Raw genomic sequence first — 288,358 nt, forward strand, 5'->3', positions numbered from 1 at the left:
GGCTTCGATCTTCAGCAGGCTGTGCATTCCTGCTCTGATCTGCCACTTAATTCCTCCCACCAGGTGGGTCCGGGGCCAGAAGCAACTGCAGCTGTAGCTGCGCCACCTCCACTGCCCCGGGGGTGGTGGCTGAACAGCGAACTCCTTCCACTCCTGCAGCTTTTCTCACTAACCTTCTCCACTGTCTTTGGTGTTTGTGGGTTGAGAAGTCTGGTAACTGCCCCAGCTCAGTGATTTAGGGTGCTAGGGCCCGTTCCGCCCGGCTCCTAGTTTGGTTGGTCCGCGCTGCTCACGCTGGGCTCTGCTCCGCTCCGCTCCCAGCTCCCAGCTCTGTGTGGGATAGACCACACCCAGAGACCATCCAGGCTGTCCTGGGCTGCAGCCCTGCTTCCCTCTGCTGTTTTGTGGGTTCTGCAGTTCTAGAATTGGTTCAGAGCCATTTTTATAGGTTTTTGGAGGGACTCGGCAGGGAGCTCATGCTAGTCCCTGCTTTCCAGCCACCATCTTGGCCCTGCCCCAAGTTTTCTTTTTTTTAAAAAAATGTTTTATTTCATTTTTAGTTTCAAATTTTCTCCCCCTCTAACCTCTCCCCCACAAATTGAGAAGGCAAGAAATACAAAATCCATTACAAATACAAAGTCAGGCAAAATAAATTTCTGCATTAGCCATGTTCTGAAAAAAAGAAAGAAAAAATATGCTTCACTCAATATTATGACTCCATCTGCTCTCTACAGGTAGATAACCTTTTTCATCCTGTTCTTTTTCATTGTGGTGGATCATTGTATTGATCAGAGTTACTTAATCTCTCACAATTGATTATCTTTACAATATTGTTGCTACTGTGTGAGGCTAGTTTGCCTCAGTTCATTGAAGTCTTCTCAGGTTTTTCTGAAACCATTCTCTTTATTTCTTACAGCATAATAGTTTTCCATGACATTCATATACCATCTTTGTTCAGCCATTCCCCAATTGAGGGAGATCCCCTCAGTTTCCAATTCTTTGTTATCATAAGAATAGCTTCTATAAATGTTTTTTTATATATGTGTCCTTTTCTCCTTTCTCTCATTTCTTTGACATAATAACTTAGTAGTGGTATTATGGGATCAAAGGGCATGTACAGTTTAATAGCTTTCTGGGTATGGTTCCATATTATTTTCCAGAACAGGTAGTAATCACAGCTCCAACAGTGCACTAGTGCATTTATTTCTGCTTATCTCCTCCAATATTTGTCATTTTCCTTTTCTATCATCTTAGCCAATCTGATGGTTGTGGAGTGGTACCTCAGAGCAATTTTAATTTATTATTCTGTGATGTAAATGATTTTTTAATATGACTATTGATAGCTTTGATTTCTTTCCCTGAAAACTATTTATATGTTTGGACCATTTGTCATTTAAGAAATCGTTCTTATTCTTATACTTGGCTCAATTTCTCATATATTTTAGAAATGAGACTTTTATCAGTGAAACTTGTGGCAAATATTTTTTGAGTTTCCCATTGTTCTTCTAATTTTAATATCACTGAATAAGTCAATTAATTTAGCTGGAATTGTAGTTTTTATAATATTGGCTCAGCCTACTCATGAGTAATGAATATTTCTCTATGTATTTAGATTTGTCTTTATTTGTGTTGAGTGTTTTGTAATTGTGCTCATAAACTTCCTGTATGTATCAATAATGTCTATTTTTAAAACTCAGGAAAGGTAATGTACTATTTTATTTAGGAGAAGTATAAAAGAGAATGGGGAAGAAGTAATACTATTTTCTCTTGAAACTTAGGTGTGAGAAACACAGGAAATCACCGCAAAACAAAATCATAGGTATTAGAGAACTAAGTCTTAAAGCTTGCTGGAGGAATCAGTAAACAAACAATAATTAATCATACACTGTGTGCCAGGCACTGGATATAGAAGAACAAAAATAAATTAGTCTCTGACCTCTAATGGTTTATAGGCTATCGAGGGAAGACAATGGTACCCTATGGAGTCATTTGGGCCCCATAGTACCAAAATATATCTGCTGCCATCTTTTCCTTTAGAACTACTTTTGAAATGTCCCACTTTTTGATGTCATCTCATTCCAATAACTAAGTACCCAGGGGTTAGACATATGCCATAGGCTGATTCATCTTGTTTCATGTACTGTTTAATTCTCTACTTTGCTCAATTTCCCTTTTGATTGAAAAGAAGGCCTTTGGGGAAATGATTCTGGCACACTACCTATCTGACAGAGCGTATTATGCAACAAGCTATAGAAATGATTAATACTTGCCTCTCAGATTTTAGGTCTGAATACCAGCATGACATTTTTCTTAGAGAAATGTCTCCAAATATTTTGCTGCACCCAGGTTGCCAAAGAACTGGTATCTAGGGAGACATTAAGAGAGGTGGTACACTTACAGAAGACTATTTTCATACACATATTGTCAGAAAGAGCATTGTGTTTCAAGTGTGATGCAAATTGACCATAGCCAGAAAATTCAATGTCCTTAGGCTGACACATTGCCCCTTACTTACATCACCTTTGGAATAAAGTCATGCTGGCATGAGCTGAAGTGATCTTTTATTTTAAAATGTTAGAACTGTTCCTGTCTCCTTGGAAAACATGCTTTTAGTCACATGTTTATTACATTCCTCAGACAAATTGTTTAATTTACTTCTAATAGGATTTTTGGTGCAGAGCTTACTGTCTGAATATCATGCAGTAGTACTGCCTAGTCTTCTCTGTAGACTGTTCAATGAAGTAGGAACTGGTGAATTGGTGTAGCTAAATTCCCTTACCTATCAGGGCTCAGAGATGGCTATTATCACACTTTGAATAGAAACAATACTTCTGAGACATTAGTACAAATCTCTTTAGTCTATTAGTTAAGGGGGGAAAAGTCTTGTTAAATATTCAGCATTCAGATTACAGCCATAAATGATTGCAGCTGGGAAACCCAATGGTATTTAGTACTCAAAGAGAGGTGAAACCACACAGAAAGGAAAGCTAGATTACAGTTCTTAGCAAAATGATAAGATGTGAAAATCAATAAAGTGGAAAAGCAAAACCAGGTACATGATGACTGAAGGGATGTTAAGTAATGAATTGATAATGTGGCCTCAATGGATTTCATTCTGGAAAGTTTAATAGAGTAAGTGCTTGATCTGTAGCCAGAGATATGGCTGCCCTTGATATTTTAAAGAAATTAAAAAAATAATGTAGTTTTCTTTATGTTTCAGTCATTCCAGCATCTCCACCTCTAGATTAAACCCTCCCTCATGGCAAAGAAAAATCATTCTGCAAAAACAGACATCCAATACAGTGAGTAGAAGTGACAAAGTATATAATATTCCTTTGTGTTCCAGTGTATACCTTTTCTGCCCGGAGGGAGGAGTTATGTTTTATTGTTTACTCAACTCTGCTTCTGAGCCATATTACTGTGTCATCTTGGTCAAGTTATTTTATGTCTCTTATCTTCATTTTCTTCTTTTATAAAATTTGGAATGGATTCTAATGTTACTTTCATCTCTAAATCTATGATCCAATGATCCTATGTATCACAGAAACAGTTTTAGAGTGGCAAGAGACCTAGGAGGCATCATTGCTTCATCACCAGTAATGATTTTTCTTTTTATTTTTATGGAACAATAATAATAATTAATAATAATAATAATAAAATAACAACTAAGGGATGCCCAGAGGATTCAAACAACTTGCCTACAAAAGATTTGTATTTTTGAAAAGATTTTGATAGTGAGGAGAGTAAAGAAGATATGGGATAGAGAGAAAGTAAGAGGGCTAGTCAAGTGAGAATAGTAGAAGGAATAGGAAGCAACTTGTTTGTCTGAACAGTAGAGTCTAAGTAATAAAAATGATGGAAAACCAATGTACATAGACTTTTGGGAGGTTGGGAGGGTGTGGAATAGTAGATACACACAGGTGCTTTGGATTAGTTAAGAAGTTTTGATTGGATAGAGTGGGAGTCTCTGTTGGTTTCTGAGCAACTGAATGGAATGACTGAAATAATATTTGATGAAGAAGATACTAGCTTTAATGTGTAAGATGGATTGGAGAGAAAGAGACTAGCTAGAGAGCTGTTAAATTAGTCCACGTGGAAGGGTATAAAGGAGTCTATATATGCAGAGGAAAAAAAATCAGTATTTTGAAGTAAATCAATTTCTTCTCTTCCCACTGTTGCACTCAAATTAAGCAGGTTAGACATGGGTGAAAAATGTGGGGAAGAGAAGAGGGAAAAGGAAAAATACAGCACCTTTTTAACACTAGTTTTAACATTAAACTCACATCTAGAAGAAGTACTAGAATTTTATCATTTTTTATTATTTAAATCAACCTATGTTTTTAATTAACCAGATAGGTAGTAAAACAAGATGGATGGGCTCATGAATTTTTTCAGAGACATTATAGGATGGTAAGCTAATAGGACTGGGAAGAAGGAGATCTGGTATCAGGCCTAGTTTGGTCTGACCTAATAACTACATAGCTAATCAGTGATTAGGTATGTAACCTCAACTTGACACATCTCTGGGACTCAATTTCCTCATCTGTAAAATGAGAGGGTTGAATTAGAGGTCTCTGAACTTCATACATATACAGTTGATAACTATTTTAATGCAATTGTTTCCTTTGTAATCCTGTTTATTTTATGTATTCAAAACATTATTCTTTTTTTATTGGTGGGGGAAGGCAGGGCATTTGGGGTTAAGTGACTTGCCCCAGGTCGCACAGCTAATAAGCGTGTCAAGTATCTGAGGCCGCATTTGAACTGGGGTCCTCCTGACTCTAGGGTCCGCTTCTACTCATTGTGCCACCTAGCTGCCTCTCAAAACATCATTCTGACAAAAGTTCCGTAGGCCTCACCAGAATTCCAAAGGGGCCCATGCTATAAACAAAGAGAATTCTTAGGGATCCTGATGATCCCTAAAGTCTCACCTACCTTAAAGACTACTACCATTCTCCTACTGTGGTGAGAATTGTTAGCAAGAGTATGTTTTCTATTTGCATTTCTGTGTTAAATTCTTGCTCTGATTAATACCACACCATGCATATAATACACATCTATTAAGGGCCTACTATGTGCCAGTCACTGTGCTAAGCACTGAGGATGTAAATAATAATAAAGACAATCCTAGTTTCCAGGGAGCCTACAATATAATGGGGGAAGGCATATATGGGGCATCATAATGGTAGAGTTGTATACAAGCCAGTGGGAATACAAGCTGGCAGGAAATGTAGAGCTGGCTAGGCTTTGGAGCAATCTTTAAATTGAAGCTTTGGGGAAATTTTTTGTTTGTTGTGTCTTCTAGCCATCCAATCAGAGTGGCAGAGGCACCCAAGGGTACTGATGAGGTGTGAGTACCAAAGAAGATGCAATGTTGCTTATGATGAGTTTCCTGGGGATGAATTTTTCCTGAGGGATGTGGCAATGGAGGAGAAAAATAGAGAATGATGGTGGAGTCAAATCTAAGCAGTGTAGCTGGGGAGAAATGAAGAAAATCTGGGGAAATGATTAGAAAATTTAAGATCTAGCAATAAATTGTCCATATATAAGTAAATGTATGTATGTGTATGCATACATAAATATATATGTATACACATATATCTTATGATTGAAATTCAGGCATTTTAAATTAATGGAAATAGAAGGAAGTCAAAATTCCTAAATATTGGACCCGTCAGCCTTCAAATCACTGAAAAGCACAAGACTATGAGATCAGGCCAAGGAATTCAACACTCTTTAATATTTGGGTTTCCTAGCCATTAAAATTAATTTTTCAAAGGAGGAACAGCTTCAGTGGCATTTAATGTGAATGATGACATGGAATAATTAGTGACTTCATCAGCCTGGGAATTTCCTCTTCCATAGAAGATTATTTATAAGGGAAGGCTGAGGCCATTGCTATGGGCAGGCAGGAGATGGAATGGCTTGTCTTGGCTCACACAGTACTAAGTATCAAAGGCAAGATTCGACCCAGGTGTTCTTGTCTGCAAGTCCAGCACTCTTTCTGCTAAAAGTCATTGTTTCTATTGTGGTTTAACACCTGCATACTTTACAGATGATAAAACAGAGGGTTAGAGAAGTCAAGAGCATGTGGTAATTTACCTTGAATTTGAATCCATGGATTTTGAGTTTAGCTCTCATGACCACAAAACCTCTCTTTACTCTGTTATCATTGTGGTATTGAAGATCCAGGGCTGGAGAGAACTTCAGAAGTCCAATGCAATTATTTTACAGATGAGGAAACTGAGGCCCAGAGTGTTAAGAAATTTATAATAAACAATTTGAACTCAGGGTACTTTTCATTGTATCACATTTTCTCTATCCAGAGTAGCACTTTGCCCATAGTAAGACGACTCAAAATATTTGTTGAAGGAACAGTTGATGTAACAGATTTGTAGTAGGAAAAGTTAGAGCATGATGTGATTTAGAACACAGAACTTGGAATATAAGTAGTATAAACTAGGTTATAATCATAACCCTGCTACTTAATTGCTCTTTGGTCCTCAATCCCCTCATCTGCTACACACACACACACACACACACCACACACAAATAGACATACATAAATAAATGTGTGTATGTATGTGTGTATATATGTACACATATTCACATGCATACATATACACATATATATTAATTAATTAAACTAATTAAAGCATATATGCTGCTTTGCAGATCTCCTCACAGTATTGTAGGAAAGATCAGATGGGACAATATTTGTGAAAACATTATAAACCATAAAGTTATCATACAAATGTGAGCTATCACTTTGACAAAATGTACCAATTATCTCATCTCTTTGCCAACATTCTGTCTAGCTATCACCACAGGATTCAGTAGATAAAATTAATTAACTAGAGCTGTAATATGTATGGGCAGCTAGGTGATAAAGTGAATAGAATGCCTAGAGTCAGAAAGATTCATCTGCCTCAGAAACTTACTAGCTAGACAAGTCACTTCACACTGTTTGCCTCCGTTTCTCTTCTGTAAAATGAGCTGGAGAACGAAATAGCAAACCACTCCAGTATCTTTGCTAAGAAAACCCCAAATGGGGTCACAAGGGTCAGACATGACTGAATAACAAAGAGTTGTAATGCTAATGTTTTATGCCAGTGACAGCATCATTCAACTAAACAAAAACTCATTAGCCCTCACAACACCCATTCCCTTACAATTTCTATTCTAGCTATTACCACAAGAGTCAGCAAAGTCCTTATGATGCTTATTTAGTGGCCACACTTTAAATTAGTTCCTATTCACAAACTCCTCAGGGGGAAAAGTAAGTATAATTAGCTCCATTGTACAAGAAAGGAGAAAGAAAGCAGGGAGATTAAGTAAGTGTGCTGCATGACAGACCCTGGATTTATTCTCACTTCTGTGAATCTGTCTTCAGGATGCTGGGCTGAACTTTATTACAAATTCTTAGAATAAAGCAGCTGCCCAGAATTAAATATTGCTTACAAGTGTTATGGCTGACCAACACAGCACAGGGAAGATGATTTGAGGTCTCTTGAGGATTAAAGGGTTGAAACAAATGAAAACCAGTTCATGGAAGGCAAACGATTTAATCTTTCTTCCTGAAAGGACACAGTAAATCCTGAGGATTTTATATGCGAACAGCATTTTTCACCTAAGTTCAAAAAGTTTACAAATATTATCTCAGCAATTCCCAAGTCTATGTGAAATATTCCCACCATGATTGTGATGATTTCAATATTACACTGGAGGGAAAGTAGTGGTTGAGAGAATTTTTGACACAATTTGCCGTAGAATTTGAAACAAAATCAAGTATCTTGATTCTTAATCAAGGGTTTTAACTTCATTTAACATTGGTGGGGAAGGATCACAGAAAAAAGCTCATATTTAGAATTACTCTAAAGCCATTTTATTTTCTTTCTTATTAGCTCAACACATGAACCTCGTGAAGCAGGTAGTTCATAGATGAATATTTCTAGCCTCAGTTTTCTTATCTGTAAAATGAGGATTAACAGTGACTGTCTCAAGGTTATATGGCTAATAGGGTCAAAGGATTAAAACAAAGTATTATTAAAAACTTAACATTGAGGTCCAATACAAATTACCCTTGTTTAAATAAATTTCAATGAATAAAGTACCAAATGTTATTCCATTTTTCTTCTTCTAAGTCTTCATCATAAATTTACAATTCCTTAACTATATTTGTTATCGTTTACATGGGTCCTAGATTCAGAATTAGACAGGATCTAATTAGATTAGATTAGAAAGGATGTAATCTTATTTACCTTTCACATTTCATGAATGAGGAAACTGAGGCATGGAGAGGATAAATAACTAAGGTAATTAGTGGCAGAGCCAAGATGAACCCAACTGCAGAACTCACAAATTCAGGGGTTCTGAGTCCAAGTTCACTTCTCTCAATAACAGAGAACTTTATAGAATGAAAAACAGTGCTGCCTATCTTCCTTTATTCTTTTCTTTACCTTTCCTTTTGAAAATAATTTCAATCATATTGAGAATCCACCATCAGCTCCCAGTTGACTTGGAAACATTGGGCATTGTTAGCCACATGGTCCTTTCAGTTGTCTTGTGAAAGCTTCCTTTTCTTCCACAGTTTTGGATTGGCCAAATTTGGAAGTGGTGTTGATAATATTCAAATCAATCTTCTGTAGGGAGTGATATTTAGTCTGTACAGATGAGACTTTGGTAGGGTGAGGACATACCTAAGAAAGTTTGAAGAAGGAATTTATTTGGTAAAAAAAAGTGTTTTGTATTTTCATGTTATGTTAAGATGCCAAAGAAAGGCAACATCAAGTTGAAATATGCCTCTCCATTACTATGAATCCCTGCTCCTAGTATCATCCCAGCAGGCCAAGAAGAGAAAACATCACCTCTCTTTCCATGACAGCCTTCCTAATATTTAATGCCTGTGTTCATGCTGCCCCTGTCTTCTTTCCTCCAGCTTAATATCCCCAGTTCCTTCAAAAGAGACTCAAATCGCAGAAAATTGAGAAGACTGACATCAGACAAGACCTTCTTCGATCGTCCTCCACTTGTAAAATATTTTTGAATGTTTATTGACCCACCTCTATTTTCCTGAAACCTCAATACAGTGTTTCCCAAAGGTATGTTTTTGTCTCTCCTTTCCTTTCTGTAAAATCTATCTTTGGACCATTCCATCTACCTTCTCATTTCAAGTTTTGCCTTTACATAGATTACTCTCAAGTCCTTATTGGCAGTGCTGACTTCTCTGAGCTCCAGTTCCTAGTAGACCATCTGTACTGGGATGTAATGCTGATATCAACAACTACAAACTGCAGCATGTCTTTTTTCCCTTAGATACTCTCTCCTTCTAACTCCACTATTTCTGTCAGTAGTATCACCATGTTCAAAACTTTGGTATTATCTTTGGCTTCCTTCTCTTTCTACCTCCATATACTGTTACCATGTTCTATTAGTTTAATTCCCATAATATCTCCGATTCTTGGAGACTGAGGAAAGAAAATAGATGAGCTGAGGATACAGAGAAACTTTGTATTGTGGAGGAGAGATGAGGGAACTCTCAAGCATCTTCAATCTTCTCAGTCAAATAGGAGAAAAAGATACCTGATAATAGAAGGATGCAATTGAGTACTCACAAGAGAAGAGATTTGGAGCACTCACTGTGGGAAAAAATATGATTAAGACTGAACAGAAGTGAATAATAGGATTTCTACGCAACAGCAAAAGTCTAGTTGAGGTCAGGTTGTATACATCTGTAGTAGAACCAAACGAGCACAGTTATGGTGCTTTTCTCAGAAGTGCTCCATAATTTGTCTCAGGACTAGAGGCAGAGAATGTAGATGGTGAGAGTTACCTGAGCTTGATGTTTAATACTATTCTTGGGTAGATTCTGTCTTGGCCCCTTCTCTCTTATCCCTCTATGCTACTTCACCTGGATTCCTATGGATTTAATTACCATCTCTTATATAAATTCTCAAATCTATGGATCCTTCCCTAACCTCCTTACTGAGCTTCAACCTCAAATTGACAATTACTTTTCAGACATCTTGAACTAGATGTTCAGTAGATATCTTGAACTCCATGTGTCCAAAATGGAATTAATTGTCTTTACCCCTAAACCCACCCCCTACAACTTCCCTATCACTGTAGAAGGCAATACTATCCTTCTAGTTCCTTAGTTGCACAACCTAGATATAATCCTCAATTCCTCATTATCTTTCACCCCTCTCCCGATATTTAATTGTCAAGTCCCATTGATTTCACTTTTGTGACATCTCTGGAATATATCATCTTTTATCCTCTAATACTGCTACTACTTGGATGATGCAGGCCCTCATCAACTCACACTAGAATTAGTGCAGTATCCTAATGGTTGATCTGCCTGCCTCAAGTGTCTCCTCCCTCCAATCCATCCTCAGCTTCTTGGGATTTTCCTAATGTATATGTATGACCATCTCAAACCCTCCTCAATAAACTTCATTGACTTCCTTTCACTTCCAGGAGAAAATGCAAAATCTTTTGTTTGGCATTCAAAGCTGTTCATAACCTAGCCCCCCCGCCCACATCAACTTCCCAGACTTCACCACATATTATTCAATTTAGTGACACTGGCCTCCTTGGTGTTCCTTGAACAAGAAACTCCATCTTTTGGCTCTGGGCATTTTCTCTAGCTGCCCCTCATGCCCAGAATCCTCTCCTTCCTTATTTAGACCTACCTCTTTAGCTGACTTTCTTCAAATCCCAAATAACATCCCATCCTGCAGAAGCAGGAAGCCTTTTCTAACCCCTCTTAATTCTAGTGTCTTCTCTCTTCTAATTACTTCCAATTTTTCTTGTATTTTTTGACATTTCATACTACTCTTAGGTAGATATATTTTTCGATTTTTAAAAAATTTACAAATTTTTACATTAATGTATAGTCTATCCTTCCCATGGGTGTCACAGAATAGGGAGGAATGAAAAGATTCTCCAGTTTATTCTCTTTTCAACATTTTCCTTTACTTGCTAGAAAGGAGATAGTCAAGATTACTTGGGGCTTGCTAACATGATAAATGGAGACAAAGGCAGTGAAGTAAATGATCCCTGGTACAGCAATTAAAAAGCAGGATTTCTAATCCTGCTTTTTCCACTTGCTACTTATTTGATCTGTAAAAAATTCTAGCTTGTTTCTCAAGGTTGCTTTGAGGATCAAATGAAGTAATGTTGTGAGAGGATTTGAGAAATGCTAATGTTTGGTCCCATTTATTTTGCATTTGCCTTTTTGATTTTTCTGATGGTTGCTTGTTTTCTTCCTCATTAGACTGTGAATTTCTTGAAGACAGGAACTTGGAGACAATCTTTTGTCTCTTTTTGTATTCCCAGTCTTCAGTTCAGGGTCTGGCATAGAAGAAGCTTAATAAATATTTATTGAATGACTGACTAATGTGATAATTACAAATATACATCTAAGTACATGCAGAATACACATAAACATATGTATTTACAATATGAGAGAAATAAAAACAAAGTAGTTAAAATACAAGGTAGTTTTAGAAGAAAAACACTAGCAGTTGGAGGAATCATAAAAAACACTTCATTTAGAATATGGTACTTGAGCTGAATCTTGAAAAAAGAGAGGTATTCTATGAGAGAGAGGTGAAAGAGCCACTGCATTCCAAGATTGAGGGACTGCAAAGGCCTGAAGATGGAAGAGGAAATGTCATGTGTGAGGGGAAAATAGAAAGATGATTTAGTTGGATTACAGAGTGACATAGGGGGGTAAGATCCAATGAGGTTAGAAAGAAGGGTTTGGGTCAGTAGGTTTTAAATGATAGAGAAATTTATATTTTATTTCTACAGTCAATAAGGAGCTACTAAATTTTCCTGAGTAAGGGACTGATATGGTTAGATGTGAGCTTAAGGAAAATAACTTTGGCTGCAGTGTATATAGAATGGAGTGATGAGAGATCTGAAACAGAAAGATTGATTAGGAAGCTATCAAAATAATTTAGGTGAGAGGCTATAAAAGTCCTGACTAAGGTAATAGCCATATGAGTAGAAAAAAAGATGTGAGCAATGTTATAGAGATAGAAATAGCAAGATTTGGCAGTTGACTGGATATATAGGGTCAAGAGCCAAAGATAAAGCTATGGTTACAAACCTAGAAAGATGGTAGCTCCTTTGACAGAAATTGGGAAATGTGGAAGAGGGAAGGGTTTGAGGAGGGAAATGATGAGCTAGGTTTTGGCCATATTCAGTTTGAGATATCTATAGGCAGTACAGTTTGAAATACCCAATAGGCAATTCCTGTTCGGAGAACTGAACCGTAGGGAAGACATTGGGGTAGAGATATATCTTTATCTTATTCATCTCTATGTACTGTCTCTGTTCTCTCTCTCTCTCTCTCTCTCTCTCTCTCTCTCTCTCTCTCTCTCTCTTCTCTCTCTCATCTACCCACCTACCTATCTATATCCATCTGTCTATCATTTATATGTCTATCTATCTATCCATCTGTCTATATAACTATGTCATTTGCAAAGAGATATTAGTTAATACCATGGAGGTTGATGAGGTTACCAAAAGAGAGAGTATAGGAGTAGAAAAAGATACATAGGATAAAACCTTGGAGAAGAGGTAGAGAAAGAATCAGTGGACAAGGGAATCGTTGAATATTCATGAGAAATTGAGTATAATTGAGGCTGCAATCTGTTGGATGAAAAGGGATGGACTCAAATGCCCATTCAGAGGGAGTAGTCTTGGCAAGGAGAAGGGTCACCTCTTTGTCAGTCACTGGGGGGAAAGAGGAGAGAATGAAGGTATTTCATCACTTTTTGTTGAATGTAACAAAATTGAATTAGGAAAATTATGCTAGTAAAATCCAAGCTCTGGTAGGTTCCATTGGTCTGCTTTGAGGCCAAGCTAGTAGTATTCTGAAAGCATGTCATTTGCAGACCTCAAACCTGTTGATGAGTTGGGGCAATATCTACCCTAAGCACATGAAGATGATCCCTTGGTGGAATAGGCAGATGAGAACAATTTGCTCTCCATTAAGGCAGCTGAAGCAGGTGCTATGGAGCACTTAGAGCTTGGTCAGACAGTGAAGATGCCAAAGTCATCCACTGCCTCCCAGGTCATTACCAGTCATTCTGACTTTTGTCTTGCCACTAGACTTGATGACTCTGTAAGATAGTGAGGCTGATGACTTTGTGCAACTCTGCCTCCCTTAAATCCAATTCAGGTGCTAGTCAAGACATTACCCTGTGATGTCATTGGTTGTTTTTGAAAACAAGAACTAACAACAACAGCACAGAATATAACTGAGAGCGTATTAGAAGCCAGGTTTTTCTGACTCCAAGTACTTTATCTATTACACAAAAGTGCCTCTTAAATCTATGAATGTATGTGTACACACACACACACACACACACACTCTTCATATGGCCCCTTAAAATATAAATTTAACCTGAGTTCAAGTCTCAACTTCAACCATTAACCAGTTTTTTGACCTTAGGCAAGACACAATCACTCTAAGCCTTACCTTCTGCATCTCTAAAATGGGAATACCAACATTTTCTTAGTCTACTCATCATGGGATTGTGAAGGTCCAGTAAAATAATGAATTCTCAGTTCATTATAGCTGTAATGCATGACACGAACATCAGCTATTACTATCTCTGCTTCTAATTACTTGAAAACGAGTTATTCTTCTACCATCTAACTACCCCAAGACAGCTGGATCATGTATCTTTCTCTTGGATCGAAACAATTTCAGCTAGTGATGTGTGAAGCAACAATGAATTGGCAGGGGAAGAACATAAGCTTAAAAATGAAAGTTTGAATACCACAGATATTTAAATGAGTACATATAATTTGTTATTCTAATATGTGAAATCACAATGCTTCATTACTTGGCAGAGACCATACCTCTACTTATGACAGCACTGACTGTGTGCTTGTGTTGATCTTGACATCATTTGTTATTTGAACTACTCATTAAAAATGCTTGTGTACTATGAAGAATATTAGAACCAAGTCCTATCTCCTGCCACTTAGAGGGAACTATTTCAACAAGTGAGAGGCAGTGTGATATAGCTGACAGAGTCTTGGAGGCAAAGGACTTGGGTTTGAGGTCTATCTATGCACCAGTTTCCTAATCTGAATATATGTATATATATGTAAGGTTCAGGAATTAATGAAAGAGAGGCATAGCCATACACTGCCTTAAGCTAACAGATGTATTTTATTACATAAATGGTCAACAAACAAATAAAAGTAAAAGACCATTCCTGCTCATGGTTTAATGTAGGAGATGACATGAAAATAATTATGTACAAACAAAATATATGCAGGAAGAATTTGAGATAATCAACAGAGGGAAGGCACTAGCAATAAGGGGATCACGAAAGGTGTCTTGTAGAATGTAGGATTTTAGCTGGGACTAGAAATAAGCCAGGGAAGTCAGGAGGCAGATAAGGAGGGAAAGTATTCCATTAATTATTAATATATAATGTTAAATAATGTAATATATAATATTACTAATAATAATCTTCCATATTAAGTGCCTACTATGTGGCAGGTACTGTGCTGAACACTGGGGATACAGAAGCAAAAGACAGTCCTTGCCCTCAAGGAATTAATAATGTAACAGGGGAGACAACTAGTCAACAAAGGTATACAAATTAGTTATACATAAGATAAATAGGAAATGAAAAAGAAAGGAAAGGCACTGGAGTAAGGAGAGTGGTTGTTGTAAATTGTTGTTTGGTCATGTTTGACTCTGTGACCCCATTTGGGGTTTTCTTGGCCAAAAATACTGGAGTGGCTTGCATTTCCTTTTTCCAGATCAGGGAACTGAGGCAAACAGGATTAAGTGACTCGCCCAGGTTCACACAGTTAGGAAGTATCTGAGGCTGGATTTGAACTTAGGAAGAGAAATCTTCCTAACTCCAAGCCTGTACTCTGTCCTCTATGCCACATAGCTGCTCCTAAGAGAAATGCATTTACTCTTAAAAGGAAGGAGACAAATACAACACTTTTCCTGCCACTGTTCTTTTTTGAGCCTCTGTCATTATGTCACTGGGGAAAAAGAGTCTGGGCATGGGACTGCCTCTAGAAGGATAATCAAACAGTGATCACCAGGCCACTATAACCTTCTCAACAGATGATAGGGCTGGTGGGGTTTTCAACTGAAGTAGAAAAAAGCAATGATTCACTTTGACAAATGTTCCAATCTATTAGAAGCAGATAAGGCTCAACATAGGGGTTGGAAGAATTCCTTTGAAGAAAGGATGATTCAATGATATGCGGCTATCATTCTAGCCTTCTATATCTTCATGGCCCTCATCATTAGATGGAAGCACATCTAGCAGGCTTTCTTTAGGATTTCAACATTGCACTATACATCTCATAAAAATCTTGGGAGGAGTGATGGTTGTAACATTGAAGAACAATATTTGCTACTTTCTCAGTGGAGAATGGTGGGAAATCACTTCCCTTCTCCAAGTCTTGATTTCTTAATGTGTAAAGCAGGGATAATATATATATATATATATATATATATATATATATATATATATATATATATATATATATATATATATATATATGTATATACACACACACACACACACACACACACACACACACACACACACACATATATATATATATAAAACTGAAGGATCTCTTCACAGTGTTGTGTGATGCCAATCAGTGATTAAAGATCTTTCTTAACTATTAAATAGGCTCAGGTGGGACTAGTAAAGGGAAGCTTGATTAGAGGTTTCTTTCTAGTCAGGCCTACACCATTTACTTACTAGGCACTAAGCCCCAGGCCTACACTCTTTCACTGATTGAGCATGAAGCCCTTGGGTCCTATAAAGGGTTTGCATATATGTCCAGAAGGTAGATATTTTAAGGTTAAAATTCAGTCCAAGAAGTAAGAACCCTGAGACGACAGATCTGCAGAGAGAGTGCAGAGTGCAGAGTGCAGAGTGGAGAGTGGAAACCAGGGAGCTGTGGAGACCAGAGAACTAAGAGGACAGAGAGCTCAGGCAAGCAAACAGTTAGGATTTGTGAGTGAGTGTTCACGGGAAGGCCCCAGCAAGGGGGAAGGTTATAGGATGATTTGGTTCCTTGCAGTAATACTGTGTTATAATTTCCTTGTTGTTACATCGAGGTGGACTTACTGGTTTTGGAATACAATCACTGCTATGTTGAATTGGGGTTATTGGTTCTGGGGTTTTATCCTCAGGTGTCTAAATAAATGTTATACTTCCTCTGCCTTCTACCTAGAGAATCTCTTATACTTTGTGATTTCAAACTATATAGGCATGTTCATGGTCATCCTCAAGGTCATGAATCTTGCCTTACTGATACAGGTTTTTGGCAAGGGAGTAGTATGGTTAGGCCTGCAGTCTTGGACAATTTATTTAATCTCTCCGTGCCCCAGGAAGCTGTTTAAGAAGACTATAATTACAGAGAAAGTATTGATTTCCTCTTTATAGAGACCTTCTCCTTGCATTACAGAAACAGATTCTTCACCAAGGGCAAGTTCTGCAGTGTGATAAGTTTTTGAGAAATGACTCTCTAAAATAAAATTGAAAAATTACTCAGAACATACTTTTCTTTTTATTTTGCATTAGTGATATTTTATGTATATCAATTTTAAAAAGTCTAGATAATTAACAGAACAATAAATAGAGTCTTAATTGGTAGGATCTATGATCTCCAAGGTATAAATATTCACACTGAAAATTTGACTATGGGTCTCTACAATTTGTAGGAATTGACTCTAGCACACCCCAATTACATCCTTATGTAAATGAAATCTTAGATCCAGTCTCCTCCCTCCGCCAAACAAAAGCTAGTATGAAAATATGAGCTGCTATTATTCCTGTTAGGTTGTCCCTACTATTAGCATTCTTTTTGGTCATTTTTCTGTCACTGTTGGCATGACTCTCGTCAAGTTACTTGTCCTATACCCCCTCAGAGCTGTTGCTGAGGATGTGGCTTTGCAGATCTTAAAATGAGATAGAAATGCAAACTACTAATGTTGTTTTTATTCACACAAATAGTAAGGAATTGAGGCTGAACTTGAATCCTGAACTTGTGACTTCAATTCCAGGGTGTTTTCCACTGTAGAAGACTTATTTCAGCACACCTCCCCTCAGAGTGGCTAGAGGCCTAGAATACTGAAGTTTTGCCTCAGGATATTAAAATGGAAGTGTTGATTTTAGAACTCTGGGGTTATTTACTTAAATCCCACTCAGGGTTTTAGGTGTAAATTAGTGAAATCAGAGTACTTAGAAGATTCCTACACTAGTAAAGAGTGTGGCCTTGGAAGAGAGGCTCAAGGAATAAAAACACAAAACAAGTAGTGTGTTGTAGTGTATCTCTGTTTCCCTGACACAGCTTCTTCTCCGCTGCCCAGCTGCCCCACTCCCTCCTCCATATGGTAAGGCCCAGGTCCCACCTTTTCCCCTCTTCCTTAGGGATTAGATTTCTCTAAAAGAAAACAAAGCTGCCCCCAGGACCTGATTGGCCTTAGCTTCCCCACACAGCTTCCTGGTCACTGAAAAGAACAAAAAGTCCTAACTTTGGGTAGCCAAAGCTCCTTGGACTTGGTGGTAATGATTATCAAAGACTACATGAGTTACTGTGTCCTTTTTATCTTTCTCTGATGAACAGTTTCCATATGGAAATGAGGGGAGCTGAATCCATTGATCCTTGTTACTTATTCTTGTTGTGTTAGGGTAAAGTTAATTTTCTTTAGTTAACTGTTCAATACCACACTTCATCCTAGTGTTGAACATGAACTAAAAGAGGGCTGTTATAAAAGACACCTCCACAAGGAGGTGTTCACATATAGAAAAAAGGATAATGTTAATTCTGACGTTATAAGTTATCTCTTGGATAGCCCCCAGGTAATTATGAGAGTGGAGATGAGAGCTTCCAGGTGTGTGTGGGGAGGGCAAGGAGGGAGGAGGGGGACGATGAAATAAATCATTTCTGGAATTTATATAGAATGTTAAGGCTTGAAAGGGAGTTTGCATAAACCATTTTGTGAGGTAGATGATTTCTCATTTCACAGGTGAAGAAACTACAGCTTATGTAAGTGAAATGACTTACATAAATATTATAAATCCACACAGCCAGTGGATGTAGAAAATGTGATTCAAATATAGACCTTTCAGATCTGTAGGAATCTATTTACCATGAGAGGATGCCTCAGAGAGTTATGTATGTGTGCGTGTGGTTGTGTGTATGTTGGGAGGGAGGGGCTTCTCTGCTTTAGAATGGGTGGGATTTCCATTATAAAGCAGACTCTGGGACATGTAGAGACTTTGGGGATATAAAATAGAAAGAAGGAATCATTGGTTTGGCAAAAACTTTCAATGGAATTGCCAGGCCAGGAAATAACATTTTTTTTTAAAGTTTCCTTTATCTAGGCTTCTCAGTGAAGTAAGATTGGACAGAATGGCTGAAGCAACAGAAGTCACTTGAACAGTTGTATCTGTAGTTGTATCACTAATAGGGGAAGATGCTTGGGTTTCATAGTGCCATGAGACGAGCTATCCCAGAAGGAAAAATTGTGGCTTGTTTTAGGTGACCGTAGGCAGAGATATAACTAGCAATGTTGATACCTTATTCAATACTCTCCAGTGGCTCCCTATCACCTTCAGGATCAAATATAAAATACTGGCATTCAAAAGCCCTTGGTAAATTGTTCATTCCTACCACCTTTCCCATCTTTTTATACTTCACTGCTTCTCACATATTCTGTGGTGCAATCACGCTATACAAGACATCATCTCTAGGCTCCAGGCTTTTTAACTAACTGTTCCTCAAACCTGGAATACTCCCCCTCCTCAGCTCACTCTCCTGACTTCTCCGGCTTTTTTGAAGTCTGAGCTAAAATCCCACCTTCCATGAGAAGTCTTTCTTGATCCTCCTTAATGCTAATGCCTTCCTTCTGTTGGTTATCTTCAATATAGCCTATATATATCTTAATTATACGTAGTTATTTTAACATTATCTCTCACACTGAACTATGAGCTCTTTGAGAGGAGGAAGAGCCTTTGACTTTTCTTTGTATCCCCAGTGCTTAGCACTGACACATACATTGTTGTTGTACAGTCACTTTCAGTCACATCCAACTCTTTGTAATGCCATTTGGGGTTTTCTTGGCAGAGATACTGGAGTGGTTTGCCATTTCCTTTTCCAGATCATTTTATAGATGAGGAAACTGAGGCAAACAGGGTTAAGTCATTTGCCCAGCATTACAGTTAGCAAATGTCTGAGACCATATTTGAACTCAGCAAGCAGAGTCTTTCTGACTCCTGGCCCAGCACTCTATCCACTGTGCCACCTAGCTGCCCCAAATACATTAGTACACATGCAATGAATACTCATTGACTAACTAAAAATTCATGATGTGAGAATATGTGAAATAATTAGGCTAGACTTAGTTGAAGAAGAAATAATTATTATAATGGCTTACATATTTTTGTTATTAAGACTGATTTGGTAGCTTTCTACTTTAATTATTCTTGCTAACTGTGCCCTAAACTTGTTTCTGTACTGAAGCAGTATATGTGTTAAATTTTTATGTTCCCTAAATATCACTACCCTGTGGCAATGTCTTGGCTACTTCTTCTAGTCATGGCTCTGTCCTCAGGAGAAACCCGGCAGAGTAGGGAAGTAGCAGCTGCAGAGAGGCAAGTGACAGCAAGGATATTCTCATTGGTAGGGCAGGAATCAACACAGGCATTGCCCCCAGAGAGACACATAAAGCTTGGAAGGAGAGTAAATTAAACCAAAAAACTGGAAAGCAAAACAGAGCAGCAGATGTAGATGAAAGATCTGTGTAGGACTGTGAGTGGATAAGAGACAATTTCCTGTAGGACTTGAAGGATGCTATTTTATATGCCAAAGAATATATGAATACACACACATTTGAATTATTCGTGGTTTAAAAGAAAACTGTTATCAATAAATCAACCACTATGCTGGCAAATGTGGTGATGCTTGTTCAGTTTCTGAAGATATTATGTGGTGGCTGAAACCAAAATTAGTGTGATACAGGAACCAGAGCCATACACCATAGGGTGTATGGAGATGGAGATGGAGAGTACATAGTCATAGATACACACACACACACACACACACACACACACACACACACACACATTTAATTTTGGCAGAAAAAGTAGAGGATTTAGTACTTTACTTCTTCATATTAAAGTTTACTTTCACTGAAGTCATCTGATGCTTCACTATGACATTTATTTTTTCTCCCTCTCACCTCCTTCCTGACCAAATTGAGAAAGAAAAAATGAAAGAAAAAGAAAACTCGTACAAAAATATGCATAGTCAAGGAAAACAAATTTCCACCTTGACCATAAGTATCAGTAATTAAGGTGGGACTTTTTTTTTTACTGTGTTCTCTTTTGGAGCACTTACTCAGTTAAGTGCCTTTGATGTAAACCCAGATGTGGGTGCTTCCCTGGTACCTATGAATTGTGATTTGAATCAGACAAGGTCTGTCTGTTGATATTTGTAATTTCTATTCGTATTTGCTCTGAAGTTCAGGGTGCTGACCTTTCCTTCCTGAACTAAGTGAGTTATACATGTATGTTTGATTAAAGTGAGATTATTAATGCCTTTAAGTTACTTTCCTTAGTAAAGCAGATCAAAGAATTTGTGCTGGCAGCTCTTGTTGCTAGTCTTGTTGGGTCTTACACCCCTACAGCAACTGCTAGCCACATTGTTGTTACACCACATCCGGAAATGTGTTTCACTTTGCCTTCTGAGTCTATCACCTCTCTGTCAGGATATAGGTAGTGTTCTTCATCATTAATCCTCTGGAAAAATGTTTGGTCATTGCATTGCTTAGAGTTCTATGAGGTCTTATGTTTTTAAAGACTTTGTCTATGGAGTAGAGACTCTTACAGGTCTCATAAAAAGGAAAGCCCTTGAGTACAGGCCAAAATCAGACTTTGCCATCCAAAGATTTATCTAGTTACAGTTGGAGGCTGTCATCATCAAGTTGGCCATTGAGTATCAATTATTTTTTTTTTTTGCCTAAGCAACTCTCAAAGATCATCTGAATTGATAGAATGTACCCACATGGTAGAAACCATGGATCCTTCAAATATTAAACCATATTTTTAGATGTGAATGAAAAAAATACTTTACTAGTTTATATACCTAGATAATTTAACACACAATTCACTCATGCAGAGATGGTGGCAAGAGAGTCATAGTGTTAAAATTGAATAGAAGAGCAATAGTTGTTTGATCCTGCTCACAAAATCTATTATTTGCCTAAAATGGCAAGATAGTAAAGATATTAAACAAACAGGCATCTTTAAAAGAAGACAAATAGGTGTATTAATTGAAGAAATGAAAAAAGGCAAGATGTGAAGAAGAATCTTGACTCTATTAGAAGGTATACTCCAGTTAATCTGTCTGGGACAGATGGATGGATTTCATACTCTCTATTGGTATATCAGAAAGATATGTACAGTATTGAAATAATATTTTGGATGTACACTTTGGGGGCTAAGGACAAACAGCTAACTTAGTGTTATATATTTTATGAGCAGCAATCTGTGTTTAAACTTGAACTGTCTTATCCCATTGTTCAATAATCGTTATAGGCTACGTGGAAAGGAAGTCTGATGCTAAAGAAAAAAATACTTTTTTTTTCTGAAAATATTCAACTCAATTTTCCAACAAATAAAAATGCTAAGGCTCAATCTTCTTTTCATGAGAATGGAAATGGCTTTTCTGATCACATCAACCTCAATGCCATTTGGGTAGGCAAGAAACAGAATTTCTGAATTCCCTATGTCAGTGCTATTGAGTGAAGAAAGAGACTTGGTTGTGTGATAGTATTTGGGTGAGTTGTAAGTTCTCTACCAAGTTTCCAGTTGCTAATGAGCTGTCATCATCTTCTAAGAGTTCAGGATGTCACAATCATTTTGTTTCATGGATATCTGATTTTGGGGGGTCCAAAATATTAAACCAAAGGTATTCATTTCTAGCTTGTAGAAATGTAAATTAACTTGCAGATCATCACTGATCTGATCAGACATTAATGCTTGTATGTGTCTGTGGAATTTTTTAAGGTGTGTGTGTGTGTGTGTGTGCATTTTTCCTTGAAGGCAAACTGTATTTTGTTGCAAGGTTTTGATAGACATCATTTATAAAGCTTGCTGAAAGTTTTGGCTTGGGGAAAATAATGGAAAGTGACTTGAATCTTCTTCTATAAATCTAACTTCCTTGGAAGCCCTCATTGCATTCATCACAACAGCTGGCCTTAAATGGGAGAATTCCAATTGCCTGTGGTTATCTCCTGAGTCAAATTTATACTCCAGTAGTATCTGTACATTGCCATTGGGACTGACATTATTATGTTAGTCAGACAGGGAGTCTCTCCCAAGTGTCTGTAATCCCATTATACAATACATATTAAGGTATATCCTTCCTTGCTTCCTTGCTTCCTCTCTCTCTCTCTCTCTCTCTCTCTCTCTCTCTCTCTCTCTTTCTGTCTCTCTCTCCCTCTCCCTCTCCCTCTCTATCTTCTCCTTTTTCTCTCTCCTTTCTCTCTCTCTTTCTTTTTTCTTTCATTCATTCTTCCTCTCTTCCTCTTTTCTCCTTCCCTCCTTGTTTGCAATTTTTAATTATCAAATTATTTTATTCATGTTCTTCTGCTCACTTGGCCTTTATCTATAGGGCCTAGGACCAGAAAATTTAGAAGAAGAAAACAAATATCACCATGATAAATCCCATTATAATAAAATTTTAGTGAAGATCCAAGTTCATTAATTGCTATGAAATCTGGGGAATTAGTAATTGCCAAAAATCTCATTCTTTCCTGGGAAATAGAAGTGGAATTGAGCTAAGGACTAGAAGCTCTTACTTGAATAAGGAAGTATAAAGAAATGTTTAAAATATGACAAGAGGAAAAGGGAGGTAGATGATAAATGCTTTTACCCTATCTTTCTTATATACTTCTTGATCTTTGAGGTTTGACTCTTTAATTGTAATAGCAATACCTAATATTTATATAGTACCTTAAATTTTTCAGCATGCTTTATGCACACTTTCTCATTTTAGGTATGATGTAGTATTTTAGTGCTGAAAAAAAGCTCCATTCAACAAGCAGCCTATTCATTTGCCATGAATACTCCTCTTCTTTGGTAATCCCTGCCTTCTCCTGTGCCCTTTCTATGGAACCCTAGCTCATTGCTGCCTCTCTGCTTGTGACTTCAGGTTTGGGAAAGCCATCAGATCTGCCAGTGTAGGACTCTTCTCTTATTCATAAAACTCCTGATACTTGAGCTGCCTTGACCCAGGAACAATCCTGAAGTATGGACTCAGGAGTCCCCAAAAGAGGAAGAATTTATTGCAACAACATGCCAAGTCCTGGGATCAGGATTGCTTGAGAATACATCCTCTTGTCACGTCCTGAAGACTGTCATTCTGAAGTCTCCTTGGAAACATTCATGGTAGTATGCAATGCTTTCTTTTTCTATATCTCATTTTGGAAATGTCAGGTACATCTCTAAGGGGTGTGTGTGTATGTGTATGTACGGGGTTAAGTATTCTCTAGGTGGGGCTGTCCTAATACCCTTTCCTCAATGTCCTTGCCTACCCATTAGCACTATGAAATGAATGGTTTCATATCAGAAATATATATGGTTCTCTCAAATAAATTATACTAAAAATGATGTTTGCAAATCATCTATCTACAACCAGAAATACATATTATAGGTCCACAGGGCCATTCCATCTGACCTATAGCTGAATTGTCTTACATGTGCTGTTTCTCACTATGAGAATTTGAGTTCTTTGAGGAAAGGGACTGTTTTTGTCTTTTAAATTTATCTTCAACATCTGACACATAGAAAGCAATTAATAAACACATTTTCATTCATTCATTCATCATTATAACTCATTTGATACCTCCAAGTAAGACAAAGGACTGTTTTCTGAATTTTCCAAGCAAAGATACCTATTGTTTTGTCAATGATTGACCCATCACATTTTTGTGAATCCCCTTAAGTCCTAGTAATAGATCCTGAAAGGTTGGTACTACAGGTATTATGTACTCTGTTTTATAGACAAAAATGCTGTAGCTTAGATGGTTTATGTGTCTTAGCTATGATGTGTGAGAGGCAGGATTTGGGCTTAGGTTTTCTGCCTCCAAGTCCAAGGCCTAACCTACTTTGCTAGTGGAGTGAGAATTTCAAGGGTATTTGTTTGCTTTTGGTTTGTTTGTTTTGTTGGGAGTGATTGAGGTGGTTGAGGTAGAGAGTAGGGAGAGGATTTGAAAAGTATTTGCTTCAAGGAACTAGAAATTCAACTGAAATATTTGGTGGAAGAAACTAGTAATTCAAGTGAAATGTTTGGTGGAAGGGACTTTGAGAGGAAATTGAATTGCAAGCATAGTAAAAATTTCAAAGTAATTTAAAGGTAAAATCCATCCACTAGCATTTTATCTGTCTACTAGCATTTTGTAGTCATTTTGAAAAGTAATTCCCTTGCTTTCATTTTGCCCTGGATTTTGTTATTGCTGTATGGAACTATGGATGATTTCTGTGGACTAATTATATATCCTCCTACTTACTGAAAGCTAGGTGGTACAGTGGATGGAGCTCTAGGCCTGGATTCAGGAAGACCTGAGTTCAAATATGGTCTCAGATATTTAGTAGATGTGCTAACCAGGGCAAGTGATTTAACTCTGTCTCAGTTTCTTCATCTGTAAAATGAGCTGGAGAAGGAAATGGCAAGCCATTCTAGTACTTTTGCCGAGAAAACCCCAAATGGGGTCAGGAAGAGTCAGACACAACTGAAACAACTGAACAACAACAGCAATTTACTGAAAGTTTACTTACAATATTTGTTTCAAGGGATGGTTTGCTGGGTGTAAGAAGAGGGAACAATGTATTTGAAATGAACATGATATGTGTGTGTGTACACACATATATATTGATACACACAGACACACGCACACACACACATACATGTATACACATACATACACACATATATACACACAAATATTTTCATATCACATGAATAACAAGATATTTTTTCTGGTCTTCATAATTTCTCAAAACTCCACAGAATAAAAATTACATGCAAGAGGTAAAGGTAGGTTCCACAGGTCAAGATACTGGACACCCTAGTGAAGTAACAACTTGATGAAATGATAGCAGAGAAGGCTAATCATTAGTCCCTAAGGTACTCACTTATAATTACCTTTTCCACTATGCACACAAGCTTATGCTCTAGGATCCAACTATTCACTTGCTTCTATTACAGTCTCCACCAACATCCCCCCCCACCTACTTTCATCCCATCAGTCTGTAGAAAGAAGCAATATAACTTAACTCTTTAGTTTATTATTTATAACTCATAACTCTTAATTCTATTGTCTTTCTTCCTTCCTTTCTCCTCAACTGTGCAGAGTAGGAGGTGGTAGGAAAGAAAATACTTACTTTACCTGGGGTTGCAGTAAGAGTAATGCACTACCCCAGTTCTCAGTTGGATAAATAAACAACTGAGGAAGCTAAGACAAGTTACCAATGTGCATGTGGGACTATTTCAGTCCCACATGAAGGGAATGAGGCCAGTGAAAAGTGAATTCCTTATCATAGAGAGAGGGCAGAGTTGAGGCTGCTTTAAGGTCCAAACTTGGGGAATCTACCATCAAAGAGGAAGGTGTCAGAAAGTGAATGAGTGACAGGAGAATATAAGGGAGTAAAAAGACAAATTACCAAAGATCTCAGGAGAAATAAAACTCAGTTACAAACCATGAGCGTAAGCAGATAAATCTACAGAGAAGACATCTAAATGATTGAAAGCATTTAATGAATATTGCAAGACAAAGGTAAATGAGTCACCATTTTATGAGGCAGAGGACCCTGGGAGTGCTAAAGAGAGGACATAAACACAGCAGGATGTTTCTGAGTGATTCAAGGGAGAAATAAGAATCATAAAAAGAAAATTTATTGCCTGTATAGCAGAAATGATCAACAGAGTAGAAAAACTTGAATCTACCCTGGTGAATCTCTCTAAAAAAACAAAAAGGAAGATGATTGGGAATGAAAATAGAGAAGGGGGAAAGACAATCTAGAAGAACAAGCAAAAATCAATGTTGTTAAAAAGATATTACCTATTGTGTAAATTAATCATATTTATCTTGAAGATAGGACAAGTAGAAAGAATTTAAGGATCACAGATCTACCAGAATAGCATGACAATTGAAAAAAATAAAGAAACTCGAATACCATAATGCAAAAAATAATACAGAAAAAACTACTCAGAACTTCTGAACACAAAAAATAAAGTGCCAGTTAAAAGAATACCTAGATCACCTGAGGAGGTGTACTATCTTGCAGACTCCAAGAAACATGATAGTTACTTTTAACAATTCCAATGCCAAGCCATAATTTTGCAAACAACCAGAGGAAAAACTTTCAAATACAAAAGAAAGATGTTTTGAATAACACAAGACTATTCTGAACTCACCAGAAACCAGAGAAGGGAATGGAAATCTTTGTTCAGTAGTAGGAAGGCATCCCATTGAAGAACACTTCTAGAAGGGGAAGAAAGATAATTTGTAATTACTTTTTGGAGGGGGGAAGGTTAAGTGACTTGCCCAAGACCACACAACTAGTAAGTTTCAGGTGTCTGAGGCTGGATTTGAACTCAGGTTCTCTTGACTCCAGTGCTGGTGCTCTATTCACTGCACCACCTAATTGTTCCTGTAATTATTTTTTCTTTCATAGACAGTATCCAAGATTAGGTGAAAGAGAATGGGAACTTTTAGGGCAGTTAACATCCAGAAGGGGATGAGGACATGGACCCATGGAGGAGATTTCATGATAAACGGAGAAAGAAATATAATGGAGGGTACAAGTGAAACAAAGAATCACATAATCAGGGAAACAGGAAAATGTTTACCATGGGGAAATTCTTCTATGCTCTATCTCCTGTAGGTATTGATACTTCTTTTTTTTTTTTTTTAAATGCAATTTATTTATTTAACAAATTTGGTTTTCAGCATTGATTTTCACAACAGTTTGAATTACAAATTTTCTCCCCATTTCTGCCCTCCCCCCCCACTCCAAGATGGCGTATATTCTGGTTGCCCTGTTCCCCAGTCAGCCCTCCCCTCTATCACCCCCCTCCCCTCTCATCCCCTTTTCCCTTCCTTTCTTGTAGGGCAAGATAAATTTCTACGCCCCATTGCCTGTGTATCTTATTTTTTAGTTGCATACAAAAAGTTTTTTTGTTTTTGAACATCTGATTTTAAAACTTTGAGTTCCAAATTCCCTTCCCTCTTCCCTTCCCACCCACCCTCCCTAAGAAGTTGAGCAATTCAACCTAGGCCACACATGTATTATTATGTATAACCCTTCCACAATATTCATGTTGTGAAAGGCTAACTACATTTTGCTCCTTCCCAACCCATCCCACTTTATTGAATTTTCTTCCTTGACCCTGTCCCCTTTCCAAAGTGTTTGTTTTGATTACCTCCACCCCCATCTGCCCTCCACTCCATCATCCCCCTGCCTTTTATTTTTTTTTTTTTTATCTTCCTCCCTCTTCTTTCCTGTGGGGTAAGATACCCAACTGAGTATGTATGGTATTCCCCCTCAGGCCAAATCTGATGAGAGCAAGGTTCACTCATTCCCCCCTCACCTGCCCACTCCCCTCCTCTCCTAGAACTGCTTCCTCTTGCCACCTTTATGGGAGATAATCCACCCCATTCTATCTCTCCCTATCTCCCTCTCTCAGTAAGTTACTCTCTCATCCCTTAATTTCATTTTATTTCTTTTAGCTATCTTCCCTTCATCCTCAACTCACCCTGTGTCTGCTCTCTTTCTTTTACATATATATATATATATACACATACATACACATACATACATATACACATAGATACATGCATACATACACATTCACTTATATATATACATAAACATATATATATGCATATATATATATGCATATTCCCTTCAACTACCCTAATACTGAGGTCTCATGAATCATACTCATCATCTTTCCATGTAGGAATGTAAACAAAACAGTTCAACTTTAGTAAGTCCCTTGCAATTTCCGTTTCTTGATTACCTTTTCATGCTTCTCTTGATTCTTGTGTTTGAAAGTCAAATTTTCTATTCAGTTCTGGTCTTTTCACTGAGAAAGCTTGAAAGTCCTCCATTTTATTGAAAGTCCATATTTTGCCTTGGAACATGATACTCAGTTTTGCTGGGTAGGTGATTCTAGGTTTTAATCCTAGCTCCATTGACCTCCGGAATATCGCATTCCAAGCCCTTCGATCTCTTAATGTAGAAGCTGCCAGGTCTTGGGTTATTCTGATTGGGTTTCCACAATATTCAAATTGTTTCTTTCTGGCTGCTTTCAGTATTTTCTCCTTGATCTGGGAGCTCTGGAATTTGGCAACAATATTCCTAGGAGATTTCTTTTTGGGATCTATTTGCGGAGGCGATCGATGGATTCTTTCAATTTCTATTTTGCCCTGTGGCTCTAGAATATCAGGGCCGTTCTCCTTGATAATTTCCTGAAAGATGGTATCTAGGCTCTTTTTTTGATCATGGCTTTCAGGTAGTCCAATAATTTTTAAATTATCTCTCCTGGATCTATTTTCCAGGTCAGTGGTTTTTCCAAGGAGATATTTCACATTGTCTTCCATTTTTTCATTCCTCTGGTTCTGTTTTATAATATCCTGATTTCTCATAAAGTCACTAGCTTCCACTTGCTCCAATCTAATTTTTAAAGTAGTATTTTCTTCAGTGGTCTTTTGGACCTCCTTTTCCATTTGGCTAATTCTGCCTTTCAAGGAATTCTTCTCCTCATTGGCTTTTTGGAGCTCTTTTGCCATTTGAGTTAGTCTATTTTGTAAGGTGTTGTTTTCTTCAGTGTATTTTTCAGTATTTTTTTGGGTCTCCTTTAGCAAGTCATTGACTTGTTTTTCATGGTTTTCTCGCATCCTTCTTATTTCTCTTCCCAATTTTTCCTCTACTTCTCTAACTTGCTTTTCCAAATCCTTTTTGAGTTCTTCTATGGTCTGGGGCCAGTTCATGTTTTTCTTGGAGGCTTTGGTTGTAGGCTCTATGACTTTGCTGTCTTCTTTAGGCTGTATGTTTTGGTCTTCTTTGTCACCAAAGAAAGAATCCAAAGTCTGAGACTGAATCTGGGCGCGTTTTCGCGTCCTGGCCATATTCCCAACCAACTAACTTGACCCTTGAGTTTTTCAGTGGGGTATGACTGCTTGTAGATTACAGAGTTCTATGTTCTACGTTTGGGGGGGAGGTGCCAGCTCTGTCAGAGCCGCACTCCTCCTTCCCCAAGGACCCCCAGTCCAGACTGGGCTCAGATCTTCGGCAGGCTGTGCACCCCTGCTGTGATCCGCCACTTATTTCCCCCCACCAGGTGGGCCTGGAGCCGGAAGTAACAACAGCTGTAGCTGCCCCACCTCCGCTGCCCCCGGGGCTGGAAGCCGAACCGCGAACTCCTTCCACTCCCGCAGCTTTTCCCACTAACCTTCTCCGCAGTCTTTGGTGTTTGTGGGTCGAGGGGTCTGGTAACTGCTCACGTATTCAGGGCGTTAGGGCCCCCTCCGCCCGGCTTCCAGTCCGGATCGTCCACGCCGCTCAGGCTGGGCTCTGCTCCACTCCGTTCCCAGCTCCCAGCTCCCAGCTCCCAGCTCCGTGTGGAATAGAGCCCACCCAGAGACCATCCGGGCTGTCCTGGGCTGGAGCCCTGCCTCCCTCCGCTGTTCTGTGGGTTCTGCCGTTCTAGAACTGGTTCAGAGCCATTTTTATAGGTTTTTGGAGGGACTCGGGTACGGAGCTCACTCTAGTCCGTGCTTACCAGCCGCCATCTTGGCTCCGCCCTAGGTATTGATACTTCTAAGAGTGAGGCACAACAGAAAAAGGAGAAAGGAGGTAAGGAATGCAAACTAGATATCTTTGAATTTTTAATTCCACAAGGAATAAAGACAAAAGAAGCAATAAATAAACATAAGGTCCATGAATCAAAAAAATAAAAGTCCAAAATGGACAGAAAAGGAACATAAATAATAATGAGGGAAAAGAATTCTTTTTTACAAAAATGGATAAAGAATTGAAACGATCCACCAAATTTTCAGTTTTAAAAAAGAGGAACATTTACTAATCAGATAAATCCTTTAATATGACCAACTTAATGCTAATGACTTTGATAAAAATATATCTATAAATAATATTAAATGAAGTAGGACCTACTTTCTGATTCTAGTGTTCTAAGATTCTAAGATTTGAGAACTTTTTTTCACTTTATACCTCAATAAAAAGTGAAAGACAGATATAGCAAGGAAGAGCCATTATGTAAGGAAGAAAACAGAATGATGGAATATCTATGGATTTTCCATTAGTGAGAAAAACAATGATGCTTTAGGAAAGAAAGACAATGACTGTAACAACTGGACTTGTTACCAAATCACACATCTCTTTGACACAAATGAAACATGTTTATTCATTCTTTACGCTCTACAAAAAACCAAAGTACCAGGTAAAAGAAAAAAAAGTTATTGTCCCTTCAAACAATATCTAAATAGTTATGGTCATACATAAATATTTGCACATTTTTTATTGTGAAAATAAAATGCAATAAAATAAGCTGCATAGGAAATCACTGGAAGATGCTGATATTATCCTAAGAATGCAATTAATATCTCAAGAGAGAAAAAAAAACTTTGAGTTTTTAAAATAAGGATTTTTCTCCCTGGACCATGTGCTTTCATTACTGTAGAGAATAAGTGTTGAAGAAATGCTCTGTACCCACCCTGGTTGGCATCTGCTCTGCAAATGATAGTCTTAGAGAGTTTCTGAGACATTGAGAGGTTAAATGACTTACCCTAAGATGCTACCAATAGTACAGGTCAAGAGTAAAGCTTGAGCCCAGTTCTTCCTAACTCTTAACTCAGAGGGTAGCTCTCTAACCATTATACCACACTGCCTTTGTTTCCAATTTTGATACTCCTTTTATAACACTTTAATTTTGGAATCTCTTTCTCTCTCTCCTCTCTCTTTTCCCAAAATATACATGTAGATATAAATTAAAAAAGAAAGAGTAAATAAGTCAGTTCAGAAAAACTCATCAAGAAGTATGCATATGTATCTGTGTCTGTGTCTGTGTCGTCTGTGTCTGTGTCTGTGTCTGTGTCATCTGTGTCTGTGTCTATGTCTGGATATGTGTAATGTTCCACACCCATAGACCCTCATCTCTGAAAAGAAGGGAGAGAAATGGATTCTCTCAACTCATCTCTAGGGCTAAGCTTGCTTATTGTAATTACACAGCCAATTATATATCCCACTACTGACTCAAACTGCTAGTAGGATCTTAGGCAAATCACTTAGCCACCCAGTGCCCCAGAAAACTCCTTAAAACTTTCATTTAGAAAGTAGTTGACAATTTGCATTGGTACAGAGAGTTTCTTTACTACTTATTTTCTACAGCAACAAAATCACATGGTTCTATTAAAAATTACTGTTTTAGATAGATAACCCAATGATGGCAAAATGTAATATAAAGAACACCAAATTGGGTCATAAGACTCAGTATGGGGTTATAATTCCCTCTCTTTTATTAATGTCCCACCCAGTAAAATTCTTTTTTCCATCTTCCCGAAAGATATATGTACACACTATAATTCATCCAATGCACTCAAATTCCCATGTTATTCAAGTAGGCAATATATATTTTTAAGCACCTTTAAGGCACTGTGCTAAGCTCTGACACAAAGAAAACAAAAGAGAGTCACTCCCTTTGAGGGGCTCACAGTCTAATGGGGGGGAGGGGAGACAACCTGTAAATAAGTATGTACAAGCTCTCAATAGGATAGATGGGAAATAATCAAGAAATGGAAATCATTAAAATTAACAGGGAAGGAAAAAAGACTCCCTGAAGAGGGTGGAATTTTGGACAAGAGGAGGACATTTGCAACTCACTTTTTTAAAGGCTCTGGAGGGAAGAGGAAAAAAAAGAATCTTTAAATTGATTGAAGTTGTGATGGATGAAGTCACCAATATTTACCATGTGGAAGAATTTTAAATACATAGATTAGGCATTTTAAAGAGTTCATTGAGGAAAAATAATCCCTAATTTAAATTTTCCCTCCCATCACTCAAATTTCTTTCTTGCTTAGAATTCAATAAGGGCTGTTAATATGGCAGCTGGCCTGGGGGGTAGCTCTCTTATATACTTCCAGCAAAACCATGAAATTTACCCTAGATTGAAAAATTCAAGGATTCCAATGAGAAACTATAGTAAGTGGAATTTGCCTTCCCAGAATATACCAAAAGTGAGCTGGAAGCCCAAGCATAATGGGAAAGTGGGATCCTCTGGAAAAAGGGAGAGCTAGCAATGGTCAGAGATACTTGCAGCCTCCAAGATTCTGAATAGAGAGATGGCATTGGCAGAGTGCTTCCCTGAGAAAGCCACAGAAAGCCCTATAGTGGGGAACTTGGAAGTCCTGGAGAGGAGTAGTGATAAGCACGGGACCAGTCAGTATGGTGTGCACTACTCAGACCAGGATAGGCAGGTGCTTTGGCAGGGATGTGCTAGTAAATGTTTAACAATGCAATCTCTGGGGAGAAAAATGTATGAAAAAAAAACTTTTATGTTTAACCTGTATTACTGACACTTGCTTAAGGCAATTTAAAAAAAAAAATTGCCAGTGAGAGCTAGCATCAGCACACCCCTGGGACTTAAGGTCTCTAACAATCTCTCCTGAGAAACCAAAATAAAGTTCCATCAATCTGAACCTCAAAATTCCAGTGGGAGTGAACCCTGGGAGGTAGAGATCAGTATAACAGTATTGATCCAAGAGTGAAGTAAGAGAGCCTATCCATGGCACTAAGCCCCAAAGCTAGACAGATGGGTAAATCAAAGAAAATACCAATCAGTATAAAAATTAACTTAAATAAAAATACTAAACAATAGTAGGCAGGGAAAAAAAGGAAAAAAAATGGATTTTCCACAAGGATTAAATGAATACCTCAAAAAATGAATGAAGAGATTAAAAAATAGCCCATGGGGAAAGAAAAACATTGAGAAACAGAGAACCCTTAAGATCAAGGATAGAACAAACAGATATAAATGATTTCATGAGAAAGTAAGAAATTTTAGAAGAGAATTAAAAGATTCAAAAATATAAGATGTAAAATATCTGATATAAAAAACAATAGACCTAGATTAATAATCATTAAGCTCTCAAAACCATGATTCCAAAAAATAAAAATCTGGATACCACAGCTTACTTAATCATAAGTGAAAACTGTCCAGATATATTAGAAACAGAAGACAAAAGTAAAGATAGAAAAAAAATCCACTGATAAGCTCCTGATAGGAACTCCAAAAGGAAAAAAATTCTGGGAATATCACTGTCCAAACCCAGAATTCCCACATATATTAAAACTACTTTGAACATCCAGAAAGAAGCATTTCTAGCACTAAGTGACTACAGTCAGGGTCATATAAAACCTCACAACTTCTAATGAAACAAAAAGATCTTGGAATGCAATATTCCGAAACACAAAAGAGAGAGGCTAACACTGATGCATAACTTACTCTACAAACATAAGTATTATTCCACAGGGAAAATATATGAACTTTTATTGGAATAGAGGACTTTCAAACATTTCTGATCAAAAGATAAGAGCTGAGTAGGAACCTTGAAATACAATTACAAGAGAACACAAATTTATAAAAGGCAAATTTATTTGAACAATTGGCTAGAACTATTTAATGATATAGTGCTAACATTCTAACAGTGGGGGAAGAAACAAGTATCCCTTTGGAACTTCACTGCCTTCACAGGTTATTGAAGGAACTGATAAGAAAAAAGAAACAAAACAAAAAGCTTCTTCCACGAAGGAGAGGGAGGATTGATTCTTATCTGAGGGTTTTAAGTAGGAAAAGAGAAGGTGGGGAATAGGAGGAATATGTTAATGTAGAAAAGAGGAAAGAAGAGTTGGAACTTGTTACTTCTTGTCATTGGAGTATATGAGAAGAATATACAAATATGGAGGAAAGGGTGTGGAGTGAGTATCACATAAGTGTCACTCATTTGCAACAAAAGATGACTGAACACACAAGTAGACAGTTTGGTATGGAAATAGATCAAATTCAACTGGGAGACAATCAAGAAAAGGGGATAGACTTAAGAGAGATGATAATATAAGGGGGTACCCTGATCTTGAAGGAAGAATTAGTTGAGTTGAAGAACACTACTAGAATTTAAGGAAGTGCTTTTGCTTGCTTCTTAGACAATTGAATAAATTATGGTATGTGAATGTAATGGAATGTTACCACACAAAATGATGAAAGGGATTCAGAGAAACCTAGGTAGTATTAAATGATTGAAGTGAACAGGACATGGAGAACAATTTTTAAATGCATAAAGAAAACAATTTTGAAAAACTTAAGGACTTTTATCAAAGCAATGACCAAGCATGTCTCCAGAGGACCTATAATGAAGCATGTTATCCACCTCTTGACACAGGTGATAGACTCAAGAGACATAATTTTTGGACATGGCTCCAATATGGATTTGTTTTACTTAAGTATCTTTGTCTTATGATGTTATTTTTAATGTCTTTTATTTTCTTTCTTGATTAATTGGGAGGGGAGGAGCCTGCTCAGTGTAGAGGGAGGTTAACAATACTGATGCAAAAAAGGGGAGGCCATTGTATCAATTTTTTAAAAAAACATAGAAGAGAACAGAAATTCAGAAGGAAGCATAGAAGTATAGAAAATCAGGGCAGTTTTGAAAGTAATGTGTAGAATTCATTATATGCTAAAAAAAAAAAACAAGCAATGTGAAATGGAGATAGTTTAAAATGGAATACTCTTTTGTATCCTGTTGTATGTATGAAAATATACATTTTTGGTGCTTAAGATCAAATTAAAATAAATATTTAAAAAGAGTGCAATTTTTGGCCTCTTACTTTTAAATCAAAACCCATGCATGAGTTTGGAACAACTTACTGACTGATGGAATTTAATCTTTCATTTTTAGAAAATATTCGTTGATGTTGGAGTCAGTGTGGTAGAGTAAATAGAAAACTAGCAGTGGAGTTAGAGACCCTGAGTCCAAATCCCATCTCTGAAATTTCCTCATCTATAGAATGAGAAGGTTGGACTAGATGACCTTTATGATTCTTTCCAGCTGTGGATCTATGATCCTATGATTCTACAGTGATGAAGTTTACTTTTGCCTGGTGAACCTGGATTTCTCATCAGAATAGGTAACTCAAAAGTCAGACAATCAGAAGCTAAAAGTGTGTAGAAGAATAGAAGGGCATCATGGTATAATAGATAGAAAAAAAAAAACCACTTCAAAGTCAGGAAAACCTGGGTTCAAATTCTGTCACTCACTTTTTGGCTAAATGACAATGGGCAAGTCATTTAGTTTTTCAATGTAACTCTATAAGGCAAGAACGGGAGTGGGGTGGGGTGAGTTGCTGATATACAATGGCAGAAGAAATTTCCTGATCAGAAGTCCCCTAAAGCTGTGAAATCATAGATCTGGAATAAATACAAGAACAACAAAACAATGGAGCTATATATCTTCCTGTACAAAAGGAATTCAATGAATTTATGTTCTTTCTTACTCCTGAGAGTTCTAATAAACTATAGACTGAGAATTCATTAAAATAAGAAGATATTGTAGATGTCAACTAATTTAATCCCGTTTTACAGATGGCCAAACTGAGACCTTCAGAAATGAAGTGCTTCATTTGAGGTTGCGAAGTCAGTGGTTTCCCAACTGGAAAATATTTAAGGTGTATCTATTTTTAAATTTTTTAAAAATAGCATTTAATTTTTTTCAATTACGTTTAAAGATAATTTTTTGCATTCATTTTTTTAAAAAAATTGAGTTCCAAATTTTTCCTTCTCCCTCCCTCTGCTTTCCCTAAAATGGTAAGCAATTTAATATAGGTTACTAATGTGTCATCACGTAAAACATTTCCATATTAGTCATGTTGTGAAAGAAGAAACAGACCCAAAGGGAAAAAACATGAAAAAATAAAGCAAAAATAGTATGTTTTGGTCTACACTCAAACTCCATCACTTCTTCCTCTGGGTGTTGATAATACTTTCCATTATGAATATATTGGAATTGTTTTGGATCACTGTATTGCTGAAAAGAGCTAAGTTGTTCATAGTTGATTATCATAGACTGTTGCTGTTATTGTGGACAATGTTCTCCTGTTTCTGCTCATTTCACTTTGTATCAGTTAATGTATATCTTTTCAGGTTTTTCTGAAATCTTCCTACTCGTTGTTTCTTATAGCACAATAGTATTTAATTACATTCATATATAAGGTGTGTATTTTAACAGAGTAAGGAAGATGTGATGAACAAGGAATGGAGCACTCTATGAGTCTAAAATAACATTTGGAGACTGAAAGTATGGGATTTGATTGGCATTTATGGTTTGAACAACTTTGTTAGGTCCAAACTTGAAGTTATTGTCATCACCTTCATTATCCTCATTTTACAATTAAGATAATTGAATCTTGGAATTGTTCAATGATTTAGTCCATAGACACATAGCTAACATGTATTAGAAGCAGGAACTTAACTTAGATGTCACAAAGCTCAGTATGCTGTCAATTACACCATGTTACTCTTCATCTTTCTGAGAGTATTTATGTGTATGTAGAAGGGACAGTGACACTGAGTAGAGAATAAATATAGGCCAACAGGCAGATTCACTGTGATATTATCAATTACTGACTGACACTGAGACAAGCTAAACTGATTTAGCCAGTGTATTAAGTCATTTTTTTCAAATACGTTGAAATATGTATTTGACCACCCTAGAATTCCTTATCTTTTCATTATCATAAAACCTAGAGAATAAGACAGAAATGCTTTTCCATAATCTTTCTGCCCTTTGAATGGGAGATACCCTGCCTTACCTGTGACCCTCTAATTAGAACCTGTTTTCATACATAGCCTAACCAATATGAAAGGCAACATCCTGCCTACTTCTTACAATTGTTTTAATCATTCATTTGTCAGTAGATTAATAGGTTGTAAATACTGTGCTCTCATTGATTCCCAAGCCTGGCTCCATGTAGTGAAGAGAAACACATATACACACACCCACACATACCCACACACACCCACACCCAAATACTATATATATATATATATATATGACTCCTGCTCTCAAGAAGCTTGTTATCTTCTTGGCCATAGATGCTTCTACTTGTAAGACATAACTCACAATGTGAAGTGAGTGGAAGACGTGGGGTGAAGAGGCAGGAAAGGAAAATTAAACAGAGCTTAAGGCAAAAAACTAGTCATTAAGCAAAATAAGTGAATATAATAATTAAGACCCATGTGCTTGAAACAATTACAGCTCAAACCCTTGGATTTGCTTTTGTGAAGAAAACAAGCTGAAGTAGAACAAAGTGTTCTTTTCATAGGCAGCCTTCTTTTCCTCTTGGTTTAACATTAAAGGTGAGAGTCTCTGATTAACAGGCTGCATTTGCATTTCAGCCAGAGAATTTCTGGCTGAATGGAAAGGTAATTTAAAAGACTTCTTTGTAAGGAAATGTCATGTTGATAATAAATATTTTTGCTAAACACCAAATTTCTTTCCTTAATTGTTCTTTAAAAAGCAGACATTCTGACTTCAAGCTGGAGTGTTTAATTATCTATCTTTTCTCTCTCTAATTAAGGCTTTGGGAAAAGAGGATCTTCCTTTTCCTAGTTTTAGTATTTCTATCTAAAGAATTTAGTGATGACTCTTTATCTGGGTACGTTTGGACTGTCTATTTCCACAACCTCACAAGAAGTTTGGAAACAGACTGTTACACTTCCAATGTGAGCATTTATACCTTCAAAATCAGCGAATGCTATAAATCAGGCCTTGATTTAGTGTTTTGCTAATTATTTAGACTTGATAAAGTGATCTAGAACGTGTTAATCATTCAACTTAAACTTAAAGGTGTGTCATGCTGTCATGTAGTACTTTCCCCTTTAGAGAACCAATTGTTAAACATTTACAAGCTTACCATTGTTTCACGTATGGAGCCTTATCTTCTGGATAAAAATCTCAATGCCAACCCAGAAATGAAAGATTTTTCCATCTACCATACCTTGCACAGAATAGGACTAATTGTTTCTAGATAGAACTTTAATACTGTCCACATGAGAGCAATTATATGATTAATAAGGATGAACAGAATGCAAAGAAGACAAAGATAGGCATCCATAAAGGGAAATGTAGCACTTCATGATATATTCCATTCAATTTTGAATTGGCTTAAAGTTTTTCCTGATACATAGTCTATATTTTGATTATTTTATCATTTTGCTACTTGTTCCTATTCAGTTCTACCTCTTGAAACAGTGAGTTCCATATGTTTATTGGCTATCATACAAAGTCATATTCCTTTTCCTTTATTCCTTTTATTAAAAACCATTGTTTTTGAGTTTCATGGAGGCATTTCCAATCTAGTTCATGGGAAGAAGATCTAACTTGTGTTATTTCCATTGTCTCCTTTTTCTACCTTCAGTAGTGCAATTACAGGGATTAAGCTCCTGAAGTTATTGTCCCCTTCTAGTCTTTCCTTTCAAAACCAATACTCAAGAAAGAAACTGGTAAAAAAAATGACTTGTGGGGACACGGAGCCAAGATAGCAGAGTAAAAGCAGGGAATTGCTTGAGCTCTCCCTCAAATCTCTCCAAATACCTGACTCTAAACAAATTCTAGTGCAGCAGAACTCAAAAAATGACAGACTGAAACAAAATTTCACATCCAAGATAACCTGGAAGTTTGACAGGAAAGGTTGCACTAGGCAGGGAGAGGAGTGAAGTTCAAAGTGAACTATGCTGGCATACAACAGACCCTAGCAAACCTGGAATAGGCCTCATGGGACCAAATTACTGGAAGCTGTGGCATTTTCCAGACTTCTCAACCCACGAATGCCAAAGACAACTTAGAAGGTCATTAGGAAAGATCTGTTGGACCTGGGTGAGAGAGGAGTGTGGTGCTGCCCCAGCCCCAAGACTGTGGCTGAGGCAGTTTCTGGAGCTCTTGACCCACAGATGGTGGGAGGATTAAGTGGCTGATCAGAGGAGGATTGCAGGGATCTCTTTGCTGGCACTGAGGCAGGATTTTCTTGCTTTGCCTATGACTGGATCTGGGTGGTGGCCCTGGGAAAAGGAGGAGTTCTGGCATGGTAGAGTTGGTGTTAGTGGTGGAGAGGGAATCCTACTCATAGTTCCAAGGCAGAAAAGAGTGCTTATGGTCACTCACAGACCAGAGCCTAGACCAGGAAAGGAATAAACACCTCTCCTTCGATTATACAAACTTGAAAGAACTGAAAATTTACAGGTTCCTAAAAATATCTCTGAAAACAGCTGCAGAAAACCCCTGAAGTTTGGGGCAGTACACCCACAACACTAGAAGCAGAGTCCTACCTTAACAAAGAGTTAAAAAGTCAAGTAATTGGCTAGGGAAATGAGCAAACAATGAAAAAAAATCAGATTGTAGAATCTTACTTTGGTGACATGCAACCAGAAGAAGACAACAAAGTCAAAGCTCCTACATCCAAAGCCTTCAAGAAAAAAATACAAATTGGCTTCAGCCCATGGAATAGTTTAAAAAGGATTTTGAATATCAAACAAGAAAAGTAGAGGAAAAATTGGGAAGAGAAATGAGAGTGATGCAAGAAAATCATAAAAAATGAGTCAAGAGCTTGCTAAAGGAGACCCCCAAAATGCTGAAGAAAATAACACCTCAAAAATAGACTAACCCAAATGGCAATAGAGCTCCAAAAAGTCAACGAGGAGAATGCCTTAAAAAGCAAAATTAGCCAAATGGAAAAGGAGATCCAAAAGCTCACTGAAGAAAATAATTCCTTAAAAATTAGAAGGGAGCAAATGGAAGCTAATGACTTCATGAGAAATCAAAAAATCATAAAACAAAACCAAAAGAATGAAAAAAATAGCAGATTCTGTGAAATATCTCGTTGGAAAAATCACTGACCTAAAAAATAGATTCAGGAGAGCTAATTTAAAAAGTTATTGGACTACCTGAAAGCCATGATAAAAAAAAAAGAGCCTAGACATCATCTTTCAAGAAATTTTCAAGGAAAATTGCCCTTATATTCTATAACCAGAGGGGAAAATAGAAATTGAAAGAATCCACCAATCACCTCCTGAAAGAGATTCCAAAAGGAATACTCCTAGGAATGCTGCAGCCAAATTCTAGAGTTCCCAGGTGGAGGAGAACATATTGCAATCAGCCAGAATGAAACAATTTGAGTATTGTGGAAACACAACCAGGATAACACAAGATTTAGCAGCTTTTACGTTGAGGGACTGGAGGGCTTGGAATATGATACTCCAGAGGTCAAAGGAGCTAGGATTAAAACCCAAGAATCACCAACCCAGCAAAACTGAGCATAATCCTTTGGGGGAAAAATGAAATTCAATGAAAAAAATAATTCAGTGAAATAGAGGACTTTCAAGCATTCTTGATGAAAAGACCACAGCTGAATAGGAAATTTGACTTTCAAATACAAGATTCAAGAGGAGCACAAGAAGGTAAACAGGAAAGAGAAATCATGAGACTTATTAAAGTTGAATTGCTTACATTCCTACATGGAAAGATGATATTTGTAACTCATAGGACCTTTCTCAATATTAGGGTAGTTGGAGGGAATATTTATACAGACAGAGGGCACAGGGTAGTTCAATAAAGGATAATATCTAAAAAAAATAAAATTAAGGGGCATGAGAGAGGAATGCACTGGGAGAAGGAGAAAAGGAGAGGTAGAATAGGATAAATTATCTCACACAAAAGAGGTAATAAAAAGCTTTTCCAATGGAGGGGAAGAAGAGGGAGGTGAAAGGGAATGAGTGAACCTTACTCTCGTTGGATTAGGCTTAAGGAGGGAATAACATATACACTCATTTTGGTATGAAAATCTACTTTACCCTACAGGAAAGTATGGGGAAAGGGGATTAGAGAGAAGAGGATGATAGAAGGTAGGGCAAATGAGGGCAGGGGATAATCAGAAGCAAACACTTTCGAGGAGGGACAGCATCATAGGAGAGAATAGAATAAATGGAGGCTGGGATAGGATGGAGGGAAATAAAGTCTTTCATAACTTGACAATTATGTGAGTGTTTTGCATGACTACACATGTATAACCTGTATCAAATTGCCTGCTTCCTCAATGAGGGTGGGTGGGGAGGGAGGAAGGGAGAGAATGTGGAACTCAAAGTTTTAAAAACAAATGTAAAAACTTGCTTTTACATGCAACTGGGAAATAAGATATACAGGAAATTGAGTATAGAAATCTCTTTTGCCCTACAGGAAAATAGAAGAGAAGGAGATAAGGGGGGAGGGGTGATAGAAGGGAGGGCAGTTTGGAGGAAGGGGTAATCAGAATGCACTCCATCTTACGGTGGGGGAGGGGAGAGATGGAGAGAAAATTTGGAACTCAAAATCTGTGAAAGTGAATGCTGAAAACTAAAAATTAATTAATTAATTTTAAAAAAGAAAAAAAAATAGCTTTCTACAAAAAAGTGATTCATATTTAGACATAAATGGATGATAAATTTAGATTGTTATCCTTCCTGGTGCCAAGATTGGTAATATGAAGACAAATGACCTTTGTCTAAGATGGCCTTATACCATGGAGAAAGGAAAAGAAGTACCTATCTACCTCATGAGAGACCTGCATTCCTGCTCCTCCTTAAGTGGAATCTCCTATATACTTGCATAACATGATTCTATAGTGAAACATAAGCGTTAAGGATTCCATGATAATTAAGGGCTTATCTTTCCTTTTTTTTGTTTATTGGAGGGGGAAGGCAGGGCAATTGGAGTTAAGTGACTTGCCCGAGGTCACACAACTAGTAAGTGTGTCCAATGTATGAGGCTGGATTTGAAGTCAGGTCCTCCTGTCCTTCTGACAGGGCCAGTGCTCTACTCACTGTGACACCTAGATGCCCCAGGACATATTTTTCCTAACTAAGATTCAAGAATTTATCTAATAGCCCCGATCCTGGTTGTTGTTTGCCCTTCATTCTCAAAGAGGATCATAACACCAGTAAGGTGATGCCATGACTTGCAAGTGAATTGGATTTAGGTGAGGAAGGGTTATGCAAAGTCACCATCTTCACTTTCTCCTCCAGAGCCATCTGGGTTCAGTGGCAAAAGGATATAGATTAGGATGTCTAGAGATGGCCCTGGATGAAGTGTGAGAGAAGTGAAAGAGAAAGAATACTTGTTTGAATTTTAGATTTGTTACAACCTATATGAACTTATTCAAGTGACTTCCCCTCCTTGGGCTTTACATTACGTCCTCTGTAATATGACAGGTTTGGTATAGGTTTTTGTGTTTTTTCCCCAAATCCCTTCACCTCCTAGATCCTTTGAAATCCCAAGTTATTTCATGTCAGGACTTTATATATGCTCCGTGAAGGTAGGTACAGTATCTTACTTATCTTCATATTTCCTTCAGTCCTCCATATGTATGAGGAACTTAAAAAATGAGCACTGCATTTGAATGGAGTCAATGGAAGCAACAAGCTCATTGAGAGCTCTCCTTGGTGCTGCTCATACCCCCTTTCCAAATCTGCTTGTCTCCAGCATTTTTCTTTTCTGATTAAATTTCTCACCTAAGTACAGCCTTTGAATAAAATTTCTCTGAATGTTTATCTTTGCTACTGGCCTCTGTCTAAGACCTACCTTCAAATGGGACCAGTCCTGCTTCTGTCAGCCTGTATCCTAGGCTATCAGTGCACCAACCAAAGCCAATGGGTGAGCATGATGGAAGAGTGGTGACTCTGGAGTTAAAGGCCCTGGATTAAAATCCTACACCAGAGTTTTACTATCTATACGACCTTGGCCAAGTCACACCTCTTCTGAGCTTCAATTTTCTTATCTGTAAGCTGAAGGAAATGGAGTAGGTGGTACCTTTTGGCTCTAGACCTATAGTCACATGTACTAGTTAGGTCCCTGTACTCATCTGTGGTCCTCCCCAGATGGAGGACCAAAGAATAGTTACTTGATAATAGTACCCTCAAAGCCTTAAACCAAAGGAATGAGGTTTTGGTGGAAATTCAAGTTACATCATCATTTTCCTAATATAATAATTATTATCATGATGATTAACAAAGCCCGTAATTGAACACTCTAAAATTTATCAAACACTTTGCATATCAACCCTGCTAAATATCTAGGTATTATTATTTTATCATTTTGCAGGTAGTGAAAATGAGACATAGAGAGAGAGAGAAAATAGTTGAAGAACTCCAAGATCAGTCTAAACTTAGCCAACTGTTACCTTCTCTGAGCAACTTTGCTGATGGTAAGAATTTCATAATCATTATCTGAAGAGAGTTTCATGATCATTGTCCATGAGAATTATTAAGGAGAACCATAGCAGTCCTCTGGTAGAGGAGATGGTGATTAATCATAGCACACTCCAGATAAGCATAGAGCAGCAGATATCCTTGAAGACAGCACCTCATGTGCAGATTCTAATGAGCGAAAAGTGGGAAGCTGATTGATTTCCTGAAATGTAGAAACCTACTAACCACAACATCCCTAAGGGATATTGGGCAGAGCATTAAATGATATTTAAGTTAGCTATACAAATGAAAATCAGCTATTACCAATGAAGGATAGCTGCCAAGGAGCAGAGGAGAAAATGCGAGTAGGCCCAGAAGAAAACAATGTGATGACAATAGAAGATGGTGACAGCTTTGCATCATCAATGGTATAAGTTGTGCCTCTACACATATTTCCTGGACACATGTTTACCCTATATGTTACCCCCTCTATTTAGGTGCTGTGGTCATGTGCATTACTTATGTGTGTGTTCAACCGTATTGGTAATTAGGGTGGGGCTTTTTTTAACTCTTTTCTCTTTTGGAGCACTTAGGTAATCAAGTGCCTTTGATGAGTCTGGCCTTTGTTTCTTTGATTAAATCAGGAGTCTTTGATGACCTGTTTAAGTCAAGGGAAAGCCTGGTTCACACAGATTTGATTTTCATGATTGTGATGCCCTTTGATCCTGAACAGGGTATACAAACTCAGAAGTTAGTGTTTTGTTTGGGGCTCTCAATCACTGGAAGAATGTTGTGTGATTTGACCAGATGAGACTCTGGGTAGCCATTGTTAAGAGCCAGCCGGCTTTGGAAAAACCCAGATGTTGGTGCTTCTCTGGTAACTATGTACCGCTATGGATAGACTGGTTTGTGTTATTTGCTGTGTTTATATAATGTATGTTTATAATTTCTGTTTGTATTCTCTCTGAAGTTCAGGGTGCTGGCTTTTCCTCCTGAGCTAAGTGAATGATAAATGATGCATGTATGTTTGATTAAAGTGAGACTGTTAACCCCTTAAAATTGCTTTCCTTAGAAAAGCAGATCAAAGAACCTGTGCTAGCAGCCCTTCTGTGTGCTGGTGTTGTTGGTCTTACACAGCCACAACAGCTGCTAGCAACATTGTTACATCAATACTTGTGATTCCTATGCTATGCAACATGTATTATCCTTATGCAGGTTCACTGCTGCAACAGAGGATATTTATATTTGTTGGGTAATAAGTTCAAGATTTGTGGGGGAAATATTCTGTTGTTACTTTCAGTATTATACTATTTTGTTAATGTATTTGCTTTGAGCTTTCTATCCATTGGCTGCCCAGTAAAAGTAAGCAATCATTATAGGCTTGAAAACTACGAATATTTTGAATATTCTGGCCCACAAAATATCTAGAACCTAGGTTGCCTTTCAGAAAGTTCATCAGTTCTGAAAGTAAATGCTACAAGTAAAATTAAGGGACATATGGCTAAGTTGGGCAAGAGAGAAAGAGGTCAGTTTTATATGTAAGAGTAGAGTCAGGGAATGAATTGCTTCAAACAAATGAGCAGCAAGTACCTAGGAAAGTCATATGAGATAAGTTTTGATAATTAAAGAGGAACTAGATATCAGATTGTTGAAGGCCTTTAATGTCAGGATCTGGAATTTATACATTATTCAGTAAACAGTGAAAGTTTTCCAACATAAGAATAACACGGTCATAGCAGCATATTCAGAAGTGTGCTCAATGGTTTTGAGGGTGAATTGTAGCTGAAATCAATCTGAGGGGAAAGGAGAGACATTTTACACCTAAATGATAAGTCTTGCCTAGACAATAGTCTAGGTAAGAAGAGATGAGAGCTAGAACTAGCATCACTAGCCCACATAATTAGAGCTAGAATGGCATCTATAGGTCCTAATACACCCCTTTCATTTAACAGATGATGGAAACTGAGGGTAAGGGATTTGTTCAAGATCATGTACCTTGGGTGAACACGTACACAGGAGTTGAGTGAACACGTACATGGCAGAATTTAGATTTAAATGCATTCAGGTTGTCTGATTTCATGCTTGTTATGCCATATTGGAAATGGTAATGTTATCAATAGATATTGAAAAGTTTGGAAGAAAAAGAACAATTTTTGAGGAGGAAGAAGAATGGTGAGTTAAGTTTTAAACTTGTGGAGTCTGGTGTCTAAGTGGAGCAGTGGGTAGAACATGAGAATTAGAGTTCAAAGATTTGAGTTCAAATGTTGCTTCACTGAGTTACTAGTTGTGTGATCATGGAAAAGTGACTTAATCTGCCAGTGGGTACACTGGTTGCCACAGCAGTAAGATGGGTATGATTATAGCACCTCTCTTACAGAATTGTTGTGAGGAACAAATGAGATAGCACATATAAAGTGCTTTGTATACCTGAAAGTCCTATATGATGCTTTTATTATTATTAATTATTATTTTAAAAAGTATTTAAGAATTATTAAATGCTACTACTACTATTTCTAATAACAACAATCTGGTAGAGTATTTATTAAATGTTTAACTATGTGTCAGGCAAAATGCAAAGTGCTAGGGATACAAATGTAAATAAATGCAACAATCCCTGAGTTCAAGTAACTAACATTCTAATGTGAGGAAAAAAAAACATAAGTGTTGAGGGGTTAGTGGGGTAGGAAGTGATGAGAAGTTTCATGATATGAAAATAGCTTAAAGTAGCATGGAAAACTGGTTTAGGGCAAGAGAAGACAAAAGGTGGGGAATTCCAAGGTTGCAGTGGGGCAGGGGTGTGCCACTTAGCAAAGGCTAGTGAAAGCAAATCATTAAACTTTCAGTGTAAGAATTTACATTTCAGAAATTAGCCAACCTTACAAATTAGGGGTTTATTTATTGTTTTGTTGATTGACTAGACTTAAGAAGAAAGTGATAGGGAAAATGATAATAATGTAGACCAGAGGTGGGGAACCTGCAGCTTTGAGGTCACATGTGGCCCTTGAGGTCCTCAAGTGTGGCCCTTTGACTGAGTCCAAACTTCACAGAACAAATACTTTTATTCAGGGGATTTGTTTTGTGAAGTTTGGATTCAGTCAAAGGGCCGTGCTTGAAGATCTAAAGGGCTGCACATGGCCTTGAGATCGCAGGTTTCTCACCCCTGATGCAGACTAATCTTAAAAGTGTGTTATTTCCATGGTGTTTCCCCACCAGAGAACTGGTTGTTAAACATTTACCAGCACAACCCTGGGTGTGGGTGGTGAGGAGATTAAGATGATGGCTAGAAAAATAGATAACATAATGTAGAGATGGCTGGGAAGTAGTAGAAGGATGGGGATTTGTATGAATAAAGGAATATGAGAATCAAGATCATCAAAAGAAATGACTAAAAGAAAGCCTGGAGAGAGATAAGAGAAGTATCCCTAGGGAGGGAAAACAGGGAAAATCCTATTTGTAAGGGGAGGGAAGAGGCTGGAGTGGGAGGAGAAGGTGCAAACTAGAGCCAGATTTGATAGATTTGCCTATGTACATTTGTTACAAGAAATTTCTTTTTCTTTTCTCTTTTTTTCCGATGGGGTGGGATGTGGGAAGGAAAGAAAATAGAGTTATGTTAATTAAAAAATAGAGATGTGGGGGCACATTGTACAGATGTGGAATACTGAATTCCCTTTATGATGTTAGTTTTACTTTGCTAAACAGACCTCCCAGGAAGTGGGAATAATCTGTAAATGTCTGTAATGTAAAAATAAAACATCAATAAAACTTAAAAAAAAACGAGAACAGAAGAGACAAGAAATAGTCATAGAGTTAACAGGAGGCTTATCTTGATTATTACAGGTAAAAATGAAGGTCTGCAGATCTGAAATTACAAATTCTAAACTGCATCTAGATTGCTAAATTCCTTTTTCTGCCTATAAAATATAGACAAGAGAATTTGATTGGTTCATTTGTGAGATTCAGAGTTTACCTAATCAACTCATATTTAGCCTATATAACAGCAGAACAAGCAAACCATTTAGTCTCAGATGTGGAAGGACTACAGCAACCATTCAATCCAACCTCTCCTTGAACAAGAATCTCCTCTGTATTATGCCCAACAAGTGATTATTCAACTTTTACTAAAGGACCTCATGAGAAGGGGGAGTCCACTACCTTCAAAGGGAATATATTCTTCTTATGCCATAGGTTCCAAGGCCAGGTGATCTATAAAGGAAGGGCTTGGGAGATGGTTTGCTGCACTCATGTGAGGAGCCCCAGGAAAGAGGCATAGCTATTGACAACCTTGGTGGAAGGCAGTCAGGGTTCAAGTGAGAGAGCTTGTTTGTGGTCAGTATTAGGAAAGAGGAATGAGGTTCAGGAAGAATAAAAATTTGTCTCTTTTGGAGAGGAATCATTCTTCTTAGGATATTGGCACCTGGGACACAACCTCTGCTAGCCCATTCTAGCTCTGGTCCTGGTTGCTAGAACTTAAAAAAAAAGTCTTTGAATAATAATCAGATAAGTCAGTCAAAGCTGAAAGTATTAGGCTATTTTCATGAATATCTTTAATGGAAGGGCATGTGTTTTAATTGGAGTTAAGACAGAAAGCCCCAGGGAGAAGTAGGGGCAACCATGGAAGGGTGATAAGGCAGTGTCAATCACTTCCCCCACCCCCACCAAGACTTAGCCAGAATGTAAACCATCTAAACTGGGGCCATAATTGACCCCTTCAAAAAGAACAGGATAGGACAGAGAAGAGATATAGCCAGGGATGTAACCAGAAAACCTTAGTCATGAGACCCTACTGTGCCAGGAAGAAGAAGTCCATACTGACCTCAAAAAGACTTCTCCCAGGATTTGGCATATCTTCATTTCATGCCCTTACTGATCAAATGGGTGGAGAATCCTGGTTCTATCTCTACTTTGTCAATAAACTATTCTGTCAATTAACATTTGTTAAGTACCTACCATTTACCTGGGACTGTGTTAGGTTTTGAGAGACAAACTTTGTCCTCAAGGAGCAACTCAGAGAACAGGAGAGCTTCAAGACTGAGGAAGCTCCTGAATCTAAAATGAACCAGATGTTTTATAAGGAAAGATGGAAGTCCCATTCATAGTTTTCATTGATTATCTTGTCTCTATTGTCACAAGAAGGAAGAAACTATTTAGGAAGCTAGAAATTTCTGGCTTGGATGGTTCCGGTAATAGAAGGATCAATCTATCAGTCATCAAGCTTTTCTTAAGCACCTACTATGTGCTAGGTACTGGGATAAATACTGGATTTGGGATGGGAAAGGGACAGTCCTGGAAAGGGAAAGTCCAGGTAAGGAAGAGAAGAGAAAAAAGAGAACACTGAGCAGAAGAAGGGCATATCCAGGGCAGTTACAATGTATATGATGGGAGGGGACTAGTTTCCAAAAACAAGTCATTTCCAGATTAGGATAGCTATCATGTCATCCAAAGTTGGAACTAGGGTGGAGCAACAAGTAGGACCTTGTCTTAGGAACTGAAATTAGAAGGCTACCACTTCCTTCCCCAGGAGGCAGTCACAGACAATTTCATTGCTGGCATCAAGGGTAAAAACAACCAAACCACTGAGGCCATTGTCCTTCATTTCTGAAACCACTTCTTCCTGCTTGGCCCTAATTTCCTCTGCTGTAAATACTCTTAGACTATTTTCTCCATGACTCTGTTCTAGAAGAACATTTCAAAAAACAAAACAAAATAAAAACAATCTGTTTTTGTCACTGGTTTTCTCTGCACATCATGCCACTGACACTCTTGCCATTATCAGAATCTCTTTTTGACTTGATCCTTGGACTCTACCCCTAAGTCCCCCGACTCTAAGGGGTGAACTTTTATTCTATCTTTCCTTGAACTAAGTCCCCACACCACTTCTCTGGCCATCTCCACATCATACCACAGTGGGGTGGGAGGTAGTTATATAGCTTACTATTATGTGTTGCTTTTCCTATTAGATTGTAGACTCCTTGAGGGGAGAGATTACCTTAATATCTTTTATTTTTATCCCTAGCACTTATCACAGTGCCTGGCACACAGGAAATGCTGAATCCTGGTGGCAGTTAAGTGTTATAGTGGACAGAGCTCTGGGTAGAGCTCAGGAACACCTGAGTTCAAATATAGTCTCAGAAACTTAGTAGCTGTGTGGCCTTAGAAGCAATTTAATATGTTTGCCTCAGTTTCCTTATTTGTAAAATAGTAATAATAATACCACCTCCCTCCCAGAGTTGTGAAGAAAAAGACACTTGTAAAGGATTTTGCAAACCTTGAAGTGCTATGTAAATGCTACCTATTATATCATTACATGTTCTATATCATGTATATATCTATCTGTTTCTATTTATGACCTCTTTTAAATATCTATCTATCTGTCTATTTATGAAACCTAAGAAAGAAGTCTCTTCTATTATCTTAATGAATCTAGGGTTCAGAGATATGACATGTCCAAAGTCACACAGCTCATGATTTTCAGAATTCAAAGCCAGCTCTCCCCAGTCAATGATCACCAATCTTCTCACTATGCAACACTACTTCTCATTAAGTAATATGGAGAGCATAAGAATCATACTTCAGAAGATCTTGAAATCATAGAGTAAAAGGTGAAAGATACCCTAGGGGCCATCTAGTCCAACCCTCTGATTTTATAAATGAGGAAACCGAGGCCCAATGATATTAGGTGACTTGCAGGTAATATCTATATCTATTGCCTATGTGTGTGAATGTGTTTAAAATATAATATATGCATTGCATATGTATGTATGTATTACATATGTATATATACACGGTTTTAACTTGGGTCCTCCAACTCCCTTGATTTTACCATAATACCATACTGCTCCTTCCCCATGACTTCTGACATCATGTCTGTTGCTCCATTAATAAGCATGCCAATCACTTTGTCTTTTAAAATTATGGAGCCTTTCCGTATTTTCTTCTAGGTGCTGGGATTCCTCACTTGGCATTGGCTCTGCAGGTGATAGAACAATCACATTTTAAACCTCACTTTGATTGACTTCTTCCAAAGGACTACATGAAATGATTCCTGAAGGACCAAGTTTCCCTAGTCCAAAATTTGAAATCTACCACACAAGTTTATGCTATTTGCTTATAAGATAATAGTAAGTGCTGGTATATTGATATAACAACATGGAGTTGTAGAAAGAGTACTGAGTTTGGAGCAAAGGGGTCTGAGTTTGAATTTCAGGTCTCTGACTATTTGTGTGACCCAGGGCAAATCACTTTGTTTCCTGATTTCAGCTTCCTCACTTATATGTAGGAAAGGTTTGACTAGATAACCGCTAATGTCACTTCCAGCTCTAAATGCATGACCCAATCAGCTTCATTAAATTGATGTTTTCCTGTATATTTTAGCCTAAAGGATCTATAGTTTTCAACATTTGAAATCAATCCTTTAATCCTGGAAAGCCTTAAATGAACTGATACAGAGTAAAACAATATATACAATGACTATGACCATGTAAATGGAAATAACAAAGATAGGAAGCTATATAATTATAATAACCAAACTTGACCGTGGTGAAAAGATAAGAAAACACACTTTCCTCCCATTTTTGTAGATGCGGCACACTAGATTTTTGAATAGTATGTATACTGTCAGACTCTACTGAAATATTTGTTAGTACCACAATTTTTTAATCATTTTTTTTCAAGAGGTGGATCACTCAGTAAGAGAGGAGGCAAGAGTCTATTTGAAAAAGAAGGTGATGCAAAAACATTTTATATATATAAAATTATATAGGGTATATACACACATACCCTATATAATTTTAAATAATAAAAAAATAAATTAACACCTCCAATACTACCATGGTATGAATAAAAGCATCTAAACAAGTGTAACAAAAGCTTGGCTAGCAGCTGCCGTAAAGGTGTAAGACCCAACAAGACCAGCAACAAGAGCTGCCAACACAGGTTTTTTATCTGCTTTTCTTTTTTTTTTATCCTTTTTTTCTTTTATTTTTCACTAGAAGCAGCAGGACACTTCATTTTTTTTGTTTGTTTTTATTTTTTTAAATCATTATTTATTTATTTAATATTTTTATTTTTCAGCATTAATTTTCAAAGGAGTTTGAATTACAAAATTTCTCCCCATTTCTACCCACCCTGCACTCCAAGATGGCATATATTCTGATTGTCCCATTCCCTAGTCAACCCTCCCTTCTGCCACCCTTCCTGCATCCACTTTTCCCTTACTTTCTTGTAGGGCATGATAGATTTTTATGCCCCATTGCCTGTATACCTTACTTTTTAGTTGCATGCAAAAACGTATTTTTTTGAACATCTCCTTTTAAAACTTTGAATTCCAAATTCTCTCCCCTCTTCCCTTCCCACCCTCCCTAAGAAGACAAGCAATTCAACATAGGCCACATGTGTATCATTATGCAAAACGCTTACACAATACTCATGTTGTGAAAGACCAACTATATTTTGCTCCTTTCTGTCTTAACCCCCGTTATCCAATTTTCTCCCTTGACTTTGTCCCTTTTCAAAAGTATTTGCTTTTGATTACCTCTTCCCCCTATCTGCCCTCCTTTCTATCATCCCCCCTTTTTATCCCCTTCCTCCTTCTTTGCTGTGGGGTAAGATACCCAATTGAGTGTGTATGTTATTCCCTCCTCAGGTCAAATCTGCTGAGAGCAAGATTCACTCGTTCTGCCTCACCTGTCGCCTCTTCCCTTCCAAGGAACTGCTTTTTATTGCCACTTTTATGTGAGATAATTTACGCCATTCTATCTCTCCATTTCTCCCTTTCTCAATATATTCCTGTCTCATCCTTTAATTTGATTTTATTTTTTTTAGATATCATCCCTTCATATTCAACTCACCCTGTGCCCTCTGTCTCTGTCTCTCTGTCTCTCTGTCTCTCTGTCTCTCTCTGTCTCTCTCTCTCTGTCTCTCTCTCTCTCTCTCTCTCTCTCTCTCTCTCTCTCTCTATATATATATATATATATGTATATAATATGTATATTCCCTTCAGCTACCCTAATACTGAGGTCTCATGAATTATACACATCATCTTTCCATGTAGGAATGTAAACAAAACAGTTAAACTTTAGTAAGTCCCTTATGATTTCTCTTTCTTTATTATCTTTTCATGCTTCTCTTGATTCTTGTGTTTGAAAGTCAAATTTTCTATTCAGCTCTGGTCTTTTCACTGAGAAAACTTGAAAGTCCTCTATTTTATTGAAAATACATATTTTGCCTTGAAGCATGATACCCAGTTTTTCTGGGTAGGTGATTCTTGGTTTTAATCCTAGCTCCATTGACTTACAGAATATCGTACTCCAAGCCCTTTGATCCTTTAATGTAGAAGCTGCTAGATCTTGTATTATCCTGATTGTGTTTCTACAATACTCAAATTGTTTCTTTCTGGCTGCTTGCAGTATTTTCTCCCTGATCTGGGAGCTTTGGAATTTGGCGACAGTGTTCCTAGGAGTTTTCTTTTGGGGATCTTTTTGAGGAGGTGATCTGTGGATTCTTTCAATTTCTATTGTAGCCTCTGGCTCTAGAAAATCAAGGCAGTTCTCCTTGATAATTTCTTGAAAGATGATATCTAGGCTCTTTTTTGATTATGGCTTTCAGGTAGTCCAATAATTTTTAAATTCTCCATCCTGGATCTATTTTCCAGGTCAGTGGTTTTTCCAATGAGATATTTCACATTGTCTTCCATTTTTTCATTCCTTTGGTCCTGTTTTATAATATCTTAAGTAAATAAATATAATAAAATAAATATCATAAAGTCACTAGCTTCCACTTGCTCCAATCTAATTTTTAAGATAGTATTTTCTTCAGTGGTCTTTTGGACCACCTTTTCCATTTGGCTAATTCTGCCTTTCATTGGCTTTTTGGAGCTCTTTTGCTGTTTGAGTTAGTCTATTTTTTAAGGTGTTGTTTTCTTCAGTATTTTTTTGGGTCTTCTTTAGCAAGTCATTGACTTGTTTTTTCATGGTTTTCTCACATCACTCTCATTTCTCTTCCCAATTCTTCCTCTACTTCTCTAACTTGTTTTTCCAAATCCTTTTTGAGCTCTTCCATGGCCTGAGACCAGTTCATGTGTTTCCTGGAGGCTTTTGATGTAGGCTCTTTGACTTTGTTGACTTCTTCTGGCTGTATGTTTTGGTCTTTTTTGTCACCAAAGAAATATTCCAAAGTCTGAGCCTGAATCTAAGTCTGTTTTCACTGCCTGGCCATGTTCCCAGCCAACTACTTGACCCTTGAGTTTTTCAGCGGGATACGACTGCTTGTAGAGTAGAGAGCACTTTGTCCCAAGCTTAAGGGGTTTATGCTGTTGTTTTCAGAGGTATTTCTACACAGCAAGCTGTGCCACACCAGTGCTTCTCCTCTCCCAAGGACTGCCAACCTGGATTGTGACTCAGATTTTAAGCAGACTCTACTCTGGCACTGATCAGCTACTTAATTCCTCCCACCAGGTGGCCCTGGGGCTGGAAGCAACTGCAGATGTAGTTTTGTCCTCAGAGCTGCACCACCTCCACTGCCCCTGGGGCATTGGCCCAACCACGAACTCCTTTCACCCTGTCTCCTCAGCTTTTCCCACTAACCTTCTCTGTTGTCTTTGGTGTTGGTGGGTTGAGAAGTCTGGTAACTGCCACAGCTCACTGGTTCAGTGCGCTAGGGCCTGTTCTGCCCAGCTCCCAGTCTGGTTGGTCTGGGCGTAGCCCATGCTGGGCTCTGCTCTGCTGCACTCCAAGCTCCATGTGTGATAGACCTTACCCAGCGACCATCCAAGCTGTCCTGGCCTGGAGCCCTGCTTCCCTCTGCTATTTTGTGGGTTCTGCAGCTCTAGAATTTGTTCAGAGCCATTTTTATAGGTTTTTGGAGGGACCTGGGTTGGAGCTTATGCAAGTCCCTGCTTTCCAGCCACCATCTTGGCTCTGCCCCCCGATTTGCTTTTCTAAGGAAAGCAATTTTGAGTGGTTAACAATTTAACTTTAATCAAACATATATATATATATATATATATTTCACTTAGTTCAGGGGAAAAAGCCAGAACACTGAACTTCAGAGCAAATACACATAGAAATTACAAACAGAAAATATCGGCAGATCAAATAACACAATTTAACACACTGACTTTGTCTGATCGAGACATCACATACACAGTTACAAAAAAGAGAATCACCCAACATCTGGGGCGCTCCAGTGGCTACCCAGAGTCTCCACGTCAACACTCTTCCAATGAGTAAGGGCCCCTAAGCAAAATGCTAACCTCTGAGGTTATATACCCTTCTTCGGGCCCAATGGCTTCACAATAATGAGGAAAAGAGTGTGGGCCTGGGGCTTTGCACCTAGTAAGACTTAATCAAAGGTACTTGATTACTTTAACATTCTAAAACAGGAAACAGTAAAAAAAGTCCCACTCTAATTGCTGATACAACAATGTGACTTTTAAACTCGTAAAGTCTATTTCACCACAACTCTTCTAAGCTAATTGGAAGAAAATGGAGAAATAACAAAATCAAAAGTAGTAAAATTGTTTCACATTCCTTCTTTCTCTGACTCAGGATGTTCTATCTTCTTCCATACTGGAGGATTTTCATTGCAGTATGATCTAAAATTCAGAAAGAGTTCTTTTCTTCTTTATCAGTGAATAGTCTATAAATTGCAATTCTTGTTGTTTTGAAAGAGGAGAGGGTAAGATACTGTTGAGGAAAAGACATTCGGTCTTGACTTGTGATTTCATTGGCATATATAATTCCTGGTATGTAAGTAAGGTAGATTAACAGTTGATCTGTAACTTGGTCTTACAAAGTTAGTGTTAAGTGATTTATTTATCATAACAGTACTATTGTGTATCATAGGAAGGACTGGAACCCAGGAATTACACAAATTATCAGTAATAAAAAAAGTAGAGACATGCTACCAGTAAAGTATTTTTTCATGGCTGTATTATGGCTCCTCACAGTTGATTATTCTTGATTTACACCCACCCACTTTTTAAAGATACCCTTTGCTTTTTGCGTTACCTTAATTTCTAATTATGCTTCTCACCCTCTTTGTTACTGAGTAAATCTTCTGTTAAAAAGATTTAAAAGGAGAAAAGAAAATGAACATTTTAGTAAAACCAACCTACATATCCAACTCATCTGAAAATATATGAAATATTTCATACCCATAGTTGTCCATCTTTGAAATGAAGGGAAGTAGATGTATTTTCTCATTCTTTTTTCTTTCAGGCCAACTGTGACATGACAATGTAGTGTTCATTTTAATTTTATTGCTTTTTCTATTACATTGTTATAATCATTGTGTATATTCATAGAGTCATAAATTTATTGTTGGAAGGGAGCTTAGAGGTCACTATTTTCAATTTCTTCATTTTAAAAGTGAGGGAACAGAGGTTCATAGAGTTGTTTTTTTCCCCCTAAGGACCCAATAGCTAGTCAGTATCTGGGACAGGATTGAAATTTCATTTTGAATATCATTTTTCTTTTATTTAATTCTATTCACTGTGCATGTAGTCTACATATTCATCATTCATTTAGAGACTGGTAAACTTGCATTACATTCCTATCCCATGATTTGTTTCACCGTTCCTGAATGATTCCTACATTTCACTTTCATTCACTTCATAAAGCATTCTGTAAATCCCTATTTTTGTACAGAATACCATGCTAGATGTTTTGGGGCAGGGGGAGATGTGAAAATTAAATTAGATGTGGCCCCTGCCTTTATGGAGCTTTCCATCTAGAAAGGGAATAAGGTATATATTCAATAAATTTTAATACAAAATGGTAAAAACATAAGAGAAGTATAAAGAAAATGCCATTTGAAAATTTAATTTTTAATTTATGGAACAAAACAAGCATTTCTATAACACATTACAATAAAAAGATAATTATACATGAAACTGAAAATCTACTAAATAGCATAACTTGGTATTCTTTTCAAATATACAACAAAATTATCGCATAATTTTTTCTTCCCTCTCCCCAAGATGGCTGCCATTAGAAATAAATAGGTATGTATATACACATACACACATATGTATATATATATATATATATATATATATAATTATTTTATTCATACTTCTATTTATCAATTCTTTGAATATAGATAATGTCTTTCTTCATATGTGCTTTATATAACATAGTCAATAAAAAAGCTGATTGCACATTAAACTACCAAACTACTATGCATAACTTGCTATTTCTTTAAAATGTTCAACAAATTATCATGTAAATTTTTTCTTCCATCCTCCCTCCCCACCCTAGAGATGGCTACAATTAGGCATAAATAAATATATGTAAAATTATTCTATGCATACTTCTATTTATCTGGATGCAGATAGTGTCTTTCTTCATATGTCCTTCATAGTTAATTTGGGTATTTATAATAATCAAAATAACTTAGAGACTCAGAGATGTTCTTAATACCATATTGGTGTTAGCTATATACAGTATTCTCTTGGTGCTACTCATTTTGCTCTTCATTATCTCATACAAGTCTTTCCAAGTTTTTCTAAAATCATTAAGCAGATCGTTTCTTATAACATAGTAGTATTCCATCACAATCATATATCACAACTTATTTAGCCATTCCCCAATTGATGGGCATCCCTGTGATTTCAAGTTCTTTGCCACAACAAAGAGAGCTGCTAAAAACATTTTAGAACATATAGACTCTTTTCCTTTTCCCCCAATTATCTTCAGAAATAAGCCAAGTAATGGTATTAGTGAGTCAAAATGTATAAATAGTTTAATAACTCCTTGGGTATAATTCCAGATTGTTATCCAAAATGGTTCAATCTGTTCAATTCCACCACAATAAATTGGTGTCTATTGATGTTATTGTATTTTTTACTTTTATTATTGATACAATGAATTATGCTAATAATTTCCTTATATCAAACAACCTCTGCATTCCTGGTATACATGCCACTTGATCATAATGTATAATCTTTGCAATAAATTGTTGTAATCTTTTAGCTAGCATTTTATTTAGCATTTTTGCATCCATATTCATTAATAAAATTGATCTATAATTTTCTTTTTCTGCTTTTACTCTTCTTTGTTTAAGTATCACTATCACATTTGTTTCATAAAAGGAATTTGATAGAACGTCATCTTTAAGCATTATTCCAAATAATTTATTTTATATTGGAAATAATTGATCCTTAAATATTTGATAAAATTCAGTTATAAATTGATCTAATTTTCTCTTAGGAAACTCATTCATAGTCTGTTCATTTTCTTTTTCTAAAAAGGCATATTTAGATATTCTATTTCTTCTTATGTTAGTATAAGCAATTTATATTTTTGTAAATATTCTTCCATTTCACTTAAATTTTAAATTTATTGGCATATAATTTGGCAAAGTAACATAATTGTTTAATTTCATCTTCATTAGTCGTATCTTCACCTTTTTCATTTTCAATACTAGTGATTTCGTTTTCTTCTCTCTTTTTAAAATCAAATTAGCCAATTGTTTATCTATTTTATTTGATTTTTCATAAAACCATCTCCTAGTTTTATACACCTCGGTCACAACCTTTCTTTCAAACTACCTTAGTAATTATAGCATTTTAAACAGTTTAACCTTTATCAGCCTTTTAATTAGTCCCTAATGATTCCCTTATATTTCTTCTGGACCTTTTCCATTAAGTTATGGTCTTTTTGTTACAAATATCTAAAAATATTTCAGTTAATCAAATGCACAATTTTTTTTTAAAAAAATCATCATTGTATTCAATTTTGCTGGATAAGTTGTTTTTGAATGCAACCCCAGATCCTTTACTCCTCAAAATAAAATGTTCCCAGATCTATGATCTTTTAGTGCAGAAGCTGCTAAGTCTTGTGAAATCCTGATTGTTTTCCCACAGTATTTAAATTGTTTTTCTTTTCTTATTGCTTGTAATATTTTCTCTTTAACCTGAGAATTTTGAAACTGATCTATGTCATGCATATAAGTTTTCTTCCTAGGATCTTTTTCAGGTGATGATGGGTATATTATTTCTATTTCTATTTTACCTTGTTATTCTAAAACTTCAGGGCAATTTTCCCTAAACATTTCTTTTAATATTGTACCTGTATTCCTTTAAAAAAAATAATAACTTTCAGGGAGTCAGACAAATCTTTTCTTGTCTCTTCTTGATCTATTCTCCAGATCAGTTGTTTTTCTAATGAGATATTTCATATTCTCTTCTATTATTTTGTTATATCTTGGTGTCTTATAAAGTTTTTCAATTCCACTTGCTTGATTCTAGTTTTCAAGGAGTTATTTTCTCCCTCAAATTTCTGTATCTCCTTTTCTAATTAGTTAACTTGTCATCATTTTCTTGGATTGCCTTCATTTTTTTTCTAATTTTTCTTCTTTCTCTCTTATTTTTTCTAATTTTTCCTTGTCCTATTTTATCTTTTAAATTTTCTCCTTGTTCTTTCTTATTTGATTTTTAATTACTTTTTAATTTCTTACAAGATTTATTTTGGCTTGCAACCATTTGACATTGCACTTTAGAGTAGAAGTGGCTTTTTTTAAAACTCGCTATGTTCGTCTGAATGTGAATCCAGATTTTTTTTTAACCAAAGTACCTATCAATGGCTAGGTTCTTTTTCATTTGCTTACTCATTTTTTGTTTCTTTTTATTTTTAGTAGCTTAATATTGTTATTATCAAGTGTTAATCATGAGTTATGGGTAATGTTGCCCTAGGCCTCAGGTCCTTTTTACTGTTGTTTTCTGAAATCTGTCCAGGGGCTCAACCTCAGGGACACCTGTCTTCCTCTCTTAAGCCCCAGACATACTCTCCCCAAAATGTTCTCACTCCCTGTTTTACAGGTACCACACTCACCAGGCCTGTGCTTGCTCCTCCTCACCCACCACACAAGCAAGGGATCATGTCTAGTTAACTCCACCAGACCTGACTTTCAGAAACAGCAAGTGCCCTTCAATCTTCTCTCTCTCAGCATCTGCTGTTCTTTACAAAAAAGTTTGTGAGGTAAAAGTTCATGAGGTAAAATTTCTTGAGGCCATGAGTGAGGTGAAAGTTGAGGTAAAATTTCTTGAGGTCTAATCTGCTTCCCAACAGAGCTGCTCCAGGGCCTACTATTTGTTGATCCAGTGGAGGTACTACTATACTTCATTCAGACCAAACCTTAGGCCCTGATGTCTTCTCTGAGGTCCTCTTAAGATGTCTTAGGACAACTGCGTTACCCCTTTATTTTTGCTGCTTTATGTTCATTTCATGGTGATTTTTGGTCTCTTTGTGGAGGAAAACTGGAGAGCCTGGAAGTTTCTGCCCTACTATACCATCTTCTTGCAGTACAACTTCAATAAGGTCCTATTAAAATTGTGCAGGAACAATATGATTCACTGGAAGAAGTACTAGGTTTGGATTCAGGAGGAATGGGTTAAAAACCTAAATTTGATATTTACCACTTTACCCTTGGACAATTCACTTCATTTTTCTGGGCCTCTGTTTCTTCATCTATAACACAAATTGATTGGTTAGGCAATCACTGAAGTTCCTTTCAGATAAAAATGCTATGATATTAATGGGAGAGTATAGGGAAAGGGATTAGAGAAGAATTCATAGAAGAGATGATATTTCAACGAAGCCTTAAAAGATGGAGAGGATTTCAGTTGGTAAAGATGAAAGCCAAAATGGGTGGGGGTGGGTAGGACATCCTAAGAACAGAGAATGGCTTGAATAGACACAGAAATGGTACAGTGTGGTATACATACAAGGTATGGAAAAACATCTGTTTGAGCAAGAGTATTGTGCATGCAGGAAGGCGAGGAACTCATTTCAGTGTAGTATCCCTTCATTTTTCTATTTAACATTGGCCCCTACTCTTTAACTTTCAAAATACTAACACCTTTTCTATGTTATTAATCTTGCTATTTCAGGAAAATGAGAATGATTAAAATATTTTGTAGGATTAGAATCTTTATTTAATATTTAATTAAATTCAATTGGAGAAAAATTGATTGAACAACTGTTCAAGGTACTATATTAGAGACTGGGAAATTTAAAAATAATTCCTTTATTTTGGGAATGGGGCAGTCATCAAAAATTATAAACTTTGCAAGACAGAAAGAAAAATGAGGTGGATCAAGACCATATAGGAAACTGTGAATTTGTACCCCATATATTGCTTTAAAATATGTATATATTTGTGCACACACGTACATACACATAAACATACTCACACACATATGTTAAAAAGGGGAAGAGTGATATACAAGTGGTCGAAATAGAATAATTTATTGCTTCCTACTTAAATTTGTGTGTGTACATGTATGTGTTTGCCTATCAATTGGGGAATAGCTGAACAAATTGTGACATATGAAGACAATGGAATTTTGTTGTGCAACAAAGTATGAGAACATGATGAATTCAGAGAAATATGTGAAGACTCATCAAACAGTGCAGGGTTAAGTGAGCAGGTCCAGGAGATACATATGTGTGACATATAAGGAGAAACACTTTTGAAAGATCTAAAAATTTAATTAAAGCAATGGGCAATTGTGACTTCAAAAGATTGATGATAAAGCATTTCTTCTTTCTCTGAGCAGAGAGGAGATAGCCTAGAAGTATAGAATAAAAATGAATTTAAGGTATAGTCATATCTTACTACTTGTGGGTAGCAAAAATTATTGGGGAAAAGGTGCTCAAAAATTGCAGATTTATACCTTTCCTCCCTTTTCCCTGTGTAACTTTTAAAATTCTTCATCCATGTTCTTTGTCTCTCATATTTTTAGCCATCTCCTCCTTCCTCTCAAATAGAAATATCCCCTTCTCTTGAATATGTATAATCAAAGGAAACAAACCAAGATATTTGTTACATAGAAGAATTTATTTCTTGTTTTGTACCTCTAGGCCCTCATGTATCTACTAAGAGATAGAAGAAATGCTTTGAGGCTTTTCAGAGATATTTTCCACACACATCACTTAACTCTACAGAAATGTTAAAGATGAATTATGTTCCTTGCTCTTAATAAACTTAATTATTAGAGCAGAAAAGGAAAAGACCTACAAAATTAAAAGGCAAATTTGAACAAAATAAATGTCTAATAGATCTGCAAATTGTTGTCTGAGGAAGGATTGATTACTTCTGCCTGGCTATATGATAGAAGACTACATAGATATAGTTACTGAGCTAGGCCTTGAAGTTGAACAAGGATGTTTTGACTATCCTAGAGTAATATATTTCCTTGTATGTAAAATGGGAAGGAAAGAAACATTCCCTTTTAAGCACCTATTATGTTCCAGGCACTATGCTAAATGATTTGCAAATACTATATTATTGGAACCATGCAAATACTCTGAGAGGTCAGAGGTCATTGCCTTTATGATCCCCATTTTATAGTTGAGGAAAATAGAACAAATCAAGGTCAAGTGCTTTTCCCAGGGTCACATATTAGTAAGTATCTGAGTTCCAATTTGAACTCAGGTCTTCCTGACTCCAGATGTAGTGCTGTCCACTGAGCCACCTAGTTGCCTCATGATAAAGATCATAATGCTTATACCACTATGTCATAGAATTGCTGGGAGGAAGATACTTCATAGAAGATACTTTAAAGCTCCAAAATGATAAATGATGATGCTATTGGTCATTTTGACTAATTCTCACCTTTCCTTATGGAGTTCAGATGTAAATGGTCTGGGACAAGTTCCTACATCATTATACTTGCCATTTGTTTCATGTTTAATGTATTCTTGAGCAGGTGGATGAAAATGGTTGCTTTTTTGTAATTGATTGAAAGCGTTTGAACTTATGTTCATCTTCTATAGACCACTCACTGAAATCATCTAAGAGACAACTTCCAGTGTAGGGGATGTTGGGCATGATATATGTGTCTTCCTGTTTCCACGTGGCTTTGATTTCTTTCAATTTTCACTCTATTCTAAGAGCATTTCAATTCAAATAGCCTTTAGCCTATAAATATTAGGCAATAACCATTATAAATTTTGCCCTTAAATTTTTATGGGTCAATGTTTTGTGAAGGCAGTTAAGCAGAGTATTTTTATTTTTTTAATGATGTTCCAGTTCTAGTAGAGTTTCTTTCTGAATTCTCAAAGATATTTTGGGGTTTATATGTATAGTATGGGAATTTGAAGCCTGTCAGTTTCTAAAGGACAGAGAGTGTCTAAGATGTTATTGTTATCATCATTATAATTATAATCAGGAGGAAGAGAAGGAGGAGGAGGAAGAGGAAAAAGAGGAGAAAGAAAAGGAAGAGGAGGAAAAGAATTAGGAAAATGAGGAGGAGAAGGAGAAGAAGGAGGGGCTTTGCTTTTATAAATTCCCTGCCAAAGAGACTCCAAACCCTGGAATTTTAGAAACCTTTGGTAGAATAACCTAAGGATCATAGAAAATACTAGAGATAGTACATTTTCAAGTGATATGAAGCAGGTGGCTGCTGACAGGTAAGGCAGTTACTAGAATTCAGGAAGATTTGAGCTCCTGGGTTGTGGCATATCCAGGAAGGTCTATGGACATGATCAGCCTGCCATTGAATACACAGAATAGAGAACAAGAGAACAAAAAAAAGAATGTGCTAGAAGTGGCTGGAACTAAGACCAGGATGAACTAGTAGTTTGAGCAATTGATGAAAGAATTACAGTCAAGAGATTGTTCATTTCCCCTTTTGTTAGAAGTGACTCCAACAATAATCTCTAGAGCAGCCAATACATTGGGTAAATGTTTATCTAGGTTTCTCTATCATTTGATAGTTAATAGATCTCATTTACAAATGAAGGTTTTTTAAAAGAGGAGAGAGAGGGTGAGAGAGGGAGAGTGAGAGAGAGAGAGAGAGAGAGAGAGAGAGGGTGAGAGAGGGAGAGTGAGAGAGAGAGAGAGAGAGGGTAAACACAGCTTATGAAAGAAAATATTCTCTAATTTTTATTTATCTGAGTGGAAATTAAAGGTGCTTAAGAGGAGGTTTTTTTTTAATTTTGTAAATTTCTGAAGTAATTGCAGAACATACTCCCAGATCGCCTTTTGAACCTAGATAGATAAAGAATTGCTAAGGTGATGAGTCAGAAGCAGAATGAGGGGTAGGATTTGGATGTCTTTGACTGAGAATCCCTGAGAGGGACTGTTCACAAGGCCTCTGCTTCATCATAATGATCATCTTATCATGACTGCCTCTTCCTAGTACCAAGTTATTTCCTGGGTTTCAATTTTGTTTATTCACTTTTAGAAATTATCTAGCAAACTTTATTCTCATTATGGGAAAGTGACAAAATAAACTCAGTGAGAATTTGAGAAGGCATAAATGATTAGATAAGGCACAAGGCAAGTGGATCAAGATTATGCAAGGCTAAATAATTTGACCAGGATAGTTTGAGCCTTTACCAAGAAAAAGGGAGCAATTTCAAACAAAGACTTTCATGGGTTTCTGTTGAAGATTTTCATTTATGAGTATATTTTATTTTAGATGAACAGTTTTATGCTTAAGCACCAACAGCTGTGCAAATAAAAGCTCATTTCTCCTTCCTTTAATACTCAAGTTTCTTTCTCTATTCCTCTTCTCTAGCACTATCTTCAAATCTAACACATCATTTTGTTTATAATGAAGTTAGTCTTGTGAGAAGAATGAGGCAAACACCAAAAATGTGTTTTTAATTTCCCCCACCTTCTTTATTTTTTCCTTTGAGTTTTAACTTTTCCCTCTCTTCTATTCTCTCTAACCAACCCTACCCCCCCACACACATGCACACACACTCACACACACACACACACACACACCCTCCTAAAAAGTGTAAGCATGTGTAGCTCTGATGTTGAGAAGCAGTGTGACACAATGGATAGAGAGTTGGATTTGGAGCTGGAGAGAAAGACCTGGTCTCGGATCAGGCCTCAGATAATTACTGTGTGATCCTGAGCAAGTCACTTCAACCCCATTATTTTCTACCCTACTGCTATTGCTGTTATTGCTTTACCTTCAAAAATGAACAAAAACACTCATGAACACCACTTCAAATATTTAAAAACTTGGTAAGGAGACTAAAGCATCCATTCAAAAATTATTCATTATGATCAAGTTGTATTTATAGCAAGGTCACAAGGATGTTCATCATTTGGAAAGAAATCAGCATGATTATACTAAAAACAAAACAACACAAAAAACCCAAATGAAAAGATCATGTCAACAGAGGCAGAAAAACGTTTGGCAAAATATAACACTCATCTACAGTAAGGTCGGAGGACAGGCCTGGGAGGAACTAGGTCAATTGATGCATCCTTATATTTGGCCTTCCCATTTTTCTTCCTGCTGCCACAAGTGGCTATGAGCCATTTTCTGATTTTTACTGGAGGTTAGTTATGTGAGAGAACTGGGATCCTCTAGAACTCTTCCTGATGCCATCTTAAATGAAAGTATGAGTATGAGTGCCAGCTACATGTATAGAACTGTGTTGGACACTGCACAGAAGCAAATAGAATAAGTAGAAATACAAAGCAATAGAAGAAATATTCTATATCATTAAGGAGATTACAGTTTGAATGAAGAGATACAACATTCTATCACAAAACTATTAGCTAACACAATAAGGTAGTATGTGGCAATGGCAAATGAGTGGTGTACTAATCGCAGCTCAGATTTATATACAGTCTTCTCTCATGTTATAAGCAGAATTTGGTCCTGAAAAAATCCTCAGAGGATGTTTTCAAAAAATTTTTAAATATAATTACTGTCAATCTAAATGGGACATATTTTTATGCTTTCCTTAAGCACCAAATTGATACCAATTCAATACCCATAGATATTTGATGTTTTTATATTATATGTTTAATGAAAAGACAAAAGAAGCTAATGCAAACAACTTAGACAAAATATGATAATGAATGGCGCTGACTATAGGTGAAGAGGAAGCAAAATTATCCTTTGTGGATAACATCATGGTTTACTTAGAAAACAAAAGAATGGACAAAAATTTAATCTTCAACAATTTTGCAAGCTACAAAACAAATCACAAAATCATTAGTATTGCTTTATATTGCTAAAAATTAGAAAGTTATAATTATTATATTGAAAAATAACAATACTTACGAATGCCAATTCAAAAGTTTCAAAACCTAGTAATTAGACCAAAGTCACCCATTCAAAAATTACTAATTGTGATCAAATTGTATTTGTAGCAAGGTCATTAGGTAAGAAATTAGCAACATCATACTTAAAAAATACACCCCAGATGAAATGATCATGTTATCAAATCCAAAAGAAGTTTCTGGTAAAATAAAACACTCATCTATTCCAAAAATCTGACAGATATAGGTATGGAAAGATCATTTTAATTTCATTAAATGTGTATATCTACAATGCAAACCTACTTATTTGCAATGAAGAGACATTTGTTTTCCCACATTAAATCAGGTGTAAAAAAGATTTTTTCCTCTGTTCTTATTTGATATAGTACTAGAAATGCTAACAATAGCAATAAGAAAGGATAAAGAAATCAGACATAAACATAAGCATAGAAGAGAAAAAAAGTTATATCTATTTACTGATAACATGATGGTTTACTTAAAAACCCCAGGTAATCTGCAAAGAAATGATCTCAGGCAAACAATAACTTCAGTAAAGTAATAAAATGCAAAATAAACCCAATGGCATTTGTATTTAATATTAAAAATTTCAGCAGGGCAAAATAGGAAGGGAAAACTTATTCAAAATGACTAAATGCAAAATTCATAATATATGTGGGAGTTAAGCCAATAAAACAAACTAAAGACTTGTATAGAAACAAGTATAAAGCATTTCAGGAAAGTGAAGAATGATTTAAATTACTGGACAGCTGAAAATCAAGATTAATTTTTGCATTAGAAAATGAGAATCCTGTCTCTGACTTATTCTCAGTATAATCTTGTGACCATGAGCAAGTCACTTAACCATCTTGGTCCTCAGTTTCCTCATATGTAAAATGAGGGGGGTGGTCTTTGAGCTCCCTTACAGTTCTCAATGTATGACCAAATGAGAGTCGCTAGCAATAAGTTCTATACTGTCAAAGGCAAATGTTTGATGGTGACCATTGCGGGACAGCAATGTAGGCTCTGGATTCAAATTCTGCCTCTTCCTTTGCCAGTTGATATCCGTGTAACCCTGGTTAAGTCACTTTAGCCTCTTTGTGCCTAAATTTCCACAGTGCTCAAATAAGAGGATTGCATTTGATAACTTATAAGATTCATTCCACTTCTTTTTTTTATGCTCCTACAAATATTTTCTTGGTAACAGAGCTAGCATCATTGTATAACACAATGGGTCTTTTTAGTTCTGCATAAGTCCATGTTTGATCATGTGTGAGGTGGTTGACTAAGACTTTGAAAGCTTGTTTATGCTTTTTATCCAAAGGCTTTCCAAGTGAAGTAACATCAACAAGAAGGACAATAAAAGAAAATTAAACACCATGTATTTATATTGACGAAGTTTAGTCTATGCTTATGAGACATAATATAACCTGTTGTCAGATGTGGTCCATTTGTGCACTAGTTTTTAGTTAACACTTGCTTTCTTTGTTAAAGGGAAGCAGAATGGGAAGGAATAATTCATAAATAATTACAATTTTTAAAAAAGGCATCAATAAATTACCACCCCCCCCCAAATGCATAAAGGTAGACTGGATTCAGATTATGAAGTAGTTTACATGCTAAGTTGTAGATTTTATATTTCATTCCCAAAGTAATAGGGAACCACTGAAGGTCCTTGAGTAGGAAAGTGATAAGAAAAAAGCAATGCATTATCCATATTATTGACAAGCATCTTGAGGGTATTTATAAGCAATAAGTTGGTTCAGGAAATTATTTGTGTGGAAATAATGCAATGAGTGAAAGTTTGGGAAGTGATTAAGGAGCAGGAAGGAACTTTCTTCCAAAGTAGTGACAATGCTTAAGGATGCTCTTCCTTGAAGTCAAAAAGTTCCTATTACTCTATTAAGTGTATCTTTGGAGTGAAAATAATTGATGAAGTCTATGCAATAATATTTTGAAAAAAGATAGACATATCAAAAGGTCAAAAGAAATTTAAATGAATGAACATCACTTTGAGGTAGACCAAAGGTTTCTTCCACTGACTGTAACATTAAGGGACTTGTGAGAAGGCATTTTCCAGCTCATTTTACAAATGAGAAAATTGAAGAAAGCAGATTGAAGTGACTTGCCCAGAGTCACGCAACTAGTAAGTGTCCAATGTTAGATTTGAACTCAGGCTTTCCTGACTCCAGACCTGGCACTTTATCCACTGTGCCACCGAGCTGCCATATTTGGAACACTATGCTTTTAGTAATTCTGGTGATTATATTAATCCAATTGATTCTAGTTCATGGAGCTTTTGCATGTTGAATGGGTGATCAACTAAAATGTCATTGCTCTTTTAGATGAATTATTGTCCAGCTATGAATCTCTCATTATGCAAATGAAGTCAAATGAGATTATATTCATAAAATACTTAAAACAGTGCCTGACACATGGTAGGCATATAAAACTTTCTCCCTTCCTTCAAACTTTGTGTCCATTTAAAACCTAAGTATAAGACTTTGTATTCATTTCTATTAAATTTCATCTTACACAATTTGGCCTATCATTCTAGCTTGTTAGATTCTTTTGGGACAGTATTAGTATCATTAGGCAGTTAGATGGTTCAGTGGATGGAGTGCCAGAAACATAGAATTCTAATCGGACATCAGAAAGTTACTACCTATATGACCCTAAGCAACTCACTTAATCTCTGTCCAGCTAAAAAATAGGCATAAGAATAGCACCTACCTCCCAGGGTTGTTGTGATAGGACCTATTATAGTTTCCTTTTGGGATCTTTTTGAGGAGGTGATTGGTAGGTCCTTTCAATTTCTATTTTACTCTCTGCTTCTAGAATATCAGGGCAGTTCTCTTTGATAATTTCTTGAAAGATGATATCTAGGCTCTTTTTTTGATCATGGCTTTCAGGTAGTTCAATAATATTTAAATTATCTCTCCTGGATCTATTTTCCAGGTCAGTGGTTTTTCCAATGAGATATTTGACATTGTCTTCCATTTTTTCATTCCTTTGGTTCTGTTTTATAATATCTTGATTTCTCATAAAGTCACTAGCTTCCACTTGCTCCAATCTAATTTTTAAGATAGCATTTTCTTCAGTGGTCTTTTGGACCACCTTTTCCATTTGGCTAATTCTGCCTTTCATTGGCTTTTTGGAGCTCTGTTGCTGTTTGAGTTAGTCTATTTCTTAAGGTGTTGTTTTCTTCGGTATTTTTTGGGTCTTCTTTAGCAAGTCATTGACTTGTTTTTCATGGTTTTCTCACATCACTCTCATTTCTCTTCCCAATTCTTCCTCTACTTCTCTAACTTGTTTTTCCAAATCCTTTTTGAGCTCTTCCATGGCCTGAGACCAGTTCATGTGTTTCCTGGAGGCTTTTGATGTAGGCTCTTTGACTTTGTTGACTTCTTCTGGCTGTATGTTTTGGTCTTCTTTGTCACCAAAGAAATATTCCAAAGTCTGAGTCTGAATCTGAGTCTGTTTTCACTGCCTGACCATATTCCCAACCAACTACTTAATCCTTGAGTTTTTCCTCAGGGTATGACTACTTGTAGAGTAGAGAGTACTTAGTTCCAAGCTTGAGGGGATGCGCTGTTGTTTTCAGAGTTATTTCTCACAGCAAGCTCTGCCACACCAGTGTTCCTCCTCCCCCAAGAACAACCAACCTGGACCTGAATCTGATCTTAAGCAGGCTCTGAACTCCTGCTCTGATCTGCCTCTTAATTCCAACCACTAGGTGGGCCTGGGGCTCAGAGCTGCACCACCTCTGCTGCACGTGCCCTGCCCCCCCCATCCCCCCCCCCCCCCCACCCCCTGGCAGTGGCCGAACTGTGAACTCCTTTCACTCTGGGACAAGAACTTCTTTCACTGTATCCCAGCAGCTTTTCTCACTAACCTTCTGTGTTGTCTTTGGTGTTTGTGGGTTGAGAAGTCTGGTAACTGCCACAGTTCACTGATTCAGGGTGCTAGGGCCTGTTCCACCTGGCTCCCAGTCTGTTCGGTCCAGGCGCAGCCCATGCTGGGCTCTGCTCTGCTCCCAGCAATGTGTGCAATAGACCCTACCCAGGGACCATCCAGGCTGTCCTGGGGTGGATCCCTGCTTCCCTCTGCTATTTCGTGGGTTCTGCAGTTCCAGAATTTGTTCAGAGACATTTTTTATCAGTGTTTGGAGGGTCCTGGGGGAGATCCCTAGGCACGTCCCTGCTTTCCAGTTGCCATCTTGGCTCCACCCCCCCCCCAAGACCCTATTGTAGTTTCTAGCATACAGTAGGTGCTTAATAAAGGTTTGTTGAATTGAACTGCATTGAATCTAGCAATGCCTTTTTCCAAGTTATTGACAAAAAACATCAATCAGAACATGATTGAGGACAGAGCTCTGGGGCCCTCCACTAGAAAGCTGACTCTCTCCTTCAAAGAAGGTCATGCTATAGCTCTTGTAGTTTTGGCTCTGTGCCAACTAGTCATTTGACTCTGGGCAAGTCACTGTACTTTGTGCTTTTTTCATCTTCTGTAAAACACGGAATGTGGATTGATGATTTATAAGGGACTTCTCATATCCTTTCAATGGTTAACTAAAATACCAAGAGTGGAAACAATGAAAATCATAATCATCTTTGATTATGCCTTTTATTCACTGCTGCAAAAGCCCTCCTTGTCTTCTCTGTACCTGTGCAAACTCTTCTTATCCTTCAAAACCTCTTTCAGATCATTCCTCCTTTGTTAAGCTTTCCAAACAGATGGCCATCTCCTCCAAATGCCATCATATGGAATTATTTTCTCCCTTCATTTTTCAGTTCATGGTTGGGCAATCCATTCCTCCCCCAACTCTGCAGCAAGGGCTTAGCAATTGTTGGAACAAGAAAGCTAATGTGAACTCACCTGGCTAAGTTTGTACCTGGCTGTGTTGCTTGTACAACTGATCCTTATGGCAACCTCCCTTTTTAAAGAAAGAGAATCATAGAAATAGAACTAGAGGAAATTTCATAGGCCACCTAGTCCAACACTCTCACTTTATATACAAAAAATAAGGTCCAAGTATTATATTAATATAATGCCTAGGAAAATACTAAGCATATACTGAATACAAAATATTATTAAATGCTTGCCGATTGATTTTCTACACTTGAGTGACCAAGTTGATCTTGTCTTTCTTTGCATATTAAGATTTATTGACTTCTCTTTCAGGCATTTCCTCCAGATGCAAGATTTAAACCCAGGTGCTCTGACCCCTGTGCTATTGGGTCTTTTATTTTCAGTGACTTCCATAAAATTTCACAAAATTGAGTAGCACCAGGAATTTGGCTGTAATTTCTTTTATTCCACAGAGGCAGTTAGGTGATACAGGAGATAGAGCATTGGACCTGGAGTCAGGAAGACCTGAGTTCAAATCTAGCTACAGATACTTACTAGTTGTATGAAGCTGGGCAAGGCACTAAAACCCTTGTCTGCTTCAGTTTCTTCAGCTGTAAAGTTGGGCTAACAAAATAGCATTTATCTCGCAGAGTTGTTGTAAGGATCAAATGATATAATGTTTTTGAAATGCTAGATAAAAGCTTATTCTCTCCTTTTTATGCCAACTCTTTCAAAGGCTACAAGTCAAGATTAAAATGGAGGGCCAATTGGTGCATGACTTTTTGTTCCCAGGTGATTGTGAAGTCAATACAACCAAAGGCAATAGAGAAGGCATTGATTCTTTGTCTCTTGTTTATGTTTTTGTTGTTTTTTTTTTTGAAAGGGGGAAGGCAGGGCAATTGGGGTTAAGTGACTTGCCCAAGGTCACACAGCTAGTAAGTGTGTCAAGGGTCTGAGGCTGGATTTGAACTCAGGTCCTCCTGACTCCAAGGCCAGTGCTCTACTCACTGCACCACTTAGCTGCCCCAATTCTTTGTCTCTTGTGCTAATTTTGGCCTGACAATTAACACTAAGAAAACAAAGCTTCTCCACCAGCCAGCACCACAGCATTCATATGTGGAACCATCATTTACAGCAGATGAAGTAATACTGAATGTTGTGGATAAGTTCAATAACCTTGGTAGTATACTTTCCTGGGATGTACATGTAGATGATGAGGTTACTGCATGCATTGTCAGAGATAGCTCAGTGTTTGGGAGGCTCTGAAGGAAAGTGTGGGAGACAAGAAGTATTAGACTGCCTATGAAACTGAAGGTCTACAGAGCCATTGTGTTGACCACATTGTTGCTTGCCTGTGAAACCTAGAAAGTATACCGTTGCCGTGCCAAGAAATTGAATTGCTTTCCTTTGAATTGTCTTAGGAAGATTCTGGAGATCACCTGACAAGACTAGTAGTGAACACTGAGGTCCTTTCTCAAGCTGAACTTCCAAGCATTCAAACTCTACTCCATAGAGCAGAACCCCAGTGGGCTGGCCACATTGTTTAAATGCCAAAGGCCAACTTGAGAAGGTTGTGGGAGTTCTTGGATGTTCCAGAGTGAGAAGGTGCCAGTCACTGAAGGAAGTTCCTAGAGGGGACAGCAGTAAAGGCATGGTTTTGAAATCCAGAAATCAGAAAACAGCACTGGGAAAAGGAAAAGAAATCCAGTTTTATCCCTGGTCATGAATGCTTACTGGCAGTATGGTATGAAGTCAATAAAGGACTTGCTTTGAAGTCAAGATCTGGGTTACAATACCTCCTCTGACGTATTGGCTGTATGATGCTGGGTAAGTTATTTAGCCTCTCAATACCTCAGGCAGTTCCCTCAGACTATGAGTTGCAGCTGTGCTTCTGATCTGCATCGGTGGAAGGAGTTTCCGTGTCTGAGTTACTTGTGCACATGGACAAGATTTAGTACATTAGTTTTCTTTCTATCTCTCCTCACCTTACTCCACTCACATTAGGGTGAGAAAAAGGGACATTTTCAGTAAGGAGATATAGTAGGAGTAACATTTAGTAAGGTACCTGTCAGTACACTGGGAGAGGCTAGTTTTACCCTAAATCAGGGCTGTCCAAAATACAGCCTGCGGGACGCAAGGCCCACAGTGCGATTTTATGTAGCCACGTGTGGGTTTTAAGTTTTTGAACGAAATAAATAAAATAATAATAATTTGCATGGAATGCATATTAGAGTTTTTAATTCCATCACTAATAAATAATCTTGTTGATGTTAATTTTCTTTGGTGTTTCTAAGCAGTATTACAGATGGAACATATCGCATGGAATTTTCAATCCATCCGTGGGATGCATTCCATCTGTATGATGCAGACTAGTCAGTATGCACCTACCTTTATACTGTTGTGTTGTTGTTTTGTTGTTTTGTGTTTGCTTTCATGCTTTGCGCCTTTGCCTGTAATACTGATGATGCGTGTTCCCCCACTTTCTATTAGTGTACTATATTTTTTGTTCTGCGTGTGGCCCTCGAACAATTATTTAATTTTAATGAGGCCTTATGATAACCTAAGGTTGGACAGCCCTGCCCTAAATGAGAGGGAAGCCACTCATGAGACTCACTTGATTGGGAAACCACACTTTCAGCTATTGACACATTTTTTCTGGTAATCCACAGGTCCAAATCTGGTAACCCAAAAGGTCCAATCCAGAAGATCAATGCCACTCAAACTGGAACAATATCCTACTCTTCCTGGAGTCAATAATCACTTCTGAACAGATATATTTCTCTATGGAGACGAGTGAATTGTTTCTACCTGAATTAGTGTGATAGGCCTGTCAAATATTCTTTCCATGCTACAGCTAAGTATGTATACACACACACACATTCCCTATTACATGTTAGAAGCTCTACGAGAGTTACATTTTATGTCAGTTCTGATCCTGAACTACCAGATTGACTTGAACCTGAACTGGTCCATAACATGAGGTATCGAAGTGCAGGAATCAAAGTACAGGAATGTATTAACCTAGACAGGTTCATGTCTCACTGGATCTCAAACTGGATCTGTTCCTAGTAGAGCTTATTATTTTTTATGCCTGCAAACTGTCTTGCCTTTCTACCTTCCCTACCATTTTCTATAGTTCCACTGTCTTTTTCACACTGGTAGATTTAACAACTTAGTTAACCATCTAGTTCTGTTCCTCCTTTCCTCGTGACAATCTGTCTTCAATCCTACAATTTCTTTCTCAAATCGACTCCAACTGCTGCATTTGTCCTTCTTCCTTTACTGTGCTTAATCATTTCTTCCCAGAATGACTATAACCTCAGTGCTATTCCAGTGCCTATACCTGTTTGGTCAATCATGATCATAGGAAAATGAATCATCTCCCTGTACCACTGTTTCTCTCATCACTCTCCATCCCTGAACCCTGCATCATCTCTGACTCCCTACTTAAATCAAATCAAAACTGATAATGAGTCACCCTTTATGTAACTCTCCCCTGGCTTCATTACAACTCAAGTTGCAATTTCTTTGCTCAAATCAGGAATGCTCTCATTCCATTACACCTGTAAGTTTTTCAAAAGCTACGAGACCCCCTTCTGCTCTTCCCTGGCCCTCTCTCAAGCCATACCCCTCTGCTGCTGACTTTGGTGCCTTTCCTACTACTTAACCTACTCCTAGAATTCTTCCTACATCTAGCCCCAACTAGCTCTTATCATTTTAACAACTCACTCCCCCTTACTCTGTGCTAGCCTTTATTCTCCCCATTTCCCAAAGAGTAAATAACATATTCTTTTTTTTTCTATACAAACTGAGCTCCTCTTCCACAGAGATTTCTCTCATCCCTCTAGCTGGTCATGGTCTTTATTTCCTTAGAAATCTCACAACACTTCTGTTCTTTTAAATATGAGGAGGATGTGAAATTCTGAATGGGTAATTTAATGAGTCAGATGAATCCTCAAGGCCTGCTGGATAGAGAGACAGCCAAGGCAGAAAGACTTCTATCCTTGACACACACTGGCTGCATGATCCTGAACGAATTGCAACTTCTTAGTGCTCCAAGGAATTCTCTAAAACTATAGGACTTAGCTCTACTTAAATATAGAACAGTTGCCAATCTGCATTAGCATCTTGAGCTTCCTAACTGGGAATTCCATACACCACTAAAATCAGACTTAGTCCACCTGACCCTTCCACATAATTTTGTTATGTCATTTGCTTTTGGCAATTTTTGGCAATTTTACAATTGGCGACTCATCAGGGCCCACTAATCTTAAAGCCTTCTACAGAGTTTTGATAGGCTAATGATATCCAGCAGGGCTGTCCAACCTTAGGTTATCTTAGGGCTGCATTAAACAATTATTCAAGGGCCACACCCAGAATAAAAAATACAGTACACTAATTGAAAGTGGGGGAACTGTATTGGCAACCAAAAATGGGCTCCTTAGCACTTAGTCAACAAGTGCCCTTGACTAGTTTGGCTTTTTCCCCTGAACTGAATGCTGTTTGTATGTTGGACTGGGATAAGCTTGTCGGCCCCTTCACCTTGCTTCCCTTGCTTAAGCTGATGGAAAGAACCTGTGCTTTCCTGGTCAACCCCTTCACCTTGCTTAAGCAGATTGAAAGAACCTGTGCTTTCCCCGGCATACCTTACACCCCCGCAGAAGCTGGATGGTTAAAAGCAGCTCCCGTTGGAGCCAGAGGCTGCTACAGCCGCAGCTACAGCCGCAGCCACAGCCACAGCCACAGCCACAGCCACAGCCACAGCCACAGCTACAGCCACAGCCACAGCTGAAGCAGGAGCTGCCAGTAGCAGAGCTGACCTACTGTATCAGGAGGGCAGAGTTTATAATCTCAAAGAGGATCATAAACATGTCTGAAAGGTTCGGAACCGCCGGATATAAGAAACTCTCAAAGTAGAAGGCAGAAGAATCAAAACATTTATTTAGGCTCCACAGTAACCAACCCATGAACCAGAAGCCCCATTTTGATATGTTGATCGAAAGCTTCCAGGCCCAATAAGTACGCCTTGAAAGAGTAACCAGGAGGCTACAGAGAAACATGATTGCGTAAAGCAAAATCATGTTTCCCCCTTTTATGGTAATAAGATTACCCACTGGACTGAAGTCTTTGTTCAGCTTCCTCCCGTAGATCAGCTCTGCTACTGGCAGCTCCTGCCTCAGCTGTGTCTGTGTCTGTAACTGAAGCTGCAACTGTAACTGACGATGTAACTGTCGTAACTGCCTCTGTAACGGTCGTTGTAACTGAATGACCAAACAACAAAAAGCAAAGGAAATTTTGTAGTTTGTGAAGCTATTTGGTGGTCTATGACCATCACTGGTTCTTGTACACATCAGCCAGATTTGAGATGTTAATAATCTATGTCTTTTCTGCCCACTCCTGGAAACCTATTATATTCTAAACTTCTTGAAGTCTAGTATTATACCATGTACCTCCTTTTCAAACTGCCTTAGTTTGCCCATTAGTGAGCTGCAATAACCCAGGGAGTATGTCCACTGATTGGCTTCTTTACCGATAGCCCTTCTTTCCTAATCTGTGAGCACCGTGACTATCAAGGAGATAAGTGCTTTAATGAAAAGGAATACAATTTGGTTATTGTCTATCATTGCCTTTTTACTGAGTGGGACCATGGTGACAGAAGTGTTGTAGTTGTCGTGTCTCTGACATAAGTAATATATTATTGTTATTATTATTTTCCCGCTGCTGTGTTGTGGATACCTTCATTCTCACATTAGTTCCTTTAACTTTCCAGTTTCTCTAGAGTGTAAGACATCTGATTCTGGGTGTATGTCTCTTAAAATGTGGTTTTCATTTGTGTCTCTACCACAAACAGCAAGGGAATTAAATTGCTTGGAATGGAGTCCTGAGAAAAGAAATGATGTTTTGACTTTGTTTTATAAAACGTGGAATGTTAGATGGAGGGAGAAAGAACAAAAGTTTAGAGAGCTGAGGGGCTACACTGAGCTGCCCAGATCTAGTCATATCTTTCCAACTAGACTTGTGAGGAAATGAAAACCTGTTCTGAGGTCTTCAGGCACTGACAAGAGGCAACCTGTCATAATTATCTATGCCTTTTCTGCCCACTCATGGAAACCTATTATACTTTAAATTTCTTGAAGTCTAGTATTATACCATATACCTCCTTTACAAACTACCTTAGTTTGTCCATTAGTGAGCTGCAAGAACCCAGGGAGTATGTCCACTGATTGGCTTCTTTACTGATAGCCCCTTCTTTACTACTTTGTGAGCACCATCACTATCAGGGAGACGAGTCCTCAGAATCAGCAAGACCAGGGTACAAATTCTGCTTCTCATAGCTACTAAATATATGACCATGGTCATGCTACCTAACCTCTCTAAGCCTTTGTTTTCTAATCTCTAAAATGAGCATGATAAAACCTCCCTTCTAAAGGAAAAATGAGATGATGAATATGATATTTTTGGTGAACTTCAAAGAGTTCAATTGATGTCAGTTGTTATTGTTAAAAACTCAATTTTCTTATCTGCCTTGCCTGTCTCACAGGGCTTTTCTGTGGCATTTATCTTTAGGTATACAAAACTGCGAACTGTTTTCTGAGTATAAGATTTAATTTATTACTATGTGCAGACATCTGTACTAAGTGTCAGGAGGATAAAAATGAGAAATCAGATATACTTACTGTTCTGGTAAAGCTAAGAAACATATAGAAGGGATAGCATGTATATCCTTAACTTGAAGATGAAATGAAATGTGATAACTATGACAGAGGTACATAAGAAGTGCTATGGGAGTTCTAAGAACAGAAAGCTTACTCATAACTTGGAATTCTGGAGCACACTATAGGAGGGAGGTAATATTTGGTCTGAGCCTGGAAGGATTGGTAGGATTTCAACAGTCTGAAATGGATAAGGGGAGGGTGTTCCAGCCATAGGAATCAGTATAAATAAAAACCCCAAAGCATAATTTGTGTTTGTAGAATCATAGGGTCACAGACTTAGAACCAGCTGGAGTAGACCTTAGAGATCACAGAGCCCATTTCACAGATGAGGAAATGGAGGCATAGAGACTCACCCAGGGTTACACAGTAGTAAGTTCACTGCTCTGTCTATTACACCCTATGATGTACTGCCTCTTATTATTCATTAACACCTACATAAGCACATTTTCTTCATTTGTAGAAAGGTGTTTATTGTACTCTTTGGTTTTCTTTGAGGCTTCTTCAAGAGAAAAATGATCTATGTTTTTAGAGGTAGAAAATAATTGATAGGTTCTTTCATGGTTTATGTGGCAAATGAGACAGTCCCATGCTAGCTAATGTCAAAATATGTCTTCTGATGATAGACAAATATACCTCAAAGCCCACCAGTATCCGGTTGGGAAAGTCTGCACAGAACTAGGTATATCCTGGCTAATAAACTATTTTTCTCCTAACCTGGACTCATGACCAGTCACATATTTTGTGGCCAACATTCCACTAAAGCTCTTTTTATCATGCTTCAGTCTAATAAACTAAATATTTATTGAAATTCTGATCAATCATCTCAATGTATTTTGCTTTTAGAAAAAATATTGGAGCAAAAATGATTATAGCTCTTCTATTAGGCAACAAGGCATGCATTTTATAATAAGGGACACTGTCACTGTTTTGTCATATTCCTGGGGGATCTCCAGTGCCCAGAGCCTTGCACAGTACCTGGCACAAAGTAGGTGGTAATTAGTTGATTGATTGATTTCCTGTGGAAGTCCAAGGAAGAAGTCTTTGATTTTTCCAACACTCTAGCAGGTAATCCTAACTTGGCCATGCTCCATTATGATCTGGTCCGAATGATGAGAGTTGGGAATTTGGTGACTATTCCTCAGGTCTTCTATAGGAAGTTCAGTAAACAAAACCTGGCAAATGCAAATTTAATGGGAATAAGTGTCAGAGAAATTGCCAACTTACTGAATTCTGATCACTATCTGGAGAATATACAATTTATTTAGTGGATAGTCCCCTTGGGTACTGTGATAGCCTTGGAAATTCCCCTGTTTGGTTTCATATCCTTTAAGGATACATCCATAGCACATCTGGCATAAAGGACAACTCTGTTTCCTAGATTAAGAGAAAAAAAATGTTTGTTTTGTCTTGGCAATGGTTAATGTTATATTCTTTCCTGCGATACTGAATAGAATCTGTCATGTGAGTAGAACAATTTTTGTGTTCTCCCTTGTGCTAATAGAGATGTGAAAATAAAGTTACTGAGTCCAACTTTACCTCACGAATTAAGAACAGCCGTTGGCCTATTTTAAGGAGGTAGAAGCAATGCCTCCAGTGAATGGTGAATTTAAAAGTACTTTGGGAATGTAGTAAGTCTCCTAAAAGCTGGCTGGAAGGAGAGAGACACAGAGAGGTAGAGAGTCAGAGACAGAGAGAGAGAGAGAGAGACAGAGAGAGACAAAGAGAGAGACATACAGACAGAGAGAGAGAGAGAGAGAGAGAGAGAGAGAGAGAGAGAGAGAGAGAGTTAGAGTTGACCTGGTAAGAAAATAATCAGTCTTGGCTATAAATTGGATTGTACACACAAAAAAACATGATTTGACACTTCCAGTTTTCGGGATCTAGGGTGGAATTCTGAAGGGAAAACACCTGCTCTAATTAAAAATAAAATAAAATAAGATTACTATGAGTATTTGAGTTGAATGGATAGGGTCTATGAGCTTGCAGTAAATAATGAGGATAGTAGTGAGTCTCCAAGGTGATGTTTTAAAATGATAATTCAAAGACACTTGCTGGGTTGAAAGTGGTCTCTTCAGTGCAACATCCATAGTTCTTACTTTAAAGTCACATCAACACAAAGACAGATTGGAAACTCTACTGTCAAATAAAAGACACAAGACAGAATCTGTCCTGTGTATGACTTTGTCATAGCAACTGCTGGTAAAACAAGGGCCACCAATTGGTCAGTTGTTCTGGTATATACACTTAGTAACTGAATAGCTAGAGGTTTGAAAGGTCAGATGTTTATTAAACTCAGTGAGGCTGAACATACTGTTTGAGAAGTGTGAAATGATGATTCTCCTTACCCAGCAATTTGAGATGAATTTGCATAAAAGTCCTACCTATTTTCCTTAATCAATGTTTGGCCAAAGAATGATGAAAGCCATATTCAGGAGTTCTTTGAATGTTTATGAATATCTCTCTCCTTCTATGGTGATGGCCAGAAAATCACTGTGGCACAAATGGGTAAGAATTTCACTTAAGGTATTCTCTGAGTGGTTAGGGATTGGAACTTGGGTGGTAAGTAAGTCCAGATGTGTTAAATTCCAAAATCCTGTTATCTCTCTTAGCCTTTAATGTATGTGGTGGAACACAATAGCATGGAAGACATGGGAAGTATCATTAAATATCCTGCAGTTATAGATTAGAACTAGAAGATGACCTCTTTGAGGTCATCTGGTTCAAGTTCAAGTTTTAAACTTGAAGAAATTAAGCCCCAGACAGATTCAATAACATTTCCAAGTTCCCACAAGTAGTGTCAGAACTTGTATTTAAACCTAGGTCCTCTGACTTTAAATTCATCATTCTTTAAACTGTACCATTCCAATTTCCCATTGAATTTAGCTGCCTGATCCTAAATAGGTGTAACCCTCAACTATTCAAGAAAGAAAGCTCTCTAATTTGTGACCAGTGAGATGATAACAAGATATAGATCATCTGTTCTTCCTAGTAGCTCACATCAGTGTTCAATCTCTTTTCCACTAAGAAATTCTTTCCACATAGATGGAAAGCCTAAACAAATCAAAAAGCATTTATTTAGCAACTATTACGTCTGACGATATAGTAGGCTCTGGCACTATAGAAAGAAAACTAGGACAGTCCCTGTCTTCTCCTGGGACAATACAACATTTTCCTAGATAAGTAAATAGACTATGTCTATATAGAATTTCTTGTTTGAGCAACAGCAAGGAGGCCAGTGTCACATGACAGCTGTATCATATTACTGCCAAATCCTTGCCTCAAGAGGAAAGAAATATAATCATTTCAGTTAAAACATCTTTCCTTTTGTTCTGCTGGAGCTGAGATACTGTATCTTATGGGAGGGAAATGAAGAGGGTGACCTCCCAGAGCAGTTAAATAAATAGTGTGTGTGTGTGTGTGTGTGTGTGTGTGTGTGTGTGTGTGTGTATGTTAGGGGCATGAAGGTGGGATCTTGACTATGAATTGCATTGGTGTAGGGAATGAGAAATGTGAAAACATCCTTCACCAATACAAATAAGTAACATCAATAATTTAGAATCCTAGAGAGTTTCCTGGGGCTCTTTTCCTCAGGTATTATGTATAGCAGGCAGGATTTGAACCCTGATTTTCTTGCCTCCAGGGCTGGCCCTGTACTATATCTACTATAACAGTCTGCCTCTCAATGTGTTTCTCCCTGCCCCCCACCCCTGTCAGTCTTAGTCCTCACCCTCCCCGAATAAATCATTTATTTATTTATTTTAGTTTTCAACATTCACTTTTATAAGATTTTGAGTTCTAAATTTTTCCTCCTCCTTTCCCTCCCCCTTCCCACAATGGCATGGAATCTGATATGAGCATTACATGTAAAATCATATTAAACATATTTTCACATTAGTATTGTTGTGAAAGAAGAATCAGAACAAAAGGAAAAAAAAACCATGGGAAAGGAAAAAAGGGAGAAAATAGTGTGCTTTGATCTGCATTCACACTCCATAGTTCTTTTTCTGGATGTGGATAGTATTTTCCATCATGAGTCTTTTGGAATTGTCTTAGATCATTGCATTGCTGAGAAGAGCTAAATCTATCCGAGTTGGTCATCACATAATGTTTCTGTCATTGCATGTAATGCTTTCCTCGTTCTGTTCACTTCACTCAGCATCAGTTCATGTAAGTCTTTTTGGGTTTTTCTGAAATTTTCCTGCTCATCATTTCTTATCTCAATGTGTTTTTAATCATAATTGAGTCCTTGGGTTCAATGTCTGGATCAGAGGATCTGGATTTGAATCTTGGGCTCTACTACTTATCACATGTATTAGAGTGACTTAGCAAAGTCTCTTAATTCCTTTGGGCCTCAGTTTCCTCCTCTGTGAAGTGGGAAGGAAGGTTAACCTAGATGGCCTCTGATGTCCCTTCCAGCTCAAATCTCTGTGTCATCCCACGTGTGTGATCCTTTACTTGATCAGAAGTTCCTTGAAGACAGGGACAAGAGGATTTCTTACTTATATATCTTCATATATGTGGCACAGTATTTTGCATATAGTAGAGAGTAAGCATCTAATAAATGTTTATTGAGTTGAAATGAAAGTGGCAAAGAATACCAGTTTTCTTTTTTCTATAAGAAAGTATGACTCCAACTTTTTTTATTCAGGAATAGAATATAAACTTGTGAGTGGGGACTGCTTTTCAATTTGTCTTTCTATCCTTAGTGTCTTGTATCGTGCCTTGTACATTGTCATGGCTTTATAAGTACTTGCTGAATTGAATAATTTTTCCCCCAAGGAATTACTTCCTATCCTTTTGTTCAGATGCTGCCACTTTCTTTTCCAGGCCTTCTCCTATTTTCTCCATATCCCCCACCACTTAAATTCAAAGCCCCAAAGTGGGACAAGTCCTTTTTGCTTTTTCTAATCTTTAGGCAGTCCTTCAGCCAGTCAACATTTATCAAGTGCTTTGTACATGCCAGGCATTATGCTTAGTGCTGGGTATACAAAGAAAGGCAAAAATATGGTCCCTGCCCTCTTACAATCTAATTGAGGGATGACATGAAAACAGCTATGTACATATGTGATATATGTGTAAATGGGAAATAATCTGATTTTAAACTATTTGTGAAAAAATTTAATTACTTGATTTTTTTTAACAAAAATTATACAAAGACTAACTTTTTAAATATCTTCCTCATTGCAGGTTAAAACTGTCCATCTATCAAACATAGGCCATTGAAAATTTATTAACCCGGTTCAAACAAGCTGATATCTGAATACACACTATTTAGTCATTATAGTTCAAAAACTTTTATTTCCCATGAGTAATATTATTAAATGCTACCTGGGAGTTAATGGCTTTTTTGGGATGGCAAGAATGGTAGCTGATGACTCACTGTTGTATCCTCTCGTCTCTCCCTAGTGCTGTGACATCTTCTTGAGGCTTATCAAAGCTGAACAGAGCAGGGCAGGAGGACCAAACCTCTTTATTCTCAGCTGCAGAAAATCACAATGTAAGTTTTGGACACTGTGCATGTATGTGTACATGGGAGATAAGGGAGTTCTGCTGTCAGTACACCAAAGCACAAGAGAAGTAAAATGTTATTTCCCTTAAACTAGATAAGAGGTGGGAAGCTCCTATGGAGAAGAGTGAGAAAGTTTCTCAAGACAACTGCCTAGGGATGTGAAGCAGGTGATAAGGAGACTAAAGAATGAGATGAACAACCCCCAGGCACTTGATCCCAGTTGGTTTCTGGAGAAGGTGTTTCTAAAAGAACATTAACGTCCCTAGGCATTTCACCTAGGAAGTTGAAACTGAAACGGTAGACAGAGAAAGTGTAATGGAGCTTCAATGGGGGCAGGCAACAGAAAAATTTGCTGAAAGCAGCTCCATTGGAGGCTGAAGGTGGCTTGGCTTTTGAATGAAGCAGTGACCAGGGAGCGAGAACTGAAAAGATTGACTGCTGAGAGATAGAGTTAGCAGGTAGAGTCAGTCTTACCAAGTGGTGCTAGTGGAGGAATAGTGTCCCCAGATGATGTCTGAGGAAGCAATCACAAAAAATAATCCTCATTTCCTGACAGAAAGAGTTCTCTATGATCTCTACTACTCAAAGGTATGTGTTCCATTTCCTTCACTAACCCAATAGTCTGAGGTTGAGGTTAAGGGTGGAAGGTGGTTTTCCATTGCTTTGTGATAGATTAAAGATAATTTTATTGTGCGAGTTTTCCTGTTAGTGGTGTTTTGTTAGTATGGTTCAGATAAATGCTATATTATTTCATTTCTGATGATTTGCTTAATCTGTTAATGGAGTGTTCATTGAATGGAGTTTGAAGTTGAGAATACATTTCTTTTCCTCCATGTTGAACTCAATATCACTATACAGGATATGAGGGCTTTCTGAAGGTTAGGAGACATACTTCCATTGCAATTATATTCTATGGGGACTTGAAACAACAGAGACACAAGTTGCTAGGAATGGTTTCTTATAGAATTAACTGTAACCAAATAATTTGTAAACATATGTTCTGTATGCAGTAAAAAAAAATTAGAAGTCATTGTCCTTTAATATACTAGGATATATTTCCATTCCTCATCTCTGTTTTGAAAATGAACTTTATTTTGTAGAAAGCACATCCATATGTAAGTTGTTGATAAGATAACATATACTATTTTTTGATCTTTGACATTATTTTGATATTTTTATAGATACTGTTTTCAAGATCTTAGATCTTTTAGGAAATATTCCTCTACTGAGCATTTTTAAAAAGTCTACTATTGAAACATAAATGATACCTCATTAAAAGTTCAATTGTTAATTTAACCGATCACATAATAAAGAAGAAGCTAGCATTTTTATTAGAAAAATATGTATACAAGTAGGCAGTTAGGTGGTACACTGGATAGGGTGCCAGGCCTGGAGTCAGGAAGACCTGAGTTCAAATCCAATCTCAGACACTAGCTATGTGACACTATCACTTAAATTCAGTTTGCCTCAGTTTCCTCAATTTTAAAATGAGGATAATAATAATAGGGTTATTGTGAAGGTGAAATAAGATTATATTTTAAAGTGCTTAGCATAGTGGTTGGCACATTGTAGATACTATATAAATGCTTATTCTCTTCCTTTCCCCTTCCCCACGTCTTGGCTGTTATCTCTCCATTTTTAGTTCTTCTTGTTGATCCCTAACTGTGGATATTACACCCTTCCCAAAGCATTGTCCTCAATCTTATATTCTCTTACATTTGTATATATGTATGTATATATACACATGTAAAAAACCCAGCCTCACAAGTACAAAATAGAAGAAATATCATTAGATATCAGCCATTCTGAGAAAGATCTAGAGTTTTAATGGACTGCAAGCTCCCTGTGATTCATCAATATGATATGGCAGCCAGAAAAATTGAGTTTCTACCTTGATTTGCATTAAGAGAGATCTGGCTTCAAGGAATAAAGAGATGACAGTCCCACAGTACTCCATGCTCACTAGACCTCATCTGTGGTGTTGTGTTCAGTTCTAGGTAACATGGTTGAAAAAAGGACATTGATGAAACTGGAGAATGTCCCAAGAAGGTCAATCAGAAGGTGAAGACCCTTGAGTATATGTCATATTCATATTGTTTGAAGAAACTGAACATGCTTAGCCTGAACATAAGAAGATTCATTGGGAGATGTGATGACTCTTCCAACATTTAAGTGGTGGTCATGCTGGAGAGGGATTTAACTTGTTCTGCCTGGCTCCAGAGGGAAGAATCAGGACATATAGATAGATAGATAGATAGATAGATAGATAGGTAGATAGGTGCATAGGTAGATAGATCTAGATAGAAAGAAATGCGTGTATATATGCATATACACATATTATACATGCACATAATTCACATATGCATATATACATTTATGTATGCATGTATATGTACATACACATGTGTGTGTGTGTGTGTGTGTGTGTGTGTGCATGCATTGTTGCAAAGAGATCTATTCAAGGTTGACGTCAGAAAAAGCTTCCTAACAATCAGAACTTTCCAAAAGCACAATGGGTTGAGAGGTGGCACCGTCTTCTTGGAGATTTTAAAGCAGAGTGTGGACAGGATCGTTCTATAGGTGAAGATTACTTCTGAGGATGAGTTAGGCTAGATAGATAATGTGGTCCTTTCTAACTCAGATTCTGTGATTCTCTAAAATGTCCAGATAAGTGGTAGAACCAGGCCTTGAACTCAGGTCTTTTAACTCTAAGACCACTATTCTTTTCATGGCAGTATGCTGACCCTCTACATTAATCATATTTATTAATTCCTCTAGATTAGAGAATTTTGTGAATTCCAAGCATCCTGTCCCTTCTAACTTTTCTCAAAACTGTTCTCTATTCCCCTTGTCAACGCTTTCATCACCTGAGTGCAATTTTCTTCTGTGTGTCCTTGTCTGTTGAAGCTCTACATCTATTTATTCCAAAGCACATTGCTTACACAGACATTTGGTGAATAAGTAATCACTTGGGCTTACTGACATGTGCCTTTCACTGGCAGTAGCATGAGCTTTGATTCATTTCTATGCCTGGATTGCCTGTTGCTATATGAAAAGGGAGTTGGGTTTATCGGCCAGGTGCAAATATTCCATATCCTTTTGTTCAAAATGAGAGGCCAAGAGACAAACACCTCATCTTTCCCCTCAAGATGTAAAAGGGAACATCCTAGTGCCTCACTACAAATTGTCAATTACACAAGCAACTGCTGATTTAGTCTTACAAAATGTGAGGATTCTTTCAGAAGTGAGGTAGTCAATTATGTTGATTGGAAAACATACTTGCAGGTGACTAATAAGAAGAAAACAGCAATGTAGCTCTCACCTAAGTGCAGGATTGATTCAACAAGAAAGCATCCCTGAAGGTCTGAGTCATTACTACTATCTCAGTGCTTTGAATTAACTTAACTTGGAGTTTCAAGATCAGAAAAAAAATTACTGAGTGAAAGTACAGAGATTGTTGGCTCCTGCTTTGGGTTGGAGCTTTTTAAAAATCTCTTTCCTGGTTTACTAGTTTTGCATTCACCCTTAAAATGAGTCCCCTCTTCAACTGAGAAGGCAGTTCATAAAGGGCAGATACTCAGGGTCAGAGAGTGTTAACAGATGGGACTTGAGACAAGACAGGATCACCTTTCAAATGTCTCATATTCCATGAATATGCATGTTCCCTTTGCAACTGCCTGTCAGTCATTAGAAAGATGATCGTTAATAATGCTGTGTGGAAAGGGCAAAACAGATAAGAAGCAAATTGCTTATAATTCTGTATAACCCTAAGTACTTGCTTTAAGTAGTGAACAGCATATTCATTAATTCCATGGTATCAATGCAAAGCAAAAACCTCTTCATTTGAATAAATCTCTTTATGTCCCTTTTCATATTTGGGAAAGCACTTTTAAAAGTGGACTCATCTGGAATAAGAATATGTGTGAAACATTTATTCTACATACTAGAAGTAGATGTGAAATGGACCAGAACAGTGGCCTTATGGTTCTTGCTTTTTTCAGTGAAGCATTTTATTCTTTGTCATCTTGTAGATACCACTTCTCTTTCTATTATATGATCAACTTTTCAATAAAGGGAAAAAAAGCAATATATAGATAATAATTTTGAAATTGGAAACCCTCTATACTACACAGGGGAAAACAATCTAGTCAGTTGACCATGCTCATAGGTTATGTGAACAGCCTTAAAATACTGTAAATGGTCCTTCTTTGTTACTCTGTGGTAGAAAGGATGAGAGTCCTGCCTTACATTTTCTACCTGTCTCAGCTCAGACAAAGCACTTAACCTCCCAGTTTTGTCACTCACAAGATAAGTGGTGCTCTGAATTTTAGGTGGGTACTTTTCAAAGCATTCAGAGAAAGGATAAGAAGACTCCTGTCGAGTAAAATTCTGTATAGGAAGTCAGACCAGAAAGTGTGGGAAGCTCTCAGGAATCGAATTATGAAGGCATAAAGAGAAACAATTCTGATGAAAGGGAAAATGGGAAGTGGGCTAAATAGACTGCTATGGATGCACAAGGAAATCACAAGAAGCTCATAATCACCAGAATATGGAAGCTGGAGCAGGTAATGGAGGGTGAATAAAGAAGTAAACCTAGCTCTATAAAAATAGGGTAAGGAGGGTAAAAATTTGGAATGAACTGAAACTAGCAAAGAACCACAAAAGGGAGGTTTGGGAGGGATTACTAAGGAAAAGAGGAGGATTAAAGTAAGATCACTTCTTGGAGGGCATAGGATGATTATAATGTATGATAGAGAGAAAGTAGAATTTCTCCAAACTTATTTTTACTTTTCCTTTCTCTTCCAAGGAAAACTATCTTTAAATTGGAAAGAATGGACAAAACATGGTTTGGTTGTCCTTCCTCTTCTAAGAAGACTGAAATGACATCACACTATGTTGGGGTCAAGGTATAGTATGTCTAACTATGCCTGATTAGACCAATATGAGTTCCAAAGGCTCTACCACAGGTTAGGAACAAATACTTCATATGAACACTTGGAGTAGAGGTGTCTAAAATTGCTTATCTTATGTTTATTTTGAGCCACTGCAACTTTGTTTTGCTCATAGCATACAGTACCTTCTTTGATAAGGGCATGCCATTGTAGGCAGTCTTGTGCCAATGTCTCCCATGTTATGCAATCTCTTCCAATGTTCTTCAGTGAGACCTTCAGAGAGTGCTTCTTCTGACTTCCATGTGAGCACTTGCAAGTTCTCCATAAAATAGTCTTTTAGGCAAACAAATGTTTGGCATTCAAACAACATGGCTGGTGTATCAGAGTTGTGCTCACTGCAGTAGAGTTTGAATGCTTGGCAGTTCAACTTGAGAAAGGACCTTAGTGTCTAGGGCTTAATCTTGTCAGATGATCTTCAGAATTTTCCTAGGACAATTCAAATGGAAATAACTCAGTTTCCTGGCATAGTGGTGATAGATGGTCCAGGCTTCACAGGCGTATAACAATGAGATCAGCACAGTGGCTCTGTAAACCTTCAGTTTGGTAGGCAGTTTAATACCTTTCCTCTCCCACACTTTCCTTCAGAGCCTCCCAAACACTGAGTTAGCTCTAGCAATGCATGCATCAACCTCATCATCTATGTGTACATTCCTGGAAAGTACACTGTCAAGGTAAGTGAACTTATCCTCAACATTCAATATTTCTCCATTTGCTGAAACTGATGGTTCCACATGTGGATGGTGTAGTGCTGGCTGGTGAAGAACTTCTGTTTTCTAAGTGTCAACTGTCAGGCAAAATTAGCACAAGTGGCAGAGAACAAAACCAAACTCTATTGCATCTCAGCCTTACAAGCTGCATTGAGTGTACAATCATCTGCAAGCAAAAAATCAAGTATTAACTCTCCTTCCACTTCAGTCTTGCCTTGTAGCCTTTTCAAGTTAAATAATGCACTCTCAGTATGGGAACTAACCTTGATGTGATTTTTGTCTTTGTTGAAAACATGTGACAACATTGCTGAAAATATCATGCTAAAAAGCATGGGAGCAAACACACAGTCCTGCTTCACTTCATTGGTGACTGGCAAGGTGGGAGAATATTGTTCACTATCTAGAACCCATGCAAGCATGTCATCATGAAACTTCTCATTTCTCTTCCAAGGAAAAGTACCTCTGAACTGGAAAAAACAGACAAAACATGACTGAAGAGGGATTTGAAAACCAATATAGAACTGATGTAAAGTGAAATTAAGAGGACCAGGAAAACTTTGTGCACAGTAACAGTGCGATGGTCAACTATGAATGACTTAGCTCTTCTCAGCAATACAATGAACCAAGACAAGGGGCTCATGATGGAAAATGATGTCCACATTTAGAGAAAGAACTGATGGACTCTGAAAGTAGATCAAAGCATACTAGTTTCACTTTATTTTTTTCCTTCTAGTCCATTTCTTCTTTCACAACATGACTAATATGGTAATATGTTTTATGTGGTTTCACATATATAACCGATATCATATTGCTTAGTATTTTAGGAGAAAAGAAGGGGAGGAAAGGAGAGAGAAATATTTGGAACTCAAAAATTTTTAAAAAAAATGGATCTTAAAAATCGTCTCTACATATAATTGGAAAAAATAAAAGACTATTAAAAAAGAAAACCAAGATAACTAGCAGGTAGTAATAAAGTACATAGCTGTCTTAGATGAATTCAAATCACCAAACCCAAACAAACCGCCTCCTAGGGGACTGGCTTATTGGGAGATATGATGCTAAAGCTCTAAGCTCCCTTTGAAAGATCATGGATAATGGCAATGGTGTTGTCTTCTTGGAGAAGGGCCCAATTCATTCATATTTTCTGAAAAGAGAGTGGAACCTGCAATCGCTAGGCTAGTGAGCTCAATTTAATTCCTCTCACTGTTTTAGAAGATATTAAAGATATGGTTGGCAATAACTCTACAAAAGCAAGCTAGCATTTGGCTTTGCTTCACCAAGAAGTTGCAGAGACAGATTTAGGCTACATGTCAAGACATACTTCCCAGAAATTAGAGCTATCTCAACCCAAATGGGCTGCCTTACATGGTAGTGAGTTCTCTGTCCACAGAGATCTTTAAGAAAGGGCTGGATGACAAAAAACTTTTCAGAGACATTGCAAAAGTACAGGGTAGACTCCAAGCTCTCTTTCAACTCTGAGATTCTTTGATTTTGTGCAAAAAATACACTTATAAAGTAAACTATGAAACTGGAATCAGAATTTACAATTTTTGTCCTTGGCTTGGATTCAATAAATCCAGTCTGCAGCCACACAAACAACTCATTTTGCTTTCTTGGATTTAGTGTTCAACCTCAAGACAAGGTGAATACACACAGGTGGCATGGGAATGAATGAATCTGGGAACTTTGCTTATACTAATGTTCAATATTTAATAGACTTCTTTGGTGAATTTGTGCAAGCCTAGCCCTGGGTGTTCTCCCTTGTGCTTTATATCTGCTTCTGTATTCTTGAGATTTAAAAAAAATGATAATAAGTGAATTGCATTTTCTCCATGTGACAAATATCTGAGGAATAAGTAAATTTGAAAGCAGTGTTAATTCTTTGATACCTGCTAGCTAACACTAAATCCATAATAGCTTCAACGATCTTTAAAGGGTACTGTGGTGACCCACAAAAGTAATGTAATTTCCAAAAGTGCTCAACAACTCAGGTTAGGCTCTCTCCTAGGAGAAAATCTGATTCAACATGGAGAGTAGTTAAATCAGACATTCTTTCCTCTTCAGATAAGTCCTGTCTGCATGAGCCTAGGGGATTCCATTGTGGGATTTATTAATTATTCCAGCTGGCAACATTTACATTTCTTTATTTTTCTTTTGCAATTTGTTAGTATTTGAATACCATTCACAGATATTCCAGGAAAAAGTTTTTCTTTGTCACTGTACATCACCCCATGAGAAAATCTACCCTCATCTTGAGGCACCTTGATCCACAGCTATCTTCCAAAGCCTACATCTCTCTCAGATAACTGCAGTACTGAATCTCCAGCTACTTTCTCAATATCTCTACCCAAGTGTCCCATAATCATGTGTCTCTAACTCAGCATGCCTAAAATGGAACTTATCATCCAAAACTTGCATGTCTCCACCCCTAAAAATGTCTAGGAGCTCCCCCTCTGGACTTCCCTCTTTGCTGTCAACATTGCCAGAATTCTCCTAAGTTTTTGGATGTAGGAGTGGGCAGAGGTTTAAACCTCAGATTTCATTCATGTTTAGGAATCTATATGTGGAATCTCCCTTCATCGATGAAGATGGACAACTCATCTGTAGCTTATTATCATGAAGGACTACCTGGGGATAATGAGAGTTTAAGTAATTGGCCAATAGTCATACACAAATTATGTTTCAAAAGCAGGCCTTGAACCTAGGTCTTCTGGCTTCCAAGGCTATGTTCTTTACTCTGCTATATGTTCTTTCTCCTAGGTACCATAATCAAAGATTTACTGTCTACCATGATTCCTCTTCCTCCTCCTCCTCCTTCTTCATCTCTCTCTCTCTCTCTCTCACTCTCTCTCTCTCTCTCTCTCTCTCTCTCTCTCTCTCTCCCCCCCCCCATTTCCAACCAATAACCAAGACCTATTCATTCTAATAGTGGAATGACTCAATTTTATCTCTGTTTTCCATTCTTTCTGCCATTATTCTAACCCAAACCCAAATTTCATTATCTTCTAGTTCCAATCCATTCTATGCCCTGCTGCTGGATGAAAGTTACTTAAACATAAATTTTCACCAATTGTCCTCTCCTCAGAAATTGAATGATTCTCCAATATTAAATATCAAATTCCTTAGTGTGAAATTCAAGGACTTCTACTATCTATCCTCAATCTGTTTCTTCAACTGTATCTCCTATTACATCCTAATTAATTCTACTACTCCAACTGCTCACTTCTACTGCTTAAAACAGAATGCTTTTTCATTCCCCCACCCCCCCAAAATTATGCTCATTCCTTTTTCGTTGTTGTCATTTTTAGTCATGTCTGACTCTTCATGACCCCATTGGAGTTTTCTTGGCAAAGATACTGCAGTGGTTTTCTATTCCTTCTCCAGCTCATTTTACAAATGAAGAAACTGAGGCAAACAGTGTTAAGTGACTTTCCCAGGGTCATAGAGCTAATAAGTGCCTGAGGCCAAATTTGAACTCAGGTCTTCCTGACTCTAGGCCCAGTGCTCTATTCACTCTGACATTGCACGTGCCCTTTGTCTTGCTTATTCTTTGCCTTGTACATTTGTTTACTCTCATCCTCTTGTGCAGGTAAAGAACTGTATATCGTATCCCTCTGTAGACTTATATAGGTACTCAGTATAGCTGGGTGGTACAATGTACAGAGCCCTGGGCCTGCAGTCAGGAAGATCTAAGTTCAAATACAGTCTCAGATACTTCCTAGTTGTATGACTTATATAATTAAGTCACTTAGCCTCTGTTTGCCACATTTTCCTCAATTATGAAATGGGGACAGTAAGAGCACTTACCTCCCAGGGTACTTGTGCAGATCAAATGAGACAATATTTGTAAAGCACTTAACATAATGCCTTGCACATTACATATACTATATAAATATTAGCTATTATGTTGGCATGAATGCTTAGTAATTATTTGTCACTATTAATAATAATGATAATCTCTGCTATGCTATTATTCTTTTTCAGGAATATTTGTATTCTAAAAAGCTGATGAACATTAGGTTTGCCTTCTGTGGGGAAGTTATTTGGGGGGATTCATAGACGAGATTTTTGTAGGATGTGTATATATGGACCAATTGTGATATGTACTACTGGAGGGCAATCCTGAACTGAAGATACTGTGGTTCCATCAAGCAATTCATTGAAGCATGAAATTAAGGTTTTTAAAGCATATAATAATCTTTGTAAGATTTGAGCAAAGAAAAATGTACCTTGTGATTTAAGTAATACAAATCTTTATTGTCCACATTTCACTGTCAAAGAAACAGGCTTAAAAAAGTTCAGCATATTTTTAAGTGGCAATATTAGGACTTAATTCAGGTCTTCTGACTGTAATTCCACGAGATTGTGTACAGTAGAAAGAGCAATACACAAATAATTATAATACATTGTGGCGTGTAATAAGTAAAACCAATATGGCAAAAATCTAGGTATGGCTTGTGTGTTGGTAAGCAAAATGGGCTCTTAGCACTCAGTTCAACCAAGTGCCCTTGAAGAGTTTGGCTTTTGTTTCCTTTGAGAAATTCAGTGTATTTCATTGAGTCTTACTAGGTGCTAAGCCCCAGGCCCAAACCCCTATTAGGTGCTAAACCTATGTGGTGTGGATTGGTAACTAAGGTGGGGGTCCAAGGTGGGGCTAACTAAGGGGAGGTGCTAACTCCAGAGCCAATCATAGAAGCCTAAGTTCTGGTCATTCAAATGATGTTTGATGACATCTGAAACGGTATAAGAAAAGAAGACAGAGCCATTTGCGCGGGGCTTTCACTCATGGTGGTGCGCTAATGTGGATACTCCGGGCAGCTGTAGCTAAGAGCCCTGCAGCTTGTAACCTGGATGTTGGGACTTTGTTAAACTCTGGTAACTATGTATTGGGATTTGAATCAGACAAGGTCTGTCCATCGATGTTTGTAATTTGTTTGTATTTTGCTCTGAAGTTCAGGGTGCTGGCTTTTTCCCCTGAACTAAGTGAATGCTATTTGTATGTCGAATTAAAGTAAACTTGTCAACCCCTTAACATTGCTTTCCTTAGTAAAGCAAATCAAAAGAACCTGGGATTTTGCAGCGTGCTGGTAGAATGCTTGTTGTTGGGCTTGTGTTGGTCTTTCACCCCCACAATAGTTGCTAGCCAGATTGTTGAAACAGCTTGCTGTAAGAGGGAGAAATTAATTCCCTCAGGGGCAAGCGGGGGAGGCTGAGTTTGTTGCTGTTGTGGGTTTAAAAATTTTTTTTCTTTGTTTTGAGTTTTAGATTTTGTTTTTGTTTTGCTTGTAACCAGATACCAAATACAGTCATTTGGAACCTCAGATTAGGGGCACACTAGTAATGGCAAGTCTCTGTCTATTCTAAGGGAAACTTTCTATCTAAAAGGGCTTCCAGTAAAGAATGATTCTGTCTATAGCTTAATACCATGTACATCCCTCAAGTCAAGAAAGAAGAACTTTTGGGTTCTTTCCTCCACATGTAAACAAAACCAATAAAAAATGTAATTTGTTTAGAATAAGTAGCTGACAGAGCAATGAGAAAAATAAAACACTACTTGTAAAAGCAGAGCTGGCTAGTGGATCAAACATTGCTAGATCTTGCTTTTGTTTATCATGAAACTACCAGAGCAGGACAGATTAGAATTGTCACTTGGAATTAAGGTGATATCTGGAAATCCAATAAAGCTACTTTGAACCTTATTACAACAGATCAGCTATTAAGAATGTGAGAAGCAAAACCATTTAGGAAGGAAGCAGAAAATACTTAAACACAACCTAAAGGTCTAAATGTGTCATGCAGACTGGTGAGGGTGAATTTCTCCAGAGTGCTTTCCTAAATACCTCTGGTTCACTCATTTTGAAGCATTATTCCTCCTCCCCAACTCCCACCTCCAAAACCCCTGCCAGGATCCCTAATGACGGACTTTCCTGTAAACTGCTATACAGGGATGATTAGTTTTCTTTGGAAATCCACTTCAATGATTTCATGAGAAAGTAACTTTCTAAATGTCATGCTAGCTTATTGGTTCTACATTAGTCTTTATTTCTCCTGCATGTGTTTTCTCTTGAGGCCAAATGCATGGCACTATTTATGAAATGGTCAACAATAAATATAGAGTAAGTAGAAACCTGTAAATTTACAAGCTTTGTGAACTGAGTCATGGCACTTAGGAACTCTAATATTTGTTTCTTCATTTGTAAACTGGTGGTAATAATACCTACCCTATCTTTTAATGAGTTGTTGAGAGGATCAAATAGGATTATACATATTAATGAGAGCTGGAAAGGAACTTGAGAGGTCATCAATCCAATAAACATTTATACTCTGCTATTTGGTGAGGTTACACTTAATAAAAATAAAGTTGCTGCCCTCAAGCAGCTTCTTATCTAAAGGGGGAGACAATACACAAAAGGAGGCAGTAAAGTGGGACAGGTAGAGACTGGACAACAGGGGGTACGTAGTGTGGGAGCATCTTGTTCCATGGAGTTGAAACCAGGTAAGGCAGAAAATGCAAGATAAAAAATCAAGTTTGAGTCATCAAACCCAACTCTTTTGTTTTATACATGAAAAAATTGAGCCACAAAGAAATTAAAAAAAAAAAACTTGCCCAGGCACATACATATTTTAAGTGTCTGTGGTAGCATTTGAACCCAGATCTTTCTGATACTATTTCCAGTGCACCATGTACTACAGCATACTGCTTCTTGGCCTCATTGGATTGATTCCTAATTGGACCAGGGATTAAAGCTCAGACTTAGCTTCCTGGTAAACTCAATGCATGGCAAGTGAAGCATTCTTCCCCTAGTGTCCTGAGATGGCCAACAAAGTGGGAGGGAAACTAGGCCCTGTTGAATTAGTGGTGCATCCTCCCTGAATATCCTTTCTATTTTCTGCCTAAGCTTCCTTTTGGTGACTTAGATAGTTTATGAGAATATCATTTTGTTCCAATCTTGAATCAAAACCAGTCAGGCTTGGCTTATAACATTTTGATGGTCATTGTTAGGATCAGAGGACATAGATTAATTGATGTGGGCAGAGGGCACTTCAAAAGAAGGTGAATCCCAGGTGATCAGAAGCCAGGATACAGAAGCCCTGTACCCTGTGGCTTCTGTGGTTCTGGAGGTCCTTCTGAAGGTAAAGTATCCTCATGGACCAGAGGAATTACAGAGTAAGCTATCTTGGGGCATTCACTAACTAGAGAAAGATGTGATAGGCCTCCTTTTCTTTAAGAGCTGCACTCTGTAGATGATCAGTTTTGTACCATATCATCTGTCAAATTTGAATAATTTTTGTATTTTAGGGTGGCAGTGATGTCCAGGTCAACCATCTGCTGTAGGACTGGGCCCTTTAAAGAGACCATAATATTGTGCTTATGTAAGAACTGTGATGAAAGTGTTACCTGGGATTTTTATGTGGCATTTGAGAGATTATTGGGAACTGCTCCACTTGGACTTTGTCAGGACTCTGGTGCAAGGCAATAGGAGAAGTACTTGAAATGACAATGGGCTCCTCAGGGGCCCAAAGACTTTTCTAGAATTAGAGATATGGACAAATGTGTCAAATGTATCGCACTTGATTTGTTAAGGATGTTGGGGCTACAACTTTCCATCATTCTGGAGCTATGAAATAGGGAAATCCAGTGAGGAGTGAGTGTAGAGCAAGCAGAGTGGTCTTCAGGGAAGACCCTGTTCACCCTCCCTGACCCTGGCAGAAATGATGACTGCTTATGAAAGAGGCAACATTAGCCTTAGATTCTGGCATCAACACAGGGTAACAAAACTAAAACCAGCACAGGTCAACACTCAGACATTGGCAAAGGGATCATCAGCCCGAAGCAGTTCTCAGGACCCAGCAGAGGGAGTCAGTGTCAGTACCCATAGGTTCCGGCACAGAAGAAACAAGGCTTGGACATGTAGGCTCCAGGGACAAAGCATGATGGAGTGGGCAGTAGGGCAGGCCTCCGCAGAAGTGAAATAGGCAGCAGTATAGGTCCCAGTGGCAAGTGACAAAAACTCCAGAGGAGCAGAAACTGGCATGGATAGAGGCAATGGAAAGTGCAGCATAGTTCTTTGCTTACTATAATTTGGTGTACTTCTACATTGCTTCCAGTACACAGTACCCAGAGGACAATAGTGTCTTTCCCAGGAAGTATTTGAAGACTCAAGGGAGCCATTGCTGGCATCTAACTTGTTTTGGAGAGACAAGGGAGAGGTGCAATCATTTAGAGCTGGAAGGAACTATATCAATCATCTAATCTAAATACGCCTTTTCATAGATAAGGATAATGAGACATCAAGTGACTTGCTGAAGATCTCACATCTAACAAGCAGTGGAACCAGGATTTGTACTCAGGCTCAATGACTCCAAATATGTTCTTTCCACAGCAGCCTGGTATAGCTAGACATGTTTTCTTCTTAGCCTTTTGTTATATTGTGCATGTGCTCTTGTCAGGACCTAAGTAAAGCATTTCTGATTTTTTTGGAAAGCATCGGCACCTTCTCCCAACCTCCATTAATATTTTAGTTCCATGTTCATGCTTGTATGTGTGTATGGTCAGCAGCAAATCATCAAACTTGGCACTGGACTTTTTTTTCAACGATGCCTATATATTTGGCTTTCTAGCAAATACATAACAACTATGAGCTTCATTTCTGTCTGTGCTTTGCCTTAATCTCATCTGTAACCATTTAATTGGGAGTGCTGCGTAATGAGGCATAAATGTTGTAATTAACTTTAAATGAAACGAGTACACTGGGCTTTCTGATGCCTTATCCCTAGCTTAACATTAAAATAAACAAAACTATTAAGTTTGACATGGGGCTTTATTCATCTAGGACCCTAAAAGACATTAAATTGTCTAATTCTCATTGTTGGATTGACTACTGAATGAATGGAGAAGACCATGAATCACCATAGTACATGCCAAACCTCCCTGGAACTGCAGAACAAAGAACAGATAAAAATAGAAGAAGCCTCCCTGGACAGAAGCAAGGTCCATTTCTTATTGAGTCTAGTTGGTCTTCTTCAGCCTAGGGGACACATGGTACTGACATTTTTATTTTCAAGGGAATATTTTCCTTTTCAGGTCTTTTTTTTAAAACCATGAGTCACATCATAGATCTTGAGGGGACTATTTTCTTGTATTTAAAGGAAAGGCAAAGCCAAGCCAGAGTTCTTTCCTAAGAAAATACAGAACTGTGGAATTTTCCTAGGAAAAAGCACTTTTGAGTGTGTTTTCCCCTTAGATATAAGAGAAAGTCCATAACAAACAAACGATAGGAAGGACCATTAAAATGTATTCTCTTGAATTTTCTGAGGAATATTCTAATTTTACACATGAGGCTGTTGTGATTTCCACTGCTATAAATCAATACTTCATTAACGTTTAGTGTGAATGGGTTCATAGGATGATATTCAGAATTCCAAGGGAACTTAGAAGTTATCTCATCTGCCTCCTTGCCAGGATCACAGAGGTATAAATATCTGAGTTGGGATGAACATATTTCTAGATTTAATTAAACAAGATAGAAGGTACACAATTTGACTTGTGTACAACTCAGAAAAAGTACAGGGTCAAGTACAGGAAAGCGTAAAAATTTTAAGGTCATCATAGGCTCCATGGTCTACCTCCCCCTCTATCTTCTCCATGAAACAATCCCAGTTCCTGAAATTCTCACCATCGAATCCTAAGTATCCGTATTGTCTCTGTTAAAATATCAGTCCCTGGCAAAAGCTCTCTGAGGGCACTACCATGAACACTGTAACAATTTATCACTGGAGAACTTGGCTGATTAAATAGCTCTTGCCCAGTGGGGAGTGGGGTTCTCAGGAAACAGAGCACAGAACAGGTCAATCAGTGGGATATAGTTGTGAAAGTACTGGGCAGAATATCAAGAAGTTGATGTCTCATCCTGGCTCTGCTGGGTATCTCTCTGACACAATCACAGCTATGAGACTTGAATCCAGTTTTTCTGAATCCAAGTTCAGTGGTTTGTTTTTTTATTTTGTTTACTTAACTATGTTTGTTGGACAAATCACTTCTTCATTTTGGCCTTCTAGTGCCTCATCTATCAAATGAGGGATTTTAATTAGAATCAATTCAATTTAACAATCTTTATTTTTCAAAGCCTGTCCTATGGGCAAGGTACTCTCAAGGAGCTTACCTTGCATTCTAGATTATAATAGCTAGCATTTATATGGAACTTTAAGGTTTGCAAAACACTTTTCATATATTACCTCATCTGATCTTCACAAAAACATATGAAGTAGATGCTATCATTATTCCCACTTTACAGATGAAGAAACTGAGGCTGAGGTTGAGTAATTTAAATGAAGGTAATCAATGGGCCTAAAAACTGTCTCTGAGTTGGGGGGGATGTCTACCCCAAGCATATGAAGACTTCTCCAAGCAGAATGGGGAATGAGGACAATTTGTTCTAATGTCCATGAAGGTGGCTGAAGCAGGCACCATGGAGTGCTTCTAGCTTGGTCAGACAGTGAAGATGCCATGGTCATCCACTGCATCCCGGGCCACTGCCTGCCATCTTGACTTTTGTCCTGCCACTGGACTTTGATGACTCAGGAAGAGAGAGCAAGGTTGATGACTTTGTGCAATTCTGCCTCAATCAACTCCAGTTTACTTGAAAATCAAGACATCATCTTTGATGTCACTGGTTTTCCTTGAAAACAAAAGACTAACAACAATTGTCTTAGGAGAAATTTGTCCCTTGACATACTGACACAAAAAGAAGCAATTTTTTTTTCACACCACGAAATACTGCATTCTACTGAATGTCCTTCCCAGTTGTAAGATTCTATTTATCTCTCTATGTTGTCATGGGGAAGAGAGAGTTCAAGTATTCTATGATGCCCAGCGCTCTTGGGAGAGAGGACAGATGCTGTGGGATAACTACTACAGAGACACTGGGAAAGAAGACTTTCAAAGGTAATACAAAATAGTGGAATAGAGCCAGAGGATCCAGGGTTCAAAAGGAACTCTGCTATTTATTATGCAGACCTTATGTGACCTTAATCAAGTCATTTCCTCTCTTCGGGTCTATTTCTCATCTGCAAAAATGAGAGATTTAGATTAGATTATCTCTAAGGTCCTTCCTGACTGTAAATCTTATTATCCTTTTAGAAAGCCAGAGGAGGTACAATGATGGAAACTTGGAAGCTGAGTCAGAGGAGTAGGATGAAAAGGATACAGGACATGAATTTCCTGTACTTCACAATTCAGCCTAAGATTGGCCCAGTTCCTTGGGATTAAACAGATCATAGATCATTGAATTTTTTAGAACTGAGAGGAAGCTTAAAAATCTTTTTTTAACTCCCTGAATTTGCATATAGGTAAACTGAAGTCCAGGGAGGATAAGTAATATGGACAATGTCACCTGGGAAGTTAGCAGTAAATCACGGGCAGATGAGAAGCTGCACTTCCAGAATTTTTATGCTGGAATAGAATTTTTCATTAGTTCTCCTGAAAGGCTTTGGGAACTAAATGTACATTTTTGTCTTCTAGTTCCACAGGACCATAAACAATATTCAATAGGACAATACTACTTTTATTATTCCTCACTGAACAATTAGTGAATAATTATATGATTAGTGATAATTCTCTCCTGAATAATCAGTGCATCTTCCAAGCTCAAATCCTTTTCTATCATTTAATCCTAACTTCTCTTTATAGTTTTTTATTGAAGACCTATATTTTTCCTTATCATTTAAAATGAATTGTTTCTTCTTTATGGCCTGATCCCTCTTTGAGGTGGTTCTTACAAGCTACATCTTTCACTAGCCTCTTGGGTTTAGTCTATATTTTTTTAAGTGTGACAACACGATCCAAAATTAATTTCAAGGGACCAAGTAGAGTGACACCAACAAAAGATATTCCCATTGTGTCTATGGAATGCCTGCTCTGCATCACTGTTCTGTTAGCCTTTATTTATCGCTTCAGAAAATCTAGTAGGCAAGACTGTAGCATATAGCATCCCTCAGCAGGCCCTTAGAAGATTTATACTTTGAGATTAGAATTTCGCCTTTACCTCTGTGTTGAATTCCACAGTTTATACATCCCAGATTCTTTATTTGTTTTGCAGCTGCCTCACTAAAAGCCTCTTTGGGACTTTTGCTCCAGTCTTAGCTTGTAGCTGATCTCAGCAAATAAAAGAAAAAAAAACTTTTAAAAAGTTTTCTTTTGAGGCGGGAGATCCCTAGGCCTACTCAAGGCCATGAGGAAGGGAAATTGGGGTTGGCACTGATCATCTCAGGGGCTGGGAATTGGCCAAAGTGTGGTGAAGGGACAGAGTATCAAGTTGCTATTATGGTAGAGTGGTTGATGAGTTGGTAGGCTCATTGAATCAGATTTAGAGCTAGATGAAACCTTAGTGGCCATGTAATCTAATCCATTTATTTCACAGATGAAGAACGGGAACAGACTCTTACCAGCTCGTACCTGGACTGTTATCATGGTCTACTTGTTAGTTTACCTGCCTCTAATCTCTCCTCAAACCATTTCACCCTCCATTCAGCTATCAAATTGACCTACTGAAAGCATAATCCTCACCATCCTACTTCTAAAATTTGCTGAAATGACTATCTAAAATGGCAGCGACTTGCTCAGTCACATGGTTATGTAAGAGTCCTATTTATTTTGTTAAATCTCTCCCTATTAAATTTTAATCTGCTTTTGGACACACCTGAGAATGTTGTGGGCTGCATGCAGCCACAGGCCAAGTGTTTGACACATCTGACCCAGAATGCTGAGAAATTAAATGGCTTTCCCCAGGTTACATAGTCAATATGTGTCAGAGGGGGGATATAACAGAAAGAGCCCTAGCCTGAGAGCCAGGGTTTATTTTAGTCCTAATTTCATCATTGATGCCATGTGTAGCTTTGAAGAAGTCACTTTGCCTCTATAGATCTTATTTTCCATGATCAGTCTGAAAAGGAGATGCACCAAAATTACATTGGGGCCATATGCGATGTATGAGTAGGATAGGATTAGGGATTAAATCTGTGATTTCATTTGCATGGGGCCAGGTTCCTAGTGAGGAATTCTTTTGATCAGTGCAGCTTTTCTGAAACTTTTAGTATTAGAGAATTGAGAGATCCAGTGACTTGTTTAGGATCACCCAGACAGTATATAACAGAGCCAGGACTTGCCTCCCATAGATCTTCCTGGATCTGGGGACAGCTTTCTATTTGTTATATCATATTGCCTATGAAATTAATATAAAGTCCCTCAAAAAGAAATCTGCATAAACATATTAGAATGACCAGCATCAATACCTCATTATATTGCCATGGGCTAAAATTATTTTTCTTTAGATAGTAGCTGTAAAGACACTATTGCAAGAAATCATTCTAAATTCTCCATAACTTTTCAACTTGTGAAGGCTAAGAAAATTTTGAAACTTATTTGCACTCATTTTGCTTTCTTTTCTTTTTTTCTGCTTCACTTATCAAATTGGGAATGTAGGTCAGTCTGCTTGATTTATACACATCCATGTCCCCAGAGAACAGTAGATTGACTCTCTAAATCCAACAAAAAGGCTGATTAAAAAAAACACTGTACTTTGTGTATACTTTAGCTCTTAAAAAACTTTAAAAAATAACTATTCTATCTTTTTGATCACACAATAAACTCTTCAAGAGCTCCTTTAAAACTGCTTTATATAAAGTTTAAAAAATCAAATTAAAATTGAAGAGATTATCACATACAATAGCATTCAACTTTTGACATCTGGAACTCAAGTGACCTCAGATTCATCTAACCAATCTCCTCATTTCATAGAACAGAGACCTCAGGGCAGAGAGCAGAGGTAAATTTTCCTAGGCCACAGAGGAATTAGATAAGAGATTTGGGATTCAAACTTAGATGCCTTTATTCTCAAGCCAGTGCTCATTCCACTACACTACACTGCTGTTTGGGAAGAGAAATTTATTTTCAGTTGGCACCTTTTCCTAAATGGACAGGGGTGTATGTTTGGTTTCTGTTTTTGTTGTTCAGTCTTTTCTGCTTCTTCATGACCCCTTAGACCATAATGTTCATTGGATTTTCTTTTTTTTTCAGGGGGGAAGGCAGGGCAATTGGGGTTAAGTGACTTGCCCAAGGTCATGCAGCTAGTAAGTTTGTCAAGTGTCTGAGGTCGGATTTGAACTCAGGTCCTCCTGACTCCAGGGCTGGTGCTCTACTCACTGCACCACCTACCTGCCCCCATTGGATTTTCTTACCAAAGATACTGGAATAGTTTGCCATTTCCTTCTCCAATTTGTTTTACACATGAGGAAACTGAAGCAAATAGCAGTTAAGCAACTTGATTAAGTTCACACAGCTAGTAAGTGTATGAGGCTGGATTTGAACTCAGGTCTTCCTAACTCAAGGTCCAGCATTATACCCACTGAATCACCTACCTACCTCTTTTCTTTCTGTATTATGATTTTTTTCCAAAAAAATGAATTCTGGCTAAAAAGAATTCTGTAAAAGCTGCTCTCAAATAGATGTCTAATATTTCTGCTGTGACCATCATACTCAAACTACTATACTCTCATATTGTTGTTTAAGAAAAAAAATTGTAGAGACCCTTTGAAGAGTTATCTAATAATTTAAGCTACTCTCAGTTAGTCAACAACCCCTATAAAACCATTTAGCATAGGATATCTTTTAAAAAGTCCATAAAACTATTGGAACTCTGCATTGAGACTAAGGAGCAAAACCTCAGGTTCTTATGTCATCTTTGCTACTTAGTTGGTTCCCTTGGATAAGTTCCCTTTTTTCTGTACTTGTTATGCCTTGTTAAGGTGAATTTTGTGAATTATAAGGAAGACAAATCTTTTTTTAAAATGAACTTTGCTGATTTGCACAGCCCTTACTACTAAACTACAGTCATTTGCCTAGATACCAAACAGAAAGGGTTTCTCCATCACTTCATTTCTCACAATATTCCCATTCCTCTTAAGCCTAGCTGGATGACGTTTGGGAACAGAAGCTGGAGGAGGGGGTCTCAATTGCTTCATGGCTGCAGACTTAAGAACTATTGATTCTTCAGCTCCATGACATCATAGATTCAATCTCCTTAGAGAGCAATGTAGTATAGTAAGTAGATAAGGCCTGGACTTGAAATCAGAAAGACCAAATTTTGTATCCTGCCTCAGACACTTACTAGCTATGTGACCCTAGGCAAGTACCTTAACTTCTGAGCTATAGTTTTCTCATCTATAAAATGGGACATGGCCTCTAATGTGCCTTTCAGATAAAATTCACAGTCCTCTGAGTCAGTAAGGGCTGCTGCTGGGTTGAGGGATTTTTCCCCCTGAGCAGAGGTTCTTAAACTTTGTTTTTTTAATCATGAGCTCCCAGTACAATTTAGTGAAGCCTGTAGAACCATTTTCAAAATGATGTTTTTAATTGCATAAAATAAAATATGAAGGATTACAAAGGAAACCAATCATACTGAAAAGCAGGTATCAAAATTTAAAAGTAAAATGTTCCATGAGCCACAGGCTAAGAACTCCTGCTCAAGGATCTGGGAAAACCATTCTTCCTTAGCAGAAATTTTCTGTAACTTTCTATAAAAACAAGGATTTTAAGTCATATATCATTCACTGTGTGATAAAGTGATCCTCATCTCCCTTCCTGACATCTTCTCCTTGTATTTCTATATTTCTTGTGTCTGGCTTTCAGCCTCACAGAATCATAGTCATGGAACCCTACAGCCTAAGGGGAACTTTGAATAGCAATAAGAGTCAGTTTTATGAATTTATACAGATGAATGAAGATCTTGGAGAAACACGTTTGTTTATTGTATTTGTAAAACCATTCATGAGTGAAATATACACCATGTTTGCTCTTGGATTAAACTGTCTTAAAGGAACCTCCTACCTATAGGATCAAACATAAAATTGTCCGTTTGATATTTATATCTCTTCACAATCTAGACCCTTTTTACCTTCTTATCCTCTGCTCCCTTCTACATAACTGCAGTCTAGTGACATTGTCCTTATTCCTGTACCTGGCACACAAAATAATACTCCAACTCTGTACCTTTTCACTGGCAACATGCCTGGAACCCACTCTATCCTCACCCTTAGCCCTCTGACTTCTTTGGCTTCTTTCAAAACTCAACTCAAATCTTCTTTCCATAAAAGGTCTTTCTCCATGCTTCTCATTGCTAGTAACTTCCCTCTGAATTTACTTACCATTTACAATGTGTATATCATGTACATGGGGCTACTCTGTGGTTCAGTGGATAGAATGCTGGGCCTGGAGTCAGGAAACATCAACTTACTAGAACCAAGGCTCTTTTACCTCCAAGGTAAAATTTAATTTCATTGTGACAAATGCAAAATCTTAAACTTTTAAATATTATTAAATATTATTAAATGCCATGAATATATGTAGTAAAGAAGATGTGAGTTCAAATCCTGTCTCTGACCATTACTAGATTCATGATTCTGGGCAAATCATTCAATATCTATGTGACCTATCTACATAATCATATATGGTATAGGATTTGTATTGGTAGATGAATGTCTCACACAAGGAGTTCCCTGATGAAGAAATCACATTTAAATTCACTCCCTCCCTATACTACCTTGTGTTATATATATATTTTTGCATATATTTTATCTGTACTAATAAATATGCATGTTGTCTCCTCCTTTAGAATTTGAGTACTTGAAAAAGGGATAATTTTGCTTTTGTCTTTAGTATAGTACCTGGCAAGTAGTAGTCTCTTAATAAATGTTATAGATTGATGTTCTTATTTTGATGATTAACATAATAGCTGCCTCTAAGACAAGTGTTTTAAAGCTAGGATTGGTGGAACACCAGGAAGTTCTTAGATTTTATGGTGTTCTTTGAACTTGAATAAGAAAAAATATCACATCTTTATTTTCACTAACCTTTAACTGAAATTGAGCATTTTTAAATTATATATGTTTGGAAAAAAATCATTATTCTGATAACTGTTCAGTGGCTTCTCCAGATTTCCAAAGGCTTCTTGGGTCCATGACACACAAAAAAGATTAAGAACTCTTTCTCTAGAAGCTTTCTATGATGGGTTTCACCCTATATCTTATGAAGAGCCAGAAAAAAAAACAAACAAGTTTGGGAAGGATTTCAGCTGGCAATGATTTCTTGTCTAATGTCGAAGCAAAACCCTCAGTGAGAGTCTTTACTAGGGTGGGGGTGATTCTGCATGGCAATATTTTTTTTTTTCAGATTTCCTCAGGTTTAGGGCATCTTTTCCCAAAGTAAAAGTTATTGCTTAGAGTGGGGTGCTTTCCAAGTTTTTATCTGTTATTATCACCATTTATTGTATTTTCTTCTATGGCCCTTCTTCTTTTAGATCATTTTAAAGGCTTTTATTAAGAAGCACAAAAATGTTTCTTACATTTCTTTCTTTAAAGTTATTTAATGCTGGCCTCTCTATATTGAAGGATCTTAGAGGTAATTTTAGAAACATTGTAGATAACACTCTTGTGTCTAGCCATGCTTACCCTATAAAAGGAGAAATGAGTCATGCAAATACATTCCATTAGTGACCTAGTTATAAATTCCTTTTATGCTAAACTCATGATGAGGAAACCTAATTTAAAAATGTCTTAAGACAGATGTTATGTTCAAAAATGCACATAGAGGTTGTACACCCAGGACAAATAATCAGAAATCTTTTGTGTTTTGTTGGTTTTTTTTCATCTGAGGCTCATAGATTTTCACAGAAACCCAATTCTGAAAGGGTATCAAAGAAAAGCCATCACATTCAGCTGCCAAAACCCATTTTCAACCATTCTCACATTTCTCAACAATGTTACTTGCCAAATCTAGGGCACTAGGGACCATCGGTGCCATTCATTTCCTGCTTCAGAAACAGTGTCCCAGAATGTTTTGGCCTTTAGAGGGTGCCATTATTAACCCCTAAAGGCTCCATTACAGGGGGATAAAATCTGATTTGAGAAATAGGACTTGTCTTTCTAGATCCGATTGAAATACGTGTTGTCCCTATCAAAGGGGTTATCGAATGGTGTCAGAGACTCAGGAATTTGAAGTCTTCTGAAATAACCTAATGGGTTGCTGTTTAAGAATGGAAGTTTTGGTTACAGATTGTAGTGGATAGTTGTTTCATTTTCAACTTGATTTAAGACTTTTCATTTCTGGTCTCCCTTGGTAGAGAAGATGCAGAGTCTGGATAATAGAGGCAGTTCTGATTAGGTAGCACTGATTACTTTAGTGTCAACTACTCCGTCTTTCTATGGTTTGCCTCTCTGGTTATTTTTGAAAGTAGTTGTTTATATTCATCATTGCACCTAGTGTTTGATTAGCCAACATTTACCAATGCAACATTTCATTAGTATGAAGGCAAGCAAGTGTGCAACAGATTTTTCCATCTGGAGAAACAGAGTGAATGTGAAATGTAAGCTCATCAGGTTTTTAACTAATTCCAGCTACACATCACTGGTTAAGAATTAGGTTTTAGCACACAGATAAAGAGAAAGTGAACCTTATGCTTAACTTTTCAGACAAATCTGGCACATCAATAGCAGTTGATTTGTGACTGTTTAATAGACTGTCTAATTTATTTCCAACAATATTCTTAAGAAGTGGCCAAAATTGCTAATTTCTAGAGCAATACTTATGTTCCTGGCAAAAGCCTAGAAGCCATAAATGCCATTTTCCTTCCCATTGATGTTTTTGGTGAATAAAAAAATGGCTTATATTTATGTAACCCCCACTCCCTTTTTCCCCTATGGTATGCAAATTACTTGAGATTGGCAATAATATTTGTATGATTTCATTTTGTGAAAGTAATTTTCAGGCGTATGTGCTTCTGACACTAGCCTGACTCAGAATGGCTGATCTCGAAAAGATGAAATCATCTGAGCTGATTTACCAACCTTTAGTTATTTACATATCATTCAGTGCTGCATTGCAGCCATAAACATGAAATTCATTGCTTTCCTTTGTTGCAATTCTAATTGCAAATTATGGATTTTTAAAGAGTGTATTTCAATAACTATTAGAGATATTATGGTGGCTGTTGTTTGTCCATTATTTTGAAGAGGACCAATGACATTACTGGATGATGTCTGGACTCATGTGTGAATTATATTTAAGTAAGACAGAGTTGTATAAAGTCATTAACTTCACTCTCTCTTCCAGAGTCATTGAAGTCCAGTGACAGTTAGTTCTGGAAGCTAGGTGGCATAATGAATAGAGCACCAGGCCTATAGTCAGGAAGACTCATATTCCTGAGTTCAAATCCAGCCTCTGACATTTCCTAGATGTGTGCCCCTGGGCAAGTCACTTAACTCTGTTTACCAAGTTTCCTCATCTATAAAATGAGTAGAAGGAAATAGCAAAGCACCTTAGGATCTTTTCCAAGAAAACTCCAAATGGGGTCACAAAGAGTCAGAAATAGCTGAACAACTAGAGTTCATCTGTTCAACCCCCTCAGTAGCTATTTGTTTGGGGAAGCCTGGTGTTTCAAGGATTATTAAAATCCACTATGATAAAAGATTAGTTGAACCAAAGCTCTAAGGAAAGTAAAGTTAAAAATAAAAACAATACCAAGGACTGGCAAGCTATTTCTTTCAAAACAGTTTAATTAATTCCCAGAAAAAGGAAAAGACCTTCAGTGCCACCTGGTATTTGAAAGGATTATTATCGTTTTACAATATTATAGCTAGGTGGCAGAGTGGATAGTGAGATAGGCCTGAAGTCAGGAAGACTCATTTCCTAAATTCAAATCTGGTCTCAGACACTTACTAGCTGTATGACCCTGGACAAGTCTCTTAACTTTGTTCACTTGAATTTCCTCATCTACAAAATGACCTAGAGAAGAAAATGGTAAACCACTCCAATATCTTTGCCAAGAAAACCTCGAATGGAGTCACAAAGAATCAAATATGACTGATGATAACTAAACAACAACAACCAGGTTACTTAAAGTTGGAAGAGCATTGCAAATACCACTTTGTTTTAAAAGGCTGTTGGTTGTTGCTAAGAGGAAAATATGCTTCTCCTAGGCAAGACAATGCAAAGACTAGAATGCTAAAGCCTGGAAAAAGACATGTTTTACTGATGAAACTCACTTTTTCATCCATTGCTATATCAAAACTATTGTCAGAAGTCCTGGTGTTCTTGAAAGATGTAGACAAATTAATCAGATTATAAATTATCCACACCAAAATATTTTCAGGATTTCAAGTTAATGATGAAGAATTAAGGATTAGTCATCAAAATTCCACTATATAATCTATTCAGTCTGGGACATCTTCATGATAGGGAATGGTGAACTCTTGTAAGTATTTTGATTTAATGAGAATAGTTCCATAATTACACAATTTCCCAAATGGATATGGAAAATCACAGCATATTCTCATACTATGCTACATATTATGAATGGTTAAGAAATTTGTCAAAGTAATGGTGATAAAAATGCTTCAGTGGTTTAGGAGTTTACTTATTGAAACTCTGTTGAAAAGCTATGGGCTGGACCAGCCAAGTTGGTGAAGCAGGAAGAAGCAGTAAAATAAGTTTTACAATTATGCCACAGAGACCTAGAAAAGAACCAGAGACTAAGTCCTGATTATAGTATACATGGAAAAATCACTGTGAGGCCCTTTTATTGTATAGCTCAGTATAGAGAGATAGAGGTCTGCAGACATTGGGTTCAGTCTGTGGAGTGAAGCTTTTAGGTACTGAACTAGGGCCTAAGGCTATGTATTAGGTCAATAAGTAATTCTTGATCAAGCATAGAGAGTGCTTAAAATATTGGGCGGTGGAGGAGCAAGCTCCAAAATGGAAGTTCTTTTATCATGTATACACCATAGCTGGCTCAAAGGTCTGGTGGGGATGGAGGCAGTAACTTCTTCCTTAGGGTAGGGTGCGTGTTGGTGGGAGGGAGTTATAGTCCTGGGGTTGTGTTTTAAACAATGAATAGGTACAGAAGTAAGGAGTAGCTGTGTGGTTCTGACCTCACATCAGAGGTGTGTTGATTAATATTTAACAACTAACTCTCTGAAAAAAAATGATTGATACAGTTTTAAATTTAATCTGCATTATTGGCATTTCCCTCTTGCTTTACTATTTCTAGATGATCAACAAAACACATTGAATCAAATCTTTATTCATAGCATTTGTCAATTTTGAGGGTAAAAATGTTCACCCTGAAAATTTAGCAATCTGCTCTTATGAGCCATTTTCAATTGGCTCCAGCATACCTCTGACCAATGGGGATCTGAGATTTGGCTGTAACCCAGTCTGAAAATCTTTTAAGCTATCTGATCATTGTTAGGTATAGCAACACTTGACTAGGATCCAATCATTGGGCAACTCCATAGTTTTGTTTCTCAGATGCAAATAGAGATCAAGGAGCTTGAAAAGCTCAAATCAGGAAGTCAGTGATTAGACTTCACTCAGAATTATATAATTTTGGGTACAATGAAAGCTTCCAGATTCCAAGATGTTCCTAAAAGGGTTTTTACTCAATGTCAAGAAAAAGAGCAGAAAAACCTAAGGGAATACAAAGCAGAATGAAGCATGGACTAGAAATTCCTTCAGAACTACATAGAACCTGACCCTAACCTAAACACTCTATTCAAACAGTAAAGTCAGAAAAATGAGAAAAGAAAATAAAACTAAAATAACATGATAAAATTATTATAGGGACAGAAAGGACCAAAACACAAATCTAGAAGAAAATGACTCTAAACATCTATAAACAATGCCTCAAGGGAAAACATAGCTTTAACCAAAGTTCAATTAAATTTTTGGGGGGAAAATGAAGTATTCAAATAGTTTAAAAGCATTTTATAAATAAAATGAGAGATCTAGAGGAAAGAATTGAAAAAGAAATAGGCTTTATGAAGAAGAGATTTTGAAAGAGAATTAACAGAAGTTAGCACAAATTGTAAAAATCCTTACCCAAGCAATAGATGCCTTGAAAATTAGAATGGACTAAATAGAAGTCAATAAGTCCATAAAATAACAAGAAATATTTAAATAAAGTCAAAAGAATTTAAAAAATAAAAGAAAATATAAAGTATTTCATAGCAAAACCAATGGACCTAGAAAATAGTTTGACAAGAAAAAGAAATTTAAAAATCATTGGACTGCCTGAAAACCATCACTAAAACTCAAGCCTAGAAATAGTATTGTTGAGACATTATAACTTCCCAAATGTCTTAGAACCAGAGAGAAAAGCAAAATCAGCTGATCACCTCCTGAAAGAAAGCCCCAAATGAAAATGAAAAATCTGAGAAGTGTCATAGACACTATCCAGAATTCCTGCATTAAAGTGTAAACACCGTAAGAAGAAACAGCAGAGCCAAGATGGTGGCATGAAAACAGCTACTTACTGGGGCTTTCCTACAAACTCTGTCAGATACCTCTAAAAAAGTGAATCTGAGCAGATTTGAGAGAGGTAGAAGACACTAGAGACTGAGTGTGGCAGACTTCAAGCCCAGGAGAGTGACCATGGTTAACTGGACAGAGTGCCAGGCATGGGAAACTGTACCCGACTACACCAGAACAGGAGTAGCAGGTGAACTCAGCTAGCAAACTGGGCTGGGAGAGCACAGAAGAAAACTATACCAGAACAAGAGTGGCAGCAGGCTCAGGGATGAACTGCCAGCTGTGGTGGGGATCCCCAGGCCTCTCAGCCCAGGATGAGAGTCTGTCAGAGCTACATGAGGCAGCAGCAGAGACCCTGTGGCTGCAGGAGCAGCTTTGCCTGAGGCTTTCAGCCCACAGTCTAAAGGTATGAAACTCAACCTCTTGAAGTTCTGGGAGCCATGATGACCAGGTAAAATGAATTTTATACCTCCCTTGAATAAACCCAGAGAATAATGCCTTAGGAGAAACTCTGGAATAGAGGAGTCTGAAGTGGAGGTTCAGTAATCTTATAGCTCGGGAGGCTAGGGAAACAGCCTTTCTTGTGGTGGCAGAAGGAGACTGTTATAGGAAGGGAGGTATCCCAGCAGGGCCCACCTTGGCAGACCAGTGGGAATTCTTGAGCCCCAGGGGGGTGGAGCTGGCAAGCACCAACACAAGGACCCCAGGTGTGTCTTTGCACAGGCAGGGAAATTGGCAGACACCAGGGCAGACAACAGTTTAGACCACCCATGCTATTATAATGCAGCCCTAGAGGAAGAGGAGACTTCCAGCAGCCAGACAACCTCTCCCTCACACCTCACACAGTGACCCCCCTAGGGAAACTCAGAAAGACTTTACTGGGCCTCAATCCTTAGCACACACCAGACAACTTCAGCTCAGCAGCAGGTGAGCAGCAGCACTAAATATCCTCTAGCTGATAAAACCAGAGGCCACAGCACACAAAACCAGTAACCAGGCTCCCAATTTCCAGCCCAAGAAGCTCGGGACAGAGCCCCCTAGGCCCCAGAAGCAGAGATATACTTAAAAAGCCAGGCAAAAGGCAACCAACATGAAGAAGGAATCTAGAAAAGTAAAAAGGACAATTGAATCGTAATATGGGGACAGAGGAGATCAAAATATGAATGCAGAAGAGGACAGCATTGACACTATACCCACATCTGGAACCTCAAAAGGGAATATGAACTGGTCTGAAGCCCAAAAAGCATTCCTGAATGAGCTCAAGGAGGATTTTAAAAACCAAATTAGAGAGATAAAAGAAAAAATGGGAAAAAAATCACTGATGAAAACACATCTTTTAAAAGTAAAATTGACAAAATGATTAAGTAGGTTCAGAATCTAATTGGAGAAAATGCCTTCTTAAAAAGTAAAATTAACCAAATGGAAGAGGAGGTATAGGAGCTAAATGAAGAAAACAATTTCTTAAAAATCAGAATTGGCAAAGTAGAAGCTAATGACTCTATGGGGCATCAAGAATTAGTCAAACAAAATCTAAAGAATGAAAAAATAGAAGAAAATGTAAACTATCTCATAAGAAAAAAAAACCTGACCTGGAAAATAGATCCAGGAGAGATAATCTAAGAATTATTGGTCTACCAGAAAGCCGTGATGAAGAAAAAGAGCCCAACAGTATCTTCCAAGAAATAATCAAGGAAAATTACCCCAAGGTCCTAGGACCAGAGGGTAAAATAGTCATCAAAAGAATCACTGATCACCCCCTGAAATTGACCCCAAATTGAAAACCTCAAGGAATATTGTAGTCAAATTCAAGAATTATCACATCAAGGAGAAAATACTGCAAGCAGCCATAAAGGAACAATTTAAGTATCGTGGAATTCTGTCAAGATCACAGAGGACCTGGTAGCTTCTACATTAAAAAACAGGAAAGATTTGAATATGTTATTCCCTATGACAAAGGAGCTTGGACTACATCCAAGGATCAACTACCCAGCAAAACTGAGCATAAGTTTTCAGGCAAGGAGATGGACATTCAATGAAATAAGGGAATTCCAGATATTCTTGATGAAAACACCAGAGCTCAATGGAAAATTTGATCTTCAAATACAAAACTCAAGAGAGACATAAGAAGGTAAACAGGGAGGGGAAAAACTTGTTATTCAATAAGAACAAAATGTTTACATTCTCATATAAGATTATATTGTTTTGCATATGTTGTGTATATATATATATATATATATATATATATATATATATATATATATATATATATATATGTTAATCTTGAGAATGGAATAGTTATTATGACAACCAAAAGGGATATACATAGAAAGAGGATGTGGGTATAAATTAACTGATGTGATGATAAAAAACATAATTAATGAGGCAAAGGGATTGTTGTGGGAGAAGAGGGAAGAAGGAGGTAGAAAAGGGTAAATTGCACCACGTGAAGAGACACAAAAATATATTATAGTAGAGGGAAAAGAGGGAAGGAGAAGAGCAGTGTTTGAGCTTTACTCTCATTGGATTTGGTTCAAGGAGGGAATAACATACTCTCATAAGGACAGAAAGTGAGGGAAGAATTAGTAAGGGGAAAAGTGTAAGGTAAAGGGGGACTGAAAGGGAAGGAATATGGAGGAAGGCGGTGGTCAAAAAAGAATCAAGAAACAAAGAATTTAAGTACTAAAGAGCCATAGTTAGGATCACACAGGATTTATCAGCCTCCACTATGAAGAAACAGAGATGTTGAAATATAATATTCAAAAAGGCAAAAGATATATAGACCTATAAAAGAGAATAACTTACCCAGCAAAACTGAGTATAATTCCATAGGAAGAAAATGGGACTTCATTGAAATATTGGACTTCCAAGAATTACTAATGAGATTCCAGGAGCCAAGGTAGCAGACTAAGCAGTAAATTACCACAACTCTCCCATGTTTACCTCCAAACAACCATAAAATAGTGCCATAAAACAAATCCTGGAATAGCAGAAGCAGTAAAAAGATGGAAGATGGAATGAAACAGTCTTTTAGGCTACGTAACTTGGAAGATCAGCAGAAAAAGTCTGTCTCATTCAAGGAAAAGGGGAATGCAGTCCAGGACAAGAAGAATACCAGCAAACCAGCAGCAAGTTCCACCTCAGCAAACTAGTGGGACATTCTGAGTCCCAGTGTGATGGAGCAGGCAAACACCCACATAAAGCCCATCTGAGTGCCTCAGCATAGCCAGGGGAATGGGCAGACCATAGCTCCAAGAGTTGTTACATGGTTCAGCATAGCCCCTGGCAAATAAGCTTTCTCCAGTGGCCAGATCTCCATATGTTTCAGTGTACAGAAACACCCCACCAGACTCAGCACAAACGTGACACCAGCATTAGAACCTCTTCTCAATACAAGGTAAGCTGCCAGACCCTTACAGCCCCAGCAGCACTAGCCACCCCCTAAGTCACCTCTTCAGTTGAGACATGAAGGGATCCCATGGGCCTCAGGGCAAGATTAGGGCAGCACCAAGTAAGCAGCCAGGGACTGCAGCCTCCAGCACAAGAAGCCTGAGCCAGTGCCCCTTTTACCTGAGAGCAGAGCTCAAATTTAAAAGAAAGAAAAAAGACCAAAAAAAAAAAAGCAAAAAACAACCAAAAAGAATCCAACTATAGAAAGTTATTAAGATGACATAGAAGATCAAGACACAGACTCAGAAGAGGACAACAATGCCAAAATACCTACAGGAAAAACCCAAGGAAAAATAGGATGTGGTCTCAAGCCCAGAAAGAATTCATGGAAGAGCTCAAAAGAGAGATTAAAAATCATGTAACGAAGGTAAAAGAAAAATTTGGAAAAGAAGTGAGAGTCATGCAAGAGAATTATGGGAAAAAGTGTCAATAGCTTGGAAATATAAAAACATGGCTTAAAAAGTAGAATTGGACAAATGGAAAAGGAAATACAAAAATCCACTGGAAAAAACAGCCCCTTAAAAAGTACAATTGGTCAAATGGAAAAGGAAGTACAAACAACTCCTTTAAAGTTAGAATTGGGCAAGCAGAAGCTAATAACTCCATAAGGTGTCGAGGATCAATCAAATTATAAAAAAATAAAAAAATAGAGAAAATGTAAAATACCTCAGGGAAAACAAACAAAAAAAAATGACCTGAAAAATAGATCCAGGAAGTACAATGTCAGAATTATTGGACTACCTGAAAGTCATAATCAAAAAGAAGACCTGGACAACATCTTTCAAGAAATTATTAAGGAAAACTGCCCTGATTTCCTGGAACCAGAGTGCAAAATAGGCATTGGAAGAATTCACTGATTACCTCAGGAAAGAGATCCCAAAATAGCAACTACAAACAACATTATAACCAAATTACAACTCTCTTAGGTCAAGGAAAAATACAGCAAGTGGCCAGAAAGAAACAATTCAAATATCAAGGAGCCACAATCAAGATTACATGAGACTTAGTAGCTACCACATTACAGGATCAGAGGTTGAGGAATATGATATTCCAGAAGGCAAAAGAGCTATGACTTCAACTAAGAATCAACCTACCCTGTGAAATTAAGCATAATACTTCACAGAAAAATGTGGCTATTTAAGGAAATAGAAGGATTTCAAGCTTTTGTAAGAAGACCCGAATTGAACAAAAAATTTGGTCTCCAATATCAAGACCCAAAAAAAGCCTAAAAACAGAAAAAGGGAAAAGAAACATAAGGGATTCAATGGACGTGAACTATTTACATCCCTACATGGGAAGATGATACTAGTAACTCTTAAAAATTTTACAACTAACAGGACAGCTAGTATTATTAAGGGGAAAAATGGCTCAGCTAGAAGAAATATACAAAGAGAGAATGGATATAAGGTGAATTTGAGGAAATTACATCAAAATAAGGGATGAAAAATTGATATACTGGGTGCAGAAGGAAGACATAGGTAGAAAGGGGTAAATTATTTTACATGAAGAGGCATGAAAAACCTATTAAACTGGAGGGAAAAATGGGAGGGTGGACAATGGGCATCTGTTGAACCTTACTGTCATCAGTATTGGCTCAAAGAGGCAATAATATACACAATCAGTTGAACATAAAAATCAATCTTACCCAACAGGAAAGTAGGAACAGAGAGAATTAAGTAAAGAGTCGGGGGAGGATTGACAGAAGTGAAGGCAGAAAATAGACAGGAACAAAACATTGCTGAGGGTCAGTTTGCTCTTTTTCTAGCTTTTTCAGCTGTATGCCCAGATCATTTATCTCCTTTTTCCCTATTTTATTCATGTAAGCGTTTAGGGATATAAAACTTCCTCTAGGAACTGCTTTTGCTGCATTCCGTAAGTTTTGGTATGTTGTCTCATTACTGTCATTCTCTCAAATGAAGTTATTAATTATTTCTATGATTTGTTCTTTGACCCACTCATTATTTAGGACTAGATTATTTAGTTTCCAATTAATTTTCACTTTATCATTCTGTTGTCCTTTATTACAAATAATTTTTATTGCATCACCATCTGAAAAGGATGCATTGACTACTTCTTCCTTTCTGCACTGGATTGTGAGGTTTTTCTGCCCTAATACAAGGTCAAATTTTGTATATGTGTCATGTACCACGGAGAAAAGGTATGCTCCTTTCTATCCCCTTTCAGGTTTCTCCAGAGGTCCATCATATCTACCTTTTCTAAAATTCTATTCACCTCTTTAACTTCTTTCTTGTTTGTTTTGAGCTTAGCTTTATCAAGTTCAGAGAGGGGGTGGTTGAAGTCCCCCACTAGTATAGTTTTGCTGTCTATTTCTTTCTGTAACTCTCTTAACTTCTCTAAGCATTTGTATGCTATACCACTTGGTGCATGTATGTTAAGTAGTGATATTGCTTCATTGTCTATGGTGCCTTCTAGCAGGAAATAGTTTACTTCCTTATCTCTTTTAATTAGATCTATCTTTGCTTTATCTTTGTCTGAGATTAGAATTGCTACCCCTGCTTTTTTTACTTCAGCTGAAGCATAATATATTCTACTCCAGCCTTTTACCTTCACCCTATGTGTATCCCCTTGTTTCAAATGTGTTTCTTGTAAACAACATATTGTAGGATTATGATTTTTAATCCATTCTGCTATCTGCCTCTGTTTTATGGGAGGGTTCATCTCCTTCACATTCATGGTTATGATTACTATCTGTATCTTTTTCTCCATCTTATTTCCCCCCATTTATGTTTTTATTTCTCCCTTCTCCCTTCCACTCCTTAAAAGAGTTTTACTTTTGACCACTGTATTCCTCAATTTTCCCTCCGTATTGACACACCTCCCTTATCTTACCTTTTTCCTCTTGGTACTTCTTCCCTTCTTTCTACCCACTCCCACTTTTCTTTCTCCTTTCCCCTCCTACTGCCTGTAGGACAAGTTTAATTTCTATACTTATCAGAGTATGTTATTGCCTCCTTGAACCAAATCGATGAAATTAAAGCTCAAACATTGCTCTTGTCCCTCCCTTCCTTTCCCTTTACTATAATATGTTTTTGTGCCTCTTCATGTGATGTAATTTAGCCTTTTCTGCCTCCTCCTTATCTCTTCTCCCAGAACAATCCTTTTGTACATCTTAAATATGTTTTTTATCATCACATCAGTTACTTTATACTGACACCCTTAGTCTATGTATATCCCTTTTAATTGTCATGATAACTGTTTTCTTCATTTAGCTTATGTGTCTTCTTTTTCATTTCATTAATTTTACTTTTCAAGGAGTCATTCTCTCCAATTAGATTCTGAACCTCCTTAACCATTTCACCAATTTTACTTTTTAAAGATTTGTTCTCTTCAGTGATTTTTTCCCATTTTTTTTCTTTTACCCCTCTAATTTGGTTTCTAAAATCCTCCTTGAGTTCTTCCAGGAATGCTTTTTTGGCTTGAGAACAGTTTACATTTCCTTTTGAGGTTTCAGATGTGGGTATAGTGTCAATGCTGTCCTCCTCTGAATTGGCATTTTGATCTTCCCTGTCTCCATGATAAGAATCAATTGTCCTTGCTTTTCTGGATTGCTTCATCATGATGGTTGTCTTTTTCCTGGCTTTTTATGTAGATCTCTGCTTCTGGGGCTCAGGGGGCTCTGACCCAAGCTTCTTGTGCTAGGAACTGTGGCTCTGGTTACTGGCTTTGTGTGCTGTGGCCTCTGGTTTTGTGAGGTGTATTGGAGGGGTAGTCTGGCTGCTGAAAGTCTCCTCTTCCCCTAGGGCTGTGCTACAGCATGGGTGGTCTCAGCCATTGTCTTTGCTGCTGTCTGCCACTTCTTCTGCTGTGCAAAGGCATGTCTGGGGTCCTGGTGATGCAACATGCTGGCTCTGCCCCCCCCCCCCTCGGGGCTCAGGAACTCCTGCTGCTCTGATGAGGTGGGGCCTGCTGGGGCACCTTTCTTCCTGCACTAGTCTCCTTCTGCCACCCCAAGAAGGGCCCTCTCCCCAGCTTCTTGAGCTAAAAGACTATTGAAGCCTCACTTCTGGCTCCTCTATTCCAGGGTTTCTTCCAGGGGAATATTTTCTGGGTGAGGAAGGGAGGGATGAGAGCCATTTTACCTGGTCCTCATAGCTCCCAGAAGTTCAAGAAGGCTAGTTTCAAACCTTTAGACTGTGGGATGGAAGCCTCAGAAGTAGCTGCTCCCATGGCCACAGGCTCTGCGCTGGTTTCTCCTGCAGCTCTGACAGACTCCTGTCCTGGGCTGAAAGGCCTAGGGATCACTGCCATAGCTGGCACTTCAGCCCTGGGCCTGCTCCTGCTCCCATTCTGCACACCCAGTTCTCTCCCAGCCCCTTTGGCTGGCCGGGTTCTGCTGCTGCTCCCCTTCTCGTGTGGTCTTGTGCCATTCAAGGTTCCAGCACTCTTGCCACACTCAGTCTAATATGGCTTCTACCTCTCTCAAATCTGCTCAGATTCACTTTTTTAGAGGTGTCTGACAGAATTTGTCAGAGAGCTCTGGTAGTTCCCTGCTTTCACATCACCATCTTTACTCCATCCCCAGAATACAGATTCTCAGAGGAGAAGTTAATTGAGTTACAGTTTCGTGATCAATCAAGAGACAGCATTATGAAATATGTAATATATTGTTTTGATTATATTACACTAAAAATACTTTTGGACAAACAAAACCAATGCAATCAAGATTAGAAAGAAAGCAGAAAGCTGGGAGGGTCATATCTCAAATATATAGAACAGAGTCAGATTCATAACAATATATTCCATTTGCCAATTAATAAATTGTCAAATGATATAATAGGCAGTTTTCAGATGAATAAATCAAAACTATCTGTAGGCATATGAAGTGCTCTTAATAATTTTTGATTACAGGAGTGCAAACTAAAACGACTCTGAGGTACCACCTCACACCTATCAAATTGGCTAATAAGCCAAAAAAAAGGAAAATGATAAATGTTCGAAAGGATGTGGGAAAATTAGGACACTAACGCATTGTTGGTGGAGCGGCGAAGTGATCCAACCATTCTGGAGAGTAATTCAGAACTACACCCAAAGGTGTGTATCCCCCAAACTGTGCATCTCCATTAATCCAGCAATATTAGTACAAATTCTGTATCCCAAAGAGATCATAAAAAAGGTAAAAGGACCTACATGTTTAAAAAATATTTATAGCAACTCTTTTCATGGTGGCAAACTATAAGAAATTGAAGGGATGCCCATCAATTAGGGAATAGCTAAGCAAGCTGTGATATATGTTATATATGAATATAATGGAATACCATAGTGCATTAAGAAAAAATGAACAGGAAGATTTCAGAAAAACATGGAAGGACTTGTACAAACTGATGCAAAGTGAAATGAGCAGAACCAGGAAAACATTGAACATAGTATCAGCAACATTGGGTGATGATCAGCTATGAATATCTTGACTCTTCTTGACAACACAACTATCCAAGACTAGTACAAAGGACTCAGGAAGGAAAATACTGTCTACATCCAGGTAAAGAACTGATGAATGCAGATCAAAGCATGCTTAATTCACATACATGATTCTTTTCCATGTTTTTTCCCCCATTTTGATCTTTCTTCTTTCACAACTATGACTAACACAGAAATATGTTTTGACTGACAGCACTTGTATAACCTACATCAAATTGCCTACCATTTTCAGAAGAGGGGAAGGAAGAGAAGGAGGGAGAAAAATTTGGAACTCAAAGTCTCATAAAAATGAATGCTAAAAATTGTCTTAATATGTAATTGGGAAAAAATTTAAATACTATTAAAAAAAACAAAAAAAGGAAAAAGAGAAAGAAATTGATGCGCCATCTCCCAAATATAATCTACTCAAACGTCCCTCTACCCAAAAATTAAGAATAAGGAGCAGGAATGGACCTGTGAGTTTGTTAGTATAGTAAACTACACACCGGAACAGTTTCTTTATTAATGCAGGTGAGAAAACTCCTTCTGCCAATATACATTGGCAACTTATAGTTTTAGAGAATTGTCTAGAGTACTAGAGCACTGAGAGGCTAAATGACTTGCACAAGATCTCACAGCCAGTTAATACGAAAGGCAGAACTTGAACCAAGTTCTTCTCATATTTGAGAGCAGTATTCTATCTACAATGCCATACTGACTCCCACTCAAAAATTATACTGTTATATAACTAAAAAGGGGAAGAAAGAAAACTTTTATTTTTCCAATGTTTAAATGACTTCTCTTATTCTAGAATTCTTCTTAATAATAGAAAAACTTTACCTCAAAAATTCTAAAGATCATGGATATCTGCTTTCTAGATTAGGGAATATACATGGAATTTACTCTTGTTTTTGTTCTCAGAACATTAGTTCCACTAGGGGTTAGAGCCCATAAGTTTTGAAAAGAAATGACATCATAATAATAATACAACTTTGTGATAAAATATCAATGTTTCCTGAATGATTTTTGTGCTTTTAAAATAAATGATTTCCTTTCATGGGCAAAATAAATTACCTCAATTCAGAAAAAAAGTAGAAAAAATTTCCTGACGAAATGATGAGAATTCAATGGGAATTTTGATATATAGATAGGGATTGAGAAAAACATAAAAATGTAAATAAAGGTAAGGGGAGTAACTAAAAATCAAAGGTTGGCATTCTAATAAGTGAAGACTAGAAAAATGTCCCCTCAGAATATCACCTAGTAGTCAAACAACCTCAGGGGGTCAGAAAGGTTTGGTTATGTTTTAGTGATTTTTAAAGAAAGGAAAGGTAGAAAGTAATAGTCTAGGAAGAAAAAGGAATAGGAAGAAAGGGTAAAATTATGTCATATAATCAAGATGAACAAGCAGAAAACTACACAAATAGGAGGAGTTGGTTGGAAACATATGTGTGTATGTACGTGTATGTGTATGGTCACAGACCAAAGGTTGAGATCCTCTGATCCTAGACTAATCTCCTTAAGTTACAGATAAGAAAACTGATCCTCAGATGTATATTTAAGGTCACACAGGTAAGAAGTAGAAAACCTGGAGTTCAACTCATTTTGCCTTTCTTTCTATCCTCCAAGGTAAGCACAGTGTTTGGAAAATAGTAGGTGCTTAAATTTATATACACTGAATGACTCATGATCATAACAGTGAATTTGAATGAGATGAAGTCAACCGTAAAATGGGAGGGTAGACTAGAAAGAAGAACCAAACGATGTGTTATTTAAAAGAGAGCTCCATGAAACATTCAAAGAGTTAAAATAGAGGGCTATAGAATAATGTATTATGTTTCAGCTGACGTAAAAAAAAGTTGATAGATAACAATCATGATCTAAGAAAAGGCAGTAGTGAAAATAATCAATTAAAAAGAGATTAACAAGGAAATCACATTGTTGCAAATGTACTGCAGATAAGGAAATAATATCAATATTAATCAATATATGCCAGATGATTTAATATCTAAATTCTTAAAAGATAAATGGATTATAGAGTTACATAGTAAAACTACAATGGTGGTGGACTACAATTTATCTCTTTGCCAGATTTAGACAAAGAGCCAAAAATAAAAAAGAAAGAAAGACATTAAGGACTTTTAGTTAAGAATTTTAAGGGCATGTTGTGATAGATCTTTGGAAATTATGGAATGAGAATAGAAAAGAGTATACACGTTTGTCACTTATCTCAGTGATTTGTGTATAAAAATTGAATAAGTTTTTAAGTATAAAAGTTTACAACAAAATGTAGAATATCATATATGCACATACATATATATGTGTAAAACATATGTATGTATATATATCACATTTATTACTGATCAAAATATGACAAAATTGAATTCCATAAAGAGCTACTAAAGAAATAATAAAATATGCTGGAAAGCAAATCACTGAATCCAAAAATATAAGTGGGTCACAACAGCAAGAGATAGAAAGAGAAATTCCAATTAAAATAATTGTAGATAATTTAAAATATTTGGGAGTCTACCTGCCAAGACAAATCCAGGGACTTTAGGAACACAATTACAAAAAAGTTTACACACATAAAGTCAGATCAAAACAAGAGGAAAAATATCAATTGCTCATAGGTAGGTTGAGATAATACAATAAAATGACAATTCTACTTAAATCAATTTATGTATTTAGGACAAGATCAATCAAACTACCAAAAATTTATTTTATACAGCTAGAAAAAATAATATAATTCATCTGGAAGACCCACAGCTCAAAAAATATCAAGGGAATTAATGAAAAAAAAATACAAAAGAAGGTGGCCTAACTATACCAGATCTAAAACTATATTATAGAGTGGCAATCATTAAAACCACTTGGTACTGGCTAAGAAATAGAGTAATAGATCAGTGGACTAGGCTAGGTACACAAGACACAGTAGTAAATAACTATAATAATATATTGTTTGATAAATCCAAAGATTCCAGTTTCTGGGATTAGAACTCACTATTTGACAAAAACTGCTGAGACAGCTGGAAAATAGTATGGTGGAAACTAAGCAGAGACCAATATTTCACATTGTAAAAAACAATGCTGCTAGCAGCTGCTGTGAAGTTATAAGACCAGTGCATAGTAGGGCTGCTATCACAGGTTCTTTGATCTGCTTTTCTAAGGAAAGCAACTTTAAAGGGTTTACAATCTTACTTTAATTAAACATGTGTATGTCATTCACTTAGTTCAGGGGAAAAAGTCAGCATCATGAACTTCAGAGAAGACAGAAATTACAAGTATAAATTATATATACAGAGCAATATAACACAAATCAGCAGATAGGCTTCTTACTGTCTGTCTAAGACATTAGATACATAGTCACCAGAAAGAGAAGCAGTGACAGCTGGATTTTTTAAAGCCTATGGGCCTCCAACAGCTACCCAGAATCTAGTCTGGTCACATCACACTACACTCTTCCAGTGAGTGAGCCCCAAGCAAAATGCTAACCTCAGAGCATATATACACTTCTGCAGGGTCAAGGGGCATCACAACCATGTGACTCAAATACATGTGATCTAAGCCTTCCTGTGTCTTAAGCAAGTCTTCAAAGACTCCTGATTCAATCAAAGACTCTTGATTGAAATAAAGATAAGACTCAAAGGCACTTGATTGCCTCTTGCAGAGAAGCACTTCAAAACAAAACACAACAAAACATCCCACCCTGCTTCCCACCACACACACCTTTTTCCAAGATAAAGTCAAAATGGGTACATGATGTAGATAAAAGAGAAGATATCATAAGCAAATTAGAAGACCAAGGAATAGTTTACCTGTGAAATCTATGGAGAATGGAAGAATTTATGACCAAAGAAGAGAATATTATGAAAAGCAAAACAGATAATTTTGATTACATTAAGTTAAAAAGTTTTTGCACAGACTAATGAAACTAAAATTAGAAGGAAAGCAGAAAACTGGTAAACATTTTTTACAGCTAGTGTTTCTACTAAAGGCTTCATTTCTAAAATATATAGAAAAGAGTCAATTTATAAGAACACGTCATTCCTCAATTAATAAATGATGAAAGGATATGAAAAGGCAGGTTTCAGAGGAAGAAATTAAATCTATCAATAGTTATATGAAAAAATACTCTAAATCACTATTGATTAGAGAAATACAAATTATAACAACTCTGACATACCCCATCATACCTATCAGATTGGCTAATATGACAAAACAGGCAAATGATAACTGTTGGAGAAGATGTGGGAAAATTGGAACACTAATGCATTGTTGGTAGAGTTGTGAACTGATCCAATCATTCTGGAAAGCAATTTGGAACTATGACCAAAGGGCTATAAAATTGTGCATATCATTTAATCCAGCAATGTGACTACTAGGTCTATATCCCAACAAGATCATAAAAAAGAAAAGGACCCATGTGTAAAAAAGTATTTCTAGCAGCTCTTTTTGTGGTGGCAAATAATTGAGAATTGAGGGGATGCCTGTCAATTGGGGAATGGCTGAAGAAGTCATGGTATATGAATCTAATGGAATGCTATTATGCTATAAGAAATAATGAGCAGACAGATTTCAGAAAAACCTGGAAAGACTTACATGAACTGATGCTGAGTAAAATGAGCAGAACCAGGCAAACATTGTATACAGCAACAGCAACACCGCATGATGATTAACTATGATACATTTAGCTCTTCCCAGCAATACAATGATTCAAGACAATTCAGCCTCATGATGGAAAATGCTGTCCACATCCATGAGCCTCCTGTCAAAATTACACAAAACGGCAGTTTCTACAAAATATGAAAGGAGATCTTAGAATAGAACTTTTCAAAAGGCAAAAATAGAGAAGCTTACAACCAATAATAACACCCTGAAAATCTGAATATAATTCTTTAGGGAAAATAAAAGTGACATTTAATAGAATAGTGGACTTTCAGTTATTTCTCATGTAAAGACCAGAGCTGAACAGGTTCTCTGAAATATAAGCATATTAATTCAGTATTAGAATTAATTAGAAAGCATTAATAGAAAGTAAATATATTTGAGTAACAGAAGATAGCTTTATGGTGATATATTGCTAACAATATTATAAAGGGAGAAGAAATATTTCCTCTTAGCTTTTAATAACTTTAGAGGGCATTGAGGGAGTTAAAAGAGAAAAATGAGGTCCCAACATATATACATATATATATATATATATATATATATATATATATGTGTGTGTGTGTGTGTGTGTGTGTGTGTGTGTGTGTGTGTGTGTGTGTGTGTTCTGGAGTTTTCCATCTCCTTGGCTGCAAGGGGTCAGGATGGGTGTCTTCCATCTTCCTTAAGGACTGCCCTTGGTGCAGGGAGTGTCCATTTCTATCACCTCATAGTCAGCCTCTTTAGATGAAAACATCTTAGACTGACCAAGGACCTTCTGCCTTCCATTTCCTGCTCAGCATAGCATATCCCCTGAGGTAAGACTGCAAGGGACTGGGCCAGACACCTTCCATCTGTCCCAAAACAACAACTTCCATCTGTGTCAGTACAAGACAACTTCTATATCCTGCTGCTATACCAATCCCCAAATTGGGATGTGGAGAATGTTCAGGACAAAGAGGGGCATCTAACCCTTTGACCTCAGGCCTTTCATCTCCTGTTGTACCTCTTCACTGAGGGAAGAGCAAGAGAAAGACAAGACTCTTTATTCATACTCTGCAGGTTCCCCTTCCATCCCTAGCTGTGCCCCTTTTCTCCCTAATCTCCAGTTTTAGGAGGGAAGAGAAGTTGTGAAGTCTTCCATCTCACCAGATGACTGTGTGCCTCACATCTTAAATTGCACTTGCTTCCACTCTGATCTTTAACCTCTGGGAAGAGATTGGGAAGAGGAGTGGAGCACTCCACTCAGTGATGAACATTCTCATCCTTGCTGATATCTTTCATATCCCAGTGATTCCAAACTCCTGTAGATAACCATCCAAATCTTATTCTCTACTTTCCACCACCTGATTCCTTTTCTCTATCCTCCTAAACCCTTTCACCATGAAGTTTCAACTAAATACCACCTAGCCCTTCCACTGTGCCCTCTGGAATGCCTGTTTCTTAGGCAACAAACTTCCCTTTGCATTATGTTATTTCTTCATCTGTTCCTTACATCTACTGGCTACTACTGAAATCTAGCTCCTCCCTGATGATGAAGCTTCCTTGACTACATTTACATATTCTGTTTGTACCTTCGCTTATTCTCCTCAGCTCATAATCATGGTAGGGGTGCTGGAATACTTCTTGCTTTCCATTACCACTTCTAGGTCTTCTCCTAACTCCATCTCTCAGCAAACTCTCTTCCTTTGAAGTTCATGCTATTTGTATCTACCACCCAATCCAAATCCTGTAGTTGTTTACATGCACGCGTGCACACACACACACACACACACACACACACACATATACACACACCAGGTGACAATTTTTATCTCTTCCCTAACTGTGCCTTCATACTAGGGGATTTCATAAACACTACAACCCCTCAGCTCCTCAGTTTTAACTTCTTATGAGCTATCCCTCTACCCCACTCCATCCATATACAAAGAGTGTATCACTCATAAATGTGCCAACTCTGTGTTCAAAAATTCCAAAATCCCTTTCTCTGACCATTGTCTACTGACCTTTTGCCTCTACTTTTGCCTTCCCTTATGAAATCCTACTCTTCATCTCCACAATTACCTGTAATCCCATGACCCTTCAATTTTCTCCCAGAACATCTTTGCTGCATTAAACATTCTATATTATTCTCTCCATTTTAACCCCTTAGTAAACCAATTTAACTGTATACTGTCTTACTTTCTTGGATCTCTATCCACCTTGGTCATATCACTGATTATGTGGTACCAAATCTCAGCCTTAGATTACTCTCACAAAATCAAAAGAACAAAAATAGAAGAAAATGTGAAATATTGGAAAAACTGCTGACCTGGAAAATAGGTCTGGGAGAGACAGTTTAAGAATTATTAGACTATGTGAAAGCCTTGAACAAAGAAGACCCTAGGATGTGAAATTTCAAGCACTTATCAAGGAAAACTACCCTGATACCCTAGAACCAGAAAGTAAAATAAAAATGGAAAGAATCCATTGATCACCTCCTGAAAGAGATCCCCAAATAAAACCTCCCAGGAATATTAGAGCCAAATTTCAGAGCTCTCTGGTAAAACAGCCAGAAAGAAACGATTCAAATATTGTGGAGACACAATCAGGATTACACAGGATTTAACAGCTTCTACATTAAAGGATCAGAGAGATTGCAATATGATATTCCAAAGGCCAGTGGAGCTAGGATAAAAAAAGAATCACCTACTCAGCAAAACTGAATATAATCCTTCAGGGGAAAAATGGATATTCAATGAAATAGAGGACTTTCACACATCCCTAATGGAAAGACCAGAGCTGAGCAGAAATTTTGATTTTCAAGTACAAAACTCAGGAGAAATATAAAAAGGCAAACAAGAAAGAGAAAACATAAGGGATTCAATAAAATTAAACTTTGCATTTTTCCATGGAATATATGTGTAACTCTTAAGAACTTTTACTCTATTAGGGCAGTTAAAAAGAGTATACATAGACTGAGGGTGTGGGTATAAGTTAACTAGAATAGGATGGTATCCAAAATAAATGAGGAATGAGAAAGAAGATTTTACTGTGAGAAGAAGGAAGGAAGAAGTACAATGGTGCAAAGTGTCTCACATGAAGCGGTGCAAAAGAATTTTTACAGTGTAGGGAAAGAAGGGGGGAGTGAAGATTGCTTGAACTTTAATATTGTCAAAATTGGTTTAAAAATGGAGTAAAATACACATTTAGTTGAGAATAGAAATCTATCTTACAATATAAGGAAGTAGCAGGGAGGAAGATAATAGAAGGGAGGAAGGTGGGGCAGAGCCAATATGGTGGCTGGAAAGCAGGGACTTGCATGAGCTCCCTGCCAAGTCCCTCCAAAAACCTATAAAAATGGCTCTGAACAAATTCTAGAACTGTAGAATCCACAAAATAGCAGAGGGAAGCAGGGCTCCAGCCCAGGACAGCCTGGGTGGTCGCTGGGTGAGGTCTATCACACACGGAGCTGGGAGCAGAGGGGAGCTGAGCCCAGCATGAGAGGAGGCAGGACCAACCAGACCAGGAGCCGGCAGAACAGGCCCTAGCACCCTGAGTCAGTGAGCTGTGGCAGTTACCAGACTTCTCAACCCACAAACACCAAAGACAACAGAGAAGGTTAGTGGGAAAAGCTACGGGGGACAGAGTGGCTGCTTGCATTATTTTCTCTTTGATCTGGGAGCTCTGGAATTTGGCGACAATATTCCTAGGAGATTTATTTTTGAGATCTATTTGAGGAGGTGATCTGTGGATTCTTTCAATTTCTATTTTGCCCTGTGGCTCTAGAATATCAGGGAAGTTCTCCTTGATAATTTCTTGAAAGATGATATCTAGGCTCTTTTTTTGATCATGGCTTTCAGGTAGTCCAATAATTTTTAAATTATCTCTCCTGGATCTATTTTCCAGGTCAGTGGTTTTTTTAATGAGATATTTCACATTGTCTTCCACTTTTTCATTCCTTTGGTTTTGTTTTATAATATCTTGATTTCTCATCAAGTCACTAGCTTCCACTTGCTCCAATCTCATTTTTTAAGGTAGTATTTTCTTCAGTGGTCTTTTGGACCTCCTTTTCCACTTGGCTAATTCTGCCTTTCAAGGCATTCTTCTCCTCATTGGCTTTTTGGAGCTCTTTTGCCATTTGAGTTAGTCTGTTTTTTAAGGTGTTGTTTTCTTCAGTGTATTTTTCAGTATTTTTTTGGGTCTCCTTTAGCAAGTCATTGACTTGTTTTTCATGGTTTTCTTGCACCCTTCTCATTTCTCTTCCCAATTTTTCCTCTACTTCTCTAACTTGCTTTTCCAAATCCTTTTTGAGCTCTTCCATGGCCTGAGACCAGTTCATGTTTTTCTTGGAGGCTTTTGTTGTAGGCTCTTTGACTTTGTTGACTTCTTCTGGCTGTATGTTTTGGTCTTCTTTGTCACCAAACAAAGATTCCAAAGTCTGAAACTGAATCTGGGTGTGTTTTCACTGCCTGGCCATGTTCCCAGCCTACTTACTTGACCCTTGAGTTTTTCAGCAGGGTATGACTGCTTGTAGAGTAAAGAGTACTTTGTTCCAAGCTTGAGGGGATGCGTTGTTGTTTTCAGAGCTATTACAGCCAGCTCTGCCACACCAGCACTCTTCCTTCCTCAAGAACCCCCAACTTGGACTGGACTCAGATCTTTAGCAGGCTCTGCACTCCTGCTCTGATCCACCACTTAATTCCTCCCACCAGGTGGGCTTGGGGCTGGAAGCAGCTGCAGCTGTAGTTCTGTAGCTGCCCCACCTCTGCTGCCCCCAGGGTGGTGGCTGAAGTGGGAACTCTATCACCCTGTCCCCAGCAGGTTTTCCCCCTAACCTTCTCTGTTGTCTTTGGTGTTAGTGGTTTGAGAAGTCTGGTAACTGCTGCAGCTCACTGATGTAGGGTGCTAGGGCCCGCTCCGCCTGGCTCCTGGTCTGGTTGGTCCATGTGGCCCATGCTGGGCTCTGCTCTACTCCTCTCCCAGCTCCGTGGGGGATAGACCTCACCCAGCAACCACCCAGGTTGTCCTAGGCTGAAGCCCTGCTTACCTCTGCTATTTTGTGGGTTCCGCAGTTCTAGAATTGGTTCAGAGCCATTTTTTATAGGTTTTTGGAGGGATTTGGCAGGGAGCTCACGCTAGTCCCTGCTTTCCAGCTGCCATCCTGGCTCCGCCCCCTACAGGGGACAGAGTGAAAGAAGTTTGTGGTTTGGCTACTGCCCCAGAGGGCAGCAGGAGTGGTGCAGCTACAGAACTACAGCTGCATTTGCTTCTGGCCCCAGGCCCACCAGGTGGGAGGAATTAAATGGCAGATGAGAGTGGGAGTGCAGAGCCTGCTTAAGATCTGAGTCAGGTCAAGGTTGGTGGTTCTTGGGGGAGGAGGAGTGCTGGGGTGTCAGAGCTGGCTATATAGAAATAGCTCCGAAATCAATGGCGCATCCCCTCAAGCTTGGAACGAAGTACACTTTGCTCTACAAGCAGTCATACCCCACTGAAAAACTCAAGGTTCAAGTAAGTTGGCTGGGAACATGGCCAGGCAGTGAAAACAGACTCAGATTCAGTTTCAGACTTTGGAATCTTTCTTTGGTAACAAAGAAGACCAAAACACACAGCCAGAAGAAGTCAACAAAGTCAAAGAGCCTACATCAAAAGCCTCCAAGAAAAAAAACATGAACTGGTCTCAGGCCATGGAATAACTCAAAAAGGATTTGGAAAAGCAAGTTAGAGAAGTAGAGGAAAAAATGGGAAGAGAAATGAGAAAGATGTGAGAAAACCATGAAAAACAAGTCACTGACTTGCTAAAGGAGACCCCCCAAAAATACTGAAAAAATACTGAAGAAGTAGAAGGGAGGAACTGAGACAAGGGTGGCTAGATTGAGGTGGTAGTCAGAAGCAAAACACTTGTGAGGAGGGACAGGGTGAAAGGAGAAAGAAAGAGAGAATAAAGAAGGAAAAATAGAATGTAGAGAAATGCACAGTTAGTAGTCATAACTTTGAATGATAATGGGATGAACTCACCCATAAAATGGAAGCAGATAGCAGAGTGAGTTAAAAACCAGAACCTTACAGTATGTTGTTTAAAAGAAGCATGAGTTTTATTCTGCATTGATACATGTAAGTCCCCTTCTCCCCCTCTTTCTTTCCCCCTATTCTCCCTCTTTTTCCTATTATTTCTCAATAAAACTTGAATATTGAATTGACTTGCATTGTTATAACATTATTCATGTCCATTGAACTCATTAAAGGGCTTGTTTTACCACTGTCTCTGGCTAACCCATGAGCCTTTCCTTAGACATAAACTGGTCTCTGGAAAGGGACTCTCCTTTTTAACAGTTGGATTTCTCATAGGGATTAGGACATTGTGAGCCAAGTCCTAGAAAGTAAGGGTCAAAAGAGGAACCTCTGTCTTCCCAAGAGGGACTCCCTCATGCCAGAGAACTATCACAAGATAGAAATCCTACTATTTCTCTCTTATTGACTCACTTGTTTTGGCTCCTCCAAACCTTTTCATCCCTCCTCAGATGTCTCAGGACTCTGCAACCCCCCACTGTCTCAGCTCAGAACCTTGCATCATATTTTAAAGAGAAAGTTGAGGCTATTTGCCATGAGCTCCCTCTTTCCTCTTCCTCATCACTTATCACTCAGATGCCTTTTGCCACTAGCTCTTCCTTCATTCCTTTTTCATATGATAAAATGACCTAACCTTTATACTTTTCTAAGTGATCCCATTCCACACCAACTCCTCCAAAAGATTGCCACATCTGTTATCCACAGTCTTTCCCTGTATACTGCCTGATTCACTACTACCTACAAACATGTGCTTCTCTCTTCTATCCTAAAAAGAAACATGAAACAAATGCAAAAAACTCTCACTTGATTTTTCTATTCCCACTTTTTTCATAAGCTCTTCTGCCCATTGTAGCTAAATTCCTTGAAATGGCCATCTACAATAGGTGCCTTAATTTTCTTTCTTCTCATTCTCTTCTTAACCCCTTACAGTCTAATAATTTCTGCTGAAATTGTTGTCTCCAAAATTCCTTATGATCTCTTAGTTACCATATTCAATGACCTTTTCTCAATTTTCACCATCATTGGCCTTGGTGCAGCCTTTGATTCCATTGATCACTCTCTCCTTGATGCTTGCTTCTCTCTAGGTTTTTAGGCCACAACTATCTTCTATTTCTCCTTCTACCTATCTGATCCTCATTTGTTTCCTTTGCTGGATCCACTTTTAAATAGGACCTTCTAATAGTAGATGTCTCTCAGGATTCAGTACTGGGATTTCTTCTCTTCTCACTCTATACTATCTCACTCGGTGGGTGATCTTATCTGCTCTCATGGATTTAATTACCATTTCTTTAATCTACCCATCCTGCCTCAACCTCTTTGCTGACCTCTAAAGCTCACATCTCCAACTGCCTTTCAGACATATCAAATTGGATGCTGAGTAGACATTTTAAACTCTGTATGTCCAAAATGCAACTCATTATTTCAGTTGTTGAGTCATTTTTCAATCATGTCCAACTCTTTGTGAGTGCTTTTTAGTTTTTCTTGGCAAACATAATGGAATAGTTTACCATTTCCTTCTCTTGCTCATTTTACAGATGAAACTGAGGCAAACAGGGTTAAATGTCTTGCCTAGGGTCACACAGCTAAATAAGTGTCTAAGGCCACATTTGAACTCAGGAAAATGAATCTTCCTGACTCCAGGCCCAGCACTATGCACTTATCATTTAGCTGCCCTTGGAACTCATTATTTTTTCTACTAACCCTTTTTCTATTCCTACTTGAACTTCTCTAATTGAACTTGCTATTATCATAGAGAACAACACCATCCTCCTAGTCCCTCAGGCTTACAAGCCTCAGAGTCACCTTGGACTTCTCACTGTTTTTCACCTCCCATATCTGAGCTGTTTCCTTGCTTTTCAATTTTACCTTTGCAGCAGCTCTTTAATACACTCTCCTCTTCTGTGCTTTCTATTTCCTAATTATTTCTTATTTGTCCTATATATAGTTTGCTTTGTACATATTTGCTTGCATATGCTCTACCCCATTAGATTGTAGACTCCTTGAAGGAAAGGACTGTCTTTTGCCTGTATTTTTTTTTGTATATTCAGAGCTTAGTACAATGCTTGGCACACAGTAGGTGCTTAATCAATCTTTATTGATTGATTGAAGAAGTAGAAGAGAAGGAAGGAATAATATACTAGCATAGAAAGGAGGAAAAAAAAAGAAATGGTACTTGCTGTTTCTCCTAATTGTGTTATGTTAGAAAAACATGGAGGAAGAGTTGGGAGTAGGTAACAGATGAGCCTCACTCTTATCTGAAAGGGACGAAGGATGGTTTAAAACGCTTACTCAAAAGGTGTTTGGTATAGAAATATCAAACTCAACAGGGAAACAAGTGGATATGGGGTGTTTTTAAGTGGGAGGATAGTCCAAGAGAGAGAAGAAAAGCAAACTGCAAGATCCTAAAAGTTGTAATATAAGGAAGGGAGATCTGTAGGGGTGACTCATTGTCTCAGAAACTTTAGGATGATGGAAGAAATTGTCATATATTAATATAATAGAATATTATATAGTAAGAGATGATGAAAGATATTATTTCAGAGACTCTTGGGTGGCATGAATTTATGCAGTGAGGGAATCATAGCCAGGATAATAATTTATAGAAGAACAAAAGCATTATAGAGAAAAAATCGCTGAACAATTTAAAAGCTATGCCAACTATGTCTCCAGAAGATCTATAATTTAGAGTGTTGTCTACCTCCTGATATAGTGGTTATGGACAATGACAAACATTTTTAGACATGGGTACTGTGTGTATTTATTTTCCTTAACTGTTTTTAATTCACTAAAAAGACTGCTGCCATTCTTTTCTTTTCTTTTTCTTCATTATTTAGGGATGGGGAAGTAGGAGGAGAGTTTGCAATAGTGACACAAAAAGGGAATGATGTTGAGAAATTTATTTTTAATACACAGAAGAGCTCAGAATCAAGTTCATAAGAAAGCACAGACAAGCAGGGCAGTTTTGGAAATAGCATGTAGAATTTACTATGTTAAAAAAAACAAAACAATAAAGAGGGTGAAATGGAGATTCAAATTTTGTAATGATTCCTCTTTTGTGCTTTTCCAAGAGTATAGAAAACTTTTTTCTTTGCTGTATATGGCCAGAATGAAACAAATTAAAATTATAAGGGACTCAAGCATATGGAACACTTCATTGTATGTCCTGTCTTTTTAAAGATTTTTCCTAACTCCTAGAACATTATGCCATCTCTTCTAACTTCTTCCTCTTAGAATATTGTGCTTTTAAACTCAGGTGCTTCTTCTTACAGGAAGTATTTCCTGTTCCTTATAATTGTTAGTATTCTCCTTTTTCCTCAAATTCTGTTCTATTTGTTAACTTGTTTCTTTTTTGTACAGAAGCAGAACATTTGCTTGTCTCCTTACTGCCTTGCACATAAGAAGTGCTTAATATATATTTGCTGCATTTGATTGAAATTCAGAATATAGCATTGTTCCTTAAATAATATATTGAGACCAATATATTTATAATAGCATTTTTTTTCAAAGCAAAGTAGTAGCAAAGTAGATGTCCTTCAGTTCGAGAATGGGCAAATAAATTCTATTACATGAATTAGATAAACTAGAACTGGGCTATAAGAAATGATAAATATTAAGATAAAGAAGCATAGAAAGATTAAACATGGTATCCTTAAGACTTTCTCATAGGCCCTTTTCCTCTACACTGTTTGAATTGCTATTCCCATGGGGTTAAATCATTCTCTCTATGTAGATGATTCCCAGATCTACTTAGCTAATTCTGGTCCGTCCCTCTTCTACAGGACTGAATCACAAACTGCCATTTGGATTCTCTAACTGGATGTGCCGTAGGCATCTGACATTCAACAAATCCAAAAGAGAACTCATTATCTATCCTGGCACATGGAAAGCACTTAGGAAATGACTAACTGACTTAGATGAACTATGTAGCATAGTGAAATAAGCAGAACCAGGAAAACAACTTAAAGAACGATTATAACCCTGGGAATGGGAAAAACAAAAACCAATTGAAACTGAATGATATATAATTATATTGGCCATACTTGGCACTGAAGAAGACATGAGAAATGTTGCCTCCCTCCCAATTTGCAGAAGCAGAAGACTATTAGTAAGGAACATCACGTATACTGTCAGATTTGATTAATGTTTATTTCTTCCTGACATGTTTTTTCCCTTTCAATTTTCCTTCTCTCTCTTTCTTCCTTTCCTTTCCTTTCCTTTCCTTTCCTTTCCTTTCCTTTCCTTTCCTTTCCTGTCCTTTCCTTTCCGTTCCTTTCCTTCCCTTTCCTTTCCTTTCCTTCCCTTCCCTTCCCTTCCCTTCCCTTCCCTTCCCTTCCCTTCCCTTCCCTTCCCTTCCCTTCCCTTCCCTTCCCTTCCCTTCCCTTCCCTTCCCTTCCCTTCCCTTCCCTTCCCTTCCCTTCCCTTCCCTTCCCTTCCCTTCCCTTCCCTTCCCTTCCCTTCCCTTCCCTTCCCTTCCCTTCCCTTCCCTTCCCTTCCCTTCCCTTCCCTTCCCTTCCCTTCCCTTCCCTTCCCTTCCCTTCCCTTCCCTTCCCTTCCCTTCCCTTCCCTTCCCTTCCCTTCCCTTCCCTTCCCTTCCCTTCCCTTCCCTTCCCTTCCCTTCCCTTCCCTTCCCTTCCTTTCCTTTCCTTTCCTTTCCTTTCCTTTCCTTTTCTTTCCTTTCCTTTCCTTTCCTTTCCTTTCCTTTTTTCCTTCCTTCCTTCTTTCCTTCTTTCTTTCTTTCTTTCCTTCTTTCTTTCTTTCTTTCTTTCTTTCTTTCTTTCTTTCTTTCTTTCTTTCTTTCTTTCTTTCTTTCTTTCTTTCCTTTCACCTCTCACTCCTCCTTATTTCATTAATGTATTTATTAATTTATTATTTATTTGTCTACATCATTTATCTATTTATTAATCCATTTTTTTTCTTACAAGGAGTCACTTTTTGGGTCAGGGAAGAGGAAAGCTATATTTAGAAATGAACACAATGAGAAAACAAAACAATCAATCGACTCTTCAAAACAAATAAAGAAAGGAAAAATGAATGACTCAAGAAGTGAAACGTTGTATTGAAAGTAAAGCTGTTTTTAAATCCTGCAGATTCAGCTTGCTGCCATTACCTGTTTAATATTTCACACTGTTAGCAATCTTCTACATGCCTGATTTATTAGACAGAGGTACTGGCTGTCACCTCTCTTCAGTCCTTTTGCTTAAAAACCCCAGAAAGCAGAACTAGGAGAAGTAGCAAAATGCTGTTATGTCTTCTGTAGCAGAGTTTATGTTGTTTAAAGTTACTTGTTAAGTAAAAGCTTCCAGCTTCCTCCCAGTCTCACCTTGAATGATGTCTTTTTTTCCTCCAGAAGTCATTATTATTGGCACAGTGTTTAGAAGTGCAATGAGAGAGTTTTGTAATACAGACTAAAGTGTAGCTAAAACACATTCAGAGAAAGAACTATGGAGTCTGAATCCAGATCAAAGAATATTATTTTCACTTTTTTTGTTTTTTTCTTTCTTGTGGTTTTTCTCTTTTGTTCTGATTCTTCTTTCAGAACATGACTAATACAGAAATATGTTTAACATGATTGTATATGTATAACCTGTATCAGGAGGGAGGGAGAAAATTTGGAGCTCAATTTTACAAAAATGTATGTTGAAAATTATCTTTACATGTAGCTAGGGAAAAATATTATTAAGATAAAAAATAAAGTCCACCCCATCCCCTCAAAAAAGTGTAACTAACTGAGAACCACACCTCTGTTTAAAATTTCCTAGGTAGTTTGGGATGTGTGTGTGTGTGTGTGTGTGTGTGTGTGTGTGTGTGTGTTTGTTTTGGGGGCAGGGGAGAAGTACTACGTGCCCTAGTTCTACCCTTAGTCCATATCTTTCTGCCCTTGCTCTCAAGTGTCTCTTTAAATCTTCCTTTGTGTGAATTAAAATATACATATTCAAACACACACACACACACACACACACACACACACACACACAGAGTTTAATGCTCTAAGCCTTTATTTGCAAGCCTCATTTTTTTGAAACCTCTCAAGTTGAAAAGCTGCAACATACTGGGATAATCTCATGTAAAATTAACAGCAATTAGATTCATTTGTTGAATTTATTTCCATTTATGATGAATTACTGTGCAACATATTACAATTATGCATCTAATTAAATGCCAGCTTCCTTTTGTTGTAAGTTTTCTTTTATTTCAGCACTTTAGGATCAAATTTGCTCATATTTTAGTGTTTGTTGTTGACAACATATGGTTATTAATTGAAAATTTAAATGTATTAGAGAAAATATTGGCCATGATACTTGGCAAACTCATATGTTTGCCATTAAGAAATATAACTCTAATTTCTAGGATTTAAAAAATTATATTTAGATGATGAATAATTCCTCCTCATTGTTTCCAACAAGAATTTAAAGGAGATGGGAAGAAAGAGTCAGTGATAGGGTAAGAAAGAGATAGAATGAAAGACAGACAGATTGACACACAGAGAGACAGAAACAGAGAGAGACAGAGACAATTAAATAAGAAATAGGGAAAAAAGACAATTTTTTTCCCTGTAAGTTATTTATAAGCTTTCATCAATATAAATTCCCTTTTGTTTGTTTTCTTTCTTATAATTAAATGATCACTATATTAGTTCCCCAGCCTTTATTTTATATGCAATCTCATACAGGAAAAGAGGGTTGTATTATTACTTAAGCTTCTCCTCTTGGAATGTTGTTATAGTTTAACAATCTTCCTCCAGTTTTAGATAAAGTAAGATATGTGTATTTAAATAGTGTCAGTCACTGGAGCATTTTTTGGCATCCTCACAGAGAATTGTAAATGATGCATATAATGGCCTGCCAATGATAGCATGGTTCCACAGGCTAAAATTATTCAGAAGTGAACCAATTATACCACATTTAAATAAACTACTTGAGTTCTCCCCTGGGAAGAAGGGAGGGAGGGAGAAGAGAAATAGGTAGCTAAAAGCACCTTCCGCACAAAGTAAATCCTGTACTTGAAATTCTGGGATAGTATTATTGATCCTCTCCTGGAAAGGAAAAACAGATTTAACATATATTCCAGCCCTTTTCTGCTTTGCAAACTGCTTGGCTACTGATCCTTCCTTGCCGAATGAGTGACTATGGTTTTTCTTCTGAAATAAGCCAGGTGAAGAGGAATAAATGTACCATTTACCAGAGTACAGTGTGGGTGGGTAGAGATGAAGGAAAGGCTGGCTTGGCCCTTTGGATGGGAGATTCATGAAGAGGTGGGCCCTTTTCACCTCCTCTAGTTCATTAAAGTGGGGCAGTGTTTAATTTTTCTCTGATCTTGTCTTCTAGATAAAAGAAAGACAGAGAGTAAGACAGACGCTCCAAATGAAAAATCTTTTCCTATGCTGGAATCCAAAGAGCTTCTGCAATTTCAATGAGCTGTCCTAAAAATTGTGAGTGCCTTGATAACTCATGCTAGATAACTCATCTCAGAAGAAAGCAAATGAGAAGGGCCTTCTCTACATTAGGAGGCTTTTTGTGGCCTTGACTCTGACAAGGAAGCAGGAGGCAGTAATTAGAGTGGCTAGTACTTAAGACAGGCCAGCAGCTAGAGACAAAGATGGAAAAGGACTCAGCTGGACTGGCACTACATGAAACTTCATCACTAGTGAAATCAGACCAGGGACCCAATCCCAATCCAAATCTTGTCTAGGTTGTCCTCAGATCTAATGTGAATCACCTAAATCTTATGAATCTGGTTGATTGAGAGTTGATTTCCCAAATGTGGGATGGGAACTTAGGGTCAAATTAAGATTTCTTTAATTCTCATAATTCAGGACAAGTTTACATTTTTCTTCTTGCCATGCACCTAATTCAATTCTGAGTCTGGCCAATGCAAGATCACAAGATCTATAAGACTGAGATAATAGGAAGGAGAGTAGCCTAAGAATGTGAAAGTATGGCAGTTTGTCTAGATCAGTGGGGATAGAGTAGCCTATTGTAGAGTCAGTGATAAAGTGCTATTTGGTGATAAAATTGCTTGCCATTCTCCCTATCTGGTTAAGCAACCAGCCAATTAAATTCATCAATCTACAATCAGCCTTTCTGTAGGTTGTATACAAGAATGAAAGTGAGCCAGGTGTGGTCTGTTTTTGCTACTACAGTACTAAGGACAGTCACCAAGATACACCCTATAGTGCTATTAATAGAGCAATGTGGCATAACATGCAGAAATTTTATATGTATATATATTTGTGTGTATGTATATGTATATATGCACATATATACTTTTATGTACATATATACACACGTATAGTATATACACACATATATATGTATATATACATGTATATAAGTATGTATGTCTCATTTGAAAGCCTTATATGTTTTATTTTCACATTACATTTGCACATTACCTCTGTGAAAGGCTCTTGTGACAGAGTAAAACAGTTAAGTAAAACAATAATACATCTGAATGTAGCACTTCCCACCTGTCTATTTTTTAATTGTCAAAAATATATTTTCTCCCCTTAATTTTTACTCTCTTGGAGAAAAAAGAAAAAATAAATTTCTTATAACAATACAATAATCAAGCAAAATAAATTCCCCAATGGTTATATGAAAAAAAATGTGTCTCATTATGCACTCTAAATCTATCACCTCTCTGTCAGGAGTTAGAAAGTGTGTTTAATCCTTGGTCCTTTGGCGTCATGAATGGTCATTGTTCTTACAGTTTCATTTCTTGTAGTGTTGCTGATATTATGTAAATTGCTCTCCTTATTCCATTCATTTCTAAAAGCTTTCAAAAATGCTTGTTTCATAATAGTGATCTTAGATAAAAAATTCTTCTTGTTTTACTTGCTTCCTGTTCATAAGTCTTTCCATATCTTTTTGAAATTGTCTATTTCCTCATCACATTCATATACCACACCATTCCTCCATTGATGGGCATCTCCTTAGTTTCTCATTTTATCATTAGAATTTCTGTGAGACTGCAGTAGAATGTAGCTTCCATGAAGAGTGGAAATGGTTTATGTTTCACTTATAGGTCCCAAGGTTCTAGTACAACTCTTGCATATAGTTTTTACTTAATAAACATTTGTTGAATAGAGTTAAATATATAAGGAAACAGGATCATTAGAGTGGATTTTTCACTGGGCTTGGCAATTTTATTTTCTCACTCAAAATGGGCTAGCAATGAAAGGGCAAAATTAATCCTTTTAGCAATGTTAGGATTGACCAGAGTTTGGTGTGTTTTGTACAGACTGATTCTCCAGTACATTGCTAATTCCTATCCCTCATACCCGACAAATGCATCTCCAGTTGATGTCCCATGTACCTGACAGTATGTTATCCATATCCAAGACAGGAACTATTCTATGGTGAGCATGGGTGGGAGATTCCCTGATGTCCAACCAGGTTGGTACTCTTGTTCTCTGCCTCCACTTCCTGAAGCAGGAAAATAAGGTTGATTTGCTAACTTTTTACTCAAATTTGTTACAAAATACAAATTCCTCATTCTCATAATATAAGTAATTAAAATGGACACTTTTTAGGTCTAAACACAAAGCATATTTCTTTGTTTTCCCTCCTAAATACAATGGGGAATATTTCTTTATCGCTTAAGTCTTTCCAAGTTTGTTCTGTGTCTCTCCTAACTCTCTTCTTTCAATTTAAGTACCCTTCAAAAAGTTTTGCATCCTTGTGACATATTTCAAAAGATTTTGATGTAATAAGATCATCAGATGGAAAAAAAATCATTATTGTGAAATAGTCAGCTAATCTTAAATATATTAAATTATAATAAAATCATTTGTACACAAAAATTTTTAGGACAAATCCTGTTATATCTCATAAGTCTAAAGGAGAATTCTGTTTATTTTTAGGATAGACTTGGATCAACTAGAAGTCTGCTTTGGGAATTTGCATGAGAAATCTTTTTTTTTTTTCCTGAAGGACTTCTGATTCTATCTATAGATTCTGCTAAGTTTCTATAAATAATCTAATTTGACAAAAAATTAGCACTAGATTTCTATAAGTACAAACTTTATTGGGTCATGTTGAACTGTCCCGGTTCAATTTTAATCTTATAGAAATAGACACCACATTCCTAGAGACATGAAGATAATGATCAATAGTTGAGGGAATTTACTACTATCATCTTAGATTTTGGCTCACTTCAATTTAAATCCAGAACAAAACAAACTGATAGGAAAAAAAACCCTAAAAATTCTTAGGCAGACTAAGAGAAAATGAAATAAACAGTGATAATTTATGCTCCCCATGCTTAAGCATAATCCCTTGGAAACCTCAGAAACATATCATAGAATGGCATGTTTAGACGTAGGGCTCCATGGAACAACAAAAGAGGGGGCCAGCCAAGATAGAGTCATCTGAACGATTTGAGCTTTGCTGAGATCACACACACACACACACACACACACACACACACACACACATTACACACACACACATTATACACACACACTACACACACACACACATTACACACACACACAATTAACCAATTTTTGTTTTTAACCTCAACTAAGACTTTAAGACCACCACACAAGAAGGATAAAGATACCTCTATGCGTATGTGCATATGTATGAAGGCATAACAAAGAGAACTGATATTTGACCAGAAAACTTTCAACTCAACACACACAAATACACACACACATATTTGGAGGATAACATAGTGACTCAAATTATTTTTATTTTTTTGTGGGGGGAATGAATGAAGAATATCATCTAGTCAACCAGGCACTTGACTTCTATGATATTGCTTATATATGTGTATGCAACTTCCTTTTTAGACATTTAAAGCCCTTCACAATAGGCCCTTTATTAGCTTTGCAGAGACTTTTTCTTTATAGCTTACTCCACTATCCATTTATTACCATTCAGCTACACTAGTTTAATTGCTGTTTCTTGCACAAGATATTCTGTCTCCTATCACCATGTCTTTGCTTTGCCCCCCCAGCCTCCAAGACTCAAATGCTCTCCCTTTATAACCTCTGTCTCTCAGTTTCCCTGACTTCCTTCAAGTATCAGCTTAAATGTCTCCTTCTTAAGCAGGCCTTTCCAGTCTCTTAGTTGCTATTGTTTTCCTTCCCCTCTGAGATTACCTTCCATCTACTCTGTATATATCTTTTATTTAACTAGTCACTTAAATGTTGTGTTCTCCGTTAGAACCTGAACTCCTTGAGGGTAAGGACTATTTTGCCTTTCTGTATTATCAAAGCTTAGCAGAGTTTTTCACATATCTTTAATACTTAATAAATGTTTTTGGGTTGGTTATCATCTTAAAAGATGCAGCCAGATCTCATTACTTTCCTCTTTTTATCCATCCTTCCTTCCCTCCCTCCCTTCTTTCCTTCCTTCCTTCCTTCCTTCCTTCCTTCCTTCCTTTCTTCCTTCCTTCCTTCCTTCCTTCCTTCCTTCTTCCTTTCCTTCCTCACTCCCTCTCTCTCTTCATTACATAAACATAGTATAAAATGCAACAATATTCTGAATTCTAGAGATGTCTCTGAAAGTTGGTCTGTAGTACAGGCTTCAGCAAAGTATAAGGACAGAGATAGTATTAGACTCTCAAGCAAGGAGGGGCATGCAACCTGGAGTCCATGAACTTTTTTTTAACATATTGATAAGTGTGTTTCAATATAAATTGTTTACTTTCTAGTCCCTCAGTCAAAAGGTTAGTTAACAATCATTTATTAAATGCTTATTATGGGCCAGACACTGTACTAAATGATGAGTCCTATGTATTTTATGTATTAAAAAGACCTTATGAAGATTCCATAGACTTCACCAGATTGCCAATATCGCCTATGGAAAAAAAAAACAACTTACGAATTCCAGAACTAAAATCTTCCAATGACCTGTTTGCTACACAGTTATAAACTACATATTCATATTCATATGGTGTGCTTTATATTTTGATACATTTTGTGTGTTTAGACATTTTTCAGTCAGATCCAACTCTTCATGACTGCATTTGGTGTTTTCTTGGCAAAGATACTGGAGTGATTTGCCATTTCCTTCTCCAGCTCATTTTAAAGATGAGAAAACTGAGGCAAACAAAGTTAAGTAATTTGCCCAAGATCATATAGCCAGTAAATGTCTGAGGCTGGATTTGAACTCAGGAAGATGAGTGATCCTGACTTCAGTCCCAGCATGCCACCTAGGTGCCCTTATATTCCCTTTAATGCATTATGCTTAAGAAAATGGAACAGCAAAACATTCTAAGAAATACTACACTGCTTTCTCCTACTTAATCTCAAAATATTATAATCCATTCTTAATCATTGTAAGCTTTAATTTCAGTATAGAAAAACCTATTTTCTTTTTACATCTTGCACTTGAAATATGGAGCTCAAAGACAAAATTTTCAATTATTAAACATTCCTCAAGTGTCTCCTATTGCCAGAGTACTGTTCTAGTTGCTGAGGAAGATACAAAGATTAACTAAGACATGTTTCCTACCCTCAAGAAGCTTATAGTCTACTACAGTGGGTAAATATATATATATATATATATATATACACATATATATATGCATGTATATGTGCATATATATATATATATATGTATGAGAGAGAGAGAGAGAGAGAGAGAGGATGAGCTTTCTTAAACACTGTGCCACGATAAATGCTTACATAGGCATTAAATAAAGTACTCTGTGAGCTTTGTGGGCCGAGAAAGATAGGATTTTGATCCTCAGGGATGAGGGGAGGAAGGGTTGCAGTAAGATGAGCAGAAAGAAATTAAAAGCAAGGTAAAGAGGAATAAAAACATAAGGTAGACTTAAAGAATAGACAATAGTCTTATTTTGACCGGAGCTCAGATTATGTGAATGGTACTATATTATAAGAATAGTATGAAGCTAAATTGTCAAGGTGTTCAATTGCTGTGCTAAGAAGCAAGTACTTTCTTTTTTCAACAATGGTCAGCCAATAAAATGTTTTGAAAATTGAGGTGATGTGATCCAAATTTGATTTGTATTTTGGCAGCACTATTTAGGTTTGACCAGAGGTATGACAATTTATAACTATCTGGACAAGATGTACCAAGACTACTACAATTGTGTAGCAAGGAGATACTGAAGACCTAACTGAGATTCATGCTAATGTCAGTGGAAAGTCATAGTTGAAGTCATGGACAGAATCTCTCTGTCTCTGTCTCTCTGTCTCTCTCTCTGTCTCTCTCTGTCTCTCTCTCTCTCTCTCTCTCTCTCTCTCTCTCTCTCTCTGTGTGTGTGTGTCTATGTGTCTCCTTTTCATATTCTCTCAGTAGAATATAAGTTCCTTAAGGAAAGACGCTGTTTCACTCTTGTCTTAGATCACCAGTGTTGATCACCATACCTGACATATAGTAGATGCTCTATATCCTTCAATTGATTGATAGTTTTCCTCTTGAAATTACTTTTGTACAGAAATGTATCTTTCCAGTAGAATGTAAGCTCTGTGAATATAGGGACTAATTTATTTCCATCTTTGAGTCTCCAACACTCAGTAAGCACCCTGAACATAGTGTTTGTTTAAGTGTTTGCTGAATTTCATTGAATTTGGGAATGGAGACTTCTAGGAACAGTCAAAATACAATTTAAGCAGGTGATTAGGCCATATCAACTCTTGTTAAGAGCTATGATTCTCAAATAATATTAGTTTTGTTACAAGCTGGCTCTAAAAATAATTTGACTTCTTTTTAAGAAACACATGGCCAGTATTTTAGCTAGGAATTTAGGCACCAGAGCAACCAACACTGAATACACTCTCAAATTAACTTTAATTCATGATGTGAAAATTAAATAAAGCAAAATTAGTTGAGTGGAAGGAGCAATTATTTACTATAGAGGTTCAGAGTTAAGAAGTAGGGATGATTTCCCTTAAGCTGCCAATGCCACAAGGAGCTAATATTCTATTATCAATTCTACAGAGTCATTTTAGTGTTTTTATTGGATAGGATGACACAGTATGTGAATAAAATGGTTAAACCCATGTTTAAAGCTTTGATCATTTTGCCTAACATTTTCTTAACTGTTGGAAAGAATGATTACTACGCTTGCATGAGAAGCAGAATAAAAATAAGCAAGAGCTTTGGAGAGGAAAGAAGCTATTCTTCTTTCAAGAAAGACACACATTTCCAAATTCTTTTTTAAAGAGAGACCCATGGACAAAATGGGTACGTAATTTAGACATAAAGGGTGATACTATAAGCAAATCAGGAGAACAAAGGATAGTTTGCCTGTCAGATCTATGGAGAAGGAAAGAATTTATGATCAAACAAGAGATAGAGAACACTATGAAGTGCAAAATGGATAATTTTGATTACCTTAAATTAAAAAGTTTTTGCACAAAGCCAATGCAACCAAGATTAGAAGAGAAGTAGAAAGCTGAGAAACAATTTTTACAGCCAGCGTTTCTGATAAAGGCCTCATTTCTTTTTTTAAACACATTTCCACATTAGTTGTCAAAGAAGAATCATAATAAAAGGGAAAAACCATAAGAAGGAAAAAAAAAACAGAAAAAAGAGAAAAGAGTATGCTTCCATCTTCATTCAGACTCCATAGTTCTTTTTCTGGATGTAGATGGTATTTTCCACCATGAGCCTTTTGGAATTGTCTTAGATCATTGTATTGCTGAAAAGAGCTAAGTCTGTCAAAGCTGGACATTGCACTATGTTGCTGTTATTGTATACAATGTTCTCCTGGTTCTGCTCACTTCACTCAGCATCAGTTCATGTAAGTCTTTCCAGGTTTTTCTGAAATCTATCTGTTCATCATTTCTTATGGAATAATAGTATTCCATTACATTCATATACCACACTTTTTCAGCCATTCCCCAATTGATGGGCATCCCCCAATTTTCTAATTCTTTGCCACTGCAAAAAATGCTGCTAGGAATATTTTTTATACATGTGGGTCCTTTTCCTTTTTCCATGATCTCTTTAGGATACAGACCTAGTAGTGATATTGCTGGATCAAAAGGCATGCATAGCTTTATAGCCTAAAGGTCTCATTTCTAAAATATATGGAGAACCTAGTGAAATGTATAAGAATACAAGTCCTTGCTCAGTTTATAAATGGTCAAAGCATATAAACAGACAGTTTTCAGATGAAGAAATTAAAACTAGCTATCATCATATGAAAAAATGCTCTAAATCATATTAATGCACATTAGAGAGAGAAATGCACATTAAAAAAACTCTGAGGTACCACATTATGCCTATCAGACTGGCTAATATGACAAAACAGGGAAATGATAAATGTTGGAGTAGATGTGGGAAAATTGGAACACTGCATTGTTGGTGGAGTTGTGAATTGATCCAACCATTCTGGAAAACAATTTAGAACTATAACCAAAGTGCTATAAAACTGTGCATACCCTTTCATCCAGCAATACAACTACTAGGTCTCTATCCCAAAGAGATCATAAAATGGAAAAAGGACCCACGTGTACAAAAATATTTGTAGCAGCTCTTTTGGTGGTGGCAAATAAATGAAAATTGAGGGGACACCCTTCAGTTGGATAATAGCTCAACAAACTGTGTTAAATGAATATAATGGAATAGTATTGTTCCATAAGAAATGATGAGCAGGTAGATTTCAGAAAAAAAAAAAACTGGAAAGACTTAGACTTACATGAACTGATGCTGAGTGAAGTGAGCAGAACCAGGAGAACATTGTACACAGTAACAGCAACATTATTGGATGACCAATTTTGATAGACTTAGCTCTTCTTAGCAATTCAGTAATCTGAGACATTACAAGACTCATGATGGAAAATGCTATCCACATCCAGAGAAATAACCATGGAGTCTGAATGCAGATTGAAGCAAACTATTTGCTCTTTTTTTCCTCATGGTTTTTCCCTTTTGTTCTGATTCTTCTTTCACAGCATGGCCAGTATGGAAATTTGTTTAATATGAATGTATATGTTGAGTCTATATCAATTTACATGTCATCTTAGGGTGGGGGAAGTGAATGGATAGGGAAAATTCAGAACCCAACATTTTATGTAAGTGTTTAAAACTAAAAATAAATGGATTAATTTTTACAAAGAGAGAGACCCAGGGAGAGAGAAAGATCTTTGGGAAGCTGGAGACATGTAGAGGAACTAGCATCTAAACATGTCTCTGATTTTCAACTTGTTTTCCTAGAGACTGGAGAATTTTCCCTCATGTGAAGTTAGGGTCCCTGTCTTTGTTGAACTGAGGTAACTCACTCATACTGTAAGAGATCATTCATTTTTATCCATTGTCTTATGTTTTCTAATTTGTAGAACTTGTCCAATTTTTGTTTTATTATATTTGTGGATAAATGGGTTTACTTGATATTCACTATTGTTGATGATCTTGTGTGTCATTAGCCTCGATGGGAAGGAGTCAAGTCTTCAGTTATATATTAGCATTCCCTCCACATTAAGGGATAGTATACCCCCAAAAAAGACTTGAACCTAAAACCTGTACCCCTAAACCAGCAATGCTTAGTGGAGAAGATAGATGTGATTACAGTCTTGTGACTTTCTCTCTTGGAGAACAAACAGCTAGTCTAGTGACCCCTTTTATTCTTCTCAAGACATGTATCTCAATCTCCCTTAAAGAGTGATGGACAATATCCCAGAAATGTCTATCCATGTTTCACCACAAGTTGTTTTAAAGAACCTATGTAGACATATATAATCCAAATGAACAGCAGCCATATTGCTTCATTCTCCTTCCCCTCATAATAATAAACAGTTTGAGTTTCTGATCCTCAGCTTCAGTAGAGATGAACAATCAGGCTAGAAGATGCTGTAAATTTGTGCTGAACCTTCTTTCTTGCATATAGTTTAGCCTGACTATGGAGTTTATATTGAATAGCTTTTAGTGTTAACAAAAGAAAGAGAAAAAAAAAGAAATCCAGAAGAGATTAAAGAGATGAAGACAAATGAGGCAAAGAGAGGTAGAATATTCAGCTCAGATTTTGGCACGTTGGTCTTATCATTATTTTATCTCTTTTAATGAGGAGCATGACACATAGTTATTGTGAGTCTTCCATGACTGGATTTCACAGTGTGTGAAAAGAATGAAATGACAATAATTTTAACAAAGAAATAACATGTCACAGGGAATTTGGAGGGGAGGGGTAGTGATTTGAAAGCAAAGAATTGCTCCTGATATTTGATTATTTTTCTCAAGATTTATTCTCCTGGAAAGGTTCCGCCAATATTTTGGCAGTAACCTACCTTCTTTGGGGTATTACATGAATAAATACTAAGAAATGTAATCAAAAAGTAAGGAGGTGGTTTTTTTTCCTCTCTCAAAGCTGAGAATGCTTGGAGTATGATGTGTGCTGATAATAGGATCCTCCAGCAGGAGAAAGCTAGTTTACTTAACATGGTAGTCCATAACTTGCATTGTTCTCTGGAGTTTGCTTCTAGGTTTCTCCACTTTTTACAAAGATACATATGTGGGACTCCTCCTCAGATAATTTATGTGTTCATGTACCCAGAGATTTACATTGCATTTCAATGTTAATACAGCTTATCAACATAACAATTTTGGGAGAACATTAATGGGAAAAATTTGGAACATGAATTTCTTTTAGACACTAGGAGGGTGGACTAGGAGAAAGATAAGTGATGCCTTTATCATTAAACATCATCATAAAATATTAGAGAATGTAACATTGATATGTAAGCTACATACCTAGCTGATTATTAAGAATTTTCATTAATCATTCCCTAAATTTAAACTGGGCAAACTTTGGAGCATTTATGGTGCAGTCACAGCTTAACTACAGACTTCCCAGTTTGGTTTGTTTTTTCTTATACACATGGATTTAAGTTACAACATTTTAAATCCTACACTGTGAAGAAAAGGGATTATGGTAATGTACAGGGAAATCAATAGCATGTTCAACTGAAAATTGAACTAATATTTTCAAGCAGAAGAAGTCTATAAGTAATGAAGTCACGGTCACTTAAGTTTTAATCAAAGTTTATTTTCCAAACAGCCATTAGAAATACTATTAGAAATGCTAGTTAAGAGAAAGAATCAGTACTCAATTGTAAACATGTTGGTTCAATCTATTATATACTTCTTGTTAGGCCTGGAACAAGGCAAATTTTGTCATCAACATTCCTCAATCCTTATTTCACCATGTGAATGGCTGCTACTTATTTTTAGCACCCATACCTCTCCCCATAGGCACCTTATGTCTTTATGGTGCCTTGGCTGCCTAGAATTTCTCTTCCTCCATCTCTTCTCTACAGATATATACATTGTGGTACGCTAAGGAAGTCAGGTATAGGACTTCCAGCAATATGCATCTATGAATTACCCTTGTGCTCTAGTCACTGTGCTCTAATCTTGAGCTGAAATTCTCCTGAACTTCATATGGACTAGTGAGAGAGTGTGTTCCCTGGTTTGGGGATATGCTTTGTATCAACAATTCTTACCACCTTAGTAAAACACATTTCTATAAGCTAATAGGCTGGCTAATTGATATCAGCTGATTATCAATGGGAGAAGCATACTATTGGTATCCCATTTGCTATATAGTACTAGAGAACGCAAACCCTTTGAGTTAATACCCTTGAAAAATTAAGGAGAGAAGTAGCCACCATCTGGGAATCAAATTAACAGCAGGGGTTTGGAGAATGAGTCCAAAGTCTACGCTACAAAAGCAAAACAATTCTGACTTGCATGTCAACATGATCAAATTGAAGTGATAATTTCACATAGACACTCAATAAACTTTTATTGAGTGAATAAAGTTCAGTTCAGTTCAACAACAATTTCCTAAGAAGCTACTATATAAAAAGTTGAGTAATCATGGGTTGTCCTGGCCTCCAAAGCATTGCATGCCTACTCCAGGCAGAGCTGCATCCAGTGTCCTGAAATATCCCCTTTTAGCTAGCTTGCTATGTCACAGTTAAAATACCCTATATATCATTTGAGGATGTTCTCCCTTTGCTAATTAGTTAACATTGGTTGGTCTGATTTTCCTTCCTGCATTAGCCTCTAAACCAGCTGTTTCTGCTTCAAGGGTCTTCAGCCAAAGTCTTCGCATCCCATGGTGCGCATGACTCAGGCTGCAGCTCACATTTGCCCTGAGTTGGTGGGGGTAGGGAGCTGTATGTATTTTACCCTCCTGAGCTTTGAGTAATAAGCCTTCACTTCCAAATACCCCTTCCAATCTGAGCTCCTATCTAATGAAAGCACTGGACTAGATTCTGATGATATTAATAAGTTTAGATGGCTATACCAACCGTATTATTTTTAGCACCTCCCATGCCCTTTTATACTACTCTGCCAACAGAAGGAAAAAGAGGCTACAAGACTGTGAGTCATATTGTATTTTTATCTACTTTATGGGTTACCATGACCAAAATATTCATGCCTCATAGCCAATTTTCTGTTGATGAATCTTTCTGTCTGTAAGTTGCTTCCTCCTCAGATGGCAGCCAAACTACATTTCTAGGCCTATAATGAACAAGTCTCCATTTTGTAGAATTAGCTCAGAATAACCTACATAGCCTTCCATGGTCGTCCCCATGGAATGATGAATGATGAATCATTCATGTATGATTTTCATGGTGAAAAGTGTAGATACAAAATAAAACAATCACCTCTAGGAATTTATAGTTTATAAGCACACTAAACATATATATTTACATTATATATATATATGTTATAAAAAGAATACCACAAAGTACAATTGAAGAGACCAAAATGTTATAAAATATGCAAGGAGAGATAAGTGATTTCTCCAGTAGCTGCTAGGATCAAAGCAAATTCATGAAAGAGCTGGACTCTGAATGAACAGTACAGTCTCTACTTAAATTCCTTTGATTATCTTCATTTTTTAAAGTTTAATTTTATTTATTATTTATTATATTTTAAGTTCCAACCTGTCTTTCTCACTCCCTACCCACCTCATGCTAGAGAAGGCCATCATTTGACACAGATTTATAAATATATGTTAAACCACACTATACATACTTCTATTTATCAATTCTTTCTCTGAAGGTGGAGAGGATCTTTATAGTTGATTTGAGTAGTTTTGGTACTCAGAGTAGCTTGGTTGTTTGCAATTAATCTTCAAACAGTATTTCATTTACTTTATACAATATTCTCTTGGTTTTGCTCACTTAACTCTTCCTTATTTCATGCAAGTGTTTCCATATTTTTTTTTTCTAAAATCCACCTGCTTGGCATTTCTCATAGCACAATAGCATCCCATCACAATCATATACAACAACTTGTTTAGCCATTTGTATCTTTCTAACTCTAGGCAGCTAGGTTGTGTAGTGATTCAAATGCTATCTTTAGAGCAAGGAAGATTGTGAGTCTGAATCTAGACTCAGACACTAGCCAGTTGTGTGACCCTGAGCATCTCTCTTGGCTTCAGGTTCCTCACCTATGAAATGGCGATAAAAATAGTACCTACCTCATAGGCTTGTTCTACAGGTTATTTGGAATAGATAACACATGCAATGGACTTCACAAGCATTAAAGCATTAAATAAATAACTAAATATTTAAATATATTTAAATAAATAATTAAAAACACTAATTAAATAAATGTTAGTTACTCTTGTGATAGTATTTCTGAAAATGTCTTATTTTCCTTACTCAATTGAAGCTAATGACTGCATGTTTTTTTCTGTGCCTGACAGAAAAGAGATTATTATTTTACACATAAATTTCTACTTAGAAAAATAAGTCCACAAAGTTATCAAATCCATAAATTCTCAAAGTCTCTGTGTTTGTACAGAAACCCATGGGAGGGAGCAGAAAAAAGTCAGCTCCATCTAGATGTCAGAAGCCTAGGACAATCAGAAGTATTTACCCCAATCTAGTAAAATTGGGATCAGGGTGTTCTCTCTCATTCAATGTGAAGTAGAACTTATATAATACACACATCACTTTTCATCAAGCAAGCTGGGTGAAGTCATCATAAATTTTTACCTTTGTTTTACTTTGATCCAGAACAATATCTAATTCCAGTAAAAGAAATGTTTTATAGTACAATAGACATAGCAGCTTGTGAGCCCCAAACAGACCCAAACTGGATGGAGTGCTGTGTATGTGAATACTTAATGGTTTGCCTCCTTTTCCTAGGCTTTATAATATTACCTAAATTGATATCATTTGGCAAAGGCATTTGGGAATTGATGGTAACACCAAGAAATCCTACAATAAACATGAATGATGGTTTTGTTCCTAGGGCTTCCATAGGGAAAAAATTGAAAATTCAAAACTCTATTTAAAACTGACTGGAACAATTTCAACAATCTTTTTTTCCCATACTTCAGCCCAGATACCCTTTCTCGGCTCACAAACTATATAATAATGGTGTAGTAAGACTAAAATATTCCCAATTTCTTGAGCTGGTCCACAATGCAAATTAATCATAATTATCTATGTCTTGAATTGGCTTGCTTTTTATCATTGGTGGCAGATGCCCAATTTTGTTTTAATTCTGGACATTTTTCAACAATACAGCAGGCTATCATTATCCAAAAAAAATTATAATCACAAAATCACAGAATCTCTGAATTCCAGAGTTAAAAAGGAACTAAGTAGCTGTCTAGTTCAACTTGTACTAAAAAAATTTCCCCTGCAATATATTCAAAATGTAAGCATGGTGGCACTCCCTTATAATTCTAGCAATTGGGGAATCTAAGGCTAGCGGATCTCTTGAGCTCAAGAATTCAGAGGTGCAGTGAACTATATGCATTAGATGTCTGCTCTAAAAATGGCATCGTTGTGGTGAGGTTCTTTGAGCAGAGGGTCAGTAATTTGTCTAATGGGGAGCAACCCATTCTAGGTTGGAAACAGAGTAGTCAAAACTCTCATGCCAATCAGTAATGGGATTGCTCTATCAATAGTGCCTAAACTTCCAGCCTGGGCAACATAGGGTCTTAAAACAAAACAACCCTATGACCGTCCAAAATATTGGGCAGCCAGCAATTTGTTATATACCTTAAATTTCCTGAGACAGCCATTCTATTTTTTGATATCTCTAATTAATAGAAGTTGTTTTTCACTCTCCTAAGACCCATCTTTGATTTTTGTCCTTTCCTCTATCTTAAAACAGAACAAGTCTAATCTAATCCCTCTTTCATGTGAAAGACCTTCAAATACTTGTGACATTTCTCATGTCCCCGCTATGTCTTTACTTTTCCAAGTTAAAAGTCCCCATTCTCTCAACCAGTCATCATATGTCATGAATCAGAGAGCTTCACCATCACATTTGCCCTTTCTGGGCCTACTTTTTATACTACTCCTTATTGCCTTGTATGAACTGTCTGATATAGCATGTCAATTGTCTAATTACTACTCTCCCTTCCTCTTCTGAAATAGGTCTACGTGATTTGATCAATTTGATTAATCAAACACAGGTATACTCCTCCCCCTCTACCAACTCCTCTTCCCACCCTCTCTCTCTCTCTCTCTCTCTCTCTCTCTCTCTCTCTCTCTCTCTCTCTCTCTCTGTCTTTCTCTATCTCTGTCTTTTTCTCTCTCTCTGATTTCAAAAAAATAACAGATTTTTTCCTGGCTCTGGGGACAAATAGGATGAGAATCTCTCCCCTCTGTGGCAGCCCTTCACTATCTTGATGGCCTTCCTTGTTACGCATCCCAGATCATTGACCCATAATGTCTTTTGATATCTTAATGATAAACTAGAAGTATAAATTGCACACAGGAACTATGATTTTTTTCAGACTATATGGACTCCCTGCCATCTACAGTAACATCTCACTATATTCATGGAATGTGAAAAGAGGTGGTAAAACTAAAATGGGCTGATAAATGATGTAGTATTAGGCACGATTCTTCAATTCATAAAACCATGCTGGTTATAAAGCTAGAATAAGCAAGCTTATACACATCAGGGAGATTAAAAGAAAAATAGAGAATATGGAAAAATAATCATACTGAATTGCACATTAATCAATCTGTGACATTATCCCTCATCAGATGTTGATTTCAACTCTTGTTGTGGGGTCATGGAGAATATAGCAGTCTTGCTGGTGGTTAGAAGCCTATGGACTCTTTTTCAGAACCATGTTTTTAAATAATAAAGAATTTATATAATTAGATTAATTTAAATGATTCCATTTAGTTGAGTTGTCATTGACTCATTTTTTAGTCATGTCTGACTCTTTGTGATCCCATTTGGGATTTTCTTGGCAGAGATACTGGAGTGGCTTGCCATTTCCTTCTCCACCTCACTTTAAAGATGAAGAACTAAAACAATTGGCATTAAGTGACTTGCCCGGAGTCATACTGCTAATACCTGTCTGAGGCCAGATTTGAATTCATGAAAATGAATCTTCCTGAGTCTAGGCCCAGTGCTCTATCTATTGCATCACCTAGCTGCCCTGAATTTAGTTAGAGGTTAGTAAAAATTAACGTGTAATATTTTTCCCCCTTTTAGTTTGCAGACCCCTTGAAAGCTAACCATGGACTCTAGATTAAGAACCCCAGCCTTAGGAAGTCTACATGAGTGCCTGTGGCCAGAATAAGGAGCCAATTAAAATATAAGTGACCTATCTGATGGTATATCTCTCTGAACTTAGCTCAGTTGGTCCTCTTGTGAAAGATATGCAATCCTTCGTTGGGCTTGCTAGAATTTTTGTTTCACTAGCATAATCTTCAAGAACTCCCAATGCCACAATTTTGCATTTGGAGTTGTGTCATATGATCCTTGATTTGAAGGAAGGACCTTAGAGAGTTACTCTGTCACTTTAGACATGATAAAAAAAAACCTGAGACCCAGACAAGTTAGTGACTTGTCCAAGGTCACAGATGTGACATGGCAGGGATTGGATGTGAAACAAGGGAGACATTCTTCTTCATTAGATTGTCTCTCAAGGGCAAAGGCTATGTTTTTTCCTTTTGTTTTATCACTTATCTTTAGAACAGTGCCTGGCCCATAGTAGGTGCTCAATAAATGCTTATTGACTGACAATTACAAATTGAATGTTCTGAGTAGGACTTCTCTGAAGGGGCTTGCTCAGCTTAGTCTGTGATCCTATGATTGGCATAGTGTATAGAATACTGGATGTGGAATTAAGAAGGTCTGCATTCAAATTCTATCTTTGACACTAGCTGTTTTACTCTGGGCAAGTCACTTAGCACCTGTCTGCCTCAGGTCCCCTGACTGTAAAATGAAGATAATAATAGCATCTAACTCTGAGGGTTATTAGGAGATTCAAATGAGATAAGGGAAGGGAAAGAAAAGGAAGGGAAGGGAATCACAGTCAGCAGCCAATTCCTACTTCATGACTACGTGCTCTAAAGACTTAAAACTACAGAAAATGTTTCATCTGAGAGTGATGAATGCAGCCTGAATCATGTCATTCACTAGATTCTGGACACTCAGCTCCAAGAAAAAAAAACCCAAATGCCCCCAAACCAGCAGGGAAATAGCAGCTTGAAGATGATAGGGTTCTCCTTGGCTTCCTCTGGTTTGCAGAAACATACGGGTTTGTAATGCTTGACTGCCACTTCCCACACACAGGAATGGATTTACCACAGATATTACTCCTGGGCCATAATCCCAGAGAAATATATGCATAAATTCCTTATGAAGTTACTTATGGACTGGTAGACATGAAGAAAAGTTTTGACTGGAATGACCTAAAAAGTGACATATGGTACTATTTCATTAAGTCACTCTAAGTGACCAGCAACTTAACTTAGAATTAGTTCCATAATTAGCTTTCACTATAAATGGCACCAAAGCCAGTGTCCTCCCTTATAAAACATGGCTACTCCCTATTGGATGTGTGAGAATTTTTCTAAAGTATTCCTTTTTAGAAAGTATACCTTGGCAGGATTTTCTGGGCTGTTACATTTTTATTCCTTTGGCATCATTGTATCCTGGCTTTGTCCTTGAGCTACTCTGTTTCTTGTCCTGCCTCTCTTTTCTTCCAGTTCTTTTCTCAGGGCTCCTGATTGGAACCATGAGAAATTCCAGTTTGTATATGTTGATATTTTGCTTCTGGAAGTCCATGGACTTTTATCCACGAAGTTAGAAATTTTTAAGAACATATACACACATACATATTCATATATAATGGAGATTCAGGAAGTAGCTACAGTGCTAAAGCAAAGAATAAAAGGTGTGAATTTGAATTTCGTCTTCTTTCATCACATGAGAGGCAGTCTAGTCTAGTGAAAAGACAATTGGCCTCAGTGTCAGGAAGGCTTGGGGAAATCCAAGTTGTTTCTCTGATATATAGTGATGGTGTCATCTTAGGCAAGTTATTTAATCTCTCAATGTCCCTGGCAACTCTTTAAGACTAAGTTGAAGAACAGATGTCATTTTGTTGGTATTGGTTGAGAGAGTTTCCTCACTCGGAAATTACACCAAAGAAATCATACATTTGGTTCAAAAAATAGAGATTATTGATTCGAATGTGAGTCACGGGCCTAAAATGGAGTCTCTTTGAAAGGAAAAAATATATAGGGAGGCACTGAGAAATAAAACTGCCAGCCACATTCACACTTTATACAAGCTAGACTTGAGGGCAATGGGGATGAAGAAAATATCAAATATGGATCAGCATTATCATTGTTTTCAAACACTAAAGCCTTATTCTGCACAATGACCATAGAGATTTAGGAAACTTTGCTTTAATTATCTATAGACACCTTCACTTTGTTCACAAAGGAAGCAAGAGTTATAGAAACAAGAATTTCTTACTTGACTTTCCTTAAAGCCACATTTTGAAAGTTTGAAGTTTCAGCATGTTGCCTGGTTTTGTGGCAACTTGCTTTATAGTGTAGGTAGTGTCAATTGGATGTTGTAGATATAGAAGGCACTACATACACATGGAAGTGGTGTGCTTTGACGTTCACTGAGAAATGCTGTCCTCCAATGAAGCCTTTTCTGCTTTCTTCCATTGTTGCTAGTTCTCTCCTTCACAAAACTAACTTTGATTTGTTTTTTTAGTTTATTATGCCTGTATATATGTGTGTATGCATGTATATGTAGATGTACACACTCACATGTGTGTATTGTGCATATGTGCATGCGTGTGTACATGCATATATGTGTCTACACATACTTGCACACATTTATACATACACACGCATCTTTTCCACTAATAGCAAGTAAACTCCTAGATAGCAAGAATGGCAGTCTGTATTTGTACCTCTTGTGCTTAGCACAGTTCCTGTAACATTTAGGTGATCAATATATGTTTGTTGATTAACTAAATGACAATTGACATCTAAGACCATGTGACTTTGGGGCATCTGTCATCTAGTGAAGTTAGATAGAAACCAGGTGCAAAAATGGATGTGAAGGCATGCCATATCTTTTACTGCTCCCTGGAGGAAATCTCACTCCCTGTACCCATAGTGGTCCTAGCTGTGCCATTGCTGCTGGCCTCAGGAGCTTTCCAAATTCACACTGATACACTCTATCAGTTTCTTTTTACCTCCATTGATGTAGGAATCAAAGAGGATGTCTGAGTGGTTCTCCAGAGCTTCACAAAGAGCAACATGCTCCATACTCTTTGGGAAAAGGTCTATTTACTGTTAAAGCTTCTAGTTTTCCATCTGACATCCCCCATGAATAGGGATTCCACTGCTCTATGCTAAGAGCAGTACTTGAGACAGCCATAGCAAGTGATCAGTTAGGACAGGAGTGAAAGAAAATCCCTTTCTTCAGCTTGATGCAAAGTTATTCTGAAATTCTCTAGGATGACAGCCACATTGGGGCATTGCCATTTGTGGGGGGTCTCTATCATAACTAGAAATACTCCCCCAAGCCATGCTCCCTAAGTTACTCAAGAGGTGGCAAAGATGGATGTTATTAAAACTATCTAGGCTGTGATTTTCATAGTGTGCTATTGCTCCTTGATTCCAGAGCAAAACTGGCTCTCTGTATCTTTTGGAGCCTTTTCTTGTGCTGAATCAAGAGACTCAGGTGGGGAGGAGAAGAAGGAAGGATACAGTTCAAAGTCCCCCTGTCTCTTGTTCCTGGCTTTTGTCCAGTGCATATCAGAGCGTTTAGTAACAACATAAAAATATTTTGTTCCATCTTGTGAATTAAACATTTCAGATTCAAAGTACAACTTATCTGTTTATTTTTGTTCCCTTTATGACTAGCTCTGGAACCCTATTCATACAAAATTCCTTTACATGTTTTCCCCTCAATCAACGACAGGATCACAGTTCATTAGAATTGAAAGAAGCCTTAGAGAAGACCTCTAGGGGTTCTTAACTGGGGGGCCCACGGATAGATTTCAGGAAATCTGTGAGTTTAGATAAGGGAAAAATACATGCTTATTTAGTTAACATTTAAGTGAAAGTTAACATTTCCTTCAGTTTTTAATTTATTAAAATAACATGATTCTGAGGTGTCCTTGGACTTCACCAGATTTACAAAAGAGTCCATGAAACCTCTCATCTAGCCCCAACTCTCAATTTAGAGGAAGTTATTGAGGCCCATAAAAGTGAAGTTCCTACCTTTGGGCATGCAGTTCTTTAGACTCAAGCTTTCTCCAACATCACAATGTATGCATTAATAATAATAATAATAATATTTATATTTATATGGCCCTTTAATGTTTGGGAAGTACATCATATATATATATCAGTTCCAAAAGTCTTTGTGCACTAGTAAGTATTAAGATCTTAAAATATATATTTGGGACACCTTGAATATTATCTCACTCAATCCTTATAATTCTGTCAATGTCACTATTATTTTCATTTAGCATATGGGGAAACTGAGGCTGAGTGAGGCTAATTGACTTGCCCCAGGTCACACAGCTAGGAAGTACTGGAGGTAGGATTTGAACTCTATACTTCCTGAATCAATTCTGAGTGTTCTATTCACCATGCTGTACTACTTCTTCTCTTCCCTTTTTCTTTGTCAAATGATCAAAGTAAAAACCAGATAAATTAAAAGAACCAGTAAATCAAACAATTTTTTAGAAAAATCAAAATACAGGAGCATATTTCTATATCATTAGAAGTTGTATTTCTTGATGGAAGTCAGTTAAATCACAACAAAAATCACATATTTCTGTGTATGTGCATGTATACAAGCATGTATATTCATACACACAATGAAGGATGCATACACAGTGCAATGCACATATACTTAAATATCCACATACTTGTATATGCATAGATTTACACACACACACACACATATATGTGTGAATACTTACACACTCGTGCATACAACATCTACACACATATATACTTGTATGCGCAAGCATAGTACATTGTATTGTAGATATACATACCTGTGTACATATATCTATATTATGTAAACACATACATATGCATAATGTACACGCACATATTGTACATGCGTATATGTATATGTAAGCAGCTAGGTTGCACAATAGATAGAATTCTGGGCCTGGAGTCAAAAAGATCTGAGTTTAAATCCGGCCTCAGACAGTAGCAGTATGACCCGGGGCAAATCACTTAACCCTGTTTGCCTCAGTTTCTTCATCTGTAAAATAAACTAGATAATGAAATGGCAAACCACTCTAGTACTTTTGCCAAGAAAAGCCCAAATGGGATCACAAAGAGTCAAATATGACTGAAACATCTGAAAAAAAAGCAGCAACAACAAATTTGTATATGTATACACATGTATATAGTTAGCATGTATATGCATAGACATATATGGATATGAAAACACATATATACTTAGAGAGCCCACCTCTTGATATTAAGTTAGTCTAAGTCTCAGAAAGCAGATCCAATCTGTTATGGGGACCATGCTTAAAACCTTTCCTTTTAAACAGAGCCTTCCAAAGCTTATATTCTGGTGGCATACTGTTCAAGAACCCAGACATAACTCCACTCCATGATGAAACATTGGAATAAATCTTTATGGATTACTGTAGAAGGCCTAACAATAATGCTATAGGAAATAAGACAAGAATTTAAAAATAAAAATAATTCCTGACATACCACAAAAAGAAATCTTTTACTTCCATTTTCTATTAAGAACAAACAGAAACAAACATTTGAGCCATCGTTTTACAGAGTACTCTTGAAAATACTGGTTTGGAGTCAAATGACTTGAATTCAAATACTAACTCTGCTATGTACTCTGACTTTGGGTGCTGAACTTCAGAAATCTAGGTCTAAGTTCCTCCATGTGTGAAATGAGGGCATTGGAGTAGAAAACTCTTCTGCTCTAAATCCTGTGGTCCTATTAGCAGCATGGTTTTATGATCTGGGAACATTTTGAAAATTGGAGACAGTATGGTCTTCTCACAAACAACAAATAAATATGGAGCCTCTGTTTTGAATAAAACACAGTTCAATATGTTGGATAAATGAATCATCGTCATGCAAACTAATGTAAATACAGTATAGTTATTTTTATAGTTTTTTAAACTTTATATAGTCAGGCAACATTCTCTGTTTGGGAAAGAAACATAACATATGTAAAGCATTTGCCATTGTATTTAAAGATATTTGTCTTGTCTCTCATCCAAGTCTGCTACTTTCTTTGAATTTATCCTCCAACTGCCACAAGCACCTATTTTGGTATCCCTCAGTTCTATTAATTTTGCAGTCAAAATGGAAATATGATGCTTTCTCTGGAGTTGAAAACAGAAAGGAAAATTTATAGTGCTTAAGTAAGTACAATTTCTTTTTCAAATATTTGCAAGTGATGAATACTGTGCTTGAAATTAAAATTCCACGTGCTCTTTAAATGTTGAATGAGATCTGAACAATATTTATTTTTACTTGATTTTCTGTTATTAATACAGCTATTCTAACTGCAAATTATTATAGTTTCCATTTTTAGCTCTTTTCATTTAAATGGCTAGGATTTGAAGTTGTTTCTGCCTTTTTTGATGAATATTGTATTGCAATTTCATCAGTGGATGGTGTTACTTTCTGATTGGGGTATCCATTTTAGAGACACACCTGTTCTATACATGCATTTAATTTTAAGAAAAACTACAGAATGTGAAAACATCATATTAATAGAATGAAAAGTTGCTGAAATGCCCTGAAACCTTAAAGAACCATTTCAAAAGGAAGATTTCATGTCTGACAAAGAGAGGGAATGAGATTTTGTATAAACTTATTATTTAAATGTTTTCTCTGTAAAATCTCCAAGTAGCAGTATAAATTAGTTACTATAATAGATAAACAAATTAAAGAAAGAAGGGTGAAAGAAAAATCGCATCCATTAATACGTTGCCACCTTTACTCTTTTTAATTTCAAAGATTGTCAATACTGCATTTATTAAACCTTCAGTTTAATTCATTATGCTGTTCAGAATGTAGACCTTATTCACAGTTCCAAGTGACAATGTCCTGCTCATCAGGTTTTGTCGGTTTGTTTCTTTGATATCTTTGCTTCAGCAAATGCCAGTTAATTCTTCAGATGATACATTCTCAATGCTGTTAGCTTATGCTTAACTCTAACCTAGCTGGGACCAGGAATTAAAGCATGAATCTGGTCTGTCAAAGGAAGTGAAAGGTAAGAACTTTCCTACCCTGGGGGAAAGAAACACCTTTCACTAGTTCTCTCCTCTCTGCCATAAATCCCTTTGGTCTAGATCTCTCCTGTAGTCAGTAGACACACACACACACACCCTCTCTGGAAAAAAATATAGTATTATTTCATGATCTCCCTCTCTGATTTTTCCCTTTAATATCAAGCTTACTCCTTTCCCTCTTTTATTTAACCTTATATGTCCTGCAAAAATGAAAAGCTAGATATTGCACTTTAATGATACTTTTCAATTTCTGTGTTTCTTTTTTACTTCATTTTGCTTTTTGCTTGAATATCTATTTACAGTTTTTTAAAAGGAGAAAACACTTTTTATTATTTGACATTTCCAACTCGATTTAAATATAATAAAATAGTTTCAAAACATAGTCACAAAATGGTTTGCTCATAGAAGCTTTCCAGACACTTTCTACAGATTGGAGGAGTAGGAAAAAGGTGACTCAGACTTTTAGCAGTCTTAACTCTCAACTCAAATTCCATAACCCCCATTAACATTTGGGAGGTATACAACATTTTGCCACAGTGAAAGGAACAAAAGAGAAATGATTGTACAGAGGGAATATCCTAAACACAGGTACAACTGAAAACAGTTGTGGGGCATATGGATTGTTAGCATGTGTGTTTACCTTTGCATGCTTGCATAAAAAGGAGAACATATGTTTTGGATTTATATCTTTGCTATTTTAAAAAAAATTCTTCAATTAAATAAGTTGTTCCTTTATTAATGGCTTCTGTAGACACCTTTACTTGGGTCCAACTGTGTTTTCAGTGCTATCATTCTTTATAATTTGATACAGCTAAATTACCTATTGGCCAAATAACAAGAGATTATGACTCTGTCCAAGCAAGTGTTGCCCCATGAAAGACAAAAGGGTTGTTTCTAATTGTAATCTCTTTATTGTATCATTTATAAAGGGGTAAGCAAGATTTTAGTTTATGAAATCATTGCTTGGGGTACAGAATTTATAAATGTAGATGGATTATGTTATGATTGTCCTAGGCTGCAAAAGTTCTTTCTATTCTGTTTTATTCTATCTGTCTCACTGTCTATCAAATTTTATTGTTGCCTTTTGCTTTTTACAGCATAGTCATTGATCCTGAAATAAACCTCTTCTTTGTCACACACACACAGATATGCAGACACAGACCCACACAGAGACACACACACAGACACACACACAAACTAAGACAAATTGTTCTGAGATTGCATGTAACATTTGACGACTGTAGTCTCTGACCTTTCTAGCAAGAGAAGGAGATTGTGTTTTACTGGTCTTTTTTTAAAATTAATTTTAAAATTTTTATATAGGGTGTCCTGGAGTTGAGGCAGTAGACCTGGATTCTAATCCCATATATGTATTAGCTCCTTTACCTAGAACAAATCAATTAATTAACCTTTTTGATTCGATTTTCTCATCTATGGGAGTAGAAACCAATTTCAACATGGGTATTTCCAATCTCTGCCTTTGCTGATAATAAGAAAAGCAAAAATGCAGAGAATATTGATATGTACTAATAAATTAAATGTACATAGTGTTTTCTTTGTCGAATACTCTTATCTGCAGATGCCATTTTAACCTTTACAGTAGAGAGTCTGAGGGCTCCTGTATGCTTGACCCAAATAGAAGTGGTATTTACCTAAGGTGTAGGGATTTGCTTCTGACTTTCATTCCTTGAGCATGAAAACTTGAAATATTTTTATGCCCAATAAGCAAGCACACTGGAGGCTTCTGTTGTGGCAGACTCTTTCCTTTTCTAGGAGAACTGTTTATGCAAAAATCCAAGGATTCGTGGATTTAGCAAATGATTCTTTCTTTCCTCGCCTGTGGGCTTCTAACTGAGCCTTAACTGTGCTAAAAAAAATCTGTGCATATCTCACAAATGGGAATCCATCTCATTCATAAGCGTTTACCTGGTGCCAAATAAATGTTTTGTTCTTTTGAAAATACTGGAATAGATTCATGCTCCGGCAAATGGATGGGAGACTAATAAAGGGCTTTTCGCATGGCAGGCACTTAATGATTATGTAATAATTGATAAATTTTTAAATGCCATTCTGGCATGCATTATTCAGCAGTTTAGATTGGCTTCTCAAATTCTTTTGGATATTTTTGACATTGTATTGCTTTTTTCTCAGTTTTTTGCTTTCACCTGTGTCTCTAAGAATTATATCCTTTGTTCAACAATACATGAGATCGGAAATAACTTTTAAAACTTCATTAGATTGAGTTCTGCAGTTTCATGCCATAAAATCTATTTGAACAGAGAACCTACAAACCAGAACACACACACATATAGTATATGTATGTATGTATACACATGATGTATATACACACAAAATAAATCATATTTAGCTTTTGGTACCTTAGGTTGTTACCCAAGCTTGGGAAAGTACTCACACTATATATGAAAGTCTTAGTTTTTATTTTTTCCATCAAAAGATCAATTATACACAGAGCCACTTAATAGCTATTAATGTAGTTAATTCAAATGTAGTTAGTAAAAATTGTAAATTTAAGTGTTCATGTTATCTTGGGACAAGAGCAGTATGCTTTTTGTTGTTATAATTTTGGTTGTTTCCATCACTTCATGACCCTATTTGGGGTTCTCTTGGCAAAGATATGGAATCGTTTGGCATTTCCTTCTCCAGATCACTTTACAGTTGAAACAACTGAGGCAAACAGGGTTAAGTGACTTGCCCAGAGTCACACAGCTAGTAAATGTCTTAGGCTGGATTTGAACTCAGGAAGATGGGTCTTCCTGATTCCCAGTCCAGTGCTCTCTCCAGTGCTCCACCTAGTATAATTATTATCCAATAGAGATAGTATTAGGGAGTATTGTGAGCAGTGTAGAGAGCTAGACAGAGTTAGAAAGACCTGGGTTCAAGTCCTACCTCCGATGCATACTACATCTTTGATCTAAGACAAATCAGTTAACTTCTCCCTTGCCTCAGGCATCTCTATCTAAGACTGTTGTAGTACAGGGGCAGATTAGCTTTCTATAGCAAGGTGTATTCAAGGGTTCTGGCTAAGGCCAAAGGTCACAGCCAGATTTCAGTAATAACTCACTACTGGTTTTGTGCTTAGGTGAAGTAAGGCACTAGGGAATGTGTCTCTTTCTTCTAAGCACCCTCAGAACTCCAGTAAAATTTTCTTCCACAGTATAGTCAACTAACAAATATCTATTTTTCACATTTAGTCTAGATTTCCCCAGGTTCTTTATGGTCACATGACTTTATTCATGTTGTTCAGTCATTTCAATGATGTGGACTCTTTGTGAATGCTTTTGGGGGTCTCCTGACAGAGGTGTTTGACGGGTTTGTCATTTTCTTCTCCAGCTTATTTTTCAGATGAGGAAATTGAGACAAACAGAGTTAAGTGACTTGTCATATGCTTAGTAGTTGCTGTATCACTGAAATACAGAACCAGAAACCAGTAGTTGAAACTCCCCTATCCTGCTTCATTATGCTCCCTCTTTTTCCTTTATCATATGCCTTTTCTATCATTTCCTTTCTTTTTTGCTTTTTCTACTAATGACATCTGGAATCTCTATTTCTTCAGTTAATGAAGCTGGTGTCCTAGGTTAAATCCTCCTGTGGCTCCTTAAATTTTCACAAAGAAAAATTTGGTTCCTTTGGCACAGACTGTACCTCTCACCTTGGCCTGTCATCTTTCAGTCCTGTGCCAATGTTGACAAGGGATGGGGCTAGGAAGGGAGGTTTTTTGAATAATGAAACTCCATCTGCAATTCTGCAAAAGTGAAAAGGCTGTGTTACAGCTAGTGGATCAGAAGCATCCCCTTTGTATGTCCAGGGCACCCCTTTCTAATTTTCTTAACACTTTTGTGGTTTGTATTTGCAAATTTTTCACATGTCAAGGCTACAGTTTTCTTTCTGAGTCATTAGGGGTGTTGAATATCAGGAGAGAGAGGGAGAAAACCAAGAATCCAGCACAGAAAGGTTTGTTTTGAATGCATAGCTTTTCTTTCTAGACAAACATCCTCAAAGAGAATTTCACAAGTTGTATATATAAGAATTTAGTATCCCCCAGTGCACATAGCAATTTCCTTGCTTTGACAGGGAAATCACACTCAATCACGTAACTATTTGTGTGATAATTGTGTTTACATTATTTAACAAGACATTTGCTATGAAAAGCAACAAATTAATTTGTAGATGGGAAGCAAAACACCCTTTACAACTCTGTTAATGTGTGATGTTTCCTCTTACATTATTCATAAATTCCTTTTAATAAATCCCATTAGTCATAGAAGATTTTCAAAGTTCACGAGTATTTTGAGTTACTCTGTGACCCACTACAAATGCCAATGTCTTTTTTTTACAACACACAATCAAGAACAAGAGATTCTTTATTAGAAAAGGTTTCTTTTCATTCCACATACTTCTGGTTAATATGACCTTTCAAAGCTCAGTCAATTCTTCAAGTTTTATACATTTTTATCACTAAGCAGTGATGATTAAAACTGATGAAACAGAAATTCATTTTCTCCCTAAACCAGAGCACTGGATCAATATATACACCCCACTTCCCAACCCCCCATTTACCTTGCAATCTAGCTCTACCACTTTATTATAATACTCACACATAATTAGTTGGGGCCTTCTCCAAGCCCTGGATCCATCCTGCTGTTTTCTTCTAGGGTCCCCTTGGCCAAATTGACTTCCCCACCTCCTCATGTCACACAACTGTGTGCCCAAATTCTTCTGTACGATGACTGGTCAAAACTGAAGACTATTCTCTTTAGTGAGGAGATGGTTATTTCAGGTTTCCTCAGATTGGAAAGAATATCATCCTAGTTACATTACCTCACAAGTGAGGGGTTTTTGGAAATAGGTCCAGGAAGCACTCAAAGATTTTCTTTTGCTTAGTTGTTCTTCTGGGCTCTATGGGGCACAAGTATACTGTGCTGAATACTATTAAGCAGTGATAGCAAAATGAGAAGGAAGAATGTTGGAAAGCTGAAGAGATGGAGAAGCCAAGAGAATATGGGATATAAGTCCAAGTTTTCCTTTGAAGAGCAGCACATATGGAAAGCAGGAAAAGTCAGGAAATTCTAGCCCAATTTAATTTTAAATGGCACATTCAGAAATGAGCTCATTTTATTCCACTGAATGTAAAATAGATATTCACCAAGGACTAACTGGATACCCACCGGGTATATATTAAAGCAACAAGAGAGTTAAAAGACCTGAATGACCTTTGATCCTAACAAAGAAGAGAAGAAAGATAAGTAGGCAATAAGCAGAAAAATAGAATCTCAGAATTATTGAATATTAGAAATAACAGGAAACTTTTTTTATCAATTTCTCCCACCGATTGATGCTATAGATGAGGAAAATGAGACCAGGAGAGGAAAAGAGACCCAGTAAATGTTATACAGTGAGTTAAGGAGTCCCAGAATGGTGATGCAACCACCAAAAGTCACACAATAAATGAGAGAGGCCCAGAGGGAAAGGGCAGCTAAGTGGCACAGTGGATAGAATGCTAGGCCTGAAGTCAGGAAGGCTCATCTTCCTGAGTTCAAATCTGGCTTCTGATACTTACAAGCTGTATGACCCTGGGCAAGTCACTCAACTCCATTTGTCTTAATCTACTAGAAAAGGAAATGGCAAACCACGCTAGTATCTTTGCCAAGAAACCCCGAAATGACTGAAGCAACTGGACAACAAAAAAGAGAAGAGACTCACTGAAGGTCACACAATGGGTTATGGATACCCAGACAGGTAAATAGGACAGGTAAATAGATTCAGAAAGTCCTGTGACACATTAGTAGTTATGTTGAAAGGTTATTTCAGAGTATGTAGACTGGTGCTAGAATATCCATTATGATGTAGTTTTACAAATTCTTTCTTCACATCACTGGATCTATTAAAATGCTTAGGTAGGCAATTGTCCTTTATACTCTTTTCAGTAACTATCGCTAGGGGAATTTACATACTCAGTAAAACATAGCCCCAGTAATTCTACAGCTACCAAGAAAATAATATTTCCTATTTACTAGTGAGTTTTGGACTGCAACAGCTGGAGAATGGCTAAGATTACTCAAGAAAAAACTTCCTGGAGGAGGGAGACGTAAAGCTTTGATTTAGAATGAATGAGAATTATGACACTTTGCAGGGAGCAAGTAGGAATGTGAATGGTTGAAAGGAGGACAAGCCTCCATTGTAATTCCTATTATGTTCCTTAATTCTGTCAAGGAAGTGACCCAACACTCTGGAAGGCTTTATATTATATATCTTTGGATTATATATCTTTGATCCAAGGATTACATAAAGACCTAAATTCAAACACAAACAAAAACCATTAGGTTGGCCACCAGGTAAAGGGATATTCTAAATACTTCAAGTTTTAAAACTCTTCACTACGAAGAAAAAATTGTGGCCTGTATCCATACTGGTAAAATCATAGACCACTTATGGATATTGAAGTATGGAATAGTTTAGGTAGGCTGAAATGAAGAGCTAGACATTAGTTTCCTTTGGGGGATGGCACAATTTTCTGTTTTGTCTTTGTATTCACAAGGTCTTGCAGAGTTGCTAACATATAAGTAGGGACAGAGATATAGAATGTGATTTCATTGATATAGATAACTCTTAGTTGAAGAACAACCCTCTACTTACTGCAAATTAACACCTACTTTGCAAAGTATAGTTTTGGAAAACTGCATATAGCACTGAGAGTTTAAGTGATTTTCTGACAATCACATGAGCAGTAGTTGTCTAGTCCAGAGACTAGACTTGAATCCAGGTTTTTCTGGTTCCAAAGCCAGTCATCTATGTAATATTCCATGCTACATCTCTGATCATAGTAGACTCCTCATAAATGGAAGAAGGAAACCAACATTTGTTAAGCACCTGCTATGAACCAGGCACTATTCCAAGTGCTTTATTATAGTTATCTCATATGATCTTCTCAACAACGTTGTGAAAAAGGTAGTATTATTATCTCCCTTTTACAGTAGAGAAAGAAGTTAAATTGCCCAGGTTGTTACAGTTAGCAAGTATCTGATAGTAGATTTGAACTCAGGTCTTCCTGAGTGTAGATCCACCAGCATTTTATCATCTGTGTTTCTGGGGCCATCTCCAGTGCTCCTGATCTATATCTTCCCATTGGACGAAGATGGTTCTGGAGGAGAAGGTGAGGCTGGTGACCTTGCACAAGGCTCCTTCACTTAAATCCAATTCACATACAAGTCATGGCATCATTTTCCTGATGTAATGGTCCTCTTGAGAGTGAAGGAAAAATACCAGTTAACTGTATCACCTAGTTGCCCCTAAATGCTAGCTGACTGACTGATTGATCCCACAAAGACCATATGGACTTTATCAAAAGCTTTTTCTGCATCTATTGATATAATCACATGATTTTTGTTACCTTTATTATAGATGTAATCAATTACATTAATAGTTTTCCTTATGTTAAACCATTCCTTCATTCCTGGTATAAATATTATTTAGTCATAATGTATACTCTTTGTAATGTATTGTTGTAATCTTTTAGCTAGTATTTTATTTAGGGTTGTTATATCTATATTCATTAATTAAATTGATTTCAAACTTATTATCTCTGTTTTTACTCTTCCTGGTTTAGATATCAATATCACATTTGTTTCATAAAAGGAGTTAGGTAGGGCCCCTTCTTTTCCTATTATTCCAAATAATTTCTTTAATGTTTGTATTAGTTGGTCTCTATATTTTTGATAAAATTCATTTGTAAATCGATCCGATCTTGGTGCTTTTTTTCTTAGGAAGCTCATTTATGACCTGTTCAATTTCTTTTTTCTAAAGCAGGTCTATTTCGATATTCTATTTTCTCTTCTGCTAATCTAGCAATTATATTTTTACAATTTACCTTTTTGTAAATATTCTTCCATTTCATTTAAATTGTTAAATTTATTGCATATAATTGGCAAAATCGTTCCTTAAAATTGATTTGATTTCATCTTTGTTAGTGGTATATTCACCCTTTTCACTTTTAATATTAGTGATTTCGTTTTCCTCTCTCTTTTGTCCCCATCATATTAAGCAATGGTTTATCTATTTTTTATTCCTGTTTTCATAAAACCATCCCCTAGTTGATTTATTAATTCAATGGTTTTCTTACACTCAACTTTATTAATCTCATCTTTAATTTATAGGATTTCCGATTTAGTGTTTAGTTGGGGATTTTTAGTATGCTTTTTCTAGTTTTTTTTTAATTGCATACCCAATTCATTGGTCTGTTCTTTTTCTATTTTATTGATGTAAGCATTTAGAGATTTTTTTTCTCTGATTACTGCTTTTGCTGTATCTCACAGGACTTGATATATTTTTTTTCATATTGTCATTCTCTTTAATGAAATTATTGTTTCTGATTTATTTTTTAACCCACTCGCTCTTTAAGTTAAGCTTAGTCTCCAATTAGTTTTTAATCTATGTTTCCATAGTCTTTTATTAAATATAATTTTTATTTCATTGTGATATGAAAATGATGCTTTTAGTTTTTCTGCTTCTAACTATGCATTTTTTATGGCCTAATACTTTTCTTATGACCTAATTTTTATGACCTAATTCTTTGTAAAGGGACCGTGACCTGCAGGGAAAAAAAGATGTATTTCTTTCAATTTCCATTCAATTCTATCCACATATTGAACATATCTAGCCTATCCAAAATTCTATTCACTTGCTTTACTTTTTTTTGGTTAGATTGATCTAGTTCTGGGAGGGGAGGCTTGAAGCTCCCAACTATTATAACACTGCTATCTATTTCCACATGTAATTCATTTAATTTCTCGTTAAAAAATTTATATGCTATGGTATTTGGTGAGTGTAAATTTAGTATTGTTATTACTTCATTGTCTATGGTACCTTTTATCAAAAGGCAGTTACCCTTTTTATTTCTTTTAATTAAATCTATTTTAGCCTTAACTTTGTCTGAGATCATGATTGCTATCCCTGTTTCTATTTTTTCTGCATTAGCTGAAGCATGATAAATTCTTCTCCAACCCTCTATTTTAACTTTATGTGTATCCCTCATTTTAAAATGTGTGTCTTGTAAGCAACGTATTGCCATATTCTTATTTTTAATCCATTCTACTCTCTATTTATGTTTTATGGATGAGTTCATCCCAAGCAACTTCAGAGTTGTAATCAACATTTATGTTATTTCCCTCCATCCTACTTTTTCCCACTATTGTCCTTCTGAATCTCTCTTTTTACCTTATCCCTTCTCACACTTACTTCTAACCACTAGCTTCCTAATCCACACACTTTAAAGAATCGCTTCTTTATCCTCTTCCATTACCCTCCTATTCCTTATTTTACCCACTCTTTTAAGACTCCCTCCCTTCTTCTCTCCCCAACCCTCTAAATCTTAATTTACACACTCTTCTAAAAGTCCCTCCCTTATCCAGTCCCCTCATCCTCTTATTTATTTATAAGTTTAGAAAACTTTCATATCCTTTTATATGTGTTTAACCCAAGTCAAATGAGAGTGAGGTACCAGAGCTACCAGCCCTCCACCTCCACTTGCTTCCTTGTATTAGTTCTTCCTTTCATGCCCTATGTGTATGAGATAATTGCTTCTTTTTGCCTTTTCTGACCTGGTTTTGTTTTTAAAATCACCTCATCATAGTCAGCTCAGCCTTAACCTTTGTTTCAAACTATCCAAGTAATGATGAGAGTCTTAAGAACACCAGTAACATTTTCATGTATAAAAGTAAACAGTTTGACCTTAACGAGTACCTTATAATTGGTCTTTAATATTTTCCTTATATTTCTTCTGGGTCTTATATATAAAATTTTCCATTGAGTTCTGTTTTTTTTGTCACAAATATCTGAAAGTCTTTCAGGTCATTAAATGTCCTTTTTTCTTATTCAAGATTATATTCTACTTCTCTAGATAAGTTATTCTTGGTCACAACCAACAGCTCTTTTGCTCTTTGCAATATAATGTTTCAAGACTCATGGCCTTTTAACATATATGTCTTATGAAATCCTAACTGTAGCTCCACAGTATTTATTTATTTATTTTTGCTTGCAATATTTTCTCCCTATCCTGGGAGCCTTGAAACTTGGCTTTGACATCTGTGTAAGTTTTCCTCCTGGTATTTCTTTCAGGTAGTGAACAATGAATTTGTTTTTATTTCTACTTTATCCTCTTGTTCTAGAATTTCAGGACAATTTTCCTTAATAACTTCTTGTAATATTCTATCAAAATTATTTTTATTGTAACTTTCAGATAGTCCAACAACTCTCAGATTGTCTCTCCTCAATCTGTTCTTTCCATCAGTTGTTTTTCTGATGAAATGTTTCATATTCTTTTCTATTTGTTTATTCTTTTGATTTTGTTTTATTATTTCTTGGTGTTTCATAATGTCATTCACTTCCCCCTGTCCAATTCTGGTTTTCAAGGAATTATTTTCTCCCTTAAGAAGTAAAGGAAGATCAAGTTTGTGAACATGGCAAATGGAATTGCTAAAGAGAAAATAAGGGCATAATTGGAAAAGAGTCAGAAAGAATGAGGAGATATAAATAGGTTGGGATCTGCTCTAGAGAAGGTGCTCAAATAGTAGGATACAGAGTCATTGAAATATCAAAAACCTTCACATTTCTATGGCATTTTATGATTCCCAAACTACTCTCCTTTTAAGTCGTGTACTTTTTAAAATTCTATTTACACAGATGAGTTAACTCAGGTTCTAAGAGCTGAAAGGCTTTACCCAAGGTCATACAGTCTGTAAATAGCAAACCCTGTATTCAAACCTAGACTCATTAACCTGAAGTCCAGTGCTCTATCCACTAAGAACATAACAAAATTAGTAGCAATAATAGCCAATATTTATATGGTATTTCAAAGTGTACATGGAAGATGCTTAATTCACGGAATATGGAAGACATATATTCAGCAAATAGAGTAGAGAGCTCTTACTAGAGTGAGAATGCTCATGCCAGTGAAGCTGGAGATTGTTCAAGTACTCTAATGAGTAAAAGAGCACCTTTGATTTTTCATGTTGAATAAAAATGTTTCATTCACTTACTATTCTCTTCTTCCACCTTACATTCATGGTTCTCCTCCCTTTGTAAAATATATTGCTTTTACTTTCATCTCTTTCACCTGAAAAGTAGCATTTTTTCAAGTCATAGATTAGAATTTTTTCAGGAAATATTGCTCTCATTCAGTCAACAAGCTTTTACACAATAAGTTCTTTGATCTCTTTTTAAATACTCTGCTCAGTATAGGGACATGTCCTTATAGCAAAAGCTGATCAGAATATTGCCTTCAGACCAAGAGTTCTTAAATGTTTATTTTTTTGTATCTAATGAACTGTAACCTCTTTCAGGGAAGGGACATACTTTTTCTTCTTTTTTTTTATCCTCAGCACTTAGTACAGTGCCTGGAGCATATTAGTAGCTTAATAAGTGTGGATTGAATGATCATGGACCCCTCTTGCAGCCTGGTGAAGTCTAACGACTCCTTGTCGGAATGTTTTTAAATCATTAAAATCATTACATACAATATATAGGATTACAAAGGAAAGCACTTACAATGAAATAGTTACCCTTTTTGCTTGGCTGTGATCAGTGGGATTATAATTGACAGAGCGATGTGAGGAAAAATGTGAGGCAAAGATGACAAATTAAGGACTCCTGCCTAAAAGTATATTATCCTTATAGGACTTATTCCCCAAATGTTTCTAGGTGTGACATCAAAGTATCAGAAGAACTCAGTCTAATTTTGGATTGGGAGTGCCTACTCTACTGAATAAGATTGTCTAGTACAATCCAGATAGGCAGCTGTGTCTAACTAGAGCTTCTCTTATGGCTTACTCATCTAATTTATGGGAGGTTCTGAAAACAGAACAAAACATGAGACTCAAGCCTAGACTAACAGAGACAACAGTGGTCAGCACAGTGGTGAAATAAAGGAGGAAAGACCCAGGCTTGTGGTCAAAGCTGCACTGAAACTCACATCCATGCCAACCTCTTCTTACTCTCAAAACATGCTCAGGTCTTCTGCTTTATTTTTTTTTGCCAGAGGACCTTTACGTAAAAATCTTACCAAAAATAACCACAGCATAAAAGCAACCAAAAATAAAGCATGCAAATGTACTTCTGCTATTTCCACTATTTGTGTTGGCGGAACAGATAGTTATTGAGTTTGACATATAGATTATTTTAAAAGTAACAATAAAGTGGACCCTTTTTCAGAAAAAAAATCATCATGTTCAAAGCAAATCTGCTACAAAAGGCATGGGGAAATACCTTAATACTTTGATCTCTTTTTGAATATATTCCTTCTAATTTCCATCCCTCAAACAAATGAATTTTACCTAATGAAATCTAGCTTTTCTAGTAAAAAGAAATAAACTGCCTCTCAATAAAAATCCTGAAATGAATTTCACACAAAATGCATAGCTCTGTGCCCTATAACTAACTGTGATTGCTAGATTATCAGATTTTTCTGTTGGTAAGGCCATGAAATTTCATAGAGAAGTGAAGTGACAAGCCACAGTTTAAAGTCAGGTCCTTTGTCATAAATCTACTGCTCTTCCCATACCACTATGCTGATAGATCCCTTTGTTTTCAAAGAGGACCATGGCATCAGGGAAATGATGCCACAATGTGCAGTCGACTTTGATTTGAGTGAGGGAGGACTCTGCAAGGTCATCACCCTTATTTTCTCTTCCAGAGCCATTTGGATCCAGTGACCAGATATTCATAAGGATGACTGTTGTTGACCCAGGATGCAATGGGAGACCTTGTAAGGGGAGTTGATAGATCCCAGAGATACGGTAGATACCTCAGAGTTAGAGCAGTCAATTGAGCTCTAGCAGACAATTGCTTCAGGGCTGACTATTTCAGTGGCAAGAAATAGGCACTATAGCCTAAGATGTGGAGAACTAAGCTAGGCAACAATTTAAGGCAAAACTTTAATTCCTTAACAAGCATAAAACCATGATTTCTCAGGCTTAGAGATGAAAGAGTATTTCCAGAACTACTCCTGTCTCACATCAGGTTAATTTACCTGAAAAAAAAGTGCTTTACAGTTGGCTTGTATCGCTTCCCTGAAGGTTTCCAAGTGCCTTTCACAGGGGTAGGTGGAGTTAGAAAAAAGGAAATCCCCCAAACAGGAAATCTCTATCAGATTGAGTGTCTGGACATAGAGCTGGTAGGGTGCCTTAGAGTTCTATTTTAAAGGGAACCAATCCAGATGAATTATCTGTTTAAAAAACACTTTTCTCACCAGTGTCAGTGTCTGGAGCTGTTCTCCAAACATAGACGGATTTGTCAAATGAAGCTGAAATAGAAGGTGCTGTCTCTGGCTGCAGGATGCAATGCCTGGCATAGGATGGCCATCACAACAGCTGGTTATTAAATTAACTCAGGAGAAAAGTCTCTGTTTTGTTGACAAATGGTCTAGCTCCTTTCCCAGAGTAAGGCTGTTTGGAGGATAAGAAACTTCTGGAAACAGAGTTGGCATTTGGCCTCTCATCTTGGAGATGTATCAAGCAGTCCTGAAACAGAGGTAGCACTCATTTAAATGAGGAAAGTTAAGATTTCAGGCTCCTTTTGTTCCCTTCCCCCTTTGCTTTAGTATTACACTTAAAATCATAAGCTGTTCACTACTGTTCAAGAGGATCAATTCATTAATCAATAAACACTTGTTAAGTACCTACAATGTGTTAAGTTCTGGGGATACAAATGCAAATAATTGAAACAGTCTCTATTCTTAAGAGCTTACATTCTGTCAGGAGAATCAAGGAAAATTTTGAAATATTGTGATTCCATTAAAATGATAACAGGAAACCCCATTCAAATACAGAAAATTACCAACAACAGCAAAAAAGGTTTCTAAGATCTATTCATTGAAAAGCCCAAGGTACAACTCTTAGATTTTAGCACATAGCTAGGAGAATTCATCTCTGAAGAAGGCCAGATAGTAGGAAATACTTGAGGCTCTTTCTACGTGTTAAAACTCCTTTGCTTGGACCATTTATGTAGCAAAGTACTAGGACTGACACTCAATATTTCAGAAGAAATGTGTGAATTTGACCATTGAATTTTAAGTTTTTTTTTTGCTGTTGAAAACCACTCAAATGATAAAATTTCCCTATCAATTTTTTTGAGAATTTTGTAAGGGTTAATGAGAAAATGAAGGCATGTCGATGATAAAAGAGAAATTAAGTGGTGATTTCTTGAATTTTAATATATGGGAATTCACATAGGCCCACTCCAAATATTGATTTAGAGAACATGAGGCTAGAAGAGCTTAGTTTCTACTCTGGGTTCTACCACTCTAACCAATACATCTCTGAACCTCTTTTCCTCCCATCTGGAAAATGAAAGGGTTAGACTACATGATCATTTCCAAAAAGCCTTGCTTTCTCTAAAATGGAGTGATTCTGTCATTCATTCAATAAACATTTATTATGAACCTACTGTGCACCATCTTTCACAGCTGGAGAGACAGACCAAAAAGAACAATCTCAATTGAAGGAGGATTTCTAAGATCATTGATTTATAGTGGGAAGAGATCTTGTTTGTCATTTCATCCAAACCCCTTATTTGATAGACAAGGAAACTGAGGCCCAGAAAACAAGCAACTTTCCCATGGTCACACAGATATAAAGTGGCAGGGCAGAGTTTCAAAGGCAGACCCTCTGACTGTGAATATAGTACTCTGTCCACTGTATTCTACGTATGACAGTCATTTCCTGGACACCAAGGAAAGTGCTGTTATTCTACCACCTAATGTTGTGAGGGTAATGTAACTGCCTCACAGGATTGTTATAGGAAAAGTGTTTTGTTAATTTTAGATAATAATCATAGTATTTAATAGTAATAGTTAATTTTAGATAATAGTAATAGCATTTATAAGGTTAGCAAAGCACATTAACTAATTGGATGGTGCTATTATTACACCCAATTTACAGATAATGAAACAGAGGGTTAGGAAGACTTGTCCAGAGTCACATATCTAGTAAATGGCTGAGGCTTAAACTCAGGTCATCCTGACTCCATGTTCAACCCTCTATCCATTACACCACTTATCTCCATCTAAAAAAAACTAAACAAATATGATTTGCTACTACATAAGTGGCCTCATGGTCTTTCCTCATTTCTTTCAAAGAACAAGTGTTTTCCTCTCCTCTTCTTCATTCAAGCACTTCCCACAAAACAATAGGCAGTATAATACTGTGAATGGAGCACTGAACTTTTCCTCTGGAAGACCTGGGTTCAAATCATTCATGAGATATTTGTTGCTGTGTGACAGTGGGGAAAAAGAGTTAACTTTTCTGTGCTTTAGTTTCCTCATCTCTAAAATGAGGGAAGAGAAATTTCATGAGGTCATAGATCCCCTGCAGCTCTAAATATTTGACCCTATGATCCTAATCAAACTAAACCACCTGCTTCCATTACTCTTGCTGCTATGTTATTTTCCTCCCATCCTCTTTAGTATTATGATTCAATTACTCCATCAATAAGCAACTTCTGCATGCCAGGCATTGACTTTCATTTCTAGGGATAAAAGCAAAAGAAACAATATTTCTACTCAAAGAGCTTACATTCTATCAGCGATCACATGTACCTATATAAACATATGCATAATATGTTGTGTATACATAAACATAATATAATAGCAAATACATAGTAATTATATAAAAAGTAGTTAAGAAGAGAGGGAATTAGCTATTGGAATGATGAAGAAATGCCTTTTGTATAAGTAAGTCTTTAAAGAAATAATGGATTCCATGAGAAGCATGTGAAGGGCAGACATTCTAGGTTTGGGGAAGATTGAGTGCTATTTGTGAGGAATAGGGTGAAAGCCAGTTTATCTGGGCCATGGACTTTGAGAAGGGGGCTAATATATAATGAAACCGGAAAGGGGGTTGGAAAGAGCTTTTAAAAGGTTTTGACATATAAACATAGGAGCTTATATTTGTCCAAATAAGCAATGGGGCATCATTGGAATTTATTGAGTTAGGGCAGTGACATGATGAGAGATGGACTTAAGGAAAATGACTTTGGCAGTTGTCTGGAGAATAGATTAGAGAGTGGAGAGACATGAGGAAAGAAAACCACTTAGATGGTCATTGCAATAGTCAAGATCAGAGCTGTCTGAAATGCGGCCCATGGGCCACATGTGGTCCGCAGGAGGATTTATGCAGCCTGCCTACAAGCATAGAAATTTACATAAATGCTTTAGTAAATGAAGCAGAGCTACCACAGACCTCTCTCTAAAATAGCAAATCAAAATATATTGTCTATTGTTTCAAAAAAAAACCTGAGTTTTGACAGTCCTGGTCTAGATGAACTGTAAGGATGGTTTGAACTAAAGTGGTTTTTGATCAAGTCCAGAGGAGATAGGAAAAAAAGATATTGGGTTGGTAGAAATGACAATGTTTGACAGCTAATTAGAAACTTGGGGTAAAAGAGAATAAGAAGTCAGAAATAACACATTACAAATCTCAGAGATTAGAATTATGGTGATGACTTCAACAGAAATAGGGAAGATTAGAGGAAGGATGAATTTGTTGGAAAAGGTTATGAATTCTTTTCTGGAGATGTTGAGTTGAATGTGGGATGTCTCAGGGATCTCTAGTTTGAAATATTCTATAGGTAGTTGGTGATATGAGACTGTAGATCAAGAAAAAGAGTATGTTGAATATCTATATATTTCTCTCTATATATCTACTCCATATCATTTATATCTATAAACACATACATATACACATATCTATATTGATATCTAATTATCATCATCTAACACTTTATCCTTTTCAATATCTCTATCTCCATCTCTATACTCACAGAGAGATCTCTGAGTCATCAACACAGACATAATTAAAACCATGAGAACTATTAGAAGGTTAGATGGGACACTAAGAAACAGGGGAGAAAGAGAGAGGAGGGAGACAGAGAGAGAGAGAGAGAGAGAGAGAGAGAGAGAGAGAGAGAGAGAGAGAGAGAGAGAAGAAGAAGAAGAAGAAGAAGAAGAAGAAGAAGAAGAAGAAGAAGAAGAAGAAGAAGAAGAAGAAGAAGAAGAAGAAAAAGAAGAAGAAGAAGAGAAGAAGAAGAAGTAGTAGTAGTAGTAGTAGTAGTACATCCTTAGAGAACATTCAGAATCATGGGGCCTTCTCATGATATTAAGCCTTCCCATCCCTAGAAATCACTTGAAACTTCTCCTTTAAGAATAACTTCTACTCAGTACATATTAGACATGCAATTATTTCTTTATCTATGGCCCTACACATCAATAAGTAACTAATTGAGGGCAGGGACTGGATTTTGTTGTATTTTTGTTTGTTTTCACTTTTCCTGTTATCCCTATTACGTAGCACAGTACTCAGTAACTTGGTATCAATTTATAAATGTTTGTTCATTGATGAATTCCCAAGGTAGTAAATAGATTGAAGAATAAAAGACAGAGGTTATAAACACCAATGAAATAACATGAGACACTAGGCAATGGACCTAAAAAATCATGAGAGAAGTTGTTATAGGCACTTGGCATTAAAGCCAAACTGGCTTATTTGCTGTTCCTTCACCTTGTCATTCAATCTCTATTCTCTTTGCCTTTACAGAAGTTGTGATTCCTTCCATTCGTATTACCTCTTAGAAGCTCCATTTCCCGTGAAGATTCAGTTTGTGTGACTTCTTCATGAGAAGCCCTTCCTGATTCAATTGTTTATTGTAGATCATTCCTTCTTCCTCTAATTATCACATGTATAGTTATGTTTCTATGTGATATAATCCTACATAGAATGTAAGTTCTTTAACTATATAAAACAGAGATTTAGAAATGGAAGGGACTTTTGAATCTCTCCTACTTTTTTTAACATTGGGAAAAATGAGACCCAGAGAGATTAAGTGACTTGTCCAAAGTCACATAAGTAGTAAAGGGCAGAGTCAAAATTTGAATCCAGCTTCTCTTATCTGAAGTCCAACGTGATAGCCATTGTACTGCTTTCATTTCATCATTATATCCCTCAGAGAGTATTCTTCTCTCACCTTCATATTAAAGAATTCTGTCCTCTTTTCAAGATAAAACTCAGGCACCATCTCGTACATAAAACATTTCCTCTTCTCTTTTCAACATCTTTCATATACACTTCTTTCTCTCCTCTGACAATGCTGCCACTCTGTTATAGGCCCTCATCTCCTCACACCTGAATTATTGCAGCCTGTTAGTGGTTCTGTCTGTCTCAGATCTTTTCCTATTCTGATTTATCCTCCATTCAGCCATTAAAGTGATTTTCCTAAAGAACAGGTCTGACTACATCATCACCTTACTCAATAAACTTCAGTGGCTCCCTATCACCTCTAGGATAAAATACAAAATCTTCTGCTTTATATTCAAATCCCTTCATAACATACCCCCTCCTACATTTTTAGTCTTCTTATATCTTGTTCCCCTCCATATACTCTTTCATACAGACATCAAGGGAATTCTCTTTCAAGGATTATTTAAGACTTTCCAGCTCTCCATGTCTTTTGTATTTGGTTACTTAGAGAAACTACTGACCATCAATTTATTGATTATCAGCTAGTCCAGCTGACAAACTGATTATTAGTTATCCAGAAACTCTTGCCTTTTGGGGTTGTTCATTTGTTGAAAGGTAGATGGTACAAGTATCAACATCTGCTTTTTAAATATGAAGAAACTGAGTCTCAGAGAAGTTCAGTGTACTGCCTAAGATCATTTGCATGGTAATTGACATAGTCTAATATGAAAATTGTCCCTTCTGACTCTAATTGCACTGCACTTTTTCTCAATGTGACTTAGTTTATTAAAAAAGAGAGAGAAATTTTATTAAAGCTCTTTAAAAGAGCTAAGTTGGATAGGACATCTTTTACACCAACCTAAGTGTCTGGGTCCCATGATACATTCTTGAAGCCTCATCTGGAAGCCAAACCATAGATCAAAATGACTAGTTGAACTTCAAGTCATGAAATATAAATAATCTACTTAGACCTAGCCAAGATTTTGTCACCATTAAACATCAAAACTACTGGAAAAACTTGGACTCTCTAAAAGAAAGTCAGTGAAATTATGTCTTTCCTTTGGAAGAGTTTAAATTGAGAATCTCGCAACCTCAAGAAAAGTGTTGAGGAATTATAATTAGATCTCATTGACTATTTGAAGACAGGTATTATATCTGTACAGCTTTAATGATTGAAAAGCACAGAACAAAAGTGGCTAATGGGGAATTAGAACCCAAGAAAAGTTAGGTGATACGCTATTATACCTGGTCTTAGCACTAATATAATTCCCAGCTGCCCTCAATGATTTTGTCACAAGACCTAGACAAGCAATATCCTAGGGTGCTGAAAGAAATGGCAGATGTGACTGCTGTGCCACCACTGCCAGTCATCTTTGAAAGTCTGAGGGAAAATAAGAAAGAGGCCGTAGGACTGAGGAGGGAGAAATTCTCTGTCTCTCTTTCTCTCTGTCTATCTCTGTCTCTGTCTGTCTCTCTCTGCTGCTCTCCCTCCCTCCCTCCCTCTCTCCTTCCCCCCTCTCTTTCTCTCTCTTCCCCTTTCTAAGGAATGGTAAGGTACAGTCTTCACACTAGAGGCCAGTGAGCTTGGTTGTAATTTCTGGGAACATTTTAAAATATATCATTTAAGAGATAGTGGAAATCTGGAAAACAAAAAGAAACAATGTTCATGGAGGGCTAGTGCAGTTCCACCAATAACAGTCACACCCAAATAATTTGCTGTTTGAATGTATAGAAAGTTACTATATAAACTTTGTCAGTCAGGGAAAGGAAGTAGATTTAATCTACCTTGATTTTAGTAAAGACTTGTAGTTAAGCAATTTGACAAAACCTATCATGTTATTCCCTGAGGACAAAATAGAGAGATGTGGGCTCAATGATTGTAGAGTTTGTTGGATTTCTAACTGGTTGCATGAAATGATGAATATAATATTCATTAAGAAATCAATGTCAACCTGGAAAGAACTTCCTAGTAGAAAGCCCCAGAAATTTGCTCTCAGCTCTACAATGGTTAATAATTTTAATAATGATATCTGTAAAGATATAATGGACATATTTACCAAGTCTGAGGATGACTCAAACTAAGAATAATAGTTAGCATGCTGAATAACAGAATGAGGATCTAAAATTAGGCTAAAAGGATTGACCAAATATAAGAAGAATTTTAATAAGAATAAATATTGTCACAGAACTACACACAAACCCATGCTCAAACAAGACTCTTTTCTAAAATATTCTTGATGAGTGGTTGTTAAACCTTTGGTTAAAGGATTCCTATGAGAGGGAACCCAATAATTTCTAAAGTAATTTATTCCACTTTTGAATAGGTCTGATTATTAGCAAGTTGATCCTCAAATCAAACCTATTTTTTTTTTCTTTGTAATGGTCATCCGTTGCATTCTGCCCCCTAAAGGCACACATCTGGGTACAATAAATAGTTGAGGCTTTGCGAGTGACTGAAATTGCTAAAGAAGAGCTACAGAGAAGATAAGAATGCTAAGGAAAGAGCCTTGAGGAATAATGAACAGAATGGCTTCCAAACAAGGTAATGAGGCCTTTGTCTGAGAATGTGGATTTGATACATATCCTCTCACTGTGCTCAAGGGATAACATTCAGAAGCGAGAAGACTATCACTTTTACTCACTGAGAGGTGACAGCTAACCCCAAGGAGAGATACAAAAGAAAATAAAAACGAGAAAATCACTGTCCAGGGCCATTTAGTGTAAGGGAAAAATCTCTTTATATATCCCAAGAGCACCCGAAGGCATAATTATACTGCAGTATAGTGCAAAAATTAATGTTCATATTGATGGCCTTGATTCATCAAGAAATAAAAAATTATGTTCAGTGACATCTACTTATTATTTATATTTAAAGGAAATAATAGGCATTGATGGCTGTGTCCTTTGGTTGAGAACTAAGTCACTGAGGATACTTCATTCAGCATTAATATCAGATGAATGAAAGGATAATATTTTATAATGAGAACTGGATAATATGGAGTACACTTCTTCTCTACAGCATTTCAAACTTGGCTTAAAGACCTTCAATAAGAGGAGAACCCATTAGCTCCAAAATATTTGGTCCAATTTGGAATTGTAAAGGAGATAATTTATATTAAACATAAATCTGTTTATTTCCCATTTGTACCGATTACTCTTAGTTCTGATTTTGGAGCCATCCAAAGCAGGCTTTTCTATGTTAGCCCTTTATACTTGAAGATAGCTATTACCTCAAGTCATCCCTAAGTTGCCTCTTTTCTAGGATAATAATTCCCAAGTCTTTAATCAGTCCCCAGACTGTATCATCTCTCAGTCTCCTCATTTCTCCACATCCCCCCTCCCATGAATGAGGTGTTTGGAACCGAACACAAAAGTTCAAATTTGATCTCATCAAGATGTAATATAGTGATATCACATATCAGATATTGTCTTTCTCAATTCAGCCTAAAATCACATTATTTTTTTAAACTTTCTTGTTTACCCAGTTGACTCACATTGTACTAAAATTTCCTTAGCTATTTCAGACAAACTATTATCTATCCCTACCTCCTCAAATTGTACTTTTTTTACTGACTTTATTGATTCTTTATTTAATGTTACTTACTGAACTCAATTTGCTCTGCCAAAGACAATTTTCTTTGGACTGCAAAAGACAAACCAAAGGCTACTGGGGACTTTTTAGAGAGTATAAGTAGAGAGATACTAAGAGATCACCTAACCTCCCTTGCTGAATTCAAGTCATGCATTCAAGATGTTATTACCTCCTAGGATACTCAGAGACCTGGAAAGGTGGTGATGTTAAGTAAGTGTCACTGATCTCTGAAAGGTTGAGAATGAGAGAGGTGCTGGAGAAGGGCCACTATCCCAATATTCATCAACGGACTTTGTAAACTAAAGGCTAGTGAACATGACTTCAATTACTGACCAGATTTGAACATATTATTAAAGGAATGGCTAGCAAACACTGAGAAAAGGAAGTAGGGATCATGAAGGGCCAACATGGAATTGTAAACAAGTCGTTGTGAAGTAGCTTAATTTTCTTTTTTGACAGTTACCTTATCAGGGCATGCTATAGCATTAAGAATGTAGGATCACAGATCTAGAACTGGATGGATTTCAGAGACCATTTATTCCAACCACTTCATTTTACAGATGAGGAAACTGAGGCCCATAGATGATAAATGACTTGCCCAAGATCAGAAAGGTAGTGTTAGAAGTAGGATTTGAAATCAGGATTTCAGACACCAGAGCCACCTTTCATTACACTGTAATTTACCTAGACTTTTTTTGTAGGGGAGGCATGGCAACATATCGCATGTTTTTGCTATGGATAATGGAAAGATTTAAGCTAGTACAATTAGGTGAGTATGGAACTAGTTGAATCGTTATTAAATGTATAACATCAACTTCGATGAAGACCTCCAGAGCCATACTGTCAGTATCTGTGCCTGGTCTGTTTATTATTTTATTAATAACTTGGCTAAAAATGGAGATGGAATGGTTATCAAATTTGCTGACAATGCAAAGCAGGGAGAAATAACTGAATGACGTTAGATGACAGAGTTAGGATCTAAAACTAACCTAAACTAAAACTAAACGAAACTAAGATGAGGATATTGGCTTAAATTAATAAAAAAGAAATTTAATAGGGATATGTATAAAAAGGACCTCACAAAATGATAACCCTGGACAAGATTTCCTTTGGGAAATGTACATCAACTTTGGTTAAGCCTTGAAAGATCAACAGTAGTTTACTTTTTTTCTTTTTCAGTGGTAGTTGGGCTAGGTCGTGTACACATCTTCTTTTTAAAGATGTTGTGTATATCAATCAATCAATCAATATTTTTTAAGCACTATGCCCTGGGGACTGATCTAGGTGTTAAAAATATAAAGACAGAAATGAAATAGTCCCTGTTTTTAAGGAGCTTCTATTCTAATATACATATGTGTATACATACAAGCATATGTACATATATATGTGTTGTACATGTGTTATATATGTTTTATATATGTTGTATGTATGGTAATTTTTTTGGAGGGGGGACAAAATTTTTAGGGGGACATTGGAGTGCTGGCACAAAAAGACCTCAAGCTATGCATAGTCCTTTGTTATTTAAAATTTTGATCAATGATTTGCATAAAGGTATGTTGAGGTGGTATATTTATCTTAGGTTTTAGAAGAGATAAAGATAAGCAAGATTACTATCCTGGAAGATAAGGTTAGTATTCAAAAAGATATTAGGCTAGAAAACTGGATCAATTTAATATGATATTATAAGGATAAATGTGAATTCATATACTGGCATTCAGAAAATCAATTTCAAAAGTATACCATTAGAATACATGACCAGTCAGTAGACTTGAAACATATCTACTGGGTTTTAGTAAACTGAAGCTCATAATGAATTAACAGTGTCTTATGGCAGCCAGAAAAACTAATGTAGTCTTAGGCTCAATCAAGAGATCTGGAATGTCTGGGAATAGAGGTGATAGCTCAGATGTGTTTTGGCATGGTCATATGGTATTTGAAGTTCTGCATTTAACTCTATATACCACAACTTAGGAAGGACAATAATAAGTTCTATGTCAAGAACAGGGCCACTAGGGTGGTGAAGAGTTTTGACATTATGCTTTTAAAATCACTGGATAAAGAAATTGGAGTTGTTCAACCAGAAGAAGAAAAGACATGATAGATGTTTTCAATTATTTGGAGTTCTATGAAATGAAAGATCATTTAGGCTTGTTTTGTTTGCCCCCAGAGGACAAAATTAGGAGAAATCAAGAAAAGTTGAAAAGATACATTTTTAGATTTGATGTCTGGAAAAATTTCCCAAGGGACATTTGGTAGATAGAACCCTAGAATTGGCATTAGGAAGACCTGAGCTCAAACCCAGTCTTAGACATTTACCAGGTTGCCTAACCCTGGGCAAGTTACTTAAATTCTTTATGCTTTTAGTTTCCACAACTATGAAATGAGGATAACAACCTCTCCCTTCTGGCGTTGTTTTGAGGATAAAGTGATATGTATTTGCACAGTATTTAGCATAGTGCCTGGCCCACCATAGGTGCTAAATAAATTATTATTTTAAAATGTATTAATTAAAATTATAACCATATGAATCAGGCTATTTCAAAAGGTAGTGCGTCTACCTTTCTGGAGATTTTTTTTTAAGATTTTAAATTTTATTCAGAATTGAAAGGAAGCAGAGCTAGATACTCAGAGAACTCTTCAGCTTGAAAGTTGTAAGTTTCTGTCTTAGTCTGAATGTATTTTTATTTTTTTCATTTTTTAAAATATTATTATTTAATATTTTTAGTTTTCAGCATTGATTTCCACAAGATTTTGAATTACAAATTTTCTCCCCATTTCTACCCTCCACCCCACTCCAAGACGGCATATACTCTGATTGCCCCATTTCCCAGTCAGCCCTCCCTTCTGTCATCCCACTCCCCACTGCATCCCCTTTTCCCTTACTTTCTTGTAGGGCAAAATAGATTTCTATTCCCCCTCGCCTGTATAACTTATTTCCCAGTTGCGTGCAAAAATAACTTTTTTTAACATCTGCTTTTAAAACTTTGAGTTCCAAATTCTCTCCCCTCTTCCTTCCCCACCCACCCTCCCTAAGAAGGCAAGCAATTCAACATAGGTCACATGTGTATCATTATGTAAAACCCTTCCACAACGCACATGTTGTGAAAGACTAACTATATTTTGCTCCCTCTGTATTAGGAGGGCAGAGTTTATAATCTCAAAGAGGATCATATATATGTCTGAAAGGTTTGGAACCGCCGGATATAAGAAATGTTAAGTGTGTTGGTAACCAAAAATGGGCTCCTTAGCACTTAGTCAACAAGTGCCCTTGACTAGTTTGGCTTTTTCCCCTGAACTGAATGCTGTTTGTATGTTGGATTGGAGTAAGCTTGTCGGCCCCTTCACCTTGCTTCCCTTGCTTAACCTGATCGAAAGAACCTGCGCTTTCCTGGTCAACCCCTTCACCTTGCTTAAGCAGATTGAAAGAACCTGTGCTTTCCCCGGCGTACCTTCCACCCCTGCAGAAGCTGGATGGTTAAAAACAGCTTCCGTTGGAGCCAGGGGCTGCTATAGCTACAGCCACAGTCACAGCCACAGCCGAAGCTGAAGCAGGAGCTGCCCGTAGCAGAGCTGACCTACAGGAGGAAGCTGAACAAGAGCTTGAGGCCAGTGGGTAATTTTTTTTAACCATAGAGGGGAAGCATGTATATGATTTTGCTGTACACCATCATGCTTCTCTGTGGCCTCCTGGTTACTCTTGTGAGGCATACTTATTGGGCCTGGAAGCTTTTGATCAATATGTCAAAATGGGGATGCTGGTTCATGGGTTGGTTACTGTGGAGCCTAAATATATGCTTTGATTCTTCTGCCTCTTATCTTGAGAATTTCTTATATCCGGCGGTTCCAGACCTTTCAGACATATATATGATCCTCTTTGAGATTATAAACTCTGCACTCCTAATACACCCTCCTATCCAGTACCCCTTTATTTAATTTTCTCCCTTGACCCGGTCACTTTTCTGAAGTGTTTGCTTTTGATTATCTCCTCCCCCTATCTGCCCTCCCTTCTGTATACCCCCTTTTTAATCCCCTTCCTCCTTCTTTCCTGTGGGGTAAGATACCCAATTGAGTGTGTGTGTTATTCCCTCCTCAAGTCAAATCCAAGGAGAGAAAGATTCACTCATCCCCCCACACCTGCCCCCTGTTCCCGTCCAAAAGAATTGCTTTTTCTTTCCACTTTTACGTGAGATAATTTACCCCATTCTATCTCTCCCTTTCTCCTTCTCTCAATATATTCCTCTCTCATCCCTTAATTTGATTCTATATTTTTTAGATATCATCCCTTCATATTCAACTCACCCTGTGGCCTCTGTCTATATATATGTGTGGATATATATATATATATATATATATATATGTATATATATATATATATATATGTGTGGATATATATATATATATATGTATGTATGTATGTATATATATACACATATATATGTATGTGTGTGTGTATATATATATATATATATATGTATATATGTATGTATGTATGTATATACTCAGTTTTGATGGGTAGGTGATTCTTGGTTTTAATCCTAGCTCCATTGACCTCCGGAATATCATATTCCAAGCCCTTCCATCCCTTAATGTAGAAGCTGCTAGATCTTGTGTTTTCCTGATTGTGTTTCCACAATACTCAAATGGTTTCTTCCTGGCTGCTTCCAATATTTTCTCCTTGATCTGTGAGCACTGGAATTTGGTGACAATATTCCTAGGAGTTTTCATTTTGGGATCTTTTTCAGGAGGCAATTGGTGGATTCTTTCAATTTCTATTTTACCCTCTGGCTCTAGAATATCAGGGCAGTTTTCCTTGATAATTGGTTGAAAGATGATATCTAGGCTCTTTTTTTGATCATGGCTTTCAGGTAGCCCAATAATTTTTAAATTCTCTCTCCTGTATCTATTTTCCAGGACCTCCTTTTCCATTCGGCTAATTCTGCCTTTCAAGGCATTCTTCTCCTCATTAACTTTTTGGAGCTCTTTTGCCATTTGAATTAGTCTATTTTTTAAGGTGTTATTTTCTTCAGTATTTTTGGGTCTCCTTTAGCAAGTCATCGACTTATTTTTTATGGTTTTCTCACATCACTCTTATTTCTCTTCCCAATTTTTCCTCTACTTCTCTAGCTCTTGCACTTTGTTGAGTTCTTGTGGCTGTATGTTTTGGTCTTCTTTGTCACCAAAATAAGATTCCAAAGTCTGAGTCTGAATCAGAGACCATTGAGCTGCCTGTTCATGTTCCCAGCCAACTAGTTGACCCTTGAGTTTTTTGTCAGGGTATGACTGCTTGTAGAGTAGATAGTTCTTTGTCCCAAGCTTAAGGGGCTGCACTGCTATCTTCAGAGCTATTTCTACACAGAAAGGTCTGCCACACCAGAGCTCCTCCTCCCCCAAGAACTGCTAACCCAGACTGCGACTCAGATCCAAGCAGGTCTGCACTCTAGCTCTAATCCACCACTCAATTCCTCCCACCAGGTATGCCTGGGGCCGGAAGTAACTGCAGCTGTAGCTGTAGAAGCAGACTCAGAGCTGCATCACCTCTGCTGCCCCCAGGGTGGTGGCTGACCTGATCTCCTTTCACTCTGTCCCAGCAACTTTTCCGACTAACCTTCTCTGTTGTCTTTGGTGTTTGTGGGTGCTTACTGATTCGGAGCACTATGAGTGTTCCACCCAGCTCCCAGTCTGGTTGTTCCTGGCATGGCCCATGCTGGCCTCCATTCCACTCTGCTCCCAGCTCCTTGCGATAGACCCTTCCCAGTGACCATTCAGGCTGTCCTTGGCCAGAATCCTGCTTCCATTTGCTATTTTCTGGGTTCTGCAGCTCTAGAATTTGTTCAGAGACATTTTTATAGGTGTATGGAGGGACCTGGTGGGGAGCTTAAGTGAGTCCCTGTTTTCCAGCAGCCACCTTGGCTCCCTTTCTGGAGGATTTTTAACAAAGTTTGAATGACCCTTTGTTTTGTTCTTAGTGAGATATGGGTTGGATTTGATAGTGTCTGAGGTTATTTCAATCACTGAGTTTCTATAATTCCATCAACCAAAAGGTTCAATGCTATAGGACTGCATATGGGGCAGTTAAGAAATCTTTTCCCCCACCAAATTTTAAATTCAACATGTGTAACACCATATTAATACTTATCAATTATATTGAAACTAAGTTGAAAGGGCAGAACCCACAAAATCAGGGATCCAGCCCAGGATGGTCGCTGGATGAGGTCTATGATGCCCGGAGTGGAGGGGAGCGGAGCTCAGCGTGGGAGACAGCAGGACCAGCCAGACCAGGAGCCAGGCAGAACAGGCCATAGCACCCTGAATCAGTGAGCTGTGGCAGTTACCAGACTTCTCAACCCACAAACACCAAAGACAACAGAGAAGGTTAGTGGGAAAACCTGCGGGGGATAGAGTTTGGGTTCGGCCACTGCCCCAGGGGCAGCGGGGGAGGTGCAGCTACAGAACTACAGCTGCAGTTACTTCCGGCCCCAGGCCCACATGGTGGGAGGAATTAAGTGGCTGATCAGAGCAGCAGTGAAGAGCCTGCTGAAGATTTGCATCAGGTCCGAGATGGTGGTTCTTGAGGAAGGAGGAGTGCTGGGGTGGCAGAACTGGCTATATAAAAATGGCTGTGAAATCAATGGCGCATCCCCTCAAGCTTGGAACAAAGTAATCTTTGCTCTACAAGCAGTCATACCCCGATGAAAAACTCAAGGGTCAAGTAAGTTGGCTGGGAACATGGCCAGGCAGTGAAAACACACCCAGATTCAATCTCAGACTTTGGAATCTTTCTTTGGTGACAAAGAAGACCAAAACATACAGCCACAAGAACTCAACAAAGTGCAAGAGCCTACACCAAAAGCCTCCAAGAAAAACATGAACTGGTCTCAGGCCATGGAAGAGCTCAAAACGGAGTTGGAAAAGCAAGTTAGAGAAGTAGAGGAAAAATTGGGAAGAGAAATGAGAGGGATGCAAGAAAACCATGAAAAACAAGTCAATGACTTGCTAAAGGAGACCCAAAAAATACTGAAAAAAATAAAGAAAACAACACTTTAAAGAATAGACTAACTCAAATGTCAAAAGAGCTCCAAAAAGCCAACGAGGAGAAGAAGGCCTTGAAAGGAAGAATTAGCCAAATGGAAAAGGAGGTCCAAAAGACCACTGAAGAAAATACTACCTTAAAATGAGATTGGAGCAAGTGGAAGCTAGTGACTTGATGAGAAATCAAAATACCATAAAATAGAACCAAAGGAATGAAAAAATGGAAGACAATGTTAAATATCTCATTGGAAAAACCACTGACCTAGAAAATAGATCCAGGAGAGATAACTTAAAAATTATTGGACTACCTGAAAGCCATGATCAAAAAAGAGCCTAGATATCATCTTTCAAAAAATTATCATGGAGAATTGCCCTGATATTCTAGAGCCAGAGGGTAAAATAGAAACTGAAAGAATCCACAGATTGCCTCCTCAAATAGATCCCAAAAAGAAAACTCTTAGGAACATTGTTGCCAAATTCCAGAGCTCCCAGGTCAAGGAGAAAATACTGCAAGCAGCCAGAAAGAAACCATTTGAATATTGTGGAAAGACAATCAGGATAACGCAGCTTCCACATTAAGGGACCAAAAGGCTTGGAATACGATATTCCAGAGGTCAATGGAGCTAGGATTAAAACCGAGAATCACCTACCCAGCAATACTGAGTATCACGCTCCAAGGCAAAATATGGATTTTCAATAAAATAGAGGACTTTCAAGCTTTCTCAGTGAAAAACCAGAGCTGAATAGAAAATTTGACTTTCAAACACAAGAATCAGGAGAAGCATGAAAAGGTAAACAAGAAAGAGAAATCATAAGGAACTTACTAAAGTTGAACTGTTTTGTTTACATTCCTCCATAGAAAGATGATGTATATGATTTATGAGACCTCAATATCATAGTAGCTGAAAGGAATATGCATATATATGTATACATATATATATATATATATATATGTGTGTGTGTCTATGTATGTGTGTGTATATATATGTATATATATATATATATACACACACACACAAAGGGCACAGGGTGAGTTGAATATGAAGGGATCATATCTAAAAAAATAAATTTAAGGGATAAGAGAGGAATATATTGAGAGAGGGAGAAAGGGAGAGATAGAATGGGGTAAATTATCTCACATAAAAGTGGCAAGAAAAAGTGGTTCTGTAGGAAGGGAAGAGGGGGCAGGTGAGGGGGAATGAGTAAATCTTGCTCTCATTGGATTTGACCTGAGGAGGGAATACCATACACACTCAATTGGGTATCTTACCCCACAGGAAAGAAGGAGGAAGAAGATAAAAAAGGGGGGATGATAGAAGGGAGGGCAGATGGGGGGAGGAGGTGATCAAAAATGAACACTTTAGAAAAGGGACAGGGTCAAGGGAGAAAATTCAATAAAGGGGGATAGGTCAGGAAAGAGCAACACATAGTTAATCTTTCACAACATGAGTATTGTGGAAGGGTTTTACATAATGATACACATGTGGCCTATGTTGAATTGCTTGCCTTCTTAGGGAGGGTGGGTGGGGAGGGAAGAGGGGAGAGAATTTGGAACTCAAAGTTTTAAAAACAGACGTTCAAAAACAACAACAACAACAAAAAGCTTTGCATGCAACTAGGAAATAAGATACACAGGCAATGGGGCATAGAAATTTATCTTGCCCTACAAGAGAAGAAGGTAAAGGGGGATGGGAGGGGAGTGGGATGACAGATGGGAGGGCTGACTGGGGAACAGGGCAACTAGAATACATGCCATCTTGGAGTGGGGGAGGGTAGAAATGGGGAAAAAATTTGTAATTCAAACTTTTGTGAAATTCAATGCTGCAAACTAAATATATTAAATAAATTTTAAAAAAAGAACCAAGAAAAAAAAGAAACTAAGGTGAACAACAACAGAAGCAGAGTATGTAAGACTGCTATTTGCATAATGTCCACCGAGAGGAATGAGAGAAGCATGATGTTGTTAAGTGTTGTGAGGATGGGAGGACAGTGAAATGTGTTTGACTGAATATAGATTCCTTAACCAGAAAAGAAAAAGCACTTTGGTTATGTGTGTACTGTGAAACATATGACCCCTCTCACGCAAAGAGTCCACAACTTGGAGTGATAAAGAAAATGCTTAGACTGCGGAAATGAAAAACAAAGCAGTGGGTACATTAGAGAAGATTGTCCAGTCAGTTGTTTCCACAACTTAGTTAAATGCCTAAAGCTCCCATATTATCTGAATGTAACTTCAAGGCAAGTGCCCCTCCCCACTCTTAGCAAAATAACTCCCTTTATTAATATAAAGAAGAATATGTTTAGCATTTTCATAGTCTCACCCTAATGGTTGTGCTCTTCTAGGCAAAAGCATTATATACATAAGTTTAACTGGTCTCAAGGCACTAGCTAAGTTCTAACACTTCACCTTACTCATAATTACACGCTGCCAAAATCATATTAAAAACAACAACATGGTTTTGTCCATTGTTTAGCCAGTCTTAGCCAGAGCAGACTAGCCAAATATAGTAGCGATTAGATTTGAAGATCTTTCCCACCCATTAATAGACCATGTGACCTGCTTACATTACAGGAAGCCTAAGTTACGTGGTGGGATGAGCTTCCTGATAGGAAATAAAGTTATGTCACAGGAAATGCTGAGAGAGAGGGAGAGATGATGGAGAGATGATGGAGAGATGATGGAGAGATGTTATGGCTGCTAATGGCCACCCTCATGATTGTTAGAACTGAATGGGCTGACTTAACTGTACTGTGAGCTTCTTTTGGGGAAGACCTCAGCAGGGGTCAGAGAAGTTTGGGGATGGTGAGACTCCAGGTTGTTATATTGCTTGTGGAATGTCTTACTGCTGTGATAGACTGGATAGATGGCTTGTGGGATATGGTTCTCTTGTGTCTGAATAAATGGTTTACTTCTTCTACCTTCTATGTAGAGAGTCTCACATACTTTGTAATACAGAACTAAATAGTCATTTTGACAATTATCATCTACATTGCTATAATCGACTTACCATTACATTTGGTGATATGAACAGGACTACAAGGTATAAAATCTCTATTTAATGGAAGAAGAGTTTTAGAAGAAGAGATGGTTGAGCCAGGATGGAAGAATGTAACTCATTGCTCCCTAGCAATGGTTAAAGGGCACTGATCTCTGTGAAGATTGGAAGCAGAAGCTACAGAGTGGAGGACCCAAAGATTTGGAGTGATGTCTCAGAGAGGTTGCTGTTGAGCCAGGAATGGGGATCCTGAGAGCGATCTCTAGACAAGGCTGGATTTTATTCACTGCCTATCATATCGCATGTGAGCACAGAGACAGACAGAGAGAGAGCTCAGGCTTAGACAGTTGCTGAAATGTCTGAGAATACTCAGTCTATACCACAGCAAGAGGGAGAAAATCAGGTGGTGGAACAGCAGGAAGCTAACAGCCTTTTTGTAGATTCAGCTAGAAGGCAGAGGGAGCCAAAGAGGTCAAGAATGCACCTCAGTTCATCCAAGGTTGAGCCTAGCAGGCAGTCTCATTACCATGGTAACAGGGGAAGAGAATCTAGGCAGGAGGATACAATGTCAGAACCTTTGGCAGGAGGTGATACTTTATGGCATGCTACTACTGAGCAACCATTTAGTGTTACAGACTTCTTAAGGAGAAGTGTGCCCCACAGGGCAGAGGAGGCAGGAAACTCAAGATCATACTACCCAGTTTAGGCTGGTTTTGGAAGATTTTACACAGCAGGAAATCATAGATATCTTGAGTAGGTTTACCCAGAGAATGAGAGAATCATTAATATCTTGGATGGTGAGAATCAGTGATGAAGGGGCCGCAGGAGTATCTGTAGATTCTGTGGACAGAACTCTTTCTTACAGCCAGGTTTTAGGGATTATCATTCACAAAGAGGTAACCAAACAACCAATTTGTTGGCTTTGGCTGTGACAGGCTCTAAAGAGGAATATCCTGCTGATACAATGTGGCCTACTGCAGATAGACCCTGGTATTCAATCAGGCACTGTATAAGAAAGTTAAAGAAGGAGGTAATGAAGACTGCTATTATGTTGGGAAATTCCAAAGTTTATTATGAAACTCCCTTGGGAGTCTCTCATAGGAATTTGTTAGTTAAGACAGCACCCCACACTTATAAACATGTGATTCTGACTTTCCTGATTGCAGAAGTAGGGAACCCTCTTTTAGAGCTGCTGGATAAGATTTCACGGTTAAGTGACTTAGGAGACTGGGGAATTAATAAGTTTCCTTGGAAGAGAAGGGTACATAGCCAACAGATTCAATATCCAACAAACAGTGACGAGGAAAGAAATGTTTACTGCTCTATTGAAAGCAGGGGTAGATTTTAGAAGAATAGATGGTATTCCAACTAATGAGCTATACAAAATGTACCAAGATAAGGGTATTAATAGCAAAAGGAATAGAGAAGTAAGAACTGCCCCTAAAAATCCTACAGATCTTGAACCCTTGTATCCAAGTGAGTCACACCTTCAAGGAGACTAGGGAATAGGCCGAGCCCCAGCTCAGATAAACGAAACACAGGCAGAATTACAGACCCCATACTAATCTGACTATATATTGAAAGAATGGATCAAATACTATAACTAGGGCATTGATAGGCACTGGGGCAGAGGCTGGTTTGATTTATGGAAAACCTGAAAAATTTAAGCATGGAGCTCCTATTACCATCTCAGAACTAGGAGGGGCTGAAATATCAGCCAAGCAAGTAAAACCGAAGATGAAAATTGAACAATTGCCTAAGAAAATATATACTGTTATCATTATACTCATTCCTGAATACATCATTGGAACAGATATATTGAAAGGAACGACTCTGAATTTGCCTAAGGGGAGATATCAATTTGCAGTAAGGAAGATAAAAATTAATACAGTTTTAGTGGGAAAAGTAAAGATGGACCCAATCACTTTACCTGAACCTTCTAAAACAATTACTTTGAAGCAGTATCATGTGCCAGGTGGGCAACGTGAAATTGCCAATACTATAAAGGAATAAGTTGAAGCAGGAGTGTTAGTCCCTACAACCACTCAATGGAGTAATCCTGTATGGCCAGTATGAAAGTCAGACGGAACATGGAGAATGACAGTGGATTATAGACAATTGAATGAAGTGAGTTGACCCTTGTATGCTGCTGTTCCAGATACTGTTACCTTAATGGAAAGGATCCAGAAATATGATGGGCCTTGGTAGGCAGTTATTGATTTGGCCAATGCTTTCTTTACAATCCCAATAGACTACAAACAGTGGGACCAGTTTGATTTCACGTGTCAGGGTTGACAATATACTTTCACCCAATTGCCACAAGGATATCTGCACAGCCCAACTATTTATCATAGGCTTGTGGCTGAACATTTGGATGAATTGAAGTTACCTGGTGTACAGCTTACCCACTACATAGATGATATTTTGATACAGGGAGAAAATGTGAAAGAAGTAGAGAAGAATTTGATGCTTTTAATTCAGCACATGAAAAGCAAAGGATGGGAAATTAACCCTGCAAAAATTTAAGGACCAGCTTAAACTGTGAAATTTTGGGATATACAATGGAATAAAGGACTGTGAGAAATTCTCCCACAAGCTCGACAGAAGATTCAAGATTTTCCTATCCCCACCAATAAGAAAGAGGCCCAAAAGTTCATAGGACTGTTTGGATATTGGAGGCACCACATCTCACATCTTGGACAAATTTTGAAACCCTTATATAAAGTTGCCAGGAAAAAATATGAATTTGATCAGAGACTTGAACAGAATAAAACTTTTGGAGAAGGTAAAGCTACTGGCTCTGGATTTATGGCCTATGCAAAGTGGACAGGTGGAATTACCAGTGACTGTACAAGATGACTATGTGAATTGGAGTTTATGGCAGAAACAACAAAGCTGAAATGCACCCTTAGGATTTTGGTCAAAGAAACTACCTTCACCTGGGTTACAATATATGCCTTTTGAAAAGCAGTTGTTAGCTGCATATTGGGCTGTGGTAGAGACTGAACAACTGACTCTGGGCCATGAAGTGCTATTAAGGACTGGAATCCCAATTATGACTTGGGTAATGTGTACCCCAGCATCTCACAGAATTGGACATGCACAAGAGGCTAATGTAATTAAATGGAAATAGTATATTGAGAATAGATCGAAGACAGGCAAAAGTGGAGTCTCTGCTCTCTGTGAATCCATTATAAGCACCAACATGGTGTTAATAACAAACCCTCTGAACTAAGGCAACAGTTGGTACAATCCTTGGTGAAATGGAATGATGGATATGATGGACTAACTAAAGAAGAGAAGAAACATGCATGGTTTACAGATGGGACAGCAAAATATTTGTGCCATAAGAGACATTGGAAAGCAGTAGTCTATAACCCATGTACTAAGAGAAATTTGGAAATATTGGGATAGGTGGAAGTAGCCAATATGCTAAACTTATAGCAGTACATCAAGCTATTAAAACAGGAAAGGAGGACAAAGTCATATATTCACTGATTCGTGGGCAGTGGTGGGCAATAGCTAATGGGTTAGCTGCATGGATGCCAATGTGGAAAATCAAAATTGGGAAATTCATGGTAAACAAGTTTGGGGCAAAAACCTATGGGAAGATATATGGGACATGTCTTTGGTTACTAATTTGTCAGTTTTTCATGTAGTTGCTAACGTGCCCCTCACTATGCCAGAATGTGAGTACAATGCACATGCTGATCGACTAGCAAAGATTGCTACTGAACATATTGTCCCTACTTTGACACCAACTCATGATCCAGAACTAGCAAAATGGGTCCACCAAACAGTTGGATGTTTAGGGGTCCAGGCCACACATTGGTGGGCACAAGATATGGGTGTTATTGTCTATTGTTTATTGTTAAAGCAAGTAACAGAGGAATGTCATATATGTCAATTGGAAAAGGAATGAACTGTTCCTTGGGTAGTAACTGGAGAGATAGCGAGGGGAAAAGTTCCAGCCCAGATTTGGCAGATAGATTATATTGGACCAAGAGAAAGGATATAAATTTCTATGTACTTGTGCTGACACCTATTCAGGTGTTCTAGTGGCTTGTCCTTATAAGAATGCAACCCAGAAAGACACCTGAAAAACTCTGGAAATTATAAGTCTATATTATGGAACTCCAATGCAGATTCAAAGTGACGATGGGTCACATTTAAAGGTAATTAGATGAAGAGATATTGTGCATTGAACAGTATACAGTAGATATATCATATTCCATATTATTCACAGGCATCTGGGTTGATAGAATGAATGGATTGTTGAAAGAACAGTTGAGAAAGTTAAGTTCTAATAATTTGTATCAACATGGGAAAGATAATTTGTTTACTGCTTTATGTAATTTGAATAATAAACCATTAGGAAGAGTACACCTCTAGCCAGAATGATGAATTAGAAAATATCAGACACATGAGATCCAAAATATTGAGTATTGGACTGTGAGGGAAGATATCCTACCACTGTATCCAGGAATACCTGCATTCAGCAGGATATGATTTACATTGTTTAGAGAACTTTTGGTTGGATAAAAAAAGAGATAAGAAAATCTCTACCGGGATATGTTTGAGAAACCCTAAGAATCATTTTGGATGGGTATTACCTAAACCAGGATTAGCTGCTCAAGGAATATATGTATTGGCTGGAGTGATAGATTCTAGTCATCAAGGAGAAATTATTGTGACACTCCAGAATTTAGGTGAAGAACCTATACACTTATGTAATAATAATAGAATAGTTCAATTGATTATTATTCCTCATGAAACAATACCTCTTGTAAAAACTGACCCTCCTTTCAAAATAACTATCAGAGGAAAGGAAGGATTTGGTTCTACTGATAGAATAAAATTAGGAGCTAACGTATGGGTAAAACAGAAGCCAGACAATGTTCCAAAGGCTACAGAAATTATAACACATGAGAAAGACAATGCTGTAACAGTAGTCTACCCAGGAGAAAATAATTATGAAATAGTACCCTTGAGTCATGTATTCTATCGTGAATGAGGCTATGATAGTCTCTTTTTCATCTTTTTTGGCTTTTGTCTCTAAAATTTATTTGCGAGATTTGTTTCCTGCAGGCTTAGTACCACCCACCTGCAGATGCCTGATTGCTTAAGCCAGATGTCACCCTCTGATGTGTTCAGGTGTCATCTTTGCACCTGTCCACAACTGTGATATGTCATCTCTAGACCTGTCCATGAATGTGATGTGTCATCCCTGGCCCTGGCATAAACTGAGTTCCAGATTCCAGCTTGTTAAAGAACTGACCTCTTGAATAGGACTCTTAATCTCTTGGGGCAGGGACAGCTCTATATCCAATTTCAGCAGGAATAAGCTTTGGAAGATGAGACCTTCACCCCTTACCCCAAGATTTTGAGCCCTATTTGTTCAAGGGGGGAATGATGACATTGTTTTATATATTCATCTTGTGTTATCCCTGTTATATTGTTGTGTAAAGTTCTGTTGACTCCAGTTATCCCAGAATTCCCATTGCCCTATGTAATGGATAGGAAAAATCTTGGGACTGAAAGTAGTAGCAATTAGATTTGAAGATCTTTCCCACCAATTAATACACCATGTGACCTGCTTACATTACAGGAAGCCTAAGTTACATGGTAGGAGGAGCTTCCCGACAGGAAAAGAAAGCTATGTCACAGGAAAAGCTGAGAGAGAGAGAGAGAGAGAGATGTTATGGCTGTTAATGGCCACCCTCATGATTGTTAGAACTGAATAGGCTGACTGAGCTGTACTGTGAGTTTTTTGGGGGAAGACCCCATCAGGGGGTCAGAGAAGTTTTGGGATGGCGAGGCTCCAGGTTGTTATATTGTGTGGAATGTTTTACTACTGTGATACACTGGATAAATGGCTTGGGGGATATGGTTCTCTGGTGTCTGAATAAATGGTTTACTTCTTCTACCTTCCATGTGGAGAGTCTCATATACTTTGTGATACAGAACTACATAGATATTTTGACAATTATCATCTACACTGTTATTATTGCCTTACTGTTTCACCAAATTGGTCACTTAAGCTGACTCTTTAACAGATTGGGAAAGCCTGCCTGACTGCCCAAGGGGAGCCTTGATCCAGCCTTGCTGGTAATCTTTTTAAAAAATATTTATTTATTTTTGGTTTTCAACATTCACTTCTGTAAGATTGTGAGTTCCAAATTTTCTCCCCATCTCTCCCTTGCCCCCATCCCAAGATGGTGTGCAATTTGATATAGACTCTACATATACATTCATACTGAAACTATTTTCACATTACTCATTTTGTAAAAAAAAAAAAATTAGAACCAATTGGAATGTTATGGTCATTAAGGTGGGACTATTTTTTTTTTTTTACTGTTTTGTCTTTTACAATGCTAAAGTAATCAAGTGCCTTTGATTAAGTCTTGCTAGGTGCAAAGCCCCAGGCCCACACCCTTGTGCTGATTAGGTATGAAGCCTTCAGGCCCTATCAAGGCTATACATATTTGGAGGTTAGCATTTTGCTTTGGGGCTCTCACTCACTGGAAGAGTGTCCTGTGATTTGATCAGATGGGACTCTGGGTAGCTGTTGGAGCCTCCTGGCTTTGAAAATCCAGATGTTGGTGCCCCTCTCTCTGGTAACTATGTAATTCTTTGGTGAGACAGCTAGAGGCCTGTCTGTTAACACCTGTGTGTGTTTGCTCTGTTTATATTGTCTCTGTAATTTCTGTTTGTGTTTGCTCTGAAGTTCAGCATGCTGGCTTTTTCCCCTGAATATATATGTATGTTGATTAAAGTGAGATTGTTAACCCCTTAAAGTTGCTTTTCTTAGAAAAGCATATCAAAGAATTTGTGCTAGCAGCCTTCCTGTGTGCTGGTGTTGTTGGTCTTACACCCCCACAGCAGCTGCTAGCAATATTATTGTTACAGGGAGAAACCACAAGAGAGAAGAAATAAACAAATACCAAAAAAGAGAGAGAGAAAATATTTTGCTTCAATCTGTGTTCAGACTCCATAATTCTTTTTCTGGATGTGGACAGCACTTTCCATCATGAGTACTTTGAAGTTATCTTGGATCCATGTATTGCTAGGAGGAGATAAGTCTGTCAAAGTTAGTCATCACACATTGTGACTGTTACTGTGCACAATGTTCTCCTGGTTCAACGCACTTCACTCAACATCAGTTCATATAAGGCTTTCCAGGTTTATCTGAAGTCAGCCTATTCATCGTTTCTTATAGAACAAATCATATTCCATTACATTCATACGCCACATCTTGTTCAGCCATTCCTCAATTGATGTTAATCTCCTCAATTTCCAATTCTTGACCACCACAAAAAGAGTTACTATAAATATTTTTGTACTTGTGGGTCCTTTTCCCATTTGTATGATCTTTTTGGAATACAACCCTAGAAATGGTATTGCTGGGTTAAAGGGTATGCACATTTTTATAGCCCTTTGGGCATAGTTCCAAATTGCTCACCAGAATGGTTTGATCAGTTCACAACTCCACCAACAATGCACTAGTGTTCCAATTTTCCCACATCTTCTCCAGCATTTATCACTTTCTTGCTTTGTCATCATAGCTGATGTGATAGATATGATGTGGTATTTTAGATCTGTTTTGATTTGCATTTCTCTAAGCAATAGTGATTTAGAGCCTTTTTTTCATATGACTATAGATAGCTTTAATTTCTTCATCTGAAAATTGCCTTTGATTCATATACTTTCATCATTTATCAGTTGGGGAATGACTTTTATTCTTACAAATTTGATTCAGTTCCATATATATATTTTAGAAATGAGGCCTTTATCAGAGATACTGGTTGTAAAAATTCTTTCCCAGCTTTGTCTCCCTCCTAATCTTGGTTGTATTGGCTTGGTTGGTGCAAAAACCTTTCAATTTAATGGAATCAAAATATCCATTTTGTGTTTCATAATGTTTTCTTTTTCTTGTTTGGCCATAAATTCTTCCATTCTCCATAAATCTGACAGGTAACTATCCCTTTCTCTCCCAGTTTGCTTATAGTATCAGCCTTTATATCTCAATTGTGTACCAATTTTGATTTTATTTTGGTATATAGTGTAAGATGTTGGCCTATGACTAGTTTCTGCCATACTTTTTTCCAACTTTCCCAGCAGTTTCTGTCAAATAGTGAGTTCTTATCTCAGAAACTGGGTTATTTGGGTTTACCAAACAGTAGATTACTATAGTCATTGACTATTGTGTCTCGTGTACCAAACCTATTCCACTGACCCACCACTCTATTTCTTAGCCAGTATCAAGTAGTTTTGATGATTGCTGTTTTATAATACAATTTAAGATCTTATATAGCTAGGCAACCTTGCCTAGCATTTCTTTTCATTAATTCCCTTGATATCCTGGACCTTTTGTTCTTCCAGATAAATTTTGATATTACTTTTTATAGCTCTATAAAATAATTTTTGGTAGTTTGATTGGTATGGCATTAAATAAGTAAATTAATTAAGATAGAACTGTCATTTTTATTTTATTAGCTCAGCCTATTGATCGTAACCTTAATAGGATGATCCTGTACCCTTGATCTGTGGCTTTCCCTCCTTAGGAGCAATTTCCACCCAGGGCAGAGTAGTGACCTGACTTTGCCAGCAACTTGGCAGGACCTCCTCCATACCACTGTAAGTGTGATCAGATTCCAGTGGTCTTGCCCAATACAATACCTGACCTTAGGTATTTATACCTGCCATTATGATAATTATCGTTTGTGGTGCATCACTCTTGACTGGACCTGAGTCAATCATAGCCACAACGTGCCATGTTTGACAGTTACAACAAGCACATAATCACCACTATCTCACTTTTTACCCAGAGCTCAATAAGCTACTTAAATAAATCCATGTTTATCTTACATTTCTCTGAACCCCAGGGGTCATAATGAATGGGAGTTTGTGGGACCAACAAAAGAGAAATAGAAATAAAAATAAATCTGGTGCATACTGTTCTTGCTAGTGAAGTCCCATTTTAAAACAACACTGCAGTGTGGATGAAGTCTTAGTTAGCCAGAACTACCATGAAGTCAATGGTTGTCTAAGGGACATTTAAAGAAAAGAGAATCACCTAAGCAAGGAACAGCATAGTCAAGACAAATTCTTTACTGAGAGAATATGGTAACTGTGACTCATAAAGTAATTAAAGGCTAGAAGTGTATAAATTGATAAACCTGAAGCAAAGTTCTAAGCATATTACTCTTCTGCCTAAGAAGTTTCAGTTGCTTCCTTTTTCCCTCTAGCATCACAGGACTCAGCAAACTAGAGTCCTGGAGTTGTAGTTTTCCAACCTCTGCTATAGGATAAAGTAAAATTTCTTCCTTTAGCCTTATAAAACCTTGTAGAGTTTGGATTCAACCTATCTTTTACAACATTTCACATTGATTCTACTCATGTGTTCTGCCCAATTGGTCTATTTGACACTCCCTATAAATAACATAGTATTTATAGGATCACAGATTCAGAGTATCAAGACTATACCCCAAATTGTACAGATGAAGAAACTGAGGATCTGAGACGTTAAGATTAAGTGGCTTGTTAAAGCTCATACAGCTAGTTAGTGTCTCAGGCAGGATACAGACCAAAGTTTTCCTAATATATGTCTTCCAATCCAACTTCCTTATTTTATAGATGTGGGAGCTAACTTCTATAGATGTGAAGAGTCTTGTTCAGGTTTAGAAAGCAAGCTGTGGGCTAGAACCCTTGAATCCTGTCTAGGCCAGCATTTTCTCAGCTATCCTACACTACAAATCCATTTAATTCTTTCACTTGCCAAGTAACCACGCACTCTGTGACCCAGAGTACATATCAGAGGGAGCAGAAATAACAAACTTTTTCCCTTTGTCCAACTTCTGGCCATCACTAACCCTACCCCTTCCCAAGAGCTTTTTTATTATTAAAATTCTTTCCTCCCTGACTTCTCTGACAGTGTAATTAATTTTAAGTTTTGGGCTGTGCTAATTTGCATGACTGACAGAGGGTGATTTATTAGGGAAGTAGCATCTAATATGTGGAGGTCATCACTATTTCACAGCCAGGCCATTAAACACAACTTTCAAATCAAGAGCTCAAGATTTTCCATGAAGTGACTTCTTTTGAAGGGTTCCATCTGTAGTAATGCTCTTTAATCAGGCAATTGAGAAGTTCAGAACAAGCTAATTATATCATATCTGACAATCAACGGACAGTTGCCATGAATGTGTCTCTCATTGAACTATCTAGGGCATTATGTCCTTAAGGTCTAACAATGAACTTCAGCAATGGGCAATCTACTCAATATTGGTTAGGAACTTAGATGAACACCATTCATTTTCACTCATAAGGATGTCCTTTCTACATCAGAAAGGAAGCTAATTTAGTAATATTTTAATCAAATGGCCAGGCATAAATTTACTATGGTTGCCATATGAGTTGTCTCTGTTTTCTAAATTGGGTTACATGTGTAATATTATTCATTCAGCCAAAGTCAATGAACATCTCCTATATGAATAGCAAGACATTCTACATGCAATCTTTTCTAGTCACTAAATTAGTAGTGCCCTTTTCCCCCAACTATCTTACATTAATTTTGCATTTAATTTCTTCATATTTATTCTGTTTGTAGTTAGATTTACTTGTTTTCTCCCTCCTTTGAATGTAAACACACTGAGGAGCAATAATTTCACTTTTTGTGAGTGTTTTTGCATCTTTAGCACCTTGCACAGTGCCTGACACACAGGAGACCCCTACAAAGGCTTATTGCTTACTTGATTGATAGCATTGTGCTTGAGCACCTTCGGGCAAACAAAGAAGTATAGGACACCTTTCCTATCCTTTAGAAAATTACAATTCATTTTGGGATATCACATAATAATAAATTATATTATTATAAAATATTTGAGTTAGCAATGGAAGAGATCTTAGAAATCATAAAATCTAAACCTTTTATTTTACACAGGAAGAAACAGAGACACAAAGAAACGTGGAATAATTTTTCATATAAAGAGTACCATCAATAGGTGTTGCAGGAATTGGTTTAGTTGCTAGAGCATTGTAACCAGAATGGCCTTTGTTTTCTTTGAGTGACTCAATTTATCTCAGTGAGCTTTACTAGGTGCTAAGCCCCAGGCCCAAACCCAATTAGGTGTTAACCATAATCCATGTGTATGTGAACCTCCCAGGGTCGTAAGGGGAAGGGCCAACTCAAGAACCAATCACCAGAGCCTGAACTCTGGTGATTCAGATGATATTTGACATTTGAAGCCCTATAAGAAGGGAGGATAGAGCCATTTGTGTGGGGCTCTAGAGGTGGTGTTGATGAGGAGGCTCTGGGCAGCTGTGGCTAAGGAGCCCTCCAGCTTGTAAACCGGGATGCTGAAACTTTGTTGAACTCAGGTAACTATGTGTTGGGATTTGAATCAGACAAAGTCTGTTGATGTTTGTAATTTGTTTGCATTTTGTTTTGAACTAACTGAATGATATTTGAATGCTGAATTAAAAGTAAACTTGTCAACCCCTTCACCTTGCTTTCCTTAATTAAGCAGATCAGAAGAACCTGTGCTGTTGGCAGCTTTCTGGGTGCTGGCTGTGGGTGAATCTTATACCCCCACAGAAGCTGCTAGCCAGATTGTTAAAACAAGCATATGACCTGCAGTCAGAAAGAACAGAGTTCAAATCTTGTCTCAGACATTTATCCACTTGTGATTCTGGGCAAGTCAGTTGACTTTTCTGTGCCTTAGTTTCCTTATCTGAAAAATGGGAATAATTATGACACCTACTTCACAGGGTTGTTTTGAGATTAAATGAATCAACATACGTAAAGTGCTTTGCAAACCTTGAAGCACTATATAAGTGCTAGATATTATGATGATGATATCATTCTGTACTGGAGTGATCAGATAAAGAGAAGCCTTAAGGAGGATCGAGGGTTTCAGTGCACTTTTCAGGAATGAGTTAGATGTGACCTGAAAGTAGCAGTGTTATAATCAAAGTAAGGTAACTAGGACTTTGTCAGCAGGCATTGAAATTGAGTGGTCCATCACCCTTGAGCACATAGAAATACATAATTCCTTAGTGGGTAGAAGACAGCAGTTTTAGCACCAAGTTAGCAAGAATAATTAAATATGATAGAAAGCTACAAGATGATCCACTTCTTTCTTTTTCTACCTGCCTCATGGCCCTCTTGGTCACTGTCTTCATATTTTGGTATTGTACACTAGCCCCATGTCACAGCCCCCTGAATTCATTGTGATCAGGGGATAATTTTGATATTTTAATGCCCTGTTATATATTTTGGGTTAAGGAACCCTAGCATAGAGGTCGTTGTTGTTTCTGCTTTTAATTTATGGGGTGACTTTAGGCATTTTTAATTTTAGGATGGACATCTATCCCCATTTCTCCATCAATAAGAAGAAAAGAGGAATAAAATAATATTATCAAAAAGTACTCAGTTTCATAGAGGAAAAATTCAGCTTTAATTTAGTTTTCTAAATTTCCCACCTGCATCCCTGAAATGTTAAGATTTATGCAAATTGGGGAGAAAAATGTTCCCTGTTTGGTGGCAAAGATTTGTGTTATGAATCAGCAATTTTTCTTGGCTCCAGCGGAAGATGTACCTCATGGCTTTCTGCGGCACTTATATGTACTTACCATACAAGAAATGAGAGGGAAAAATAAATATGGTGCTGTGTAGCTTTAAGGGACTGAGAAGGCTCTCTAAACATTCATTGGAGGTGGAGAAGCCTCAGGGAGTTGGATAAAAGAGGATATTGTTGGAGGAATTTGACTTTTTTGGAAACCTCTATAATATTTTCACTTTGAGTAAATAGTTGGATAAGTTTCCCCTCCACCCCCCAACCTGTAAAACCATGGTCCCTTCCTGCTTCCCAATTTATCATCCAAGCAAATAGAGGAAAGATCTTTTAAAACACCCCCCATTCAGTCAATGCAGGAAAAGTGTGAATTCCATGCACAACACTAAAAGACAGTCCAGAGAATGGATGCCTTGCAAAAATGGGAGCCAGAGATTTCAAAGAAAGGCCTGACCTGGTCTAGGATAGGAGATTGCAGTCAGCAAAGCAGTCAGCAAATTGTTTATTTTACTTTAGGAAGCTGCCAGGGTCTGCTGGCTATGGACTTAGAAAGTAGTTGTATGAAGTTTTTAACTTCCACTGGTCTTGGTAAATGAAGATCCTATTAAAAACAGGTGATGATTCATAGAGAGTTTTTGCATTTCAATTGAAAAAAGAAACTTCCTATCTCCTTTTTCGTTATTTGTATGTCTCTGGCTTGGCAAGCTCTGCATTAGCATGGAGACAGTTTGCTTCTCTTCACCTTCCTCAGAGTCCTTTGTTTCCCACCTGAAGCTGCAATTTTGGGCTAAGGAAGGAAGATTGATTATTCTGCCTCTTTCCCAGCAATTAAAAAATCTCTCCAAACCACCCCCACTAACCACAGAAAATATAATATATTCATATATGTATACGCAATATTATTATTATATAGATATGTGAGTATGTATGAAAGAATCATTTACAAACACAAAGTAACTTCTAGGTGGAATGTTTACTTGTATTTTTAGAAAAAAAAGAATATTATTCTTCTATTAAACTACAGTAGGATTTTTACAAGAGAAGGAAATTGTCTCAATGGCCTGGAATTATCCTTTCACTCAAAAACCTGTATGATTCTTATCAAAATTGCTTTGAGCACTGAGATGTAATGACTGTCTTCTGAGATAAACTTGAGTCTTCTGTAAATAAGAACTTGAGAAGACCTATTAACTTTCATGTTCTCCATTTTCTTTCCTTCTGATCCACAGAACTGAATATAATTCATTCCTTCCCAAACCAATGTATTTTAACAGAAATATGGTTATTGAATTATCTGCTAATAATAACCATTAGCATTTATATAATACTTAAGGAATGCAGAATACTTTCCTTATGGCAACTTATTTCATCTTTACAATACCTTGTGAGGTGGGGGCTTTTGTTATCTTCATCTTGCAGATGAAGAAACTGAGGTTGAAATTTGAATAGGTATTCCTATTCCTCACTCCATGGTCAGTACCTTACACCAGAGGTTTCAAACTCAAGTAGAAATGGGAGCCCCCAAACTCACACACTCTCTCTCTCTCTCTCTTTCTTTTTCTCTCTCTCATTCTCTCCTCATTTCTTTCATTCTCTCTCACTCTATATGATGTGTGTATATATCATAGATGCCATATATATATTTATAAATCATATGTATCATATATGTTTTATAGATCGTATATAATGTGTATATATCACACACATTACACATATATACATATATATCACATAAACTTTCTCAACTCAGTTTCCTCATGTTTATATCTATCTTTATAATGTTATAGTGAAGAATAAGTACTGTAAGAGGTGGGATAATATGGCATAGAAGATAGAGTGCTGGAATGAACTTGGAGAAGACTAGAGTTTGTATCCTGCCTCAAATACTTACTAGCCATGTGTATGCGAATAAATCAATTCATCTTTTAGATCCCCAAGATTGAAAGCTGAAGAGAACTTGAAAGTCATGCAGCTCAACATCTTCATTCAAAGGTAAAGAAACTGCGGCCTAAAAATCTGCAAAGACTCGCCCAAATTTGCACAGGGGATAAAAGCATCTGTGCCTCAATTTAGTCTTCTGTGAAATGGGGATTAAACATTGATCTTTCAGGGATGGCAGGATGGTCAAATGAAATAATATTTTTAAAGTTTTAAAGTTCTTTGTGAACCAGAAAGTAATAAATTGGGAAAGTGTTAAATTGCGAAGCACTGTGAAGGAAAGGAAACAAAACGCAAAGCAAAGGCAAGGAAAACAGTAGAGAAAAATGTACTTGTCCAGGGTCACACAGCTAGTAAGTTCAAGGTATTAGTACTTGAACCTAGGGACAACTACCCTTTGCAATAGGCACAATCACAGTTTGTAGCTGTTTGGTCCTCTATGTATTTCCCTCCCACATTCCTCCCCTTAAGAACCATTGCTGTCCATGACCTGCAAGTTTCATTTTGTGTTATGCTTTATCACATTTGGCCATAAGGAACAAGCTTGCCAAAGCAAGGATTTAGCTGGCAAAAAGACCATTTTTGCATCTGAAAATTTGTACATGCTGTAACACACTTGCCATTTGCAGATTTCATAGGCTCTCTGGAAGGAAGCAAGTTTGAAAAAGTAGCCCCTTTCACTGAGGCTTAATTTCTCCATATCCGGAATCCAAACTTTTAGGTTATGCACTAAAGAGCAAACTTAAAAGGGGGAAATCAGGCATATGCATGAGCAAAGGACAATGAGGCTGTTCCAGAGACCTGTTTGGAAAAGTTGCTGTCCTGGACAGTTTGTGTACTGTAGCCACATGCATGGCTAATGATCCATGAAGGCATAGACCTTGACAAAATAAACAATCCCTGAACAATCTCACTGAACTAGACTAGCTAGCCTCATGTCTATGAACTCTAGATGAAAGCAGGATTTGTGGTTGGATAGCAGCATCTGAATAGGATGAATTAAGACCTGATTTGAGATCAGCATGCTATGAGAAAGAGAGGTATTATGGAACACCATTGGAGGGGCATTACATGTTAAGTCAGTTAATTGTTAAAGTTGGAAGAAAAAGAAAACACAACTGAAATTATAAGAATTCAATACTTGGAGTGTTGTAGGAAAGGGAAATAAACATAGGCAGACTTGTTCAATTCATAGAATTATAGTTTGTTAAGTATGAAAGGCAGCATGGGTACTGGATTCTGAGCAAGGAGAACCTGGTTCAAATCACCTCTCACAGAATCATTAGTTGTATAATCTTGGGCAATTCACTTAACTTTTCTGTGCCTCATCTGTAAAAGGGTAGGAATAAGGGACAGGGCATTTGCCTTGTAAGGCCTCTTCCAGCTCTAATTCTATGATCCTATGAAAAAGACTTAGAGAGAGTTACTTCAAAAGCTTCTATTTTATGGAGAAATAAATGGAGGCCACAGGAGTTTCAATGACTCAGTTTGAGGTTGTTTATTTTTTTAAAACATGTGACTACTATGGAAATACGTTTTGCATCACTATACATGCATAACGTGTATCAAATTGTTACCTTCTCACTGAGGGCAGCTGGGAAGAAGGGAGAAAATTTGGAATTCATTTTAAAAAAAATGGAAAGTTGAAAAATTTTTATATGTAATTGGGGAAAAATAAAATAGTAAATTAAAAACAAAAAGAAAAATATGTTAATAATTAGTATTAAAACCCTTCATCCAAGTACCCATTTTATATATAGAGGGCTCCTGCCTACTAGTGCTAAATCCATGCCCTTCTTCATAGTTTGCCCCATAGTTTGAGTTTGACTCCAATTCCCCAATAAATACTTCACAAAGCAAATAGGTTGGAAGGAGCCTCAATTTCCATTCAGTGCGAACTGCCGCAAACAAGAATTCAACCTATAACATTTTATAATATTGCTGATAAAGGTTGATTTGACTCCTCCTACAAGATTTCTAATGATAGTGATCATTTGACCTCCCAAGGTAGCCTATCCCACTTTAAGAGAACGTTAATTGTTGTGACCTTTTCCTTTTATCAGGTTAATTCTGACTTTCTGTAACTTCAGGACATTGCTTCCAGTTTTTCCAATGCAGAAAAAAATCTTAATCCTTTTCCAACATGAATGTTCTCTAGAGTCTTGAATAAGGCTGGGCTTCTCCAGCACAAATTTCCCAAGTTCCTTCAACAGTTCCTCATTTATCATGGTCTCTAGTATCCTTGCCACTTGGTAACTCTTTCTAGGAATGTGCTTCAGCCTATCTATGTCCGCCCTAAAATATAGTTCCCAGAACTGAAGACATGATTGCAGATGTCATCTGAACAGGTTAAGAATGATTGCTTTGTTCATTTTTATACCGTGCCTCTATTTCTGTCTCCAAGAATAGTTTATTTATGTATTTATTTACTTATGCCTTCATCCATTTATTTATTCACCTGTTTATTCTTTTATTTGTTTTGAGAAAGAAATTTAGCTAGTAAACCCGAAGTTAAGGGAGCAGCCTTCAGCCATCAAAATGTACCTTCCTTTGAGCAGAGGAGGGAGGAGAGAAAAAGGGAGAGGGAAAAGGAGGCAACAGGGAGAGGGAAAAGCTACTTACAGATTGTGTTTGTCCTTCATTCTTGAAGAGGACCATAACATCAGGGAAATTATGCCACTTCACTCTGGAGCTCATAGATTGGAAAATAGGTCCCTTTCCTCCTAGCAGAGTGAATATAAATACTAAATAGTAACTGTTTCTCTTTTAGCCAGGAACCCTGACAGTCTTCTCCTCACAATTTGATTTTTTTTGAGTTTTGATTAAAAGGGCCATCCCTTGATTAACTTCTTAAAGAGGCCTAAGGGCCTGAAAGCATGTTACCCCATTCAAAGTAAGAACCTAAAAAAAGACCTTAGCTTGAAAGGGCCAGTGAATCCCAATGTAGCCTGGGCCACCTCTAGCCATCCTGGTGAATATCAGGCCACTGGACCCAGATGGCTCTGGAGGAGAAAATGAGGCTGGTGACCTTGTACAGCTCCCCCCTCACTCAAATCAAAGTCAACTTCAAGTCATGGCATCATTTCCCTGATGTCATGGCCCTCTTTGAGAACAGGACAAACACAACTTTTATTTATTTAATCCTCCATTCATTAATTTATTTATCTTTGCTTGGAAATGTCATATGTAATGGCAAGTAAAGTGGGACTTTTTGTTGTCTTTTGTTTTGAAGTGCTTTTAAGCACTAAGGCAATCAAGTGCCTTTGAATCTTGCCTTTGTTTCAATCAAGAGTCTTTGATATCCTGCTTAAGTCACGGGAAGGCTTAGGTCACAGGGGTTTGAGTCACATGGTTGTGATGCCCTCTGACCCTGAAGAAGTAAATATATATACTCTGAGGTTAGCATTTTGCCTGGGACTCACTCACTGGAAGAGTGTCATGTGATTTGACCAGATGAGAGTCTGGGTGGTAGCCGTTAAGAAGCCCTCCAGCTTTGAAGAACTCAGATGTTGGTGCTTCTCTGTCTAGTAACTATGTATGTAATGTCTTGGACAGACAGCTAGAAGCCTGTCTGCTGATTTGTGTTATTTTGCTCTGTTTATATAATTTCTGCTTCTAATTTCTGTTTGAGTTTTCTCTGAGGTTCAGGGTGCTGGCTTTTCCCACTGAACTAAGTGAATGATATATGCATGTTTAATTAAAGTAAGATTGTTAACCGCTCAAAGTTACTTTCCTTAGAAAAGCATATCAAAGAACATGTGCCAGTACCCCTCCTGTCTACTGGTATCATTGGCCTTACACAGTAGCAGTAAGGGGCATTGTAGTTATATCACATCGTTAGACTAAGCATGCATATTAAGTTTGGGGTCCACTAGAAATCATGAATTATTTTCAATTTAACTGCCATCTGGCCACACTTCTTCTATCATATATTATTTACAAAGCAGACTTCTTATCCCAAGTCTGGAACCCATCCTACTGAATGAAATGTTTTGGCATCCAGATTTTGACTGAGTAGTGCAGTGAATAGAATACTGGAGCTGAAATCAGCCAAGACCTGAGTTTGAATTCTTCTTTAGCTGTATACTACCTGTGTGATCCTGGGGAAGTCACTTTATTTCTGACTGCCTCAATTTTCCCTTCTGTAAAAAAGAAGGGAATAAGAATAGCACTTAACTTGCCAGGGTTGTTGTGAGGATAAAATGAGAATGTTCACAAAGTACTTTGTAAGCCTTAAAGTGCTATCCAAATGCTATATTATTGTTGTTGTGTTGTTATATTCTAGCCTTGTATCATGTACAAAATGAACGAGAATGCCTTAAATATTTTCATTCAAGCCAGTAGTAAAATAATTGTGTAGCAAAGAGCCAATGACTGAGTACTGGTGCACTCCAGTAGAGAACTTCTTTCAAACTAGTGTTGACTTATTAATGATTACTCTTTGGGTCTGGGCATTCAACAAGTTGCTCTATTCACCTAACTCTATTACATCTAACTCTGTAGTTACCAACTGTTTTAACTATGAACATCTTTTTGAATTAAAAAAAAACCTTGTGGAGCCTTACATTTGTTTGCACTATTAATATTCACTGATGGAGGCACAAGTAATGACCAAACTATCATGAATTCAGTAACATTTTAAAAAGATTGACACTTTAAAAGCAATATAATATTCACATATTGCAAAAGTATAGATGAGACTTATTCAGTTTACATGAGGTTGTTTGTTTATTTCTTGTTATGAATCATACTTGAATTTTTTTTGGGGGGAACTTAATTAAGATCAAAATGCCAGTGTTTGCATACAGATTTGTAGATGCATTCATTCTCTCTTACCCCATGGTTCCTTGCTGTATTGGTAGGGGAAACATTAATTGAGCTGTCTTTTCTACATCATGTTTACAAAGATGGCATTCACCAATTCATCAAGTTTCAGTTGAGTGCTTGCTCCGTTCAATGCACCAGGCTAGATACTGTAGGTGAAAAGGCAAAAGGAAAACATATTCTGCCTTCAGCAATCTTGTATTCTAGTGGGCACTGAGACATTTAGTCAATTACTTTGCTAAAATTGAAGTTTACCCTATCTACAATGTCCCCTGATCTACTTTGTAAAAAGGACAAAAAAAAAAACAAAAAGGAAATTTGGTTAGTCTGACATAACTATTCTTGGTGGAGAGTGTTCACTTTTACTGATTGCTGCTTCTCTTTCTAGCTACTCAGAAACCATTCTACCATTTTGTCTCTTGTATTGAAACCAATGTGTACCTTCCCATTTGGTGACCAGTCTTGCCAGCTTTCCTTGTACATGCTCTCTCACTCAACTTTTGGCAGCCTCTCTGCACCAAAAGTGAAGGAGGTCAAAGAATAAGTGGATGTGTGGGGGAGTGTTTCAGGAAGACAGGAGGGTGCTTAACTATTTGTCATTTAACCTTAGATAACTGATTTGGTGACCATCAATAGTCACCAATCATTGCTATTCATCTTTACTTCCTCTAGGGAGATACTAGACCTGTTATTTCATTTTAATACATAACTCCCAGATGAGGAAACACCCTCCATCAATTCAGAGTGACACCTCTCTGAAACATAGGCTTAGATAAAATTTGTATTGAAGTGGAGTGGCCTGCCCAGGGTCGAGTGAAGTATATGCCAGAGTTGGAACTTTAACTGAGGTCTTTCTGATTCCAAGGCTAGTCTTTTATCTCTTCTTCCTCTGACCATTGTTAAATGAATTTTCAAATCTTGCCATCTATAGATCCTTGAAATATTTTTTTTTCTGGATCATTAGAAGCTGATCCATCTCTGCCATCTCATGCCCTAACAAGAAATGGCTCCCTATTACTTATCTTGAAAAGTTGTGTTCTTTTTTCACTGGTGCCACGTTCTTCTACCCTTTTCCTTTCTTATAATGGTTATACTTTCTCTCTAGTTCTTCATATTTTTTAAAAAAATGTTTCACTTCTCCTCTTCTTTCAAGGAATATTTCATCCTCTCTCCTAACCTAGACACTAGTGAATGGTTCCTCCAGAATCCTTATTTCCTCTAGGGCAGGATTGACTAATACGTTGCACACATATAACTATAGCTATATATATATATATATATATATATATATATATATATATATATATATATATATATATATATATATATATATATAAAATACATATGTGTGTGTATACACACTCTTTTACCCATTTAATTTTATTCTCACAATGACCTACTATATGCAATAAATAAAGGGTATATTATTGTTGCAATTTTTAGATTAAAAAAGTTAAACACAAAATTCCACAGTTTGGGAGAGACTATCCTTTTATATGTAACATTACTATTCATAAGATGCTGAAGTAATTTGCTATTATGCTTAGCTGCAAGCAACAGGAAATTTTACTCCCTGAGATGTTAAAAAAAATTCTGTCTGGGGCCAGAACCACAAAAATATCCATGTTCACAGTGGAACAGTCTGGATCTTTTGCTATTTCTTGGATGCATTTCTTTTCTGAAAAATGAAAAGGAGACTTGGTAGTTTGAATGATTAAAGATAACCATATCTTCCCTGGTTCAGGAAATGTCAGGGCCAAATTATAATTGAAAAATCTCCCTAAGAAGACCTTTGATTTTTCTCTTCCTGCTCTGGCAACTAGACGTTCCTAAAGAGGAGCAATTACCTCAGTTAACTATGAAGAAGGGGAGTGGAGGTAGGGTCAAAGCAGACTTTTTTGTGAGTTGACAGTTTTCCCATATGAGTGTTAGAAATCGTAGAGGTTTTTTTTACTCTGGGCATAGCCTTTCTGGCCTCACTTGGTCCTTCTGGCCCTTTGCTTTGCACCTTTCTAAAGTGTTCATTGTGTAAAATTGTCCATCATAGCTATGCTATATCTGTTGCTGTTCAGTATGGTAATCTTCATTGGGACAGGGACTCAGACATATCTAAATTTAATCTATTCTCTAGCACCCAGCATAATGTTCTCAGAACAGAAAGCAGATGATGAAAATTTGTTGAGTTGAATTAAATTTAAATTAACCTAAAGGAATACTGAAGAACATTCCAACTTGAAAAGTCTCCTTTGAAATATCCAAGCCTCAGGTGGTAGGTCTCTGTCTCTTCCCATGTTCCTCAATTTTTCCCTATTTTTTTTAAATTTAACAAAAAAACTGTTGAAATAACTCAGATCTATATTAATGGATAGCTCTTCTTGAATAGATCAAAAGGCCCGGGATACAGTTTCTGCCCTATCAATTTATAGTTGAGTGTCCCTGAGCAAGATAGTTCCATTCTCTAGACCTCAGTTTACTTAACTAGGAAATAAGGCAACAGGACTAGATTGTATTTACAATAACTTTTACATGTTAAGAGTATAGAAGTATAGGAGTCAAATTCTATTTCTCCTATTGATAAAGCCCTTTTCCAAAGTACTCCCACAAACTCATACAACCATACACAAAATATGTAGATTTGTCTATGAAAAACACGTTAGTTTTTTTGGAAGCTATAACATATATGATTTAATATCATATAATAGAGAAAAAACTAATTTTCATGGATTTTTTGACTTTTCTGTTGGTAATACAAATATTGCTTAAACATAGTTAAATATATTCTCTGACAAAATTTAAGCCTTTAGGACTGGAACTCTTCCATTTTTTCTTTATATTAAGAGTTATTAGCCCAAGGCCTGGTACACATAAGACAATTAACACATCCTTGTTGATTTTTTAATATTCTCTTACTACTTCCTCTTACCACATACGCACTTGGATTACAGAAGACTCTCTTTCTGTATGATTTCACAAAGTATTTTTGCTTTTATTCTTAATCCTGCCAACATGCTATTCAAAGTGCCATGGATCATTCCATTTATAATGATGAACTATACCTGAATAAAAAGAAATTATTCAAAAACAAGTTGATTCTCATGGTATGTTCTAGTTTAAGAAGCAGCCTACATAAAGGAAGCTGGTAATGGTATTTGCCATTAGTGAAAGGTAAGCTGTGGTTATTACAGTAAGAAGTATGATTAATTTTACTAAAGACATTAACCTGGTAAAAATATGGTGTTCCAATCAAAATTACACCAATCACATGAAAGCAAAGGAGATAGATTTTCAGGTATTTCCTAAAGAATAATTAATAATCATTTTCTTGAAGGAAAATTAAGAGCAAAAAAATAAAGAAAAGAATAGATACTTTGGTGATAGCATTTGAATTTGTTTATAAGAAATAATATTTTACATTTTATAAAATAAATAATCTGGCAAAAATGGTTTGTGGGCAACTTATTTAATAACAAATGTTGAGAAGCTTATATAAGGTCAGAAAAAAGCATGATTTGGCAGTCCACTGGTGCTATTTGGTCTCCTTTTAAATTTTATTTTCCACAAGAACATCTTGTCATGATGGATGCCAAAAATATCTGTGAAAGTAAAATATTTTGGCATCAATTTCAGATTTTTGCCCAACAATATATTTTTATTAGCATAGGAAGGAGGCAGACAGATATTCTCTCAGTTATGAACTCTGGCAACTTTGGTGATTGCTGTAGTTTGCACTAATTCTTGTTGATTTAAGATTGATATTATTGTGTAGCATAGGTGGATTTCCAGTATGATATCAAATAAGGAAACCTCTCTTAGTAACTTCCAAGAAGATATTTTTAATTTTGTATATGAAATCATGAATCTCTATTCTGGACATCAAAACAATTGATTTTTAAAGTGAATGTTAGATTAAGCACAGAAGCAACATTTTCTGCTTGTCTGTGTTTCCCCATGAACTCATTTCTCTCTTTTCCATATTTTAAAACATTTCATTTGTAACATCAGTTACTCTGGCTGTCTCTTCAGGGTAAACTGGTAACATTGCCCTATACGTCCCAAAGGGGGAACTCTGCAGGTTTAGGGTGATCTCTTCTGAAAGCCATTGACTTGAACCCCCACCACCTGTGTTACATTCATTGTTAGGAACCAGTGACTACCAACCCATTCCCATTTAACCACTTAAAATCAAATGGGTTTTACAAAGGGATATTTACTTCAAAAATATAATAAGAACAAATGAACATATTTTCTTCAGTGAATTTGGGAATATTTTCCTCTTCCTAACCTCATTTCCAAGGGGAGGAAGCTCAAAACTTAACTCATTTTCCCTCATACATACCATTGGCCCCAACAAATTCACATTCAAAGGCAGCACTGATGCCACGTAAGTCCTCATTTCAACTTTTATTGTTTTTCTTTCAGAAGGTAACTCCTAAAGATTGTTCCATGCTTCTCAGGGCATCAGTGCTGGACTATCTATAACATCTAGTCTGGATTCCAACTTTTGGAGTTTTGTGTCTTAGTCTGTTAGAGTCGGAGATCTCACTCCTTTCACTTAGAATAAGAGGCTAAGGATAGAGACTCAATTCTTGGGAACCATATAGCCTGAGAGTGGGAAAACGTCTCCAAAATCACCCCTAGGTTGACCACATGGTCTCTCACCAAATACATTTGACCAAAAGAGTGACAGACTTTCTCAGGCTAGAATGGAACAATGGAACTAATTCAGGCCTTTGTAAAAAGTCAATGATTCTGGCTATGCTGCTAATCAAAAAAAAATTCTTCTCAACCATGTAATTAATCAGTTGGAACTAGTTATAAAATGTCCATTCATGGTACATAGTCCCTCCAGAGAATTTTTCTTACATGTTATGATTCTCATAGAGGTTATTCCCATAGAATGTTCTAAATAGAGAGGCGAATCAACTAAATAAATTGATGGGGACTGTTCATGTATAATCCATGTTACATGGATATACATTCTCTTTTTATTATCCCTCCTTCTCCATCCTCTCCATCCAAAAACTATCTTTTGAAAAAAGTGAAACATCTCCTTTGCAATACTAGGCACAGCATAGCATAGTAGATAGAGAACCAACTTGAAACCAGGAAGACGAGAGTTAGACTTCTATCACTCCTATTGGCTTTGCAACCTTGGGCAAGTGATTTAATCTTTCAGTGTTCTAGGCAGCTCTCTAAGCCTGTATATTTCAGAAAAAGGTGCTGCTGAGCTGCATTGATAGAAGGAATTTGCTTGCCTGGGAATTTCCTATACCAATAAAATTACAGGTACAATTTCTATCTTTATCTATTATGGCAAATGATTACAATGAGGAAAAATTAATTGTCACCTTGATCATGTATAAAAATATGTGGGAAGATATTTTTAAGTATGAACTAATTGCACACGTTGACATGTGACCTGGGCAGATAACGCAGGATATGGGAGGACTAGGCTTGTAAACTCCATACTCAAGTTCCTAACAGGGACACAATGCTATTGCTTGGACCCCAAAGAAGATTATAGTCTCAACCCTCATTTTCAAAATGGGTAGCTAGACAGAGGCTGTGATGTTTCTCAAATGCCAGAGTGGATTATATGTTGGATCTCAGGGATAAGCACTGAGGTGAGTAGACAGACCCGTTGTTCTGAACCAGCTGAGCCTTCCATCTAGCTGCATGACTGGGTCCATCAAATGACTATTGAACCATCTAGAGGCAAGCCTGAAGCTGTGTTGCTGAGACTCAAATTGGAGTCTTAGGGTAGAGAAAGTCCAGGAGGGCAACAATTAAATCATGTCTTTGATGAGACCACATAGAGCTTGATGAAAGAGGGAAAGATCTTAGACTGAGATGCCCCTGTGATCTTTGAAGAACATAGTACCTCAATACTAGAGCAAGGCCCTAGATAAGATGTTCCAGTTCCATACAAGAGCATGACAATACCACCCAAAAATGTACAGAACCTGGAACTGATGCAAAATGCTAATCTAGAAAGTTTAAACAAAAAAATAAAGCTATTAAAATCCCAGACTTGCCAAAGACACAAATCCAGAAGAGGAGAATAACTCCATAAAACATAAAAGCAAAGCTTCAAAGAAAATCATAGCCTGAAAAAAAATTCTACTAAAATTCTTGAAAAAATAAATCATAAGATAAAAATGATATTGAAAGTTAAATGAGGGTATTAGAAAGTAGAATTAGAAAAAAAAGAACATTTTGGAGAAAAGTCTTAGAAGGATAATTAACAGCTTAGCACAAGAGATACAAAGCTTTATGTAAGTAAGAATTCTGGAACATTAGAAGAAATCAAATATTGAATGATTCCATGAGACAACAAAAATAAATATTTGAAGTCAAGAGATTGAAAAACTAGGAAAAAGGTTCCATGTATATGCATATATGAACATTATATATGTCTGTATATGTGTATATATATATACATATCATGTGCGTATATGTACATATGTAATGTAATTGGCATTATACAAATACACAGAGATATCGAGGAGAGATAAAATTTAAGAATCATTGGACCACAAGAAAATATAAATAAAAAGAACTAGAAACAATTTCTGTAGGAAGAGAAGGTCAAGAATCTCAAAGGCAAAAAAACAATGAGAATGAAAGGGACTTAATATTACCACAATTCAAACTACACTAAAAAGCAGTATTCATCAGCATGATTTGGGATTAGTTAAAACATATAGCAACTTATCAGAGGAAAAGACCAGGTATACAACACAGAACCAAACAAAACTAGTAGCATAGTGTTCAATAAACCCAAGACCCACATCTACTAAGTTAAAGACTATTTGATAAATTTCTGGGGAAACTGGATAATAATTTGGTAGGAATAAGGCTTAGACAAACATCTGATGTCATATATCAGAGTTAATTCCACATGGACACTACATATAATGATATTTAATATATTTATAACAATATAATATACTAGATACACAAACTATATGTAAAAGGTTACATCAAAGCTGTATTATTGGAGTAAGGAAGAAATCACATTTTTGAAGTATGGATTGGTGAAGACTTTATGACCAAACAAAGGACAGAGAGGATCACTAAAGATAAAAGAGATAATTTTGATCACCTAAAATTAAGAAAAAGAAATTTTCCCATGAGCAAATCCAATTAACCTAAGATTAAAAGGGAAACATTGAATTTGAAAAAAATACAGCAGCTTTCTAAGATAAGTCTGATCTTCAAGACATATAACTTGCTGATACACATTTATTAGAGCAAAAGGCATTTTCTAATAGATAAATCCTAAAGTATATGAATAGGTAATGTTCTTAGAAAGAAACATAAACTATGAATAGCCATATAAAATTCTCAAAATCAATAAAAATAGGGAAATATAAATGAACATAACTCTGGAGTTTTTCCTCACAAAATGAAATTGACAAAGTTAACAAAAATTGTAAATGATAAATGTTGGGACATTTGCAGAAAAATATGCACAGTGATGTCCTGTTATTAGAGCTGTGAATTGGTCTAGCCATTTTGAAGAGCCATCTGAGACCATGCCTCAAAAGGTATGAACTGTGCATATCTTTTGGCCCAGTGATACTGCTACTAACTTTGTCCCAAAAATATTGAAGGAGAAGGAAAATATTCAATATGTATAAAAATATTTGTAGTTGCTCTTTTTGTCTTCAAAAAGAACTAGAAATTAAGGAAGTTGCTTATCAGTTGAGGAATGGCTGAATAAATTATAGCATATGAATGTAAAGGCATGCTATTGTATTATTCTTGGCATAGCCGATGTGGCGATTTATTTTGCCTTTTTATGCATAACTTTTGTACATTATTTTTTTCTTTTAGTGTTGAAGAGGTGGGAAGGAGAGAAAAAATGAAATAAAAAGGGCTGTCGAGCTACAGTTTTTCTTCTATAAAGTGGGAATGATAAATAATCGCATCCCACTATTATTATCATTATCTATTTCATAGAAAGAATCCTTGATGATCTTTCCATTTGCATATAAGGAACTCCAAGGCATAGACACCACCTATAATAAATATATCTTTAGGAGGGACATATTAAAATTAAATAATTTTATTCTCAATAAATTTCCATGTGTTGCCCAATTTGCATGTAGTGATGTAGGTAGTACAGTGGAGTATGGCACATGTCTGTATCGCTTCCATTTTTTTCGGTAATGGTAAAAGCCTCCACATTAAACAAAACTTTGGCAGAACTTTTGCAATATCAACCCCTAAATCATTTTAAATCCTTACAGTTATATTTATTCACAGTGATTATTTCACATTAATCAATGGAATGTATGCTTCTTGAGGTCAGCGACTATTTTTGGCCTTTCTCTCTATCCTTAATGAATAACACTGTGTCCGGCACCTAGTAAGCACTTAAATGCTTCCTGACTACTGAGTCAAGGCCTGATTCTGCTAAGACTAAAAATAGACTGATCACCAGTACTAGAACTGAAGAAAGCATGCCATAGATAACCTCAGGCATTTTAAATAAACACACATAATTTGGACAAAAATTATGAATATATATATATATATATATATATATATATATATACATATAAATATACATACACACATACCCATACACACACACATACACATGAGGGAATCTAGGAGCCAAAGCATGGCAGAATAGCAGAAAAAAGATCATTTGAATGAAGATCAGTGGAAGTAAAAAATTGAAGTGATATCGTCAGAATATATTACAAGCCATTTGAGTAGAAATAAGGAATTCAGTTGATGGGGGATCTTGGAAACAAATTATGAGCATGACAAAAAGGCATTGTATTATGGATAAGGGCATTCAGCTAATTTGTGCCTGTTGGAACATTCTGTCTGTTAAATGCAGAGCAGCTAATAATGTCTTGGCTTTTTTCACAATAATTTCATCCTTCAAAAAAAGTGAAGGCATGAAAATAATATAGGAACATACCATTATGCTCCTGATTCTTATCACTTAAACTGGTGGTTGATGTGAAAATGATGAGGTTATTGAGAGGTGAACTGATTAATCCCTTCTAGCATTTGTGATAACAAGGAATGGAGAACTACATATATTCTTACATATACTTGGAATTTGGGGGTAGTAGATTTAAAAGGATTCCAAAGAATTATTAGTAGAATCACATGGACAAAAAGAATGATGTAAGAGAAGATAGTTACGAAAAAAGAGATCCTCCGAGAATGAAATTTTGCAGAAATGAAGAAAAAGAATATTGTTTAAGAGGGAAAAGGTGAGTAGTCTACAAAGATGAATGTGATGCACAGAGAACTAGTTAAACAAACTAGCTTTATTCAAAGATATGTACAGAAGATGGAAATAATGACAGGTATTGGAGAATGGATACAATGGCTTGCGATAGTATGGGAGATTTTGTGATAAGAATGGTAAAACACAAAATGAGTTCAGATTGGTGAGGGAAGTTAAGTACAACAAAAAGCAGGCTGGATGAGCTAATGATAATGGACAATTGAGAGAAGAAAGAACTGCTAGACTCTTACTTGGTTTTTGTTTTCTCTGCCAAAGAGAATGATCTTTAGATTGGAAATGACAGACACACACACATGTATATGTTGAATTGATTCTTAAGATAAGTCAAGAGATAGGAAGAGAACACCTATCTCTCTTTGATGAGACTTTTGCAACTATATTAGGTAGCTGGTCAGGCAGCTAGGTGGCTCAGTGCAGAGTACACTGGGCCTGAAGTAAGGAAGACCTGAGTTCAAATGCAGTCTTAGGCACCAGCTGTGAACCTGGGCACTTAACCTCTGTTTTCCTTAATCCCCTGGAGTAGGAAACAGTGAATCATTCTGGTACTTTTGTCAACAGAACCCCATGGACAGTATTGAAATGATATGGTTTATGAGTCAGGAATAGTCAGATTCAATCGAGCAACTGAACAACAACAAAGATAGATGGTAGTCTCCCTTTACAATGTCATAGTGAGACTATATTTGGATTATTTTGTTTAGCTCTGAGCACCACATTTTATGAAGTTCATTGGTAAACTGGAGAATATACAAATGAAATCAACAAGAATTAATCAATGAAGATTTATCAAGTGCCTTCTGTGTGACAAGCATTGTTCTAAGTCCTGGGGATGCAAAAAGATGAAAAAGACACTGCCTTCAAGGACCTCACAATCTAGAATGATTGCATTCACAATTGATTGAAGGAGAATGTTAAGCTCATAATATTCATAAATCAGTTGAAGAATTAGTTGTAAGTATCCCCCCCCCTTTACTTTGTACTTACTTTGTGTGTGTGTGTGTGTGTGTGTGTGCATTTACTTAGGCATTTATATTTCTTCCAAACAGAATACAAGCTCCTCGAGGAAAAGGATGATTTCTTGTTTGGCTTTGTATCTCCAGAGCTTAAAACAGTATTTCATCTAATTTGTTTAGATTAAACCTATGGTTTCATTGGTTTAGGAAACTCCTTGTTATGAGTTTTTCCTAAGAATTTAAATTATCATCTTCTCTGGAATGAATAATCTTAGAAAATTTGCTGAAGTGCATTATGTGACTAGGTTCCTCTCCTACAGTGACAAAACCAGTAAAATTACAGAGGCAGGACTTGAAACCATGTCTTCCTAACTTCAGGGTAAATACTCTATCTTGGTCCACTGAGGCAGTATGGTCTGCCATATAGGGGACACACAATAAATACTCATCAACTTGAATGAATGGATCAATGAATGAGCAAATTTAAACGGAGCATACTATCTTTCTTACATATGAAATATAACTACCACTTTTTAGCTTTTAAAGCCCCTCATAACCTGGCCCCAACTCACTGGACATTACTCATTTTCCCATACTATGAGACTACAGACAAACTAACCTCCTCGCATGTGACACATAATCTCCAATTTTAATGCCTTTGTTTTGGCTCTTCCACATACCTAGAATACACCTTACCTATTCCTCATAGAATCCCTCTGTTGCTTTAAAATGTAACTTAAGAACAAGGTTTTCTATGAATCTTTTCCTAATGTCTTTTGCTGTTAGTGACATCCCCCAAAGTCTCTCTCTCTCCTCTCTCCCCTCTGTTTCTCTTTCTCCCTCACTCCCTCCATTGTTCTCTCCCCCTTCTTCTCCAAACTCCCCCCCACTCTTTCTCTCTCTCTGTCTCTTTTTCTCTCCCTATGTGTGTATATACATGTTTTACATATATACATATATCTATATCTATCTCTTTGTATATATATATATATATATATATATATATGTATATATATATATATAATTTTATATATTCACTTGTTCTCTCCACTAGGATGTGAGGTCCTTGTGAATAGTATTTTTTTTTCTTTTCATTCTTTATACCTGCATCTTGAGGATCTGCAACATTCCAGGTTCCTGTCACATAGGAGGAGTGTAATAAATACTGATTGCAGGGCAGCTCATGGATAGAGCACTAGCCCTAGAATCAGTAGAACTTGAGTTAAAATCTCATGTCAAACACTTACTAGTTGTGTGACTATGGGCAAGTCACTTAACCTCAATTTCCTCAAAAAATGCTTATTGATTGATTAATTCCAGTATTTGAAAAGCTGTCAACCTGATGAGGGAATCAAATTCATTTTGCCTGGGCCTTAAGTAGAAATAATGAATGGAAGTTGCAAGGAAATAACTTTAGGCTTAGTATAACAAAAAACTTTCTAACAATTTGAGCTATCTAGAACTGGGAAGACCTTGGTACTTATTCCCTCACTAGTTCTTCTCAAATAACGACTAGATGACTCCCTTACGATTGTGTTGTATAGGGGATTCTTATTCAGGAAGAGGTTTAACTAAATATACTTGAGGATACCTTGAAATGTTATGATTCTGAGATTCATCCATCACATATCATTGGGCATGTTCAGTTTAATGTCTCTGGACATATAAGAAGCCAACTTTTTGATCACATACCTGATTTTAATTGATAACCCATTGCTCTCTGCTTCATTTGATTAAACATGTAACATGTATGACTGAAACCCTGTTGTTAATTGTAATAATACCTAATGTTTGTATAGTGCTTATGATGTGCCAGACACTGTAAATGTTTTACAATTATTATTTTGTTTTATCCTAACAACATCCCTGGGAGGTAGGTGCTATTATTATTCTCATTTTACAGACAAAGAAACTGAAGAAAAGAGAGACTAAGTGACTTCTTACACAGAGTTACACAGGTAGTAATTGTCTGAGGCTAGATTTGAACTCAGTTATCCTTTATGCCAGGCCTGATACTCTATGCCACTCACTTGCCCCCTCTTACAGTAAAGAAAAATATATTCTGCTCAATGTTTGGTATACAAATAATTTAAAATAATTTATACTATTATAAAAAATAGAAGATAGAGATCAGGTGACCTATAAAGAAAATATGTGTCAAGTAGGCTCTGAATATAACTCATTTTCCCACCAATATATACAAATGCATATATGTATGTATGTATCCATGAATCAATATATATATCAACATACATACATATATACCTATGTATATACATACTTGTACACATACACACATACAAATACATTTACACACACACATATATATATATCTATTATGAGTAAGTACTTTTTACATAGGGCTTTGCAAAATCATACATGTTATTACTTTATTAAGAGCATTAGTGGTCATCTAAACATCATGAAAGGCCTCATGGGCTTACTGGTAGAAGAGAAAGGATACAAAGGGAGGAGTAGAGGTACCTGCTCAATTTACCCAGAAATGGAGGTTAATTCTAAAATGGAGTTATTCTTGTCAATAGTAGGAAAATGCAAGGTTGCTTCTCTTTGCGTGCACAATAGGCAACAATGTAGATTGGGTTGCAATGTATGCCATGAGTATTTCTCCTTGATCAAAACCTTTTCTCTTCTAGAAACCAATGACCTGTATAAAAGAAACACAATGTTCTGGGGAACACAGAGAAATGCTGAATTAAAAATACAAAATCACCACAATTTCTAGTAGCAGTTATTTAAGTATAACATTCTTGAAGCAAAATCTGAAAGTGTCAACATTTGTCTATACAGTGGTTTTGTATTTGTGATTCTGTTTATTATACAATTGGAAATAGAATTTTCATCACTCATAATGCTATCCTCTGAGTGCAAGAGAATAAATATTTATCTTCTGCTTGCTTATAGACACAGGAGAATGAAACTGTGGAAAGTAAGCCAGTATTGAAATGAATTATAAAGCAGCTTCCTTCAATCTGGGATGAGCTGGGTTTAGTTTTGTAGCTCTGGGCAATTGTTTTAAAAAATAGGGTGTTATCTGCCAGGTTCTATTGTAGATTCAGCTGAACATTTGTATTTAAAATAATTAGCTTAGCTAGTATTTTGTTTCCAGGGCCTTCATCCCCTGTGCCAAAGATCAGATTGGTAGGTCCATTCTATTCAATTCTTTCATAGTTCAAATGAGTGAGACCTGCAAAAGCGCAGTTTGTCAGAGAATTGTAAGGTAGAGTAGGGGAGGGAGGAATCAATTCTATCCAATTTGACAAACATTAGTAAGCATCTTTTATTTGCAAAAAAATGTGGTATGATTTGGTGATATGTTAAAAAAATCAGTCAAATAATCCCTGTCCCTAAGGTGCTTAAACTCTATTGAGGGGATAGAAATATATACAGATAAGTAAATACATGGGTAGCTAGGTAGCATAGTGGATAGAATATGGTGCTTAGAATGAGAAAGACTCATCATCCTGAGTTCAAAGTTGGCCTAGGCACTAGCTGTGTGATCCTTGTTTGGTCAAAAATTCTTCCGTTCTCTGTAGATCTGACAAGTAAACTCTTCCTTGCTCCCCTAATTTGCTTATGGTATCACCCTTTATGTCTAAATTATGTATCCATTTTGATCTTATCTTGGGATATTGTATAAGATGTTTTTCACCTATACCTAGTTTCTGCCATGTTGTTTTACTGTTTTCTTAGGAGTTTTTTGTCAGATAGGGTGTTCTTATCCCAGAATCTGGGAACTTTGCCTCAATCAAACACTAGGTTCCCCTGATCATTTACAACCACATCTTGCATGCCTAATCTATTCCACTGATTCACCACTCTATTTCTTAGCCAGTTTTGATGATCACTATGTTATAATATAATTTGAGATGTGGAATGTCTAGGCCACCTTCCTGTATGTTTTGATTTTGATTTGTTGATTTATTGATTTTGATTATTGATTATTAATGTTCTTGACCTTTTGTTCTTCCAGATAATTTTTGTTGTTATTTTTCTACTCATATAACATATTTTTGCTAGTTTGATTGGTATTGCACTGAATAAGTAAATTAGTTTAGGCAGGATTATTAATTTTATTATATTGGCACCACCTACCCATGAGCAATTGATATTTTTCCAATTGTTTATTTCTTCCTGTAATTCACTTAGCTTTTGGATGCTATAACACTTGGTGCGCATATATTTAATACTGATATTCTTTCATTGTCTATGGTACATTTTACTGAGATATTTTCTTTCCTTTTATCTTTTAATGAGATCTATTTTTACTTTACACCTAAACCCTCTGTCTATGTATACTCCTAACTGTACTAATAGTGAAACAGTTCTTAAAAATTACAAATAACTTTTCATGTAGGAATACAAACAGTTTAGCCTTATTGAATCATTTGTGTTTTCTCTTTCTTTTTTACCTTTTTATACTTCCCTTGAATCTTGAAACTGAAATGGAAAGCATTTGAAAATGGAAAGCAATTGAAATTGAAAAGCATTTTTTTTGTTAGCTCCGGTCTTTTCATCAGGAAAACCTGAAAGCCTTCTTTTTCATTGAATGACCAATTTTGTCAGTAGGATTTTGCTCAGTTTCAATGGGTAGTGATTCTTGATTGTAGACTTAGCTCCTTTGCCTTCTGGAATATCATATTCCATGCCCTCAGATCTTTTAATGTTGAATCTGCTAAGTCCTATGTAATCCTGACTGTGGTTTGCCGATATTTGGCCATGTGCAATACTTTTTTTTCTTTGACCTGATAATTCTGAAATTTGGCTATAACATTCCCTGAAGTTCTTATTTTGGGATCTCTTTTCTGAGATGATTAGTGCATTCTTTCAATGCCTATTTTTCCTTCTGGTTTCACAATATCAAGGCAGTTTTCCTTAATAATTCCTTGAAAGATGCTATCCTGGTCCTCCTTTTGATTATGGCTTTCAGGTAGCCCAATGATTCCAACATTGTCTCTCCTGGATCTATTTTCCAGATCTGTTTTTTTCCCATGAGGCATTTTATATTTTCCTCTATTTTTTCATTCTTTTGAATCTGTTTGATTGATTCTTGATGTCTCATGGAGTCATTAACTTCCCCTTAACTTTAAGGAGTTGTTTTCTTCAGCGGATTTTTGGATCTCCTTTTCTACTTGGCCAATTCTACTTTTTAAGCCTTTCTTTTTTCTTTTTCCAAGGTATCAACTCTTTTTTCATATTTCTCTTGCATCATTCCCATTTCTTTTCCCAATTTTTCTTCTACCTCTCTTATATGCTTTTCTATGAGTTCTCTCTGGGCTTAAGACCACTTCCCATTTTTCTTTGGGTTTTTATTCATAGGTGTTTTGACATTGTTGTGCTTTTCTGAGTTTGTGTCTTAATCTTCCCTGTCACCATAATAACTTTCAAAAGTCAGAATCTTTGTTGTTGTTTGCTCGTCTTCGTTGGAATTTTTCCTTTCATTTAAATTTGAGCTCTGCTCCAGGGGTGGAAGGGGCACTGTCTCAGGCTTCTTATTCCAGGGGCTAAAGGCCCTGGCTGTTTAGCTGATGCTGCATTGATGTTGTCCTGAGGCCCATGGGGGACCCCCACATCTGGTGCTGCACTGAAGGGGTACGGTGGGGCATGGTTGGCACTGCTATAGGCTTTATGGGTCTGGCAGTTTACCTGGTATTGAGTTGGGGTCCTAGTGCTGGTGTCTCTAGTATGCTGAGGCCAGTGCTGTGTTTCTGTGTTCCCCTGGGATTCATTGAAACATGTGAAGGTCTGGCTACTAGAGATTGCCTGTAAGATTGGTGCTACACTGAAGTACATGGTGGTTCTCAGAGCTGGAGTATACCCATTCCCTTCACATAAGGGTGAGGGGCGTCCTTGTGTTGCCATTTGCCTGCTCCACTGTGGTGGGGCTCAGGATATGCCACTGGTTTGCTGAGACGGTGCTTGCTGCTGGCTTGCTGGGATGTTTCCTGTCCTGGCCCCTGTTCCCCTTTTCTCTGAGTAAGACAGATTTTTTCCTGATAATCTTCCAAGTGTCTTAGGCTCAAAGATTGTTTCGTCCCATCTTTTTGCTGGTTCTACTGTTCCAGAATTTTTGAGCAGTGCTACTTTATTGTTGTTTGGAGGTTAATTTGGAAGAGATATGGCAATTTACTGCTTACTTTGCCATCTTGGCTCCTGAAAGTCTCTTTCTGTCTATTTTGAAGTGTCTTCTTCTTTATCCTCATCATAGTCATAATAACAATTGTTGTCAATAGTCATTGTCATCATCATAGGGCTATTTAAATCTTTACATCATCATTTAAAAAAACAGTGCTAACATTTGTTTTTTTAAAACATGGTCGTTTATATACACAACCTCTGCTTGCTTAATGCCTTAAAGATACCTTTAAGAAAAAGGAAAAAAAAACATACAACATAACTATATATGATAATATATGTGACATTTCACATGCATAGCTCCCTATCTTTTTATGGAAGAGATATATTACTTCATCTATTCTACAGGACAAACTTTTTTATTAAAATAATTTAAAATTAAACTGACATTTATCGTAAGATCATATGACCATAAATTTAAGCTGGAAGAGACCTTGCAAGTCATCTAGTTCAACACTTGTTATTTTATACGGTGAGCCAAAGATGTTAAGTTACTTGTCTAAGTAATGGCTGACTTGGGTTTTGAACCTAACCTTTGATTCAGATCCATAGCTGTTTCTACCATGCTGTGATTTCTCTAGTTTTATTTACTTTATTATGGTCATATTTATTGTTTTTCCTGTTCTGCTTATTTTATTCTGCCTCAGTTCATATAGATCTTCTTATATTTCTTTGAATATCATCTTCATTGTGTCTTTCGGTGAAATTATTTATCTGTATAACTTTATGCCAAATTTTATTTGGTTCTTACCCAATAAATAGACCTACATTTTCTTTCTAATTTTAAGGAGCTTGGGGTGGACTTGAGAGAGGCTTGTTCAGAGCAATGCTTTAAGAAGAACAATTTGTTAGCTTAATGGGGTGGGTGGACTATATGGGAGACACTTGAGGCACAGTATGGTCTCACATTGATATTCAATACCCTTCAGGCAATACGGGAAAAATATTTCTAGATTTGTATTTCCAGAATGAAAAATTAGCATTGATCCCAAATGTTTGGAAGTTATGGAAGAACTTCAAGTAAGTATAAAAGTAGGAAAAGGGGGACTGATACCTAAGTACAATTAATGGAATCAGTTTATATTTCTTAATCATTTCTCCACCTTAGCTGTCCTACAACTCTAGAGATTGAGCTAGAAAGGATGTTATTATTATATTTCAAAAGTTTTATAAGAATGCAGAAATTGATAGAAATTCACAGAAGAGAATTTCAAATACATTTCAGAGTTTAGGAAAGAAAATCATAGAACTGATACCCTTTACTCTCTTTGTGGGATGAAAATTTGAATATTTTTAAATCTATTTCTAATGCTTTTCTTTTGAATGATTTCCATATTAATTATTTGTGGAACTTATACCATTCTTTAAAATTGTTTAAGAGTACAGGATTCAGGTGAACTTCTGGGTTGCATTTATGCAAATATAATTTTTCTTGAAAATTCTTATTGAGTAAATTCCAGTGCAATTGTGAAGAGAAAAATATTTATCTCACAACTACATTAATATTTCAATTTATACTTCAGTGAACATATGCATTGATGGAGGGAATACCTACTCTGACACAATTATAGTCATTGACATCCTGAAACACACATAAACACACAGAGAGGCACCTAAGAATTCACAAATTGGTCACATTTCAAATGTTCAGTTTTAAATCAGTTGTTTGGAAATTAGAACATGCTTTTCCATAGAAATAAGAAAAAGGAAGAAATGATGTTATGGTCATCCAATACTCTCCATAATTTGAGAATGAAAGATAGGAAGGAAGGAAGGAAGGAAGGAAGGAAGAGATAGGCTCTTATTAAGTACTTACTAAATGCCAAGTATTGTGCCAAGTGTTGGGGATAAAGAAAACATAATCTCTGTCTTTAAGGAGTTTATATTTCAATGGCGTTAACAACATATAAAAAGAAGTAGTGGCTAAGGAAGGGGCACTTGAGTATAAAAAGGTACTTGGATGCTTATAGGTCCATAGATGTGCAGAATTATATATCCCATCCAGGAAAAATAGGAAAATTGATTTGTTCAAAGTTTGTGGTTCTAGAACTGGGAGTGGAGGTGAGGAGAGGGTATATGTGTACTTACACAATGGCAAGGTAGTTTTGGGAGGTTGTAATAGTGATGGTTGTAAGAGTAGGGACTGAAGGAAAGCATATTGAAATTCCTGAAATAGTAGTCTAGAAAAGACAATCATTAATGGAAACAGTGAAGTCACAGGATGGAAGTTTCTCCATCTCAACAAGGTTGTAAAAAGATGACTGAAAAGTAATAACATAGTAATGTGATTTCAAGTAGGACAAGCTTACTCTTTAGATATGAATTTTGGCCTGCCTCTTTCTCCAACTTTCTGTCTCTGCCTCTCATATAGACACACAAACATACATATTATTATACATTACATTATACATCCTATCATATCACATCATATTATATTATTCATCCTAACTTCATTGTTGTTCAGACATTCCAAAGTTTCTTGAAATCCATGGTAGTGGATTTCTAGGTTCCTATGGAGGTCCTAAATACTGGAAAGGCTTTGAGTATAGATTAGTGACACATAGTAAATCTGTAATCCAATAACCAGTCTGCCTATGTTTAAGGAGTATAATCACCAATTTTGCTACAGAGTGAACTTTTTTCAGTCACAGTTGCAAAGACCATCTCTTTAGGTATAGAGAGCCTGGATTTTGGCCAACTCATAGCTCCTTGACACACTGAAATGGACAGACAGAGTGATAGATAGATAGATTGATAGGTTATAGAGGTAAGGACACCCACACATATGTCTATAAATAAATATTTGTAATATATCTATGCATTCAATAGAATTTTATTGAGCACCTGTTATAATAGTAATAATAATAATGGCAATGTATTTTATACAGTGATTTACATGCAATCTAATTTGATCCTTACAATAACCCTTTGCATTTGTGCCTGGCACCAAGGCGGAGCTGAAGACACAAGTAAATCAATTTCTGCCCTACTAGAGCTTACCAACTAGTGGGGGATACCTTACATATATAATAACCTTTAGATAAGGTGAAGGGTTTGCCTAAGAAAAGTGTCAACAAAGTATGAAAGAAGTTCAGAGGGAGAAATAACTTTTTTCTTAGAGTCAGATGGGGAGGAATATCAGGGAAGTATTCATAACAAAGGTGGCACTTAATCTAGAGGACCTGAAAAGTGGGGAAGGTTTCAACAAGTGAGAAGAATGGAGGAAGATGTTTTGAGGTAGGGGATAATGCCAAAAATTGTTCCGAAGTAGGGAAGCAAAGTACATTTTGGAAATGGCAAATACATCTATTTACTTGGGCATTGTAGAAACTTAGGAAATAGTGGGGAATAAGATTAGAACCAGATCATGAGGGCCTTGAATTTCAGGCAAGAATTTATAATAATAAATATAATTAATGGCACTGGAGAGTTTTTGGACTCCACCTCTAACACACTGACTATGCCAATTGCTGGGCAGGAGAATACACTACCACAGCTTCACCCTTTATCTGGGCAGACAGGAAGACAGGAACAGAGTCATAGTAAGGGACTAAAAAACTAGCTTACTTTATTCTAGTCTATTCTTCTCAAGAGGAAGTTTTTTTTTTATAATGGGAACACCAACCCCTGTGGTGTTCCCTAATCACCCTTCTTGCAGGGGCTGGTGAGAAGAGGGGGCAGCTACTCCTACGTCTTGATGGGGTCAGTTGAGACAGGCACAGCATTCCAGCTTGTGCACTCTCCTAAATCTCCTCAAACCTTGATGGAGGCCAGTCAAGGCATGCACAGCATTACACTCTCATATTCCCTACTTACTGACCAGTGCCCAGTTGATTTTATAGGGCAACAGACAAAGAAGCCATGTTACCAGCAATAGCCTCACAGGTTAACTTTAGCAATATTGTCATTTAGTACAAGTGTAATAATCAGATTGTGTTACCTCCCATAACTCACTGCACAACCATGGTGTATGTTTACCAGTCATGAGTCTGAGAAATATTATCTAAAACCTGGAAACTAGAGATTGTTATGGCCATGGAGCCTGGGAACTAAATTGTAAGAAAGAATAACTACAATCCACCTCACACACACTAAAATCCACCTTACTTACAGGGTAGTAAATTTGTTTCAAACTCCCAATCTCACAGTTCAGCTGCTATATTCACAGTAATAACAGGATGAAATCAAAGATAAAGTTTTAAGGTGTTATCTTCAGTTGACCCCTTTACAATTTATGATGCCTCTCTCCCCTTGTCTTCATGTTCCCACCTCCTTTTTTCTTTCTCCCTCCCTCTTAGTATCTCAATCTCTCTCTCTCTCTGTCTCTCTCTCTCTCTGTCTCTCTCTCTCTCTCTTTCTGTCTCTCTCTCTCTTTCTCTCTCTCTCACACAGACACACACACAAACACAGACACACACACAAACACACATACACAGAGAAGGAACCACTGAAAAAAATCATTGGATGCATAATGATTGTCTGAACACAGAGTAATCTTTAAAGGAGATTCCTAGCGGGTGACATGAGTGAAGGAGAAAGGGAGTTTTCCCCCACAATGGCCATAGCTACTTGCCTAGTAGAAAACACTCAAGCCAGTAACTAGAGACTGTCTGAGATCATTCCAAATGATAGTTAAGGTAGAAGATACGCACTCCAGACAGACATGGATACAGAATGAAAGCCAGTCAAAGCTGGCATCAGTTTTAAAGGAGCTTGACTCCTGGAAGATCAACTGGATCACCTGTCTTGGATATTTACATATCTGTCATGAAGCTTTGGGTGGTTTTCATCGAAAGTAGAGAAAAAGTAATTGAAGACCAGAGATTACAGAACTGTCAGTTTTCTTGGGTACATGTATTCTGATAGACTCACAATTATGAATAAACCATTATGAAGAAACTCTTCAACTTTGACTTTATTCTGGATCTCCCCCCTCCTGGTAGTGAACATTTTTGGTGAGTATGCATTGCTCTGTTTTATGCCTAACCTGGTTCTCATGATCAGAAGGTTGCTGAATAAAGTTGTCTCAACTGAAGAGTAAGTAGAAGCAAACACTATGAGAATGTGATAATTTTAGAGATGTATGGTAGATCCAGGTTTGAATTTAGCTGAGGAGACTAGCAGGAACTTCTGGTGGCATTTGAGCAGAAAAATTCTGTGATTACTATATAAATGAACAATTATTTTGGCAATATTATCAAGGGTAGCATGCTGTAAGAGGGAAGAGATTAGAGTTATGGAAACTCACTAAAACTACAAAATTAGTTCAGATAAGACTCATACCAGAGTAGTGCCTTTGAATTTGCACTTTATCCTGTAAGAAATATGGAGTCATTGAAATTTTTGAGCATAGGAGTGATGTGACACATACTAATTGTGCCTCTTGTTGTTCAGGAATTTGGGTCTTGTCCAACTCTCCATGAACCCGTTTGGGGTTTTCTTGGCAGAGATACTGGAGTGATTTGCCATTTCCTTCCCTAGCTGATTTTACAGATGAGAAACCAAAACAAACAGGGTTAAATGACTTGCCCAGGGTCATAGAGGTAACAAGTGTCTGAGGCCAGAGTTGAACTCAGGAAGATGAGTTCTGACTTCAGGCCTGGCACTCTATCCATTGTGCTACATAGCTGCCTCTATTTGGAATTGTCATTAATGAAGTTTTATGACATCTTGATTTTTCAAATAATACAATTTTGGAGTAATTTCTTATATGGTTTATGCCTCTGCCTCACATAATTTTAACATGCAGGTTTATTGTCATTTGATATAATGGAGGAAAAAGGGAAAGAAAACAAGTATTTATTAAACACATACTTTGTGCCAGGTACTATACTAAGTACTTTGCATGGTTCATTTGATCCTGACAACTTTGTGAAGTAGATGCTATTATCATCCCTATTTTATAATTAAGGAAACTGAGGCAGAGATTAAATTTGCCCAGGGTCATAGAACCAGTAAGAGTCTAAGGCCAGATTTGAACTCCAGTCTTCCTGGCTTGACACCAGGCTCACCACTCTATCCACTGCACCACAAAACTGCTTCTGGTTGGAATTCTCATTCATGAAGGGTTATGACTTCTTGATTTTCAAGTAGTACAACTTTAGGAGTGATTTCCTACCTAATTTGGCAGGGGAAATAATCTTCACCTACATTCCTCCAGATTGGAATTTTGAGTTAATACATCTGAAGGCAGTATATCAAAAGATTCTTTCTTTCCTCAATATCCATGTAGCATAACAAAGTCAGTGTGGTTAGTGACATCCCACGGAGTCTGGCTAATTAAGACTTGTGGATATTCTTAGAGAAAGATTTAAAGCATCACAGGCCATTTTGGCAGCTATTATAAAAACTGTTTAAGTCTCATATTTTTACTGGCATCTTAGGGAGCTCTGGCATTTCTATTGGTTCTTATTCTAGCCATGAAATAAAATTTTGATGTGCCTCCCATTTTGACTTGCTTAAAATTAATGTACTTTGCAATATTTTAGCATTTTCAAAAGAATGTGATTGAATAGGGCACTGGAATAGATGTATTCTAAGTTCTAGACTTTCCATGTGGGCATTTCATGTTACTATTCTATTTCTTCCTTGGTTTCTGTATCTGAGAAGCAGGAATAAATATTCAAGTTTGTATATTTCCTTGAAACTACGAAAAGCCTTAGAAGACCTAAGATAATACTTCTATGTGTTCTATATGGCACTACCAGATTAAACTTCATAACATATCATTTTAAATATCTGTAATAAACATACTGATACACTGTCAGTGGAGCTGTTAGATGGTCCGGTCACTGTAGAAATCAATTTAGAATGAAATAAGAATAATAACTATAGTGCTCCTACATTTTGGCTACTTTTGAGTAATTCATCCCACTACTGTCCATATTACCTTCAGGAGGCTGAAGATAGAGAAAAAGGTCCCATATTTACCCAGATATTCATAGCAAAACCCTTCATGGTAGCAAAGTACTGGGAACACAATGAGTGCCCATTGATTCCTGGCTTTGATAGCCAACATATGAATTTGATATCCATCACATGAATCTGATATCACAGATATCCATCATATATAAACGAATGGATTATTTGTTAAGTGCTTACCTTGTAAAAAGCACTATGCCAAGTCCTGGTGATACAAACACAAAAATAAGAGAGTCACTGATTACAAGGAGCTCACATTCTAATAGGGGAGACAACACACATGGAAAGCTTCATTTGCGAGTCAGATAGGAAGGTCCCATTATCTTTAGGATGCAGTGGCAAGGTCAATGGTAATGCCTCTTCTTTAATGTCATTTCCACTAATATAGTAAATGCCATTTTCTGTTGGAAGATTTAATAGTGCCAACTACTTTTACTGAATCTTCACTGTAGCACTTGCAGGAACAGTCCCACTTTGTCTCCACAGGGATTGCTTCCTGGGATGATGGCTAAAATATGAAAATGAGGTAAAAAAATGAGGAAACTTATGATAATGGATAAAGATATAAGTTGAAAAAACCAAGAAAGCAAGTTACATGACAATTACAGTAATGAAAACAAAAGAACAAGAAAACAAAAGGCAATTTACAGTTATAAGCTTCAATCTTGGCCCTGACAGGGGGTGGCAGGGAGATGAAGAAATATGACTGATTTTACTGGACAGATGAGATGCTATGGGCATGAAATGTTTTTATTGCATATACTATCAGAAGGGTGACTGGTGTAGGTTTTTTTTGCAAGAGAAGAAGCATGGGGGTATTCATTAGGAAATCACTGTGATGTAAAAAGAAGTCATCAAAAATTCAGTGGCACCCTATTCCTTCCAGAATTACCTATAAAATGCTCTAAGTTTCAAAATCCTTGACTACCTAGCCCCTTCCTACCTTTTCAATTTTATTATTCTCTACTCTGCTACATGTAATATATGAAATAGTGCTATTCCTTACACATGATACTCCTCTCCTGACCCCATGCCTATCTTTCATCCTGGAAAGCTCTTACTCGTCACCTCTGCCTCCAGCTTCCTTCAAGAATCCTTTAAATAGCTTTTCCTGGTCCTGCTTTCTCCCTACCCTAGCTAGCACCTCCACTCTAAAAGTGCCTTTCATTTACAATGTAAATATCTTGTATGTACAATTTGTTTTTTTGCTTGTTGTCTCCTCCATTTGAATATGAATTCCTTGAAACATGGGACATTCCCCCCCCCCCTTTGTAACCCCAGGGCTTAGCATAGTGCTTGGAACATAATAAGTGCTCAACAAATATTTGACTGACTGATGGATATCAGTAAAATAAATTTAATGACATTATCCTGAAATTTTTATTCCTTTCAAAAGAAAAAATCATCAATGGTGGAACTTGAGGAGGTAAGTCTTGTAGATCTTGAAGGAAGTTCAGATTTAAGTTTAGTAGGGAGGAAGGAGAATTCCAGGGGAGACAACAATGCAGCTGGAAACATGAAGGACCAAAGTGTTTATTCCAGGAGATAGATTAGGAAGATTAGCATATTTGAAGCAAATTATTTATATTATTGAAAAATCAGATAAAGGTGGATGGTCAAGTTAAGGAGCAACACAGCCCAGTGGAGGGGAAAAAATAAAACACTAGACTTGGTGTCAGATGACCTGAGTTCAAATCCTGCCTTTGTGATTTACAAGCTATGGAACCTTGGGCCAGTTGCTTCCTTTACTTAAAATCAAGAGCCTCCAGAAGAAGCCAGCCTAGATGGTAAAAGTCAAAGGATATGAGGTTTGGTTGAAAGAACTGGGGATGTTTAGTCTGAAGAAGAAAATTATGAAAGTTGATTTTAAATAATTCAAGAACTGTCATTTAGAAGAGGAATGAGACTCCCTACCATGAACCTAGTTGACCCAACAGGACAGAACTAGGAATGATTGATAGTTAGAGGTTGCAAAAAGATGAATTTAAGTTTGATGTAAGGAAAGAAAAAAAGTCCCATCAATTAGACTTTAGATAAATCTGAATTACCTCTAGAGATGCTAGGTACAAAAGGAGTTGCAGGTCGTCAGGCAGGAGGCCAATGTGCTATGAGGAGGATAACTTTCAGGTATTCTTTTAACCAGTTGGTTGCTAAGGTCTTTTTTATTTCTCAAATTCTGTTATTCTATGAACTGGGTCTCAGTTTTCTCATCTGGGCATTGCAGGTATTAGACCATACCTCCTCTAAGTTCTTTTTTGACATCAATATTTTTTTTTCCAACAGGCAGAGAGTTTCTGTGAAGCCCTCCTGGAATAATCACACTCTATGATGTTCTTTTCTCTTCCACTTCTCTTTATAATTCCACATATAGTCGACATCAAGAGGAACATAGGAACATAGACGTAGAACCAGAAGGAAGCTTAGATGTCAGCAAATCCAACCACCTTGTTTTATAAATTCAAAAAGTGAGTACCTGATAGTTAATTTAAGTGATTTTTCCCAACATCAGGGCTAGGTAGTATCAGATATAGCACTTGAACTGTGTCTTTTGACTCCTAACTGAGAACTCTTGATCACAATTCTGTCTCCTTGTGGCTTCCTACATGTGTGTGCCACATTAGCACTCCAATGAGATTACAGGTCCCTTTATGGCAGAGCCCAACACCATACTCTCTATGGTAGCCACTTATTCCAGCTTCATTGAATGATAGACTTTAATTGACATTTAACTATAACATTTTAATAAAATAGATCTTAGCTAAAATGTTTTCTCCACTGTGCTTTCAAAAGTGAAGAATTATTCAAGGGTACTAAAAAGTATATATCACAGGAAATTTTGTATAAAAATGAACATTTTTAATTGTAACTAAGCTTAGGTTCTTTCAGTGTAGACTGTTGTCCCCATTTGATCTCACAAGGCATTAAATGCATTGATGATTTCAAATAGTTTAAATTACTATATTAGAAATTCCTACAACATAAAATGCTGTTATTGTTTACTTGATCTTGGGAATCTAAGTGAAAATAGGCAGGATAAAAAAACTACATACCTTCATAAACAATCACCTGAGATTATCTTAATGAATTCCTAATTATTATCACCAATATTAAGTTATATGGCTATTGTTCAGTAACGAAACTCAAACAACAGCATCTACTGAGTGCAGATCATTGTATAGGTGATTGTAGAGACAGAAGTTCCAGTAAGTTATGATCTCTGACCTCATGAACAGACTTTATATATTATGCATAGTTTTTTTTTTGTTTAACTTTGCTTCTTTGGAGGGGATGTATTATTTTGTGGAATGTTAATTGCAACTGATAGCCTTAAAGATTAAGTGAATCACTCCAAGTCACACATCATGCATGTGTCAAAGGCAAGACCTGAACATAGAACTTCCTGACTCCAAGGCTGAACAGCTATATAATGAATGCATTATCCTGCCCCTCATGCATGTATAGATATAGCCTCAAATGTAGAAATTTATAGGTCAAAGGATCATAGTTATAGCATTTAAAACTGGAATAGTATTTACTACTTATATAGTGCTTTAAGTTTTACCAAGTTCCTTAGATGTTATCTCATTTGGTACTCTCAACAAGCCTGTGACTTAGGTGCCTTTTTATCTCTATTTTATAGATGAGAAAACCAAGGCCAAGAGAGGTTGTGACTTGCATGGGGTCACACAGCTAGTAAGTGTCTGAGGTAGGATTTAAACTCATGTCTGTCTATAAGTCTAGAACTTTATGAATTGTACCTATCTTCACCCTTTAAAAAAAATAGGTGACTTCAAAGGAAGATGAATTTCCCAGGGTCACACAACTAGTGACCAATGGAATAATCATGTTTCAATCTTTTAACTCCAAATCCAATTTTCCTTTCTATGGAAATGTACAAATACAGAATCTTTCATTCTTTTCCTATTTCTCTTTCAGTTTAATTCTCTAAGGGAGAAATTTTACTTTTTTAAACCAAGAGCAGGTTTCCATTAGTAAGACCTTTAATTCCCAAAATATAAATGTCTATTTAGGCTTAAGGATTTATTGTCTCAGAATCCTTGAGTAAATTAGTTATTTTTTCTAGTGGAATAGGGTAGGGAATTAGTAATTTGAGTTCATGTTTTTGATTTGCATATTTTAATTAAAGTAAGGTATCTTGCTGCACTGAAAATAGTTTAAATTAGCAAGAATCTTAGGCAGCTTCCACACCAAAAGACCATTAAAATAATGCTGCAATTAAATATGCAATAAGGCAAAAGACCCCAAATGTTCTTAAAGTTAAATGTATCTTTTATATTTTCATTTTAAATCAGTCTATTCCAATTTGTATTTTTTTTTATTTTTTGCCTTGAAAAATTGCCATGTTTCTGTTTTTAAACAAGCCCGGGAGTGCTTCAATATTACATGCATCAAATAATAAGCTTTAGAAACCAAATTCAGGCCATCTCTTTTTATAAAAAAGTCGCAAAAATATTTCTTCATTTTGTGAGGGTCAGTTTTGAATAAGAATATATGTCTAGTAGCTACCATGACATATTTTGATTAAAAAACATTATTTCCTGATGTCTAGGACTTTACCCCCAATCCTAGGGTCTGTGAATTAAAAAAAAAATTCTATACTTCAAGGTAACTGGTTTTCTTCATAATCATACATATTTTGTTTTATATATTTAAAAATAATGGTCAGAGAAGGGGTTCATAAGCTTTACCGAACTGCCAAAGGGGCCCAAAAACCAGAGGTTAAAATCGTGGGCCTGTTGTTGGCATTGTGCCCAGTGATATGTCAGAGTGGGACACTGACCAGATAAAAATACCATTGAGTAACATTTAACAAAATAAATAAAATACAATAAATCATAGATAATTTACTATGTGGTTTCTATTTTAATTTGACAACACTGGTCTATATGATTATAATTGTTATTTGATGGTGTCAGTATAGGATAAGTAAAATGACATTAAAACCACCTGTATGTGACTAGGAGAAGTGATGAGAATTTTACTGGATGTTCCAAACCAGTTCAGTTAGTCAGTTAGTTAGCAAGCACTTATTAATCACTTACCCTGTGCCATAAGTGATGAGGTCCCTTTGTGCATATAGAGAGGACTGCATTTGAAGACCTCAAGAAAGTTACATTCTAAGTGATAAAAATACATACATACATACATACATACATACATTCATATCTGTATGTATTATATATACATGCATATGTGTGTGTGTATACATATGCATGCAAACTTGGGGGAGACAATTGAATTGGGATGAGGAGTTCAGGAGCTGAGTGTGATGATAAGAACAGAAGAGTATTTTGTTACTATTTTAAATCTGAAGAGACTCTGTTGTAGGTCAGATGTTTTCCATTGTGTCCACCTCTTGGTGACCCCATTTGGGGTTCTGTTAGCCAAGATACTGGCGTGGTTTGCTAATTCTTTCTCCAGCTCAGACAATAACACTGAGGCAGAAAGGGTTAATGACTTGCACAGGGTCACACAGCTAGTGTCTGAGGCTGGATTTGAACTCAGGCTTCCTTGACTCAAGGCCTGGTACTCTATGCACTGTACCACCTAGCCACCCTGGAGAAACTCTAGTCCTCTTCAGTCTGAGATATTTTCAGTCTGTGAAAACTGAGAATTTCAGCATTAGATACTCTTAGACTAAGCTCTTTAATGGTTGATACTGGGAGCCAAGGTTCTTGTTTCTTGTCTTTTTTTCTGGACATTGAAGGTTCCATACAAGCATTTCTCCAGCACAAAGCTACCACCAAATAAGAATCAAGGCACTGCAGCCTGTGTAGGAGACAACAGTGAAAACAATAGAACCAAACTGGTTCTACTGGTAAAATACTGTCCAAAAGAAATAGAAAAATAGAAATGTCAAGAAGAAATAGTTATAGTATTGAAAAGAAAGTCCTTAAAAAGAGGTGATCTTCCCAAACTTTTTCTTTCTGTGCTCCACCTGGAATTGGAACCCTTCATAAGTCTGGATACCACAAGAGAGATGTATGAACCTGAACTTTTCTAATAAGAACTCTTTGTTAGAATTAAATGCATCAGAAGAATGTGGAATACAAGTTATTCAGGAGAAAGTAAAGACTTGTTCAACTGTGTCAGAAAGTGGTTCATAGGGAGCCTGTAACCTCCTTTTAAGTATGAAACCAATCTATGACCTCAGTAGCCCATGCAACTTCAAGGTATATCATGGAGGACTCTAAAGAGACTTGATTCTGCCTCTTATGCATTTATGTTAGATAATCGAACCCTTAACCTCCTAACTCTTCTTCAAGTCTTTGCCAGATGAAATTCAGTGCCATAGTCTACTAGACATTTCTGAGGAGGAAAATATGAATATCAGTAATAAGGGAGTATATTTCCTTTGTCATGTATCATCAGAAGGACACCTAAAAAAAGCCATTACATTTCTTCAAAGTGCCTCTCAACTGACAGGTGGTACCTACAGCAATTAATCTATATACTCCACTTACCAGAGTGGCTTGTTTGAAAAACAGGAGTCCATATTCAAGAATTTAGTTGATTAGAGGCATACAGCAATTCAGCTTATAAACTAACTTCATGATGTGGTGTTGGGACAAGATTATCTCAATGATAAATAGAAGTCCACCATTAAACTTGCAGAAGTACATGAGTTCCCATCTGATGGTGCTAGTGGACATTTGTAGTTAATCATTGTCTTTGCTACAGAGATGTAGCAGTTGACTCATTGCTTATCACTTAATGTACTTGCACCTGGAATCAAGAGATCACTTTTCACCTATTCTCCCATTAGTTGATTTTCTAACCAAATATAAAATATTACTATTTACAACCACACATGAGGTAGATTGTGAGCTCTTTGACAGCAGGGACTGTCTTTTGTCTGTCTTTGTGTCCCCAGTGCTTAGCACAGAGCCTGGCACATTTTAGGCATTTAATAAATATTTATTGATGAGGATGAGCATGAAGATGAGGTAGGTGTTTAGAAGTGTGTTGTGTCTCCTGTCATCTGGACAATTTTTATAAAGACATATTATCTGATCCTCAAAAAATATATATATTCCCCCTGAAATCTAATCTAATTTGTAGCGCTTATGTAGAATTTTTCATCTTCATCATATAAAATATATTTACATACGTCATCTAAATCTTATAACATTTATCAGAGTCATCCTTGTATCATGTTTACTTATATGACTCCACTTCTAGAGGATCCTCAAAAGTATGTTTTCTGCCATATGCAAATGATTTTATGCTTAGAGCTAGAAGGAACCTTAGAAGCCATTTATTATTAACCCTTCAGTGATTAGACTAATATCACAGTTATATGTACCATGATCCCCTCCAACTCTTAACATTAGGATGACACAGGCACCTCTTCTTTCCTCCTCTGATGGGATATTAGTTTTCCCTTAAACAGATTAAGGAAGGTGTTCCTGTTATCTGATTGGCCATAGTGTCCCATGGAATAGTATTCCTCCTTCTGCCACTATTTACCTTTAATATATGGTAGGGAAAAGAAAGGTTATCCTTTGGTGAACTGCTCAGTGATTTTTAAGTACCTGATTTCTTCCTAACATTGAAACTAAACTAAGAATGTTCTATGACATAAGCAGCTCTCAATAACCTCATTTTTCAGATGAGAAACTGAGGTCCAGGGAGACCCTTGCCAAAGGTCAAGACAAGCGCAAATAATAGAGTTAGGAATTAAACCATAACTAATTAGCATTCTAGGGCTTAGCACAGTGCCTGACACACAATAGGTACTATAAGTACTTAATGTTTGTTGATTTGATGACACTGAGAACAATGTTTCGTGTATAGTTGTTGCTGTTCCAACTTCCTATATAATTCCGGTCCAATGTGCTTTCCCTTCCACCATGCTACAGCAAATTTACAGGTACGTTCATTAAGTCAAATACATAATAAATTCACAATAATCGTGGGGAGAGACACTGACAATTGAGAATCAAGAAGGAAGGTCTCTTAAAGAAGGTGGCATATGAGCTGAGCCATGAAGGGAGGTTGGTTTCCAAGAGGCAGAAATGAGAAGGGAGTACCCTTCAGGTATGGTGCATAGCCTGTTCAAAGGCAGGAGGTTAAGGGATGGAGCACTGTATATTGAGTATAGGGAACAGTAAATGAAACAAGCTGGCTGAATTTTTTAGAATCTATGAGGAGAAATGGTGTATAATAGGCCTAGAAAGATAAACTGGAAATTGTTAAAGACCGCAAATGCTAATTTTGTATTTTATCCTAGAAGCAAGAGAAAAACCACTGGAATTTTTTGAGCAGATAAATGACCAGTTTTTGAGCATCAGAATCATGTTTTAGAGATCTCTCTATGGCATTTGTATGTGGGATAGACTGGATGGGGGAAATGATAAAGAAAAGGGGACCAACTAGAAGGCTATTATAATAGTTGAGAGGAGAGACGATGAAAGTATAGGCGATATTAATTGTGGTACGAGTAGAAAGAAGGGAACAGATTAGAGATATGCTGTGGAGATGGAATGAACTAAATTTAGCAACTAGTTAGATATGACACGGTGAAAAAGAATAAAGGGCAAGGATTACGCCTGGGTTAGGAAGCTGGAAACAAGAAGAATGATGGTGCCATGGACAGAAGTGGAGAAGGTATGAAGGAGGGGAAAGTTTCGAGATAAAGACAATGTCATATTTTGGATTTGGTTATAAGGACTGAAATGAGTACTAGACACTTTTTTCTGGTTAAAAACACTTGTTTATTGGTTACAATGTCAACTCAGGGCAACATATTTTACTGAGCGGCTATACAAATGCAAAGATCAAATCCATTTAAAAAGCTATAAAAATGTTCATAGCAAGTGACCATTTTCACAGGGAAGTCATTGATGCAAAGGAGCCGTTGGAGAATGCAAAGCACAAGTCCATGGTTTTTATTAGCTTAAATTAAAGCTGTTAAAACTTTATCTAGATACAGACATGCTCCAAAGGCAGTGTGGAATCAATTGATCTTTTGTAATATTTACTGACTTATCTGGTCCTAGTTAGCAGAGTGTATAAAAGAAATATTCTAAATAAGATAAGAAGAAATATATTGGAAATTTGACTATTATACAGTGACTGCAAAACAAAAGTTTTAAAAAAATTACATTTGACTCTGTTAGATGTGATATTCAAGAGTTGAAAAGACTTTTTGAAAGGAGAAAAAAAACACAGAATAGAGCACCATTGTGTAATGTAGACAATTGTGTGTATAGAAACACATTAAATTCTTAAGGCTTTATTTTTTCTTATAGAAGGATCTTTGAACATGGAATTTGATGATCCAGATTTCAATCTTGATTCTATTACTAGTCATATAACCTTGGATAAGTCACATTTTTTCTGGATGTCAATTTCTTCATTTGACAAGTGGGAATGATAATTCTTGTTGAATTGAATTGAACTGGTTGATCCAAAGAATGCCATGATCAGGGACACATGTAAATTTTGGTAAGTTTTGATTCTTTGTCATATATAACAATAGTAGTAGTAGTAGTAGTAGTAGTAGTAGTAGTAGTAGTAGAAGTAGTAGTCATAGTGGTAGTAGTAGTAGTAGTAGTAGTAGTAGTGTAGTAGTAGAAGTAGTAGTAGTAGTAGTAGTAGTAGTAGTAGTAGTAGTAGTAGAAGTAGTAGTCATAGTGGTAGTAGTAGTAGTAGTAGTAGTAGTAGTAGTAGTAGTAGTAGTAACACATTATACATTTCATCTCATTTAATCTTCAGAACAACCCAATGAGGAAAGTACTTCTGCTTAGTTTATGATCCCTATTTTGCTGATGGAGAAACTGAAGAAAGAAATAACTACTTGTCCATAGTCACATAGCCACCAAGTTTTAGAGGCAAGATTTGTAACTATGGTTCTATCTACACTGAATCCAGGGCTCTTAGTGACACTTAGTGACACAATTGGTGTCAGGCACATATTTTGATCTGGACCTGTAATGTAAGTGGCAAAGCATTTGCAGATGAGCAAGTCTTTTATAACTTAGAAATTTAGTGAGTTCCCTGAGGCACTGAGAGGTTATATGTCATACTGTTGGTTATTTGTCCAAGGTAGCATTTGAACTCAGGTCATCCAGAAGCCAAGGCCAAGCCTCTATCCACTATATCACATTGAATCTCAATGCTTTGCAGAATGCCTTACAGTTAGAAAATGTTTAATGATGCTTATTGATTTATTGATTCTTTCTCTAAGTGCTCTCCTCCCATACACATCCGAGCTTCCCTCCCTTCACCTAATCACAAAAGGTGTTACTTCATTGCCAGAGAACATCAAGAGACCAGATTTGATTAAATACCTTAGTGGCTCCCATAGTAGCTCTGTAAAGTGAGAGCCACAGTCAGTTATACTTCAATAGCCACCACATCAAATTTTTTCTTATCACACAGTATCACAGTGAGTTCTGTGGTCTGCTCAAAGAAGGGAAGGAAAAAGGAGCAAAGTCAGGACAAAAGAATCTCCCTCAGAATTTCCCTTGTGTAGCAGATGGAAGCAGACTTCCATGTATGGTAGTAGTTAGGTCATCCACCAGAAAAACTTCATAAACAAGAATCAAAGGAAAAAACTGTCTGAAATCTTAAAGATTTCATTACTAAAATTCCAGTCCAAATAAAATGTAGGCAGCTAGGATCTTACCTTCAACTAAACTCCCACCTAGACAGTCCATGATAGTAATTTTTCCCTATAGTGATAGTGCTATACAGAATCTCTGGCCTGCTTTTCACTGTAAATAAATTACATTCTATTATAACTATATTATGTTGAGGAGGGGAAACAACATAGCACTATTCCATGATCAAAAGAGAAATTATTTCCAGTAACCACTTTTAAGACAAGATTCCCAGTACTCTGCATAATTCAGGATCTGGTTTTCTGCAGAGTTGGGTGTATTTTTGGTCTTCTTCAAGTCCATAGTCTAAAATAATGCTTATTTTTATTCATATCCCTTATAATACTAGGCTGTTTCCTTCATAACTCTGGAATGGGCTGTCGCTATGGCCCAAAACAGCATTATGTAGGGAGGGCTCACTTTGGAAGACTGGCAGACACAGTAATAAGCATTAACACTATAATAAAGATAACACAATAATAAACATTCTGGCTAATTGTGTTATTAGTGTTAAATTTTGTTTATTAATAATTATTGTTAACATCAATATAGTACCTTACAAATTGCTACTCATTTTTGATTGGGAATGATACCATTCCTTGGAGGTCTTCAAGCTGAGACTGGACAACACTTGTGTGTGTGTGTGTGTGTGTGTGTAATTATTGTTATAATGCTTTATATAGAGAAATAAATATTCCTTTGGAGTATAGGTTGTGGTAGATGACCACTGAGGACTATTTCTAACTTCAAATTGTATGATTTGGTATGGGACAGGAATTAGATATTCTGGCTTTGAATTTTGGCTCAACCTTTCCTTAACATGCTATAACTTTGACAAGTCAACCTTTTAGCCTTATTTTCTTCTTTTGTCAAGTGAAAATAAATTCCTTCTCCTACTTATCTCAGAAAGCTGGAGTAGGGATGACATTAGAGAACATATAGCAAGCAACTTGCAAAAATTAAAGCATCTACACAAATGCAAGCCTATTGTCATATAAAATTATTCTTATTATTGATTTAAGAGATTCAATGATAATGAGTAGAATGAGAGCTGGACTCAGAGCCAGGAAGACTTGGTTTTCACATCCTAACTATGATATATCTTAGTTGTATGACCCTGAGCTAACATTTATATAGTGTTTTCTATGTGCCAGGAGCCATGCTAAATGCTTAATAATTATTATCTCATTTGATCCCCACAAAAGCCCTGAAAGATAGGTGCTATTGTTATCTCCATTTTACAGGTGACAAAACTGAGGCACACTGAGGTTCAGGGTCACACAGTTAGTAAGTGTCTGAATTTAGATTTGATCTCATGTCTTCCTGACTCCAGATCTAGAACTCTATCCACTCATGAAGCCACCTAGAATATTTGAAATGCCTTTTTATTACTGAACTTCCATCTTTTTTTGTTTATTGTTAAACTCACATTTTCCTGGTAGCTCAGCCTGTCCTGCATCGTGAATTCCATTGCTCATTGGAACATATTATAATTTCCATTACCTCCTGCATTTTTTGTGGGTATAAAATTGTCTTGTGTTATTCAAATTTATTTTCTTCTGTACTTGAAGATCTTACTCCTGGTCATGTTCAGAATTACATGTTCGTGAATTTAGTTAATAAATTTAACCTCTATGTGTCTTGGAGTTTGCAGCCCTTTTTATTTGTATAGAAAAGAATTGTGAATTCTTTCAATTTTTATTTTATTTTCTGTGACCAAGAGGTCTGGGCAACTTTCTTGTGTGTGCGTGCGTGTGTGTGTGTGTGTGTGTGTGTGTGTGTGTAGGTTTGTATTATAGTATACAGTTTTTTTTTTATTTATTGTGATCTTCTGGGGTAGCTATAATCCTTAAACTGTCTCTAAATATCCTGTCTTCAAGATCAGCATTTTTTTATTTTGATAGAGGGCAAAATTATTTTTAATGTTAGTGTTCTGGGTTTCTCTTTTTCTATATTTTCCTTTACTTCTCTGTATTTATATTCAATTTTTCTCGCTTTGATTTCTTTGGTGAGACCTGTCACTGTGGATTCAAATATTTCTATTCTGCCAATTATTTTGTTGTTGTTTAGACCACAAATTCTGTTCTCATAATTTTCATTTCTCTTTTAAACCACGAAGCTAACCTGAGGTTTGATGTTATGCTCTCCTCAAAATTCTTATTGTTCTCTGCCTCATCATGTGTTGAATCATTTCCCCTTGTGTTGAAGTAGTTATTCATAGATTCCTGAGCTCATTTATTAGCTCTGGAGACCATATTTCTTTATGTTGTTAGTGTCTTCCCTGTTGGCTTATCTTCATATAGTCAAGGTTCTAGAGTTTTCTTCCTTCTGAGATCCTTGGCGATTTCAGTGTTTTGTCCACTTATTTCCCATATTCCTCAGTTTCTGAATTCTTCCTCTTTCTTAGTTATTTCCCTGGGGACTGGATTTCACAGCACCTCAGGCTCATACTACGCTGGGGACTTCACACATTTCACCAACATAGGTTTCTGTCTAAGTGACCATTGAAAGGACAGAATCGGCCTTAGCTGGATGCCTGTTTCATCTGTAAAGAGCATTGCAATTATACCTGGAGGTGATTTCTATCCTTTGAAGTCTGGATCGTTGAGACTCTGTCAGGTGAGGGGAGTGGCTGAGATGTGGCCCATGTCTGTTCTGCTTTATTATATTTTTATTCCTCTGCTCTCCTGCAGAGATTTTTTTTTGCAGTGAAAATCTGTCTCTGTACTGGCCACCAAGGCATAAGTAAACTTTGGCAAACTTTTGCAGAGATTTTTGGCAGTGCAGATCTCTTTCTTGCTACTAGACACCAAGGCTTCAGTAAACTTCTGCAGATGCAGTGTTGATTTCCATGGCAATGAAAAGTGTGAGAGGCACCCAAGTGGTAGGTTGGGTGTTATTGCAAAACCCATGGATGGAGTGGTTGAGTTGGCTAGTGAGGCCTCCTGCTGGTAGCATGATGGATGGTAAGGGAGGGGATGCTTTATGAACTCAGAGTAAGCATCAGTTCATATTTTTTTAACCCACTTTTGAATTACAGGTGTCCTAGACCAGGGCTTCTTAAACATTTTCCACTCACGACTTCTTTTCATGTTTCAGCAGTTTTGGTGTTGCATGGCCTGAGGGCATGCATAGTTCAAAGTGCACATGCTTTGTGTTCAGAACCAAGGCCGCAGTGAAGTTGCACAATGCAATATGGGGCAAGTACTGCCAGAAACACCTCAGATTCATCACTCATTTGATTTTGAATTAAGTTTTGATTCTTGCACATACAGAAACTTTTTACTATTGCCAAATTTTTCATGACTTTTGATGTGTTAATTAGGATGGGACTTTTTTGGTTGTCTTCTCTTTTGGAATGCTAAGACCATCAAGTTTTTTTAGTGAGTCTTCCCTTTGTTTGAATATGGCAGGTAAAGTGAAGCTTTTTTGTTGTCTTTTTTTGGAGTGCTTCTCAGCACTAAGGAATTTTTGATTGATTCAGGAGTCCTTGATGACCTGATCACATCAAGGGAAGGCTTAGTTCACATGGGTTTGAGTCACATGGTTGTGATACCCTCTGACCCTGAAGAAGTGTATCTATACTCAGAGGTTAGCATTTTGCCTTTGGAGGCACACTCATTGGAAGAGTGCTGGTGATTTGGCCAGAGGAGACTCTGGGTAGCCGTTGGAGGCCCCTGGTCATGAAAACCCAGATGTTGGTGCCTCTCTCTCTGGTAACTATATAATTCCCTGGTCAGACAGCTAGAGGCCTGTCAGTTGACTTCTGTGTGTGTTTGCTCTGTTTATGTAATTTCTGCTTGCAATTTCTGTTTGTATTCTCTCTGAAGTTCAGGGTGCTGACTTTTCCTCCTGAACTAAGTGAATGGTATATGTATGTTTAATTAAAGTGGGATTGTTACCCTTTAAAGTTGCTTTCCTTAGAAAAGCAGATCAAAGAACCTGTGCTAGCAGCCCTTCCGTGTGCTGGTGTTATTGGCCTTGCACAGCCACAGTAACAGCAAGCAGCATTGTTGTTACAACCCAATATGGGATTATGATGCAGTGTTTAAGAAGTTTTGCCCTACACAATGGCAGCACCTGAAGTTGCTTTATCTTTTATGCTTTGGGTCCTACCTGCCTAGCAAACACACAAATGTTCAATGAGTTACAACATTCATATGGTGATATTAAGAAGTCTTGGTGGAGTTCTTAAATGGAGTATACAATTTTCTAGACAGAAAAATGTGTTTGATACATCAAGACAATGCAGAGAGAAGATATGACTTTAAAATGTGCAATGATGGAAGAGGTGAACACACACTTGTTCACTACATTCCAGAACAGTAGAATTAGGGATATATTGTAAAGCTGGAAGAAGGCACTTTTTGAATAAATTAATGAAACAAAGTAAAGCTTTGCACAGTGAGAAGAAAAGGTATGGGACTTGTTACTAAGATAGAGTTAAAATAAATTTAAAAGGTCTCAAGAACAATTTAGAAGTTATACATAGAAGATTCATAGTAAAAAAAAGAAGTAAGGGAGAACATGATTAATTTTTTGAAATTGGCAAGGAGAATACATCTGTTGGTGTCTCACCAAATAGTCCTAGGTTTGTTCTTAAATATATTTTTAAAATGGCAAAGAAAAATGTTGAAAAGTCATGTAGAACAAGGAATCTTTCAGCAAATTAATTAATCAAGAAGTTATTTGTTAAGTGATTTCTTTGTGCCAGGATCATTGTTAGGCTCTGGGTATACAAAAAAGAAAGAAAAAAAGGGAAGAAAAAAAAACCATCAATGCCCTTGAGGAGCATTTATCTAATTAGAGAGATAATATGTAAACATGTGGCTCCTTTGAGGAATGAAGGACAATGGAATCCAATCAGTTGGCCACTAAAAAGAAGAGAGATACCAGGAAAAGGAATGGAGGCATACATTAACTAAGCAGAGGAGTAACTTCTGGTCTTTCACCTTTCAGTGGCCACATCTAGTCTATTGGTGTAAGTTCAAGGATTTGTAAAGGGTGTGAGTAGAGAGGGGTAGGTCACATTTATTGTGGTCTCAAAATGAATCCTTTTACTGTGTAAATAAAGCTATTCCAGTTTGATCATGAACTTCTCCTCAATCCATAGATCCAAAAAGTAATTTCTTCCATTGAATCCTATGATATAAGTAGCTTATCAGGGGAATTCCTTGCTATACTTGGGTTAGTATCAGGTACTGACTTTCATAAGTTCATCCTGTGTGACAGAAATGAGTGAAGTAAAGTTGAGTTTTCTCCAATTTACCAAGGTCCTCAGATTCAGCAGGGCCTCTCTGCAATGAGAATTATAGAAAATAGAATCAAGTAGGGATAGAAAATATTAAGATTGCAGATCTGGAAGAAGTCTTAAATGCCATCCAATACATTCCTCTTCTTTTATAGATAAGGAAACTATACCCAAGGAGTTTTTATAATGTGTCCTAGTTACATAGGTTATAAATGACAGAGTAGCAAATTAAACAGAGTAGATACTATGACAAGTGCTTTAAGAAAATTTGAAAAGAAATAGATTTATGAATCAGTATAACAAGATTTATTAAAAATCTATTAGGGCCACTTTGTTAGTCACTGAAGACACAAAGGCAAAATGATATAACTTTTATGGAAAAGAAGCCATAACAACTAGGGTGGCATGTATGGAAGGATTTGTGGAGGAAGTGACATTTGATTTAAGCCTTTAAGAAATCTGGGGATTATAGAGAAACAGAGGAAGTTCCATGTACAGGGGAAAACATGCAAATATAAAGAGGCAAGAAAAGGCATGGAAAATTTGAAGAATAGGTAATAGTCTTGTTTAGCTAGAATGAAGAGCTTACCAAAGGGAATATTATAAAATAAGTCTAGAAAAGTAGGTTTGAATAGGTAACAAAGGTTTGAAGTCCTTATTCCTGATTCTGACTAGCAATCCTTTCTCCCAGACGATTATCTGATTTAGAGTAAGAAATGTCCAAATTCCTCTATGATTTGGCATGCATATATTTTCAAGCCAGAACAAAACTAAAGGAAGGAGACAATAATCATTCTTCAATCACCTTTTTCAGACTTTTGCTTTTATTATTTTAAGGTGGCTAATAATGAACGTCTTAGGCTTTGAACTGCCCCATATTGTGATTGAGGGCTTTATAGGACTGAGAAAAGAAGACTGAATCTACCAATTGGGAGGTAATTTGGAGAGAGTAGATTTAGTTGAATGGTTGGGATAGATGCCAGATTAGAGTTGAGGAGTGGGAAAATGAAAATAATAAAAAGGCGCAGGGAGTATGAGAGGTATGTGCTGGTAATGTTTAAAAACTAGCTATCAAAAATGTGCAACACACTTTTTTTTTGCTTTTTGGCAGGGCAAATTGGGGTTAAGTGACTTGCCCAAGGTCACACAGCTAGTACATGTGTCAAGTGTCTGAGGCTGGATTTGAACTCAGGTCCTCCTGACTCCAGGGCCAGTGCTCTACTCACTGCGCCACCTAGCTGCCCCTGCAACACACTTTTTAGTTAAATCTGAATTATTAATATTTTCCATCATTTTCTTAAGTAAAGACAATCAAGAAAACAATAAATTAAGCTTTGATTTGTAGCATTTACTGATTTCCATAGTGTAAATCCTTACACTGAAAATTTAACGGTTGTCTCATACTAGCCAGATTGAGCTGATTCTAGCACACTCCTGAGAATAGTTCACTCTTTCTAGGAATTCAGCAGGGAAGGGAATTGGAGATATAGATTTATGCTTGAAAGGTGGCAGAAAACTCCATGGCATATACTGTATTGTACCCCATAATACAGTCCCTAACAAAAGAATGGTCATCTCCTTTCTCTATGTGCCGAGTTAATCATCTCAATATGATCTCACCTTGGCAGATATGGCTTTACAGAGAAAATCCATTGCAACATGAATAAAACTCAGATTCTCTCACAATCATGGGGACAGTCCTGTTGTGGAGGAATATACTCCCTACCATTTAGCATGGTAGCTTCTGAGCCTCCACCATTGTGATTCCCTTTTATACAAAATCCCAATGATGCCACAATCGACTCTTAAACATAAGGCCTATGCTAAATGATAAGACCAAATCAGGAATATTCATAACTTCAAAGTGATTTAGTATAAAATTAGAAATAACCAATATATTACACTTAACTCATAAAACTGGGTCACACTTTCTCAACCATGCACCTAATACCCATGCAAGAGACAGATTCTAGGCATATACTTACAGAAACCCAATCATGGGTGAAGATAATCTTTATTCTGGGGGAAATTTGGAATTTGCTACTATAGGCCTTGATATCCTTCGTCCCTTCAGAAACAATACACTCCAGACTAATTGGTCCTCTTCTAATCCTTCATCACTTTTCTGTTTGGCAAATATGCTTTCTTCTCTGAATCTGGTGAAGCAGTGATAAGCTCATTTGATCTCTTCTTGAATGTTTGCCGATGATATATTCTACTATTTTAATGATAAGTAGCTCCTTTAAATGAGAACATTTCAAAATTCCTCAGGTTTGTTTTCAGGGCAATGCAGACAGGCACAGACAGCTCCTCACTCAACAAGTTATTGTGTCATCCAATTGGATTCAAATTTCTGTTTTTAATAGCATGAATTATTGAAATTATAATTTTATATAAAATATTTGACTGCTGTTGTATAACAATGTCTTCCAAATCTGAACCTGAAAAAAGGAAGATGGAGGGGATTAAGTTGGTGTAGCATCCCAATGACAATTTCCTATGGGGCCTGGGGCTTGCAGTGCTTTTCAAATCTGAATGAATACATCAGCAGGTAGATCCAGGAAGCTGGACATAGAGAAGGAGGCAATAGTTAGTACAGTACTTGACTCATTGTAAGTACTCAATAAATGCTTATTGATTGATTGGTTGATTAGAAAAATTAACTGAATCTCTGGTCAGAGATCTTATACTCCCCTTCATGAGGGCTGTCCTAGTGTGCTTTCACAATCTGATCATAGTTCGCTTTCATGATCTTTAGGACCGTGATATCTATTCATGTTATGGATATCTCCTCTTTCTCCCTCTTCTCTTTATTCAGAACACAGATATAGTCAGTGGTCAGATGTCAATGGCTTTGCTGAACTTCTGCGAGCTGTTGGAGAATTCCTGTTGCTAACTGGTGGAAGTGATAAGCAGAAGATCATCATAATCTCTCTTGATGTGGGCTAATAATCTCTTTGTGGGTTTAGCACATTTCATCTTTATTTGACTGTTTGTGGAACTCTTATTAATCACTGTCCTCCCCATCATATGTGTCAGGGCCTAAAAGAGCACTAGGAGATTTTATGCTCTTGGTTCTGATCACCACACTCCCATTTGATGGCTTGTTACAAAGATCCTAGGGCTATTGTTGCTATCTATTCTACTCCCTTGCTTATCCACCTTTTCAAAAAAGTAGCCAGAGCTCTCCCTTCTACAGTCTCTTACCCCCAAGAACGTGGCAGGGAGAATTGGAGGAGGGCAAGGTGGGAAATCCCTGCTTTCCAGCTTTTTCTGTGCATTCCTGCCTGACTCTGACCTCCACTCTCCCCTCCAAGTTTCTTAAAACAGCTCCTTTAAACTCTATCCTTTCTCTTCTGCTTCTTTCTACCAAACCAGTGATGGCAGTAGAGAGCAACCAGCCCCTCTGAAAGGTCTTGCTTTTCTCGAGTTGTAGATGGTAATTTAGCAATTTGGCAGAATTCAAATTGTAGAGAGCAATTTAGCAGAATTCAATTTTCCTGCAACAAGCTTTAACCTTTGTCCAGATAATCTTAGTAACTTCCAGCACACCAGCTGAAGCCTTCTTGGAAGCTGATTCTCCTGCTGTCTTCCTAAATGACTCATGCTATCTTTACAAATCAGTTCCTACCAGCTAGTTCTTCCATTTCTTGTCTTGCTGGTTTCTTAACACTTCAATAGCTCCAATCAGAGACTCCTGGTTCATAGTGATATCTTTCTCTTATGAGGTAAAAACTCATGAAATCCACCATTATGATCATTATGAAACCAAAAGTACTTATTTAATCACCCCAGTCTCCAAACAGTTAAGTGGTTTATAATTTTGTGAATTTTAATTTTTTAAACTCTAAAAATAGCCACATGAAAAGGAGTTAAGGTATCACAAAGCCCTGAATTTTCAGGCATTTCTTTGTGTTCATACACAGTTCTTTACTCATCATTTTTTTTAGGTTACATATGTGCAGTTATGCAAAACATGTCTGTAACAGTCATGTTGTAAAAGAAAACACAGACAAAAAATCCTCAAGAAAAATAAAGAAAGCAAATGAAGTATGCTTCAATCTGTATTCAGACACCATCAGTTCTTTCTCTGGGAATGGATAGCATTTTTCATCATAAGTTCTTCAGAGTTGTCTCAGATCGTTGTACTACTGAGAATAGCTAAGACATTAACAGCTGATGATCTCACAATATTGCTCTTACTTAGTACATGGTGCGTTTAACTTTGCATCAGCTCATGTAAGTCTTTCCAGGTTTTTCTGAGAGCATCTTGCTCACCATTTCTTATAGCACAATAATATTCCATCATAATCACATACCACAATTTGTTCAGCCACTCCTCAATCGATGGGCATTCCCTCAATTTCCAATTCTTTGCAACCAGAAATGAACTGTGATAAATATTTTTTGTACATATAGGTCCTTTTTATATCTTTTTTGGATATAGCCATAGTAGAGGTATTGCTTGGTCAAAGGGTATGTGTGATTTTATAGCCCTTTGGACATAGTTCCAAATTGCTCTACAGAATGGTTGAATCAGTTCACAACTCCACCAGTAGTTAATTAATGTCTGATTTTCTCCCTCATTCCTTCCAACATTTGTTATTTTCATTTTCTGTCCCATTAGCCAATCTCTTAGGTGTGAGGTAATACCTCAGAATTGTTTTAATTTGTCTTTCTCCAATCAATAGTGAGAACATTTTTTTCATAGGGTATAGATAGCTTTGATTACATCACCTGAAAACTATTCATATCTTTTGGCACTTACTTTTACAAATTTGACTCAGTTTTCTATCTGTTTAAGAAATGAGGCCTTCATCAGGGAAACTTGCTTCAATTTTATTTTCCACAGTTACTATTTCTAACTGTATCTCCCTCTCTCCTATCCCTCCTGTTTATTCTATTCTCTCTCTCCTTTCACCCTGTCCCTCTGCAAAGGTGTTTTTCTTCTGACCACTAGCTCCCCATTCAATCCCCCCTTCTCTCATTTCCTTCCCCTCCTACTTTCTTGCAGGGTAAGATTGATTTCTACACTCAACTGAGTTTGTATGTTATTCGTTCTTTGAGCCAATACTGATGAGAATAAGGTTCACCCACTCCCCCTCACCTCCCACCTTTTCCAATCAATTGTAAAAGCCTTTTCTTGCCTCTTTTATGTGAGATAATTTACTCCGTTACTACCTTTCCCTTTTCCTTTCTTCCAGTACTTTCTTCCTTCACTCCTTGATTTTATTTTTGTAGATACCATCCCTTAATATTCAATTCACACCTGTGCCCTCTGCTTATATATACTGCTTATAACTGCCCTAATAATGAGAACATTCTTAAGAGTTACAAGGATCATCTTCCCATGTAGGAATGTAAATATTTTAACCTCATTAAGTCCCTTATGATTTCCCTTTCCTGTTTACATCTTTATGCTTCTTTTGAGTCTTGTATTTGAAAGTCAAATTTTCTATTCAGCTTCTGTATTTTTATCAAGAATGCTTGAAAATCTTCTATTTCTTTGAATGTTCATTTCCCCCCTGAAGATGATTCTTGGTTATAATCTTAGATCCTTTACCCTCCAGAATATCATATTCTAAACCCTCCAATCCTTTATGTAGAAGCTGCCAAATCTTGTGTTATCCTGACTTGGCTCTAGGATACTTGAATTGTTTCTGGCTGTCTTCAATATTTTCTCCTTGACCTGGGAACTCTGAAATTTTACTATAATATTCCTGGGAGTTTTCATTTTCATTCTAGAACTGATTCTTGGGATCAGTTCTTGAATATCAATGCAGTTTTCCTTGGTAATTTCTTGAAATGTGGTGTCTAGGCTCTTTTTTTGATCATGGCTTTCAGGTAGTCCAGCAATCTTTAAATTCTCTCTCCTGGATATATTTTCCAGGTCAGTTGTTTTTCCAATGAGACATTTTACATTGTGTTCTTTTTCTCCACATTCTTTTGGCTTTGTTTTATTATTTCTTGATTTTTCATAGTCATTAGCTTCCTTTTGCTCTATTCTAATTTTAAAGAATATTTTCTTCAGTGAGCTTTTGTACCTCCTTTTCCATTCTGCCAAATCTATTTTTAAGGAATTTTTTTTCTTCAGTAAATTTTTGTGCCTCTTTTTTCCATTTGGCCAATTCTGCTTTGTAAGACATTCTTCTCATTGTTTTTTTTTGTACTTCTTTTACAATTTTGCCCTAGTCTGCTTTTTTTCTTAGTCCAATAAGTTTATTTTTGAAAATGTACACAAAAATGTTGAACCATTTTATGCATTTTCAGCAGCTGGACCAGCTCCAGCCTTGGTATTCCCAGTATGTATCCCTTGTGCTCTGTGTTTGGAAATCAGCTTAATCAAACCTTTACTAAGCAGTTCCTGGAGGGCTGCTGGGGCTTGAGAACCCCGGATCTTTAGTCTCTCTGAGACTACTGCAGGGGTAGTGAGTTTATAGTTGGGGACCTCCTTGCAGAGTTTGTCATATGTTGCTTTGTCAAACAGAACCAGATTGTTGAGCTTGTCTCGAACTTTTCCCTTGAACCACTTCTTCTTAACTTGCCCCCAGACTTGTTCACGGGATCTTTGTCCTTCTTGGCCAATATCCCTGCATCTTTCTTCTTATCATCCTTGGGTGGCATGGTGAGGCTTCAAGGAACTCCTGGTGCTGCCACCTCCAAGCTAAGAAGTCTGCTTTTTTTTCGTGTGTTATTTTCTTCGGTATTTTTTTGTGTCTCCTTTACTAAGCTATTTCTCATGATTTTCTTGCACCACTCTCTTTCCTCTTTGCAATTTTTCCAATACTAAGCTTATTTGATATTCAAAATCTTTTTTGAGTTCTTCCATGGCCTGAGACCAATTCATACTTTTCTTGGAGATTTTGGATGTAGGAGCTTTCACTTTGTTGTCTTCTTCTGAGTGTATATTTTGATCTTCCTTGTCACCATAGTAACTTTCTATGGTTAGAAAGTTTTTCTGTTATTTGCTCATTTTCCCAGCCTACAATTTGACTTTTAACTCTTTGTTAAAGTACTTCTAGGGTGGAGGGCACACTGTCCTAAGCTTCTAGGGACCCGTAAGTTTTCAGGTCTTTTTTTTTCTTTTTTCCTCTTAACAATTATTTTATTATTTAATATTTTAGTTTTCATCATTGATTTCCACAAGGTTTTAAGTTACAAATTTTCTCCCCATTTCTACCCTCCCTCCACTCCAAGATGGCATATATTCTGATTGCCCCATTCCCCAGTCAGGCCATGCTTCTGTCACCCCCCCCCCCACCCCATTCCCTTTCCCTTTACTTTCTTCTAGGGCAGGATAGATTTCTATGCCCCATTCCCTACATATCTTATTTCTCAGTTGCATGCAAAGCCAACTTATTTTTTTGAGCATCTGCTTTTAAAACTTTGAATTCCAAATTCTCTCCCCTCTTCACTTCCCACTCACCCTCACTAAGAAGGCAAGCAATTCAACATAGGCCACACATGTATCATTCTGTAAAACACTTCCACAATCATCATGTTGTGAAAGACTAACTATATTTCCCCCATTGTATCCTGTCTGATTTATTAAATTTTCTTCCTTGACACTGCATCTTTTCAAAAGTGTTTGCTTTTGATTAGCTCCTCCCCCTATATGCCCTCCCTTCTACCATCCTCCATTTTTTATCCCCTTCCCCCTACTTTCCTGTGGGGTAAGATACACAATTGAGTATGTATGTTATTCCTTCCTCAGGTCAAATCCAATAAGAGCAAGATTCGCTCATTCCCCCTCTTCATTTCCAATAAAATTGTTTTTCTTGTCACTTTTGTGTGACATAATTTACCCCATTCTATCTCTCCCTTTCTTCCTCTCTCAATATATTCCTCTCTCATGCTTTAATTTAATTTTATTTTTTTTAGATATCACCCCTTCATATTCAACTCACCCTGTGCCCTCTGTGTGTATATATATATATATATATATATGTATATGTATATGTATATTACCTTCAACTATCCTAATTACTGAGAAAGGTCTCATGTATTACGCACATCATCTTTTCATGTAGGAATGTAAACAAAACATTTCCACTTTAGTAAGTCCCTTAGGATTTATCTCTCTTGTTTACCTTTTCATGTTTCTTGATTCTTGTGTTTGAAAGTCAAATTTTCTATTCAGCTGTGGTCTTTTCACTGAGAAAACTTGAAAGTCCTCTATTTTATTGAAAGCCCATATTTTGCCTTGGAGCATTATACTCAGTTTTTCTGGGTAGGTGATTCTTGGTTTTAATGCTAGCTCCATTGACCTCCAGAATATCATATTCTAAGCCCTTCGATCCCTTAATGTAGAAGCTGCTAGATCTTGTGTTATCCCGATTGTGTTTCCACAATACTCAAATTGTTTCTTTCTGGCTGATTGCAGTATTTTCTCCTTGATGTGGGAATTTGGATACAACATTTCTAGGAGTTTTCTTTTTGGGATGTTTTTCAAGAGGTGATCAATGGATTCTCTCAATTTCTGTTTTACCCTCTGGCTCTAGAATATCAGGGCAGTTTTCCTTGATAATTTCTTGAAAGATGATGTATAGGCTCTTTTTTTTGATCATGGCTTTCACCTAGTCTGATAATTTTTAAATTATCTCTCCTGGATATATTTTCCAGGTCAGTGGTTTTTCCAATGAGATAGCTCATATTCCCTTCCATTTTTCATTCCTTTGGTTCTGTTTTATAATATCTTGATTTCTCATAACGTCACTAGCTTCCACTTGCTCCAATCTAATTTTTAAGGTGGTATTTTCTTCGGTAGTGTTTTGGACCTCCTTTTCCATTTGTCTAATTCTGCTTTTTAGGGCATTCTTTTCCTCGTTGGCTTTTTGGAGTTCTTTTGCCATTTCAGTAAGTCTATTTTTTAATGTGGTATTTTCTTCATTATTTTTTCGGGTCTCCTTTAGCAAGTCATTGACTTGTTTTTCATGGTTTTCTTGCATCACTCTCATCTCTCTTCCCAATTTTTCTTCTACTTCTCTTACTTGCTTTTCCAAATCTTTTTTGAGCTCTTCCATTGCCTGAGACCAATTCATCTTTTTCTTCAAGGCTTTTGATGACTTTGTTGACTTCTTCTGGTTGTATGTTTTAGTCTTCTTTGTCACCAAAAAAGATTTTAGAGTCTGACTCTGAGTCTGCATTCTTTTTTTGCTGTCTGTTCATGTTCCCAGCCAACTACTTGACTTTTGGGCTTTTTGTCAGGGTATGACTGCTTGTAGAATAGAGTGAGCTTTGTCCCAAGCTTTAGGGGCTGCACTTCTGTTTTCAGAGCTACTTTTACTCAACTGTCACTGAAAGCTCTGCCACAGCAGCACTCCTCCTCCCCCAAGAAGCACCAACCAGGATTGTGACCCAGATCTAAGCAGGGCAAAGCAAGCCCTGCACTCCTGCTCTGGTCTGTCACTTGATTCCTCCCACCATGTGAGCCAGGGACTCTGGAAACAGCTGATGCTCCCTCACCACCTCTGCCACCCCCAGGGCTGGTGGCCAGACTGCTCTCTAACCTGATATAGCAGTTTGCCCACTAACCTTCTCTGTGGCCTTTGATGTTTGTGGATTGAGAAGTCTGGTAACTGCCACAGCTCAATGATTCTTGGCCCTAAGGCCTGATCCAGGCCTTCTTCCAGTCTCATCTGTCCTGCCATGGCCCACACTGGGCTGCTCTCCACTCCCAGCACCTATGCAATAGAACCTCCCAGAGACCATCCAGGCTCCCCTGCATAGGAGACCTGCTTCTCTCTGCTGTTTTGTGGCTTCTGTAGCTCTAGAATTTCTTCAGAGCTATTTTTCACATGTGTGTGGAGGGATTTGGGGGAGAGCTAAAGCAAGTCCCTGCTTTCCAGCTACCATCTTGTCTCCACCCCCTCAGTTTTCAGGTCTTTCAATGTCATATGATCTGAAGAGAGGTGTTTACTATTCTCCTGGCCTGTGCTCTGGTCTGTGAGTGATTATATGTATATGTACTTTTTTCTTCCCTGGACTAGGGAGAAAGGTCCCTGCTCTACTGTGGCTACAAGTTCTGGTGTGCTAGTGCTCTTCCTTGCTCTGGAACTGCCACCCAGGGCTGCGACCTGGATCTGAGTATGGGTAAAGCAACAGAATCCTATCTCAGTGCTAGCAAAGAGACCCCTTTCTCACAGCTGTTCAACCCCTTTACCATCTGTAAGCTGAGAGCTCTGGAAGCAGCCACTGCTGCTGCTGATTCAGTGGCTTCCATGTCCTGCTCTTGGTTTCCCGGTTCTGGCTCTGTGCTGGGATGGCCTACACTGGACTCTACTCCATTCTTACCCATGTGTGACACACATTTCCTGCTGACCTTCTAACTTGTCTTTGGTCTCTGTGGGCTGAGAGGTCTGGAAACCACTGCTGCTGCCACTGATTCAGTGGTTTGTTATGCTTTTGTTGGAGCCCTGTCTGTGCTTATGTGGCCTGTGCTGCACTGTGCTCCTCTCTTACACTGGAGCTACAGATCTTTTCTGCTAACTTTCTAAGTTATCTTGGGCTGCAAAGTTGCATCACTCCATCTTTTTGTAGGTTCTGCTACTCCAGAATTTGTTTTGGGTCATTATTTAAAGGTATTTGCAGGGGTTTGCTCAGGCAAGTCCCTACCTTTACTGCACCATCTTGACTTTACTCCTGCCTTATGTATTTTTTTCTAACATTCTGTGTTCCTCATGCAAACTTTTCTTCACACTTTATTTTTTTTCAGAAAGAAAAAAAACTATTTTGCTGCATTTTCGGTAATCAAGTTGTTCATTCGAAAGTGGCAGTGCCCACATTTTCGTAAATTGATTTAATCATTTCTTCCTTTAAGCAAAAGTTTACTTCCATCCTCAAAGTTTGTTTCCTGCTCCTTCCAACAACCAAATTACTCAACATAAAAATGGGGAAAGATTGCTTGATGCAACTCAGAATTGATAGAAATGATGGCATTAAGGGTGTAAGTGAAAGAGTAAGACTTGGAAAGGAAGAAAGATTTTTATTCTGAGACTAGGAAATATGAGCAGATAGATAAGGACATAGATTTTGAGGTATGTAGGAGGAAAGAGAAGAGCCAAATAGCAGATAGCTGATAAGTCAGGTTTTGGAATTAGCAGGGCAGGAATAGGGGAAGGGCAAAGGGTTACAAAATTTCAGAATGGGCTGCTAAAATTGCTAATGATGGGGAGACAGGTGAGGAAAATAAATCCAGAATAGGAATGATGGCACTGGAGAACAGAAAGGAATCAAAGAACAGTGGCCATGCTATCCCTCCCCTCCCCACCCCTCCCCTCCCCTTCTATTCCCTTTCCTTCCCTTCCCTTCCCTTCCCTCCTCTTCTCTCCCTTCCCCTTCCCTTCCCTTCTCTTCCCTGCATTTATCCTCTTCTTTCTCTACATTTATCTTCTTTTTTCCTCACCTGTCCCCTTTTTCCCTCCTCTCCTCTTTTCTTTTCCTACTTTTTAACCAATTGAAAGATGGAATAGAAAGAAAATAGATTTCTGTTCATTATGTTTTTTAAATCACAGGGTCATCCATGACTTTCTTTTTTGTACCTCATTGACTATATCCCAACAAATATGAAATCTGCTCATTCCATCTATGCAACATCATTCACATAGCTCCCTCCTTTCTTTTCAACTATCATACAACCTAGTGCAGATACTTATCATTTTAAAATCTCAGGATTTAGAGCTGAAAGGAAGGTTAGAGATTATCGAATCCAACTCCTTCATGTTATCATTGAAGAAACTGAGGCCAAAACCTCATTTCTCACTTGAACTATATTAACTCCATTCTTGATTTCTATCACCCAGTCTCATTGCTTTATAATGCATACTCCATAGAGTTACTAAAATGATTCTCGTAAATCATAGGTCTCCCCATGCCAGTGTTCTGAGGTAAAACACACAAACAAAAAACTCAGTGGTTCCTTGTTACCTATTGGGCAACATAGGAATCTTTTACTATGACATTTAATACCCTTCACAATCTGGTTTCAGCTTATTTTATTGTCTTATGATTCCTTTCATTCAAATACTTCATATTCCATTTATAACTTCTCCCCGATCTCAGCTTCCCAACTCCGACGTCCATCCATTTGTACAAGCCATCCCTCTTACTTGGAACATATATCCTTTTTATCTTTATCAATAAAATATTTTTTCCTTCAAAGCTTAACTCAAAAACCATTTCCTCCCTGAAGGTTCCTCTCATTCCTGCCCATCCAAGGGATAGTGCAGGCTCTTTCCTCAAGTATCCCATAACCATTCTATTACTTTGTTATATTTATCTCTGTTCTTTTGATATGTACTACTGCTAGTCCACAAGATGTTCAAGTGAAGGAAGCTGTATCATTTTCATCTAATATCACCAACACCAAGAAGATGACTTGCACAGAGTAGCCACTGTATCAGTGTTCTTGAATTGAGTCAAACTTACTGATTTTTCAAGGCATTATATATCCTCGTAGGCATATGAGGAACTAACTGATATGAGCAGGTAAGTAAATGTCATGAGTCATAATACTAGCTGACCTTTACATAGCTCCCTAAAATTTGTAGGGAAAAAACTTTTCATACATTATATTATTTTATCCTTAATATGAGATAAATTCTAGAGTTATCCCCTTCTTTATAGTTGAGAAAAAGGTAGGTCAGAGAAGTTAAAATATTTGTCCTGACTCACACAGCTAATAGGTATAAAGGGTGAGGTTAGAACCTGGCTTTTCCTTATTACAGATACATCACTCTATCAGAATAAGGGTGTACAAACAAAAGTGACAAATGGATCATAAGATCATAGATTTAGAGCTAATTGGGACTTCTGAGGCTTTTATTATTACTCTTCATCACATTTCCTTACATATTTACATTGGCTAAGGTCAAAACTGTAGAATAGAAGAGAAATGGCATCTGGACAAAGACCTTTGACTCCACATCTGGTATGTTTTCCACTCTAACTTGTTATCTCTAGAATTCACAGAGATATGGAAATGTATGCTTATAGTTATATTCTGATAATCAATAGGAAAGATTAAGACAGCAAAATGGTTCTAATTCTTTGACTTCAAAAGTGAAATGTTCTTTTTCTCTGTACCTTTTAAAAATATATTTACTTTCCCAAATACTAGCCACTAATGCTTGTCTGTTCAATAAACATACAATTTGTTGGGAACAGAATGGTCCTGAACCTACAAGCCCTATTTTCCATTAGTCATTTCATAAGATTGTAGGAAATAGAGTCCCATCCCTTCTCTTCGTGGATTTGGTAACAGAGGCCAAGAACTATCGAATGACTAGAACAGGGTCACTCAGGAGGCAAAGAGCTGAGTCAGGCTTTTATCTAGTGTTCTTACCATTATGCCACATTCCTTTTCATCATAAGCAATGGTTATTTTTTTAACTGTACCATATAGATCACATATAAGTATTTAATTATGACTGAGTGGCCAGTAGGTGATTTTGCATCATTAGGCTTAGACACCACTTAATATAGACTTAGGGGTTTGAGCTAATGCCATTACACTTCTTAATGACACTCAAACATTCTAGGATGATATTTGAAGTCATCCTCTTATCTACTCTTTTCTATGTCACTATCCAAGTCATGAAAACAAAGTAGTTAAAGCCTTTAAGAAGTAAACAAATCAACATTAATTAAGATCTCCATGTTTGGTCATCTCCTGTGGTTATATTAATGTTTAGGGTTATAGAAAACCCAGTCTAGTCCAATATAATTCAAAAAAGCAACCCTTAAATGTCTACAACATGTCACATACCATGCTAGATTATAAAACACAAAAAAACCAAAACAGTTTCTGTCCTTTTGTAGCTTATAGTAAACTTTGAAGATGTTGGTGGAGGGAGGTTTGGGAGGAGAGTGGTACAATGTATACACAGTTAACTTATATGATGAAATTTGAAAAGCTAAAATATACTAACACTTAAGTGGACCAAGGAAAGCTGGCATCAGGTAGTTGAGCTTCCTTTCTTGAAGGAAAATAAATTGAAAAGCAATGGGTTTTGATGGAGACTTGTTTGAAGACTGATTTAGAATTTAATACTTGATGAGTTTTAAGAGATGTTAATTATATATACTTTATATTATTACATTCCAGTCATACATGAAGAGCTGAAACCAAAGTACACTTTCAAATGTTGTTCATAAAACAATATATTCTATATGCAAATTTTGAAATACATTTGTAATGGAGCTAGGTATTTGGCAAAACCCTTTCCCCCATATCCTTTTAACAATCCATATTGTTTTCTTTTTCAATAGTTACTTTAAGTAGTTGTAGATACAAGAAGATCACCCATAGGTTAATTTTTACTTTTTGAATTGTTTCACATTTCCAAGTGCTGCTAATGCATTTACTCCATTATTTGAACTCAACTTCTTATAATATTTATTATAACTTCACTAGATATACCTATTTTTATTTCCATTGCACATAAAGGTGTATCACCAGAAAGCTACTTTATGACTTTTTTCAATTCTAAGTCATGGAGTGGTTGTGATTTGCATTGGTGGAAAGGAGACCCAATCCAATATATCACAAAACCTTGAAATATTGGAAAAAGATAAGTGTATTAATTATGTGCTTTTATTAAAATATCATTCTATCCTTCATAAATAGGTCAATTCAGAATACATTATATCCTAACTTAATAACATTTCATATTTATGACAAATCTTATCCCTTTTGTCCTAGATTCCCATTTTTATAGTTTAGTATATTTATTTCCCCCTCCCTATACCTCAGCAGATGCAGAGTCACTCATATTTCATATGCACTGAATTTAATTCTTCTAGCATTTCCTTAGCAAAACAGATTAATCCGCTCCACATGCAATGAGATTTCATTATCAAACTGGAAACATCTTGATTGTTCCAAGTAGAATAGTTGATCACATCTTTCAGTTCAACCCTTTAAAGAAAAAGAAGTGCTTTAGACAGGATGCGCTTGAATAATCATTTACCAAACAAATATATCCTGATACTAGATCCAAGAATCTAGTGGCAGCAACAATAGTGAACAGAGCTTGTTTTAGTTGATTTAAACACATGGGAAAACTCAAGTCTGCTTGCTTCTTGAAATAGAGACATAATACCTTTTCATCATCTCTAAAGATTATTTTATTGGAAGATGATGGGCAGTTTATGTTTCTGGTGAAGAACAGAGAACACTAGTGGAAGGACAAAGGAGAAATACCAGGAAAAAAGTATGGTTATAAAGTGAATCAGAATATCAATGTGTGTGTGTGTGTGTGTGGGGGGGGGGTGTGTGTGTGGGTGTGTGTGTGTGTGGGGGAGAGAGAGAGAGAGAGAGAGAGAGAGAGAGAGAGAGAGAGAGAGAGAGAGAGAGAGAGAGAGAGAGAGAGCAACAAAAGTAGCTGGAGATGAGAATAATTTTTTAATAGGCATCAGCAAAATGTTTTGACAAGTGGGACAGTTTGTTCCAAAACAGCAATGAGTAGCCACAATCATCATATTTAATAAAAGGACAAAAGTACTCAAATAGGTTTTTCTTGCATTGTTAGACAGGTGGAATTTCTTCCCTCCTTACACCAAGCCCTTAAACTTAATAGCTATAAATATTTCACTATTTGACGTGACATAAATACATAAATTTACTTGGAGAGATGGGGAATTACATAGATTTTCTTTTGGATGAAGTCAATAGAGAAATAGACATATGAAGATTAGTATACATCAACAATGGCAAGTTTACTCTGAATATAATTTCCAAGGTGTTAAGACAAACCATGATGCATGTAATAGTTGATCAGATATGAGTATTTGATGTCTTCTCAAAGGCTGACCACATCAACTCATCCTTTACTTCCCAGAAAACTAACCTCTCATTTGATTAGGAGATAACTCTGCTCTCTGAATATTTCAGGAAAGCTGCAGGAATCTGATGCAGACCCAATTGTGCATGCTGTTATGTGAAGAAACTGATGAAATGAAAAATAGTAACAGATTAACCATTGTACCAACATTAGTATGAAATGATTTATGGTGTACTGGAGAACTGGGTAGTATTTACTCCTCAGCACCTGTTGGAATTGCTTTAGTATTATGAACGTTATGTCTCTAAACAGAATTAAAGAAAACTTTTTTTGATACTTCTTATTTTGCTTCTTGAAACTAATATTTTTATGGTACCACTGCACATTTCATGGCTATTAACAGTTTTTTTTTTCATTTTTCTTTTGGACCTGGAGTAAAAATTCCCAGCTTTATAGGTGTAAAGTGACATTTTGACTGTGCAAGCAACACAACTAGAAAGCTTAAGTTTCAGTGTAATTTAAGGTGCATTAGCATCTCAGCAGATTGTAAAAGAGTAAGATTGAGTAAATTTTGTGTTGTGTTTCTATTCTATGTATTTATGTCATTTCATTTAGAAAGTGCAAGTGTGGCAAAAGAAACTAAGATTCAATATTCTCTCATTACAACACATATGCTTTAAATTTCTGCTCCATGTTCTTGGTAGCATCCTTTGATTTTTCTGACTCTTGATAATGAGGTTTTCCTTTCCTAGAAGACAATTTTCTCCCATCCTTCTTTTTATTTCAATGTTTATTTTTCTTTGATTTTGATATATTTTTCTCCACTGTTGCACTTTACTGGCATGCTTTCTTTTAAAGTCAGTCATTAATTTTATTTACTACTAAAATTTAATTTGACATTTTGTGGGATTATTAACATGTCCTTGAATAAATATTGATTACTACACATTTCTCTTAGTAAAGATTAGTGGGTGTCTTTTCTTTCAGATAAAAAAAGCTGAGACATTAACAATTTTCTTTCACTGAAAAGGAAATCTCATGTTGTTGATTTAGTAATTAACTAAACTTATCAGATTTATTATTTTGTTTATGGTGAATTCAAGTTATAACTGTATCCAAAGATGAGTACATTAGCCAGTGGATACTCCCAAAGGATCTAAATGGTTACTTGTTACCAGTAGCCTCCATTTGCAATACACTTCAATATTTGATATTTCCAAGGAGCTAAGATAGCATATCCTTGAAATATTGAACTGTAGAGTTACTATTAAAATTGCCATTATTTGAATAGTATTATTATGATGATAATTGTCATTATCATTATGATGAACATCAGTAACCATAACAGCAATTTATTTTTTTTTACCACACCTGAAATTTCCTCAGTATAGGAAACTTTGTGTGAAAACATGCTTTACCAAAATATAAGCTGCTCCTTTGTAATTTATAACCTTAGATTATTATCTGAAGCAATGAGAAATCAAATAGTTTGTTCATGTTCACAAAGCCAGTATGAGTTAAATCCAGATAATATCTGGCTTTTCCTGAGTCCAAGGCTGGCCCTCCATCTACTGCACCATGTTTTCTCTATATATTATCACCATCATTGTTGTCATCATTGTGATGGGTTCAAATAGTTTTTTAAAGTTGAAAAGGTGCATAACTCATTTTAGATTATTTGATACTATCAACAACCCTGTGAATTTGCAAATGTAAGCATTTTATCTCCATTTTTACAGAAAATAAAATTGAGACTTGGAAAAATTGAGTGACTGATTAAAATCACACACATAGGTAATGTCAGAGACATTTCAAACTTAGGTCTTCTTACTCCATGTCCAGTGATATTTTCCCTATACACTATCTTAGATCTCATTACTATTCCCCTAATTCCCCAACACAATTTTTTCTGACCACAGAGAAATAACAGGACTAATACTTCTTAGCTGATTTTGTTCTCTTCTGCTATATATGCAGATCAGAGAGAATTAAGTGTAGTATTCTACCTTAATTTTTGTATTAAGTATTGGTGAAACATGATTTTTCCTCAATTTATCACACTAAGGAAATGACTACAAAGAATATGCTTGTAGATCATAAATTCTAAAGCTGAAAGAAGTCTTACAATTCATCTTTTAGATAAAGAAAATGAGACTCACAGTCATTAAGTAATTTATCTGATGTTACAAACCTCAGTGGAACTAATTTAAAAAATCCTACTACACAATTTTTTAAAAATTAATTTTAATATTGTCAGCAAAAATCTGCCTTCTTCCCCATTCCCCAATTGACAAAGAAAGAAAAACAAAACTTCTCTTTTTACCATGTGTAGGCAAGCAAAACATATTCCCTTATGTGCCGTCCCTGAAACATATATATCTCAATCTTCACTATGAATTTCTCTTATCAGGTGGTGAGTAACTTGAAATTATGATGGGTCATTATGTTGATCAGAGTTTGTAAGTCTTTCAAAGTTGTTTGTCCTTACAATACCTGTTTACCTTATTCTGAGTCAGTTCACATAAAGTTGTTCTGGATTTTGTCATCTCCCTCATCATTCCGTAAGAGAGAAAAATGTTTCATCACATTTTTATACCAAAACTAATGAGCCATTACTGAATTCATGGGTAACCCGTTGCTTTCTAATTCTAGGCTTCAACAAAAAGAGCTGCAGTAAACATTTTTGGTATATTTTTAGAGTTTTTTTTTTCCCCTTAGGACTACTCTCTCCCTTAATCTATCCTTCTTATCATTCTCCCCTTTCCTTTCACTGCCTTCCATTCTGTTTCACTGTTTAGTGAAATGTATGTCTGTATCTAATTTTCTCTGTGTGTGTATTTCTCTACTCTAACCAGTTCAGATGACAGTGAGACTTCTCATTGCACACATTATGTACAGTTATTTTCTTCATCTTCCCTCTCCTCTAGTTTTTTTTTTCCTCCTATGCATTACCATTCTTCTTTTACTATTATAAAAATATAACATATTCATTGGCAAACTGTCTGTCTAATAAAGCTCCATTTATTTCTCCTAATAATGAAGGGTCTGAGAATACTCAGGTTTCATTTATTATTTCTTGTGTTAGAAGAGAAACAGTTTATTCTTGTTTATTCCTTTTTGATTAGTCATGTGTATTTACCCTTTTTGCATTTCTCTTGACTCCTGACTTTGCACTTCAAACTTTCCACACAGCCCCAGTCTTTTTATCTTTTGGAGGGGGCAAGGCAGGGCAATTGGGGGTAAGTGACTTGCCCAAGGTCACACAGCTAGTATGTGTGTCAAGTAGCCAGATTTTATCTCAGGTCCTCCTGAGTCCAGGGACTGTGCTCTACTAACTGTACCACCTAGCTGCTCCCCCAACCCAGTCTTTTTTTATCAAGAATGCTTGGGAATGCTTTTTCATAAAAAGGTCCATTTCCCCTTCCTGTCAGTATCTTGGAGGGATATGTTATTATTGTTTGTAAGCTTACATCATATGTCTTATGGAATATCATAACCTAACCTTTAAACTTTTTTGTGTTGTGTCTGCTAAATCATACATGATTCGGATTGTACTTCTTCAATAATTTAACTCTTTCCTTCTGGCTGCTGGTAGAATTAATTGTTCCTTGACCTAAAAGTCCTGAAATTTGGCTGTAATGCAATGCAATCCAATATGATATGATAATGATATGATATGATATGATATATAATATAATTAACATGATATAATACGATGAAATATGTAATATAATATAATATAATATAATATAACATAATATAATATAATATGATGTAATGTAATGTAATATAATGTAATACAATGTAATACAATATAATACAATGTAGTATAATATAAAATTTCAGCTATATTCTGGGAGTTTTAATTTGGGGGTTCCTTTCAGGAGATGATTAATGATTTCCTCCTGTTTCTACCTTACCCCCTGATAATAAAAGAACTGTACAGTTTTCTTTCATGATTTATTGAAATATGATGTTATATGATATCTAGGATATTATGTATATACACATATACATATATGTATGTGTGTATATGTATATATATATGTATATGTATGTGTATATAGATACATATAATTTTGGTCAAAGATTTCAGGTCACCAAATGATTCTTGAATTTTGTGCCAAGCTCATAATTCCCCTTCCAATTCTTCTTCTCTCTCATTCTTTACCTGATCAATTTCTCTAGCACTCTCATTTCATTGATAAAACCATTTTATTTTCCAATCTTCCTTGTGATCCTAGTTGCATTTCAGCCTAAGCTGAGAGTTTATTGTTTTGTTTTGTTTGTTTTTAATCATGCTTATAAATGTTTTGGAGTTTTCTTCTTCTAGGTTTATGTCTTGAGAATTCCTGTTCTGTAATAGCTTTTGTTGGTTGCACTTTGTTTTCTTATGTCTCCTTCCTTTAATCTATTTCCCAATTTTGGATTTTGTTAAATCTGAGTTCTACCTATTTGTGGAGACAGTGCTCAGTTTTGTACTGCTACTGTTAGCTCAGGGATATAAAGTGTTGAGTTATTCCAAGATATTAAGGTCAACTCAAGCTTGGGACCTGAAACATTTTTATTATTCCTAAAGTGGTCTGATCCATGATAAAGTCTAATTTTTGCTCCAACAGTCTGAGCTTTGCCAGTTATAGATCTGTTTTGGGGTATGAGCTATACGACTGTGGGCTTGCCTCTGGTTGAAGTTATAGTAGACCACTGGCAGACAGCCACTAACAGCTAGCTGGAAATTTTTGCTGGTATAGCATGATAGCATTGCAGACTCCCCTTTCATCTGCGATTCCTGCCATGGTTATTCTACAGCACAGTTCATGTTGGCCTAGACTAGGGGCTGCCACTCAAGTGCTGTTACACTCCTGTGACCAGTACACAGTTGTTGCTTGTACCTGATTTCTTTCTTGCTCAGTATACAGCCTAGGGCCTTTGACCACTCCTCACCCAGGAATGCCAACTTTAAGTACAGGTGTCCACCTTAGCTAGCCCAGGTTCACAGCCTCTCACTGTTAGAATGCTCACAATGAGTAATTTTTCCCATTTCAGGTCAGCACAGAGAGCTAGAGACCTCCATCTCCACTATTCATAGATTATCTCTATCTTTCTATGCCAAGTCGAACTGGAAAAAAATTACTCCCTATGATTTTTTTCTTGACTTTTCCAATTAGTACTTGGTTTGGTGTATTTTCTAGATCTGTTTAGAGGGTTTGTAAGGCTGGGGGATTCAGTTGTACATATGTACTTTATTCCAGATCATTCATTCAATTAAACCTTAAACCATTCAAAAATATTTGCAAATCACTTACCGTGAAATGTTTTGTGCTTAGGTTGGTGGAGAAATAAAGGTAAATAAAGCACAGTTCCTGGTTGAGAGCACATTTTGTGTACATCATGGTATAAACTATTTTCAGAGGCAGTGTGGCACAATGAATTGAGTGGTGACCTTGAAGAAAGGAACATTCAGGCTTAAATTGTGCATCTGATAATTACCAGTAGTGTGACCTTGGACAAGTCACAACTTCTTCCAGTATTAATTTTATCTTAAACAATGTGAGTTAAAATAGTACCTACTATACAGTTTTTTTAAATGATCATACAAGATCAGGTATGTCAAGAGATTTGTAAATGTTAGTGTTATGTAAATATAAGCTATTATTATATTAAAGTATCATGGACTTGGGAGTATTTGATAGAACTACCAAGCAACATAAAGAAATAAGGCCATATGGCTAAAAGGTCAAGTAAAAAAACACATGCTAAATGGATGACATAGAATATGATAGTAAAATGAAAACAGCAGAGGCTTTGACTTGTGACAAACTTACTATATTCCTTGTTGTTAGGTAATTGGGTAAGACATTTAAAATAGTAGGTTTTTTATTATCTACTGGTATCAAGACATAGTGAAAACTGCAAATTGATATGTTTTTTTCCGATTTTAAAGTTTTAAAAAAAGAAAAAAATCAATAAATCTATTTGTGTAGAAAACACAAGTAATTTGAAACTTTCATCATCCCTCCATCCCAAAATTTGCCAATGTTGCTTGTAACCATAGTTTTTTTACATTTTATAAGCAGAGGGCTGTTGAGGCAGGGCACCAATGGGGAGGATGAACAATGTTAAAAATGAAAGGCTTGCAGATATTTCATAGCCACAGGGAGGGAAGATATGATCCATTTGCTCTCTATATTATTAAAAAAATAGCACACCATCTTAACCAAAATGATTTACAGTCTTTTCTGGGCCCACAGAACACGTGTCAGACAGCTGTGAGAGCTGCACCCTATTATTTTAGACATGTTTTCAAAGTAAAGCTAAATATTATTTTAGCATGTATCTTATTAACAATTCAACTATGTGACCCTGCTAGATTATATCTCCTTTCACTGTTTAAAACTAACAGAAATAACAACAAAAAGGGTTCCCTTTATTTTGAAGAAATAGAAGCTGCCTCTAAAAATTCACAGGAAGTGAAGAAGCCCCAGACATGACCCAAATATCTTTGCATCTTAAAACACACACATTTTAAAATGCATCATTACAATTGTTATTTAATAACACTCATGCTGAAATGCTTCCATTTCATTTCATTATTTATTATTTCATTTTGTAAAAATCAAAGCTTGGTTAATATTCAGCTTCACATATCACTCCAAGGATTATATTTGTTCAGTTTGATGTAATATAAAAGAACACTAACATTAGAACTGAAATATTTCAGTTTCTGCCCTAATTTTTTCCTGGGGCTGCTACTAGTTATCTCGAGGTTTGTAAGTCATTAAAATTCCCTGGGTTTATAATAGAAACTTTTTTTGTCTTCTCTTTCATAATTTTGCCACATAAAAGAGACTACTATTCTGTCTTCCTTTTCCTACATAGAGGGAGCTGAGGTAAATTCTATTTACCTAGAAATTTTTATCCAATTTGTAGTAAAACTAAATATACAAGATTCTTATATGTCTCTTCCCACTACACAGTCTTAGCTTCTCACCACATTACCTGTGCCAGAGACTGGACTCTCAGACACATGTGTCCCCATCTTGGAAAAACTCATGATGTGATTCTGATGCTGAATATTACTTTCCAATGTGAAATCCTGGTGGTGGAAGTAATTTAAAATGGATTTTGGATGTTGCAGACTGGTGAGTTACCATTGAAGTCTTCCCCAGCAGTCTAGGGGAATATGGCATGCTTCCTAAAAAGGAAGATTCTAGACTCAGGAAAGAATATTCTGGGAAAGAGTCACAGAATAGAATCAGTGTCTTATTCAGGTCTTATTTTTCCAATTGGAGTAAATGAAGCTACTCATGAATCACTACAATCCTGGCAAAAATGTACACCAAGTCACTGAGTCCAATAGTGATGAACTCAGTCATTACCATACTAGCTTTAGAGCTCTTCAACAGCTGGTCTGCTCACTAACAGAGCACACTAAGTATGGTTGCTGCTTCTTTACATTTTGGACCGAAGAGCATGAATTCATAACTTTCTAATAGATGAGAAATATAGTAAGTATATGGAGAACAATAAATTTCACCTCTAGCTTTCCCAGAAAAAAATCAAACCATTTACCTTTGCATTAAATTCCCTTTCCACAAACTTCAAGGGACTGACCAAATTCTTCTATTAGACCAGCATTATGTTATATCAAGAATTCTCTCGATATTAATTTGCAGGAGCTTGCAATTCATTTTTATTTCCACAGAGATTTTTATTGAAAAAACATTTAAGGTTTAGACTATCCAGTAAAGTTGATGGATTATAAAAGGTCTCTAAAGGGCTTTTTGAGGGGTGAGGAAGGACTTGAGGACCTATGATATCACTGATCTGAGGAAACCCCGAAGTGGAAACTCCTTCTAGTGATGCCTTTGTCACTCCATTTGTAACTTGCACTCTTGGAGTCACCTGGACCAGTAAGAATTTAAGTGACTTATCCATGGTCAAACAGATTATATGTAATTGAGGCAATACTCTAACCCCTATCTTCCTGACTCCAATGCCAGTATCCTATGTTTTAGGATTGTAGAGCCTCATTTGAAGTGCTATGTAAAGGTACATTAGTATTCTAATTGTTGGTTTTGTTTCTGACTAAAGCAATCAAATGATGAACCCTCCTATCCTGCCACATTTCCTTATATTCTGTGAGATATTTATTTATATCTTTAGAGAATTGCATGTATTTAGTAAGCCCGAGTACTTATTTTCAGTAAATAAAATCCAGATAAATATTAGAGGCCTATAAATGAAGTGATTTTGGAGGTCATTGCTTTTAACCATGTATTCTATAATAGGGATAGGTTCCATTTGCAGAGTGGAAACTAGGCAGGTTGCCATAGGAATACTATTCATTCCTCAGGGGAAGAAAGCAGGAGGAATGGGGGACATTGTGAAGACTTCTAATAAAATAGTCTAATTCATTAGAGCTCCAGAGAAGGCATTGATTAATATCCTATTAGGGTGTGAAAATCTCAGTACTATTAGTGGTATGAATATTGGAAGTATCCTGAGTATTGGTGCAACACAACCTATTAACCCAATGTTATTGCATGCCATTTTAATGATGCATTTCCTCCATTGTTCCATGAGGATAGACTCCCACATTTCTAATGTATACTTAACATAAACATGTCATATAGAACTGTGATAATTCAATGGCTAACAAACAAGAAGAAATATGGCCATTTACTACAGATCAGTAGATGAAAAATGAAGTGTTTCTAATGAAGCATTATTTTAGATTTCTACTATAAATATTTTTTAAAGTATGTACTTTTAGAAACTAAATAATGTTTACTTTTAGAACAATCTGCCAAATTTGAGATTAGGAGGTGAAAGGTAGTATGTTTCAACTATGTTAAATTTGTTTTTGAAATATGATCAAAGAAGCAACGAGTTATAGTGGGAGAAACGTTGGATCTAGAGTTAGAAAAGTGAGGTGCTGATTCCAAATATGCCCAGTCAGACTTTGGGTAAGTCACTTAGCTTTTCAGCCTCAGTGTTCTCATTTTATCTATTTATCTCCTGTTGTAGAGAGGCCCCAGGGAAATAATTCATGTGAAAGGTTTATGAGCACAATAAAGGCAACATAAATGTTTTTATTGGGAAATTGTTCTTTAAATGTCTCCCTAGCTCTGCCTCTCTCCACTCACCCAGTCAGGACCTTGCTGTATAATTGACTTGATTTATATAATATGTGCCCTGAACCCATAGCCATCTGAGACTGTTCACTTTGCTAGGGGTAAGAAAATAAGATGGAATTAGGGCACTTCTCAGTGTTTGTTAGCTCGGTCACAGGGAAGAGTTTTGTGAGGTATTAATAAGAGGAATGTAAAGATTTATGCTGGACCTTCTACATGCTTGAGCTCCACAACCTATTTTTGAATCATAATGTTGCTTCATAAGCAGTTCTGGTAAGCCAGAGACTATAAAATGTGATATGTGTGAGCATGTGCATTGTAGCATAACCAAGAGCAAATGATATACTTATGGTTTCAAAACAGTTTCCAGTCTAATCTCTGTTTTTAGTCACTTACAGCTTTCTAGTTTTTTTTCTTTTTTTGTTTTTTTTTTGATGAAATGTTGCCTGTGTGGTCTGAACCAGTCTAAACAGTCTAAGGAGCAAGGAAGAGAAAAAAGAAACATTTAATCTATTTCTGTCTTATGAATACATACCTTTCTTCTTACCTTTCTCCCATCTTTACCATTTTCCCATTTTATTTTTTTAATCCTCTCAAGAACTGAACTTCTCTATTCATGGCATTTTCATGGACCTCAGTTATGCCTATACACTTTGTATAGAATTTGATATGTCCTCCTCCTTTGCCTTATTCACCTCAGAAAGTGTTGAGTGATGAAATTGTATTCATCCTTTAAGGCACAACTACAATCTTACATTTTTCATGAGGCTTTCATGATTTCTCCAGGTTAATAAATTTGCCTTTCTCTCCCTTAAACTTCACACAATATTTTATTCATGCCTTTTTATTGCTCTTTTGTTTGAGAAGCAGAAGTGGGAATGGAGTAACCTAGACCCATGATTATGTTCATTTTGAGAGCTCCCACTGTGGAAACTCTCTTCACCAATGTAGATCCTCTACTTTTGGCAACTAAAAATCTTAGAGAGTTGACCAATATTATGAGTGGCAGAGCAACTTGTCCAGAATCATACATATTTCATGTAAGAGAGAGAGGACTGGAACTCAGAGAAGTTCAAGGGCTGCCTTCTATGTGAAGCCTCTCCTGATTTCCCAAGTGCTTATGCCTTACCTCCCAAACTAATGTAAAAGTTGTCCTCCCTAAAAGAGTTTAAGCTTCTCGAAGGCAGAATCTCTCAAACTTTTGTCTTTGTAATCTAAGGACCTTGGACAGTGATAGGTACATAATATGTGCTTGATAAATGCTTATTAAAAGATTGATTGATTCCTCACAAGAGGACTGGCCCTTTTCCCCCAGAATTCCATGCTAACTTCTCTTTTATCTGCTTAATTCATGTGATTTCATGTTATAAATATTTATGTAGTATCATAAAGCCTACCATATAATGAATTTGAACAATTTTGGTACAGCTAGTTGGCACAGTAGATACAGTACTGGGCCTATAGTCAGGAAGACATGAGGTCAAATCTGCCCTCAGACCCTTCTTAGGTGTGACCCTGGGTAAGTCATTTAACCCCTAATCTTTTTATCTTCTATCTTATGTGCTATATTGTCCCATATAAAGTATGTGTTTACCACATGTTTGTTGAATTTGATGCTGTTTGACTTTGAATATTTCTTAGGTGGAGAAAGTGAACATAAAATATAGACAACTTTACTTCAATAAATTTGGTTCCTTTTTTAATCTTATATGTTTTAATTTGTTCTTTTAAAATATTATTCTCAAAATGAGCCCATAAGATTTCACTCACTTTTCCCCCAGACCTAATATTAATTTCCCACTCATCTCTACTTCCTAGAATGCCTAATGTCCTTCATATTTAAGCTACGTTTCTAACTTCTTCCTGAACCTTTTCCTGATTACACAATTTCCTAAAGTTATTACCAAAATTATGTATATTTATTGTTGTTGTGGTTTGTCCTTCATTCTCAAAGAGGACCAATGACATCAGAAAGGTGATATCATGACTTGCAAGTGAATTGGATTTAAGTTAAGCAGGGCTGTGCAAAGTCACCAGCCTCACTCTCTCCTCCAAAGTCATCTGGGTCCAATAGCAAGATATCAACTTGACATGGCCCCAGATACAGTGGGAGACCTTGGCCTTTTTAAGGTCTTTTCCAGGTCTCAGTTTATCTGAGGCAACATATTTCTTACATACTTATATAATAAGGTTTCATATCAATAACCTAAAAATGTAGCATAGATGGTAATTTTCATCCTGAATTTGAAGATATTCAAAGAACCATTCTGATATTTCCTCACAGGAGTCTAAAATTAAAACACCCCTTTCATTGATTAATCAGTTTTTCTGCCACCACCCCAATTTATTAATAAACTGTAGAAAACTTATGCCACAAGTACTCATCTGTTTAGCTATAATCTATGTATGTATGTGCCTTATATATATACACATACATATATACATATGTGTGTATGCAATATTATTGGTTGTGCAATTTATTGTAACAAATGATTAAATGAAGACATAAATAATTGTTTACAATATCTTCTCTCTTCTGATACTGCCTCCAATCTAGTGTAGCATCTCATCACCTTATTGCTTCAATATTATAATAGTTTGGTGGTGGGTCTGCCTGTCTTAAGTCTCCACTTACTCCAACCCATCCTGTATTTAGTCCCAAAAATAATTTTCCTAAAATGCAGTTCTGATATTATCCCCCTCAAACTCCTCCCCCCATCGTCACTCAATAAACTCCAGTGGCTCCTGATCACCTCCAGGATTAAATACATAATTGTCTGTTTCAGATTCAAAACACTTCATAGCCTAGTCTTCTCTTTTCCAATCTTCTTACACCTTATTCCCTGACATGTACTCTATGATCAAGGGATAGTGGCCTTTTTGCTGTTCCATAAACAAGATGCTATTCTCTTAGCTCCAGGAGTTTTCTGTGACTGATTCCTGGGCCTGGAACACTCTCCCTGATCCACTCTGCGTACCCTGGCTTCCTTTAAATCCCTAATATCTCAGTTGTTACAGGAAGGCTTCCTCAACTGCTCTTATGTCTATTGCTTCCCCTCTATTATTTCCTATCTATGTATCTATTTCTCTATCTATTTCTCAATTTGTATGTATTTGTTTACATATTGCCTTCCTCATCAGAATATAAGTTCCTTGAGGTGAAGCACATTCTTCTGCCTCTTTTTATATCTACAGTACTTTACACAGCTCTTGGTACTTATAGGTGCTTAATAAATGTTGAATGGATTGACAAAGATTATAATAGTCATATTTAACCATCAATCCTCAAAATACAGTCCCACCCTTAAGCTCTTATAGGATAGCATTTAGAATTACTCTCTAAGAAGTCCCTAAATATTTTTTCTTCATAATATGAGTGTTAAAACACTATTTTCTTAGAACATGAAACACTATCCTCTCATGTCTATTTATATTCCTTCTCCTTGGCAATTATTCTTTTTATTATTAATTTATTTTTTTAGTTTTAGTTTACAACACTCAGTTCTACAAGTTTGGGGTTCCAAATTTTCTCTCTCTCCTATTCCTCCCCTTTACTCCCCCCAAAGATGGCATATAATACAATGTAGGTTCTACATATATCTTCACATTGAACTTATATGCATAATAGTCCAGTTGTAAAGAAGAATTATAACCAATGGAATGAATCATGAGAAAGGAGAAATGGAACCAAAAAAGAAGGAAAAACACAGAGCAAAAATTTTGCCTCAATCTGCATTCAAATTCCATAATTCTTTTTCTGGATGTGCGTAGCTTTTTCCATCATGAGTCTTTTGGAGTTGTCTTTGAACCTTGCATTGATGAGAAGAGTTAAGTCTATCAAAGTGACTCCTTCCAGATACCATGTGTCTGTAATCATGTATAATGATTTCCTGGTTCTGCTCCCCTCGCTCAGCATCAGTCCATATAAGTCATTCCAGGTTATAATGAAGTCCACCTGCTCTTCTTCTTGGCAATTAATTACTCAGTCTCAGTATATAAGTTCTATTAGTCCTTTCTCTATGTCCTCAAATAGTCTTTATTCAGCCATGACACTTAAAGCAGTTTCCAGAATCATAGTTAAACTGTTAATCTCCTAATAGCCTCCGTAGAGATAGCAGTATCTCAATACAATTCAAGCCCCTCTTAAAAATACAGCAGCAGTAGTCACCACCTCTTTGGAAAGAACTAATGAAGATGACTTCCCAATCAGGAAGATAGGGTACATAGTCAGCGTGAGGAACATAGGAAGCAATTATTGCTGATAACCCTACTGAGGGCATTAGTAGATAGTGCTTGTATATAATGAATTGGGATGAGGCCTTATGTTTAAGTATACCATGGTACTGTATAGGGTCTTCAGGGAGGACTAGCACCTCTGGTGCAAGGGCCTGTAAGCCCTTTTCAGGGCTGACCATCCACCTTTGGTGTCCATCTTTTCACCCAACTCTCACCTGTGGCTCCAGGAAGGTGTAATAAGCATAGCAGATGTACTTCAGCAAAAAAAAAAAAAAACCAAAAAACAAAAAAAAAACAAAATAAACAAAGACAAAAAAAACAACAAAAAAAAACACCTCAGCAAAAAGGCTAAATCAGGTTGAAGCCTCAAATATGACACAAATATATTGGTGAGTTATGGGAAATGTCTGCCCTAAACATGTGAAGACTCCCCATGGTGGAATGAGTAAACGAGAACAATTTGATCCAATAGTCATGAAGGTGGCTCATGCAGGCATTGTGGAGCACTTCAAGCTTGTTCAGATATCAAAGATGCCAAGGTCATCCACTGAATCCTGAGCCAACACCAGTCATCTTGACTTTTGTCCTGCCACTGGTCTTTGATGACTCAGGAAGGGAAGATGATTCTGCTTCACTTAACTCCAATCAACAAAAAAGTCAAGACATTACCCATGATGCTACTGGTCCTCTTTGAAAACAATGGAAAAACAGTAAGTGTACCATGACAGTAGAGCCATGTATTTTAGAAAGGGTCGAGAGCAAGAGAATTAGATGAAATCAATTTGGGGAAGATTATAATAGCTTTTTTCCTGTATGATTTTGTTTGGAAAGTAGAATATTAACTTTTCAAGAACAAGAATTGCTTTCACTCTGTGTTCATAGTACCCAGGATAGTGCCTTACACATAGCACATAATTAATAAATGTTTCTTATATCAAACTGAATATAATTGTGTTCCCTTATGCTGAGAGAATCTCTGGGAAAGTATTTTGCATTGGCAGTACTGCAAATTGCCAGAGGAAAACATCTGTCCTCAAGAGAGAACAGATAACATCAAAAAACTGGCCCATGGTTGCTCCCTGTCAAAATAACCATGACAACTGCCTCCTTTAAAATGTCTTCTGAACCATCCTCTATCCTCTCTGTTGTTTCTGTGTCTGAGGCTAAATGCTTTGCATTTTGCCTTTGCTGGACCCAGACAGGTTGACTAGTCCAAATTAGGCCTACATTTCTGTATGTCTTGATGCCTGGTTTCCATGGAACTTTTGGATCCAGACCATTCCCTTAACTGTTTCCTACCTTTCATTGCTAGACATGACTTGGCTCTGGTCTTGGCTTGCATCCCACTCTGCATGATCAATTACCTCCCATGACCCCAGAATGACATTTATATGTGTCTAAGTAACTATTCAGTTATTCATTCAAAAGTTTGAATATGAAAGATATGTTCTAGCAAAACATGACCCCATTCACATCTATATTATATAGACATATATTTACAAAATGAGTAATAATCTTTTACTAAAGCCAAGTAAGTCTACTACACAAGGTACCACTTTTCAAAAACAGTGAAGTGGAAATTTCAGCAAATTGTATGATCTCATTTTCTAAGGATGATTTGAATACCTCACAGGAGCAATTTGAGACATTACTATTTTGAAGAAGACATTCCAAAAATGAATTATTAAATTGGATCAAGTATTAAGGATGGAAGTTTATTAGGACAGAACACAAAGAATAAACAAGCTTTAGTCAATGACTAGTCTTAGTCTTTATAAAATATGAATTACCCCCCAAATAACACAGACTAATGAAGCACAGAAAAACTTTTTTTTCTATTCAAAAAGCATTATTATTTAGGCAGCTAGGTTGTGCAGTGGATAATGCACTGGCTCTGGAGTTAGGAGGATCTGAATTCAAATCTAACTCAGACACTTATTAGCTGTGTGACCTTGGGCAGGTTATTTAACCTCAATGGCCTCCAGAAAACAGATAAATAAACAGAAAGAGCAGCATGAGCATATTTGAGACAGAACAAAATGCTGTAAGAGAGAAAACAGTGGTGTCCTACATTGCACATAAACAAAGTAGGTAAAGTTTAAAGGGACCCACCTGAAAAATCCACCATTATGTTCCTACAGAAGATTTCTATCTGTTGATACAGCTCACCATTAATGCCTGAAAATCCTACTTCTGGTGAGGTATGTGTGTGTGATTGATAAGAATGAGTGTTGGATAATTCTGAGTTTAGTAACTATTGCTGGCCTTCTAACGTTTTCTCTTTCAGATTTTGTGGTTTAACTTCTTTTCGCAATATACTAAACTATAGTTTGGCTCAGAGATAGACATCTTGTCTGTTGCTATGACTTCCCAACAGTCAAGGGTCTTGTTACATTTCCTCACATACATATCACTTTGGTTGGTATAATGACATATGTTGAGAAATGCAGCATCACCACTAAGGAAAGGAAAGAGGAATTGCCTTTAATTGGAAACTAACATTTGTTTAAAAATCATCTGAAAGATGTTATTCAGATACAACCATCTACATATATAAACTTCAAGATGGAAAAGAAAATCAGGAAGAAGAGAGGAAATAGGAGGAAGAGAGAGAAAAAAACAAGTATGGTAAAGTTTCTTGAGTTCACGGCACATGCTGATTGTTTGAAATAAAAGATGTTTTCTCCAGAGAAGAATAGATTCAGATGGGATGAGAGAATGGCAAGATACTTGTCATCAGTTATTTGAAAAGCTGTCATGGGGAAGATGGATTCGATTTGTTTTATTTAACTGAGAGGGAAGAACCAGGAACTATGGCCAGAAGTTATGAAGATTTTTTTTAAATAATGAAATTTTGTAAAGATCAGAGATATCCAAAACTGTGACAAGATGCTCCATGAAACAGTATGTTTTCTCTCACTGGGGTTCAAAGGATTAAAGATCAAGGATTTAAAGTTGGAAAAGACCTCAGATGCCACAAAATTCAAACCCATGACTTTCATACAAGGGAAATGAAACTGAAAGAGGGTAAATGATGTCCATGATCACAAAGCTAGCATCTAAGGAAGGATTTGAATTCAGGTATTTCTGACTCCCAGCAGACTTCTCTGTCAATCATATCACTTAGCCATCTCATATCAAATAATAGGCTGAATGTCTACTTGTCATGTATGCTACTCTTTTATTGTGTATAGATTGAATTAAAGGGCTGATAAAGTATCTTCTAACTCAAAAGTTCTGTAATCCTGATTCTGGGAAGGAATAAGAGATGGAGGAGGAAGAGTAGGAAAAAGAGGAAATAAAAGGAGGACCAAGAACAATATTAGGGGATAAGGAAAGGGAAAATCATTAAAAGAAAAGAGAAGAAAGGTGAAAAGAGAAAAAAAGAAAGGGAGAGTGAGGACACAGGTAAAGCGAAAAAAAAAAAACAGAGATGGAAAAGGACAAGTAGAAGAAAAAGGAGGGGGACAAAACCAGAACAGGAGGAAACATAAAAAGAACATCAAGAAAAGTTGGAGAAAGAGAAAAGGGATTACATTGATCATAAAAGATCAAATATGCTAACATGTGAAAGGTACTAAATGTAGTGAACATTAAGTGAGATCACAATGACAACATACTTCAGGACTACTTCTATCTAAGCTCCATCAAACACAAAAACAAGAATAATAAAATACTGATCATAATTTTACCTTTCATATGTCAGCATATTTGATTTTTTTTAATGAATGGAAGCATTAGAATTCAGGCTCATCATCCAGAAAATCATTAGAAGAATCTTCTGGACAATTTCTTAATCTTTTCATTGATTTTACTTTTACAAATGTATGCATTACAACTGGCATTGCAAAGTTATTATCTAAATATATGATTACCATTAAACTTTGGCTTCCATTTGCCTGTGATACCTTTGACATACAGAACCACTATTTTCTCCTTCATAACTTTATAGTCAATATGTCTCCCCTGTAGAAGACTAAGCTCTACTCAATTAGCTCTATTCAAATTCAGAGCTTTCAGTCTTGTCCTCATTATACATTGTTATTATCATTTACATATAAATTCAATAATAACATTAATAATAAATATTCTTTTCATCTTATTTAATGATGTTTAGCTAAAAATGGCCTTATAGCAAGTCCCAAAAAATCTACCAAATATTACCAAGAACTACCACATCACTATTCTATTATTATTTTTTCTATTTAATGTTCTATTGAGTATTACACAGGTGGATAAAGTGGCAATTTTTTTGGAGTGGAGTAAACGTGCTGTTAGCGTTTAACCTCATCTTCTTTATAATCTTTAAAAGCATCTGCATTACATGATAGGCATTAGATGTACTTTATCCTCTTAACACAAAATTTTGATCTCCTATGCTTGGTACCATGTTTTGAAAGATTTTTATTCAATATATGTTAGAGATCATTAGAATTATTTGGATACATTTATTAAAATGTTTTTATAAAGTTTTTTTTTCTGGAATACATATTCAGGTAATTGTGGGAAACAGTTTCATTTATAATGATGGTCCAATTCAGTTGCAGTTTTTCTGTTTAATGCTTAATGAGATTTTGAGGTCTGCATATATAGTCTGGGGATTTGTCATGTCAGGACACAAAATACAGTGACCTTATGGCATATGATTTTAACAATCTAATATGTCACATTAGTTATTTGGCAGGCATGAAATGTATATAGCCTGTAGGGATATGTTGAATGGTTTCTAACATTTCCTTACATAATTGGCATTGATCACTAAGTCCAGGCTCCTTAAAGATAATCCTTGGTAGCCATTCTCTGGTCCTTATTGTTATCATAAACCCCATTATTTCAATAAACAAATATATATGACTCAGAAATTTGAGTCATGCTTCTTTTCCAACATTTTGTTGACTGAATTCAGAAAACTGAAGGCCTTTTGATTCCTCTCTTTATTCTTAGTCATCATCTTTCTTGGTGGTTCTATTATCATTATTATATTTATCATGCTACCATATATGTTTTACACATAATACACATGACATAATCATACTTAAGACTGCTACTACTAATAGTACTCTTTTGCTATGATTGAGAAAACTGCAAAAGACATATTTGGGAGCATTCAGGGCATAGAAAAGAGTATAGGGATCTGCTCACCAATTATGGAAGTGGCAGTGATCCTAAAGGAATGTCTGGAAAAATGTTTCCAATGGAAGCTAGGGAATGGTTGTGCACGTAGTGAAAATGAAACTAGTGTGCCCCAGCCAAGGGAGGAGCAGAGCGTCACAGGGAAAATTCCACTGGCTGGGACAAAGGATGAAAGCTGAGCAGTCCCATTCAGAGCCAAGTCTGGGATAGTCTGGAAAGGGAGAGAGTGCCAAGGTGAGGGAGGAAAGTGAGGGAAAAAAATCAGAATTCCAGGTTTAAAAAGGTTTAATTTTTTAAGAAGACTTCTATGCATTCCTTTTCACTCTGCTTACAGATTAGATTCTGGAAAAATGAGACAATAATTCCACACTATAAGTTTTTAAAAGTAAACTACTAATCAGGGTGAAAGACAAAATTCATTTTAACTTTAATCTAAACTTTTAATGCATTGAGAACTCATACATTCCATCATTTGGTGTGTAACTGTGTTATGTGTGTATGTATATATAAGTGTGCTGAGAGTTTTTGTGATAAAAAGTGTCTGTATCAAAGGGAATTGAAATCTTATAACTCTTGTGAATATAGAGCCCTTAAAATTCAGGCTTTCATTGGAATTATATTTGCCTAACAGATAAAGGGTGTGTATGTGTGTGTGGAAAGTGTTAGGGTAGAGGACAGAAGTACATGTAGGAAAGAACTTAACTGATCCCAGAGAAAAGCTTCAGAGTAAAGCAACTGTGTTATTTCTGTATTCCTTGGTAGTAGTCTGCTTGGAAGCATACCCTAGGGTGTTGACTTAAACTATGCAAAGACTGGAAAAATAGATACCAATATGGAGTGATAGTATTTGACCCAATCCTAGATTATACCTAGCCCAAGGAAATAAAGACCAACCCAGAGTTAAGAACTCTCTAGCTTGTTTCTTGAAACCTAATGCTGTACCTGATCTTTTGTTTTGGATGAAGATTTAAATCTAGGTTCTAAGTCCTGAGGCCACCTTAGTGATTCCCATAGGGTAGAAAAATAACCATTATAGTCATCTTTTGAGTTCTTCTGTCCATCAGTACCCACTTAAAATTGCAACTCGCAATCCTATATAGATGTAATTTCTTTTAGAAGACAAAGGATGCCTTACTATAAGAATAAATATAATTAAACAGCATAGCAAATAAAGTGCTGGGAATATTCTATTATGTATCTAGCTTATATAATTATGTAAGTTGCCACCTGAGTAATCTGGGAGGGCATACATATGTGCACAACACACATACAAACACACAAATAACACTTGAGAACACTTGCGACCAGGGATTTCAGATGACAAATATAGGGAAAAATTTTGATGAAGACACAAGAAGAGGCATGAACAGGGGATATACATGTCCAGCTGAGTCAATTCAAGTTTTGAATGCTAGAAGGTTGTTGATGTCTTCCCTTGTTAGTGTCATTCTGTTTTTCTTTCTCTTTGTTGAGTATTGCATTTCTGCTCCAAGCTGGAAATGTTGTCTCTGCTGGATGTTGTTCAGCTGGTCACTCCTGAGTACTTCAGCTGTGACTATTAGAGTAGCTAAACCTCTCTGCTGCCAGCTTCTGGGTTTTTTGTCACTTTAGGGCTAATTGATTGTTATTTTAATTCCCTTCTGCTTGAGTGAAATGAATGGAAAGTCTCTCACTAACAAAGACAGAATGAAAGGAGCTTGGTCAGGACGAGAACATATAAACCAGAGATAAGGGAACCAAGGAATAAAATCCACTCATCATGACTTAGAACTTATTGTCATTCTTTTCATAAAACTTTTTTCATCTGCTACTGTATCATAGTCTGCTGAACAGCCATGTTTCTGACTTAGAGTTAGAAATTCCTAGTGACTTCTGCCTAATTCTTATTGGGATCCTGTGACATAAAATCTCTTTCAGGAGATAGTGCCAAAGAAGCCATATTAAATCTTTGTGGAAGCCAGTCTATAAAGCCCATTTCACTATCAAATTAAAAGAAAATTACAGTGTAAAAGTCTTTCACCATCCTGGACCATATACTTGCCTTTATTATTTATATATGTTAGCAACAAATGAAACAATACAACAAAAAGAGCATTAAAATAGATTTTAGTTCCATAATTTTCCCACCCTAGAACACTTTTTCCCTACCCAAGAGCAATCATTAATACACCTGTAATTTTGTGATGTATTTGACATTGGTTGTTGTCCTTTGTACTCAGAGGACCGAAATGACATCACTATGTCAGTTAAGGTACAGTGTGTCTGACTGTGGCAGATCCCACCAATATGATCTTGGAAGGCTCTACTCTAGGTCAGGCATAAACAGTCCGTATGAATATTAGGGCTGGAGATGTCTCTATCTTTGCACGTCTCATGTTTCTTTTGAGTTATTGCAATTCTGTAGTATATGTTGCTGTTGTTTTGTTTTTCTTGGCAAAGATACTGGAGTGGTTTGCCATTTCCCTCTCCAGGTCATTTTATAGTTGAGGAAACAGAGACAAATAAAGTTAAGTGACTTGCACAGGGTCACATAGCTAGTAAGGGTCTTAGGCCAGATTTGAATTCAAGGACGTGAGTCTTCCTGATTCCAGGTCCAGTGCTCTATCCACTGCACCATCTTCCTGACTTTGTAACTATTGAATTTATATATGCTAAAGGGAAGAGTCAGTCAACTAATAAATATTTATTAAATGCTTACTATGAATCAGGCATGGTATGAGGTGGCAGGATTACAAAGAAAGGTGAGAGTTTCCATGCTCATTGAGCTCATGTTCTTATTGGGGTGGAGGGACAATATACAAACAACTATGTATAAACATGATATATACATGAGAAATTTTAAATAATCAATAGAGATAAGGAACTAGAATTAAAGGAGAGTGGGAAATATTTCCTTTAGAAGGTGAGACTTTTGCAGATATTAGTGTGACTTCAGGGAAGCCAATAGTTTGAGTTGAGGAGGGAGAGCATTCCAGGTAGGGGGATGATGGTCATTGAAAATGCCATGTCAAAGTGTAAGACAATGAGTACCTTATTCAAGGAAAAGCAAGGAGGCCGGTATCACTGGATCAAAAATTACATGGTTGGGAGAATTAAGTATGAGAAGACTGTAAAATTGAAGGTTAGATTATGAAGGGCTTTGAATGTCAAAGTATTTTATTTCTTTTCTTGAATTCTTATTTAGTTTTTTTTCTTGAAGGTTGTAGGCAGGCCCTGTGAGGTAGAGTAGGTGACTAGGTGATGGAGTGACAAAGATTACTTTGACAACCCAGTACAATATGTACTGGAGTGGTGAGAGATTTTTAAAAGCAGACCTACCACCAGGCTATTATAATGGTTCAAACTTGAGGAGATGAAGCCCTACAACAAGTAAGTGCTACTGTCAGAGGAGAA

At 36.9% G+C, this 288,358-nt stretch overlaps 2 pseudogenes; both read right to left on the reverse strand.

Annotated features, from left to right (window-relative positions):
• Positions 1–253,066: 253,066 nt before the first annotated feature.
• On the reverse strand, positions 253,067–253,656 carry LOC118857749 (annotated as a pseudogene).
• A 3,277-nt stretch (positions 253,657–256,933) lies between these two features.
• On the reverse strand, positions 256,934–257,301 carry LOC118857750 (annotated as a pseudogene).
• Positions 257,302–288,358: the final 31,057 nt, after the last annotated feature.

The sequence above is a fragment of the Trichosurus vulpecula genome, chromosome 7 (genome assembly GCF_011100635.1).
Source record: "Trichosurus vulpecula isolate mTriVul1 chromosome 7, mTriVul1.pri, whole genome shotgun sequence".
In the NCBI taxonomy this organism is placed as follows: domain Eukaryota; kingdom Metazoa; phylum Chordata; class Mammalia; order Diprotodontia; family Phalangeridae; genus Trichosurus; species Trichosurus vulpecula.